The sequence below is a fragment of the Ciconia boyciana genome, chromosome 5 (assembly GCF_034638445.1).
Source record: "Ciconia boyciana chromosome 5, ASM3463844v1, whole genome shotgun sequence".
Lineage (NCBI taxonomy): Eukaryota > Metazoa > Chordata > Aves > Ciconiiformes > Ciconiidae > Ciconia > Ciconia boyciana.
This window is the reverse complement of record NC_132938.1, coordinates 79,354,683-79,643,040: the sequence shown is the minus strand read 5'-3', so window position 1 is coordinate 79,643,040 and position 288,358 is coordinate 79,354,683. Positions and strand designations below refer to the sequence as shown.

The following is a 288,358-nucleotide window of genomic DNA, read 5'->3' as shown; positions in this document are numbered from 1 at the left end:
ACACAATTTTGTTTTCCCTAAATTCTTGTCTGTTTGTTTAAATAATCTGAACCCAAGTAAAGCCTAATCTCTTTTTTCTGCATCATTTTTAGATTCACTGACTTTGCCTGTCGGTGACCTTGCGCTGATGAGGTTCTAGAAGCTTAAATCGACATCAGGTCAAATGGCAACTTGTCAAATTCACTAGAATTTCATTTTCATACTGACTAAGCAGAGAAAGGAAACACAGTGAAGCACAGTCTACCCAGGTAAAGTAATACGGCCAGAGCAGTTTTTGTTTGAACATTTTCATCCCCACCATAAAAGCTGGCAGCTAACATCTACTTACTATAATTACTTGTCTACCTTACATGCATCTAAACCTCTGGTTAGTTCCTGCAGGTTTGTTCATAAGGGCTGCATTGCTGTATTCGCTTGTTGTTTATTCTTAACTGAAACATACTATTTAAAGAAGAAATAAATATTGAGAATAAATTGCAAACCCAGTCTTTACACTATTCAGGCTATTTGGGTGAATAGCTCTTAAGGAAATAAGGACAGCATGTACAATCTATCTGTGAAAAGCCGGATCAAATTTCCAGTATTTACGTGAAATTAATCACAAAGCAGTTTTTGCATTCATAAAGCAAGCAGGATTTTGCCCCCAATACAAGAAAAATGATTGATGCATGTAAAACTTGGGGAACTGATAAAGCTTGACAATAGCATTTTAATAGCTTTGCTCTATGAAGGGTTTACAAGGTTATAAAAGACCCAGTATTATTCCTTTTAATGGTTACATTTTCATTCTTCTTTGGTAAGTTCTTACATACATCGTAAAGAAAGAAAGCGTAAGCCAGATTCACAGTTTAATGTAACTCCCTTGACTTCAGTAATTTGCAACAGATTAAGAATCTCACTACACAGGCGAACAGTCATTGGTTTTGTATGATGTTTTACCCTCCAGAGAATGTACTTTGGGCTTCTTGAAATGCCTTAGATCTTCTGGTGCATTCATCAACATTTAAGAGCGTTTAAAATGACTACACCATGGCAGACTGCTCAGTTACTGAATGTGAGTCTGGTGGAATGAATATTTGGTGTAATGAGTAATTTTAAGTCCAGAAATAAAGGCAGATGTTTCCAGGCCAGTATCCGGTTTTCCTCAGATTGAATGGAAGTGCTTTTACATTGTTCACTGGATATATTATTGGATTTTTAAAAGAAGTCTTGTGTTCCTGCTGAGTCAGAAACAGCACTCAATATGCTGTAAAACGTTTGGTGTTTGTTCACACATTTTCAATCCTAAAAAAGGACTCAAGTATTTCATACTCAAAACAAAATGACCTCAGGAGTGTTTGTGTGCATGCACACCTAAGTTGTTTTTTTTTTTTTCTGGAGAAAGAAAGGTAATGGTTAATTAATAGATGTTAATGGAGAACTAGGAAAACATCTTGTGCTGTGGTACAGTCCAAATACGGCTGGAAGGTTACAATATAAATGACGCACATATAGCAACAGCCAAAACATCAGCGTCTTATCAATATTATTCTCATACTAAAATCCAAAACACAGCACTATACCAGCTACTAGGAAGAGAATTAACTCTATCCCAGCCAAAACCAGGACATATAGAAAAGAAGGCGTTGATAAACCCCTAGCTATTAATAATACCTAGATCTATTTTAAAATAAATCAAAACCTCAGGATAATTTTGTCTAAATAGTGCAGAGGTTCATGACTGCTTTTTTCCCTACAAATAAAGAAACCTAAGGAAAGATATGCTAATTGCTGGAAAAATAATTTTGTATGTTGTAAACAATAATTTTAAGCAGGCTGTAGACAAGCAGAATTTGCCCAAGGCAAAAATGGAAAATAAGAAGCTTTACGGCATTCAGAATCAGAATAACAGATGTATTGGTATCTTTTCCCAGCATGGACAACCTCACGGGACTATGGCAGTTATAAAACAATTGCCACTTTTCAATATTAATAACAATTTCCTAAGGCATCTTAGTTTTAATCAGTCACTTCCTGTTATTAATGGATGCACTTGAGTTTAATCTCAGAAAATCAGTAATTTTTTGAAAACAAGAATCAACATACAGTCAGCATATGCTCAACTCTACAGTATTTCTAATCATTTTTTCTAACAGAAAAGCTTCTAAGCATAAACAGCACATAGCATTTTTGATCAGGCACTCATCAGCTACTCTGATTTTCAGGTTTGTTCAAGACAGTTAATATTTACAGTTAAAGGCAAATCTCTTGCCTATTAAATAGTTTGTATATTGGAACACAGAGCTTAAACTGAAGCTCTCTGGTGATCTACTTGCATGCACAAAAGAATAGTCTCAGATGCCAAGACGAGAAACAAATAGATAACTTCCCTAGTTTCCAAGAAATTCCCCACTATGGATCCACATAATTTCATGTCTTATGTGAAAATTCCAAATTATTTTCTCCACTATTTCTGTGGAGTTCTCCACCATTCTTTACTTCCTCTGGCAGTTTAAAACTCCAAGAGATTTTCCATGTGGTAGTAAAATAAATATGAAATGGATACATTTACCTACTGAATAAGAATGCCCTGAGAAAAAAATGCAGTTCAAAGAAACACCAAGAACAGAACAACAAGGCAACAAAAATCCTTTGACTACATGGAGCAAAATCCTGATCCCAGCTAAGTCAATGGAGCTTTATTAATTTACCACTTATGTCAGCAGGGCAAGGATTTCACCTCACATAGAAATGTGCAAGACCACAAAACACAACTGGTCATGAATTCACAAGCACTGAACTGGTGTCAGCAGTTCTGTAGTATTTTGAAGCCTGTAGTTTTAAAAAATGTGATCGACAAAAAAATAAGAGGCATTAATCAGATTTTCTAATGTCATCTTCTGCTAGGAACTTGCCCTTTTCAATGTGCAGAAGTATGGATAGTTATCTCAGTTGGGACTCGGTTGAGGCTCAAGTCACTGGCTTGGCCCCCTGTGTAATCAATGTGCAGAGGCATTCTTAAAAAGAGATTAATTCCATCCCCAAATAAATGCCTAAAATAGGTGGACTGGATGCTAAGTCTACAGGATATTTGGACAGATTAGGATCAAAGAGTTTTTGACAGTGTGGAGAGTACTGGAAGATGGGTGATTATACATCTCCCTCTCTCTCTATGTATACAGTTATCTCTTCAGTACAAGTATTGCAAAATCTTTGGCATGTAAATTATTTTTTTAAAAGACTGAAGCTATTATGGGAAGTGAAATTTTAATTTTGGTCACATTAGGATAAGTACACCGTTAAGTTACAAGCAACTCTTCATTAAGCTAGATAGTAAAATAAAAAGACAACTTAGCAAACAAAGAAACAGAATACATGCCTCTGTTTCTGGACCTGGGGTGTTTTTTGTGTTATAGTATATCCTGGTACAATGAATTCTGAGAGGACTTAATAGCTCTGAAGCCCAGTCTCAGAAGCTATATAATTATGCTAATGCAGTGCTGCACCTGAATTTGCTCCTCATCTAGCCAGACTTGATCTGGTATGAGAAATGAAGTCCCACAACCCCAGACACATACATCTGCCACTCCAAACTCATCTAGGTTTGCAGAGGTCAGATTGGATAGTTCTGTACTTGTGACACGGATCATCAACAAACCAGATAATCCATCCAAGCACAGTGAAGTGATGATTGTTGTTATTTTGGTAGCCGTAAATATCTTGAACTTTAGGTAGATACTTTTTCAAAATTGACATGAAGATTTCTCAAAGGAACAGATCGTTAGTCATCTCTTCCTGTGTTTTAATAAGTTGCTATTTACCCTGGCAGAATTAGATACAGATCACTGTGTTTTGGATATGTATTACTGGAGTTAGATGTGACTCCTCTGTATTTAACCTCAAATGAATAGCAGTATAAATACAGGTTTGGATGGCAGCTGGTAGATGTTTGGATGGATAACATTCAGACAGTAGCAACAGTAGCTTTATTTTTCCTGGTGACCTTTACAATAGTTTCTACTCCTTTGAACGCTCTGCCATAAACTGTGTACCAGAGGGCAGAGAACATGAAAGTACTTAAGGACTAAGTTCACAACTACAGTGAGGATTAAGAGCATTTCCAAGGCACGTTGTAACTTTTTTCTCAGATAAGAATTTGACTGTTTGTGTCTTACTTTGATATTTATTACTTTGCCCTGCTTTAAATTTTTGCCATTATTCATGATCTCCCTTTCAGACACTATAGTGTATATGAGATGCATTACATTTTTTGACAAAGCATATATAACTCCTGAAAAAGCATAGTTAAGCCAAACAGATAGTGCATTATAATGAACACTCACCTACACGTACACAGAATGCTCACAGACCACAGAAGATGTGAGGTAGGCAGAGAGCAAGAGGGGGAAAAAACCCCAAGAAATCATGTGTTAACAGAGAAGCAGGAAGATACCTTTATATTAGACTGTAGGACATGGTACGTTTCCATGCTTCTGTTTCCCCTCTGCATTTTAGGGCCTGGTGCAATCTCTGGAACACCTGACTCAATGTCTAGCACAGACAGAAAGACAGCTGGGGGAGTACAAGAAAACAGAGCCAAGACAAGTTAGCAGGCAACAGTGCTATTCAGTATTCTAAATGGACTTGCTGTTCCATGATGTCTTTCTGCCACTGGAGACTTCATGCCCTGACCAAGTCATACTGGCATAGCACGCCACTAAAAAAATAAAATCAAAGAGACTGTATTTACTTTGTATCCTCTTTTATGAAAGAGCTAAGCAGACTAGCATGTTATGGACACTCAGCAATGTGAAGACCCTATGCAATCCTGTACTTAGCTGCAATAACTAAACTGGTTAGTGAATTTCACTTATTTTCTGCTAAAAGACAGTCAATTTGTCACTAAACACTTCAAACTTACTTATAGAATATTATCATGTTTCTCCTTTCTCAAGTTTTTCCAAAACTTGTTTGGTTGGGGTAGGCTGTAGCTGTTAGATGCTTCTCTTTCCTTAGCCGATGAAGACACAGGTGAGTCTGACACAAAATTTAGCTGGCTGAATTGCTAAGTCAGTATCCATGAACAGTGATATCTAAAGTTATCTGCAAATCTTCAGTACCAGTGAAACCTAATCTTTGTTAATGGCTGAGGAAGTGGAAGATCCTGAAGTGCACAACTACTGACAAAGCAATTGCCTTTTTCAAAACTCAAATTCCTGAAGAAATGTTTGGTGCATTCTTTCAGTGTCCAACTTGCAAGCCCAAAACAAGATAAGCACTTAGTAACTAAGTCTAGTGCTGTCCAATAGAGGGCAATGGTACACAAACCATATAAGCTAATATATCATATGCTCTCCCTGACAAGGCCTCTATTTCAATAGAGAAGATACAGTACAGTTAAAGGAGATCAGTCTGGACACCAGACACCAAACAATGTAATTATCAGCTAGCCCACATACATGCTGCAGCAGAAGCAGAACTCAAACACTATAAAACTTTACAGTTTGAGCTAAGTAAGATGATATAGGAGGTATATGAATATACAGCACTACTTAATGACTACCACATCGATACTAGCTAATTATTCCTGACCTCAACACCATGGGGTGGATAGATGTCATTATCTCATTTTACAAGTGGAAGAAAATAGGGCAATGAAAGAACACGTGAATTGCCCAAGGCTGTTGAGACAATGGTAACAATGGACTTCAACGCAAGCATTCCTGGCTCTTCCCTTCACCTATAATCCACTAACTATTTATAGTAGTAGTGCATACTTAACAACCAGCACAATTACATTCTTACAGCTCAGAAAAGAAATAGCAAGGAAGCTCCAAATCCTTTGAAGAAACAATCTAGTAATTCAAGAGACTGATCAAGTTATGGCCCAGTCTGCCAGACAAAATTCACCAAATTCTGTGACAGAGAATGTAAGGCTTTGGAGTTGTTTACTGATAGTAACCATAGCAGAATGAATAGGGATTAACCTCAAAGGGCAGTAGAAGGATTAGTTAAAAAAATCAGAAGAAATAAAAGGGGAGTCTGCATTTGTCTTATCCTAATGGGAGCACCTGTCCTCTCTCATGTCACCACTCTAGTCTCACATAACATCTATAATATAGCAAACACAACCCATCCAAATTAACAGAATCTTTGAGTTTCCCCATGAGCCACTGCCAAATCATCACTGTCAATGTCTTCAGTCTTAAATAATTGAGACTCAGATGGTCTTGATGATGTCTGTTACTAAGGAGCACATGTTTTTCTGTATCTATTCTAACAGTAATGTAAAATATACACTCAGCTGCTACCAAGGTGCTCAACTGTAGCACTAAAGGGAAAAGAACAGCACAGCCATATTCAAAGGCACCAAATGAAGGCATGTTTATGTCAGGAGTCTCTTCCATTAACTTGGGGAGAAGGTGACATACATGAAAAATTATGTCACTGTAGATGGTGTAAGAGTTTCTTTTGTGACTCCTTGAAAACTGCTTCAATAAGAAGTTGCATGATTAATTTAAAAATGAGTGAGTAAAACTTGTCAAACTTGCCACTTCTTTCTCAACAAAGAGGAGTTAACAGTTAACCTCTGCTTCTTAACAGGCGGCATAATAATAAATGTAGATAAAATCAGTTTGCTGGCAGAGTATTTTCATAAACAAAAAGCTTAAAGAAAAAATCTGTTCTAATGAAAAAGAGACAGAAAGTACATGAATGGAAAACAACATGTACATGAATGTACTAAAGTACATGAATGGAAAGCAAAGTAGCTAGGAACAGCCTTAGGATAACTAACAAACATATAGTAAGATTATGTGAATACATGTCCACAAAGTCCAGCCACTGCAGACTCAATATAAAATATCAGCCATTTCTGTTCAAGATACTAAGAGTAAGTGGCACAACATAGACTGGAGAAAGAGAAGGAAGTTGGCACAATTAAAATGCGTTATGTGGACTGTCAAAAATCATGCAGACATTAGTGTTTCCAGCTTCCTTGCCATGCATGCCCAACTTATCTTCCACTTCCAAATAGGATTATGACAGTATTATATAGCTGTTTATTTCAATTTCATTTCTAACAGTAAATACAATACAGGGAAAAAAGCAAAAACATTGTATCTGTCCTCCCTAAGATACGGCTCATCTATGCCTCTTCTTTCCTACGGTTACAGATCACGGCTATTTGTTCTGAATCAAATATCATAGCATCAAGATAAATATTTTCTTAGGAAAAAAAACTTTCAGCCTTTGTATTTATGTGTATACTCTCTATATCATACGTATTTTTTTTTCCTACTGAAATGATGTTGAACAATAGCATCTGTCAGAGTTCAGATGAAAGGGAGTCCACATTTCTGGGAAAATAAGCTTTACAATCCTAGTTCCCCATTCAAAAAAGCCCTAAGTAAGTCCTGCACCAATTACTGTTATTCTTGCAGTAAATTTTTTGAGGGGGGCGGAACTATAAAGACAACTTGAAGTTCCAGACCTTTGCATTCAATAGTTTCTTGTTCCTTTTAGTTCTGTTCACTATCCTAAGCAAAAAAGGAATTTGGAAAAGTAAATAATCTGCAAATGCTGGCAGTTTCTATTTGACAGATAAGCTTCATCTGAATTAAGGCGTATGAAAGTGTTGGTACAGCAAGTGTTATTCTACTGGGCACAATGCCCACATTCAGTGTAGCTAAAGTAATGGAGAAATTACTCAGTAAAGTAAAACACACATGTACAATTCCACGATGCGTTCCCATATAGTGTAAGGAGTTTTAATTCCACATCTGTAGGATATCAAGACTGAGAATGGAAAATATCTATGGCATGGTTGGACTCTTGTAAAGTGGAAAATATGAGATGGTAGGAGTTTTGTTTTCTGTTAATCATCTAACAAGCCCATTAGTCGTGGAATGTTTCTAAACTAAGTGAATCTGTGAAGAAATAAATAAAAGCAACAACATTAAGAGGGAATAAAGCATGTTTCAAGAGTGAAGTATTCCCTCTCCTATTTGAAAATATTTCTTCTTGCAGCCATCTATGCAAAGATGGAACTATGGATCAAAATTCGGCCTTTGATTCTCCATTGTTTAAGAGTTATGTACTTGAATTCACAATTATTTGGACGCAGTAAATTACTTTTTATAAAAAAAAATTACAGGGGCAGACTGATCATGGTGTAATCTGGATATAGTAATCCAGCAAGTATTACTTCCAATGCTGTTGCTCATACTTGGTGAAGAATAGTATCCAACCTATTGTACACCTTCCAAAAATACTGTAAAACATATACTTACTATGGCAATCTGCTCCCTGGGGGATCTTTTGTGCATGACTAATAACAGCTAAAGGAAAAAAATGGAAGAAATGCCAAGAGTTAATCACAAACTTATAAATTATCCCCAAAACAACTGCACAGTAGTATAGTAGATGTGCTCTACACAACGAAAACTACTGCAATATTTTTCACTTCATAGGTGTCAAATTGAAAGGTATATTTGGGGGGTATAATATAGTAACACTTCCCTGGTTGTGATGTGTTACAGTTTTAAAGTTTATACTTGCTTAAGCTAATGATACAGCGTTCAATTTCAGGTGATGAGGTTAGGTATTGACATGCAGAGCCTTCTAAAGTTCTTTGGGAATAATGTTAAAACTTTTGAAAGACAAGGCCATGACACATCTTGATGATCCAGCAACAAAGAAATGGTACTTCTAATTCAGTACTTTTATGCTAACTTTACAAAAGGAACATCTGCTCAACTACAGGCTTTCTACATTTCATCCATGAAGTATTCCAATTAACTTAGCAGTTAATGGGATCACCAGGAAATACCCAAACACTGGAAATGTCACAAAGTAGAACAGCAACATCATCAGTACCATTTAGTGAAAATTCACTAAAGATGGTTGCTAATGATTTGCACCACTAACTGAGTGCAGAAATTGATTCCCTTCATGTGAGATAGGAAAAATAAAAGCCCAAATATTAAATTTGATTGATTTTTTTTTTTGATGGTGACAATAATAGGGTTGATTCTTTTTCAAGTTGGGCTTTAGTTTCTGAAAGAAGAATCTCCATTTTCACATGGAGACTGCTTTGGTGCTGGGCAAAGGCATATCTTTTTCCTCAGCAAAATTAACTGTGACAAGACAGAAACTCTTAAGCTTCTTTGATAATGAAAACAGCAAATGGAAAACAAGTTCAGCCAGACTATAACTTCAAAAATGGGGTCTACATCTCATTTCTGATTCTGGAAAAAACACAAAACCAACAGACCCTACTTCTTCCCTGCTAATACTGAGTCTGTCTATGCAAAAACACCTTGGGAAGAACCTTCACAAATGCCAGAGATAGATTTAGAGCTTTAGAAGTGTCATCTTACTAGTAAATAGTCATATTGCTACTTTATTAAACAAATAGTCTCTGAAAGCTTTTAAGACACATCCAAGTGTCCCTGCTTCACAAGCCTGGATGTTAACTGACACTTAATAACTATAACGTCAGCAAATATTGCATGGGTGCAAAAGGAACATCACTTGCTTTGGTCATATGCTTGTCAGCTGAAGATGACCAGAAAGTTTATTTAGACGACTTCTTAATTTCTGCTACCTCCACTACGTAAGGATTTAATTTCTCACCACAAAATTGAAGAGGTCAGCAGAAAAGCTTGATTCTTAAGTACTTCATTATCTGAATGAAATCAACCTATTTTGCCTTAAAAATTCTGGTCTTTTTTGTATTGTATATTTATTTTCCAAAATATAACATGTGCTCTTCCACAAGACCAATGTAAATTCATCTCTCTTCAGAGGCCAAATAAGAAACTCATTTTCCATGTACAACTAATCCTGAATTCATTTCTTACATTTACTTTAAAAGAAAATTCAATCTGTCCTGAGGGTGAATCTTCCTCAGATCTCTTCACTGGAGAAAGCTGACCTCTAGATATAGGATCTATTCCCTGAGGATCATCTACAACCAGCCTTTAACTTGCTATCTCAGTCTTCCTAATTAATGTCCTGAATAAAAAGAAAGAGCCAGTTACTGAAAAATGTTGGTCAAAGTTTGTGGTTTTACAACCAGTAATCTCTGTTGCAAAAGTCCTTTTGCCCAGTATCACATTGTGAAGTCTAAAAATAACCCAGCCTCTATATTTACAGTGTTGGATAAGTTAAGTCACTAAATCCATGTTCAAAGCATGTAAATAAAAATTACTTACTTTTCAGAAGCACTAAGACCCGAAAACAGTAAAATGCATAAACACCCATCATGTCTTAAAATCAGCCCACTGTTTTGTAGCCTGAATATGGTGCTGCATATGTAATTTTAGACATCTAGATTTTAAATGCTTTCTAAAAACAGTCTCAATAAAGTCGGTGACAATCTTATACAGGAATTTAGAGGCCTGCTGGTTTTTCCTAGTTGTATAGGTGCTTTCTAGAACGTACTGCTTTTCCAGCCAAAGTGTTTTTAGATGTAGATATGACACAATAGGCTGTAGGATTCAATATTACATTTAAGACTCAACTGCAGGTCTCCCTGCAATGAATGCACGCACTTTCCATTGACATTCAGAGAAGCTATGCATGTGCTAAAGGAGAAATCTTATTTGGCAAGTGACACTACCACACAGCATTGCAATCCACTGAGTACAGAGACAAATCCTGGTTTCATACTTTTGCAGTAGCAAAGGCCCCATTAGCTGACACTCCCTTCCCTGGACCAATCATGTATATATACTTGTTTTGATTGAAATATGTTCCTGTGCAGGAAGGGCAGCAGAGGGTAATTTATTTTCACAGAAAAAGATGAGCAGCTATAATGATTAATGGGAACATAACTTTCATAACACTGGGATACTAAAAAGAGAAAGAAATGTGGGACAAGTTATGTAATGTGTACTTACTGAAATATGCTGCATGTCTCTGAAAGGGGACATGATCCTGCTCTCTCTGAAGTGAAGAGGAGCTTTGCCACTGAGGGAGACCTCAGCTGCTTTAAATCACAAATCGATTTCCCCCAGCTTATTCTAATTTACAGTAAAATATTCTTGCGAGTATAGCATCAGGGATATGTTAAGGAAGAAGAATTAAAAACTACTAGAAGAACTAAAAACCCGATACCAGAATATCCACTGCATGACGTATTCCCACCTCATAAAGCATAGTATCATCCCTGTGACACTTAGGCCTAAAACTCAGTGATACCAATGAGTACCAGGGCTGCCTTGCCCCAAACGACCCAGGATAAAGCAAGGCTAACGCAGTTGCCCTGTGTCAGGACTGAAGGTTCCTCCACACTTTGAGACATTAGTCTGAATCACAAATAGCAACTGTACCCAGACAAACCAGCGTCTTGGAAAGAAACCACTGTTACCTAGGATGACACTTCTCTTGGAACTGTGCTGAAGTTTCCAGGATAGACTCACCTCAATTCAAGGGATTATATCACATGTTCACATTTTTCCTCAGGGCAGCAGTTCTCCATTCTTCTGTAAAATAGGATTAGGTGCCTGGTCATAGGCACTCAAACAGGATTTTTACCTCAGGTCTACTAGTCACCGGGGTCACCTTTCAAACCTGTATTACAGCCTACACAGTGACTTAAGAAAGGGATGCCAAATTATCCGAGTCCTTTCTACTGCAGGCTGCAACTCATCAAAGAGAACAGCCTCTAGAGGGGTGATGTTCTTTACCCTTCCTCCGCCATGGCAGCGTGGAAAGAGAGGCTTCAACGCTGTGACTCCAGTGAGGGGCTGTGGGAGCACAGGCAGGCTGGTATGGAGAAAGTTGTCTCTCTCAGTGACAGCAATTGCAGATTGTTTCACTGCTGCGTGAAGGAGGGAACTGGAGACACTGTGCTTGGCGGTAACATGGCTCTTGTTTGTCCCTGAAGCCTGTAGCAAAGTTACAGTCTAAAGCCCATTTAGGGGATGCAGACAGTGTTATGTGCTTGGCGAGAAGTTGTGTATCTCCAATGAAATTGGACCGTGGTATATGCGTTGGATGCCCCATTTCCTCACCACACACAAGTTACCTCCCAGGCCAGAGGAAGCAGAACTTGAACCTACAGCTTAACCTTCCGCATCTCACAAGTTTAACCCCTACATCACTGGCCAGAAGCATCAACAGTACAAAAATGTTTGTTTTACTAGCCAGGAAGGAAATTTAAATTACGTGGCACAGCCTGAAATTCTGCAAGTAAATGTGTTAGTATTTTTTATGTCAGATACTTCCATTACAGAAAACATAACAAGCAACTCCCACAACTCCAAAAGCCCATAAACCCTACAGATCTACTATGCTTACAACACGGGGCATCCCCTTGGTAAGATATCTACCGGACCCTTAACCAGTACAACAGTATAAAACATTTAGAAAATATTCTTAGAAAGCGCATTTGGAAAATATGTCAGCTATGAATTTAATTTAATTTCTTTACTAAATTTATTAAATTAATTTTACCCACTTAGTCCTACTATGCTTGGACATGTTTTAAGGGAAAATAAGTAATATCTGATAATAAAATAACAAGAACTTCCAGTAGCTGCTACATTAGTTATCATCAATTCTTCTGGTAGAATGTTTGCCAGTATAAAACACATTTATATTTAAGCCGTGTATTTGTGATATGGCATACCAGGTGGTTGGGAAGCTGCAAGACTGTACTATGATCTGGTTTCTGTATTTCTAGTGCTGGGAAGAATTCGGTCAAGGATTAATAATAAAACAGATGGAAGAGACATTTTTTATTAGCAAGAAAAGAACTTATTACTTTCCTCAAAGAAAAATAGCAAAATGTTTTTCAGTTAATGGTTATAATAAAGCAGATGCTTATACACTCTAGGGCCCTATGAAAGTAGTAATTCGAAGTTATGTTAGATTATATTCTTCATGTAGACAAAAAAATCTGACTGGAACACGAATAAACCAAAAGAAGAAAATTCTACTTCAGAAGGTGATGACCTCTGGATACAGTTTATAATTATAGAAGAGGGCATGTTCTCCCTTCTGGGAGAATTCAATTGGCTTAAAAAACCTACATGAATAAAAAATATACCTGAATAAGTTTACATCCCGGTAAGTTTATCAGTTGGGGGAAAGAATTACAGCAAGTGATAAATGAAACCTGAGATTCTAAAGGAGTATTGACATTGGTTGTCAAACCAGAAGTCCACTGAAGTACTACGCAGAGGTCCCAGGCAGGATGATAAACTGTACAGAGTACCAAACAACGGAGGAACAAACTGAAATAATACAGAACTCCTGGTTTTAGCAAAGTAGTGAAGAAAAATGGAGACATCTAGATGTAAGACCACTGACAACATTTTTCTTAGAATAAACTACTTTTCCTGCAACAGTTTTACACTATTTGTTTTTCTTTATTGATAGGCTGTAGGAGATGGCTTTGAAAAATGGCTTGCTTCTTTTATTTGTACCATCTCTATTCATCTGTTTATTTTATATTTACAGAAAATGTGCTTGCTTTATGTATTTGTTTCAGGAAAAAGTGTTTAAAATAATCGAAACATGTCAGCAATAAAACAGTTACTGTGTTAACCTTCTGTAGAGTGCTTCTTGCCGGATGGTAATGGTTACCATGAAGTATTAGTATCAGCCACAGAAATGTTTTCACAGCAGGGCTACCTATGGCCGCCAGCCAGGCTGCCTGTTTTTGAAGCAAGTCAAAATGTTGATAACTGTTCTCTTTCTCAAGGGTGGGAAAAAAAGGAAGCACTACAGTAAGCTTTTCCACCTTATTTGTACTGGTTTTTTTATACAAGGGCGTTTTCCTCCAACTTTTTCCTAAGAAAACACTTGGCCACCTGATTCCTTTTTTTTTTTTTTATTGACTATTTCCTGCCAACACAGTTCCTGTGAGTGCATGCCACAGTCTTCCTACTTAGCCACAACTCCATCTCAACTTCTTTGCCTTTACACTCAGGTGATATTCTCAGGTTGGCAGTTTTTATGTTTAGTTTAAAATTATTTCATCATGAAAAGCTATGCAAGCCATACTTAATAAACACAGGCTTGATATTGCTCATGCTTGGATCTAAGAAAAATAGTTCAAATACTCTTCTTCCCGTTCAAATTTGTTTCTAGCTCTGGAAGTTTTTATTTTGTCCTGCAGACCACGTTTCTGCTGAAGCATTCTTGAACTTGTGCTTCAACTAGTCCAGTCTTGCTTTGGAACTGTAACCCCCTAGCAATCAGTAGACCAAGCACGCATAAAATTGAACAGGTGTTTACTGGTAGGATCCAAAGTTTATTTTTCTTTAAACCACAAATTATTTTCCCTACTGATTATTCTCAGCTTTACCAGTGTTTACCATTTTAAGGCAGATTTTTAAGTGGTGGAATTTTGCTCTATTGTTTATTTTTAAGAGTTCACACTGTCCTGATTTAAAAACAAACATATGAACTGTAAACCACATATAAAGACACTTGCCCTGCTCATAACAAAAGTCTTGTTGTCTTCTCCGAGTTAGTTTCAAACGACCAAATTTACGGAAGTTAGAGCAACATTTTAAGCCTGGTGACTGAGTTCAGAGTTGGTTGTTGAGAGAAGCTTTTAAAACACTTTTCAGATAAATTTTATCAGACACAGATTGAGGAACTCTTGGGAGTTGCAGAACAGCTTAATCAGTGGAGTCACTTCAAAGTTAGGCTGTGAAACTGGAGGCAACATTCGGCCTGAACGCCTCTGTGGCTGAGTCTGCACTGGTGTTGCTGATCGTGATGGCATGGCTGCTTTGGTCTGCAGGCTTTGGTCCTGCTTCTCCTCTCACAAACAGGAGCTGTACCCAGCTAACTTTTCTGGAGATTCCTCTGATTCTCAGTAGTTCAAGGCAGAAAGAAGCCACATGCAAAGTTTTTGTCATCTGATGGCATTTCAGCGACTGCCTCTGAACTCCTACTAAAAATGAGTACCACCAGCATCACTGGGCATAATCACCAAGCTTGTAGCTGCCTTAACAGATAGAAAAGAATTAAATGGATATGAACAAGGCAAGTATTTTTTCTCCGAGTCAGGACTGACAAAAAGCAGCAAAGCAGAGCCACGACAGCAATGCTGTTAAGATTTCAGAATTTAATCTCAAGTTTTAAAGTATTTTTTTTTTAATTTCCAGCTCCTGCATTCAGAAGAATCTCAGCTTTCCATTAGTTTCTTTTCAGAGAACTGAAAAGATGCCTGAAGTGCATGTCAGACAAAAATTAGTATGTACTTTCCCCGCAATGCAGTTAAAAACACACATTATTTATAAACCATTGTCCAGACTGTGGATCTTAATTCTGAATAGTTGGATTTGTCAATATAAAGCCAAGAAAATAAGTATGAAATTAATCAGATGATCTAATAGTATCAATGGAGCTCATAAAAATCAGATATACATTGAAGTCTGAGTTGGATCTGCATCTTCAAAAACATACTTTAAAAACATACTACATACTTTACCATTAAGAAACATATTTTGGACTAAAATTTCCCCCTTCACCTTCAAAAACAAAAGCCCCAAGATACTCTGCCAATTTGATGTTTGGCACTCTTCAGCAAACAGAAGTAGTTCAACACCTTGGCAGAATGGTAAGTTAAGAATCTTTTCACTGAACTCATTTTTCTTTTGGAATGCTTCCTGTTAAAAGCACAGTACCAGCACCAAAAGCTAACAAAATAAAACTGTCAGGTATTTGAATCCTTTAGTGAACGCACCTAAATGGATTCACTGGATATGGAGAAAGAAGTTAGAATTAAATGCAGTATCAAAAGGACTCATTTCCAAACAAACATTGACCTGCCAAAGAGATATAAATGCCATGCAACATTTAAGAGGCAAGGCTTCTCTCTCTAAGAGCTCCTTATGCAGGCATAATACATGCTTGTGACACTATGTCAAAATGTAATGTTGTTATAAGTAGTGAGAAGACTTGTATCCTTCTGATGAAAGAAGAAGAACAAGTACTATGTCAGCCTCACAGTGCAGTGGACCACCCACAGAAATGAATGAGTTTTCAACTAGTGATCATCAGAAAATGTACATACTAAATTAAAGCTTCCTGGCCAGCTGCTGGCTCTGATTAAGTCTTTGACAGTACAGGCCTGTGCTTGTGGCCTTAGCTCTTGGGATTAAATTGAGCTCTCAGCTTTGTGTTTTCTTAAAACGACAGTCTTTCAACTCTCAAAGACTGGAAATAAAGCTTGAAAGTGTGAGCCAACCATAAGTGATAAATCTTGAAAAGTCACCCCTAATCTGTTGCTCTTGTAGCCCAAACTACAACCATCCCCGCCGTACTACAGCATCCCTGGGGCTGCTGAGGCAATTGCACCATTCTCAGCGAGGAGCAAAGGGCGATACTGTGCCTCCAGGAAAAAATGAAGCTCTGCTCTGTCACCACCTCTGCACAGAAAATGTATTTCTAATATGCCTGTCCTAAATGCAGAAGAGTCCCACAGCATGGAAAAATGCTGTTGAAGAAAGGTGCCTTGCTTCTTGTACCTGTTATTATGGATTATTTAACTTCAGCCAAATACAGACCACAGTCTCCAATGAGTTACAACTATCAAACCATTCATTTCAACGAGGGGAAGTATTATTTAACACGTGGCAAACTAGGATGATTAAGCCAGCCTGTAGGCCTGTGAACAAGGGCAACGTTTACCTGTCGTCTTCCTTTAGGTCATTTTATGTTACAGACAAGGCAGAGAGCTAAAACAAGAGGGCTCTTTTTTTAGTAGGTTGCTTTTTTGGGTTGTTTTTTTTTGCAAGCTTTCTATGTAAATTGTTACTAGATGAGATGTGGTAAATGTAAATTGTACAAAATAAACCATCCCATTTTCTTTAAAAAAACTTGAGGATAATGAGAATACTAAATCATAGAATGCATTCCTATGGATCCCAGAAAAACAACGATAGTCTTTGGATCCTGAACAGAAAGAGAACACTAATAACATTTTGAAAAGTCTATCAAACACTTTATACATTATTGAATACATTATATCAATACCTCAAATGTATCGATCTCTTACCAGTCTATCCAACGTAGCTACAGAGAAACTACCAATTCAGCACATAACTGAAATGAAAATACTTCATTTTTCAGCTGCAAAAATAACCTTTTTTTTTTTTCCCCTAAGCAAAACTTAAAACTGGACATATTCACAAAAATGGTTTTTTCCACACTTTTCATAGGCAGGGAAGTATATTCCAGATAACTCTACAATTTTTTTTTTTTTCATTCAAATGAATTTGACTTTAGAAGTGAAAATAGGGAACCCTTTACTGCCTCTGTCAGAGTGCAAGAAGCATTTCATGAAAATTTGTAACAATAATAGAACTTGGTTTCATTTGCAATGCATGTGGGAGGTTTAGGTTAGCTTAACTTCAGAATTTAAGTAAAAGCAGGATTATAGGTCTATCTTCTTCAGGATTTAACTTTTACAAAGACAAAACAAACTTCCCTACTATTGTCAAGAGAAACATCCATTCAGTTAGATCATGCTAAATTTGTGAGAAACATGTCTGCAGATTTTCCTGAAAGTGAGAGAACTGACAAAGAAAATTATTCAATGCATTAGAGGCAAAAATACAAGTTGGAAAGACCTGTGACAGAAAATGACAGGTCTCTCTAAGATTTTGTTTTAGCAAATATATTAAAATACAGGCTTTCTTTAGCAACTCATTGCTTGACAAATGGAACAAGCTTTTTCCTAATGCCAGCCTTTACTTACATTCATTTCTTTGTTACATACACATCATCTGACTTCAGCACAAACCAAACATGTCCTATACATACATGGAAATCTATTGTGAGGTACATCCGGCCACAACATTTGCCGCTTGTCTGTGGTTAAAAAGTGTAACAGTTTTATTGTGACAACTGAAATTAAGCACTGCAAAAGGAAAGACTGGAATTTTTCTTCAGAAGGGAAACTCCTGCATCCCTTATTTTTGCAATGCTTTGTTGGCCTCTATTTCTATAAGGACCAGTTTCTTTTAAAAAAGCAACTGTTGGCAGTTTACCTCTAACTAATTTATTCTTTGGCTCCAGTCAGGTATTTCACAGTAACAGTTATACCTGTAAATAGCTGTCTGAAGCTAAGACGTATACAGAATACAGAAACGTCAATAAAGTCATTAATTGAGCAATGACTTTGTTATTGTGTAGTAACTCCAACCCCCTTTTTTACAAACAGACATATCTAATCCCTGAACCTCTTGATTTCACTCATACTGCAAGTGAGACAAAACACATATATTAACTTTAATACCCTGAAAAGTTCATTGATTTAAATTCATGGCATAAAATTAAGCACATATGGCAGTCACAGTCTCAGGATGAATTTAAGCACCTACTAAGAACTGAGGCATTATTCAATTACATTGCCTCCAGTTTAAGTCCTGTTTGAGAGAAAACTACAGTAACTCATTCTCTTCCATGCTGAAGAGAAGAGAAGAGAAGAGAAGAGAAGAGAAGAGAAGAGAAGAGAGAAAAGAGAAAAAGCAAAATAAAGAAAAGGACAGAAAAGGAGAGAAAATGAGGGAGAAATGAGTTACGGAAGTGCATGACTGTATGTAGTTCAGGCTTTTTCCACTTGCTAGCCTGGACCTCCCTTCTGGTCAATTATGCAATTCAGAGGAAGCAGTGTGGTGGGAAAGATCCCACAAGGTGCTGGAAAAGACAATACCAAAAGGAAAAGTCTTTCTTGGTTAAACAAAAATGACCTAAAGGAAGAGGACAGGTAAATGTTGTCCTTGTTCGCAAGCTGACTTAATCATCCTAGTTTGCCACTTGCTAAAGAATACTTCTCGTTGAAATGCAAGGTTTGATTGTGTTTATGATGTCACATGGTACTGTAATTCTTTCACATTCCTTAACCTTTACTCATTCTTATGGACATTCTATTAGTCACGTAGATATATGAATGATGTTTTGGCAACTTGGTATATTTTATGGGGCCCTGAACTTCCTTGAGCATTATAAAAGAAAGTAGCATTCAACAGGATCAGTTCTAGTTTTGCAGCTACGACAGCTAAACATTCTTTAGTCCAACTGCAACGACATATGCTTATTTCTACTTCAGTTAATGGCAAAATCTTGACACACTATTAAGCAGTAAATTAAATTCCGAGATAGCCATTCTACAAAGTTTTTTAAAGTTCAACTGCTAAATGATAAAATGTACAGGTAAAAATATCTGTCAGTAAAGTTTCAGGTTGTGTCATCTGTAAGTTGCTATCACTGCTTTTTCTTTGGAATAAAATATACTTTTGAAGTTCAACAATGCAGTAAGTGACAACACATAAAATAGAAAATTGTTTCAAAATAAACAAAAGTACGAAAAACATTCTTAAAACTCTAATCAGAAGCACCTTGCTGAACCGCAGATATTGCCATAAACATTTGGACCAGACACAAATATCACAAATAAGTAGGTTGCATTCACAAAACTTCCAAGCATGTCAGTGTTTGTTTTCACATTTTTCCTCAGGGCCACCAAATGCGACATCTGATATTCTTACGGTATTTCCATTATTCAGATATTAAAATATTGCAAACCAAATCAGAAGCGGGTCCTGGATGCATGAGTGAAAGCTTGTGAAAATCTTAAACACAAAGAAAACATATGTGCGTAACTGCAATCTGTGAGTACTGCCCCTTTGTGAAGGCCAAACAGGAGCTCCTGGATTTGCTAAGTGCTGGAAATAAAACTTCAAAAATATAAGCTAATTCCAGTATCAATTCCAACAAAAAGCGAAGCACTAATCTAATAGGTTAACTGGTGGGATTGTTAAATAGTGATTACTCCTATATAGGGGGTATCTGTTTTCATGTGCATTATACAAAAATTAAGGCTGAAAGTGAAATCTAAAGTCATCAAGTTCATACCCATGCTCTGAGGCAGAACCAGTATGTCTAAACTACCTGCTTTTAAAAACTGCCAAGGATGTTCTTTCCAAAACATCACTACGTGTTCTGGTCCAATGCCAGTATCCTCCAAGGAAGAAAGTTCTTCTTAATATGTTGTCTATACTTCTGATATAAAATAAGCTGATTACTTCTTATTCCAAAGTTTGTGGACAAGATTGGAGTCTAGATTACAGACTCATTTTATGTGCGAAGAGATAGCTATCACGACTCACCTCCTTCCTGTCTTTGCTAAGCCAACCAAACTAAATTCTTTCACTCTTTCCTCACAGGTAATATTCCTTAGCACATGTTGCCTGGATTTTATTCAGTTCTTGATATCTTTATATCTTTCTTAAAGATGATCAAAATATTCCAGCTCCTCAGTGTCAGTAAAATGAGATTATCTTCCTTTTGATATTCTGTTCACAAAGCTCAAAATATTTGCCTTTTTTTGTACCGCACTAGTGACTAATATTTATTTTGCGATTCAATAGAATTCTTCTGCCATATTGTTTTTGGCAGTTATTGCTTAGTTTCTTTCCCTGCAATTGATTTTTCTTTCTTATGCGCAAGAACTTTGCATTTTATTTCTGAATTTTACTGATTTTGAATTATTTCGACAATTTTTCAGTGTAATTTTGAATGGTAATCTCACCATTCTCAAGAGCTTGCAGTCATCCAGAACTAACAGTTGGCTGAATTGTACGTGCTGTTCCAATAGTGTAAAAGCACAATTTATCTTACTAGTGTATTTTTTATTCTATCAAATAATTAGTTAATGGAAATTGGAACAGACTTAACACGGGACTATCCCATTTGGGATGCCTCTTGATAGTTCCTCCTGGATCAAAAATTCAAGTATAAAGACAAGTTCAGTGTCAATTAGTTGAATGCCCACTTTATAATTTTATTTGGATGTGGTTTTACTGAATTGCATTTGATTTTTTATTTTTTTCAGTTCATCAAGGTAATTTAACATTTAAATTCTTCCCTATAGATCGCTTGTAATTTTCCTAGGTTGGCATTTAATTGACATTCTCTACTTCATTACTGAAGTTATTAATGAAAATACTGAATAGCATGAACCCTTGACAGACTCTCCTGCAATCTCACCTGACAGCTTGGTGGTGAACCACTGAGGACAATCTTAGCCTTTAGCTGAATAGGTAAGATTCAACCAAGACTTTGACCATGTTTGCTGGTACTGTCGAAAGTGGCTGATCCAAGCACAAAAACTAGAAAGGAATTACCAATGAGTAACAGCAGCAGGTAAATTCCGATAGTGAGGATTAAAATGAACACCTCTTTGGGGCAGAGATGTCTAGGAACCCAGCAAAATGTTTTGGAAAGCTAAGCCTTGGAATAGAAAACTTGAGGAAAAAACAATGCAATATTTTGGTTGGACAGGCAGACTTTTAGGACATTGTATCAGGCACATACATTCTATCTGTCTCAGAGTGCTACTTGCTTGAAAAGTTATGCACATTGTGTTGGTGTATTTTATTACTCTCCAGATTCCATTTACAGTCAGAATTCCTTTCTCCTGTCACATCAGGATCCAAGCAATTTTCTGATCAATCCTCCACAGCAAAGACCATAATTTTCCATAAGAAAAAGAAAATTCCTAGAACAAACCCAAAAGCAAATCAGAAACACAAAAACTTTATCTTGCTTTTACTGCCCCATAATTCAGCTAGCTGCATTCAGACAGGAGCGTAAGGGGGGAATGTTTCCTTCTGCCACTCTTTTTTTCTGTCCGAAGTTGGTTGCCTTCATGAAATATCTGTGCTCTACATATCACACATTTCTTTGATAAACTGATACAACAGTATCCTGGAATGCTGAATATTACTAAGTTTCAAATTACTGCAGGTTTCTGTTCCTAATACACAACGAAAATTAAGAGATTTTTAATAACAGTTTGCAAGGCGTGTGCTTGTTGAGCAATTACTCCCTACCACATATAATACTGAAAAATTTCTCATTCTTTTTCAGAACAGACTTTGTATATCAGCCATCTGCCACTGACTTTAGCCATCCTACTATTGAAGCACGGTTTCATCTTTCACTGAAGGATTAGCCCATGCCATTCTCATCTGATATAGTCTTGCCCATCCATATATTTAACACCTTATTTTTAAATGTCTCTTTCCTGGTTATAACACGGAGATTATTATTCTCAGAGGTGATGAGGAGATGATCTGTACGAGTATGAGGGGAGCATTCCATTAAATCTTCCAATAAGCTCTGAAAGGGATATAAACTCTCTTTGTTGTGGGTGCAGTTGAATCTTTTCTGTTCTCTTCTTTCGCCAGGAAGATATGAGTGGCTGGAGTGTTTGATTCTATATATAACTAGTTGATGTCAGCTGGATGCCAATCCCTTTGAAGAGGATCAGCCCCCAGTTTGTCTCGGTACTAGGTACCATGCAGATCCAAGCACAAGGGTAGAAACCATCCTGGACCAGGCAGGTCATCCCCATACATAAGTAACTCCTGAAGCTTCAACTAAAGGGTTGAGATCGCTTTTTTCTGCACAACAAAACAGTAGGGTAAGTGTATTGTTTCCTAAAATATTTTGACATTGTCTGTCCTACAAACTGTCATATAAAAGACATTTATGTAACCTCTTGACTCTGCAATTAAAAAGTTGTTTATATCTTTAGTCAGAAATGCACTTTCTTTAAAGATGCCAGAGCATCTCATTTAGTTCCTCAAATTCTTTATTAGATTAAGAAATGTCAAAATGTAACATTTCTGAAATCATAAACCAAGATGTAATTAAAATATTAGTTATGAATTTACATCTTTTAATATAATGTGTAGATGTGAGAAGGCCTAGACCACTGACACTGATTTTGCTACAGAATTTATGTAGCCAACTCAAAGTCCATTCCTTTGAAACTTCTATCCATCAGAACATGTCCTAGCATCTGTCTGCAAGCAAGAACTGCCAGTGCATTTGCACAATTAAAAGTGCAGTATTTCTAAATCAGAAATAACGAACTTCACTATTCAGCCACTCTAAACAGGCTATTAGAAATTAAAGTTGGCTGAATTGTGCAAGCTGGCTCAACAATGTAAAAATGTGTTGTTTTTTTTCAGCAAGGAAAAATCATACCAGAAAATCACAATGTTATCACATTCTGCCATGGTCAAAGAGAGGAAACAACAAGCATCAGCCATTATGGATGAAATACACAGAAATGGTATAGCGCTGAACCCAGCTTACTGTATATGCAATGTCCTCTAGCCCTCCCTAATATATTTTTTTAATCATAGAGTTTAACTCTCTTACAGCTTTGTCTCTGGGTGTTTTGCCATAAATAATCTTGTGGGAGTATCATGCTGCCTATGGTAACTAATCCTTTTGTAGTTGCCTCTTTTCATTTGAAAGCTATTTTCAGATGAACAACTGCTGTGGAGGAATGAAGTAATCTAACAGCTGATGTACATTCTGCTAGGATAGCCTTTCAGAGTATTATTTGGGGTTAATAACATGACTTCATTCCATTTTAAAAGGCTATCATCTAAGAAACATGCTGATCTGTACCCTCTTTTTTTGCTGTTTCACTCTGCTTTTCTATATGAATGATAAAAAATTTTGAAACAAATGTTTACATCTCTGTTCCTTCCTCTCAAACTTTATCTTTGTAACTAACAAAATTTACTAGCATTTGGCAATTCTCTCTAATGCACAGCCACCAATTAATCTTATATGAAGAAATTTTACTTTTCTGTTGTTGCACTGATGAAAATGCAGACGCTTATGAGAAGGTAGTTTGACTTTCCAAAACAGGTTCTTAAAATTATGCTTCTAGTGTGACACCTTAGGAAGCAATTAACTCAGCTGGGAATACAAATCTGCTTGGCTTTCATTAGGTATGCACTGGAGGCTTTTGGAGATCCTTCCAATCCTCCCCATGAAGCCTTTTTTACTATCTACGTAAAAGATCAATGTTTTAAAAGTGATAAGCACCCCACAAGCCTCACTGAAAAACTGGGAGCTCCATTAATATTTAGAATTTATGAAAATTATACCACTCACAGAGGATAAAACACTGAACATTAAATTCCAGTATTTAAAATCTTTCTTGTGGGCTTTTGCTCCAAAGAATTTGGGGATGGTTTCTGTACTCACTGACCACTGTGATTGCAGGAAGAGCAGGACAAGAGACATGAGGGGTTTAGAAAAAGAAGCTAAGAGTTTCAGTGCCTGGTCCTAGTCCTTCTGATATTTCCATAGTTTTTTTCTGTAATTTCTATTCCTAAGCAAATACCTCTTTCTTATTTCCATTCTCCACTGAACACACACTTAAGTTTGAAAGCCAGTCTGCCCTTACAGATTTCATTACCACTCCTTTTTTTTTTTTTTGGTATTGTAAACCCAAGTATTTGTATTGTAAACCAAGTACCCATATGTACCTGAAATAGCCTATAAACTCTTCAGGGCCAAAAAAAAAAGTCTTTCTTATGTTTGTTTGGAACTAGGCATTTCACATGGTAAATGTTGCTACTATTCATAGCAATACTAATAAATCTTCCATACAGTCCTTGAAATCATTGGAGTTACTGGATAATCTGTGCTGATGCTTGGCATTTGCCTCACATAATCTGTCCTTTTTATTATTTACGTATTATCAGATTTGCTGTCAAGTTTAGATTCATATGCACAGATATGACAGCTTATCCTACAAGATATGCTGTGATATGTGGCCACTGAAGGCAATACTAACTCTTTAAGTGTACATTCTACTTTTGCATCTTCTTTGGATGCCTGGGATATTTAATTGTGGGGAAAAAAAAAAGAAAGAAATTTCACGAAATGGGTGTGATAAGAGTCTGAAATTTATAACTGTACAAGCTCAGTGAAACCAGTTAAGAAACAGAAGGATAATCAAAGCTGTAATTACATAAAGTATACGCTAGTTCTTTGGGACCAAATCTGAACAATTCTTGGAAAAATCAAGGAGAAATCTGGTTTTTAAATGACTAAATTCAGCTCTATTAATTTCTGACACTTTATTTTTCCCCTAATTGTTAATTCAACAAGCTTTACCTGAGATCTGGAGGGTGAACTGCTGTCTTTCTGGGTTTTGCATCACTATTAGTAATGAAGGTCCTGCACCTGGTAATTACGTAAAAATTATATGTACTGTTTCAGCCAGTCTCACAGACCTACAAAACTCCCCACTGTTAATAGAGGTAAACAGTAACAGAAGATTCTGTAACGCAAGCCCCGGTAGCTTGAATGACACACAGTAAGCATACCTACTGCAGTTTTATTTCAGCCCCTTTTTATTATAATGCTTTTGGGTAAACAATGAATCTCAAATTCCTTGTTAAAAGCTATTCATAGCAGAAACAGTTGTTGATAAGATACAAAATCAGCCAAGTTTTTATCAGTGCCTCAAAGATTACCAGTCTCTGGGCAGGACTGGTAATGACTGAAAGTCCACATCTCCTGTTGGCTTGTGGGACATGACTTTGTGTTTTAGAGAAGTTTGACACGTCATAAAATGCTGCAGGGATAGACCCTAACTATAAACCCTCTTACGGTCTCAGAAAAGAGACTGTAGTAGCAAAACTCAGCATGTGGATGTAGTGATCTCCCCAACCCCTTGGTTTTTCACTGGCAGACTTGGCCTAATCATAACATTTCTAAAGCTACTCGGTAGAGGTAAACATGTATGTAAACACATATGTTTAAGGAAGCTCTTGGAATTCCTCAGGTTAGCCTTCAATTACATCTAAATCTCATGGCCAGTTCTGTACTATTTCTTAAATGCATTCTTCAGTAGCTACATCATTAACTATCTTTCATGATATAGTTAAAAAATCTTATTTCTGATACTACAACAAACATACTATCTGATACTCATTATTAAAATTTATAATCCAGATTAAGGTATTTAGAAGATTGTAAACTGGAGGATTAAAGGGGGATTAGGCGGTGAATGCAGGAAGAACTATATAAATCATATTTAAATACCGTCTGTTATAATTTTAAGCACAGGACAGGAAGGACCTGGCAGGAACAAATTAAGAAATGAAGCTAAAAGGTTAAGATTAGGATTAAACTATGAATTAAACTTCCAGTATTAATTTACAATGTCCATTTATGACATTGATGTTCTCTTTCTATCATCCTCTAAATGTCCTCCTATTCTCATTCTTCATCACCTTTTCTGCACTGACACTGAAACAATCCCTAGACACATCACAAAACTAGACAGATGATTAGATTTTAGTTGGCAAGGGATTCAAATGAACTTCACACTTATGTTTTTGGGATCCTGCCTGGATACACAATAGTACACAACTGTGGGTTACAAAGTACCTTGGAGCCTTCCATTACATTAACAAGAACAGCACCTATGTAAGGGAACAGCAAGGCCCAAAATAGTTAACATCCAGCATGTCCCTGAAGAATACTGAGTGGTTTGGACAAAGACCTGCAATCACCTTGGCACCCCAGTCTCTGAGGAGGTACATGCTACCCACTCTGTGTGCAATGAAGAAAAGCTTTTTCTACATGAAAATGTTGCTGATTTGAGGGGTAAATTTCTTACTCCTTACTAATATAAAACCATCCAACAGTCCATACCCCTGGAGTAATCTTGAGAAATGACAAAATCAAAATATGACTTGTGGGTCTAAATTTCAGGCCACAGGCCAATAACTAGTGCACTTAACCACAGAGCCAAAACCCCACCACTATCTGTCACTGATATGGCTACACTGGGCAAGCTGAGTCATTTTCTTCCATGTTAAGAACTCTCTGTTTTGTAGTTACCTCTTAAATAACAGGAGAGTGTTAGGATTCTTTGCGCATACTATTTTTAAAGCAGAAGTGCATGCTCTGGCTCACAATACAGTTAGCCTGCTCTTGCTCCAGTTAAATCTATTGCAAACAATCGATTGAAATCAGTATGAACAGAAGTGGATCAAGTGATGCACTCCAGGGCCCACAAACTTGTTTGATTTACTACATGGAAAACTCTTGTCTATACAGCTTCGGCCAAGTATTTAATATACCTGTCTCAATTAAGTTTTCCTAAACGTCAGCAAATCACACCGTTTTTCCAACATAAAGTTACTAGGAGACATACACCATGTTGAACATGCTATTTACTCAAAATGAAACTCCGCATATGCAATATTAACTTTGACATTAGGTACCTTCTGCAGTTAACTAATTTGTAATGTTAGTTTTAAACTGGGCTTCCTGTGTGCTTACTCTGGAAGCAAGCCACAGTGTCTTACATATAATTTGCTTTCATTTCATTTTAATGCATTAAAATATACGTCAAAGTTCAGAATTTTAAATCCTGTAGACCATGAGACTATGTGAAGAATAGAATTTCTTATTATTAAAGAAATAACAGAATGTGACTTTGAATAAGTGGATCAAAGAAACATGCTAGATCATTGATATAATCCTCAAAGCACACTGCATCTTCCTATTTTTCCTCCTGAAGTTTATGAACAACTGAGGAGAACAATTTCAATCAATAAATGATAAATATTAAAGTAAGTGGCAATAGGAATTATTTTCTTCAAAATTCTGGTTTTACTATGCGATCCAATTATTGTTACATTTGTTAAATTCTACAACCTTCTAAGCAGAAGTACATTAGTAGAAAATATACTTTGTTCAGTGTTGAAGTTACTGTATTCTAAGGTTTAAGCTTTATCTATAGGTTGAGGACATCTAATGAGAGAGTTCAGTCACTAAGCAACAGCTTGCTCATTGCCACCAGCATCCCAGTTTCCAGAACATTACCACAAAGATGACCAGTAGAGTTTGTGATATTCAGAGTTCTCCATTTACAGTCCCAATTGATCTCCCCTTCCCCTGCTTATGCATTTTAATTTTCAAATCACCCAGGAGGTCACTAAAGACAAAGAAGGAATTTTTCCCAAGCAGTGAATAAAGTAATATTGCATCTAGTAATTCAGTTTCCTCTTAGAGAGAATTAAAAAGAAAATGTTCTAAATATATCAATTCCTAGAAGCATGTTGCAATTCTTTGTTAGGGCTCTCATTTTCAACACCTTGAGCTTTATTTTGAAAGCTTCTTTTAAAAAAGTTTAAAAATACTATTTTATAGAGACTTTCTAATGCAAACTTTTCTTAAAGTACAAAACATGCCCTGGATTCCGAAAGCACGCAGAATATTAAAGAATAATTGAAAATAAAATGTTTTCAAGCAATAAGAAACTGGTAGGCATGTTTAAAAGGGGTTACTTGCTCATCTATCCAATGCAGGACACACAGAGCTAACTGAAGGTTTGATGTGGGAACACTGGGGTCAGATGGAATTTTGTTCCTGGTTTCAGCAGAAGCCAGTTTTTACTAGTCTGCTATTAAGATGGTATGTAGGACATTATAGACCTGATTTTGATAACAGCTGAATGCCATTCAACTGAAGTAAATTTGGAGCTTGAGGTGCTTAGCATCTTTGAAAAAACAAGTTTGTGATGTTCAATACTCTGCTCCAAAATTTTGGAAGAATGGTTGATTTCCCTAACACCGTATGAAGCTATGTATGTTATGTATTAGATAAGTACACATTAACATGTTGTTGAATTTCAGTGTAGGGTATGCAATATCAGGCATTTAAGAAAAACGGAGGTATGTATTTATCCATTGTATTGCAGTCTCACCCAGCTTAAACCTTGGAAAAAAGGTCAGCACCCCCAGAGATATCATGGTAGAAGAACTATCGACACTCAGCAACAGAGGTGCAAGACTCTTCAAGAGACGTCAGCGGAGATCTGACAAATATACGTATGAAAATTATCATTATGTAGCAAACAAGCCAAGAAATGTGAGTATTTGGTAATAACTTACTAATGAAACACAGTGAGACTAGCTTGGGGTTCCCTTGGTGCTCACGATACACATTGTGCATGATTTATTTGTAGTTTCAGGAAGAATAAAAGCAAAATCCTGTACTAGAATGAGGCTAATATGAAGTGAGCCATTTGTATTTTATTGAGCTCCTATAAACAAATAAAAAACCTGAAAGCCTTATACTTAAGGACATCAGATTCAAATCATTCTCATTCAAATCTGGTTCAGGTTACTAGTGATCAGAGTTCTTATCCTCTAACAACTGGCTTGTTGACTACTGAAAATTCACTAGTTAATGATATTCAAAAGGCTGGAAGAAGTAAGAGTCTGTTTCATGCAACCAGTAAGTATTTTTATTAAAATAGGTTGGTGGTCTCAACGTGGTTCGCAGGCAGCAAAATGACTGTCACAATTGGCATTAATACACTTCTGGCCTGCCTGTCTCAACAGGGAGAAAAAGGATGGAGCTTGTCACTGCAAGACAATTACTCTTTGAACCAGTCCTTCAGGGACTGGGTTAAAGCATTAGTGATACCCTGGGAATCCTCATCGCAGGAACTAAATGCACCTGGCGTTTGTCTAATCTGTGGCCTTTGCAAAATACTTAAACCTTTTGCTAAACCTCTGAAAACAGGGACAACAACATTCATAAATTCTACCTAACTCTCCTATGTGATGCAAGGTTTAATTATTTGAACATGAATACTCTATGCCCAGTCTAATACAGCACGCAAGCAGCCCCTCTAATTCCAGTATTGTATTAAATTCTGCTTATCAGTTACATGTACACATCCCCACTGATTTCAGATACAAAGGTACATGACTAAAGAAGCAGAATTTGTCCCAGTACTTTTAAGCTGCTTTGAGAATGAAAAGAAATACGTGCTACAAAAGTTAATTATTATTAACTAACCTAGGAAATATTTCTTGTAGAACAGCAATTCTCTTTCCCTGAAGCTTTCACAACTAATCATTGCATAGGTGGTGCTATGATTGTGTTAGCATCCAACCCCTACAGAATCCATATAAAGACTTTGACTCAATTCTTCTTTAATCTTCACTTGGGATAAGAAAAATAGTAACTATACGTAATATATTGTGATATAATCTAAAGTTTGTGTCGGTACAAATAGGAAACAATTAGTTTATTAATCAGAACAGCAAAGCACCAAAGGGCTTACTCATATTATGTTTGATTTTACTAAAGAAAATACACAGACGCTTGCAAATTAATCAGAAACAATAAAATGAATGCAACTTGTCGACTCTAAAGAAAATTTTGTCTAGTTGCATCTCATAACTCTGAGGCTTTGGGAGCAGACAATAAAAGATGCATTTGCAATTTACTGTTGTCCATGCTAACGAAAAAGTTGAGGGATCTCACAACAGTTAGAGAGGTGATTATTGGAGCTGAGTTCAGTAATTCCAATATCACAGCTGAAATCTCTAAAATATTTTTGCTCCCTTCTTGAAGAAGGAATTATCTATGCTTTGTTGACTGTAAAGGTAAATACATTCATAATTCTGTGACCTTTACATTTCCCATACAAAAAATGAACTTTACTTGGGAATAAAAGTATGTCTTAATATCCTCTGTCAAAGAAGAAAAATTTTTACGTTTCTTTTTTTATGGTGCAAATATTTCAAACTTCTTTGGTCGCTCACTCAACAGAAATTAAATTACACAGGGATCAAATGGGATCATGTTTGAGTTTTGATAAATCTGCTTTTTAAAAATAAATCTGCACAAAAGAAATTCTGTATAAAAAAATCTGAATAACTCTATTGAACACCCAAAACTACTTTTAGAACCCTATTATTTAGAAGCCCATCTATGAATACCGTCCCTCCAATTTCTGCCTCTATTGAGTATTAGAAGCTACACAGATAAATTCTGAGCACATCATCAATCTCGTCAGAATTTCTGTATCCAGCTCCATGCTTTTGCTATGAAGTCTGACAGATCAGTTCCTCTCTAGTCTACTTCTTCCCACAAAAACACAGAGTACACACGCTGTACAGTCACTATGACGTTCTGACATGTGAAAAAATGATGCCTCTTTGGTTTCTGTTCCCTTCCCTTAAATGCCTATTTAGCCACCACTGGTGTTGTCTTCATCATCTTTATGATTCTGCCTGCAAAAATTATCTTTCTAACATACTTCAGGATGGCTGGAACACATTCTACTTTGATTTTTTTTGTTTCAAGTTTAAACAAGTATTATTTGTTTGCCTTCCTACTTCAAGAAACTCTTACTCTAAAAGAGTCTATATTTAAATTGCTTTTAGCCTATGTGTCATAGCTAAAATAAGATACTGACTTCTTATGAGACTCTAATTCTATATTTACGCAACAATGATTAAGCCTTTGGATGCTTTCTTAGAACTGATGACCCGATAGGAGGGTGGAAAATAACAGCATATCATGAATCTCCAAAAACTGACCTGCACTGAAGTTGTTATTTCTATTACAAATAAAGAAAAAAAAAATCCCAAACAAAAGCAATTCCGTAAATGCAGTGAATTTTCAACTGATATGGGAAGAGACGCTTTGAAGAATCAGTGCTTTGAAACTCATATGGCTCAAACTTGCCAGATTTCTTGAATCTTTGGGTAGCAAGGGTGCTCTGTCTGGTACATAACAGCTTCTAGTGATCCAAGGGACACATTTTATGGCCACCCCACCAAAGTGACCAAACGTACTCTTTGCTGTGAACCACACAGCCCACGTGCACAGGTAGATTTTGTGGTGATTGGTGCAAGCAGCAGATGGGATCAACTCTCTTTGTAGACTGCATACCAATATTTAAATATCCCAAACTTAGGAAAAGGTCAGACAACTCAGCTGGACAGTTATAAGGCTTTAGGAGTCTTGCTGACCTAGCTCACACCACCTCCAATCCTTTCAATAAAGCATTCCCACACTTGTAATACAGACATTTAAAATTGTGCTGGGATATCATTCTTAACACTGAAAAATTATTCATTTTTGCTTACATAGCCAATGTAAGAGAGTTGTCAAACTGTTCCATCTTCTGGCTAACAGCCAGAAAATCCTGGGGAGTGCTATGCTATCTAGCAAACAGGGTACCAAACAGCAGGACAATATGCCTTCAGATAGTATGCCCTGGGTCTCAGATCTGGGCTGTAAATTGGAGTACCACTCCAACCCTCAACAGAGAACCACAGAGGCTTCTTTTGCCCATGCTGTCAATGATATTTATTTCTATTTGAATGCAGCGTGGAGAGCCCATACAGAGTGTTAAAATGGATGGCCTCAGTGTGGAAGGAATTCCCCAGCATGCCCCAATGACACCTCCTAATACACCTGATCCCCGGAGTCCACCACATCCTGACAACATTGCCCCAGGTAATATGTGAGTTTACGGACATTAAATATATTTAGTTCTCATTTCACAGCAGAGGAAGGACCTCTTTATAAAACAGTATCTTCAACAAGAATTTGTTCATGGATTTAATATTAGAAATCGATAAATTTGAGTCAGATAACTAATCAGAATCTCCCACAAAAATGTAAAGTGGTGCTCTTCAGTTGCTTCTGTTCATTTTTAAATATTTCACATGCCTTTTGTACTACTTCTCCCTAAACTGAAAACATACATTAATATCAAGAGAGACTGCTCCTATATTTACTGGTCTTACAAACATTGAGAAACAGATCCTCAGACTTAAAACCAGATTAATATACCGATTTTTCTTTGCCAAACCTTTGTTTCTAATATGCAACACACTGCTCAACAGTCTGAAAGTTAGCCATTGTAGTTTAATTACCCATAAAAGTAAATCTGGAGTCACTGTAAGTTTTGCTAGAAACCTTTACAGAGGAGCAACTTATAGAGGAATTTGCCTCCAGCTGCATAAACTATCCTTTTTTAAGTCCTTAACTGTGAGGGTACTGTTGTCTTTAAATAAAGCAGTGAGCTACAAGGTGGCCTTATTTTGTATTCTTTAAAGACTAGAGAAGGCTAATTTGTTTTAATTAATTTATTCAGTGATATAGCCCTTCTTCCTGTTTATGAATTATCCATGAGCAGGCTGTGGTTTTTATAAATTCATTCTTTGTTCAGAATTACTCAATGCATGTTTTATGCAGACCTTTTCCAGCCTATGTAAACTAGGTCAATGCTACTCTGTTAGTGACTGCTAAGACTGTGCCTCCATTGGTCAAATACAATGTGAACAGAGGTAATTTCCATTGCTAAGACATGACAGAAATCTTCAAGCCCTTCTTGAGGCAAAAAATATCTGGCAAAAGGAGTAGATATTAAACCACAGGGTTTTTTTAAGCTTATAGAAGGAAAGAGCATTAATTTAAAGAGCTAGATGTAGTGGAAAGGTAAAAGGGTAGAATAAATTTCCCTTGTTTTTCAAGTAAATAATGTAACTCATATAATTGGATAATCCCTTGCTGGTTTTAATTCTTCAAATTGTACATTAAGGTCTGGCTTCCCCCCACCATTTATTCCCGCCGTATTGTACTTGGCTTTAGAAGAAATCACACTGAATATGGAATTTATTTATTTAGTAAAATTCTGATCAGAGCCCGATCCTCAGATGATTATGCAGAGAGAAAACAACTGATTCTTCACTTTTTCAGATGATGAAAAGGACCAGAGAACCAAGTAGGTAGGACATTTTAAAGCATCTAAGGCAGAGGCAAAGACAAAAATTCCACTGTAATGGCTGTGATCCTAACTCCTTTTAATACTTTTGGAAAATTTCACCCAAAGACTATAGAATTATCTTAGTTTTAACCAAAAGACTGTTTTTAAAATCTTTTTGTGAATTCACCCCAAGGGCTGTGTAGCTATAGTCTAGTTTCAAACAAATGCTTATAATGATAGAAACAAATTTATCTAAAACTAAAATAAACAGTAGCCTCAAAAGAGGGTGGAATACTTTGGAGCAGTTATCTAAAAGGCTACAAATTCCCCGGGCCAGCTTTCTGCTTCTGTGTAGCTTTGGCCAGGTGACTTGATCCAATTGTCCATTTTACCTAACTGTGAAATGATGGTATGTTACCTCCTAGTTACATAGGATAGTGGTAAGGAAGCAGAAAACGCAAAGTATTATTATAATGGTTTTGCCCTGATCACCTTGCAGGATATTCTGGACCACTGAAAGAAATTCCTCCTGAAAAGTTCAACACTACTTCTGTGCCAAAGTATTATCAGTCTCCCTGGATAGAAGCCATTAGGGATGATCCAGAGCTGCTGGAAGCTTTATATCCTAAACTTTTTAAACCTGAAGCAAAGCCGGAACTGCCTGACTACAGGAGCTTTAACAGGTAATTCTGAATGGACACTGAATTTTACAGTGCAGAGAAAAATTACTATGAAATGAAACGTTTCCACCAGCTGTAAAAAAACCCCTACCACCTGTGTTTGCAAGTATATGAATAAACATGAACACACACACAGATTGCAAGTGGCAAACAGGAGCGTTGAGGAGGAAACTAGTCTCTCTCTAAAGCATGGACCCAAAATTAAATTGCAGAACCAGGAATGTAAGATGAATTGTTGAAAATATTGAAAGAAAGAAGGGAAGTATCAGAATCCAGTGTACTCAATAAATGGGAAACATGAGCTATAGCAATGCTTCAAACTCCTTTCAGTATTTCTGTTGTTGACTTCAGTAGGTACGGGATTGTACGATCTATCAGGGAAACTCTCAGTCAAAACTTTGTTTGTAAGCTGTATAATGCAAACTACTGGTTTTTTTTTTTTAATACAACTCACATGGCTTGTTTTTAGGCAATAATAGTACAATGAACTTTATCCCTCAACCAATCTCTCACACCAAATAGTTAGCAGACTGCATATTTTATTGCATTTAACATTTTTTATATCTTTGACAACCTTCAGTAACAAATTAACAGATAAAACATTACAAGCAGACTTAAAAAGCATTTAAAGTAGAACGGGATCTGAGCATGAAGTTATTTACATAGTAACTAGTATACTAAGGCTTTCAGATGAACTTCTAGATATATGGCCAATATTGGGTTTTGAACTATTTTGAAAGTTTTAAAACACATTCTTATGGTTTTTGCTTTCATTCATACCATTCACACTACCTTTTCTTTATTGAAGTTAAGGACAATTTTTCTCTAAGTAACCCCTGCTGAATTCCAGACAGCTGAGCCAAACCAAAACCCTTCCTCAAAACACCAGATGGCAATCTATTGAAAAAGAAAACGGCTCATGGCAATATAAACTTAGAGAAAAATACCACAAACGTCACTTGTGTTCCTTTCATTGAGGTGGGCCTCGACTATGAGTGCAAGGACTAAAAAAATTGCACAATTCAACATTACAACTGGCACTGCAGACACTACACTAATTCTGATTTCCTAACAGCAATATACATCGCCATGTTAATAATTAAGTCTGTGTGGCACACTCTTCTCAGCAGACAAAATAGCAAATACAAGTCAGAGAGATATGCTACAGCTGCTAACATTGGAACAGTAACAGCACAGTTTATGTACTATGGTTACTGTGACTGAAAAAAAACCCCAAAACAAACAAAAAAACCCCCATCAAAGATACATAGATATATATACATGGAATAGAGACAGCATCAGTTCTCCCTCTCACAAGAGAGATTCTTGAGAGAGTCCAGCACACGAGTCTACTGTGAAAGATAGGATGAGACAGGGCACAGAGGCCCCATTAATAGGGATATGTGTCTTGAGATGGTATCTGATGGCTTCTTTGTGGATTTTTAAGCTGCTCTGTGGTCCCATATTCTATTAGTTGTCCTCTTTACAACGCTAACCGGATTTCTTTGTATGAGGATTTTCTCTATGTATTAATGACATGGCAGAACTGTGGCTCACCACAGTCCAAATTTCTTGAACATTCATGCATTCATATAAGGGAAAGGTCAATATTCTCCCTTGTAACTGCCATAAAAACGTAAAACCTGGCATATAAATCCAGACTGTGAAATTGGTAAATCCAAAACATAAGGCATACAAATATAATCCACCACGACTCTCCTTCTCATGGAAAAATCCACATCCAGGAGAAAATAAAAGGATGCCTGATGGACCTAGAAAAGTTGTTACATACAGTACACTCAGATTTACGTTTTCTAGCAAGAAGGAGTAGATCCAAAAAGAAATTGAGAATTTGCAAAATTGAAATTCAAGATACTAGCCTCTTGGAGAGGATTTTACGGCCATGACTTAGGTGTCTACACTCCTAAAAATGCACAGGAGAGTGGGATGTCTGATTATGGGACTCAGACAGCACACTGCAGGCCAAGCTAACCAACATAGAACATTACAGAGAAGGCTAAATGTGACCCAAATTTCTCTTTGCTAAGGCCATCAGCACCTAATTCTGTCTGCCTGTCTTCAGGTCAGGGCTTGATTAAGGTCTTCCTTTCCAAAAATGGAACAGGGATCACATGTATTCTTTCGAAATTTGTATAGACAATAAGGTTCATTTCTTTGGAAAGAGCATTTTCCTAGAATGTGGCCAGCCTGGATTTATTTCTACAGGAATGTCAAACCCTGAGGAGAGGTGTAACAACCTGGTTTCTGGCTCTTCCATGGAAGAGGTGGGAACACTCATCACTTCCCTTATTAAGACCTGTGCCATAGTACAGAAAATAATAAACCTCTTTGGGCTAGAGGGAGTAAATATCTTTCTCTAGCTGAACAATTAAGAAACTCACTTGGGGAAAGAGACACCTGGGCCTACATCTCCGTTCCCAGATCTTTCAATGCACGCTCTTTCATTACTGCTTACAGTAAATTAAGTTTAAGCAGAAAACAGGACCTACACTTCTCTGCTGTCAGTTGTGTGGCCTGATGTCTAGGCTAAGAGTCCTACTCTGCCTAATCCAAGTAATTTTTTATTTCTGGGTAGCATTTTTGCTGGAATACTATATGTGAGCAGTTAGGTCCACTCTTACAAAGAGATGCCCTCAGACTGAAGAGAATCCAAATCTCTTGCAGAATAGCTCTGGTCACAGACATACTGTTATTTGACACAGAGGTTCAACACTAACAGCCATGGATTTTGAGTGAAAGTGCCATGATGTGCTATTTTGCTCAGAGCTTGCTGCAGTAGCATATTATGTGTGTTTTCAAGCAAGGAAGCTTAGGCAAAAGATTATTAATTAGAGAATCACAGATGAGCTTTGGTGCAAGATAGGTGCAGCTGCCAGTATAGCTAAGATAAAGGCAGATCTGAGCATTTGTATAAGGAAAACACTAGGCATCTCAGGAATTTAGGAGCCTATGGGCTTTGCGCATAAGGGGAGATATCTCTTTGGACTTCTGTGTCTAGATCCTACTAAGTCATTCTGTGCATCTAGGTCACAGCATCCTTGACTTCTTTAATTGCAGTCTTGGAGAGAAAGCAAATGATACTGTAAACAATTAAAGTGCAATATAATGACACCATTTTGTTATCAGTGAAGGTATCAATCAAGGCTTTCTATCATGCTTCATCGTTCAATAAAGTGCCATTATGTTTGTTCTCCTGCAAAACACTGGTACAGTCATCATTAGTCAGGAGGGGGTGTGGTTAACATCAAGTGTGATGCATAGGACTCCCAAAGGAAATGGGCCTGAGATTCTTCCCAGTTCATTCAGTGGTATCTGTTAAAACGGCACTCAGACTTTACAGGCCATATTCAGGTTCCTTTCAGCTTTCCTTGTTACACAACAAACTGCAAAAGCAACACAACTTTAGCAGCTAGGGATGTCTGATGTGTTGGAACAGATGGACATATGCATGGTTTAAAAGTACATTCAGCACTAAACAGCATTCAGATTTTTTTTTCGGCTGCCAGCGATGAAGAGGCAGCTCTGGACCCTGTAACAGTGCAATTGTTATAATAGTAGCAGAATCAGAACTAAGGAATTCATAGAGGTACTAGTTGGGGTCTAGTACACATTTTATGCTGCAGGGATCTTGCAGTGCTGACAGGTCAATGAAGGAAGAAGCAGTGGCAGCAAATGTCACGCACATTTGCCTTCTGAGGCAGGCCTTTCTGTGAGACAGCCAGTAATGGTTTAGCAGCACACAGCACTAGTCAGAGTGCATGATCAGAGGAATTGGGTTCTGAGGATCTCTGAACAGACTGTTCAGACCGGGCTACCCTTCCTCCTCCTCCTGGATGAAAATGAATCTGTGCTAGCAGAGAAATGCTGCAGAACAGAGCCAGGCCATCTGATTTCTCTTGGAGATTAATTCCTATTAGGATTGAAGAACTATTTACTGGTGAAGAATTTTCTTGCCTCTTTTACCAGTGTGGAAGCACCTAGTAATCATCTGTGGGAAAGACAGCATGAATCTACATTTGTTCAGGAGTTTGTAATATTAGTTAAATTAGTACCTCTATTCCATCTGCTTTCTTGGAGTTGGATAAAATATCAAAGGTAGGGTTATGAGTAATATACAAAGCACTACATCTTACTCACATAAGACAAGCAAGTCTGACTAGTTCTGCCACTCCTACCAGATAAATTCTTGCTCAGCTTTCTCAATTCCCAAAGACTACTGTTTCAAAAACACTACAGGAATCCAGTCCATCTGGACTGGGCTCTGTTTTTATTGATTAATGGATTCTGAACTCTATTGTAAAAATGCTGAGATCCAGAGCCTCAAAGGAATTTTGGGTACTAACTTGAAGTGATCTGAGATTAGTGGAAGCTGGGTGCTTAGCCAGTTCCTTGGCACCTAAATACCTCTGTGAAACTGGCATTAGCTCTTGCACTAAGCTACCATGAAGCTCTGAGCATTTTGCAGGGTCAGGTTCTTTGCTCCTATGTCTCCTTTTTGCACAGAATCAACAATAAGCAGAATGTTCTAAGAATGACAGTCCCATTTTAAAATGTGAAACTCACATTTTTTGTAATTATGTAATTGGAGGTGCTAATCCGATACAGTTAAAACATTTCTTCAGACTTTCCCCCATGATCAACTACAAGTAGTCTCCTATGTTGAGACAATATAAGAATAAGAAACAGTGCAGGAAAAAAAAAAAGAAGCCCTGCTAAAACAACAGTTAAAAATAAACGTGGTTGTGCCTGCTATTGTTAAATCATGCACCTACTTTTTAGGAATATGCAAAGTGAATATTAAACAATCTCTTACACTTCCTGGTGCCACTTCCTGTGGCTCTGAACCAGCAATTCCGCCCTTACTACGAGCAATGACTAGTGGAATTTTTTACACATGAGTTTTAGGCTTCTGTACAGTGAATCAGAGCTCAAGTGATACAGTTGATGTGCACACAACACAGGTCATTACGACACCATGTTGTCAGGCAAGTTATTGCTCACAAAAATATACTGCTGCTGTAAAGGAAAATTAACATCTATTAGCCAACTACTGTACTCTCCTTTACGCCGACCATCATGTGCTTCTGCCTAGCATGCAGGAATGCATAATTCTCTGAGGCCAGACTTTGTATCAGAACTACATGGGGGTTTTTCCCACCTAAGACATTTGAATTTCCATAGAACGCCCTCCTGTTTCTGTTACCGACAGAAACATGATGTATTTAAAACCCAAGAATGCTACAAAGAGGAAGTTTTACACTGTGGAATTGTTTTGCATTTTATACAGCTATTATTGTTCTGTTCATGTTGATTATCCCTTTAATTTACATATTGATGAGAGTTAAATATTACAACAATGTGAGAATGTGTATCTTAATTAGAGCAGCAATTAAAACAATCTTTATTATCCTGTAAGATGTAGATCACTACATTCACTCTGTGCCAATTACCAAGCAATTATTTTTAATCAGTATCATACGGTATCCAATTTGACATTGTGACCTAGAAGACAGTTTCACAAGAAAAGCTTGATACCACAGTCACTTTGTATAAAGAATTTCCTTTGACCTCAAGAGAGTTTAATGCCTGGACTGGCTGCTGCTGCAAAATCTTGTCTTACCTTCATTTGAGAAACAGTTTTAGAGCTTAAACCAAAGCAGTGCTCTTCTCTCAGTAAGTGTGCATGCTCAGAACTTTCATGATTTTTTATATTTTACAGGATTCACCCTTTGGAATTAACACCATCCCCTTCAACAAATGCTGCTCGTACTGAAATTCTGTGAATTATCTGTGTAATGACACAGCAGTACCATTTCTTTTAGGTCACAGATTCATTTTTCTGAATTAATCTCTTTTTTGTGTGCATACTTAATTCTCCCTAGGTCTTATCTATAGTTACCTTGCTGAAAATCCTAGTCAGATCTTCAAATTATCTCTTTTCGCTTATGTTGGCATTAATTTCTCTGGGCTTCTGCTATAATACCTGGAGCCACTGGAAATATACACCAGCAGATCTGTTGTTTTGTATCAAACACACAAAACCCACCAAGGCTGGTGAAATTCCATTTCAATAAAAATTCATTTTCACATGCCACTATGTACCTAGCTTTGCAGAAATCAGGTGCTCCTGTCTAGCTTAAAAATCTGACACTCTTAACTGACCAGAATATATCCCAGCAAAGTTACGCAGCTGATCAAAATGCAGAGCACATACAACAGTCTGTTTGGTCATGTTTGCTTATACAAAGGAGTCTGGAATAAGTGACAGAAAAACTCAGTTGTTTTTTTTTTCAGCCTAGAAACCTGCAAATATAGAAAAATCATGGGAAGTATTTGGAAATACTGTTGTTTTAAAATATTTGCAAATGTATGTAACAGTCAGTTCCTGCTTAGTATTTCTTATCTTTTAGTTTCTCAGTCTTATTGCTCGAGGGAACATTTAAATTTAACCAACATGAAAGATACTGACCAAAGACTAGGGGCCAATTTCAGCCAGTGTTTCAAGGTTTAGTTACATAAACATTTTCTTCAGCAACAAAGCTGGTGTAAGAAGTCCTCACCCATTCCCCTCCTTTCCAGAGCCTGTTGTCTTTGGCTGTTCCTTTCTGCTTCACATTACACTTTACTGTCTCCTCACTTGTATTGCTACAATTGTTTGAGCGTAATGATATAAACCAGATTGCTGAAATAATTTGGATTTTAAAATGCTCCTTTGTTTTGAAGGGTCTTTGTTTAACCCAGAAGTGACCCAAGTTTATAGCACAACCCACGTACATTCTAACTGGTACAACAATATGGTGCTGAAATATAGTGTAGTGGGAGGAACATGCAACCGGGGATAGGAAAAATGGGGTGAGAACTTCCTAAACTAACTACCTGCTAGAGAGAATGTGTTGAACTATGTTTTCAGATTTATCCTTATCACCAACAAAATAAGTTTAGTAACTGTGACTCACCAATGACAAGGTTTTCTTGCAACATCTTTTTCCCTCAGCTTTTCCATCCATTTGAATTTTGAAGAAGTCTGAAGGCTTTATCTAAGGGAAAATAAATCGGATCTTAAAGAGAATTTGCCAGAAAAACAATCAGAATACTTTTCCCAAAAGCTTGAAAATGTAAACAAGACATGGTACCAAATCTGTATCATTAAGATAGCTTCTGTTCTTTTCAGCTCCTGGGAGGAAAAGAAAACAGGTATTTTTAAAATCACATTTTACTTTTATTTCTCTAATATCTACAGAGTTGCGACTCCCTTTGGTGGTTTTGAGAGAGCATCAAAGTTGGTTAAATTCAAGGTACCAGATTTTAATCTACTGATGCTAAATGATCCCAGATTCATGATCCTTGCAAACCCTCTTGCTACCAGAAGATGCTTCAATAGGACTCCTAAAGGATGGACGTCCGAGAATATTCCTGTAGTGTTCATTCAGCCTTCGGATTCCAACAAAGTTCCAGAAACAGAGGACCTGTGAGAGAAGCTGCAGTCTACATCATACAAAATGCTGAAAGCTCACATCCATGTATTTTTGGTCCAAATATTACTATAGGCTACTGGCAAAATTTTTCCTTGGCAGCTGGAGTGTAAGTAATAACGTCTGATGCAGTGTCTCTTTTCTGGCACCTAGTTTCATCTGTAGACACAGTATAAATAAAGTAATTTGGCAAATGTGACTGAGATATTTTCTATCTGTGTTTACATGTTCTTCTTTTACTTCAGTGAAAACTACAATTTCTCTAAAATCTTTGCTTGTCATTTAACAACAAGTGTACTAAGAAAAAAAAGTGACACGACTATCAAGGGATTTGATTTGATAGGTATGCTGATTACAGTAAAACAACCGAGCAATACCACAACAGTGCAGTCAGTGCACTCTGAGTACCGCCTGCACTGATAAGCTCTGACAAATCAACCTTTTTTCCCAACCCTGCTTTCAGCCAAAGTTAAGAATTTTATCATTACTTCAGTGACAGCAAGTTTAGGCCATTTTCCTCCTTTCTGAATCTTAGCTTTAATTATGGACATCAATATCCACGTCACCTGGATTTGTTTACAGAAAATGCAGTAAATTTGGCAATGACAAAGATTACCTAGTGGTATGAAAAAGTACAGAGGTATTTCCTGGATAAGTCTAGAATGTTTGCGTTAATCACAACTAAAAAACCCACCAATGACTGGTTATGTCAAACATACCAAATTAGTATCACTGAGCTATGTTACCACAAATGCTTTTGTTACTAGAAAGAAATTTCATAGACCTTTTTCCCTACAGCCATAGTATATACAAGGACTTAAAAGCATGAGAGTTTTCTTGCTCTTGATATGCTGGCAAGCTCTGACATTTTAGAAATACAAGTATCAGACTCTTATTAAGCATTTGTAACTACATGGGGCAGGCAAAAATCAGTAAGAGGGTGCTGTTTTTCAGTGTCATTTTTCAGGTTACAACTACATTCTAGTGAGAGGCAAGCATCAGTTTAATAATTGTTTGTTTTTAAATGTTTTCATGTTTGAGAAGTATCCAACATCTAATACACTTTAGTGTGTATGTGTTTTGAAACAGGAAACTTTGCTTCATCCAATAGGTCACCTTCATATATCCTAGATGCCTCTCCAGGGCATTATGGTCTCTAAGCATGCATGCGACATCCAAGAGGTTTCTGGGTGTCTCAGATACTCATTTTTTCTTTAAATCAGAGCATTCATAAATTTTGCAAGCTCTATGGTAACATGTTAATCAAATTTTATCTCAAAATGAAACCCACAGAAGCTGATGACGGTAAGCAAATAAAATAATGTTTTTCCAGATATTTTCCTTATTAATGGTTTTGGTGGCGTTGAACTGCAGAAGTGACTATTTCAGAAAGAATCACAGCAACTGAAGAAAAGAATGGTAGAATGAGATTTAAAGTGAAAAGATCAACAAAAAGTTTTGCCTATATTTTTGCGGCTGAAATTTGTGTCTGTAAAAATGGTTTCCACGTTTCAAATCTGGTTTCAAGGCAGGTAGTTGGCAAAGGAAATTCTGTCATCTATTTTCTTTAATTTACTTTGTCACACAAACTGCACAAACAAATGTACAGGCCTTGAACAAATTTATGAAAGAAAAAAAAAATCAACCTCGTTGACCAAGAACACTTTCCTAGCAGGGCATTAGTTTGGGGACCTTAACTGTGCACATTGTACAACAATTATATGGACAATTACAAAACCATGAATTCTTCAAGGCTAAAAATGCAAAGGCTAAAGAAAAAGACTATAGTGAGGAGCAATGCAAACAAGTTCAGGAGGAATTTGTTTTTTATGAGCCAGCATAGCATTCATAAGCCTATTTGAACAGAAATACGAGAAAATTGGTGCACAGCAGATACACAGTGTGGACTGTGCAGAAGGGATACATCATTTTTATTGTATACTCTGTAAAAATAACCTATACATGCAGAGCATGCCACCTCGCTTCTTACACAACACACAAAATGGTAACTTTAGTTTCCTATACATCTATGGATCCACTGGCACAGAATGGGCTCAGGAGGCTTAAGGTGTTTGAGAAGTACTTAGCCTGCTATGCATGCGTTCAGTTGATGGTCCAAATAACAGCATTAGTTGTGGCTGGAAATTCCCGACAGTCCTTAAATCCTCAAATTCTGTCTGAGACTTCTGAAATGAGCTGTGTCACAACAAAACTGGTAGCTCTAATTCAACACTCAGCTACAGTTATCAACTGCAGCAGACGAGTAAGAGCTCTGTGCCTCCTTGCTTTCCTAGCTCTACTGCCACAGAGCTACATGTACACTAGTAAATCAGATGTGCCCAGATCGCTCTTTTTAAAACTGAGGCCAACTGTCAGAGAAGAGTCTGCAGCCATACTATTTAATCTTCCCATACTGGTGGCTTTTGGCAAACTGCCTATTTGGAACAGGCCCTTGACCATGCCAAACTCTTGAACCATGCTTGAAAACTGTCTGGGAGAGCATTAATTGGCAGAAGCTAGGACTGCGCAATGTGCTAAGTATTCAACAGCACAGAGGATCAGTGCCAGTGTCCAGGAATGTTCCCTGGCTGCATCAGCCTAGATGTAGCTTTATTGTGTAAGTCCCACTGCAATAAACAAATCTCTCTGCCAAAAAACAATTCCTTTGCCACAAAGGAAGATCTCTTGTTAAGGTTGGGAATTCAGAGATTCTCTATTAACTTCATTGGGTTTTAGCACCTGCATTTATTTTGTGAGATATTTCTATGGCACTTGAAATGTATCCTACAACTAGAGGAAAGACTAGCTTTAGGTAACTAATGACAAAGAACTTCAGAGATCAAGATTTCTATTAATTTTTGTAGACAAAGAGATGGCTCTGAAGTGAGAGAATAAAGGTTTCTTTAGTAATAGGTCTGGTTATAGTTATAGTCTGGTTATAGTTATAGATCAACAAATACATATTTTTAAATTTTCAGTGGTGCTTCCAAAAGCTTCTTTTAGGTGTTACAAATACAGCTGAAAGGATAGATTAAAAAGAAGAACCCGAGCAACAGCTTTACACAAACATAAACAATCAGAGGCATATAAATATTATAGAAAATGTGCTTATAACATCAAGTACACTTTATCACAAGACACTCATATTTGCTTCCAAAAAAGAAAGGGACTGAAGGGTATGATGAGAAAGCAGAAATGTGGTGGAAGTAAATATATAGTTTAAAAAGTCTAGAGGTCTTTGTTCCCAAAGTTTTTTTGGCCTCATTTTTATTTACATTAAGGTACCCATTGCAGCAGTATAAAGGGAACTTCAAAATTCATTTAAATGTTTTCACTAAAAATGTGGTGAATTGAGGAAATAGATCTGCTATTTCGCAACCTCTACAAAATACTCTGATTACAGTACGTAAAAAAGAAATGAGATGTACACTTCTGAGTAGCTCCATGAATATAAGGGTTTTTTAAAAACATATGCACCTTAAACCTCTTTTGACATGAAAAGCCAGGGTTCATGGCCTGTACTGTCTGCACTGTTGAGGATAAATTGGTATCAGCAAAAACAGTCATCAGGAGTTCGTATTTTAACCCTATACAGTTATGGCCTGAAACTATGCTTATCGGTCTCACTTATGACATTCCTATTTCATATACTTTGGTCAGATTCATAAAAATTACATATTCATATTTCACTTTACTTAGCTAAGCTAATAGGCCAAATTACCCTAGTATGTCAGTCCTTCACTGGCAGCACTGGAATAATTTCAGAAGTACTATATACAGTAGATTATCTGAAATTCGTTCTTGAATCCAGCAGGCCACAGTCTCTCTGACGCTGATTTCTGATGATGTACTATTTGCTTATGTCCGGTATAAGGTATGTTTGCATGAATGGGGTAATAAAAAACCCATATGGTGTCTCTCTCAATTTCAGCAAATAAACTGCAGCTGATTTGTTTTCTGGTTGTTGTGTAACAGAGATTACATATCAGTACCAGGAAATGAACAATTCATGTTGCTACTTTATTACAGTCCAGAAACCTTTTGTTTATACCTAATCTTGTACTTTGGATGTATATCTTTTTTTAACTGCGTACTCACTTCTTAGACGTCTTAAATATGTCAGCATGTCTTGGCTGCTTTCCCTCCTGCATAATCCATACAACTGACAATTGTCGAAATAAATTATTATTCTATTGTCTCAAAGTATGTCTGTGTTTTAATTAATTTAATACACATTGTCTCAATCAGAAGCAGGAAAAACACATTGGAGATGGAATTCTGATCCTAGTGAAATTAAACATGGGTTTTGGCACTGACCCTTGTGCAGATAGAATTTCACCATTCATGGCATTTATTGCATCTCAAATGTGTACTTGTAACTGAAATTTACGCCACTACCAAAGCTACTATGTGTTCAGCATCAGAATGGATGTTTTGCATTATAGAGCTGGGCCTAACTACGTATGATGTAGTTCATTTTGCATTGCACATATGAAGTGCAAACAACCCTAACAATGCCTCAGAAATACTCTGGGAAACTGCATGGAACCGTGGGGGAAAAAAGAACACATATCTACTAAGCTCTTTTTAAAATTATTTTCAGACCAGCCATGAATAACCTGCACTCTGCTTCAGTTCTTAGATGGTCTTACTAACCAGTACAAAATATTCTGGGCCATATCTAAGACAACAGGATAAAATATACTTCCTGAAATACAGTAAGACTGTGGAGCATAAAATCCCACATATATTAGATTTGAATTTCTCAGTGTGGGGTCCATAAATTATTAGCAGTCTACACAGAAATACCAGAAGATCCCCATAGGGCTGACAAGTCACACAGTGATGGCTCCTTCATTATTCCCAGAGGCTACATACTGTTCGAAAACAAATAAAGTGCTCCAAATTATTTATAAATAATGTTTGCCACAGAGCTGTTATGTAATTGGGTGTGAGAATATAGATGATAAAAAATAGTTATAAAATGCAGTCAGCTTAGTGATACAGTTTAAGAAACAAAAGTTGCATATAAAACACTCTTATTAAAAGGAAATTAAAAAGCAACTGAAAGGGTAAAATCCATTCAAAGAAATAATACATTATTTTAAACAGCCTGAAGGCTAAGCGTTCAGAGTAAGTAAAAACTACTACAGAGCTCTAGCCCTTCCCTCCAAAAAAGTTAGCATGGTTTAAGAGTAGAATAGAGGAGACTCAGAAAACAAAAAGACAAAGAAAAGTTCTCTGCAAGGAAACAGTAATTAGACCATCTAAACACAAATAAAGGAAATGATGACAGAGGTCTCCACAAATGGTATGGAGAAGATGAGGAGGGAACAATAACACAGGAACAAACTGACTCTTAATAAAATGATAAGGAACCAACTTTGAAATTAACAGAATAAATACTTTTTCAAGAAATGCCTAGTTGTAGAACCTGGTCCTATACAATGTTGTGCGTCAAAAACTATTAATAACTTCCAAACAGGACTAAATAAATTCATAGTGGTAACTATGCCTATTATGGATAATGGCTACTATGTGATCTGAATCGGGGGCTTATCACTGGAAAATAGAAAGTTGTGTGAGAAAGATCACCCCACATTTAGCTGATTTCTTTCTATAAATATCTTCTACTGGGCACTGTCAAAGATCGATAATGGATTAGACAGATCTGGTCATCCTCTGAAATACTTGCTGGCTGTCTTCTGAAAATCATGTGTTAAAGTACCATGACAATCCTAGCAAGTGTTGTTAGTACAGATGTTTATTAATTTACATCAAAATACCCATTATGGGAGCAGTTAGAGGGAAGCCAATTTCCACATGTGAATGAGAACACTTAAAATGTAAGTTAGAACCAGAGAGAGCCAGGGTTAACTTAAGACCTCCCACACAGAGTATGAGTGCTGCAGGGAACACAAAAGCCTGACCTCAGCTATGCCTCTGGCAAGACTCCTGATCCTGTGCAGTGAGACCTCACCCTCCGGTGTCCACACTCACCATGTTCCACATGTTAAGTACACATCAGCTCACAGTATATCAAAGGAATTTTTCAGTAAGTTATGATTATTATACAAAGTTTAAGGAAAATAGATACAAGAGAAAGGAAAGTTTCACTTTACTGATTAGAACACAAGAAGAGTCTTGAGGGAAAAAGGTCTGAAAAATCCAAGCTTTGTACCTGGGTCCATCACAGACTAGGTTTGGACACAACATATAAAATTTGTTCCTCAGTTTTCCTATTAATAAAATAGAAATACTAATTCAGGCTGTGTAAGTTTTTTGGGTTTTGGTTTTTTGTTTTTCATTTAAAACAAGAAATTTCATGGCAAAAAAAAAGAAGAAAGTAAAAAATAGGTTTACTTGAGTACATACATAATATTCCAGGCTATGGTGCATAATGAATACAAGAACCATTACTAGCAGAGTAACATTCTGCTTTCATTTTACTTGAAATAACAGATTTCATTCTACAGTGGGCAGATTTTAACTGATAAAAGTATCAACAAATTAGTATCTGATGTTTTTAAATAGAAAGATGTAACTTCAGTTTTTAAAAAGTCCAAATAACTTCTTTCTTAAGAGTTATTTTTGGCCAAAACTCTAAACTAAATTCAAGATGAATTCACAAATATTTTGTTTTCAGATGGAAACCGCATTTCCTGTGAACAAACCATTCATCCAAAACACCTGGCCCAGCATTTGCAATACTTCCCTACATCACAGAGACATTGTGAGACAAAGTTAAATAACACTTGCAAAAGGCAGAGGATTTATAAACGACTGTATGAGTAAAAATAACCCAAAATATTGTGAGCCAACTGTTATTTCAAAAGCAAATGGAGATTAAAATATTCGATGGAGTTTGTACAAAGAACAGCCTGAACTTTGCCAGTTCAGAGCTGGCTGTACTCATTAACGCAGGAATGCCCTCAGGCTGCTTTGTGCAGAAGGTACAACTTAAAACTGGATTTCTCTGGAGTTCTGAAGGACATCTGGACAGTCATCTCCCACCAAAAAAAAAAAAAAAAAAGAGCTTCAAATCTTCTTCTCATAACATGACAGGACCCTTCTGCAAGAAAATACATCCAGTTCCTCTGATGCAGGAGCGGGAAAAGAATGGAGAAGGATTTAAAAGGCCAGCGTAGGGAATGAGATCGTAGGTGGCCTATAAGCAGGCTAAGAATTCCCACGGTGGGAAGGCTAGCAGCCATGCAGCAGTCTAGAGAGTATCACTCTACTTCCTTTTCCTTTGTAAAGTTTCTCTGTAGAGCCAAGTTAATCAAACTAGGCAAAATATTAACTTTAAACAGTAGTTACTGTAGTCATTACACTCAAGATTACTGAAAGATGACCATGCAAGATAACTACAAATGGTTATAAACAAACATTTAAGGCATGACAGGCTCTTCCTAGGCTGGCCTACTGTACGTCAAGAAGCCAAGTAAGGCTTAATTCTGGCAGCTGAATTCCAGCAATATGTCATTCCTCAAGTTCTTAATGAGAACATTTTGACTATTTGCTGGCAAGGAAAAAAATAAGAACATGCTGTTCAAATACGAAGGAGAAGAGCAAGCTGACCAGTTACAGCAAGCATTATTGAACTAAAATGGAATACGCTTATTTTCTAGAAGGGTTTTCCAGTGATACAAATACATTTCATTAATGTATCATTGCTGAAAAGAAAGTGATACTACACACAGTTCAAAATAAAAATAAGAAAGTCTCCCTATATTTAATGACGCTACTTTATCATTCTTTCAGATTTGGCTTATAAAATAGGCACAGAGAATGGAAAATGTGGAAATCAGAAACATCAGTGGGAAGGAAGGGGCAGAGCAGACCTGCAACTCTACAGTTCCATGAGATGAAGAGAGGAGGCATCTGCCCCAGCCCTGCTGTCTTTCTCTTCTAAGAGGCAAGAGAAACCACTAACAGCACGCTCAGTTTGGCACAGCGCTCATATCTGTCACTTGCAGCACAGTGGAGAAATCCAACAATTCTCTCTACCACCTGTATCAGTCTGGTTTAACCCATGGTTGCTTTGAGCTAGTATACATGAGATAGAGCACACTCAGGTCTGAACTAACTACAGCTTAATGAAGCACAGGACAAAACAAGTTCCATTCTATAATGTGTCCCTTGCACATTATAGATAATTGTATCATACAATGATCACATTTTCTCTTAGCAATGTTTAGAGGCTTGGACAGTTAAAAAACTTCCTCTAATTTCCAATCTAAATTTATTCCTACCCAGCTTAGAGTAATTTCTTAACAAAACTTTTATTTTTTAATTAAAACAAGCTTCCTTTCCTGTCACATTTGCTTCAACCAGTGTATTCAAAGACTGTAAGGTCTTTTATGCTTCACTTGTCTAAACTAAACAATCCAAGTCCTTTGAGTCTCCTGTCCACTCCTCTCTTTTAGTAGGGGTTTTGAAATTTGTTTTTACAACTCTTCTAAGTCCAATTTCTTGCATGTAGATTTCCAGATCTGTTCTCAGTTTTAGAGATTAAGTTTCACCAGCCACACGTACCACACATGGCATTAGTACTTCCTTATCTGTACAAGAAATATAGGGCAGAATTTACTTAGGACTGAATTTACATCTTCCACAGTAACATCAAATCAGTGGCTCACAGCCACCCTTTCTTTGGCTTATACATCCAGTTCTTTCAAATTCTCTCATCTTCCATCCGACAAGCTTATATCAGAGAGTGTTTCCTATTAGTCCCAAAGTACATGAGCTTGTACTTTATATTATTCTATTTTATCCCATTTTATTTCTCCACTCCTCAAGCTCATCCAATTATTCCGGTACAATACCACCCTACAGGGACTGTTTCCCAACTTTGTGATGTCAACAAATCTCATTAGCAAGTTCTAGTTTTTGTGCCAAGATCGCTAATGAAAATATTAAACAATACCAGTTTCAATATCAATTTTTGGACAGAGCTCTAACAACTTCCCCCTACCATTCAGCATAACATATTGCCACCTTTTCCTCTGAGGTATTTCTTTGCCCATCTGACAATTAATTTACTAATTCCCCTCTTCTTGAGTTTAACAATTTCGTTTCTCTAGAAAAGCAGTTACTGTATCACAGAAAGAATGCAGGCAAGTCTGGCATGATCTGTCTATGGAAAAAAGATGTTTTATTCTATTTACTTCCAGGTCCTTATTTTTTTTCCTCCTCCAGAATTTGTTGAGTTTTTTGTTTTGGTTTTTTTTTAAATCTGTACAAGGAGAAGCTAAAAAGTGCCTGTCCTCTACAAAAAGCCAATCTGCCTTAGTGTCCAAGTCCTGTCCATGTTACAGAAAACTAGTCAGTTAAGATGTTCATTTCACCTTTGAGCCTCGCCAAGCAAATCTTTACTCTTGACTCCAGGAGCAAGTGGTTCCTACTCCTCCTTTGCCTGTCCTGAAAAATAGGAGTGACATGCTTTTACAACAGAATCAATAACTGGGGACTAAAAGTTTTCACTAAAGGTTAGAATTGATGTAGCTTTAAATTTATCTGACAACTTAAAAAAACCCACTCCCATATAAGTAGATCGTAGTACAGAGGCATTTGAACTAGCTAGCTCTGGAAACAGAAAAAAGTATGGATGTCTCAGCATGGTAACATCTACGAAGTCATCATGTTCTCTGATTACTGGGATTTAAATTTTGTACAGACTAAAGTAATATATATTAAATTTACACCTGCAAAGTAACTTACTAGTTTGCAACTGAAAACCAGCTGCTTCTGTGCATAGAAGTGGGGCTAAACATTTTTATATTACACTATAGACTATATTCTGGGAGCTCTGAAAACTTCAGAAAGGATTAAAAAAAAAAAAAAAGAAAAAGGATGAGCTAAATCCTGAAATGCAATGAGCACTGAGAACACTTAAGAAATCAACTGCTTTTTTTTTTTTTTCTTTAAATCAGCCTATTTTATAACACAATCCTGTCAAATTTTGCTTAGGTATAGACTGAGGTGTGGACTCAACTCATATTTTACATCAAATAATGTTCAGTTTCTCACACAGGACAAAATCAGTTTTTTAAATACTTGCTAACATTTTTGCATTCTAGTACCTGAGGTATTTCATGTATTTTCAAATTTTAACGAGACAGAGTATATATTATGTAACGTTAACCACTGTATTACTCCTAATGTTACATTCATTGAATACTGCCCTCTTGTTTTTGTTTTACTTCATGTTGGGTTTCACCCAAAAAGCTCAATTTAGCCACAGAAATTGTCTATGTGAATCCAAGGAAGGAGACCTTTAAGGGAACCTCACTCTCATTCTTTTCTTTTCCTGTTGCAGACATCCATTCTTATTGGCTTATATCCTAAGAGAAAGCAATAAACTAGACCTGCAAATTTGAAAGGATTGTGCAAGACTGATGCAACACAAAGATAGATCATCATTAAAACTGCATTTTCAAGAGCACCCAGATGAGGACACAGCTTCAGAAAAGTGCCTGATACATACAGCATGCACAGAATTTTCTCATATTTCCACTGTTCCAGGAACTAACTTTAAAAACAGAGCAGCCTAAAACAGGAGAGGATTTCAGTTGCATTGTTGTTCCACAGAAGTAGATTATTGGACTGGAAACTGGATTATCCAAGAGGAAAAATAGTCATTTGCAAGACTTATGCAACCCCCACCCTTTCCCTTGTTCCTAAAGAATGAACACAATCATGCACACGCAGATCTTGTTCCAGGCCCATTATCATCAAAAAGTCTGGAGAAGAATGAAAACCAATGTTTCTTTTTCTCAGGGTGAAATTCTAGATTACTTCAATGAAATTGCTTTTGCTACCCCATTGAACGTTTTAGCACTTGAAAAACTACTGGGAAAAAATTTATAGTCAGGATACTGTACAGTGAATAAGTAAGAGCAAAATATATTGCGTTTATTCCTGCACCTAAAGGAAGAAGACTTAAAAAACAGTGGTTATGCTCTATGAAAGTTTGTCTACAGCTAACTGAGAGGAGGAGGAAGAAGAAGAAACTTGAACAGAAATGATAGGAAGTTTAGAATCTCAGCCCATAAGACAGCATGCAGCAGGCTCCTCCCTGTAAGTCTGTAATGCCTCTTTATTTAAACTCTCTTGTGGTCTCTCCTCTGTTCTGTATTACTTTTTTTTAACCTAGCTAAAATAAAACAACACTTCTTAACACTCTCATTGCTTCTGAAGCTTAACTTAGAGCTTTTAAGACAAAAAAACCCAGTGATGCTTTTTCAGACAGGATCAATTTTCTCCTTCTTTCATTCATGTCTTCTTATATCCTCAGTTTCTTTTTCCTTCCTTCTCCTCTTCTTACTGCTGATACTAACCCTTGTTTACTTCATTCTTATTTTTCGCCTTTAATTCTGTCATCGCTATTCCATATCCTCCTCCTAAATTGTATTTCTCCTCCTTCTGTTCTCAACTCTGTTTTGCTCTTGCTTAGCCCTTTCTCATAGACCCAGTAGGCATGGAGCAGGCCTGCAGCATGTCCATAAGCAGAAGCACAGACAGAAAGGCTACGAAGAGCAAAATACCTTTTAAACATAGTGCTCCAGATAGGATGAAAAAAAAAAGGAGTGGGAAACTAGCTGACTGAACACAGCTGCCTGAATGAGTCTTTAAAGAAATGCTCCACTAGCCTATTTTGAAGAAGAAAATGGATGTGGATGTGTGTATAAATTTTAGACTCTGTACAGGATGTGGGAATGAGAGCAATCAGATGACTAAGCTCCAGATGACTGCTCGCTACAGGCTACATAAGGAAAACTTTGCTAGAGTATGTTTAAAAGACAAGGTTGTGGGTATAGGTACTCATGGTAGGGGAGACTTGAGGACTGGAATATAGTTAGATAAAGTTACCCATGAAATAATGTGTCCTCAGTTAGCTTACTGCAAGCTGAAGAGATATTTTTTACTTTTTCTGCTCTTGTTTTGGATCTTTTTGTGATAATACAGCTGAGCATACAACCTAGAGAACTTGGACTAAAATGTTGTTAGGGCTTCCCTTCAGCCTCCCTAGCAAATGCATACAATTATTATTTTACGTTGCAAATAATAAAAATACTATTTACTTTTTCTCTGGTTCTTTTACTCCTGTACGGCTCTCCTTCCTACCAATCTGTTTTTACAGGTAACTCTTGCAGTATTATGAAGAGCACTGAGCTTACCGCTCAGTGAAAAACCACTGCTCCTGAAGACAAATAACTACAAGAATGTCTCGGAATTTGAAAGATTTCTTTTCCTCTCCAGGCAGAAAAGTTTAAATATATGATCTGACGATACCCCAAAGGCTTAGAGAACATGGAAAATCACGTGTTCCTAAGTAATTTAGCAATACTGCATCTTAAGTAACCTCCGTCTTAATCAAACTTTATCCTACTACTGTCTATGCAGATAGGGCCCAGTTTCCCTGATATCTTTCAAATTGCAGGTTCTTCTAGAATAATTATTTTCTTCGTTCTTTTTCTTCTGAGCAGAGTAGCACAGCCTTAGACACTCTCTTAAGAGCTCAATAATTACTTCACAAAAACGTGATGGCAGTTCCCAGCCACTGGAATTAAACATACTCTTCAATTATAATGGGAATGTCCCACAAGCATCTTGAAGTCAATGATAAATGGTACTTGATCACGTAACATTCTTTATGATAGGCAAGTAAAACAGACTGGACCATAACAGGCAGTATAATGTCTAGTGCTGAATTACATTCAGTGAAAATACATTATAAAAAGATTTAACTAATAAACCACACCTTAAATTCTGCATTAGCTTGTGGAATTTTCTGCCTCAGACCCCACACATAATTTGCTAATTTATTTTTTGCAAAATCCCCCAGTGAGTACAGACACAGTTCCTGTTAAGTTGATTTCACACCATTACCAGCTCAAAAGGAGGAAGAAAGATCGGTGCAGAAGAACAAGAGTAACAATGACAAAATCAATTAGCTAGTCAATAAAACATTACTTACTTAATTTTTAAAAAACTGCAAAATTTAGTCTTCTACCCCCTCAATCTGAGAAGATTTGAAGCAGACATAATTTCTTTATGAATCATTTGAATATGAAGAGGATCGCAACTGTTTGAAAAGGTTGTTGTAAACATGTTCCAAGCATTAAGAAGAAATGTGAAAGAAACTAGAGAACAGGTGTTCCAGTACAGCTACAGGTATGAAAATGTTCATAGAAACACTGCATATACAAAACACATGATACAATAAAATTATTTCAGAGGAAGGAATCAGAATTTATTTACAGATCAGCCAGAGGCAACAACAGTATAAATGACACTGGAACAGAAAAGTTCCAACACAAAAATAAACCCTTTTGTGTGCAGCTGTGAAACACAGATTTGCAGCTCATTAATCAATGAAAATTATGTACGATGCCTGCAGCTTTGAGAAAAAATATTTAATGCAATTACTTTTAAACCTTTTGATGTCTCCTAACCATGTTAAAATGTCTCTTTTGGTACATAACTTTCCATAAATGTGTTTTAACCTGGATTGGACACGTGCAAAAACCCAAGCCCCTGGATATGCTGAAGGATCTGGATCTGGTCTGCCTCCATTCTCTTCCAGCTCTGAGTTCCGTGTCACATCCCGGACCTCCCCCCCAACCATTTGGCCACATTGTTCTTTCTTCCTTTTGAAAATCTTAATATTGGCCCGTTAGCTGGGAGCCAAGCTGAATGCTTGGACTACTGAGCAGAACTGTAAAAGCCTATTTTACCTTACTCTGGATCCCTTTCCTCCAAGTTTAACACCTTTTCAACTATCTAGTCAACTCTCCAGTTGAACAATCTGTGTTACTAATACTACCAAACTTTACATAAACATCAGTACTAAAACCACGTAAACATTCTTCTGCATCCCTGCATCATGCACAGCACATATCCTGTACTGACAATAACTGCAACAGGAAATCATTTGCCCTTGTAGCATTGTTTTGTACTTGCACCATTTATTCTAATTTTAAAATTCTTCTTTTAGCTCATTTAGGGCTTCCTGTGCCACACCTGTGTCATTCTCTGTCTGAACTGTGTGGAAGACTCTGTTAAGATTCACTGGTAGAGAATCTTAAAATATACCATAATTAAAGCTCACAGACTACACTTACTCTGAGAAAAAAGGAATAGAAGAAACTGATATAAATCCTAAGGGACTTCTAAAAGATTAGCAGCGAAAACCAAATCTCTGCTGAAGAAAGGGCAGAGGCAAACAAGAAAGCAGAGTCCACGGAGAAGCAAAAATATCAAAACGAGGTCATAATCAGAATGAGGTCATAATCCTACTCTGGGATTCACAGATGCCTTTGCTTGACTGGCTTTGCAAAGAAGTCATGCAGGGATCAAGGACTAAACTGGTACTAACCAAAATGATAAGCACAATGTTTTTATAAATATACAGTAACAAGATGCACTAGCACAAAGCTGGATTTTTAATGGTAATGTTAACATACCGACTTTTAACATGTTTTTAGCATAAAATTTCTAGTGAGAACTAGAAATTCAAATACCTATCAATAAACAGCTAAGAACGAACTACACAAAAAGCCTAAGAATGCTCATTGTGCCAATACACTGTATGAATCTTAGGACGAGAGAATCAGATATTCAATTCCCTTCAAAAATCACAAAATCTAGGAAACTTTTCAGAAAATGAGAGGCAAACAAATACGGTATCTGTTAAAAAATTAAGAAGTATATACATGTCAATTACTGGCCATAACATCTGAAAGTCTCAAGAAAAAACACTTCATACAAATCCTGTATTAGGTAACTCCAACTTGTGAATAGAAGATGACTATCCAAATCACTGAAAATGTGGCCATATATATATATATAAAACAAAATTGGAAAATATAATTACGATCTCCCCAAAGAATTTTTTGGGTTTTTTGAAGTAAGAAGTTGGCCACTTGATGAAAAATGTTGGAGAGTGAAACTGAGAAAATTGCCTTTGCCAGCAGGCTTCTTACACTAGCAATATAAGGGAAGAAACACTACCAAGAATAATCTCATCAAAAGGCATTAAAATTGATTTTTTAATGGAAATGGATACAAGAACAACAAAAGTGTAGTATTTAAGTAAGGCAGCGAACTTATTTTATGCAGTGCCTTGTGTTCCACACAGTAAGTTCTGGAGTGAAATGTTACTGCTATCTGGATGACCTAAAGAAGATGCAGGAAGGGAACTTTACAGGGAAATTATTTAATTTACTATTGCAGAAGATGCTATTGGAAAAGTGAACATGCTTTTTTATATACATAAGCACTTTTCCAATCCTGAAAGACCATGAAAAAGTGGAAGAGAGAGAATACAAAAAGTTGTATTCAGCAGCATGTGCTAGGGACTGATGTTGGGTGTGGTAATACTTGAAATATCATTACTAATCTCAAAATGAAATGTGTTAATGAAATCTACATGTTTACCCAGGAATATGATAATAATAGTGAAATATAGAAAGTACTTGAGCAACTAGAAATATCAGTATTCATCAACTTATAATTCCTTTTGCAAATAACTAAAGGAAAACACCCCTCCCACCCTTCCCAAAATAATAGGCCAGATAAAAATCACAGGGAACACAACTTTGGGGCAAGGACCCTCAGGCAGGTGATATATAATACAGGCTTTTTCTGGGCAACATGGAGCTCAAATGCAATGCAACTTTGAGATATATGTACACTCGTTCAGGATTTGGCTTAAAAGCTGCCCTCGCTCCATCAGCCTGTGTTATTTCATGGGCATCTTCAGTAAAGCCAGTGTGCATAGACAGATATCCTGAAGTGAGCACTAGAAAACAATTGCTGGAAAAACAACCGCTGCCTCGTTCATTTTAACGGGTTATTAACTCGAAAACCCAGTGGTTTGGAACAGCCCCAACAGAGGCTTCCTGGCCTGCGACCGGACGACTTCGAGAGCTGCTCCCAGTTACCTGAGGTGCAGCCACCGCCGCTTTTACACTTGGGACAACCGCGTCCTCAACCAGTGATAAAACGGGAAGGAGGAGGGTGGTTGCGGCAGCCCCTTACCTTGCCACGGCCCCCCCAGCCCTCTGCCTTCGGCAGGCCGCGGGGAGCTCCAACCCTACCCGTCCCGCCGGCCGAGGCGCGGTAACGCCCTCAGGCCCTCGAGCGCGGGCCGTTGGGGGGGAGAGCCCTCCGCGCCCCAGTTGCGCATGCGCGGCCCTAGCCGCACGCCGGCTGGGGCGGCCACGCCCACCTACCGGGCTTTCTCCGGCCGGAGCGGGAGGCGGCAGCACTGGGATTGGCCTAGCCTCTCCAATCGCCTCCGAGTGCTTCTCCCCGCTCCGGCTGTCCTCCCTCCGCGCCCCCTCCCTCTTCCCGGCGCCGGGCACGCTCGGGAAGATCCGGGCTACGGCCGGGGAGACGCGCGCCCGCCCCCCCCGCCCCCCATTGCGCAGGCGCACCGCTGGGCGGGAGAGGGCGGGGGGAGAGAGAGGGAGGAGGGCGCGCGCGAGGCCGCCCCCGCCTCCCGACGCGGAGTGGCCGGCGCGCGCCCGCGCTCGCGCCGCCCCGGAGCGCGAGACTGGGGGGGGGGGGGGAAGAGCAAAAGTTGCTGTGAGGGCGGGGCCGCGCCCGGAGTCGCCGCCGGGAGGGGGCGGGAGAGGAGCTGCGTGCGGGAGCCGCTGGGGACGGGAGGTGAGCCGGGGGTGCCGGCGGGGGCGGGCAGGGTCCTGTCCCCGGCGGGGCCGGAGGTGAGGCAACGGCCTCGGCGGGGGAGGCAGCCGTGGTCCTGAGCTGGGGAAGGGGGAGCGGGGTCCGCCTCTCCTCCCCCACGGGACGGGGCGAGGTGTGCGGGGCGGCAGCGGCCGGGGGACGGGATCTGCCGCCGGCGTCGGTACCGCCGCGGGCCGTTCACCTGCTGCCGCCGCGTCTGCCGGCGGCCAGGGGGTTCCCGTCCGGCGAGGGGCGGCCGCCGCGCGCTCGGCCGTTGGGACGGGAACCGTCGTCTCCTCACGGCGCCGCGCTGAGCCCGGCGAACGGCCGGCCCGGGGCGCCACCGGCCCCTGCCCGGGAAGCGGCGCCCACCCGCGGAGGGGGCCCGCGTGGATGTGGTGCCGGGGTTAAACCCCTCCTGAGGACGGCGTGGGTGAGGAGCAGATCGCGGGGCGAGCTGCTGGCGCGGTCCTTGCGGCCGTGTAAGCGGAGGGGTGGGCTGCCTGTGGAGTGGGCACGGCTGGCGTGTGCAGACGGCGCGGGCTCGTGTGTCGGCTCGGTGAGAGGCAGAATGTAAAGTTAATGTTTAACGTGGTAGTCACATGCCCATCAGCGAGTTGTTCTGGAGTGTTTTCAAACACTGTTTAGAACAGGAAATGCCAGTACAGGTAGTATGGAGCTGTTTAAAATTTAATCAGTTTACAGTATTTGGCGGCTGTGCTGTTTTGCTGTATTCATGCAGATGGAGTGTCAGAGGCATGTAGGTAGATGTATGCAAATTGTCTGCTTAGCATCTGGTCTCAGTTTAAGTTTATCCCTTACTTTGATTTTCAATGCAAATATTTTAAAATTAGCTTTTCAGAGGAAATATGTTTTTGTTCTCTCGGCATGTATTTTTCCCTTCCCAAAATAAGTGTGGGTTTTACATATTTCTACTTAATGCTTTAGTTTGCACATGCAGAAGAAAAGTCCCCTCTTGCTTAACTTTGAAGACACCAGGATTATTTTAAGAGCAAGAACTTAATCGCGTGAATAGTATTGCACCTGATTGATGATGCAATATCCCCTTCCCCCTCAAGGCAATGGAAATTGCCTTGACTGACTTTATTATTTGTTCTTGTAGAATGAAAGGGTGATTTTAGGTATCAAAATAGTGAGAGCTCATGTTATAATCTGAACATAATTGAGCCTCATCAAATGATACTAATCCTTTCTTCCCCTAACAAGTTGTTGCAAAGTAAGATGTATTTTACTGGTGGTTTTTTTTAAGTATCAAATTACTTGTGTGAAAAGTTGTTATCCTCAACCAGTGAGATGCTGACAGTAAAAACACCTAAAATACGCACTTGATTTTCGTATCACAACTTGATAGTGCAGAATCTTTTTCAGCTATACAGTGTGCATGATGTACTACTGACAGAATTGTTTGGGTATGAGACCCATAGGACTTCAGGGTCAGGGTATTAGCACTATCGTGTGTTTCAGTTACATTGCTTTCCAAGATCTTGGTAGCAACACTTCGTCATTTTTCCTTGGTTAATGCCTCTTGATAGAGTAAAACGGTTTAGTCACTTGAGGGACATAGTGATGGGAATAAAACCTATTCAAAGAGTTCTTCAAAAACATCCTTGTAGTTTAAGCGGAAACAAGTTGGAGTTTGTCGGGACCAGGTTAAATGATGATGGGTTGAGGCTGTAACAGGGAGATGGACTGGATCAGAATTTTAGATGTGTGGACTGAGTGAAATGTTTGTAGATAGGTTTGTACAGATTTGTTTGTGAAGAAATATATGAAGTGTAAAGATTCAGAACATTCTTTTTTTGTCAAGCCTATAAAAATATGGGTAGGCTTAAAAGATGGTGCTCGTATTTACCATTCCTTCTAACTCAGCTATATAGTTTTTCCTGGTAACTTAAGAAATCAGAAAGCTTTTTGGGAAGGAACAGAACTTGGTATTTTGCAGTTCTGTTAATGATCAAACATCTACACAGAAAACTGAAAGGCAAGGTTACAGTTTGGACAGGCAGTTAATCTGGGATAAAAAGGCGAGTGTGAGAATTATTGTTGTAAAGATACCTTCTATCTTTCTGAGGTTCAAAAAAGAGCACATGGTAGTCTTTGAACAAAGCACTTTGTAAAGGAGTAGGAAGATGGAGAAACAAAAATTTTCTTCTCTGTAGTTTCTGTGTGATGATTCACTGTAAATGCTGGCCCATGTCATGGGTTCGGAATTTGTATTCTTTAATGTCTTTACTCAGAGTTCCCATTGTAGCTATTTCTAAAGTTGGTTTCTAGTTGTAACAGCCCAGAGATGCTGAGCTGCGAACCTGTTGTTTTGGTTTTGATGCAAACAGGAAAGTTTTTATTGGAACAGCTTAAAGAAAAAATTGTGTGCTTACACAAAAGCCATCTGGGATAGCATCTACACTTCTGGTTCTCCCATTTTGAAAGGATACAGAGAAGTATGACGTGCAGGAGCAGTGGTTTGGCATATGAGGGACAGCTAAATGGATGAGGGCTGGAGAAGAGACCATAGAGGTCTTTAAAATAGAAAAAGACTGAGTTTAAAATCTTCAGAGATTGGTTGGAAAAATTTTTGGAAGAGATAACCATCAAACACCCATTTTGTCTCTTGGGGACTTCTTGAGTCAGTGACTGAAGGCAGAAAGAATGTGTCCAACCAATGCCACTGGCTGGTGTGCTTGCAGATGGCCTGTAAAATCAAGGCTAATGGTCACTGCTGGGAATGTGATTTTTTTGTTGTTGTTTTTTGTTTTGGTCTTGTCTTATAGTGTTGTTTATGTTATGTGTGTTGCAAGTAAGTGCTATTAATGAAGATTTTTTTTTTCTCTACCTGATGCTTCAAATAGTGACAATTTGCATTCCTGTAAACATATTTATTTCTTTGACAGCTTTTGAAGTGAATAGTATCATTTGCAAAGGCAAAGACTGGTGACTACTAAAAGCATTAGGTGTATCTTATGGCAAATGAAATCTGTTGACATATACAGTTTCACGCAACGGTAAAGGTGGAAGGGGACAGGATTTGTGCAGAGACCAAAAAAATTATGAGTCAGCCCCACTGAGGTGGATGTAAAAGTTTATTCACTGCAAATTTCAGTCTTTTTCTACATTTTTAAAGCAACTTCACTGTTTTGGGTTTGGGTTTTGTGGGGTTTTTTTTTTCCAAATGTGGGAAAAAATCATTGCAACCTCCAATATTGTCACAGTACAAATCAGATTTTTGTTCTGTTGACAAAAATTGGCAATTTTAAATGACAAGCTTTTGAGCTGTGGAAGACACTCAAATTCTTGCAATTGCAAGTTTTTTAATTTTTGATGGATTTCATTCCGTTGAGGAGGAGAAAGTAACCACAGCCCTAATAACGTTGGCTCGCTGCAGAAAGCTCTAGTGGTTTCCCATCATAAGTTTATTCCCTTGCAATACATTTAATTGCTCTTCCTTCCAAATTTTTGTTGTCTTGTATCTAAATTCCTAATTTATAATATATAACAGTTTAGAAATTGATTTACCAGAGTTGTCAGACCATTGGATGGGTTGCCAGGCTCAGCACAGAGGCGTGAACTGCCAGCAGAAGCAAAAAGCTGTGTTGCTTAAAAGTAACCTTAGCGTTGGGCATGAGAAAGGTTTGCCATTAGTCATTTATGCAACACACTGAGAATAGTTGCAAAATGAAGCTGAGAAGATGTAAATAACAATTCTTCAGCCAAATTTGAGACATACAGAGTCAACAACTTTTGAACCCATTGGCAGGTTTCCACCCAATTTGACAGAAGTGATAGAAGTCTTAAGGATGATTATGTACTTACAAAGCACATGCAAACAGGCAGCTGGCTGGAAGAGAGAGACCTTGTAAGAAGATGTAAGGAGCAGAGTTGGCATATGCCCCAACTAGGGAGAAAACTGTGTGAGAACTCAGCCGTGAGGCGTAAAACTTATCAGGAGCCAGGCGTTGATAGTTCCAGTATTCACAGAACCAGCTGTTTGTCTCATCAGTTTTATCTAAATGGATATCAAAGACGCCTAAACCCAAATGTTCCTGTAGAAGGTGATTTGTTTAGGTAAAATAGTAACTGCACTGATTCCTAAGCCAATTTAGTGACATTACTTCTTACATTGAAAAGACTGTGCCAGCTGCAGTTCCTTATGTGTTAGCGTATACCAACAAAACAGGTGATAACATGCGTTTTTGCTGATTAGTCTATTTGTTGTTCTGGAAGCTATAAAGGCAAGTGCCAGAAATTTGTGACAGGCATATATTTTTTCCTGTAAGGCTGCACAACTAAGGGTAGCCAGGTGTTTCATGCGATCATTGATGACTGAAGAACAGTGACTGAAATTAGGCAAGGTAGAAGAACTTAGGCTGATAAATACATGTTGGTTTGAGAGTTCATAGCCCTTGTTTAGTGTCTTTGGTTGAGAACAGTCATCCAAAATTGATCCCTTTAGTCTGGAGGGCAAGAATATTTCTTTAACTCTCAGCTGCTAAAAAAATCTTATGTAGCATGTCAATAACACTATGTGAAATAACTGCTTTGCTGAAAGATTGCACCTGTTGAAGACTCTGTATGGTTCAATGACTTACGATCTATCCTCAGTCACCCACAGCTTTGTCAAGCCAAGAACTTACAAAGAACTGGTAAACCCCAGTGGCTAATAAATGCTACAGTGCTCTTGGCAACACTGACTTACCACAGACATGTAAGAACAATCTTCAGTTCCTAATTATAGTCCCATAGAGTATGGAATTTAGGTTAAGGGAGTCAGTGGTCTGAGTCCCAGTCACCTAAAAGCTTAACCAAATGTTACGGGAGGTGGAAGAAACCAAGGCTGATCAGCATCAGTTCTCTGGTTTATGGAACAATCTACAATGAGGGTAGGCTTGTCAAGAGGAATAATACTCCAGGGGCATGGTCAAAATCCAGAAAAATCTGCTGTGGCTGAAGAGCATACATCCTTGCCAGCGTCTTCCACAATAGCTTTCTTTGATCTTGCCTTTTTTCTTTCTTCTTCTTTTTAAAAAACCCACAAAAACCAAAAACAAACAAACTTTGAGATATTAGTACAATGTAAATTTCAAAACAAGATGCTACTATAAACTTTCTCTCCTTAGGCAGAGGCTGTGATGACAAATGGATGACAGAAGTTAATCCCGTTGCATACGGCACCATTGGAAGGCTCGTCTACAGTGCCCCTCTTACTAGTGAATAAGAAGCTATGCACCATAGAATTTGATACAGGGTATTAGTGGGGAAAAAAAAAAAAGGGTAGTGGAACTTCCTACTCCAGGCTAGGACTTACTGGTCATGTTGACAGAGAACTGTGTGTCAAAATAGTATTATTTCACAGCTACTGTCTGTTCCTTGGGTTGACTGTGACCGTTTTGGGGGAGAAAGAGTAGTAGATAAAGCAAAGGGACTAGAGTGCCCATTCTGTGCAAAGTTCTAGTTGAGTCTAAGAAGTACAGAGAGATCTTTTAAATGGAATACCTTTCTGATATGCCCTTCTTGTTTTTTTTCTACGTGTTTGAATTGCTGTGGGGGGGTATGTTTAGTTTGACATAGGCAGTTTAAAGTATGCATTTATAGAAAGAGTAATTTGAGAAGTTTGCATGAAAATAACTTTTAAGTAGTCACTTCTGATCTTCCTAGTGTTGTATTTAAATTTTCAGGAAGAAGTGTACTAATGTTGTGGGTAGTTAATAGAGGCCATATGAATATAATATCACAGGGCTTTGGAAAATGAGTATCTGGCCCACATACGAAAACTAAACAATGAATGTATTCTGCAATTTGTTAGAATAAGATTGTGTGCACTTACCTGGTGTGATAGTTGGAATTGTTTGTATTCACAACTTTGTGGATGTGAAATTAAACAGCAAGCATCTTAATGTTATGTGATGGTAACATAGAGCTAATCCAGAACCATTTTTTATTAAATTCTTGCAGTGAATCATTATAACTTTTCTGAAACCCAGCCCAACAGCTAAATGCTTTGTGCATGGGATGTTTGTTCTAGGGCATCCCTGAAATGCAAGGCAAAATGGCTTTCTAGAAGTTCTTCGTGAATGAATGCTCTTTGTCTTACATTGTTCTGGAAGAACTCTTGTTTCCAAAACCGCATGTGTATTTCTTAGCAGTTAAAATACAGACTAGGTAAATTCAGAGGTTCTTCCCCCCTGTATCCATGCATAAATCTCTTGTTCAGAAACATGGGGAAATTGTGCTTCAAAGTATGATAAGAAAGAAACATAAAAGTTGATGGAATCTCTTCTATCCTTGTGACTTAATATAAGTAGGGCCTGTGCGTGGTGGTAAGTTTTTTTTACCTCACACAGAGGTAAAATTTTTCTGAACATTTTATAATTTTTGTCTGTTGGTCTTAGGGGTCAGTTTCACAGATGTGTTTGTAGTAGCTATCTCCCTTCTGCATTTAAAGGAAAAAGGAACACTAATCTTTCCCAAATTTAACATGGCTTTGGGCCTATCATTACACTTTTGTTCAGATGAGAAAATAACTTACTTACGAAGCAAGGATTCAACTTTTCTCTTTTTTTGGCTGGAAATAAATCCCACCATTCTTGTCTATCCTTGGATTTCTTTAAATAACCAACTGTAGTCCAGCCTCACAGTTGAATATATGAGATCTGTTTCCAAATGAAATTTACATACCAGAAACATGTCTTTTCCCATAACTTCTGTATTTTATCATTGGCATACAGTCTACCTTACTTTCCATCTATTTCCTTCCCTTATTTTGGCTGCTATATGCTGAGCAATCTTTACATTCAGATAGAGACAGCAGGGGACAGGCTAGCTGCATCGCCACTGTTGGGGCGGTACCACTGTGTGAGCAGTTTTGGAGATGAGAAGTGTAGTGTAGGGAATTTATTTTAGGTTGGGAGACCCTGATAGCAAGCCTGGTGTTTCTGGGTCAGAACTGTATTGATCCTGTTGCTCCTCTGCATGCAAAGGTCCTCACACAGTGAGGGACATCTCAAGCATGCGTTGGAGTGCAAATACACTTTACACCTTTATGGCTACCACAGGCCATCTGTACTGTTCCCAATCTAGTCTCTTTCCTGTTTTTTCCCCTTCCGTATACCCACTTTGATACTGCTGATTACCAAAAATTGTTCATCTTAACTTCAGTTTTGTCTTCTGACACAGCAGCAGGAGGGTGGAGAAAACCGTACATAATTCTCCATATGGGAAATTATATAAAGTGGAATTAAGAACTCTGTATTGCCAGGAAAATACGTGCTCAAGAAGCTTCTCTGGTATGGCAAGGAGCAAGCTCTTTTCGTGACAAAAATGCATGAGGTCAGTTTTTCAGTATGGATATGAAAGCATTAAATCAGAAATCAGTAGGAAGTATTTGATGGTTGAAAGAGTTGAATGTAAGATTCTTCTGGGATTTTTTAATTTCTTTTTTAAGTCATAGTTATAACATTATTTTTAGGAATTAAAAGTTATGGTTCCCTGTGATAGCAGGAGAATTTGGGCCAAATGATGCCTCATATTACTAAGCGCGTTTGATGCGTGATAACTGGCCTCTTGAATATATATGTATATGTATTTTTTGTATATGTGTGCATATATATGTATCTGATTATAAACAGCAATACACAATAGATTTTTTTCCTTGACTCCTCTTTATTCATCTTTTACTCTAATGATTCATTATTTTCTATTTATGTAGTGTACTGAAACTTTCTAATGAAAACACTTGTTAAAAGTATTTTCTTTCCTTTAATTGCTCTGTACAGATCGTGTTATCAGTTCTGCATACCTGACCTCAGAGAATGTTCAATCTTTTTCTGTGTTAATCTTTGTTTTACTCTTACCTTCACCTCTGTCCCTGTTTTCTTAGAATTTGGTCCTTTGTAGAAGAAGAGCTGTTATCCTGTGGAGCACTTTGACTTTTGTGGAGGAAAAAAAAAAATTGAAGTTGATACTCCTTTTAATTAATTTCAGGTTCTAATAAGATCTTAAACTGATATGCATTTCCAGTTACTTGCTACATCTTTTTCTTTTTTTTCCGCTTTCTGGATTTATTGAAGTGAACATAAAGAAAACAAAATTATCCCGTGATACTCTGTCAAGGTCAGTTTCCAGTTAGATTTCAGACTCCTTGCTCAGTGCTGTCACAAATCACACTTACTATTTCCAGTATTGTTAAATCAAATTACTTATGGGTGAGATACAGTAACATCAGTAAACAAACAAAACCCATCTGATTATGCATGGGGCAAAAGGGACTTTTGGTTAGGTTCCAGTTATTGATTTTTTTGATAATACAAGCAAGTACCAATGTTTCTTTAAATAAAGGGGAATGGTTTTAGGGGTGCAAGACTTCCTGCAGGTATTTTTGAAAATCACGTGATTTGTTTCTGTAGTATCCCAGCTGTGGAATATTTGAGACCTGTAGAACTGTTTGACATGAATGTGTGGTTGGTTGTTCTGAGCTGGGGAAAGTTATCTTCCAATTTATACAGCATTCCAACTACAAAATGTATTTTTGGTTTTTAATGCCGCTCACCAATCTTGAAAGGCTTGCACAGTGGAAAAAATTGTCATGAGAAAGCTGCAAATTTTGAAGTATACTGATACGTCTTTAGTATCTCACATGCTTGTAAAATCTAGGGTGAATATCTTGGTTGTAATGTGAGGCCCACATCTCCCCTCCCCGCCCACCTCCCCCCCCCCCTTTTTTTTTTGGTCTTTCCCAAATATGCAGCCTTAATCGCTTTGGTTTATTCTCTTATTTATTCTCTTCTGTTCTGTCACTTCAAATGTTTATGTGGATGATGTAGTAATGCCAAACTGATTGAATAATCCATTGTTGTGAGATGATCACAGCATGGGCTTTACGTGTGCCTGTGGTGATGTTCTGGATGATGAGTCATTTAACCTTAAATATGTACCTTCAACAATGAGAGAAACAACTCTTATTGTTGGAATTTAAAAATCTTGGAATCAGTTATTGGGGCAGCTACCAGAATGTTCTTGCTCTGCTATTAGCTATGCTTTTCTGGATGCTTTAAGAATGCAACTACATTAATGACGTATTTGTGTAGTGTTTACTAGGTAGTACAAAATTTTGAAAGCTGAGTACTAGCTGAGGCTCCATCTATAACATCTTAGTAATCTTAAGACATAGAAATACGTATCAGTTCTTGTGATTTGCTGGGCTATTGAAATCAAAACCATCTTAGGCTTTCAAGCGTTGAATAAAAATATTTATTTCTTGGTAATCTATTAGACTTGGAGATTCGAAGTTAGAATAACTCATGTTTTATATGGTCTTTTTATAAGCTGTTGCATATTGTTAGCAGAACCTTTACATTAATTTTATCATGGTTTTTAGAGCTGTATAGTAAGTTAGAAGATAATTGATTAGGACAGATAACTTAATTTTTCTGCCTTAAAAACAACTTCTAGGTGGCAATTGATTATCCTCCTCTTCCCTGGTTATTGCATGTGCTTTTAGATTATGAGGTTGTTTTGGCCATGATCTCTTTTCTGATTTAGGTCTTTAACATTTTGGAAAATTCTATTTTTATATTTTCTGTTTTTTCCTATTTCAGATTCACTGGAAAGAGAATGAAATAAACATGGAGCCTTCTAAAATGGAATATATTTCATGGGTCACAGTTAAAAGTAAAAAGAAGATGGAACGAAATGAGAGAACAGGAATATAACGCCTGTCGAGAACTTTCAATTTTTTGTGATATATATAAACTTGCAATATAATACAACTAATGATTTATAGTAATACTTTATTGATATCCCTGGAAGGACAAGTCAGTTACTGTGCAACTTGCTTAATAAGAACTTTTATTCTAATAACTTTTAACATGTTTTAACCTTAACTGGACACCCTTTTTTTCTTTTTTCTTTTTTTTTTTTTTTTTAAAGTCTGAGAGTTAGAAACTTTGTATAGCTGTATTTTAAGTGAGACACTGGTCCTGATAGATGGCTGACAGCTGCTCCTGGAAAATGGACTTAAACCCATGAACGGGCACAGAGTTGAATGGAATGCCATAACTTTAGAGCAGTTCTCTTAGTACCTTCTTCTTTGCCTTGCACCCATCATATCCTTAAATATTTAAGCATAAATATTGCGATTATAAAGTCTAAAAAATAATGGCATGGGTGAAATTCTTAAGAAAACCTGGGGGTAACCTTGGAAAAGTTTATCAGCCTGGAAGTATACTGTCCCTGGCCCCTACAAAAGGCTTATTAAATGAACCGGGACAAAACAGCTGCTTTCTTAATAGTGCTGTTCAGGTAAGAAAAAACTTGATTTATTAAACAGTTCTGGTTTTGTAGCAGCTTAGATGGTCATAGTAGGGAAAGTGTTCTCTTGGCAATGCTGGTTGTACCATTTGTATTGCAGTATGTGTATTCTATAGAAAAATACAGCACATTTTTCAGTGGTGTTAAATTCAGTTCTCAGTTAAACTTCTTAATGATTCCAAGTAAGACAGAATAGCATGTCTTTTTGGAGTGGACTTTCCTCTTTAGATGTTGGCTCTTTGGATCTCTCAAGTATAGTTTAATAGTACAGTGACATTAGCGTGATAAAAAATTGAGCTTTTACAAGCCTACTTATGACGGGGAATATGGAGATCTACTTAATTCTGTGACAGAGCAGTGCTAGCCTTTCCACATTGTCTGCAAGTCAGAATACTAGGCACAGTTTAGTTTATACTACAGTCTTTTTACATCTAGACGTTAACCAACAAATTTCTAGGCTGTGCAAATAAAGAGCAGAACAATATATTTTTTTGTAATGCTTAGATTTTGGACCTGATCGTTTTCAAATCGTACAGAATTATTTGCCAAACTGGCAGAGGGCTTAATAGGTGTGTAGACTTCCTAAAAAAACTCTTAAGTCTTAAAAATGGTATGGATTTAAACATAGGGGATATGAGAGATACATCTATGTGGCATGTATGTGTATGGTATCTAAATATGTTAAAAAAAAAAATACAATAGATTTAGTAGAATGAGTTTGCTCTTTTACATTCAATGGGAACAGCATGACCTATATTCTCTTGCAGTTTTGCCATTTTCCCTTAGGGTGCCCTAAAATTAAACCCTAAGTCATTTTTAGTTGTAGTTTCAGACAATCCTACTACTTCACAACCTACTGCTGTTTATCAAGCGGTGGCTGATGATGGGTGACTGCCCTTTTACAAGGAGGAATGTGTTCCTTTCTTTTCTCTTCTTTTAACCTCTGTTCAACCTTCAGAACCGAGGTTCAGACATTCAGTTTCAAATGCATCCAAATTCATTTTAGCTTTTATATTTATAGATAGGGGTTTTTTTTTCTGGATTTGCAGCTGTTGTTTTACTGTGGCTCTTGAGAACTCATTTTTGGGGTTTTTATTTATTTATTTTTCTAATGGGCAACTTTCTGAACTACTGCACTGATTGTGTACCTAAGACATTAGATACTAAAAGCAGGGTAGCCAAGCTGACGTTACCTTTATATGGAGTAGTTACACAAAAAAAATGTAGAAACATACCTGATTAAGCACCAGGATTATTTTGATCTGTGGAAAACCAAATGTATTTCAGCAATCATTTTAGTAAGAGACCATGAGAGTGTAGTATAGACTTAACCCGAAATGATGCTTGCATTTTACTTAGCAATTCAGTTTCCATGTTTCCATCTTTTTTTTTTAATTTTATTTGAAAGAAAGCACGGAGGCGGGGAGAGGGAAAGAAAAAGAGAAATTAAGTCACCCATAGCCGCCTTCCTCTTATGTAAAGCCATGAGAAGACTATTACAATCTCTGTACACATTTTAGATTGCAGCTCGTTTCCTTAAGAGTACTTCAGCTCTTTTTCCACATAAAATACATTGTTTGCCATTGTTTCAAAAAGTTTAAAAAGGAGATCTAAATTTTGAGTGGTGAATGCGAACCTTCTGCTTCCACCTCCACAATTTACCAAACTAATGCAAAAGGACCATAATTCTTGTAGCAATGTTGGTGCTCAAGTTGTACATGTTATGTGAAATTAAAAAAAAATGAAAATCTACTATATGTTGCTGTGTTAAATGTAGAACCTTCAGAATTAATTACTTATTTTCTGTGAAACTTTATTTTTATAGGTATTATGGCAACTTGACATATTTCGACGAAGTTTAAGAGGTTTAACTGGACATGTGTGTCAGGGAGATGCGTGCATATTTTGTGCTTTAAAGGTAAATAATAATTTTCGGAAGAATCATCTTTCAAAATGAGGGAAAAATAATTTAACTAATTTTTATTAATTTATGTCCCCATCATACATATGTCTGGGTGACACTAAGTCATTCTTGTGTAAAGAAACAATTAGATTAAGGACATTTGTAACAGATGTTTGTAATGGAAGTATTTTCTTGTGTTTAAAGAAATTTTACCGTACACAAATTTTACAGTCTGCTTAAACATAAAACTTCTGTCTATTAAAAGACAGTATAACTTATTTGAAAATTTCTAGCTAGACTCTGAGATTTTTTTCTTCTATTTGTCTACATATGCTCATATGCTTTTGTTCTTCCCTGTAGTGTTTGAATACAGTCCTTTTACAATAACTATATTACTGTGTGATAAGGTTTCAACATTCTTTTTTTACTCAGTAGTTAATGGTAACGGTGCAGAACTTAATGTTCAGTTTGTAAGTAACAAAAAGCAGCTAGTGGTACTGGAAAACTAATGAAAGCTGGTAACTTTTTAGTGTTTGAAAGGAAGTCAGATCTGCATATCTTAACTAGTGCATAAAACTTGTGCTTCAAACAGTTTTGTAACTCATCTGAAGTCTGTAAACAAATGTCAAATTCTGTTAGGTTCTTATTGCTTTTACTGCTCGAGTATTTGGCTGCCTGCAGTTACTAGGGAAATACCTGTAAGCATGATCTCTCTGTTTCATTGCGATAAAAATCCGAATGAAAAAAATATATAGGGGGGGGTGTGTGTGTGTATATATATATATTTTTTTTTTTTTTTACTAGCATTCACTTTCTACTCTTACTGCAAGTTGACAATAAAGACACTTTTGGGATTCTAATACAGGACTGTAGAATGTATAGTCAAATACGGTAGTAGATACAGTGATATACAGAACTTGGAATCACTCATCTGGAGGGAGCTGAAAGGGACAACACTTTGAAAATGTAGTTCATTGAGGAAGTGTTTTTTGACAATGTTAAATTGTAGGCAAGGATAAGTCAAGTATTTTAGAGTTTATTCTCAGGGAGTTTCACAGTTTTATTGTCACTGAATAAGCGTTTTAGGCAAGAACTGTTGGCAGTGACATTTATTTAATCTTTCAGGAGGTGTATAATCTATGTACTGTGTAGTTTTTTTCAGCTGTTTTTAGTGTTCATCATGATTGCAGTATGGTACAGCTTGTTTTGAATGTGTCTCTGTCTTTTTCCAAACATAGTTTTTTCTAGAAGGTGCCATTTTATTTCTTTGGTCAAAATGGTTAATTTAAAAAAGCCAGCAAGCTGAAGTGGGTTGAGACTACACATATTCAGACTAACTTCCTGAGGCTTTTATTCCAGCCTTTTTACAAGCTCTTGACTCTGCAGAACTTGTTGGGACTTCTTGTTTCACCAGTGTTTTGATGCACATCATGTTCTTTGTGCTGGACACTTGATTGTGTTAGTACATGAAGTCCAGACCATAACTCAGGCATACCTATGTTTTCAGAAAAAATCTTGTGTCTGTCTTGGGATGATAGCTTTAGTTTCTTGGAGTTTTGTGTGTATAGGCATTCATGTTCATATCTGATGTCATAATATAGAGTAAACTTTAGGGCCCTTTCAATTTGACCCATATTACATGTGAAGTTCTGGTCATATACAGTCTTGTTCAAAGCTGCACTGGAACTGCCTTTAAGAAATAAAGAGGGATTGAAGGGTGACAATTGCTGGAATGTATGTGTTACACTACGTACTCTTAATGACTAATCATATTGCTGAAATCATAGTAAAAAATAATGTAGCAGCTTCAGTGTGCTCAGAAACATGAAGAAGGTGGTGCTCATGGTGTGTTGCAATTGAACCTGGAAGTAATGAATTGTTCCATTCTAATGGTGCACTTGTGAAAACCAGGTGCTTGTTTTTTTCAAGCTAAACATATCACTTGCTGTACCTTAATACCCTCTCTCTTCCTGTAGTTTTTGGGGCTCCAGTACAAAGTAAGATAGGGTTTTTTTAACACTTGAAGTCACCTTCCAAAGCAATACACTAGCTTCAGCTGCTTCATAAGGCTGCTGTAATTTAGGACTTGAAATTTTCTTTATTCTTTCACGTATCTGTTCTTGAGGGATTGATTACTCCCATGATGATGCATCTTCCTGTGCAATTTATCTAGATTGCTTACTGTACCTGAATGTTTTGCGTTGCCTGGACTATCATGTCTTCCTACTTTGATATGTTCCCAAGAATACTGATAAGAAGTGGTATTGCTGCCTGTTCTGAAATTGGTTAGAATGGAATTAGCTATTGTTTTAACAGTATAGTTGTGATCTTTGTAACTCTGTGGCCAGTAGCCTAGGTACTGAACTCAAAACATTGTGGTTAACTCATTTGGAAGTACCTGTCCTCGGTCATTATGTACACTACTGTTTTTGCTTTCTTGGCTTTATTTAGAGATACTGGTTGAATGATTCTGTTTGTTCTGTGTTCAGAACCTGGGGCATTTTGATTTTTATGCAGTGTAGATGCTGGATGAGGGTGCATTTCAGTAACTTGTTTGTGACTTGGGTTGTTTTTTTTGGGGGGGGGAGGGGGTTGGTGGTCTTGGGCTATTTTGACCCTCTTCTTCACTAATAAAGAAGGATATTTTATCTGTATCAGCCTCTCCTATAAACTAAAAGCATAGCCAATAAATTCTGGTTTACTTCAGTTAAATCCATTATCTTTTTCTTTTGGTGGTGTTCCGAGAGTTAAATATGCTCTTTTCTTCTCTGCGTAACACTGGGGTGGGACTTTGACTATGCAGGCCACTAAAATGAGCATACATATCTGCATAACTGCTTATCTGGACTTTTTTTTTAGCTGGACATGTAAGGCTGTGTTGCATACCAAAAATGACCTAGCAGCCAAAATGAGAAGTGATAAGTGTTTTCAAAGCAGAGTTAACTTGTGTTACCAGATCTGATAAAAACTTAATTTCGAATGTTTACATTGAGATATTGACTGTAATTTTTATCAGTAGTCCATGCTTTTTGTTATGAGAGGGAAGTTTAAATATGTGACACTTACCCTGGAATGCATCATGGTTAAAACACTACTTTCTGTTAGCACTGAAACTTTGCTTATGTGTTATCTTTGCCTTCTGTCCTTCTGTCTTTGCCTTTAACTGCAGGAGGCCTGTGTGAAGAATGTATATCCTTCTTTATATTTTACATGGCTTCTCCTGATTTGCTTTGTCTTTATTCTCTTCATTTTTCTCTAAAGTTTGACTTCGAATTCTTGACAGTGGAATACACCCTTTAATATCTGCAAATGTTTTCTCATTTGTTTCATAGCTTTTAACTTTCAGTTCTTTCAAAATCAACCTCCCTTGCTTGCTAAATGATGAGGTCACTTGCATATGTATCTCTGCCAAAAAGAATAGTAGCCAACTATCTCTTCTGGGAAATGAAGAAGAAATTAAGTGCAATTTATTCTCATGTTCTGGAGCTGCAGATATTGACCTGTTCTTTTGTATTGTGTTCACTGGTTCAGCAGAGAGCTGATTTAATAGCAAGGATTATCAGCATTCTATCTAATTTATGAGCGTTTTTTGCATATCCATAATTTTAATAAAGATACACTCCTGTCTGAAGTAGTAATGTAAATGTTACATTATTTAATGAATGAATGATGGGTGTTAAACTAACCCAAGTGGTATTACATTATGCCCTAAAAAATACACACCATCTCTAAGGATGAGATATGTATCCAGTGGCCAGATTTAAAAGCTGCATGATTACAGACCAGGGCTTGTGTTGCTTCTGGGGGCTAAAGTCAATCACTGGCATTTTTGTATACTTCTATGTTGTTTTTCTACTGGATCAAAGTTCAGTTTGGTAATATAACTTCTTATAATGGAATGAGGAACAGAACATGAAACCTAAGTAACTTTAAGAGCAAACAGTAATTTCTAAAGTTGCATAGATTTATAAACATTTTATATATTTGCTGTTTAGGCGTGCTGCATAAGAACTGATGTATTTGTGTAGAACCAGTGTCTGGTCAAGTGGCTAATGAAGCTAAGTAATCGTATTTCTTCCTAGGCAATATTTTCACAATTTCAACACAGTAGAGAAAAAGCGCTCCCATCAGATAATATGAGACATGCCCTGGCAGAAAGTTTTAAGGATGAGCAGCGTTTCCAGCTTGGATTCATGGATGATGCAGCAGAATGCTTTGTAGGTATTCTTTGTAATAGTGGAGTAGAATTACGTTAGTTTTGTGGATGCCAAGGTGGCCTGTTGTTTTGGTAGCTCCAGGCTCACAGGTGGGATACAAGTGATGTAATACTGCTGACCTTCTTTATGCCAGGTTAGGGGGACAGACACATGGAGTAAGTGTCTGGTAATGTGGGATGGAGTAATCTTGTATTTGCTCCATACTTTCTTCCCTAACTCTGTAGCTTGGGCAGAAGGATATGTAAAACATCGTTACTACAGGAGGTTGATGAGGATGACAAACTCTCAATCACTCCTAAAAGTTTTTGGGATGGAGAGAAGAGTTCTCGGGAGAAGAGGCACCTATGGATTTCAATATATAGTCTGTTCCTCCAAGTATTCTCTCATCAGCTATTGAAATATGTTCTGTTACAACTAGCCAGCTCATTAGTGAAGTCTTCTGCAGAAGAGATTTCCATTTTCTTATCCAAGAGTGAACAAATACTTGAAGATCTTGACTCTTGCTGCAGTTACTTCCTGCTTTTTATGAAGTGTCTCTTTGAAAAACATGAGCCATCACTGTAGCCATAAAAGATGACTCAAGATCGCATAGAACACTGGTAAAGAAGCCTTTCTAAGAAGTCCTGTATTAGACAATGAAAATTGTTCACCATTAAAAAAAAAAAAAATCAGCATTAACCTTCAGACACAGATTTGAGGGACAGAAAATATGATTGCTGCTTTGATTACTTTCAGCTTTGGATATACTTTGGAAGTATCCACTAATGAATACCTACCTGCCAGATGCATTTTTACATACATAGGAAGATCCATTGGAGAACTCCTGAAAGTGGCTGTTTGAGATCTTGCAGTCAGGTTAATGGATTGCAGTCGTGAAAGAGAATCTCTCATTAGTGCTCCATCTAATTAGAATGCTGAAGAATGCAGAATGAACCGCTGAAGTAATCAGCTGTCTGAATGATCTCCTGAATAGATTCACTTCTTCCCGTTACCTCTGGTATTTTTGAAAAAAGAAGAAAAAATGGGTATTCTGATTCAGGGGCCAAACTGATAACAATCCTAGTACTTTTCTTTTTCTTTTTCTTTTTCTTTTCCTTTCTTGTAAGGTTGAAAAATGAGACTTGGGATGGGATCAGGCATGTGCTATTTATGAGCTTTTTCCATGCATCTGTCAGTGGTACTTGTGTTGGTGCATGTGCTAAATGTGATCAGTTTGATATGCAGAGAAAAATGTAAAAGTGTGAAGAACAACTGAGACAGAGGCCTGATTCAAAAAATATTTCAGTCATTGCATGCAATGACATTAATATCATGTCTTACTGTAAGAACAGCTTTTTACATTTTTCTTGAAGATTCACTTCCTTCAAAGGCGAATGCGCTCTGGAAGAACAGTTGGGTAACTGTTGTCTAATGCTGTTTTGTTAATGTTTAGAAACCTTGAGATGAAAGGAATTCCCATCCACTGGGTTGTGAACAGGGACAGAATTAAATACACATTAAACTTGTAGGTGGACTATTTGGAGCCAAGGGGAGTAGTTGGGAGTATTAAACTGTAATGTTGCTCATATATTCTGACTTCATCAGTTTATATTTGCATTATTATTTCTATTTAGGAAAATATCCTTGAGAGGATTCATTTTCACTTAGTGCCAAACAGTGAAACAGATATGTGCACTTCAAAATCCTGTATTTCTCATCAGAAGTTTGCTATGACACTGTATGAACAGGTCAGATCTTTATTTGGTTGCTTTAACAAATGATTTGTTTCCACTGTCCTGAGTAAATAAAACCAAAAGTGTTTTTATTTTTGTAGTGTGTATGTCGCAGTTGTGGAGCATCATCAGACCCATTGCCTTTTACGGAATTTGTGCGTTATATTTCTACCACAGCCCTGTGGTAAGAGCTTCTAGTCTTGTTTTTTTCTATATACACCCTTCCAATAATAAGCAAAGCATGCCAGAGAAATGCTGTAAGTGTTAAAAATGAATGTGTATTCCTTTTGTTAAAATGTGTTTTTGAGATACTGTCCAATAGTAACATTCGGATTTCAAAAGCAAGATGCAGAGAGAGCTTGACAAAAAGTGTGTATTGATACTGTTTTACCTCTGTATCTTTTCTTTTTAGTCATAAGATACAGTTAATTGAGAGTTGACTGAAATCTGTTAACTCTTAAGAAGGGAGATCCACAGTTATTTCCATTTATTTTTTACAGTAATGAAGTAGAAAGAATGATGGAGAGGCATGAACGTCTCAAGCCAGAAATGTTTGCAGAATTGCTGCAGGCAGCAAATACTACTGATGACTACAGAAAGTGTCCTGTAAGTAAACAAAGATGTTGCATTACTTTAAGATACAAGGGAGAACTCTTTAGGATATTAAATCAGGCTAAAGTATCAATAAATCCCCTAAAAGCAGGATTACCTGTGGCCACTTCAGCTCAGTCCAGCTTAGGGTAAAAAAGCCCTTAAATTTATATTTTATTGCTCCAGTTATAGATAAACATGGTATTGTAGGTGCAAGTGGCCTGTTTAGAAAGTCGAGTTATTAGGTCCATGTTTTATTCTTCACCTCATGTTCAACATAGAGCTAGGTGGTTTTGATTAGTTGGAACAGCTGTATTTTCTGAGTGAAGCTGCTTTAGTTCATATACACGGACAGCTTGACAACATTGTCTTGTATTGGAATAATTTTGTGCTTCTGTTGACAGAAATAGTCTCTTTTAGCTTGTTCTACTTAATTCCTGTCTTCCTTAAATGGCTCTGTGTAAATACTGTTAATTTAGGAACCATAGAAAAGTACACAAGAACATACAGGCCTAAGCTTACATGATGAAATGGAGGAGGGAACAAAAGCGAAGTTGTGATGGTGACTTGGATGTTTTCGGAGATTTCTGTTTTAAGGTGGTGATTGGATGTAGAAGTTCATCTGTAGTCTTCATCAGAGTGTTTTTATGATGAAGAATTTCATCCTTAAATTGTTAGAAACAAACACCATAAATTAGAGAATTAGAAGAAGTTGTAGAGTTGGTTTTTTGCACGATTTCTTGTCTAGTAACTCAACTTTGAACTTACATTTTTTAAACATCTTTTTTTTTCTCCCATCACATTTTTTTTTCCCTTTTTCTAGAGTAACTGTGGTCAAAAAATAAAAATTCGTCGTGTTCTTATGAATTGTCCCGAGATTGTCACAATTGGTTTAGTCTGGGATTCAGAACACTCTGACCTGACAGAAGAGGTTATGCGGAATCTGGCAACACAACTTTATCTTCCTGGGGTATCTGACCTAAAACTTACTATTTGCTTATTCTAGAATTTCATTTTACATGTATTTTATGTATATGTATATATACACATATGTATTTTTTTAAAAGCACAATTTAACTTCAAAGTTTATCTACTTCTACCATTCTTTATAATGTGCTGCTTGATGTAGTTTCTGTGAGAGGAAAAAGGTCCCATCAGAAATGTTGGTCTTGTGCCGAAGTACAAAGATGAATGTAAGTGAATTCCTAGTTGAAAATCTAGGAATATCATGTTCAGTTTGAAATTTGTGGAATAATTCCAGAGCATTATTGTTTTACCCTTTCAACTATGCAAAAATAAATCTGAAAATAGACCTAGTAAGTGCAAAAATCTTTATTTATGTTCATGAAAAAATCATATAATGCAACAGGATAGTTAATACCAATTGCCTTGGTGAAATGCCAGTAGTAGGTCTGAAAATGGAGGCTAAATGTTTTACACATTTTAAAATATATAACCATTTCACAGCTGTTTTATAGGGTTACAGATGAAAATGCCAAAAATAGTGAACTTTTTCTTGTGGGAATGATTTGCTACACAAGCCGACATTACTGTGCCTTTGCCTTTCACACGAAGAGTTGCAAATGGGTGCTGTTTGATGATGCTAATGTAAAAGAGGTAAATATTGTTTTTACTGCTACCAAATTTAGTGATCTTTACTTTTCTAGAATGCGTTCTTCTGACACTAAACTTGAAACAAGTCAAACAAATGTCTTTATTTTAATAAACCTTTAGTTTTGTAAATCAGTTTTCACAAAAGAGTTTTAGAATTGACTTCACTACTTTACAGTTCTGCCTTCCAAATGCCGAATGTTTCAGAATGTTAATGCACTTGTCTACTGTTGAATGTGTACTTCTTTTAATGAAAGATGACCTAATTACTGGCAGCTGTGTTCATAGTGTTGATGTTCTGATTGTTCGCCCATGTAATACTGGTTCTAGCTTTTTGCTGCAATTTACATAAACTTATGTACCAAAATGTTAAATCTTAGTGTAGTTTTGGAATTAGGCATTTGGTACCTGTTGCTTAATAAATTCTTCTTTCCATAATTGGGTTCAGTGCTGTTGATAAAGTTTTGGGGTTTTATTTTGGTTTTTTGGGTTTTTTTCTTAGATTGGAACAAAATGGAAAGATGTGGTCTCCAGGTGCATTCGATGTCACTTCCAGCCATTGTTGTTATTTTATGCTAACCCAGATGGCACAGCTGTATCTCCAGAAGATGCTCCAAAGCAGATTATTCACTGGTCTCAATGCAAAGCAGCAGGAGGAAATGGGGAAGACTTGGGTAATTAAGATAGACTTTTTTTTATAACAGTATCAACTATATTTCTGAAATGGGGATTATGATAGAGAAGGTAATGGATTAGCTGCTTTGTTCTTAAATACTTTTATCAATAATTATCTAAAGGGTCTCAAAAGAAGAGAGATTAGTGTATATATTCAATATTAGAATTGTTTGGTTTGTGTCTGATAAGGGAATTCTCATGGATAATGGGGAAAAGATTTTCTGTTGTAGGTTGTTCGTAACTACACAACTTTGGTAATTTCAGAAGAAAATCGTATATTTGTATATGTGGATATTCTTATGTGTGTATTGGTACATTTAAAATACCTTTAAAATGCTATAATAAGATACTTTAAAGCTTCATACAAATACAGAGATATATTTGGAGCATGTGTGTTTGTGTATATGCACACACACACAGAGAGCACAATTCAGAACTTTGAAAAAAAATCAGAAGGAGCTGCAGGAAACTTCTTTTCTCCGAGATTCGTATGGCGTAGGCCGCAATATGTAAGAATCCAGTCTTTTGGTTCTGTAGTTTGTACTGCTGTCTTGTGGTTTGTTTTGGTTGGGGGTTTTTTTGGTGGTTTTTTTTGGTTGGTTGGGGTTTTTTTTTTTTAGTTAAACATAACATACAAGTAAATTAAATAAAAGGCCAATTGAATTTGACATGTTCCTCTTCACGTAATGAGTAGCCATAGGACATAAACTGCTTCAGGGAAGAAAGAATTGAGGACCCTATTCCACTACAGTCTACCACTATAAAATATTACAGAACCTTATTGACTAGCATATTGAAATGTGGTGCAGGGTTTTTGTGAGGTTTTTCTTTTGTTTGGGTTTTTTTTTTTTAATCTGCAATTTAAAAGTTTTCTTATTTTTTAATTTAGATATCGGAAACTTTAAATTAGGAAGCCTTTCATTTCTAAAGATAGATATGTTATTTGATAGGATTTGAAAAGCATTCTGCACCCAAATCAGACCACATGAAAGAGAATGGAATTGGAGACCCGACTAATCAAAGGAGTAATAAAAAACTTCAGCCAGATAATTCAGCATTCAGTAGAAGCCATATTCAAGCTAGTGGTGGTAAAGGTCCAGGTATGTATTTCCCATCTCCAAAAAAAACCCCAAACCTGTCTTATTATGAAATATTTCAGTTGATAGCGTTTCAGGTATGTGCTAACCTCTGGACTAGAACTATTTCTAAATGCAGAATTCCATCATTGACTTGAATCTTTGAATAACAACTAAAGTTTAAGTAATATCTGCCATGGAATGTTAACTTTTCTGGAGAACTGTAAATGCAAAATTTTTAGTGCAGGAATAATGAGGGATAATAACAAAGTGGCTCTTGAGGCCTTGATCCATTTCTCAAACATCATCATGCCTTCCAATCATACTGTTGGTTAAAAGGCACATTAGAAACTTGAAGGTGATTGATCTTTTGGAGCACATGGTGTGGCTCTGTGGATCACTGGCTATTTGAGGAACACTGCCCAACAGTATTGTGATATGCAGCATTATTTGTAGTCCTGTATATTAATGGACTTTATCTTATGTTTGGAAAGAATAGTAAAAAAGTTGTCTTACCTGTTTAAAAATCCCTTCTATCTGTACCTTAGGTTTCCAAGTAAATCAAGCTATAAGAAGTCATATGAGGCAGTGACTTCTGCATTACTTGTCAGTGCCTTTGCTTTGAACTCCCCATACTTGTCAGGTGGAGAGATGCTGCCTTCTCTTGAGATGTTTCTCCTCTCTTTATTGCTATATTCCTAGGCTTCTTAAAACTGAGAGTGCTCAGCTTGGTAACTTTTTTTGATGGAGTGATGACTCAAAAATGGTCAGTATTTACCTTTTCAGAAATAGAAGGGTTTGTTTTCATGAACAGGGACTCTGCTGTTTAAAAGTAAACCTTCACATTTAGACTTTAAGACTTTAGTTTAAGACATTAAGATTAAACTTAGATTCTCTTTTTCAGTATAATTCATTAAATTTGATGTAAATAGTATATGCTTTGAAAAAGGCTTGAGGATTCCTTTTTAATAAGTAAGGGGTATTTGTAAGACATGCTTGACATAATGCTGCTTTGGTTACTTTCATTAGCTCCATTTAGTGGACTCCTTCGAGATACCTGTACATTTATGTCTGTACTATACATCTCATTTGCTTAATCTGTGTTAGGTAATTCATTAGTCTTTTTAAGTAGCACTGATATTAAAAACTAAATATGACAGTACATAAATATATTTGTGTGTTTTGATGGTGAATGATTTTTTAGTAATGATCTTTGACAAAAAGTATTTTTTCAGCTAAGTTAGGTTACAGCGATCAAAAGGACAGGCTAAAGGATATATCCAGAGAGTGTGCTCAGAAAGCTGCTGATATGAAAAACTTCTCATCTTTACGAAAAGATGCAGACAGAGGACCAAGAAAAGAGTCTGGGAGGCAAAGAGGTACATTTTTAAACATATGACCAGAGAATCAATGGGTTAAATAGCTTTTAGCATCAATACTAGCTGTGCAGATTTTTTTTTTCTCCTTTTAAGAGAACACACTGTAAGATTAGTGTTTCCCAGTTTTTGGTATTCTGAAATATGTACTGAACTTGTTGAGATAGTGCAAGAAACATAAGTACTGTAACAAAATGAGTTAAATATTCATGAGGATTTTAATGGAGCTTTTTTCTTTTTCTTTTTATAAGATTTGATTGGGGAAGATCGTTCCAATGTTAAGTTGGGGTCTCCTCCAGTTGGAAATGGACTTAGACACTGTGCTGATCAGCGTATATACAGCAGCCAGGGAAGAGGCTCCTATAAGCATGACAATGCACCTCACCAAGCAAAGCTTTCAGTACAGGTGCTTGGATCAAATAAAACAGAAGCTTTTCCTGCTGGGGAGAAACCAGTGATCAGGAGCCGGACTGATGGTGTCACTGGCTACGATACAGAAACCAGTCAAGACTCTAGAGACAAAGGAAGTATCATCAGCAGCAGAAGCAGAAGTAAAGGTTGGAAGCCTATGCGAGAGACGCTAAATGTAGACAGCATTTTCAGTGAGACTGAGAAAAAACAGCATAGCCCAAAGCACAAGGCAAATCCAAAAAGTAAATCTAAGCATGAAAAGGAGCGAAGCTTTAACCACTGGCCAAAAGAGAACCAAATCCAGAAAGGTTTAATGACTATATATGAAGATGAAACAAAACAGGATACAGGAAGTCGAAGTTCACTGGATTCAGAGGGAAAAGGGAATGCTGAAAAAAGCAAAGGATTTACAGAGAGAAAAATCCATGGTGATAACTGGCAAATTCAGAGGACAGAATCTGGATATGAAAGCAGTGATCATATCAGCAATGGATCTGCAAATCCAGAGTCGCCTGTTATTGAAGGAATCAATCCGGCAGATGTCAAGAATGTTAAAGAAAGTGCTTCCTGCAGGTAATGCTAATGCTCTTAGAACTTGCATAGATTGTATTTACAGAAAAATAAGTTGTTCTAATGTTCATGTGTTGTTTCAAAAAAAAAAAATCAAGAAAACGTGCTTTGGGACTTTATACGCTTCAGGTCAGGTATGTAAAAAGCTAGCAACATATCTAGAAATAAGGGTGCAGACAATTAGTGTGAAGTTTACCTTCACGCTGAGGCTGCAACACTAGTTCTGTTTGGAAGGCACAGAGCCACATTATTATGATGCTGACCCAGAACTGCTAAGCCCTGCTGAGAGGCAGGGTGTGTTAATTTGAAATAATTGCTGCACTTCTTTAGCATAAGTTTTTTAGACTGTGGGTAACTTGCCATCTAGTGTCTATATAAATCTTATCTGTAACAGTTGTACAGACAGGCGTCTGACAAGGAGAGGGTAATGGCAGTAGGTGAATCTTGTATACTGCTACTAGTCATTGTTCTGAAATTCAGCTTTCTAGAACACCTCAGATGTATATTGATCACTTGATAATTGATTGACCTGTTTCAAATAAATCTTTGCTGAAAAGTGTGAAATGACTAAAACTGGCCAACAATGTGGTTAGTAGCCAAATTTTATTAAACTTACTAAGAATTGATGTATGCTAGTAACAAGTATATTGCCCAGAGATGCTGTGGAGTCTCTGTCTGTGGAGATACTCATAACGCAACTGGATGTAGTCCTGGGCAGCCTGCTGTAGTTGACCCTGCTTGAGCAAGGGAGGTTGGACTAGATGATCTGAAGAGGCCCCTTTCAACTTAAGTGGTTATGTGGTGCTGTGAAATACAAAGTTACCAATCTTCCACATGTGTTTTTCTGTATTGTGTGTCTTAAACTGGATGTGGAACATAGTTCCTACTAGAACCCATACATTCTTCTTTCGAATCTTGTTTATATCCATAAAATGGAAGAGCACAGTTGTGAGACCAAGCCTAGTCACAACTGATTGCTAGATTTGAGCAAATTTTTGGACATTTATTTTCATGAAAAGTTATTTTACGGGGGAAGAGAATAGCAAATACCAGGAAATGAAAAGGCTCTGACTTCTCTAAGCGGGGATGCAAAATTTTAAAACTTCTTTCATAAAGTATCATAGCAAGTTATCAAAACAATTTTTTTATTTAAAACATACAAAATACAGCTCCTGTATGAATTGAAATGTCTTTGATTATTTTGGAACTGCAAGAAAGCAAATCAGTTGTTTGCTTAGTTCTTAGTCTCCTAGGGAATTATTTCATTTCGCATATAGAAGCATAAATAAGGACATAAAAATGGCCATGCCAGGACAGGGCGAAAGGTTCATCTGACATGCGTTCAGTCTATACCAGTAGCAGATGCTTATGAAAGATGATAGCAGATAGAGTGGTATTTTGTAAGTGTATTCGTTTGGCTCATTGTATTTGGCTGCTATATGGACTTTCTGAACTGGAGATTATGACTGTGGTGTCCACTTCCCATTAAAAAACACTTTTTACCCCATGCCTTTATCTATTCCCCTCTTTTCCTCCCCCCCCCCCCACCTTTCCCTTCCCAACAAACTGTCCAAAACCCCACTATACAAAAACCTTATGGGCTTTTTATTGGATAATGATATAAATATGCATAAAGCTACTTCAAGCCATGTTTATATTTTCAGTGTTTACAGTTGCCTCGAACAGTGATTTCTACAGTTACAGCCATGCCTCATTTTTAAACATGCCCAAGAGCTAATGGGATGCCCAAATGCTGCATGTGTCTTTTTGAGAGAGAACATGATAAATTTAAAACAACCGAGTTCATTAAGAATCTGCTTACACTGTTGTTTAAATATTTGTCAAATAAAGAACAAAACCCATACTTTATCAAAATACAAATGACTTCTTGGGACTTTCAAAAGGCTTTTATATGACTGGTAATTAGAATTGACTGGCAGTACCCACTAGTTCCATTCTATACTGTTCAGACTTTGTCTCATAAAAACAAACAAAAAAAAAATTAATTACTTGAAAGTTCTTTTAGAGGGTGGAAAAAAATTACTTAGTGTTTTGTTTTCTGTTAGGTTCTTTCTCCATTCTTCCTATTTCTTTCAGTATTTTTCTTGTTTTCCTGTCGTTTCAATGACAAGGTGTTTTGTTTTTTTTGTTTTTTTTATTATTTTTTTTTAATTACAACATTGCTACTGTGCATCTTCTTCCCTGCCTTACTCTTGGAGAAGGAAGGAATTGGCAGGGTGTTTGTCACCTCCCTATCTGGACTGGTAAGGCATAGTTTTTGCTTAACTAAACCAGCAAGATTTACTAAATCTGCTGATTATTTATTTATTTATTCCTCTTGGGTTTGCTGCTGTAATCTTCCAGTTTCTTCCAGTTTGAGAAAAAGTTTTTAAATGAAAAACCCTATGAATGAAAGACCAAGTGGCAATCATAACTTAGAAGAATGATGTTTGTTGTCACAACAAAGTATTAATGAATAACAAAAAGTCAAACTAGGAAAATGGACAAGATAGAATGTTAGCTAACAGGTTACATGTACTTAAGATACTGATATTGATGAGGTTTTTGCATTTTTAGAAAACTTAAGCTTGTCATAGATGCTGCTGTATGTTTAACTTCGAAATATTCAGGGTGTAAACTGTTAACATTGAAAAATGTATTTGTTTCAGACATGGGTGATACTGATGATAAATTGGAAACCATGTAGTACCACATGGGTAGTATTGTTTTGCTGCACTAAAGTGGGAATTTTAGGTAAAACCTACAAATAAATTCAATATGGTGACCAGTGGTATCTGTTCCATTTGAAAATCATTACAGAAAACAGGTATTCAAAACTGTCATACTTTCTTGGTGATCTCTTGTTAATAAGCACTTTTTGAAATATTTATGAAATTCTTTAGTTTACAATGAGAAAAAGTGCAGTTGGTAGTTCTTTCTCACAGGCGACCCGTCATTTTTCTATTGTTGATAACTTTGGGAACCAGCTGTCTTTATTAAGCATGCTGATTGTGATATTAAGATCAAGAAAATTTGCTTTTTATGTGCTGCATATTAGGCATCCTGCTGTTGTACTCTAGAGTAAGGCTGAGATGAGTGGGTGTCCAATCTCCAGAACAAAGTGGGAATACCAGCCTCACAAACTGTACATTTTTTATCTGTCCATATTAAAGGATTCAGGTCAGGTTGTCCTAAATTTCTCTGCATCAGCGCAGCCTGTCACATGTGGAAGCGGTGTTAAAGTATTAAAAGGCCACCCCTACTATCTTATGTATCTTCTGTAAAGTGTGTGTGTTAGTAAAAAATGGGACAGTGATGATAACAAGAGTCAATTTCACATAGGCAAAGTTTTTACACTTATATGTGCTCAAAGCAATAAAGTTTGTAAACATACATCAATAGTTTAAGCCTTCAAATTACATGTATGCTTCTTTTACAGCGAACAGAACTTGTCAACCAAAAAAGCTGACAATGTGTTACATTCAGTATCCCAGCAGAACAGAAACTTTTATGGTAAGAACTTTAACTTGTATAAAGAAGAAGTTTTCTAAAAATGATTCAGGTGTACCAAAATTTTAACACTGACTTACTAATATCACACGAGAGAGATTTCTGATTAGCCTTTTGCATTTTATAATTTTGCTGCATGTTAGTCATGATATTTCATAAAATTGAAAAAGGTATATACAATATATCATAGCTTTTTTTTCTTTACAAGCCATAACCAAATATTTCAAAGCTAGACAATTTGTGTATCATGCTGGCTGTATTTAGGTGGATTAGAAGAAAATTGGCATGGAATTTGTGGCTGTGTTGGCCATGATGTTAGGTTTTTTAATGTACTTTTTTCAGTAGAGAGCTCTCTTGCTGGTTTATCGTAGCCTGTGTACTCTGTCTTTTTAAAATGGCAAAATAATCTGTTTTGTGGCATTTTTTTCCTCCACAGTGAATTCCAGATTTTGTTGTTCACACTTTGAACCTTTTCAGTGAGTTAGACTGATGGATAAAGATGGAAACTGTTTGTATCCCTTCTAGGTACATTTTGATGGAAATGTGATGGAGCAGCAGTTCAATAACTGTATCACTTTTTTCAGGGGCATTTAAAGCATTCTGTTCCACAAAGCACCTTCATTTATTCAGTTTGTTGGCTTTCTTGTAGAGCAAATGTACAGTGTAAATGGATTCCTAGCTATCTGCCATGATATATGGGTTCCCAAAGAGAGGGGCTGCGGTTTTTTTCGGTGCTCCACCATCATGTGAAGAAAATTGTTTGTGTAATGACAGTAGCAGTAGTAGTAGTTCCCTACCTCTGTGCTAGGTCATTAATATATGCATGGTGGGAGCTTACCTGTTCTTAGCATCTCCTTTCAGACAGCAGTGGCAGTGCTCAGCTGTGTGCTGAGTCATGTAAAAGCATGATGTCTCCCAAATAGTTGTTTGACATGACCTGTAGCACCGAAGTAAACCAGTGATTTTTTTGTAGCACATGGATCTATTTTAAATATGGTATTTTGGTGTGGAAAATGTAAGTATCGTTTTGGGAGGCCACAGCTGCTTTATAAATTGTTAGATAATCATGATACAATGATTGTTCTTGCCACAGTCGTCCTCTCCTGGTGTGTTTTGTTACAAACCATTTTCTTTATAGTTTGATAGAACAGTTGTCGTTCCTTGTGCACGTCATATACCATTGCCTCCTCAGGAAATGGCCAATGCGTAACTGCTTCTGGCTGGTGTAGGTTCTCTGTACAAGAACTGAAAACACTATTTTCACCAGTATTAGTGGTTTTACCAAGGCCTGTAGTGACATGACAAGGGGCAACGGTTTTAAACTCAAAGAGGATAGATTTAAATTGGACATAGGGAAGGGATTCTTTACGAGGAAGGTGGTGAGACACTGGAACAGGTTGCCCAGAGAAGCTGTGGATGCCCCATCACTGGAAATGTCAAGGTCAGGAAGTGCACAGGGCTTTGGGCAACCTGATCTAGTGAAAGATGTCCCTTCCTATGGTAGGGGGGGTGGACTTGGATGGTCTTTAAAGGTCGCTTCTAACCCAAACCATTCTATCATTTGATGATTCTGTGGTTTTTGGATGACTCTATGCTGGCATAAAACATCCAGTATAATTCATTTTCACTGGCCTTAATCAGTACTTTATTTTTAATCCAATGGAAATTATTAAATGCAAGTCTCCATTTCTGTTTCTTATATTCTGCTTTGAGAAGATATTTCTCAGCTTAATGATTTTTTTTTTTAGCAAGTGTGCATGTTCCTTCCCTGCCCCCCACCAAAAAAAAAAAAAAAGGCAAGAAAAGCAGTGGTAATTTTGTTCACTCCCTGTGTTTTCCCCAAAAGCATTTCCATGAGCTTTCTTGGTACATACTAAGGAAGATTTTTTAAAAATGTCTGGGTGGACTGTGGTACCATTTGTTTTCCTTCAAGATATGAAGCAATATCAGGAAGAAACACTTGTAATAAGGAAATCTACTTCCTTTTACATACTAATATGTCTGTCGTGTTTTTATAAAGTTGATAAATGCCTTGGCATATAAATATTATAGGTCAACGTGAGGCCAGCCAAAATCATTATCTACTGTTGCTGGAACAATGGAAAGGTGCTTGTACAAAGAGGTGCAATAAATATTAGGCCACTTCCCCAGGAAATGTTTGATTTTTATAGATATCATAACATCTTTTCAAATAATGTATAGTATAGTTTCTTCTAAGACTTAAATGGGGGGGAGGGGTTTGCCATACCACTTTTATCTTTTCTGTCATTATTCCAATTCATTTTTTGGTTGTAGAAAGAGAACTAATTTGGTGTTTGTTTATTTTGACAACAAAACCCCAAACCCAAAATTGATGTTGCATGGAATGCAAAGATCTGTTTTTGCATGACATTTATTCTGCTTTAGTTCTGTACTATACTTACCATACCAGTGGAAAAAACCCCACACTTGGATAGCAAAAAGAAAAAAACAAAACAGTGAAAAAACCATAAAGGACTCTGTGGGAATGAAAAATAGGTGGGTTAAAACAATGTTCGAGCTTAGTAATGAGTATTCTCCAGAGAGAACGATGTACTGTACTTAAGTATACTTAAAGCTTTCAACATGCATTGTACATTTTCTTTAAAAAAGTGTAGTGATTCCAGGTGATCCTTAGAGTTATCATAAAACATTGATGATAAGATCCCATCTATTCAGTTATTTTAGTTCCGTAACTAACTTTTGAATAGTTTCATAACAAAAATGTATGTATTCTAAATCAAATGTGAAGTTCTCACATGTGTGCATGTTTTGGAAAATAATACTTTTAGTGGAAGTGATTAACGGACTGAAAAGATACGTGAAGAATCTTATCATTTCACGTGTATGTGGGGTTAAAGATTTATTTAGACTCAGGTTTTTGGCTGTCTAAAAAGTGTGTCAGGGCACCTTTAGCAAGGGCAATAGTTGTCATTTACAGGTATCAGTTGTATTACCTTATGTTGTCTCTGAATATTATGAACAAGACATGAGTTGGTAGGTAAATACCAAACGGACTTCTAGAAGATAGTACTTCAAGAAAGAAATGCCCAGTCCTTTCTGAGAAGAATGGAATGTAAGAAATCTTTGTTAGCCTCTCATGGCAACTTGAAAAAATATGTCTGGGTGGGTTTTTTGTGTGGAAAACTTCTTATGGAAATAATGTTGTACTTCTTATGCCCACCATTTGTATAACTGTGCTTTACCAGCTCCTCATTTTTAACTGGAGCTGAATAACGCTACTGTTCAGCAGTTGAGGAATTCTGTCCCGGACTTACAAAAATAAACTTATTGTTAGAGCATTATAAAGATAGTAACATTGGATCACACAGTGGTTATGCAGATCAAATGGCTGCTCTTTTCACTGGTAGTAAGCAGTAGATAATTGTAGTGCTGAAGCAAATGTCCCACAAGGCCAATCCCTAATTTGTGTGATCACATTTTGGCAGGAAAACATGGATATTGTGTAAGCAGATATAGTATCCTTAATTTATATTAATGAGTTAGTGTTTCTGAAGTTTGAACTTGATGAACTGTGGTGGCTAATTTTTTTTTTTATAAAGAACATGTGACATGAACAGTGTGAGGGCAAAGTTTCCAACCTCACATTCTTCAAGTTGAAGAAAGATTACTATAATTTTTGGAAGTTGCAAAGGGCTATAGAATTTTTTTAACGGATTTTCAGAGCAGTCCATGTGCTAGCTATGGATAATAATTTTCAATCATAAAGGGGTTTTAGTGGCTTTCATGACAACCCTCCCCAATTCCTAAGGCACAGATGTCTTCATGAAATTGCCACTCCTGACAATTTCAATAAAAGGCATTACTGTTGGGAGGGTTAAGGGGAAAAAAAAATTAAATCATAGAAGCCCTGTTTCCTAGATTCCTCCCCTCCTGCCCCGCCAAAGCTCAGAGCGCTTCTTTCTTGGACTAACCTGTCAGTAGAATAAGCACTGTGATGAAAATTGGCCAAGTGCTTGATGGCCTCCTATTTAAGATGCAGTATTAAAAGCTGCCTGTTCAGTGATCTCAAAAAAGGATGTACATGGAATCAATGCCTTAAATTAATAATTGCTTCCCTTTGGAAAATAAATGCAAAGCAGTGTTTGTAATATTACAAATCCAGAGGGTTTCCTATTAATAATTATTCAGTTCAATAGCATGAGACAACTCCAACTGAAATCTAGAATCGTTCTGAAGCTCTGGTGAGTATGTAAAGAAGAATTCGAATTGCCTTTGTTTATTTGTCACTTCAGAAAACCCCACAAACAAATGATAATTCTGAAAAAGAGAACTCATTGTCTTAGGAAAACCATACATTTATAGTAATAATTTAAAATATGCAACTATACTTAAGAAAATCCAGTTGTTACCCTTATGGTGCAGTCAATGTATATGACTGTCGTGTTTGAAGAACTGAGTAGTGAATTAAAGCACGCAGCTACTTAATTTACTTAACATGAAACAGAAACAAATAAATGCTTTTCTGGACTGTCTTTTAAATGATAGATTAAAGAGTTTTGGTTTAAGAAAAAAAAATCAAACCAAACCCTAAACTTTCAATATTTCCAAATGTAGTCAAGCAGTCAATGAAGATTGAAATGTAAAGCACTCTCACATTTGCAATTCACTTATTAATGCGAGCAGTTTGCAATTTAAAATAGGTGATGCAGAGGTTCAGGATTGGGTTTTAAAACAAAGACCTGATAAACTTCTTGAGAGGGGCAGATCAGAACGAAGGGAGGGTAATAGTTGGTGTTCTTTGTTGGCTGTTGCTTCACTTCAGAACTTATTTAAACTCTCAAACACATACAAGTATGCACCACCACCACCACCCCCAAAAAAAAAAACAAAAAAACCCCAAAAAAACCCCCCCAAAAAAAAACCCCAACAGTGGAACTTTATTTTCATTTTTTTCCAGATGTTTAAAGCCATGGAAAAAAATCCACTAATGAATATATAAGAAATGTTTTGCAACTGAATGTTGCTCCAAAAGGACTGTTTCTTGAATATCAGGATTTTTTTTCTGAAGATGGTCACTGATTTTTAAAAATAATATTCTATTTTGGGCAAGTTATAACATGTTTACCTTCTTGACTGGGACTATGTTGTTGTTCCACATTTCCAAAGCTTCCAGTAAGTTAATCTGTCATTTCAACTGAATACAGAAAAATGTCTGGGTTCAGAGAGAGGAATTTACCACAGTACTTGTTACAAAAAGTATTACACCTTGTTTTTTTATTGGCAACTTAAAAATAAAATTAAATCAGGTAAGCAAAAGTACAGGAAATGTGCAGCTAAAACACATTAGAAGGAAATTGAACTTAATGTGGGGGGGGTTTTGTTTGTTTGGTTTTTTCCCAGAAATTTGGCTTTGCAGATTTTTGCAAATGTTCTGTACGTGTAAGTGGAGATACTAGAGGAGAACTTGTCTGTCCTACCTGTTGGCTATAGAAGGGCTGTTAATCTTCTGAAAAATCTAGATTGGCTACTCAGATGTGAAGAAAGATGTTCATAGATCTTAAAGCAGGCTGGGTTGTACATCAGAACACAGTTACATTTCATTTATTGGTATGCTTCTTATGACCCATTGATAAGGATGTCAGTCTCCAGCTGAGCACAGTGCTTGCGTCCCATATTTAGGTTTGCAAAGAACGTACAGCCAAAATTCCCAATTGAGTCTGTGTCTGGTTTTAACCGTGCATGGATATCCTGTCAGCAGAAGAGAAAATAACACATCTATTTTTAAGTTAGCTGGAATTCTGAAGGCACAAACCACCTGGTATCGCTGAGCAGCTTTGGCTGAATGTGTGCTGTGGTCGCACCCAGGAAAGGGCTTATTAACCTTTGCTGCCGCCTCCTGACCGATTTGTGATCCTGCCTCTCGGAAGGGCTGGACGTGCTAAATTCCTTGGGAGTTTCGCTTGGAGTTCAAATAAAAAAATCTGTAATCTTCACATCAGGCGGTTTGGGGAATTAAAGAGCAGTTGTATGGGCGATTTGGTCGTGATTTTTAAGTAGACATGCTCTTGTATAAAAGTTGATATATTCAAAGTCTGAAAGTTAAAAACACTAGCTTCAGACACTGTTAATCTAGCAAATTATTTAACTAATTCAGTCCTAGGACTGTATCCTGATGTAGGGACTGAGATTAAATACTGAATTGAAAATATTCACAGGAAATAATGTGTCAGAGCCTATGCTTTTTTTTCAGTAGAGCGATTTACAGTTCACTAAAATCTGTAGCAGAATGAAATGTTTTCTGTTTGAAATAGTACCTCAGTGTTAGTTGGTGCTGATGCCATGGCCCACTGGAGGAGTTTTGAACTTTCTTCCAAGTTAATTACTTGTCCCTTGCCAGTGTTACACGGGCTCATTCAGTACCAATATTTTCCCGTAAGTATTCTTCCTAAGGTTGTGGTACGGTGTATCATGCTGGAATAGCAAGAGGTTGGTTTGTTTGTTTTTTTAATTATTTTCCTTTCAAGCCTCAAAGGAAAGCCATATGGGGGCTTTGTCTCTTGTGCTATATGCTGTTTTAGCCTCTACAGCCTGTGTTCTTTGTCAAAGATTTAGTGTCTTCAGTCTTTCGTCAATTAAAGATAGGGCAGGTATTGACCCTCAAAACAAGTTTCGCCCAACAGCATCACTCGAAGTTTTTAGTTTAGTTCTTTTCTGTTGTGGTTTTGACTCATATGTGGATAAGGTAAAAGTTCAAAGACTTTATTTAAACTTGGGGAAATAACAAATTAATAAAAAAATATTTTATCTTGGGAAGATTACATCACTTAAGAATAGCTACAAAATTTTTTGTAGCCTTTGTTGATTAAAGTATGGAACAGCCTATGTTATCCCATTGGAAATTGTCCAAGTTAGTACTGTCTACTGAACATGAGATTATTCTACTAGAAAGCAGGCAGTGTATGCTGCCTTTTTTGTATTTAATTCCTGTTTTTCTGAAATAGGCGTAGTAGTTATATGAATCTAGTCTATACATACACAAAATAAGACTTCCTTTGAATGGGTTCAGAGCAGGTGACTGATGATAATGGGCCAATCATTGCATTAGGAAGACTTCTAATATCTAGCTCTAACCAAACAGACCGCTGCTTGTCACTTGCCAAGAGAGTGTCTTACTCTATGTGGTGTCGACATGGATACTTCAATGCTTCCTTTATTTACTGTTAACTAGGAGCTGCATTGTTCAGAAATTGTGTCTTTTTAGAGAATGATTCTTTGCCTTTGCCTGTGAATAAAAGGAGCTTCTAGAGCGTGAGTGTAGTAGTGCTGGCCCAGGCACTCTCATGTTATGTGTTCAGGGCACATGACAGAGTGCTCTCTGTCTGCTCAGCATCTCTACAAACTGTACAGTTTGCTGTAAGTTTTTAAATCTGTTCCAAAGAATGCGTAATGCATTTCTTAAAAAAAAAAAAAACACCAAACCAAAAACCAAACCAACCAAACAAAAAAGACCCCAAAACCAGAAACAACCCCACAAACCCAAAACACCCCCTAATCCTTACAGTATTAATTCCATTTAATTATTATTACATTATGTGAAATTTCAGAAATCATAAATAGTTTTTATTTTGTCATTTAAGTGACTTTGAATAAAAATGTTTTTATAAAAAGCTGCTTTTGAAAACGTGCTTTTAATTAGATGAAATGTTAAGATGATCTTGAAAACATGTCTATAGGACTTCAAAATTGTGGTAATTACCTATTTTCTGGTAACATCAAAAAAAAGAACATTTCCTCCAGATTATTTTGGATGAATATAAGGTCTGATCTTCTGTGACAGACTGTCTTCAAAATGGTTATTTTGATCAATGTCAGATCTTGAAAAGAATTAATTGTCCTGTTGTGTTGTGTTTTGTTTGGTTTTGTAACCTCTGAGGAATTACAAAGAAGGAATTGGACTGTATTTCTGCTTATTTTGAAATAATTTTTTTCTACCCCCAGACTTGAGGAAAGACCAGATCAATTCAGAAGTTAACTACAGACCTCATGTTAATTTCCCCACAGAATCACATTTGCAGGTGCCCAGTCCTCCAGTAAAAAGGTAACTAATACTGGCATTAATTTGCTATGTAATAGTTTAAGAAATACTGAATTCTGTTATGTGACAGTAATCAATATTAAGCATGCAAAAGTTAAGGTATTGTGTATTTTTGACAGACAATGCCTTTTGTATTTTACGTAATTGATAGGGCTGAATGCTCTCTGTCTTTATTTTAATTTTGATGCTGTCAGTGGAATCAAACAGCTTACATTGTTTTAAACCATTTTACCAGAGCAAAGGGATTTAATAGTTTTCTGTTTTGAATTTATATGCTACAACAGGCAGCGATTAACCAATTTGTTGGTAGCGCAATAACCCCATGAAGTTTTGAAAAGCTTGGCTGGAAGGGGAGGAAAAGGTAACTGTTGATTAGAAGCTGCTGCTATATACCTCCTGTTCCTAATTTGAACTGTAAGTGCTCAGTACCTCCTAAAAATCAAGAATCTAAATACAAATTTAGCACCCAGAAGTAACATCTAATATTTGAAAAGTGGATGTATCAGACTGAGTGTCAGGGATGCTTAGAAGAGAGCAGAGGTCATGTTTGACATAGTCCTGAATGTTGAAGGAATTTTATCTTACCTTACAGATACTCAGTCTCTTGCAGAGATTTTTTTGGGGCACTTTACATTTCAAATGAAAGAAACCTCCGAGTGATTTAATACAACTTTTAATCAAATGGCTGTATGTTAAGCAGATCCCAATTCTTTAGTCAGTTTGAATATTTAAGCAGTGTTACCAAGGCTGTCTTTGAAAAAAATCCTTCGGCTGTTTGAGCTTTTTCTTATGTTATTATGGCTACTTACATCCTGTGTGTTTTTGTATTTTAGAGTTGAAATGCCTGAGACCAATAGGAAACTTCTCCCATCATCAGCTCTACAGCCAGTTCTTAAAGACATTGTTAAGTCAGAAAGCAGGAACAAGGCAAACGAACAGAATTCTTCAGAGTGGCTTAATCCAGAGAAGCTTGAGAAGATGAATGTGTCAGTATATTGTGCTGAGGGCGTACCCCACCCCTATACAGAGAGTGTCTGTGGAAGGAAGCTGATCAGCAATGACTTTCACTCCTCTTCCCAGCCACAGTCTCATCACGCAAGAACGTTTGGTCCCAAGGTGGGGTTGTTGCCTTGCGTGCCACAGAACCTGTCAGAAAGGCCCATGGTGCTTCCCCCTCCCGGTGAGCATGTGGGGCACCCATTCCGAAGGGCGGATGCTCTTTGGGTGCCTGAAGCAGTGTACCAGAATCTTCCTCCCCCTTTACCACCGAAGAAATATGCTCTGAATACTTTGCCAGGATCAGAAAACAACTCGGCAGCTGATGTAAAATCAACAGAAGTGTTGCAAAATAATCCATTAAGGCAAACAGGTACATCTTTAAAATCTGCATCAGAAGCAAGCATATTTACAAACGAACAAAGGCTTAAAGAGCCGTTTCAAGGGAATGAAGTGTTTGTTCATAAACCGGATTCTCCACCTCGCTTATCAGTTAATGACTTTTGGACTGTGTCTGAAAACTTCTTAAAGAAAGGATCTCGTCATATGGGACCAAGTGCTGGCTGTGTGGATGGAAATGATAGTGTATCCCTAACGACTTATTTTTCAGTAGATAGTTGTATGACTGACACATACAGGATGAAATATCATCAGAGACCCAAGCTGTATTTTACAGATAGTGGAAGCTTTCACAAAGAAAAGCATCCTCCATCAGCTGGAGTAGCACTGAGTGCTACGTACCATGCTAGTCTTGAGCCCAGGCATCCCATATCCGAGCAAAGGTACGAGGCAAATGTAGAAGGCATACACTGCAGTAGATAGATTCTTTAAAAAAAAAAAAAAAAAAAAAATCCGGATCTGACTTTTGCATTTCATGTAGTCTGTAAATGGGCACAAACCTTGAATCTCTGTCTGTGATAACTAGGTACCCAGTTAACTGTACTTTGCTTAGGAGTTATGACTGTTTAAATGAATATGCAAATAGAGGTGAACAGAGGAGAAGAGGTGCTAAACTTCTGGTTCTTGGATTTGTTACTCTAGTTGCCTTAATGCTTACCTCTGTTACTCAGCTTGTCTTCTACAGTTTATCTTAAAAATGGTCCCTGTTGGGTGTATGCATCTTACAGCAGTGGGATCAACTAGATGTTACTAATTTTGTAAGAAGATTTAATTAGTTGCAGTTTAAAAAGTGTTCCTTCAGACGGTGGTCACTACATACTTAGACTAACAAAAGGGATAAACATATGACCATATATAATGCAGTAAATGTAGTTATAATAGAGCAGTATTTGTCCTGATAGGTAGCAGGAGGTGACATGGGGTTTTTTCAGCTGACTTCTCTGAGAGTCTGTGCTTTCACAAACCTTCAAGTGTCTTTAATACAAGTTTACCCAGAGAATTTCTAACTTTTTATTTGAAAAGCCTTAATAATAATAATTCTTTAAAAACGGTTCTGGTTTGCAAGTGTTAAGTAAGATTTTTGAAAGGGAATTCAAGTAAACTGCAGTCATAGACTGTCCTATTAATATACCTGCTCTTATGTTAGTGTGTATTTTAAAACACATTTATCAGATTTGTTCACCCTATAAGCTATATACTTATTAAAATTAAATTGAACCACATAAGCTATAAAATGATATAGCAGAATAGGATGCTGATTTTAAAATACAGTTATCATGCAACTATGAAAGATTAATTTTGTAAGGTTTTAGATATATTTACTACTTATGTTCAGTTCTGATTTATTCTACAGTTGCATGCAACGTCAATGCTGCTATTTATTGAACTTCCTATCTTTTTTCAGCTTGACATTTTGAGCAATGTTTAGTGGGGATCAGACATTTGATTTTACTGACAACGTTTTTTCCTATTCGGAGCACTCCTACACATGGATATGTTCTGCATTAGCAGATCAGGCTGACTGAACCTGTAGCCATTCAGACTGCGGTGGCTGAGGGAGCATGAAAAGAAGAGGTTCCTCTCTTTCTCTGCTCTAGCACTCTGCTCTGCAGTTTTGGCAGCTCTGGCGTTTACCACGTCCTTTGTTAACCTGACTTCTTTCAGTAACAAAGAGGAGGATTTATTTGGCTTTTATTATTTGGTTAGTTAAATCAGTGCACAGAACTATCTAGCGAGTGCTGAGGCCCAGCATGTGGCCCAGTGAGGGCTGGGGAGGAAAGAAGGGCGAAGAGGATTTCACTCTCGTGGCAGCCCTGAGTGTTTGAAATAATGCGCTGTGTCTTGTGGTGTCAGAGGCAGGGGCTTAGAGTTCTGTTTCAGTCTGTAACATTGAACAATGTATAATTTAGAATTAATGTCAGCAAAGCCTGGCACAATCCGAAAAAGTTAAATTTTGCCATTACTCATATTAAGAGTGTTAACTTAGGGTGCTGCTGCTTACATCTAAACATCAATGCCTTTTAGTTATGAAAATAATGCAAGAAGGTTAAATATGCATAATAAACACTCTTGCTTTTATTTGCACTGTTAGTCAGAAAGGCTTTTTTTTATGTCCTTAAACCTTATGTGAGTTATAGTGCTTCAGCCAAATGTTGGCAATTGTTTAGCATGATTATCCAAGGTATACATTTAAACAGTAGTTTGGGTTATTCTGTGTCAAGGTCAGTTTGTTGTTTTTGTTTTTTTTTAAACTACATATAACTTAGAGTAGAACTGGAACATGATATATGCAACAAACCAGGTATCTCAGATTAATCTTATTTCTACCTTCTTGATCAAAATTTGTTGTAGCACTTGGGAAAAAAAGAATTCTAGAATTTGTAGTGCAAATAATTATGCATGTTTAGGTATGGCTGCTGGTAAACAGCAACTTAAAAAAATTACCCTTTTGTAAGAAAATCAATTGAATACAGAAAAAGAACCCTGAAAATGTAAGAACTTGGAAGATTCCTAATTGTAGTATTTTTGAGAGAGGTTTCAGAGCCTGTAAATTGAACTTTTCTAGTTCATCTAGCAATGTTACATAATATATATAGCCAGTTAAGTAAAACTGTCTTCTAATACTTGTGTAAAAACAAAGATTATTGGAATTTGTAAATAATGTATCATTTGTAAAATGTTTTGCAAAAATCTTGTATTTGAAATGATAGTATTTTTATGTATGAATAGCACAGCAGCAACTGTGAATGATGTTAGAACACTTATTTTTAAACATGCATAGCAGTGTTTATACTTCTGTACAATGAGCAATATGAATGCCTATTACTGATACCAATGAATTTGGCTTCCAGTAAGCACAACTGGTAAACTTATTTTTCAAGTAGCTGCAGTAATTTAGATGTACTTCAGTCTCCTTGCTTTGCTTGAAACAATCTTACCAGACAACTTTGTGACCCGTGTTTACCAGATATTTAATGATAGTAAATAGACAGCTAATCGAGGCACCTTTGTTTTTATATTTGACTCTGCACTCCATGTATGTATGTACGTACGTAATATTTGCTAACTAATATGTGATAACTTGTTTTAACTTACCTAGGGTGCCTATTTATTTTTTTATAAATGTCCCCTTCTGGCTATAGATTTGTATAAGAGCCTAGACAATTTTTGTAACAGTAAAGACATTAACAAGTCTTGTAATTAATATATTTTTCAGTCTTTAGAATTATTTTCTTGCAAAGTTCTGCTTGTTCAAACTATCAGATAAAAATTTAAAACAACTTTGTCTTCTGTTCTTTTTGTACTCCATGTTTTGCAGATGGTGGTTCAGTTACCTTTTTTGAACAGTAAAATTCATCTTCTGAAGTATTTGTTTATAAAGCTGTTAAACCTATTTAGCTTTCTAAATACCTGTAAACTGCATAAAGCAGTTTTAATACCATAATCCCACAGACTTGGTGACAACTGATTGCTTAGTTACACAAGCTGTCTTTCTACCTTACTACCCTTGCTTTTTTAGGGGAGAGTGAAATTTGCCTCGAGATATATATATATTCACATGCTCCAGCAGTGTATGAAATAGCTTGAGCCCAATGTATCACAAGCCTGCACTTTGTGAGCTTTAAGTTTTCTGAGATAAGTAAAACCTTGTGTGTCAGATCTGGCTGAAGGAGAAAACTAAATCATTAGAAGATACCTTAAAATTTCTTTTAACTCTCTAAAGGCTATTAAGGCTTATTCTCACCTGTCTTCCTTACCAAAAGAGAAATGGAGCAACATTACAGTGCTTCCCTAATAGGTTGTTCCCTTGAGATTTCCCTGGAGGAGTCGGGGGGGGGGGGAGTAGTGAACTTGGCTCTTTAATAGCTTCATTTGAAAAACTGGAAAACCCATTTTTCTATTTGTGAGAATGCAATCACAGTTCAGTGCTCTTCTGCATGAGGAGTCAAGAACTCTGAAATGGCTGACTTGTTTCTTAGGTACCAGCAGCCAAGATCATAAATGCCAGCAGGTAAAGGCATCTCTGTTCTTAAAGCATAGGTCTGATACATAAAGAAAGCCACTGGCAATGGACAAATTGTCTTTAACAATGAAAGAAAAATAAAGGGAAATAGAGCATATGCCCACTTTTGCATCCCAGATCCTATTTAACCTGATAATAGCCTGTTTTCATTTAGTATTAGAAGACACTGACACATTCTCCGCTTCAAAGTCTCTGAAATCTAGTTATTTTATTACATTTATTCCTGAAAAAAAAACCAAACCCAACAACGGTGAATTGTACTTCTCGGTATTCACAAGGGAAAAATACTCAAGAAAATTGAACCCCTGTTCATCCACAGTTGAAGACTGTATTCTGCAAAACCTGATCAGGTAAAAAGCCTACTCCATGTACTTAGCTTCTTTTTCTTTCTCCTGAGAATGCAAGAGACTCCTTGATAGAACACTGGAAAGTCTCCCTATAGTGAGACAGAGGAAATTTTGATGGGGCACATGGAACTTGAAACCTGTTACTTACCTATTACTGTCTACTTAGTCATCCATGGAAGGTGTATGGAAGAGGGTACTGTACATGTAACCTGCCAGCTACTCAAGAAGGCTGTTCTTGTAAGATCGCTCCTTCACTGTTCATAGCAAGGAAAGTGGAACCTGTTTCATCTAAATCAGTAAGCGAGGACAGTAGGCTGCTACTGCTGGTAAACACCAGCATGTTTCAGAAGGCATAGGAACTGCTGAAGCTAGAGTCTCATGCATGCTGTGGTATAAAGAGAGAGAAAGGTAGAATAGAAAACCAACCAGCATCAGACCCTCATGATTAACTTTTTGAAAGTAAAACAGTTGGGTAAGCTTCACTGGTTGAGGGAAAAGGTCTGAGTTACAACTACGTAAGAGCTGGATTTTATTCTCAGCCACTCTACAGTCTGACCTTTCAGTTGATTTTATTCAAACAGTACATCTTTTCATTTCTGCTTAACAAACCTTTAGGCACTAATTACAAAAGCACAAAGTGTCTTGCGTGACCTTTAAGGCACAGTTTAGAACACAGAAACAGGATACAGGTAAAAACCTGAACAGTAATACTTGTGATACAGCCAGAGATATATTATGATATAGTGTATATATGCGCCTTTTGCATTCAGATGCAAGTGGAGTGGTGTTCCCCGTTGTTTGTACTGCACAAACGGTCCTCCTCTTCCGCTGCTTGTTTTCATAAGGTGCATCCTGCAATTAGATAGTGGCTCTACAGAGAACAGAAAAAGTCTGGTTACTCTTGCAGTGCTCTACCGTCCTTTGGAAGATACAGTAAACACGAAAGAAGCATCAAGCATCCTTTCTGATCCAAGAACTGATACTGTATTTTTTTGTAAAAAAAACCAACCCAACAAACAACCCACCCACCCAAGCTGCTGGTTGTCTGGAATTAGCTTCACGATTCTTGGGAGGTATTTGTGCTTTCCAGGCCTTCTGAGGCTAGGCCAAGGAAAGCCAAAGTTGCTCCCAGGTGCCCCCTCCCCTGCCAGGAGCGGTACCTTCCCCCAGGCTCGTCCGCGCCGGCCACCCGTGGGCACCCAGCGAGGCACAGACCGTCCAGCGGCTGACAGCTGGAGCTCCCCTCCTTCCGGTCCTCCCTCCGGTCCTCCCCAGGCCGCCCACAGCCCCTCCTCCCTCCCGGAGCCGGTGCCTCGGCGCAACGCCTCCTCGGCACCGCTCGCCCAACGGGTGGGTGGAAGTCCGCGCCGGCCGGGAGCGCCCCGCCCCGCGGAGAGCCGGCACTCCCCGGGTGCCGGGCGGGACCCGGGCCCGAACGCACCCTCTCCCCGGCGGCGGCGGGGGCTAACCTGGGCCCGGCGCCCTCAGGGCAGCAGGTAGATGACCACGAAAAGCGCCAGGTCGAAGAGGACGAAGAGCCACAGGTCCAGCCAGTAGGACTGCCCCGACAGCGCCCGGCCGCCATCCGCCGCCGCACCCGACGGCTGCTGCTGCTGCTGCTGCTGCTGCTGCTGCTGCTCCCGCCGCCGCGCCGCCGCCTCCATGTCCGCGGGGGTCGCAGCGCGGCACGGCGACACCCACCGCGCAGGCACCCGCTGCGCTTCCGGGTGGGGAGCCAATGAGAGCGGGGCGCACGTACTGCCGCCACGCCCCGCGCCGGGCAGCACTGCCCTCGCCTCCTCGCGAAGCGCCCCGCCCTGCTGGGGGCGGCGGTTGGTGACCGTTGGGGCGCGCGCGGCGCTGCTCCCCTGGCAGGCTGCCGCCGCTGTGGCCCCTTCCCCGCTCGCTGCTGAGGGGCTAATGGCGATGCCAGGGCGGGCTCATGTGGTAAAGATACTGGACGTGGAGGGAGCTCCTGCTTCTCCTGCTGGTGTTGGGAGAAGTGATGCGTGTGGAGGCTCTCTCTGACTGACATTTCTGTGGTAGTGCCTGGGCACTACTGGTTCCTGCTCCCTGACAGTCCTCAGGGCGCTTGGCCAGGTGAGACAAGGGTGTGGGGAAAAGCAGGTGGTCAGTCCTGTCAAAGCGTGTTGGCCTTGTTCTGTTAAGCTGTACTGGTACTTGTGTGGAAATAAACACTCGCAAGTTCTTCCTGATACAGTTTCTTGGGGAGCAGATGATGCCCTGGAAGAAACTAAAAGACCTTTTGGGAAGTCCTGTGGTGAAGAAGTTTAGGAAAATTGAAATTGTTTTAAGATATACTCCTATCCTTGAAGGTTAGTTGGAGGTTGTACACCCTAAACAAACATGGAAAAGTTCACGTAGATAGTGTATACTGTGTGCTTTATTTCCACAACACGCAGTGGCGTAAGAAACTAGATTAAGCTGCACAACCTCATAGTTGGGATGTAGTACCCTCAGTCCAGCCAGTTCACTCAGTACTGAAAGGAGCAATTATTTTCATTGTGCCTAGAAGGACGACCAGAAACTTAGGAGTATCTGAAACAAAGCCTTCCTCGTTGTAGCTATTGACCCTTTTTAGCCTCATATTAAGAGAAAAGGCAGTACTTGCTGCAGAATGCAGAGCAGGTGCATCTATCTGATCAGAGTTTAACTTCTCATAAGCATGCTCTTAAGGGTAGCTATTTTCCTTAATAAGTTCTATCATTAGAAATAAGGATGAACTTGAATTTGTCTTTATATGGCAAGTATTGGTTAAGCATATGTGTGTTAGGTGAAGTATATTAGAGATTTCTGGGGGAAACAATACTTCCCCTTGAAGACTTGTACCCATCTGTATTACCTCATTTGAGCAAAAGGAGCTGTGGATTGTAGGTTTTCCCAAAGCAAACGATTTCCTATTAGCTTGCAAAGTAATCTAATTCTGAAATTCCTGCCTAGGAAACAAAAGTCTCCTAGTCAAATTTACTAGGCTATCTCATGCACATTCTAATATAATGATCTTATTTGTTAGTTTACCAAAGCTGTACCACTCTCCTCCATCCCTATAACTGATGATCTTATCTCAAGTGTTGGAGACTGAGTCTTTAAAGATTTTTCTTTATTTTTTAAGTACAGCTGCTGACCACATCTGTCTGCAGTGTTTGGAGTTGTTAAATACTTTTGAGCTCTCTCTTTTTTTTTTTTAAGAAATAATATAAGATTACTTTTCAGTTTGTGGCCTTGTATATAATTCAGCATTAACTAAAATAATTTCTCAAATACTTGATGGAAAAAATACCCTACTGATTATTGTAGCCAATCAATCAAACAAATCTGGTAACATAGATCAAAATAACCACGAATCAGGGTGTTCCTGGGATGGGTGTGGCAGGGGTAAGTGCATTGATACCAAGCGTGGGCTAGAGTTCAACTTTCTGAACCAGAGGGGTGCAAGGCGTAAAGGGTCAGCATACTCAGGGATGAAAGAGAGAACACACTCAGAAACTTAATACAGCTTTCAATCCAGCCAGTAAAGTCTCTAAAAGAAATAAAATGGCATTCTCCAATTTCCTGAAACCTTTGACGTGTAATTGTTAATGTACTTCTATGCAATTTAGAAGCAATAATGACATGCAGCTGATAACGAAGGTCAAACTCTACAACAGCACTTCGATGGTTAGGGCTTCTGTCTTATAGTTTAGTCTGCTTTTTCACTGTGCATAGCTTAACTGAAAGAATCTGTCACATAGCTGATTGCAAGCCATTATTCTTTATCCCTCTTCCTTTTAAAGGCTTTAGTATCTAAACAAAATAGCCTAGAGATAGACAGAATTTTGTAATAGTGTTGCTTCCTGATTTTAGGGTGTTGTTTTTGTTTGGTGGGGTATTTTTAGTTTTTCATACCTTTGCTTTTCAGTTTTACGTTTCTTTGTAATTGAAAATTGAAGGACTGTTTAAAATAGCATTCTCTTCATTGTGATATATGTGGTATATCTACCCACTAAAAGATGATTATGTAAAAAATATCTACACTGGAAGTTGCATACAATCAGTATCTGGGGGAGGGAATCCGAATTCATAAAGAAGCGTGATCTGACCTACTCCTAACTCAACACTGTTTGCGTCATGAGAGCATGTTGGCAGTAGAGGGAGCTAGGAGACGCTGAAGACCGCAAAAATACAGGCTAAGAGAGAATTCAGTTATGAAAATAACTGAAGGAAAAAATGTTTTTCTTTTTTATTCGTTTATGGCTAGCAAAAAGGCAGTGAAGGATAGCCAAGAAAACTGGGGACTAAATTTTGCAAGGTATTTTTAAAATGCGTTAAAATCATAATGTGAATGTACGCATTCAGAAATGATATTTGAAATTGGACCTGTAACAGCATGTGAATAAGCACACGGCAGAAGATTATCTAGCTGTTTACCATCATCAGGGAATTCTGTGATGAAGTGCTGTGAGACTTTACAGATACAGCTGCATTCATATTTTGGGTTAGACCTCAGGGCAGTCCTCAGGCCCACATGGTATCATGACCTTTTAGCAAAGCCTTACATGAATCTGGCTTTTTCTAACTATGGTGGTAGAAGCGTGGGTGCCAAAAGCTCAGAAGCCAAAAGAGCTCGGGGCATATGTGCTGAAGGACAAGAGCGCTAGCAGCACACAGGTTTGTTCTGCTGATGTGTCAGACAGGGTCCAGGGCTGGGAAGCAGGCTGCCCTGTAGACATGGGGACCAGATTAGATGGCCACCAAGAGGCATAGTTAGAGGGACACAGCAGATCTTAACTAGCGCTGACTCTTGAGAGGCGAGGCAGTTTTACTGCAACCCTTAGGAAATAGCACAACTCAAGGGAGGTGAGGCTGGGTTGAAAATAGCACTTACAGACTGGACAACATGAGCACAACACGGTGCATATTTGTCACCCATCAGAAACATCAGTGTTTGAAGTCAATGTAGTCTGAAATCATTCTTTATCGTGTTAAGATACCTTCAATATTGTTATTAATGTCCTGAAAGAAACTCAGAGCCTGCTAATACTCTTCCTGACGCAGGCTGATTTGAACCCCTAATGAATTGGAACAGCTCAAAATCTGCATGTTCAAAAGCATGGTCTTACTTTTAGAAACAAATACAATGAAATTACTTTACGTGAGATAACTGTATATCAATAATATAAAGCACGTACTGTTGATATGAGCCAGGTATCAACGGGATATCATTTAAGTCCTCCAAGTGAGCAGTATTATCACACCATCTTTTATGTTTATTCCATATTTATATTTACATAGGATAGTCTTAGAGACTTGGGTGTTGCCAGGTTTCTTTTAGGTTTTGCCATCCTTATTATACAATATTCAATACACAAAGAAACTGTTTATCAATAAAAATATTATGGTAAGGAAACTAAGTTGCCATTTGAGAACCAGTGCAAAAAATATTTAAGTTCTGCTTATAGAAAATAGTTTATGCAGCCTTTTACAGTATGGCACTCAGGTAGGACTTGGTACAAATAACATTTTAGCATTTGTATCAAATTGTAATTGGATTTTGTTTATTCAAGGCAAAACAGTAAACATAAGGAACTAGCCTGTGTTTTTAACAGGGCTAAGTAATTGCAGCTTAGGAGGTGCTGTGAGGGGATAAAAGGAAAAAAAAACAGAGGATATGTAGAAAAATGGTATTTTTTCATTGGTTTTTGATTCTGGTGCTGTTCTGGGTTCTGTTTGGGTTCTGTTCTGGGGCTTGCTTAGCCCCTTTTGAAGAATCTCTTGGCTTCAACTCCTTCATATATGTAGGTCTGTAAAGAAATTAAAAAGAAAAATCAGTGGCTGCTATTACGAAGTTTCGTTTCACGGATGCTATTGAGAGATGGTCAATAGTGATTTAATTAATTGTGACTGGTGGCCACATGGGGCCTACGAGCCCTTGTGCGGGCGCTGAGGAAAGGAACGTAAGGAAAGCAAGCAGCCTGTTGTCAATAGACATAAATTCTCTATGCAGACACTTGAAGCACCACGGGACAGCTTTTGGGGGCTTCAGAAAAAAACCAAAGTATTGAAGTGCCATAGTCCCAATACGGCTGCTTAACAAGTTTCACCTATTTGACTGGTTTTATTGGAAGTGTGAAGGAGCACTGAAGGGTTGGACTGTATGCTTTTGATATCTCAAATCTCACACCTGTTCATAAGTTTGGGGGTTTTTTATTTATTCTTTTAAGAAGCTTGTGACCTGCTAGCGGAGGGGATCTTAAAGCATTACAGTTCAGCTCAGTTTCTGGCTTTACTACAGAGCTGTGAAACATTTCCCTTTTGTCTCAAACCTACCCCTCTGTGCCATCATCCCCTGCCCCAACCCCAAACGTTGTTTTCAAAAGGCATTTATCAGCCATTGACAGCATTACCCTGTAGCAAGCTTGCGTGGTAAGGCTTTTACAACGCAGATGCTTGGAAAAGGGCCTTCAGTCAGAACGCATCTATATAGTGTGTATGTATCTATCTCTCTCTATATATATCTTCTGTATACAGCTTGTATTCACAGGCTTCAGAATGCATTGATAAAATACAGTTCACATGGGTAGAAAAACGTAAAAATCACAGATTGCGAGTTTTATTTTAAAGTTTTAAATTTTGATAGACTACTTGAGAATTTTAACTAAAGATAAATGAGGTTATTTGGCTTGAAGAAAATACTTACTACTTTCAGAACAGCTTTTAAAATTTTTTCAGTTCATTATATTGTAAAGTTGTATGTAAGTGACTGTTTAACTCACCTGAACAAGTTCATCACCTACGATTTCTCTGTATGCTGTGAGTGTTTTTCCATTATCTTTTCTAGTAAATGTTCCTACAAGTTTATTTCCTTCCATGTTCCAAGAACCCTATAATGGTGAAAAAAACCCAAATATTTTGCAATAGATATGACACTGATTTGATATAAAGACTGCAGGAATGCTTAAAAGTGAGAAGAGATTAAAACAGTGTAATAATGCTTTTTTGGACATCGATGGAAAGGCTGTAAAAATGAAATTTTAATAAAAGCACTAGTTTATTTAATTGCATAATAGTCAAGCTATATTTTTTTAGTGCTCAGCACACCTTGTTTTAATTAATTGTATCAAAAGAGAAAAAGTAATTTCTTATAAATACCCACTCTGTACTCTAGGTGGTGTACTTGAGTATTATAAGAAGTAAAATTGCAATCACCTGGATTTCATCGTGTGAAAATTGCTACATACTCTGCTTTTTGGGCACTCTATGGAACCCTAAGTTTTATGGTACAGTGTTGAACCATTAACAATTAAGACTACCTTGTGTTTTTGTATGTAAGTTGCAAGCATTCCTGAACAGTCACACTTTAAAAGTAAAATTTAAATTAATAACTAGGAAGACAAATCATTAATCTTGAAACTGTATGTCATAAAGTTTTTATCATATAATAAATATATAATTATATAGAAAGTCTCTTACGGTAAGTTCAGTCCCATCAGCCAGGCTGTACTCAAAATTGACTCCCAGAGTGAATTCAATTTCTATGGTACGGAAGTTGCTTGATTCTTTGACAGTAAATTTGTTTCCATCTTGTTGAATAGTAATCTTCAGATTATCATGGGCTCCTAACTTTCTTTTCATCACGTTAACACCTAGAAAAATCAATTAACATCAATCAGAAAAAAAACCCCTAGAGCATCATATTTGTCTCTTTTTTGTGACTTTTATGTGGTCAAGGGAGTTTATTCCAGCATTCTGACCCAAATTTTTATTCTTCTTCACTTTTTATTGAGCCATATTCACCAGTACAGATATAATACAAACCACTATCCAGCTGGAATGGTTTTGTTTATATCCATGTAACACACAGTTTGTACAAACTTTAAGTATCAGGATGTTAAAATGACTTGAATCATGTGTTTCTATAAAATTGAAGAATTATTATTTCCTCCCTGTGTAATTTTTAAACTCGTTTCATGTTATCAAAATAATATTCCTGCTATAGAATTCTACTCAAAGTTTATCATTCAAATTCTCTGAGCCTTTTCCTCAAATGCAGACTTAGAGATTCTTTTCTCTGCTGAAATAAATCTACTGGAATTGGTTAAGTTGCTTAAGATTAACATAATGGAATTAAAATCAGAACATTTCTCAGTATCTTCCCCACCACCCCCATGCAATCTTTTGAAAATAAATGCAGTGCACTATGCAAGGGCAGAGCAGCAAACAGCAAAAGGACAGGCTAGCCAGAAGGTAGTTCACGGACAGCTCGAGTTTGTGTTCAGCCATAGTGGTACTATTCTTGTAGAAGGCATTGGAAAAGTAAGACTTACCCATCACCTCCATGAACTTTTCATAGTTTTCACTTCTGTCTATTTTCCAGGTACCGTTGAATGCCATGTTTCTGTCTGTAGGAGGACTGTTCTGAAGTAACAGATCTTTGCAAAGAGAATTTATGTACTGGCTTATCTTGAAAGCAATTTACAGGATGATGTGGCTGACTAAAGCTCAACTGATGCACTGATCTTTTCAAGGAGAATTTTACTGTAGTTTAATCAAATTTCCAGTCATGACCACGTTGCTTGCTGTCTCTCCCTTATTGCCCCCAAATCATGACAGTATCTTTATTGCTCATCTTAGTAAAGAATTGCTAATCCATTCATTTTATTCACCATATTTGAGTTGTCGTAAAAATCAGCTATCTAGTGAAAGAAATAATTAGACTAAGAAAATTTCTTGACATTTTCTATCTATGTTGTATCTTCATGCTTGTGGGAGAGTCTTTATGCAACTGGAGGAAATATATTTACCCGACAAGCTAAACACAAATCTCTACTTTGTCTATTATAATTTGGTAGAGGTCTGTTCTGCTCAACATAATAAGCATGGGGCAGAGGATTTCCTGAATGTCTGCAGGTTGTTTCAGAAAACTATCCACTTGCTTCTTGTCTAGTGCTGAGCTATGAAAATTGGGATGATATTCTGTATTCATGCACTCACTCTTTAATACATAGTTTAAATTCTGAGCAGTTTCTACAAATTTTCTTCATTATAACACATTCAGTGAATGCTGTGTGCACCTAACCCATTCCTACAACAGAAAAGATGTGCAGCTAAGTGAATTTACCTGATGTGGTTGATCTCCGTAGGTCCCAGATTTTGTCTGTTCAAAGATAATACAGAACATGAGTCTTCCCTGACTTAGCTGCTTCTTCCCCCACTCCCCTTCCCCTCTAATTGGTGCTACTTGAAACTGACCAAAACTATTGACCCAGCTTTTTTCTTTACCAAATTTAGTGTTATAATTATTCTGTTTACAGGGCTGGCATCAGCTTTGCTATCTGTTAGCTTCAAAATGTAAATGTAAATCCTAAACACTGAATTGGATTTTTCTTAGCACACAGGTGATGGGTTGTTCTCTACTTACCAAATTTTAAGTGTGTCTCATGTTATCATAATCTTGTACATCTGTGGATTGCAGCCTGGAACAAGAGGTTTTGCTGAAGTGTAACTATAAATTTAGAACTTTGCTAGCGATACCAGAATAGTGTGGCTTTTCACTCCAGTCAGCTTCATTTTGAAATCAATAGTAATCTGGCTAACAGACTGGAGAGGAAAAATAGCTCAAGTATTTCTCACTTGATGAAAAGAAAAGAAAAAAGAATGTAGGTTAATATTGTTGCAAGTGGTGTAGGGAAAGGTGCCATACTTGCAGCTAGAACAAGGTGCTAGAAGCTGACCATGCATTAGAGTTAAGATTAGCTTTTCCAGACCCTTTGGTCTTTTGAAAGATGGGATTTGGTGCAAGCTAGTCTTGTAGTTGTGAACACCTCGTGTTCCAAGTACAGCTATTCCAGTTCAAGAAGACTCTCCCAGCAGTAATTTGCAGAGGTTATCTCAGATCTGCCAACAGAGCTCCTTTTATGAGTGTTTCCTAATTCATTTCATTTTAAGTGAATCACCTCCTCTTCACAGCAGATGTTTCAAACCTGGGGGTTTGCCAAAACTATGTGGAGAAGAGAGGGGAATATGAAGAATCTTACTTGCCAAACGAATGGTTGCTGGGAGGGCGTGGTGTCCCCAGCGTGGGGTCACGCTGAACATGTTGGAGCACTAACCTGGTGAGCCAGCACAGCCGCAGCTGGGAGAGCAGGAACCCACAGCCATGTCCCTGTTCTGTGTAGGAAGGTTTACCTGCAAGTGACAAGGATTGAGGTTGTGGACACGTGTCCTCTTCAGGCTGCAGCTTGTCCTCTTGTCTTCCACTGTTCCAGCTGCTTGTTTGCCTTTCTCAAAGCCATGGTCTTCCACCTTAGAAATGCCCTTTTTTCTCTAAGGCTAGGAAGAAGCAGAGCCTGCCACTCTTCCTGAACTAGCTACCTGTTCCTTCCTCTTCCTACCTCTTATATTCCTGTCTTGCAGGGTAAAGAAGCCTGCCAGATGGAAGGTGTTCAGGCTATTTACTCTTAATGGCGGTGAGAGAAGTACCTCACAATATCTATTTAACACCATTTAGGTGTTGTTATTAAATAGTTTTTACATGCAGTTTCTTCCCACGTTTTCATGCAGGTTTTTATCACCTTGACTTACATAAAAGTTCTAAAATAAAATTTGCAAAGAAGTAGGCATAATTTTGGTAGAAAAAAATCCTGCTTTTATATAAATATTAGAATTCCAGAATTAACATCTTTTGTGAAGGTCAAAATTGAAATACTACATCTCACTGTGAACTGGAGCATTGTCAGGTACAGGCAAGAAATTTGACTTGAGGAAATATATACATGATAGCCCCTGTAATTGGAACTGGGTAAAAATCAGCCAACTATAAAATGAAAGACGAGTAATTGTGTTAGCATGATGCTGAATCCAAACTCAGTGTCTCAAAAAATGTCATAGCCCATGCCCAGTGCTGTGCTAACATGGATGCCCATCTTACCCTTCAGCCAGCTCAGAAAATGGGCAAAATTAGTTTCTATTAGAGTCAGATTATCTCATTTTATTGCATTGGAGTGTATCTTGACCTTTGCAGTTATCATTGTCAGTCTATATTACTTATTTAGTGTATGTACATAAACAAAAATACCTGGTGTCTGGTTATAGTTCATCCAATTTTTTGTTGCTTAACAAAATTATTAACTCTCTTTACAGTCTTTGCAGAAGGGTTCTTTCTGACAGTGGTGTAGTGCAACTTTTGAACCAGTTCTGTTGTATCTAGTAGAAAATTGAGGCCTGAAATAATGTGAATAATTCATATATGAAATCTAACAAATAGGAAATGACCTTTTATTTTGAGCATTTCAAGAAAGCTTTTCTACTTTTTAGGTGGGTTCTGCATTCTCTCCAAGAACCTGCTGATTCATTTCATTTAAGAAATGCTAAGGTATCTGAAGTAGTGTTTATATATTTAAACAAAACTAATGCTACTGATTACTTTCCTCATTTGAATCCAGTCTATCTTCTTAACCTCTGAAAAAATAACTCCCGAGTAGTGACATTCTGCAGGTTAAGTATGAATTTCTACATCAAACTTACTTCAGTAGTTTCTCTGAACCTTAAAAAAGGGGGAGGGTCTTCTGGAGCGAGGCCTCAACTAACAGGAAGATCTCTCAGATGTGCTTTTCTGGTCAGTTATCTCACAGCTTGCCTTTCCTCCCTTGTGATTCTTTGGTCTCCCTCAGAAGTCAGGCCAACCAGCTGACTCCAAACCTTTTCACCATGGGAGCAGCGAGTAGCTGGGTCCTGAATTTCACATCAAAGCTTGTTGCTCCATTTCTGTCCCATTTTTCCCTTCCTTAACACTTCTTTTCACTGAGCATGAATCCTTAGGATCCTGTTCAGATCAGCCCCACAGATCTGTCAGTTAAGTAGGAATCTCCACAGGTCGTCAATATTTATGAGTTTCATGGTGTCTCTACATTGGTGTAGCGCTGACAGCATAAAGAACTGTTCTTCGCTGAGGTCTCATGGAATGTCAGTGCTAGAACAAGCAGCCGTCTTTTTAATCTCTCACAATTTACATGACTGACTTAGGACTATTAACACACTAAAATCTGACTTCAGTTTTCTTACATGTACTGGAATCATAGATATACACTTTATTCAGAGTTCTTCTGAGTTCCTATAAAAGCTGGGTTTCCTTCTAAAATTATAATTAAAATTGGTTTTTATAGATTTTTTTTTTTGGTTGGAATATTCCACAACCTTTTCCCTTCTTCTGTCTACCTCTTCCTTGTGTGGTTTTCAAAGCTACAATTTTTGCTTAGATGGTGCATTGAAAAACTTGTTTTTTAGTATTGCTGGTTGCATGAAAGTCGTGAAAGCTAAGGGTGTGTATTCTTGGCTTCGTGGCTTTCTTCAACATGCCAGCTTCAGAACACTGAAAATGCACTAACTGTTTAACTTTGAAGTTTGATCTTTAAATGAGGTGGATGGAAATAAATTATTAACTTATATGGTCATGACAATCTCATCATGCTAGCCTGTGATAATCATACCAGGCTGTATTATGATGGTAATTGACAATGAGGTTCCAAAGATCTGGGTGACAAAAATGCTTTTGCTGTGGGTTATATTTGTCTGTCCTATTTATTTTGTGGCTTGTCTTCAAGTTGTTCTGCCTAAAATTAGCTAGGACGGTAGAACTCAGCTTTTCCATGGAGTGATAATGGCTTGGTGCCAGCATAAACATAATATACTTATGTAAATATTATTATATATAATATTATATATTAAGAGAGAGATGAAACCCTGTTAAAACCATGCAGATTAACTGATTTCCTTCAGGTAGTGTGAACTGATTTGGCAGTGTTTATGCATGTTTTCTACTGTGTGATTCTTCTATATGTCTTGGGATGGATTGCAAAGATGGTTGGGCACTTCAATCATTTAAGTGCCCCTGGATCCCTTATTGTGAAGTTTTACTAAGCATTTAAACCACAATACTCAAGTTTATATCGGTATGGTAAATAGATAAATCTATGCCAGTAAAGCCAACTTTAGCATAACTATGGGTGGCGTAGCAACACGGAGCTTGATGGAGCCTAACTAATGCCATCTTTTGGATAAATAATTTCAAAGTATATATTGCAATTGGATGTTGTATTGCAGCAGGATTAAATCATATTTGAAGATTACTTAGGAATTTCCAGTGAGTATAGATCCATTTGTCTGATTAGTTAGTAGTGGGCTGTGGATCTTAAAACTTACTCTTAAGTGTCTGTATACACTCCTTTTTAATTTCTGTGTAATGGCCCTGATCCATAAAGTGCTGCCTGTTTTTGAGAGTTGATTATTGGGGAGAACTGAAGTGCATGAGCTAATAAGCTCCAGGTTAAAAAAATCTAGAAGCAAAATGCAGGATTTTCTTAAAGCAATAACAACTCTGGTATTTACTTCATCCGCTACTGCATGCTAAAATGAATCCTAGGATTACCTAGAATAGCAGAATCTAGCCTAGTTTCAATGAAAAGAGGGTGAGAGTGAACAATTGCCAATAAAAATGTGTGCTTTTCCAGTAAAGATTATATGAATCTCTGAGTATTAGTGCCATTTGTCACTTGTTACATGGAGACTGATATGTCAGCTGAGCCACAGGGCTTTGTGTCAGGCTTATTTAAGGTATTTAAATGTGTATCTAAATACTCTTTTCCTGTATTTTCCAGGCAAATTTAGGGAAGTTTTTGTTCTTTTTGTTCAGAATATGAAATGTGATAAAGGGTGGGGTTGAGTTATAGTCCAATGAGCTATCAATGTACAGTATTGAAAGTTTGCATCAGTCTTTTCAGTTTCTCCAAAATTTGAACTGGACTTTTAGTTAATTTCAACATAGCTATTTGCTTATTGTACACTTTTGCTCTTGATTATGATATAGCTCCAAACTCCACCAAAGATTATTGTGATTATCTGGATTCATGACTTGAATCTAATCTCATCTGTAAAATATTGAGCTTCAGAGTTCTGAGCTCAGCATAATAGCAAGAGAGCACCTGATATGTCTCAGATATTGAAATATTTGTATATCCAAAAGGAAAAGATGGCTTCAAGACAAAACATTCTTTTCTTCATGTCTCAAAGCAGAACGGACAACCATATCCTGGTTCTATTTCCAGCTCAGAAATGGACTTTCTATGTGACCTTGATCAAATTAACCCCTTTACTTATCTGTAATATGAACTTCCCTTCCGTTAAAAAGCCATATATATTATAAAATAATGTGCCAGTGACTTGATTAACTACTACAAAAAACGATTCTGAAGAAATGCCGATATGTTCATGTATCATGTGTAAACTAGTGGTATGACTTAACCATGGATTTTACCCCTATTTTTTGTTAAAGATCTTTGATGATGTTAAACAAAGAAATCTGTGTAAAGTGTAAAGTATAGATCTATTTATCAGCCATTATGAACCACTGGGTGGGCAGTAGCAGGTTATGGTGGAATTGATTATCCTCAAATTTCAGCAGGAAAGAGGATTTTATCTTTACTTGATAGTACAGACTCAGAACAGAAAATAATGCAGCTGTTTGGAGAACAGTTCAATCTCTCAGGAAGTGTAAAAATAAATTTCCGTGTTAAATAAGAGCTTTGGAATAATGGGGGGAAAGCATGCAGCCACGTATTTCAAGAAATACTGAATTGTAAATACTGAAGCAAAAATTTACTGTGTTTATAACTTCTGATATTTTTCAACTGAAATTGGAGTTCTAAAGTTCTGTGCATGCTAAGAAATGCTACTCTCCTCTGAAGGGCTGAAAAACTCAATGGCTGTCAGATTCCATCAATTTAGATCCTAAAGCTTACTACTGTAGCAAACTCACACATTTGAATTATTTCCAAAAAATCTTAAAGGGTGAGATTTCACAGGAATGTGAAAAGTGTGTCAGCAATAGCTGTCACCACTGTTAGTAAAAATATGGCTGGAGGAAAGAGCTATTGTCTTTTCCATTTGTTAAAAAGGCATCATAGTTGTGCAAGATGTGAAAGACTGAGTGTAATATTCTTTTTCACCTCTTCAATAAAAATGCCCTCGTTCAAGGTTATATTCTTTTCTGGGCTGGGTAAGAAATGTATTCCAGTACTCCTGTTGAAAACTGCGCCACTTCTCAGAAATGAATTCAAACATTCAGTAGGCCAGTGAAGACTAAGCAGGAGCATGACTAGGTTGGTGAGTGGGCTGGAAAGATTGTAGTCCCAACAGCAAATGGTTACCTGATATATGTAGCTGTACATAGGCAGTTGTTCAGTTGCACTCATAAATTGCAGTTGGTTCAAGCAAACAGTGCTTGTGTTTTGTGCTGAACTAAATCTGGCCCTTCATAACTTTTTGAATGAGACTGTTGTTTGTCAGGAACGTACATACTTGTTGGTTTTGCCTAGAGCTAAAAAAAGTCAAGCCAGAAGTGTTGCTGTGGAGAACCTAATAGGCAAAGAACAGAAATTGCCAAGAAGCCCGTTGGTCTAGAATTACTTCTAGGATCATCAGTTCACATATGATGAGGCTTTTGTTGTCAAAAATAACTTTTTCACAGTTTTGTTTGAAGTCACTGGGTTGACTACTTCCATCTTTCTTACATGCTACCCAGGTATTGATATCTGGGGGCAAGGGATGAGGATGGATCTGTGTTAACAGTTGTATTTGCCAGTTCTATCCAATAAACTGGTTTCTGACAGCTCCTAGTAAGTGTAGAAGTGTAGCTGCAGTGCTCTCTAGTGGTTAGTAGCAGTGAATTATTTTTTGCTGGCTTTAAACGAGAAGTACTTTACCACTGGCTCATCTCAGTAGTACTTATGTTATAAGTATCTTGATGTTAGTAATGAAGTTGTTCTCTCCAAGATTTCTAGGACCTAGAGAAGTTATTATGAAATGTAAATTTACAGAAGCAATTATCTGAATCAGGGAGCAATGAGGTGTCGAAAAGTAAACCTCAATAATATTAATTAACAAACAGTAAAATTTGACATCATCCTTTTTATTTTAAAAAGCATGAAAACAGTACAAAGAGAAGAATGAGGAAATAAGTAATAAGCAGCAGTTTGACCATAGAAAATAACCTGACTATATTCTCTATCAGCTGTACAGTAAGTAGGACTAATAATTATCCTAAGTAGTGCAACTAGTTTTACTAAGTAGTCATAGGACAGAAGCAAGCAAGAATACATAACATTCAGAAGACTTTAATACTGCTTCAAGGCAAAACATAATATACAGAGTAACCCCCTTAACCTAGTACAAAAATACTGTGCCCAGAAACTATATATTTGTTCAAATATTTTTAAAAGATAAAAGAATACAAATGGACAAACTCAGTGGCTAGTGACTGTGATTAAGATTTTTATTAAACTATAATAGAAATGTATATTAAAACTATTTACAGTGCATTTCACACTACATTCTTTAAGAGACACATGCAGGTGTCTGCCACGTGAATACATAGAGGGCTCAAATTCTAACTTCAGTTACATCTGTAAGGTACCTTGGGCATCAGCAGGAATAGCTGAATACAGCAAAGAGCAGGTGAGGCAGGTGTTACCAAGGGTAAGAGTTTGGTCCCTCTTTATAGGTAAAAAAGGTGGATTTGACCCATTCTTCCACTTTCTATACAGCTCAATCCAACTCCCACTGAGGTAAATGGGAATCACGTAATTGACTTCAAATGGGCATGTGAGCATGCCTTAGGCCCTGGCATGACAAGCTCATGCTGTGAAAGTTAGTGGAAACTAGCTATTATATAGCATTGTCACATAAATATACATTTACAAACAGTGGTACTTAGATACGAGTTTCTCTATGGAAACAAACTTCTTTATGTGGAAAACAAACTTTCCTATGCAATTTCCATTCATCTAGCAGTGACAAAGATAAAATACCTTGCTGTCACAATTTGCTGTATTTAGCAAGTGTCACTCATTACCAGGCCAGATTCTGTGATGTTTCTTGTTCCTGTGAAAGTCCAAACCAAAAAATCCAGTCCTCATTATTTACCATACTCTGGCCAAACTAATTTTTTTATTCAAGCTCCAATGTTCAAGCTTATCTTTCAAATTAGTGCAAGTCCCTGAAGAAGTACAGCAGGGAACTGTGAAATAAAGCCAAAACCTTGTGGAATGTAAACTGCATGTGATTTGACATGAAGAAGAAACTACAGCATCACAGAGACAAGGCTCCTAACTAAAGCTAATGTATAAATTCGCCTGAAATACTAGGTCTCTATAAAACCTTTAAAAATGTATGAATTTAGTATGAGTGAGGCATTTTGTCCATCAAAACTCTCTGCTATTTTCTTATGCATAACTGCAAGGGGCACCAACCAGATCACTCAGGCAACATCCCCTAATTTTAAGGAGCTAGATCTGACTCTTCATAATCTTTCTGTATAATGGGTTGGAAAATCAGTTACCTTGTAATTTTGGAAGATCTTATATATGAATTAGACAGTATTCTGATTTTGTCAGTTTGTGCCACTGCCAGATAAAATGCATTGGATTGGAGTTCTAAAGCTTATCTTTAGATGCACGCAATTGTCAGAGGTTGATGCATAAAATCAGACTTCAGTCCTCTCTTCTAAGAGAGATCAGCTGCTCATCAATGGAATAGATTATTCACTTTTATCACTAGCCCACCTCTATTCTGTGAAGATATCAGAGTAATCTGCTCTTAACTTTAAACAGCTACTAATTAAAAATCAATACCATCTCCAAAATCAACACTACATTATTTTCCCCTCCTTTCTTTTATTGTGTGAGATAATAGAAAACCTAGACATTCTACAGCTAATATTGAACATGTGACTAACTTGTTGGAAAAGAAGTACTACCTACAGCTTAAGAGACTCATGGTTATTTTTAATTAGAAGAGGTAGGGTTAATCAGTGATTTTGTGTATGTTAATATGTATGACAAGTAATTTTTTCAGAAGGGGAACAAAAACAGAAAGAAAAGTGTACTCTAAGCGTTAAACTGTGGAGTGACTTTAAAAGAAAATATGTCCATGTCTAAGAGCAAGTAGGATACTAACTTAGATGTCTTCATTGAGACAAGTATTAAAAATTAGTGGGACAAATTCTGTACCCGAAGACTTAAATATCAAATTTCACAATGGCTTTAATGGACTTAAGACTGAACTGACAAAGTGATAAACTCCATTTCAGCTTGTTTCTTGTATAATCCACACTGATTACTTTAGCTAGACAATATAAATTGGAGAGAATATGTTTGAGACCTGACTAAAATAATTAGATATGCAACTCATTATGAAATTAATGGCAGCTGCATGGCTGTAATCCACTAGCTGGGTTTGAAAATGTTGAATTCTGAAGGCAGTGAATTTCAGGCAGAAAACAGCCTGGCTTTTTTTCATATTGTCACCTATCTACATTATGAAAAGAATGAGCAATTTCTGCAAACAGTTCACACAAAACTATGACACAAAACCAGCACACTCTGACTTTGCCTTCAGGCAGAGTAAAACACTATATAAACAATTTGATTACTCTCTGAAATGTCATGAAGTACAGCAATCTATGCTTTTAAGGTTCTTAAACCAGTAGCGTAAAGGGTTTGGTTTTGTAGAAATATATAGAGATACAGGTGTATTATGACATTTAAATGGTTTATTTGCTAGGAACTGTGTTTCTATTTATGTTCCAATCTTTGTAGTGGAAGAAATTCTGTGGGATAAATGTCTACAGATATGCAATTAAATATATGCACATAGCGTATAACTGTGTTCATTTTAAGTGAACCTTTGAAAAAATGCAACGTCATGTCCATTTTTCTCAAGTCAAAGGTATGAATCCAGCACTCCTTTGTAGTAGTTATAAGTTTACGTCATAATAAAGCTTTGCTGAACACACAATATAACAATGAAATACTGGGATCTTAATGTAAATGATACGTCACTACACTGTAATATCACCATAGTTGATTTGCTGTGTTGTCACCATGAATTACTAGTCTCAACCATACTAGCAAGAATACACCTTTATATACATATACTTTATTCATATTTATATTAAATACGTATCTCATCAGTTAGCGTAATAATTATATTTCAGTATCTCAAGCATTCAAGGAGAAGAATATACAAGGACTATGCAAATCCTGAAGCAAAGTTTCCTATTTATCAAAAAGTACCTAAAAACTTTTTTTGGGGGGGATGATACTGGGGAGGCAGGCTGCTGTCATTTTTCTGCATAGCTATGACATACTACATACATATATTGTATGTAGTAAAAAATACACATATGGAGCACTGCATAACAGTAGCCCTAGAATTCTTAATTATTGTTGACCTCCATACTTTTTTTGAAAATCTGGAAAAAAAGAAATCAGGAGAAATACTTTTGTAGAAAAATGTTTTCAAATGCAGCTGCAGTAAAATATTATTGGTAGTCATTAGAGAAGTTTGAGATAGGATTTAATCAGTGACAAATAATTTAGGTTGGCAGAAATGCTGCAGACTATCAGAATACCTTATTCTACATTTAAAGAAAAATTGACTATGAAACTCAGTATCGTCAAACATTTTGAAACATTTGCTTCATCTTTTGTTAGCTTCTGGTATAGTTTATCCAAATGCAGAGACTGATAAAAAGAGGTCGTTTTCACTGTCTTTCTGACCAGCTCTTACAAGGGGGGATTGATCATCTCCTCGGAAGAAGAATTTCTTGCAGTTTCCAACTAGAAATTTCTGGATTACTGTGATACAAATAAACTCCCACACTTCAAAGTACAATCCCAAATATATTACTTTTGCCTAACACTATTGCTGATTTTAATTGAAAAATCATTACTACAGATTAAAAAACAGTAACATTTTCTGTGTCTCTGTGCAGCCAAAGTTATACCTACTGCTAACCAATCTTAGACTGCTGACATTAATCTCCTAATCCTGTCTACCCAAAGAATAGTACTCTCTTCGTATTACTCTTTTGGGGCTTGTCTAATGTGTATATTTTCTTGTATTGGTTCCCAATTCAAAACAATTTTTATTAGTCATCTTCATTTAAATATCAACATTGCTTTTTTTACTAGTGCAAGTTAATTGATTTCTACGTTTCTGAACGTTAATGCCTCATATACAAATGGCAAACCCCTATAGCATTCTCAGCTATTTTTGCTTTCAGTATTCTTTTTTCCTGTTCCTTTAAGACACTGTGATGAATCATTGTTAACATTGACTAATGCTAAAAATGAGTTTTAAAAGACGTTAACATAAAACTTTCTTCAAAGTGGTCGTAGCCATTTCATAGTAGCACTGGCCTAAAGAATCAGTCAGTGATAGTCACTAGCAGTGTGCCATTCCTGCATCATTCTGATTCAGATTTTCATCTCTCGCTCTTGCAGTCACATTCTCTTCTACTCTTTCTGGCCGTGATGCAGTCTGTTGGTTATGATGATGTTAAATTCAACTTCCAAATGAAGTTAAAACCAGCATATAAAAATGATCCTGTTTAGTTTCCATTTCTCTGTGTGCTTCTTGCAGCTTTCTATGGGAGCCATTCTTCCATGGCAGCCTGTCAGTTATGCTGTGACACTTCATCAATCTTCAAGCAGTTTCCATTATTCATGGATAATTATGACACTTCTACCACAAAACTCCTGAGACCCCCATTGCCTAGTAATTCACAGGGTTTTTAAAAATTTCTCCAAATGTAAGACATTTGCTAAGACATTCCTCTAATATGGAAAAAACTACTGGGTGCACAGATTCTGGGGCTTTTTCACTTTGAAGCCCAGTTCTATCTCCTGAAAGGGGTTAGCCTAGTGTATGCTGGATTAGGCTCTCCAGAGTCAGCCCCAATCTTTCCTCTGAACCTCTGGGAAGAGAACAGGCAAGACTGCTCATTACTTTTATAACATAACACAGCAAGACTGGAAGAGAAAAAAAGGTGCGAAATGCAGTAGTCTTTAAGATACTGGCCACAACATCTGATCACTAAACAACTATATACATCTATAAAGTAATAGGCTCTCAGGGACAGTCGAGTAACTGCACTCGTACCTTCTTGTGGAACAAGGTAGCAAAAACTACCCTTGCAGGTCTTTTTCCATCTCAATCAGATGTAATAAAAGAAACATACTATCTTTATATAACCTTGGCATATACATTGTCATGCTATATCTTGAAATGTGGCAAACCGTAAGCCAAATTCATATAGTGTTTAGCATAATGCAGTACTCCCCTATTACTATGTCTTCTATGTGAATTTAAGCTTGTGGTTGTGAAATCAGCATCTCAGTTCCGTTTGGCTTGATTGCTTTCTCCATTAATCAGATTCTTCTCTTGTTGTTCAGCTAAGGATTGCCATTTCTGCCTATTTTTTCTACAGCCATCCAGTAAAGGGTAGCAGGCCTCTGACACATGCGTTAGGGCCTGAAATAAATTAAGAACATGTAAAACAGATTACATTTAACAACAAAGTAAGTGCTTTTAAAGATGACCATGAGAGTGACCAGAATGATTGAAATACGAGGTCTATCTACAATTGAAATTGAACTTGTATTTTGAACTTCAAGGAAGGTTTCCTGCTGCACATCTAACATGAACACCATTACCGGGCGCTAGTGCAGATTAGACTGAGCGGCAGTGTCCATACCGCACTTGATACATAGGTGCAGAAGGAACCACGATAAGTTTGTTGTATTATGCCCGAGTGACCTGTCCAGTATTCCTAGGCAAGTACTATGCATGGACTTTGTTTGCAAACCAGTCCTTTGAATGTATAGCAAGGTTGGTCATAAGGGTGACCTTGGAATGGTAATCAGACACAGAGCAGGTATAGTCAATGGGACCGTATTCACTGACAGTGTATCAACTGATTCAGAGGAGTTCTCCCAGAAATATTTGAATTCAAGACAGTTAGCACATGATAGATAAATTACATTTGACACTTAGTGCCTTTTAGGAGTGTGACTGTGACAAGTCACGCTGTGACAAGTCAATCAAGTATTTTTCATGATGTGGCTGTGTTACTATATCAGAGTGAAGGAAAACTGGATTCTGGTATTTAAATATAGAATTGAAAAAATAAAAGAACAATTCATAAGCATTTTGGTATGGTTTTCTTTCCTGATGGAAGTGATGAAAATGTATCCTCACACTATGACAGTCAGTCCTTACTTGCATAAAGGGTTCTGTTGGCTTTTGGAATGAAGTCACACTATTCAGAAATGTAAAGCGGGAGTTTAATAGTTCAGACAGTGTGGGACAGTAAGGTATGGGAAAGAGTGTTTGAGCCCACTGATTCTATAACTACTATGACTGACTGCAAAGTACACAGAGAAGAATCCTGGCCCCTCTGCTGGTCACTATACAAAATGTAAAATCAGTCAGAATTTCACACAGAATTCAGGTCTCATTCAAATAAAGTGAGGTAGCAATGTCTAGTTCTCTTGTAACTTTACATAGGGACCCTACTGAATTATCAGCTTGTATAAATCTTCATAGTTCCTTTTGGCTTTATAGACTGCTTCATTAGTTCCAGTAAACTTAATCAAATTATTCTTGATTTACACCACTATAAGAAGAACGGGAGTTCTTCTTATATAAAACTCCAAATATCTCTGGAGTTTTCCTGTTTTATTTATGAGAATATATCTAAACAGCATTTAGAACTACTAAATGGTACTCTTTTCAATTAAAAAATGAAGAGAATGAAACACATTTCTCTTATTTTTTCAGATTTCTGAACGTAAAGGGAAGACTTGTAGATTATTCAGTTTAACTGCACTGGTTACCTAGCTAACACAAGCCACAAAACTTCAGTTCATTGGGATCTGACCTACTCTGAATAACATGGTAAGTCACATACTTGCAGTGCTGTATTGGGAACTCATCTCTGTTTGCATTTTGTGTCAAATTCCTACTGACTGGATGAAAGCTAAGAAAACAGTGAAAAGGCTGTCACTACAACCCTGTTTATTGTTTGCTTTTATAGCATTAGAACATTGGAGAGTGAACTGTGCGCTTGTTCATTTTCAAAGTAACACTGAAGTTGTTTATAAGTTTTACCATTTATTACTCATTGAAGAAAGCAAAAACCTGTGTAAGCAGGTAATATCCCCTACCTGTACTCCAGTCAAAATAAACAAACACTGGATCAGCTCAAACCCTAGCCCCTTCCTTGGATTTACCAGTACTGTTACGCATTTTGTCACTTCCTCATAGGCTCCCCATCCTCTTCAGTGCTCTCTGCCCCTGCAGGTAAGTCACTCTCACTTATCTGTCAGGTTAGGACACATGCTGGCTTACTCTGAGTCTATAAAAGTCCCAGACACTGTCAGCCTGCCATGTGCTGTTCCAGTTCAGGTCAGACTTTGAGACAAGATGACAAGACTGATACACTGAAAGCTCTAAGAGGCAACATGTTCTGAACAAAAAGATGCTGCTTAGACTCCCCTCCTGTGGACACAGCATCTCCTCTTTCCTCCAAATTAAGGAGAAGGGAGAAGACTGGAGAAAAGGAGGCTAAGGGGAGACCTTATCACTCTCTGCAACTACCTGAAAGGAGGTTGTAGAGAGGTGGGGGTCGGTCTCTTCTCCCAGGTAACAAGTGACAGGATGAGAGGAAATGGCCTCAAGTTGCTCCAGGGGAGGTTTAGATTGGATATTAGGAAATTTTACTTCACTGAAAGGGTTATCAAGCATTGGAACAGGCTGCCCAGGGAAGTGGTTGAGTCGCCATCCCTGGAAGTATTTAAAAGACGTTTGGATGAAGTGCTTAGGGACATGGTGTAGTGGTGGTCTTGGTTGTGTTAGGTTTACGGTTGGACTCGATGATCTTAAAGGTCTTTTCCAACCTGTCCGATTCTGTGATTCTGTGACTCCAGACATTTATAGGTGCTTTTGGCTGCTAACCAGGAATGGCTTTGCATTCACTGTGGCATAACAAAGCTGCAGTTACAAAGCAGGGGCACAGTAGCTAGAAATTACTCATGCACCTCATTTCCTTGCAGGAACTGTACAGGAGCTGGGTACAGTTTGGACTAGTGTCACTTGGTAACTGTTGATGTAGGCTGCAGTGCATATTTCAGAGTAAATAATTGAAAATGTTCTGGTCTTTTCATAAATGGAAAAGTAAAGCCCTCCCCTAAGAAAAAGTATAGAAGTTCAGGCTCTGGAGCTGTGGGCATTCGAACCTGCTCAGGTGTTCTGTTCAAAGAATTTTCTGTTTGTATAGCCTGTACCTTTCCACAGATACTCAGTCTTCTTTCAGTGGCCTACCTCCTACTGGAGACAGTTTTCTGAGGCTTTCTCAGCAAAGGCTGCCTTATTTTGCTGACAAACACTTTCTACAGCACAGAAACATGTGAGTTTCAGGGGCAGCAGCTAGTAGCTCCCTCTCCTTCCTCTATCCTTGTTTCCTTCTAACTGGTGGATGTGGATTCTTTTTAGAAAAGTTTACTGTGTAAGAGGGAAAAATTCGAGTAATCACCTTGTTCCTCCCACTGGAAGATTCTTAAGAGTTAGGCTATCTGTTCCTCACCTTTCTTTTTCTCACCTCAGTTCCTGTAAAATACTTGCTACAGTCACAATGAACAGGCTTTCACTCTAGTGCTTTACTGGTTTAAAAAAATAAGAAATCTTTATGTTTTGTTTCACACTATATCTGACCAAGTATCTGCTTATACAGTTTGTGACCAGGATGAAAAACATTTCAATGAATTCTCTCATGCACTGCTTTTGTGTGTGATGAAAGAGAAAGAAAAACATGGGATGGGAAATGTTAAACTGGGGTAAATTTCCTATATTACCTTTTGCATGAAGAATTCTGAATTCTTTAAAACTCTTAAACAACACTTTTTATCAATGCACTACATGGATACCATTCTTTTCCTAGATAGCAAAGCATTAGTTTTGTGACTTTACCTGATGATCATAGCAGCTCACTGGAGCTGCTGGAATCCAGAATATAACCCAGGGATCTAATACCAAGTGCACAGAGCACAGCAATTACCACTAGGTATTAAAAAATTATAACAAAATACATTAATCAAACATACCATTAATGATAAATACTAATTTCTTCAACTGAATAATGAACCATATGTAATATATAATAAAAAAATCTTTTTTAACTAAAAGACTAGTTTTTTATTTGATTTTTATTCTAATTTTAAATCCGCATCTATTAGAGGCTACAGTGAGCAGTTCTGGTTTTAGATATTTGCAATTCTTTCTCAGGCACCATACCTCATACAGCTGCAAACAAACAGCGTCTATGAATCCAACCTGCATGCTGGGAATTTTATTTTTCTTCTCTCTGTTCATTAGATCCTGCAGATAAGAAGTAAGCAAGCTCTCTTTAAATGCATTAAATAAAAAACCCAGCCAAAACCAAAGAGACAGGCTGGAATTAAAAAGCAGCACCTTAAAAAGCACAGCAAGCTCAACACAGCAGGGTATCAGTACACGTGTTACAATGCAGGTAATTTGACTGCATGACTTGCCTTAGGAGATTGTCTTTGGACTGACAGAGCCCAAATAACTAGATGAATAGACAAGCTAGGTTGACAATAGGTACCAATTTAGGAATGTATTTCCTAGACAATTTAGTAATACCAATTTAGAAGAAATAATGCTGTCTGTTCTTTTGGCTCAGAGATAACGACACACTGCTGGTGTTAGGGAAGCGCAGAAGAAAACTGACTGCTAGGAAGACAGGGAAGGAGTTGGTCCTATATTCTGGTCAGTGGGAGAAATTGTGACTTTTGAAAGGAATGTGAAGTGCTGTTTGTAGAAGCCATTTTGAAAGAGGTGATTCTGCATGATTCTGCCACTTACTGTTGGTTCTATGTTGAGTTCCTCCCGCTCTTTATCTCCTTGATCAAAGAACTCAGTAGCTACAAGCTCAGCAGTCTGTAAGAGATTTCACACATTGAGAACTCTAAAAGTTTGCTTGCTACCTACAGTCAAAACTCTTTCCTGTGTTTCCTGTCTCTCCTTAGGATATAATGAACTGGGACCCCCCATAAGGAGACTCTCCAGCTTAACAGCTAGCTTTTAGAATTCTTCATGCACACATCTGTGCACAAACAAAATGCCTGCGTGTGCTGATATTTACTCTGACAAAGCAAAGTGAATAAAACGGCACATAGGCATCTTACCTCTGATAACAGTTGGAACGATTAACACATAGAAAAAGGTCAGCTGACACTAGTGTGTTGTATCAACTGACTGCCTTGTAGAAACACAGAAATGTTGGAAAGAACAAAGATTCCTGATTTACCTTCAGATTTCTGCTAACATGGTGACATAGCTAAATGCACAGATCTTTCTACAAAGACCTGAGGAAGTCTTCAATCCACATACAGCACTTTGAAGGACTGCTTCCTAAGGCTCTGCATTCCACCTCTGCCTTTGCAATAAGGACTGGATGGAGGAAGCAGAAGCCGTTATGCGGAGTTTGTATTTAGCAAATCTTAAAATTAAGCATATACCCGTTGCTGAACTGGCCATGGTTTGGTTATGGCTGATAAATCACAAGCAGTCATCAGCATTGCTCTGTAGAAAAACCAGAAAGAAGTCTATAAATTACTGTATTGTGAAATGTATGTAGCCACCAAGTCAAGTGATTAGTAAAATAGAATCTAAAATTTCAAGGAACATCAAACTCAGAAAACCAGTGATATTAAAGCAAAGTTATAAAGGTATCCAAGGCTCGATGATGTCGTAGACTTTCACCTGTGTGAAATGAGCACACAGAAATGAGCAAATCTGGACTGGCTCATCTGGTGGATTCATGTCAAATGAAATGTTTGTAAGGAATCAGCTTCAAAACAAACTGCCTGTCCTGAATCTTTAGTTACTGTTTCAGCAGTTCAATATTTAAGTGTAAAGTATCAACAGCAAAAGAACATGGTACCTAGGCAGGAACCCTACACTCTTTAGGAAGAACAGAAATGCTCATTAACTCCACATGCTACTTAACAAAGTTTATTATACAGGTTGCAGACTTAGAAATTCAGACCCAGGGAGTCACTCAGTGCCTATGTGCCAGTGCCAGTTTGTACAGGCCCAGAGCACACAGATCTGCTGGTTTTAATGACATTCACAGCAACGTGGCATGGAAAATTGGGTACCTAATGATATTAACTGACTTCTTAATCATTCTGCTTTTACTTACAAAAATAGCTCCTTCTGTGTAGGATCTTCCCAATTAAATTGCTTCTTCCTTAGAAGTTCAAAAAATTCTCCTCTCCTCCTTTAAAAGAAGGTAAAAGATTTTGCAGCATGCTGACACAATCCAAACATCCAGCAATGACTATCCAGCCAAGCTTGCCTCTGACTTACTTTATGTATAGTGCTAGGTCTGTGGCAAGAATGGCTTGTTTTATCATTTTCAGTGTGGCCTTGTATTCTTCAATGGAAAGGCTGCTGAGAATCTGATTTCCCTTTACAAAAAAACAAAACCAGTGTTATCAGCAAAATGGGCAACAGCACACCAGTTTGCTAAAATGTCTCTTAGATACTAAATCATTATGAGTTGCTTGCTGATATCTGATGTCATTCTTTTACCCTGCTTCCTTTTGCAGATTCCCCAATTGAAAAATAAAAATTCCAGTCTTCTTGAGTAATGGCAGAAAGCCGCACAGCAACAGCATAATAATTGACTATTACAAAATGAAACTGCAAGCAGATCAACATCAAAGCCTTTAAGTCCATTTCATTCATCAAAATTAAATTTGCCACTAGCTGTATCGTAGCATTTCTCTTTCCTCTCCCTCCCTCCTCCCTGAAGAAGAGGAACTATAATAGATTCCAGTACCTGCCCATACACTTCACATAAATGAAAATATTTTCCTTTTATGAAGCAACATAAACAAGCTATTACATAGAAACATAAGCTCAGCAGCCCACTGTTAATCCAAAGCACTATGGAGCTGGTGAAATGGCAACTTGCCTCCACTTTTTTTCCATATTTTGCTGTCTGAATAGAAAAGAATCATTACAATACAAAGGACGCTGGAAGTACAGCAGTGGTACGGAAGTACGTGTGATACGAAATGAGCAGTGAAAATATACTGCTTTGAAATGATTGTGCATGCTGAGTAACTGGTCTTAGAATTAGTTAATAATATAAAACTAGAAGAATGTAGTTTTATTTGCATATTTACTTAACTTAGGTTTGACTTAACTTTGGAATGTCAACATTAGCAGTGTTTGGTTTAGTCTCATCAGGACTGCTTTGTGTATGTGTAGGCCAGAATGTTTTTTGAAATGAGAGCAAGGACTTGGGTTTGTTTGGTGGTTCATAAGAGGTCATGAAAATGGCAACAAAGCCTTTTGTTTCCTTTGGTCCAAGGAAGCAGGTACTCAAAAGGATATTAGCAAGGCTTCCCTTATCAGGCAACGCTTGGAAGGGTTTGGTGGCACTCAGCAATGGAACTGTGATTTCAAAACTGCTGCATTTGCTTTCTTTACCCAAAAAGGAATAAAGATCACTTAGGAATGTATAAGGGTGGGAATCTATCCAAAAGCTAAAAATAAAACGTAAAATAGGGAATAGTTTCCTTCAGCATACACGAAAATGTGGCACTCACTGGACTATTCAGGATCATAAGGCATTGATCAAAATGATGATGCTCCATGATGGAGTGGCAATACAGTTGAGCCAGTGGATGTTCGCTTCTGAGGAGTAGAAAGACCCATCAGATGGAGGAATCAAATTAAACATACTACTAATCCAGAAATAACTTCCCATTTAGTGTCCTCTTCTCATGATCAGTTTACCCCCACCCACCCATGCTTGTTCTTAACCAGTTCCTTTCCCCCTTCTGTGTAACTGGCCAAACAAAATGCATACATTTGGAAGGATGCAGGGGGAGTACAGCTAAAAAGTCAATGCTGTTACTTTGTCAGAGCACAGACAGCTCTAGTTTTCTGCCTTCTGTTACCTGTAGAGACCAGCTGCACACAAGGAGTGAGAATGTAATACAAGGTTTTGTAAAGAGTGAAAGTTCTTGTACGGAAAGGAAAGGCAACAAGAAGATTCATTCACAAGCAAAATTTAAGTGACAGTTTTGGTTTTTGTAACATTTTAAACACCTGCCTGGCGTATTTAGTCAGTTCAACTACTGAGCTTGTAAGTAGTAATGCAGACCTAATCAGAAGCCCTCTGATACCAATGGAAAAATTCTTGCTGACCTCAGTGGACTCTGGTCCAGGGCCCAAAATGTTGATCAAGTAATTTCCCAGTGTTAGTAACTGTATTGGTACTTCATTCATCACCACTATCTTCGTGACCAAACTACTGCAATATTGTTACCCACCTTTTGCCCAGGATAAAATCCAAAAGGGAAACAAGATGTTGGTTGTACTACAGGCAGTGAAAAACAGGATGAAACCAACTGTGCGGATGCAGAATTTAAAGCTATGTTAGTCTAGAAAATAGAATTTACTGTTTGAGTAGCTTTAGACAAAATACAGAAACTCCTCCTCTCTCAGGATTTCTAATTTCCCCCTGTTCCTCATTGCATAATATGGTTCTTAGCTTTTGCTACTATATCTTCATTTTCAGCCCCTGGTCCCACATTGCTGTCATCTTTTCAACTAAATCGGGATTCTTCTGGAAGTTGGTTTTGCTGCTGATCCTGAATCTATTACTCTAATTATAATCTGACCTACAAATGTTTAATCATGTAAGAAATTCTTTTTTAGCATATAGTTCCATGGGACTTTTTGTATGGTTAAGGATCATTCACATGAATTAGTGGTTGCAGGATTGGGTCCCTATGTAAGTGAGTGCACACAGAGACTCAAATAAAAGTCACAAGAGGAGACTCCGGGGATTTAAGAAGCACAAAAATGTGGAGAGAAAGATGGAAAGACAAACAAAAACATGGAAAGGGAGATTAAAGGATGCAAGCCCCTGAGGATTATGGGCTGGCTGCCCAGCACCTCCTCAGAGACCACTGCAAAAAGAGTATAGAGCAAATATGCTTGTGTGTTTCTGTAAGGAAACAAATTGTAGGATGGTGCCAATGCATGCTGGGTGAAATTCCCATTGAGTTAAGTGGGATGCATACTGCGTCCCCTAAAGTTCATCCTGACTGAAGAGAGAAATATGTGAGAAATATCTTAGGTTATCTTCCCAAGTACTGCACCAAACTAGAGCTTGCTCAGTACTTACAGACCCTGGCTGTCTGGGAAGACACAAGTGCTGGAAAATAAACTCAGGTCCTACTTCTGTAGTACATAGCATTTCTGTTAAACCACCACGCCAGGCCAAAGGACACCATTGCTTTCTGAACACAGTGGTTTGGTTATGCAGTCTTCATACTCTGTGCTTGCTTACTTTACATGTGGGTTTAGAAGAAAGAGAAAATAAAACCCCTGCATATCTACCAAAAGACCTTTAAGCAGTTAATTTCCTGTAATTTCTACTACCAGGACCATTTTAATTTTTGAAACCCTGTTGCTTAAGAAAATAATCATATGCTAAGTATCCACTCTCCCTACTTCCAAGGAAGAAACAAAAGGGATCCGTTCCTGGAAAAAATAACTTTTCATTTAGATTTAAATTAGGGTTTTTAAAATAAAATTCATGGAACTTTCTATTGAAAAAACATTATTAAGCTGTAATCATCTCCACTTTACAGCATGTGCGAATGTTAGGTTTTGCTGTCTATGAGACTTTCCCAGGACATTTATGAGAGGAGATGACGCATCTCCAGATGTCTTCCAGGAAATTTATTTTTAAATAAATAAAGCAAAAAATAGCTAACTGGTTCCAATCACTGCAAGGCTACAGTTACTGCTGGAATCCCCTATTAGGGAACTAGAAGAAGGCTACTCAATTTTGTGGGGTTTTGGGGTTGGTTTTTGGGTTTTTTTTGCTTTACACATCAGTCTTAGTGTTATTCTGAACATATATCTGAAAGGCAGAAATTCTGCTTCAGCTTACTGATTTTCTGCCTTTCAGTATTCTCTGCCTCAGACAAACTTTTCCTCCCCTAGTATCTTACTTTACACACAGTGAGAACAGCAGACCACTTCTTCCAAAGGTAGCTTCAAAACCACTCTCCAACTCTGCCAGAAAAAGATACAAGTATACGTTTCTGGGTATCTTTTCCCCATCTCTGGTCAGATCAGGACACATTGCCATATCACAGTAATCACATTATACCATGTTTTAAGTCAAGCTATTTATTTAATCGAAGAATCATACACTGTTATTTGAAGTGAATACTAAATTCACTGAACAACACATTTTGGGCAGATCTGAAACTATTAATAAAATTCTAAAAAGCAAGTATTTTTAGTTAAAAATGAAAATATGGAGAAAATTTTAGAAGAGTTCAGATGCTTCATTTTGATAACGTCAAAGCAAAATATTTTGTTGAGTTAAAATATTTTGTTTCAAGGTTTTAAAACATATTTTGACTTTTTGCATTGTGAAGGTTTTTCTGTAATTCCAGAATTGATCGAAGTTAAAGAGTACAGATAACCGCAAATCAATGCAAATACATTTTTAATGTGATTTTAAATATATATCTTATCCAAATCAACCTAGAATTCTGGAAGAACATGGCTAAATCATGAGTAAAACAATCAGAGTTCAAAATGGTAGGGAAACACCTTTGTATCAGCTGGCTGCAATCTCGGCTCTGTGCAGGCCCAGACTAGGCAGGGAACAGCTGGTTGGGCAGGCAGCAATGTGAACAGCTGCATGTTTCCTACCCACTGTTCCTTAGAAGCTGGGACCTTTTGCTGTCACGGTATGGGAAATGGGGGATGGGACATCTGGAACAGGAGCAGGAAGACACTGCCCCTGCACAGCCTGCAAAGAGTTCACCTCATCTGCCATCGTAGTTAGTCAACGGCTGAGGTTGTGCATCTTTGCTTTGGACTCTTGAATGTTTCTGGCTGTTCTTGCACTTACTCCTTTGTAAAACCTGCTCCTTTGCACAGCCTCACATCATCAAATCAATTAGGTTCTACTTAATTTAGCTCTGTGATTTTGGTATTCATTTGTTTTTATTTAACTTCTCTCAGACTTACCTTTGTATGTAAGAGTTGTTCACTCCCCTATGATCCAAATCATGGCTTAGAGTTGCTATCAGCAAAGCCAGCGTTTCTAAGTCAGTCAGTTTGCTCTATATGTAAAGAGTAATACAAGAAGTGAGTTAGCTTTGTGACAGGGATTTACTTTGCACAATGTATTTTATATCTGCTGTCTTGTCTTTACCCACATAGCAGATACAGTTCTGGCCCAAGAAGGACAAGGACATCAAATGGTATGCTGAGAATAAGGGTTATCTCTGAAGTTGTGGTGCACAGTAATTATCATTTTCCATAGGCCTCAATGCAGTTTTCAGAGGGAACATCATCTAGCCCTATATATACTGATGAGAAAACTGATACAGAAGAGGCAGTGATTTGCATAATGTCACCTGGCAGCGAAGAGAGCATAAGGAATTTTTTAAAATTCTGGCCCCATGACTTTTAGCTCAGCTCCTCTATTACCTCAAGGGAGTTAGGCTACATTCCCTAGGTAGGTATAAAAATTCATTATACAAATGTCCTTGGAATAATCAGAAGGGAAGAATGTCATGCTTTTCATTGATCACTGGGCAACTAAATTAACAGAAGTTTAAAACCCATGGAAAACAAAATTAACCAGTATCTGACTGATTATTAAAGACTTGATTCTGGAGCTCCAACAAAGATTAGTGGAGAGCTTACAGTTTCTCTTTTGTGACTATTTTGTATCTTTAATATTGTTCAATAGAATTGGATAGAAAATTTATTTAAATCTGTCCAGTGAGAAACAGAGGCTGGACAAAGCTACAGTATTCATGCAGCATTTCGTAACGGGACAAGAATAGCAGGCACAACAGTCAGGACAGGAATTTGAACAGCTAGTGACAGCACTGCCACTGGGGGGCTGTACCCTCTGTACAGTCAAATCCAAATTTTCTTTAAGCAGTTACAACTTCTGTAGATTTGCATCTGCTTTCTAGATGATGAAACCTGTCCTTAGTCTAGTCAAAAGACAAATCAGTTTGGAAATGACTTATTTTATGTTTCTCCTAGGAAGATGTGTCCCCCCAATGCTTGCTTTTCCCCTCAAACTAGAGAAAACGGAGAGACTTATGTTCAGTGCTGTTCTGACTCTAGAATCTAGGACGTGAACATCAGTGTGGAGTGAATCCAATGTAATTAGGAATGAAACAATTTATGGAAATTGCAGTGGAGACTGACAGGATTCCAAAAATAGCAAGCCAGCTATTAGGATCATCAGAGATTGCTAGACCACACACAAAGCGAAACTACCATGTCCATTTTGGTACAGAAGGAGTATGAAAGCCCTTGCCTTTGTCTCTTCCAGCACCTTTTGTCTTTTTTTTTAGTGAGACAAAGTTTGTAGAGGAAGGGAATGCCTCTTCATTATTGGTATTGGATTTATTTATTCTCTCAGAAGTGCTTACTGTAAATTAGTATAAACCAACTACAGTTTTTCTGAAATCAAACTGATTACAGACAAATTACTGTAATTACAAACTGTAATTACAGTTTGTCTGTAATCAAACTGAAGAAACACGTGAATTCAGAAAGAACAGAAACATTTTGTTTTCTTCAAGAATATAAACCCAAAACCTAAAAATGTATTTTGGAAAAATCTTGAATCAATATCTTGGGGATCATCTAGCCCTTCAGTATTTGTAATAAAGAATGATTAGGTTGGTTTTCAAATTATTAAGTGTCTTTTAAGTGGAAGGTTGAAACATTGTTCAAAAGCATTGAAATGAGCATTCAAATCTTTATTTTCAAAAAATGTTCTATTGTTTGTCTAAAGCTGTACTCAGCTCTGTGTTTGAACTTTAAAAATTTCCTGTTGAATATTATAAGGAAATATCCTGAAATAGGGTCAGTCCTTTTCTTCTCCACCTTTTTGACTTGCTTGTAGCATAAGCATTAACTTTTAAAAAGGATATAATCATGTACGTGCCTTATTTGAGGTATTCCCATTGGGAACATCCACCTGATCATTTCCGGAGGATTTAAATGAAACTGGGTACATAACAGCATGACAACAATTTCACAAGCCAAGCCCTTGAAGCCAGAAGTCTTCAGCAGAAATATTTTGATTTCACTAGCAATACCATGGAATGATGAACATCTTACTGACATGACAATCAGAACTATGCATCATTACAGAATTTGTTTAGCCAGAAGATTCTTAATGTAGAAACAGCAAAATGTACCTGAATTTTACCAGATTTTAAAGCAGCAAACATGCACTGCGCTGTATTAAAGGCATGTCTCCAATTGTGATAAGCAACATTTTTCCGATAATTTTTCTTTACACTTAAAATCCATCTGCAGAGAACCTTTAAGAAACAGCATCACATAGTTAACTGTAAATGTATTAGAAATCTATTCTTTCTATGAAAACAAATCTTTCTCTAATCCCGCTTGAAAACTGTCTCTCTTACAGAAAAAAAATTTCTTTTAACTCAATTAAATTCAAATATAACACACTTGTAACTGTAAACACAGATAAGAATATGCTTACAGCCACTAGTTCAGCCTCTCATTGAGTATGTAATACTTGGGGGTTTGTGGTTTTATTACTAATGGCTAAATGTTAGTGTCAGATGCACTGCTGTTAATTCAGAAACTGAGTTATGTTGAGCTAACTGGGAGAAAAAAAATCCTTGTTTGTAATGACATATTTGATAGAGAAAATTTATTTTTTTAATTACAGAGTTCTCATAAGAGCTGTTTTGATAATGAACATGAGGCTTTTCCCTCCTATCAGCTTGTCAAAAGACAAGCAGAACTGGACTTTGGAAAGCAAATAAGTATGATAGAAAGACAGTGATTACTATATTGCTGGGCAGTATTTTTTTATGCAGGAAGAAAGTATGTCCTGGATGTTTTACACAGCAGTATTACAAGTTGTGGGTTATACTTTACTTCTAAGGAAGTGAAAGATATGAAGGTCAGATAGTAATTTGATGTGTTCTAGAACAGGTCCCTTGGTTTAAATGGATACAGCATACTGCTCTATGTTAAATGCTGGCTGAGAATCTAGGCCTTGGTTTGTTCAAGAAAATTTTTAGTGTTCCTAGTGAAAGATGTTGTACTGACAGAAATTAAAATCCAGTATTCATTCACCCATATAAAAGATTCCACACAGACAAAAGCAGCAGTATTCTCTGCCTTTCCACTGTTAAAAAAAAATGAGTGCTAGGCTACTGCCAGTTTCCTTTAGCTCTAGTATGGAAAGTTGAAATTGTAGCTTCAAAGCTGTCAGTGTTCTCTTGCTTCTATTGAGATGTGAATTATGCGTCCATTGTCATGGTGTTATTTGGTTTTGCAAATCCATTACAATTGCTCCACTAGGAACTAGAAGCCCAGCCATTACTGGGCTACCTGACTCCCTCTCTTCTGTTGGGGCTTACCCTTAAGGAAGTACAAGTTCTTGGCCTTACTACAAAGGTGAAACTAAGTACTGGGATATTCCAGAGATCAGACTAGGAGATACAGTACTCCTTTTGGCCCTTAAACACTACTAATGTAAATTGGTCTATAAACTGGTGATCTAGAAAATAAATACCTGTTTTCTTTTACTAATTTGTTTGCCTATGAAGTCCTCCAAATTAATCTTTCATTTTGATACTGAACTTTGGAAGTTTTGTTGAAAAGTATATAAAGCATATAAAAATAAAGAATTTAAAAATGAAGGTTTTTACAAATAGAAATTGTGTGTATTGACTGGAAGAGAGGCCTAAGAGATTATCTAGTCTACCTCCAGGGCCAGGAGCAAAATAAGAATACCTGTCTAGATCAATTCTGACAGATGCATATCTACAACTAGATCTATTGGTAAAAACCTTCAGGGAAATTTCCACAGCCCACGTAAGTGATCTGTTTCAGTCTTTACTATCTCCGTAACTGTAAAGTTCCCCCTAATCTCTGATCTAATCTTTTGTGGGGGAGGGACTAAGATAATTACTTTTACTACCTTATATGGACGTAGAGAACAATATTACTGCCCTCTTTATAACAGTCTTTCACTTACTGAAAAGTTGCTATCATCTTCCTCCTCAATATTCTGTTTTCTGGAGAAAACCAGCTTAATTCATTCAAACTTTGCTCAATCTCCTAAATTGTTATTTTTTAAAATTAATTTGTATCTCTGTGTGTCTCTTCAAATATAAGCTACAATATAATTACTCCACAGGCCTTAAATAGCACTCTGTCAGTAAAGGATGAAATTTGCCCCTTTTTGCTGCTATGGCACATTATTGACTTTTACACGGTTTCTGATACTAGTAGCTGTGAAATGTTTTTCTCTGTTACCACTAGCTATTCTTTTGTTTACCATTTTTAATTTATGCTTTTGACTGTCTTCGACAGTCTTTATATATTTAATCTTGCTGGTTTTGAAATATTGCTATACATTTTCAAACTCCTTTGAATTTTAACCAAGTCCTCTACCTCCACTCCCCAAGTTTTCTAAAAGCATTTAACAGCCCATTAAGCAAATTATTAATCATTCAGTAGAACCAAACTGAGGACAAACCCCAGTACTGCCCACTTTATATACCTTCCTAGTTTGCTAACTACTCTTTAATACAGATATCCAATTATATTTACTGTAGGATCCTTTCACTATTCTCCTGATTTTCTAATAATTAAGTTGTCTCTTTATGTGAAGCAGCATTTGACAGCATTCATACCTCATGCTTCATTTGGAAATTTTGCACCAGGTTGAGGTCTGTGAACATTCTAATTGTACACAGTGTTGTTTCAAAATCTGATAGCTCAAAATCACTGAAGTTGAAGTCAGTTAGGTTGAGAGATTGTGCGGATGGTACTACAGCAGCCTAGAGAAGAATAAGAGAACACAACTTAGCAGTAGGAAAGAGAAAGCATAACATAAATATCTGCTTTTTCAACAGAGAAGTAGTGAGATACTAAATTTTACCTTCACATTATACTGAAACCTGATGATTACTTCTCATTTATCTTTCCTTAGCCTTTCTTGTTTAACATTACCTTATTTGCTTAGATTTAACACACACTTTTCCATAGATCAAGAGAATAAGGAAAGGATTACATGGTCAGTCTGTTATCTAAATCACCTAAGGCAGATTGTAACTAAGACTATGTATGAAATTGGGACATTGAGAAAATAAGGCAGGGGAGTTATATGTTTGTTTTTATGGACATGCAGACATCAAAATCTGTAACTTTTGACATTTTTCTAAAAATGGTAAGGAAAGAGATGTCAGTAGAACAGAATTCCTAACAGAATCCACATTCAGTGCTATGGTAGTCAGAACATGTCCACAGGCAGAGCTTTCTCAGGGCTAGAAACCTGAAAAATTAGGGTTCACCTGTGATCAATAATCTTTAAAGCCTTTGGACAATGTTTTTTATGTAATTTGAGTCCAATCCTAAACCTTCAATGTGAAATTTGAAATTATAAAGTAGACAAAAAACCTCAACTCTATACTTTTTAAAATCTGTAACTTTTATCAGTAATATCTCCATGTATTACAACTCTACATATTACAACTCTACTTTTTCTAGTTATAAAATTCAGAGTATAGGTATTGGTTGCCCTTCAAAATACAGATGTTAAGGTTGCTAACAAAATAAATGGTAAGTGTTACACTATAGAACAAAAATTGGTATCAGTTTTTTCACTAAAATAAAAGGTAGAGTTCTCAGTGCTACTTCTTTACAGTTATTTCGCCTCAATATGAGTGCGGTTGAAAAGAAAATCAGGTAAAACTTAAATGGTGAAAGAAATAAACCTATGTGTTTATCTTCCTCTTTGTAATTCTAAGGGAAAACATTTCTCCAGCATGGGGAACTGTGTTCTAGAAGGCTGAGACACAGAAAAGGAAGCATATATCATAATCTACAGTATTATCACATGTAGCGTGCAAATCAGCTCTCCCCATAACTACGACTACCAATCTCTCTTTCCTATAAGTTTGCTGTTAGCTTTCCTGTGTGTCAGAATCAGAAAGTCATGAAAGGTTATGAAAAATAGTATTTACACAGGAAAAAAATTCCAACATCCTTACACATTTCTTGTACCAGTGATTTTGTGTCCCTCAGTTTGGATTCATGTGGTATTTCACCTATGAGCATGTGAAAGAACCACCAGGCCTGTATGTTCAGTGGAAAATAATGCAATCACTCAGGAACTCTAATGACAATTTTGAAAAACTGCAACTGCAGCCTGGTATTTCATGAGGAGAGGGGCTGGAAGGACACAGTAGGAGCTCAATAGAACACCCCTTGCCTGTGTTCTGACTTCATTCATAATTTATCTTTCCCTTCCTTGATCTCCTGCCCTTGACAGCCACAACAGTAAGTTTCATTTCAGCTGAGACATTAAAAACTGCACTCTATAGCTATTTAAGTGTTATTTAACTGGATTAGATATTTCCTCTTTCACTTACTGAAACCAGTAGAGCTATCTGCCCCCCATTTTATAGCACGAAAGTTCATCAGCTATTTTAATTTCAAGTTATTGAGCTATGGTCAGCTTCTGTAAGCACTGACCAAACTACAACCTCTTGCTCAATTTCTCCACCTCAGGAATATTATAAAGAGCATGAAATAGTCAAGAAAATAAAATGTGCCAATTAATTCCCCTCTTTGCATAACTGTGACTTTTAAATTACTATTGCTTACTATAGGCATTGTATTAATAGTAATTAGTAGTGAATAATTAGTGACTCAATTTCATTACCTGGTTAAGTATAGAAAATAATTTTAAAAACCTGTCTTCTATTGTGACTGAAAAACCTACAGATAAAGCTTATAACTTCCTTTCATACACCAAGGTGTTACCTCCAAAGAAAGCTTCAAGCACAAGAATAGTCCATTCTGACATGAAGTCAGTCAAGCGAGCATGATAAAAGGCCAGCATGGACGAACAGGGAATTCCTGAGTGAGCTCAAATGAAAAAATTAAGTACATAGAAGGAGCAAGTGGGGATGGGCTACCTGGGAAGAATACAGAGACATTACCAAAGTGTGCAGGGATGAAGATGGGAAAACCAATGCTCAGCTTGAGTTGGAACTAGTGAGGGATGGGAAGGGCAACAAAAATGATTTCTGTAAATACATTGGCAGCAAAAGGAAGGCTAAGGAAAATGTGGGACCACTGTGGTAACTGAGTGGCAGCTATAAACACGTTTGCTTTGTTTCATTTGCTTTGTATGATAAAACACAGGTTGCAGACAGTATCCAGGCTCAAAGGAGGTGACTGATGCAATATGAAGTTCTGTACTATGGGGAAATGATGATGAAAGTGAAAAATCTGACTGCAGCCTATTACACAAGGCAGATAATAAATAGAATAAAATACAATAGAATAGTTCCAGTTGGAAGGGACCTACAACGATCATCTAGTCCAACTGCCTGATGAAGCATGTATTTTCTGTGCTATCAGATTATTTAGAAGCAAAACAAAGCAAATAGCAAAAAGGCATATCCAGAAACATCATTTTAATTTATTTTGGCTGGCTTAATACAATGATATGAGTGCAAAATAAAAATTAATAAAATTCTGAAGCCAAGTAAGTCGCCATTCATCGTCTGACCCTCAGCAGTGGAACAAAATTGTAATACACAATGTGTTAGCTTTAGCTACCAGGCAGGGTCCAGTTTATAGACAGTGACTTACTACATCCCTGTAATTTAGGCACCTGGATCGCATCTCCACACATTACATCGAAGTTGTACAATCTGAAGCCTGGAATAAACTATGAGTAACATCCATCTATCACTTCAGGCAAGGTGGTTATATTAGTTAGCTGCTCCACATGCTGACTTCAAAACTGAAGTCTTTCTGTGATGTGTTAATGGGAAGATAGTCAACACAAAGGTATCCCAGTAATGCGGAAGAGGTTATTCTTAATTACGGGAAAATACTAGCACAAGTACTTCACAGAACTTTTTGGAAAGTCTTTGTCAGCACACCAGAAAAGAAAAAAAAAGTTCTCTACACCTTGCTGACAGTTTAAGTTAGACTGCAAGGAACGAATCATTTGCATAAGAAAGGAACTGCCATGCTTACATATTGTCCTGAATCAGAACTTAAAATAACCACTTGCTCTGAACTGCTTTCTGGAATCACCTGTCTCTCTCCCATGAGTAAGAGGAGAAGCTAAGGAAGTAAGTTAGCTTTCTCAGCTTGGGTAGCAGCTACTCCCTTTGTCACTACTTATCCAGGACTTAGGTTAAGACTAGGAACAGGAGTACTGATGTCTTTAACATGAATGACTTGATCTTGAAACTTGGCCCTATCTCTTTTCAAGTACTGCTACCTTTATCAATGCACAGAAACAGCAAATAGTTTCAGAAAAAAAAATGACAGAGGGTGATAGTTGCAACATTTAATTCTATTCTACTTCGTGAGTACAGAGACAAAGTAATAAAGGCAGCAAAGATCCTGTATTTCAAAGGGTACATGCTAACAACAGATATTTGAAGAGCAAGATTTGTCTCTTTTCCTTGTTTTACAAATAAGGTTTTAATTGACTCAACTAAAAGACTGCAGTGCAGGAGTATTAACCATGTGACTGTACCATGTGGATTTTTAGGGTAAGGGTCTGCAATCACGTCTTACCCTTAAATAGGGTAATTAAGAAGAAAACCAAGGCTATTGTCAGTAGCTTGAAATTCTGTCCATAAGGTTTTGCTCCTCCAATCTAAACCTTTCAGGAGTCCACAAATTAAATGTATTTGAAAGCTACAGTTTTAAATTAGAGAAACCACTTGCTGATAATTCTGTTGTCACAAATTTCACTTGCAACACACTGTAGTAATTTCCGTTGCCAATGCCATGTCTCACTAATAAAGTATGTATTAACTGTAATGATTCAAAGATAGTAAGTACAAGTATCAATTCCAGTATTATGCTATAAAGCTCAAGTCCTGTATCTATTTTGATATACCATTGATTCAGCTGAGTAACTTTGTGACAGCATGTGTCCTAGCTAGGGGAAAGCTCTTATACTAAATTTGACATTGTGTTTAGTTACAAAATAACAGAAAGAACTACATTTTTTTTGTACTACAAAGCTGTACATCTGAAAAGACAAGAGTTTCTTAAAATTTTTAGAGAAGAAGAATGTAAACTTTTAAGGGCTAAGGAGTGCTCTATCCTCAAGGGTCAAGAAGAGCTTCCAAAACTAAATTGAGTTCTGCAATGCCCACTGAAATACTTGAGGATAACTTTTGCCTCATTCCTTTGTGAATTTATGGTCTTCATTGCTCCTAAAATGAATGGGAACTGCCATTAACACAGGTTCTGTCTCTCAGTTAGGGAAGATGTATGTTTTGTGGCCATCATTCATCAAGCTGGCTACTGGACTCTGGCTGAAATTTAAGCGTTCAATTTTGGCCTCAGAGATTTGCAATTTGCAATTAACTGGGAAAAAATAAAACATTTTTTATACTCCTATTTTTCAACTTACTATAAACACAGTCAGTATGTTTTGAATTTTGATATACTCCTAAATTTTGGAGAAAAAAGTATTTTAATGGTTTCTTCTTTTTAAATTAATTTTTATTTTTCAAGCACAAAGCTGTTTGAGATCAACTTATAGAGGGACCTAAAATCACCTTCCCGTATGAGGCTACCATTCTTCCAGTCAACTGCTGAACAAATTCAAAATTAACATCCTGTACTCCATACCTTGGTTTGGAAAATAGGTAGCTTTTTGCAAGGTCTTTTCTATCAGGGTGCTTGTACTCTAGACTAAATTCCTATTCTTGTTCAGATAGCACAAACTGGCCAATCCTATCCCTCTTGCTGCTTCCTGAGAAGAGAAGGTGAATGGAATGGGGTCTGTCACTGATACTCCTCATTTGTGGACTTGGGAAGATTTCAAGATTAATTTTTATTTGAATCACTTTGATCTTCTGCAAAGATGTATACATACCATCATGCACTAGTATGCTCAGGAGAGCTTATCCTATCTAGAACTATAATGAGAAGAGGGTTTCTTGACTTCGTTGCTAAGCAGGAAGAATCCCAACAATCATTAAAGAAAGTAGACAGTCTTTAAAATGTTGAAGGCAATTTTTAGAAGTGTTTCTCTTGATTGTTACTCAAATTGAGAAAGGTTACAGAACATATTTTTTCCATGGCAAAGAATACGTCAGCTTGTGTGTTACTATTTTACATTCTGTATGAGCACATGCATGTGACTGAATGCCAGGCTCAACCTATGTACAGGACAAGCCTCTCCTGAAGTCAGTAAGAACTGTGTGCAAGACTTAAGACCAAATATTGGCTGTGGTTTTATTCTTAAACACATTATAAAACAAGTAATTTCTCAATTTAATAAATTTTCCTTTAGATTTGTAATGTTTTGACTCAGCTTTGACCATCTGGCTATCATGGACATCCATGAGGTGAGCTAGCAATGAAGTAAAGACATACAGAAGCATGGGTTATTTGGAAGTCAGGGATTGAGTGGTAGTCCAAGACATAACTAAGGCACTTGCAGAACCAGACGCAAAAATATAGGTCATATACTAAATCAAGTGAATAGCAGACTGGAGACCACATACGTGGTAGCAGGCAGTAAAATCTTTTAACACGAAGAGACTCCACAAAGCAAGAATTATTTTGAGCAACTCTTACTGTAATAGTAATAGCACTTCCATAATGCTTGGCATGTGAAGATCTCAAATTACTTCACAGTCAGTAATTGAGAAAAAAAATCAAGGATCAATGTTTTCTTTTGTGCGACACACACCACAAACTTCACGTTGAAATCTAAGCTGCTCTCTTGAGGAGTGACAACTATGAAGAAATTAAATCTTTGCAATTTACAAAGAAAAACAAACTGGAAAAAAGCAGAAGAGAACTACTTTCATAAAAGGCAACGCAATTAGAAAGTCTATATGCCATAAGGGAAGTTTTGAGTAATGAAAGTGGTGGAATGTGGCACCAAAGAAAGAAATCAAGCTTTCTACAGAAAAGAATAATGCCTAAAGGAGCAATTTTAGGAATGGTCACTGAATTAGGTATTTTGTACACAAAAGCACAAAGAAGAAACCAAATTATCAATGAGGTGGTTAGATCTATACTGCTATTTATATAACAGGACAGGGATCGTTCTCTAGCAGTGAGGCGAAATGCCACAAACTGATTTGTCCATACTACATAGCACTTCGTCCATGGTTTGCTTTGCACTCCATGTGGTGCCCTGAAGTTCTAAGATACCCTTATTTTTAGTGTCTGTTTCCTTTTTTTCAGCTCAAATCATCTGAACTAATCTGATTGCTCTGTTAAAATTCAGAGTGATGGCTTCATAGCATGAAAATAAGGGTATTTGTTTCATGCCCTGGGATGTGACATGAGGCTATGTGGTATATCTGAGGGTGCAAAACCTGCTCGAATAGCGCTGCAAGACTATAGGATAGAGGAAGCCAAATCTGGTGCCCTCATCCACGCTGCCTGTTGGAGATGGCCTGTGCTATGTGCTCTGGTACTGTGTGCTCTGGTATCACCTCAGAAAGTGGTGGCTGACATGGGCCAAGATTGTGCTAGGAAGCACGTGGCCAGTGAAGCAGTAGAGGTGGACACTGGTTCAGTGCTAGGTTTATTGTGGTTCTGTTTTATTTAGCAGTAAAGATGTAACCACAGAGATTACAACGCAGGCCCTGAAGAGAAACCATAGGAGATGTGTTGCATGCTGGTCTTGTCAGTATCTCTTTATCGATGAGCAACAGCGTCGTGGGACTGAGGTTCAAAATCTGTGTGATGCTAACCATTCTAGAACTATCCTTGTGCCTTGTTTGTCTTGTGCCTTGTTTGTCCAGTCCAGTCCCATATTACCCAGCTTGTGGTCCCCTATGTCTACCTTCCTCTCCATCCCTCCCATTTTTTTTCATACAGCAGAAATTTTCCCAGATGCTATTTCCCCAGAACGTCTGCTCCAACAGAGAGAACTGGAGAGACTAAGCACAGGCTGTGCTTTGAACTACACTTGAAATCATAGCTGTAGTTATTCCTTAGGCAGTGGTTTCTAAACACAGAATTAAACATGAGCAGAAGAGGACACTGCACAGAAAAGTAACCATAAAAATGAAAAAAAATTGTTGCATTAACAATTAAATACAGAATGTCTGTGTAAGGCCATAAGGCTGCACCCATACTTGGGATGCTTGAAAGGTACCGAAGATATAAAATACACAACATTCAGACTTAGCTGCAGAAAGAAGAGTTCTCAACATTTTGCTTCTGAAATACTTAATCATTGTGAGTTGATACTAGCACTGCATCAGCTGTTACTGTCACTTAAACTCATGAGAAAGGCAGTCGGTACACTTCTGGTTTTCCTGTAATTGCAGCTCTCTGGCCAACCTGTATCTCTCATTGTAGGCATTGTAACATTTCCCTTTTATGTGATGTATTGAATCAACGCAGGAACTGATCAGTTTAAGCTTCACTGTAAATTTTATTTCTGGAAGATGTGTTTCTGCATGTTTAGGGATCACATCTGTGTAAAGGACTGCCCTTTGTTGTTCTATTAATGGAGTATTGCTAAAGTAATAGTAAAAAATTCAATTACCGCTGTTACCTGCAGCTCCCTCGTTTCCTCCTCAGCAGCAGAAGCATGGTATGAGAGAACCTACAGAAAGAGAAAAGCAGCCCTGAGTACAAACGAAAGAGCAATGTGATAAAAAGGTATTTTTCCTAAAGCAGAATTTTCAGCTTGCAGCAGCACTGCCTTGCATTGCATTTGCTCATGAAATCTAGTGTCCATGCAGGGCCCACACTGGTTTTAAGGGAGCTCTCTGAAAGCATATGGGGAAATATCTGCAGCTTTCACAAATCTCCCACAGCACAGAACCTTCTTGAGATAATTAGGCCAAGAAAACATAAATAGTTTCTATAAAAGAGCAAAGAACTCCGATTTTCTCTTTGGAAAGTTTTCATGCCCCACTTTCAAAGACAAATAATACATGAAACAGCTATAATAATGAGCCTGACATTGTTGCCATAATAATCCTTTCAGGACTTTATTCAGACATAAAAGACAGTTTTGCCCTAACTGAAACTTGGCAAAAAAGTCTGAAAGACAGTATATTTGTTTTAAATTAACAAAATAAGCTTGTATTTTTTAGCTGTTGAGAACACAGTACATGAAAACCTTATGGCATTTTTTTAGCAACTAGAGACTGACTTTTTTTGTAAAGAAGCCATCTTATATACTAACCTATAACGTGTCTGGACTTCCTTTATTATCTATAAAGTGTTACAGTAGGAGAGAGAATTGCTAATTTGCCATATAAACAAACAGCTCTTTTTTTTAAAGGACTGAAATTATTTTGACAATAATTTTACCACCTTTTTATTTAACGTGACTTGATACTGGTTTATTTGAGAGTTGTAACGTTTCTTTTAGAGGCTACAGGGTACATAATCCCCATTTTAGGAATTCTGCAAACACTCTGTTTACATAATGAATGTTAGGAGATCCAAAGTCTACAAATTTTTCACTTTCGGCTTCAAGTTATCACCTCTGAGTAATTCAGCTTCTCAGACTAAAGCCCTCTTTAGCTATTAACAGTAACCAATTCAAAGGCTGAGACCGGATGACGTTCATCTTGATATGGTTTGATGGAGTCTGAGGGAATTGCTGAAAACCTACAATAATGCTGCTGTTACTCCACAAACCGGTTTGTCTAAAGGACTGAGCCAAAATCATCACAGAAAACCTCAGACAAGAAAAGGAAGCCCCTAATCCCCCAAACCATTTCCTCTTCCTACGCAACAGAACAGACCCGCTATGTTGCCAATGTGTAGCCTCATGTAGAGGAAAAGATGTATTCAGCTCACCACTAAATCTCATGAGTAAAGTTAAAATACAATACCAAATAAAATAGTCTGCTGGCAGATACGGAGACAAGCAGAAAAATTCCTGTGCAACTCAACAGGCCAAATGCTGTTCTCCCAGGGAGAACAATTTCTGTTCAGTATCCATGTGAGTAGCTGCACTTATGTGTAGAACAGACAGGGTCTGGAGAAAATTAGGATCTGTTTGGGGCTAATTAAGGACCACCTAGATTTTGAGCTCACCTCTAATGTCACCATCTGTTTGGCCATGGCTCTTTCTACAGCTTCGTACATCTGTGTATTCTGGATCCCCAAGCCACAAAAGATGACAAATGCCTCCAGGAACTGTTCATCGTTTCTGTTGAAAGCCTTGATTTTGCCCGAATTTTCTTCCATCTTATTCACAAGCTGGCAAACCCCTATGCCAGGATACAGAAATTAAAAGAAGTAATACAGAGAACTGCCAACATAGCACCTATTGTATGGAACATCATGAGAAAAATTAAGTCTAGGACAGTTTAGCCTACAGTAAACCACCAATATACATAAAAGTGACACACAGCAGTGCTGTAGGATTTTCCACAAAGTTTTCTAGAGTCATTTCACTGTATTATAGAATAAATGCTGAAATGTTATATATTACTTAGTAGGTTCAAAAGTATTTCTTAGGATTTATAAAACAAAAATGTAGGGCTTTACAGACTTGATTATCTTGTGAATTCTAGGGTCGTTTTTCTCCTAACTTTTATTATTAATAGAATTCTAGATTGATTTAATCCCTGAAGACAATTTGTCCTTTGGAGGCTAATTAAATTTTTGTAACCATGCCAAAAGAACAGTTATGAAAGTCAGAACAGTGGTACACAGAGTTTTCACTTCCTTATTTGAGTCAGTACTGGAATTTTTTTTAAATAAATGAACTAAACAGAGAATACCCAAGTTGAGGCTCAAAGCTTAAGTACACTTGCTTATTCTACGAGGATGTGATTGAATTACAGCCTGCTCCAAAGACTACTGAACTCATTGAAAAGCATCTTACTAAGTTCAGCTTGTTAGGTTCAAACTTGTTGATAGTTGCATCTGTTTATTTTCTGTTAAAAATTTCTAGACTTTTCTGTGCACATGCCATTGAAAGGTCTGACAGGTAACTTCTACCAAACCTTGCTGCAGCTTAAATCCCTGATACCATTTTAAGCAGAGGGAAATTCACACATATACCTCACTTTAGTTTTACGTAGCAGATGGCAGTTTCTGCTAAGGAATCAGAATATTAATTAAAGCAGCTGCATTGTAAGTATACGTTGTCTTTGGCCAAAACTGCTTTGGGGGTGATTATTGTCTTCAGTGAGTCCAAATCTTTTCTCACTCTCTTGAGTGTGAGTACTAACAGTTTCGAGAATAAAAGCTAGCATTTTGCTGGCCAACTGCAAATAATTATCCCAGTGAAAATAATAGTTGCAAATTAAAAATTCTTTAAAAAATTACTAAATGAAAAAGTCTTCATTTTTTGTAAATTGCTATTGCGTACCAGTTTGTATATTTTATGTATTTTATGGAGAACATTTTGCAGCAGAAAGAGTAAAACATTAAATAAGTATTTAACCAGCAAAAGAGAAGATAACTATTTAGCATGGTGTTTCCAGAACACTCTTAACAGTTTTTAGGTTTTCTTGCATCAGTAGAGCTACTCCTAATTTACACAGGATATATGAACAGAATGTGAATGCCTTACACGTCACCACTGTAAGGTCAGGGAGGCCAGATGTGCTCTCTGCTTATGGGTAGGGAAGAAATTGTAATGAATAAAATTTTACAGCATTACCAACAGTGAACATAATCAGCAGCTACTGTAAGGTCTTGTCAGTGCTAATAAATTTTTATATGAAAGTATTTCCAGCATCTTAGTACTCCATATTTACAGACTAAAAAAGTTCATTGAGGTTTTTAATTAAAAGGAAAAAAAGTCTTTGAGGGAGCAACTGTGCATCTTCCCTGTTACAGTAGGTAGAAAAACTGAGGAAAAGAATGTAGCACACACATGCAAACTGTGTTTTTAGAACATTGGCCTTGCATGTAGAGCTTTTAATGTCTGGTGACAATGTAACACTGTCCTGTTTCCAAATTACTTTCTGTTTGGGGAACTTATTTTAGTATCAGAGTCTCCTCTGAAGAGATCAGTAAGAATATTATAAGTGTAGCTGTAAACTGTTGTGGCAGGGGTTGTAGTATCTGAATATTGCAAACAGGATTCTGAACCTTAATGGAATGAGATGACTAGATACTTGAATGATAGTAAAAATATATAATCCCAGCAAAGAAGGATTCACTAAGAACAAGATTAACTTTCCCTGGGAAAAAGAAGCTGACTTATAAAACTCTATAGGAAAATCTCATGAAACTCACTTTCAGATCTCTGTTTAGTACTGTTTATGACATTATAATTATTTCCATAGCAACTGTGATGTAATGAACACAAGATTAAGACTCAACAGTGAATAAGCCACAAAAGCAAACAAATTCTTAACAGACACAGCATTTGGATGCACGTAAATGTCTCTTAAAAAAAAAAGAGAGAACTGCAGTAACTATACTATGTAGTGCTTAAGACTCTTTAACTGTAACCTTTTTCAAAAGCTTCCCCAAAGTATTGAGGGGTCCATACATTACAATTAAAGGAACTCAAAAGTCTTTTATAGGGACATAGTTGTAAAACCACAGAAAGATTCTGTAAAGCTTTCACCACATACCTGAAAAATGCACAAGTCAGGAGAATAAAAAAATTATTTTAATCTTTCTTGCCAGTAAGATTTGCTTGGTTTTGCTGTGGACAGTTTTTCCTGCCCCACGCCCATCTGCACACCCCACTTCCCAAATTCTGGTTTTGGGTATACTAATCTTAAAAATAAAAAAGTAGACTTATAATAATAGTCTTACATAGTATAGAGTATGCTAAAGGAACTTCTGAGTATTGTCCCAAAGACAACTTCTCAACCTTGCGCTATTAAAGATCTGAACATTAGGCAGGCTGTGAAACCTTAAAAGACTTCAAAGAACATTTCCCAATAAGAATTACTCAGATTTGAAAAACCCACCTAAATGGGTGGCCTCACTGAAACTTTCGGGTTGAACTTCCACAGAAAATAGCAATAGAAAAAAACGATATGAGATCAGATGCAACTGTTTTATCAGTAGCTAATAGCATAGTGAAATATCTCTAATTAAAGCTCAACAGTTCAATCTTCATCTTGGTCTTCTAGGGTCTGGTAGAATATTTAAAACAAAGTAATAAAAGAACTCATTAAAGAAGCTGATATCAAAAGAAATTTCAGAGAACTCCATTAGGTAAAGACGATGCTTCTCTTTCTGCTTCAGGAGTTAAAAAATAGATCTGTCTTCATGGAAAAGGGACCTCATCTTTACTATATACATTTGGTTATGCAGTTTTGCCATAATTCTCAAAGAAAATTATTTGAAGATTATTAAAAAAATGCATTCTTGGAACTCTTATCATTTACTTCCCAAATTTTGTAACGCTGAGGAAGTTGGATTCATGCTGCTATCTAGGAATCAGTATATTGTATGTTCTGTTTGCTTGTGGAACTTACTGATGCCGGGAAAGCAGACTGACACTCATTCTACTCTTCATGGGACAGGGAGTCCTGGTAATTTCCAAAAGCATCATCATGCCTTTGTTTAAGGTGAATCTGAAACTCACTGAAAAACTTAAAGCTCATTAAGCTTATTCCTTGATCAGATCCTCAAAACTATTTAGGTGTATACTCATTGTTGAGGACCTAGACCACAGCCACCTAAATATTTTTAGGGAACTAGAGATAACGAGGCTTCTAACTTTCCATAAGCATCTAGGCCTATGTGGACTTAAGTGATGTCAAATTACTTCTGAAAAGGTTACCCCAGGAAACCAGTGGTATTATGGCCGCTCTTTAAAATAGAAGAAAAGTAGTTCTAGAAAAAGCAAAGAAGATGCTGCAGAGATATTTACACTGGGTAGCTTTAGACACTTAAACTAGTGTCTTACGATAGGACTGTAGACTCCCTATGTAATCCACAGTTTGAAGCAGGCACCTCCAAAGGGCATTTCATAGCACCAAAATTGCACAGCAGCTAGCCTTCTAATGTATTAATCTTTCTGTAGCTGAGCCTCATTTGAGGAAACTGTCTATGTCTGTGCAGTTCAGCTTGCCTTTGCACATGCCACCACTGTTCCCTAAAAGCCCAGCACTACAGACAGCTCAGGCCGGAAGAGCTTATTTACTGATTTACGTCTTCTCCTCCTTTCACTGCCTTGTAAAAGATCTACACAAGCAGGAGTGGTAACTGACTTTCTGAACAGGAAGCAAGGAAAATAATTTTACTTACAGAAAATTTTCAAATGCAAAGAAGCTATAAAAATGGTGAAGTATCACAAGAGTGTTGTAGCTACTTGGTAACTTATTAGGTAAGGAATTTACAGTCAAGGTTGCAGTAGACTTATTAGTTGAAAACATGATAATTAAGGATCTTTTCTCCTGGTTTGAGATTCCATGTTGCTGAGATTTTACTGTGAGGCACAGAAATATTTCTATGAAATGTATAAAAATATTTTTTGTAAAGATACCTACCTATCACTTTATTCTTTTTCCCATTTTTTATTGGTGTACACAGCAAACTCTTTATGTGTTGACTTACATTTTCTGCATTGTCATTCTGTTAAACAAACAAAAAAATACAGTTACAATTTTAAAGGCTAATGTTCAAGTGGCTGAAGTGAAACAGCTCTGGAGCTGGGGTCTACAACTATTCTTGGCTTACATACTCCTTCAAAAAGCAACCACGTCTTCAAAGAGTTTGCACATCTTTTGTTGGACAGTATAATAAACACTGTATCTGATACAAGCTTTGGTGAATAATAATACCAATAATGATTATAATTTTCATTCAGTAGGATTTTACAGTGACTTGTGTAACTGTGCTAAAAATGTGCTAATTTTATAATAGGTTCTTTCATTAGAAGGTACCACTTCCATGAAAATGACAACTTTGCACCAAGACAAAGTGTTCCGCTCAGTGCAGCTGAAAAGAGATCAGATGGGCTTTAGGACACCTTTTTACTCTCATCAGGTGATGAGCTGTAAAAGGAACTGACCTCTCCCCTTTCCAGCATATCCCCTCGCTTGCAATATGGCAATGTAAGGAACAGATGTTATAAAACAAGTAACTACCTGACATTATGCTAACTGTGCATACTGTGGCACTAAAATTTTCATAAACTCTTTTGGCTCATTTGAGATGCCTTGATTAATCCACCAACGCAATGAAAGGGGGCTTAGTGGAGACCAAATTATGATCCAAGGAACAACAGGTAGGAAAACTACCACCAACTAGGTCAACATTCTGCAGTCTTCCAAAGACCTTTTGTCATCTCTCATGCTCCAAGAGAAGAAAACTGAATTTATTTGGGGGGTGAAAGAGTGGAAGGGTAGAACAAAAAGACAATGCATCTTTTTCAAATACCTGGTGAGAAAAGGACGTAGTTCTGTTCTGACTGCTCCTGGAATAATGTGGCAGTTGCTGAGAAGTACATTTGGTCCAATCTCTAATTGTATGCGACACAAAAGAATGGGTACACACTAATATTTCAGATCAAAAGGTTATTTGGGGTTTTTTTTTTTACTGTTGTTGCTCTGCTCTCTGGTGCTGTGCAAGGATTGTAGACAGTTTCTTTGCAGGCAAATGCACAAACACTATAATGCTTACAAGTGGCAACAGGAAATGTGATTCTTTAAAGAAAACATTAAATGATTACATCATGCCAGATACTTTACATAACTCCAGGCACTTAAGTACTACTACTTAATAGTAGCCCATTATCAAGAGGGTATATGGAATAACTCAAGAGTTGGATTTGCTGTTTTCTGAACTGTGACATACCTGTGAAATCAGCTGTAAAAAAGGATATAAGAATCAGCATCTCTGCCTAGACCTCTGCAGCAAGGGCAGCTGAGAAACACAAAGTCAAACTTGCATGAAAATTGGTTTATGGCTACCCTGAGAAGAACCTGCTGTTTCATGGTAAAGTTCAGACGCATTGAAAGTCAAACTGGACTGGATTGGAGATAAGACCACAGTGCACAGTGCTTAATAAAAATGCCTGACCCAGTATTACTGCACAGGAAGGCGATTAAGCAAAAACAGGCCTGAATGCCTTTAAGGAGTCTTGTAGATATTTGAACTTTGTCTCCACTGCACTAACTTTGTTGGTTAAGGGAAGAACACGTACACATGACTGCTGAAGCTTAGCATTTGGCTTCCGTACTTCCCTTGTAAGTGGCCTGAACCTGAGGCAGACAACATCACGGCTCTCCCACAAATAAACCCAAGCAGTTGTTCTGCCTCCTGTCACTACCTAGGTAGTTGAGGCCACCAAAGCATTTAGAAAGCACAAAGTTATTTTCATAAGGTGTGTAAGCATGCTGCTGAATGTCCTCCAAAGAAAGAGGCAAGACAGGGTTTCTAGGGCACTAGGTACACCTGGGATTTCCCTCATGTCAGGGTTCATCAGATTTCAAAACACTGAGCCTACAGCCCTGCCTTGAGACTGCTCCCACATAGTGGTGGAGATGCAGCCATCATGTGTTGAAAAACATTACTCAAAATTCCTTCTAGCAGTACTATTATTTTCTTTTTATGAGTTTCTTTTACATGCATGAGGTGTAAGTCACCTAGATTCCAGGGAAAAATGCAAAAGAACTCTAACCCTATTGATAAAGTGAAAGGCCTGTTTCAGACAAACAGTTGTTTGGATGACTCTCAAGGTATTAATTTTATTTTAAAATGTCTTCAAAATAATCATCTCTTTCTTTATTGATCTAATACAGTATATCCATCCGATTCTGTTTTTACTTCCGCTCCTGCAGTTAAGATAGCTTTGGGCCCTGTACTGCAAAGTGGTGAGCACTCAAGTCCTGTGTTGCCCAATCCTTCACAGAAACCCACTCCAGAACATCCATGAAACCTTGCACAGAGAAAAAGGGAAGCAACCCAGCTCCCCACCATGAGCCTGCTCCTTCTTTCTACTTACTAGAACAATCACATTGAACACTAGTTTCTGACCTTTTCATTGTGCATCTCGGAACAAAGAGTTTGGCAAAAAGCTATCTGCTGATCATAGTAACTCCTCTCCCTCTTATTACCCTCTCCCTGAGCCCCTCTAGCCCACAGGCTTAAATATAACAAGAAGAGCAGACATCTTTCTAATTTCTGCATTGACAGGAAAACACAGAATTACAAGTTTGCTTTTTGTTGATGACGACTTTGAAGGCAACCTGACTGTAATGTGAGTCTTGCCAAGTGACTTTCCCTCCTAGCTCTCCAGTATCTGTGTGTTCAGTAGTACACCATGCCACAAGCTCACACTTGATGAAGTGTGAAACAAAAGCTCCCAAAGAAAAGTGAAGTTGTTCCTTCTCCAAAACAGCGAAGTACTTGCATCTATAACATTAATCTTTGCCAGAACAAGAGGGAAAGGAGAGGATAAAAGGGAAGGAACTTCTGAGAGCCTCCCAACACTCACAGTCAAGTACCGAGGATTACTGTGAAAACCTCCAGCTGTTCTTCACTTAAATGTTTTCCATGGAACATATTGCAGGCTCTCCACATTGCACTATTTATTGACAAATTAATGTTAGGCTTTTTTAATAATGGCTGTAGGGATAAATCCCTCCCCTGGCCACCCACCTCACTGTGTGAATATTGTACCATTTCTTCACTGATAATGAATTTTATCAAGCAAATGTACCTTTCTTTGTGTTTGCATAATTCTAACTGTGGCCATTAAATTAACAGAAATAATAAGGGGAAAACAAAAAAGGTTTGAAAGGTAAACAGAAAAACATTTTCCATTTCTGAATTTCAAATCTAAGCTTATTTTACTTACTGTCCAGGGAAATCTTCTGTCTTTGCAGACATCTGGGATGTTGAGAGGCTCCATCGTATTCTTGACATACTGAGCATACATATAATTGATTTTGTTTGTATCATAGTCCCTGGAGGATACAACATTATTGTTATGTGCTTAGTATGAAAATGGGTCATTTCATTATGCAAAGCAGGAAATTGCAGTATCTTTCCTGTATGAGGAAAGGGTATAACCAATAGATATATAATGGAGTTGAGTTCAAATCCTGTATCCTAATCCAGCTATCATCACAAAACTGCAGAGTGGATTGATTTATACATTCCACCATTTCTTTAATATTCAACAACATTAACACTGAACACCAAATGTAACAAGTAAACAAATCAGTACAGTTTATGCAGATGAAGGATAATGAACTGGGTTTACACTGAAATAAACAGAACTTTTTGGAAACAAACTCCATTTACAAATCTGATGCACTTGAAAAATCAATACTGGATGAAGTTCACATATTCTTTAGAAGGAGTGCAGCAGGTAACATTTGTGAATTTTCTGCTTCTAAGTTCATTTCAAATTTGTTCTCTAAGTAAAGGCATAATCAGTTGCATGGGGATTCTGTTACTGAAATAGAACTGTTTATTCTAAATCAGGACATAAAATATCTTCACAGAATCAATCATCTCCTACTTTTTTAGCCACTATGTATTTAATTAAGGCATTTCAATTCTCTTGGACACTTTGCCTGCTTTGGAGGAGAATATATGTCCTAATAATAAACCTATTCCCATCAAGCTCCTGTAGTTTCCCTCCAACATTTGACTTGACTTTAGTTATCCTTCTGGTGTAAGGATGTTCACAGTGCTGGAGGAAGGGAATTAGTCTTTTGTTATTTCACAAACTTGGTTATACAAGGCAGTGCCCCACAATTCTGAAAACTGGTCTGATCAGGGGTTTGATTCAGGGTCCTTGATTACATAATAAGCCTGAAATTTTATTATGTAAAGTAATACTTCCCATCTAATCCATGTCATTATATTTCTGCTATTGCCCAAAATCGTGCCTTTCAAGCATAGCAGAAATTCTAACTCCAATGATTGACTCATAGTACAGTCCTTGGCATATAATTGTGCTGTCTCATGAACAAGATTCAGATACACAATTAAGCCTCCAAGATTGCTTCCCTATCAGTTATGAGAAAAAATTTACTGATGGCCCATGCAAGCAGTAAATTGCATTTGGAGTCCATTAACTAGTAACCATGAAAGGGATAATGAATAGGAAGGGTAAATTCTCTTTACCATTCCCATAGTGTAGAAGAGGAAGTAAACGGGAACTTTCTTTTTCACCCTGTGATCTTACTAGCCTGTTGTACCTCTGTACTTTCTGGTTGGACATGGTCTAAAATCATAATACAGCTCAACAGTTCTTAGTTGCTCAAGCCACACACTTGGACGTAATTTTCTAATATATGGAATTAAATTTAATATAATAAATGTGCACTGCAAAAAAGATCAAACACGTACAGAAATCTCCATTTGCTCTCTGCACGCTGTATCTGTAGTAGTGCATTTTATATACAATTGTGTCTCACTCTTTTGACATAAGTTGAAACAGCTGTTTTTGATGACAGAGAAAGGTAACGGAGACAGTAATTTTCAAACTTCAATACAGAAGTTCAGACTAAATTTGGAAACTATTTAATCTGGGTATTTTAATTCAACTATTTCTACATCTTTCCCTTCCTCCCAGTTGAACTTCCTAATGGTTTCTCAAAGCTGACTGAAAGTTAGAACTTTAGGCCTTTATTCTTCATTTAGTCAGTCATGTTCTTTGAGTCAGGTTCGCTATCTATGAAATAAGAATAATTAATAAAATAATTGATTAAAATCATAAATAGGATTAGTAGCTACTAATGTGGATAGGTCTACTCCACAACATAGTCATCTACGCAGATTTCTTACAGATCAGTTTTAGAGCAGTCCACCAACTTAGATTTTTACTTCTCACATTTTGTACATTTCCATAGCTTAGCCTTGCGATACAACTATGTACTCAGACCTGGCAAAGTGAAGACATCAGGCCCCACTCTCCTATTCTCCTCAGCCTGACCTTTTAAGGCAATAGAGTTTGTCTATGTACATTTCAGGGCAAAACCTGCTCTATAAAAATAGCAGTAGTACATTTTACCCAGTGGAAATAGTTTGTTCAACGTTCTCCTGGGATGAATAAAAGTTTGAACTCATTGTTTTACCTCTTCAGATTTTCAGCTGAATCTTCTAATTCCTCAGATTCCATGTGAAACACACTAGAAAATGAATCCTGGAATACGGAGAGGATATTAATATATAGGTGTATAAGGTTGTCGTAAGTTAGAATAGTAGTATTCATGAAAAGCTTGTTGCAGTTATCAAAACCTATTCTGTAATAAAGACAAGTGTAAAATTATTTAACTTAATTTCACATCTAGCAGCAAGCGTACAGGATCCTACCACAAAAATATATTTTGATACAACTTTAAATATCACTGAAGTGTCCTGAATCTCTGCTGATCACTCTGAGAAGAAATGCCAGTATTTGCAAGGTGTGCCAAATTTATCTGTCAGCACAGAACTTCTTTATTTTAACATTCACCCAATTCTAGACCTGCTTTGCTTGGACAGGTGAGGACATCAAAACCTTTTAAACATATTGACTGATCTCTGTGTTGCTTTTCACGCAGCTTTCTTTAACAGTTGAGAAGCCTAAATGTAGAGAGAAATCAGATTCTCTCTGTACCAAAGATTCAAACTACAGACTGCAAACTAGGTGCTGGAGTTTATCTAACTTGCAAGGACATTGTGAATATGTGAATACAAAAATTATGTAAATTCCTCTTCTGTATTCTTGTGTGCAGGAGTGACTCTTCTAAATACAGTGAGAGATGGGATTGTGGCAGATGATCACAAGTGCTGTGTGTTATTTCTGCGCTACAGAACCTGAAAATGCTTCCTTACTTCCAGATCTTAGTACACCCGTATCTATAACGATTAGTACAGGTAAAACTAGCAACGCCAGTACAAGACTGAGGCATGCAACATAATATCCTGCACCTTCTTCTGCAGCCTGTTTTCAATAGGAAGGAAATACAGGTGGGCAGATTGGAAAGGAGTTGTGCTTTGCTTCAGTGAGCCAGGATCTTGGCATAGGCCATGATTCTGTTTAGATACCTTGTTTAGATACTCCCTGCTTAGGTATATTCAAGAAATAAAAAGTGCTGTCAAAACTGATTCTGCACAGGAAGCAAAGGCCACGTTGTTTTTCTCCCAGCCTTTTCCTTTTTTCCATCCTACATCAGTATCCAAGAAAAAGAGTTATGAAAGAGTTCAATGTTCAAGATCTATGCCATGGTGGGAGCTTAGAGCCATAGTTTACCAACAAGTAATGCAAAATGGCTGCATAAAATGGCAGTCTGGCTTACACAAAGACCGAAGCCTTCCAAGTCAACACCTAACCTGAGTAGATGCCATAGAAGAAAAGGCAGAGGACAAAAAGGTGACCGAACATACTATAGGTTTGAAATACTACTGAGTCAGAATGGAGGGAAGCCCACACTGCTCCCAGGGAGTAAGCACTTCTGCCTTTAGACAAAAAACATACTCACAGTACAGTCTTCATCCACTATGAAGATGGTACACCTCTGCACTTGCATGAAGGATATTATAGTGGCAGCTATCTTCTTCAGAATGACTTCCAAAGACTGCTGCTCTTCAAAAATCAGACTGGCAAGATCAAGAAGCACCTGGGGAAAAGGTATTTTGTGAAGTTTTGACTAATAGTGATTTAAGCAATAATTATCATAGCGCTGTCTTTGATTCTTCTCCTCTTCCCTGAATCAAGGAAGTCAACATGTATGTCTGTGACCAAAATTAAGTTTTTGCTCTCACACAGACTGCAAGGTAACAGTAAATAATAGCCAGTTTGACACTTTTGATGGAAGAAATAAATAGCAGTTAGTTGTCTGATGTTTTTGGTCAGAGAGACAGAACAGATTTAGGCATTAACAGTTCCTCAAATGAAACCTGAGAAATCCAGACAACACACAGTTATTTGTCCTTAGGAAACCTAATAGTTTCCTATGGCTCATGCGTGCATTTCTAAAAACAGTGATATTTACATTTCTTAAGACTTTTGAACACAATTATTATCTGTTGTAATTCTAACAGCTCCTAAGGAACTCATTTGGTGAAAACATCATTTAGATCCAGTCTGCTGTATTTCAAAGCTGCTGCTGAAGGACTTAGCTGCTCAGATGTGCTCATATTGTATTCCTTTTTTCCTCACAAGAAGCATGGAGCCAACTGGAAAATATTATCCAAATTTGTACCAATTTACAAACACTGATAGTAACACGGAAACTCAGACCTACCAGAAAATTTTTAAAACAGCTGCTGCCTAGTTGTTTTCTCCAAAACCTTTTCATACCATATATGGCAGACATAGTCACCCGTAAAGGCCATGGCATTAATAACCCATCAGTTATAAAGATGGCTGCAAAATACAGTTACATTAATCAGAAGGAAATTCAGTTTTCCATCGATCATTACTGAAAATATGGTTAGTGACTATTTATAATTGAGGTAGACTAAAAAAGCAATCTGTAGAACCTCTACTGTTCTGTAGGGATAATTCTATCTGAAATTTCTGGAGTGTGTACACCTCTGGTTGTATAATACATACAGTAAGCCACAGGATAACTTTAGACAATATCGAGTATATTGACATGGAATGAATTTTCTGACACGTAGCTTTACCTTCTTCCCCTAGACGGTCCACTTCTCACAGCCCCAGCTGGAATGTGCCCAGCTACTTCTCAGAGCAGTTAGTTAGAGCTTTATCAGAGATACACAGCATGCAATTAGAGTAATTAAAAATAGCCAAGAAATAACTACCATATGAGAAATATCAGGAGCAGGCACTGATTACTAGCTAACCATTGTAATTTCTGTATTCTTGGGACAAACCTGTTGACCATACCTGATTACGCCTGTTTTCAAGCAAAGATGTCTCATACAATTGAGCGTTGTGAAGAACAATTCCACAGAATGCCAAATACGCAGCAAAATCCTGAAGACAAATGAACATCAACACCTCATGAAGATAAGGTCTCACAGCGTCTTAACTCTATTCAAAGATAAGCTACTGCAATTTTTTGTTTTCACTTTGAAGTATTAATTGATATTTTTAAGTTATTTTTGGCAACCACACATTCAGGGTTTTTTTTTCCAGTTACTCATAATTTGTTATTTCCTCAAGAATCTCTTCTTTTTTAAACTAATGATCTTCCCAGTGTATCCTGGTAAAAGTAGGATTGATATAAGAAGCAGCTCAGAGGAATCAACTTATTTTGCAGCAATGCATATTTTATCTAGAAAAACTGTGTGCAGACAATCAGCTCTCTTGTTTGGGGGAATTCAGTCTCTTGGGAAGTGGAAATAAAATTCTGCTAACATAGCAAAACCACAATTTTTTCCCTTTCGGAATGGGATTAATTCTGATATCCTGCAGATCCTCAGTATGCATTTTGTTTTAAAGGGGAAGTTTTCAAAGGGAAAGGGTGAATTCTGATTTTTTATTGCTGAGGGTTAAGTCAACTTCTTCAGCCTGAGTGCAGCCTGTTTTTTGCTATACCAATCTGAATGTGAAGTCTGGAAATATTTGGACAGCAACTGCAGTGTGAGAATTAGGAATCAAGGTGCTGTCTGCTCTACTGATTATCTCATATATTGGTCATAATTTATCCAAAGCTTTTTCTCGTCCTGCAATTGCTATATTGAGAAGTGATGCAGTATTTAAAAAAGAATCACTACACAAATTTTAATATTCAAAATATGTTTGTTGGGGATGCCAGGAGAGTTAGAACCAATTAATAAAAAATGATGTCTATTAAAAGGTATGAAACTGTTTTACAGTGCACTTCAGTAGAGTAAGCCTGTGTTTCAGAGATGTATGAGAGATACCGTGCTGATCCAGAAATTAAACTATTTCAAATCCACTTTTCTCATGGCTTCATAAAGAAAGAAATTTGCAGTATTACCAGGAATTTTTACTTTTTCAGAGGTGTTTAATTTTTACTAACTTTAAATTTTTGATCGGCATGAAAAGTAGTAACATATCCATTCCCCATTCCCCTGTGAAAATAGAAGAGACATAAACATCCAGCTTTTATACCTTTTCATCTTGTTCGGTGAAAGTGCCACCAATTCCAGATTTCTTATTGATTGCTTGAGCCACACCAACAACCTAGTGTATTCAAAATGGAGTAATTAGATAATTTTTAGGAGTCTGTCATTGGATTCTATTTCTAGACATATTTATAGAAGATAATAAATGATCATTACACACATTCGTTTGGTTGACCTTTGAATAACACAAGATATTTAAGCCTGTTTTTTTCCTAATTTATTCATATTACAAATAGCTAGGCATGAACCTGAAATATCTAAAAAAATAAGTGGCATGAGTCCTGGATGCTCTTATGAAGAGGGGTTGATTTGATCCAAAATTGATTCTATAAATTGGAACAATCATCTCCCAGAAAGACAACAACAGTTTACGCTTCTGCAGTCATAAACCAGACCACACAACAGCACTCTCTAAAGTTCATCTGCTTGTGTGTAGAAAATACCCTTCCTGCTAGCTCTGACAAAATTTTCAAAACATAGCCTCCTTACCGGATCTAGAGTTTGGCTACAGTGATCTTTTTGCATTTTGTATCTCTCTGAATCTGACCAGATTAATTTTCATCTGCTGAAAAATAGTATACAGAGGTTGTGTTCCTGCCAGACTCAAGTTTGTTACTCAAACATAGCACATTTTTAAAGGTAGGCTTTTACTAAGACCACATTAAACCAACACAGAGAAGAGATATTTTGCTATGCTTCAGACTGTCCTTCTTGCCAAAATATGCTGATATCTTGCCATTTTTAATTATTTTCCCTATGGAGCAACTCAGAAGGTAGGGAAGAATCCTGGTTTACAGGTAAAGAAGCTAAGCAAAGGGTAAAAAGTCATTCACAGGTCCTGCAGGACATCTGCGATGGACCTAAGAAGCAAACCCCTATGCCCTGATCAACATTAAAGGCTTTCCGTTAAGTAGTTCTTTCTGCCCTTGGCACATGGCTTAAGTCCTAGCTTTCAAATGGATTACGTATTAAGATTACCAGCCAAGAGGCTTCATAAATTAAGGCTGCCCACATAAGTAAATCAGTACACAGATAGTAACCAGGAGGGTTTACCTGAGCTAGAAAAAAAATACTATGATTTATGAAATAGACATCAACAGAGCAGCTCCATTTACTTCCTTTATTGGCTTGTCTCCTTTTGGATTTAAGTGGAAGAAAATGGAATCCATGCAACAATAAACCAAGCCAGATTACACATCTAGTTTTATTCTTACAAAGTTCTGTCTAAATTATGTTAAGTTTCAGATGATGCTTTTTTAGTATAGAAATAATCTGTGGTGAAATTTGATTTCAAGTTTCTGGACATAATTCCATGAATTGCGAGATTAAAACATGATTTCTTACAAAATGGAAAACTGTCCCTTAGTCAATTAAAGTCCAAGCTACTGGTGCTTTTGTAACCTTCTACATAGAGGACAGTTAGCCAATAAACATGATTTCTCAATACAGGATGTTGGTTTAGATTTAAAATAAATGTAAAATGAATGTGAGAGAACAACCCAGCTGTTCAAGCATGATACTTTTGTTACTGCCAGTCTTTGTGGAGTTCAATTCTGCATGCTGGTGAGAGCCTCTCAGGAAACCAATCTGCCCTGCAAACAGCAGAACTCCTTATAAAAATGAAAGTGGAATTCAGATCTTCGCTTAGTACTGATTCCAGTTTCTAATGCAGGCTCTAACTCTGACATCTGGGGAGAAATGAAATTGGGTGGTTGCTTTGGACTTACTCTTACATACTCAACATAGATGTCTTCTCTGGTAACTTGGATCTGTTTTTCAGAGCCCAAGGAAAACAAGAGAATTTAAAGAGGCCTTCATACAAGTCAGTATGAAGAGAAAGTGAGCATTTCTTTAAAAAATTAATTCACTGGGATAGTATTTCTGTAGATACCCCACTGCAGTTATTCAAGCTGTGTACTGGCAGTGACCATTCTGTTCCTGTAAACTAGTTTAAACTTCTTCTCGATTCTGCGCTTATCCTTGTGCTTCCATGCTTCTACTCTTCCGAGTCATAAATTAACCATGTAATTTCACAGCACGCTAAAATTGGAAGGCTTTCAGAAGGAGAAACAGGTTAATTTCAGTTGAGATACTTCTGACTTTCACTGTCGATAAGGTGAAAATGAGAGGTTTTCTAACTCAAATATTTTGTCATTCCATTAAAAAGAGGTTGTTTATTTTGATTATTATACTACACATTACTAATGCACACTCTTGTTCTCTATTAAATCAGATTGTTACTATAATAAATATTTCTCTCTAATGCATAAACATTTCCAAGATTATAGGATTTCACGGCCTTAGCCTTTCCCTAATATAATTCAGTATGCTTCCACTCCTTTTGAGACTTTGCAAATTATTACTATCTGACTTTAGGCTTAAAGGAATTGGAGAAAGTATAGTTTCCTTGATTTCTGAAGAACAAAAAAAATGTTCTGACTGTTAGTAAGTAACGACAGGTTTCTGTAATTGATATCAAAAGTGGGAGCTAGAAGGTGGTGAACCCAATGCTGTTTATCAGGATGGGTGAGAAAGGTACCAAAGTAGATGACCTTCTAAGGAAGGTGCCAAGTGGAGGGTGGGGACAATTATGTCTGAGCCATTACTTATAGTGGTACCCAGAAATGAAGCCCACAGTTTATGGTATCAAGCTGAAAAGCCACTAGCAGTGCCTGGAATGGATTTAGGTTAAGGCAGAGCTGAAAGAGAGGAGTAGCACCAGAGCAAGAGGTAGGAGAGGGAGGCTGGAAGCTGGGAGGAGCTGGAAGTCTCCAGCTCACTAAAACCCCGCACTTCCTTACAGTTAGACCGTTCATCTGTTTAAGTGGCTGGATCTCATCTTCTGCTAAACTCAATAAATCTGCTGTGCAGTAAACTCAGAGGCTAGAATGTGCTAGCATGGATGAAGGCCACCTAGCCACGTACAATAACATGAAAGACTACGTGGTAAGAAGCCATATAGTATATGCAAAGCTTTTGACTCTTTTCACATTTTTTGGCACACTTACAACAAATTATTGACAAAGCTGCAAAGAACTTCCTTTGTTTGAGATCCAAGTAGTGTAAGACCAGTGCAAGGTGTTAATGACGGTATTTTTTTCATCTTGCTTTTTTGGGATAAGCAATATCAGAAGAAAACTGTGCGGTGTGCCTGTAAAAGTTGTACTTAACTGTTAATCATTAAATTTATAATTGCTAAACTGATGGAAGGCATACAGTTTTATTTTTGTAATGGAAAAGAAGACAATTTACTATCTCTCAGCCTAGCCTTCCCAAAATACTGATGTTACAAATAAGGTCATTGTTCTGCAGCATGAATCGCTGCCAACTGCGGGCTCAAAAACGTCTGTCTGAAATAAAAGCTTAACTGTCAGCTCCATTCCGTACAACCCTGTTTTTCCCACTGTCAACCTCTCATTTACTTCAGTGAGGAGTATTTCTTATCCACTGAACTTTCTTATTGTAATAACAATGATGTACAACTAGCCTTATATACTTCTATAGCAGACTGAATAGTAAGCAAATCATTAACCAGTCAATATGTTTTGATGTTAACCTACATGTGCAGAGATTAATGGTTAGGCCTTTTCTCATACCACTGTCTTCTGTGGGTATTTATTTAATTTATTTTATTTTTTTCAGTTTTGATCCAGCATGAGCTAAGACAACTTTAATGAGGTCAGAGACTTTTTAAGGCATCCAAAAGGTGAGTACTTTCATCTTGTGTAAACACATCCCCTCCATGAAAGGAAAGTCTGTGGTGCTTAAAAAAGCTGTAAGAAAACAGTAAAAGGACCATATTAATATAGCAAAAAGACTATTTAGGCACCCTCTATTAGCACTGCAGATTTCTGATACATTAACAAAGGCATGTCTTCCAAGAGAAATGGTCATTTTTAGATCTTTGTTAAGGTCTTTCAGTAAAAGGTTTTAACTGAAGAGGGAGGGAGTAATGAGGAGAGTAAACCTGCTAAAAATTCATGTTTGTCTTGATGATGATAAACATTTTGTGCAGATGCAAACCTTGTTGTTGTTGTTTCAGTGGCATTCTAAGCTTTTAAAGACAACTTTGTAGTATGTGCCATTTTTTTAATATGAAATTAACAGTTTTAAAATTAAACTGGTCCAAATTCTGGCCTCATTTATATCAGTACAAATACCAGTGAACTTCACTAAATTCTGTAGAATGTGGTGTAGAGACAGTAATGAGAAAAACCTCAGATGGATATTATTTAGCCATTGGAGTCTTGCCTGCAACCAGGTAATTAGGAGAAGATGTAGGAAACTCAAGAGGATCTGTTCCTGTTACTAAAGTAATTATGGAATTAGGACAAAAGTAGATCATGTGGTAGCATTTTAGGCCATGGAGAACATATGCCTGCATTTTAGAGAATACTAAGCACCGTATGAAACCCAAATCCTCATTTTTTAAACAAATCTGAAATAACAATAGGCCTGATCTGTGATCTCCAGCTGGGAGTTATGTTCACACCAGCAGAAAAATTGAATCAAAAGTGACTAACCGCTCTGAGCTCAGCTATACAGAAAACTTATTCAGAAAACAGGTACATTAAAAGTGTGAAATCTTTGTGGCAATAAACAAGAAAGACATATCTGAGATAAAGTATACGTATATCGGAGATACGTATATCTGAGATACGTATCTCTGTAAAGCTTGGAGAATATTGTAAAAAAATGACAGTCCATTCAAACACTTTCTCATGAAAGCACTGTTCCAGTCTAACAAAAAGGTGTTTTTTAAGTTAGTTAGGCACAATATTTTATGCCTCTAACAGGCAGGGACCAAGTGAACTTTTTTGAAAGTTGAGTCCTGTAGCAATAAAGCAAAGATATGTATGTTTGATTTCTTGTCATTCTCCTACTATGCCTACAGAATTATCCTGTATATTTCTTGGTCACCCAAGACAAAACTAGTAGGAAAGAAAGGGGTGAAAAACAGTTACAAAAGGGGATGACCACTAGAAAAGCTTAAGGTAGTACTGTGGACTGAAGAAAACCAAGACTAAGGGAGAAGAAAGACTGAAATAATTACTGTCTGCTTATACTTTGATACCTGTGAGCTTACGGCCTAATCCCTAAAGTAACCAGTGAGCTGTTGAGTGCTACACTCTTTTTCATGAGCTTTACCCCCAGTCTGACAAGGTAGGTGGGATTATAGAACAAGGTATATCTATAGTAGTCACGTAGTTCCTAACAAGAGCCTTCATCCAGGTTTGCTGTATTGAAAGCACACAAGGGGTGGGCAGAAAGGAACAAGCTGTATGTAAAGGACCTTAGTGGCCCAGCTTTCTTTAAAGTCAGTTGGAAAAATTCTCCTTGGATCAGAAACCAAGTACTTTGTCATTTTCCATTCTGATCACATAAGATAGACATATACCATGAAGACAAAAAGCAATTTTGGTGATGGAATTGTTCCCTTACTTTCAGTCCCCAAAACGGGGAAAAAAACATCCAACAATTACTGAATCAATATCCACACGTTACATCTGAACACAGCTTTCCTAATTGTATTCTTGCTGGCAACTCAGGTAATCTTCCAGTGCTGCTACTTGTTCTGTAACCTTTCTTCTTGATCTGTACCAGTTATCCCATTTAATAAAGCCTGATCCACATTACAAGGAGAGATTTCTTCCAATTATCAGAGAGCTTTATTTTCACTATTTTCTTGCAATAGCTGACTCCTGCCTCTAGAAGTACCAGGCTACCTAGATTTCCCAGTAGATGATGACTGAAGACTCCAGTGCTGATGACTGTGCTCTGGATTTTATCTGGATTGTTTCATGCTGCAATTTTTTGCACATTATGATTACAGGCCTAACTCTGTGAAAGCTGTTCCAGCTCTACAGGCAGCTAGTGCCCTTTTTAGTTGGTTCTTACTTCAGCTGACTTAAAAATATAATTAATATAATTTTGCTTCCTAAGAAGATATATATTTTTTTTATTTTGCTGGCACCTGAAGAAAAATTACATTAAGCCAAAGAATGGTAACAAGAAGAGGGAAACTCAACTTTTATCTCATTTCAAAGATGGGAACATATCCACTTGAGAAGATAGACTAAGTGGTTGTAACCTTACTTTGCTCTTCTGGTCTTCTAAAGGTTTGATTCAGGCTTATAAAATTATCCTGCAGGGACAGAACTGTATTTACAGACTCATTTTTAATCAACAAAACTTTCACATCCTCTTCTATCATTCACGCCAGCAGTAGCCTGCATGATTTCCAGCAGTCTAGCTACTATAACACATGCCTCAGCATAAGCTGAAAATCCACCCAAGAAGCAAATTACTGATCTCCATAATCCTGCAGCTGGAACTTGAGTTAGTTTGTTTAAAGTTAGCTTGGCTAGATCTACACTATACTGCAGTGACTGTGATGTATTATTATACCTGAAGTGTTCACTGTGGGAGAAGATAGCTTAGCTGGCTAACGGTAACATGCCTGGTCACATTTTATATAATAAAATTCAACAGGATATTTTCAAAAGCACCCCTGATTTGTTGGGAAGAGCTTCCCAGTGACAGAAGACAGGGCAAAGTAAAACACAAACTGAACAATTGGAGTGAGCATTGCCAAAATAAAACATTTCCCTAGCCAATTAATAGGAAGTTCAATCTTACATACTCAGAGCCTGGGAGACAGTTCTCAGTTAATTCAGCTAAAAGTTCCCATATGAGAAAATCCTACAGATTTTAGTAGAAATTAAACTGAAATAGAACTTTATGGAAATTATTTTGCACAGCTGAAAGGAAAAAATACAGAAATAACAGAAAATTATGTAATTCCTGTGGAGATTCTACAGCAGCTGCGATGGCTCTGTGCATCAGAGACCATCCATTCTACAGATATTCCAAACCAGTTAGAGAGCTGTACTGAGTCTCGTATCAGTTCTGGATAATTCCACAAGTTAGTTTAAACTAAGGACTTCCATTCCCTATTCAGTTCTGTCAAATTTTGTCAAAATGACTGTTTGCTTACAAATGTCTACAAAACCAGATGGAGAAATCCAAGGTGATAATTATTTGCAACAACTTCTGTAGTTCTTTTTCTGGGTCTCTGAATCCAAGACCAAACAAAATCAGAAGAAAGTGCCACTGCATTTACCGCTTTATTACAGGAGCTCTAGAAGACAAATAAGTACCATTTGAAGCTTCTGAAAAATTAAAGGTTTAAGGACACACCAGGAATGAAAAGCTGCTTTTTGAGATACACAATGCTGAACTGCCACAACCTTAGGTCTTCTGCCAGCAGTGGTAAAACCCTGATTTCTGTATAAGCACTGTAGCACTGAAATGGTTAGCATTAATAGCTACAGCTAAAGCCTGTGGCCAGCAATATCAGTTTCCTCTTGCAAAAGAAATAACCATGGGAACTCTGTGGTACAAGTTGGCTAATACTAACTTTTCATGGGTGGCTTTTGTACTACTGAGGATAAAAATTCAGTCTGTTTTGAAGGTTCTGATGTGTTCTCTGATACACGTCGATAATCCAAGTAGCACGTCTTACATACTGATGTCTAGACAACTGTATACAGTTATCTGCTCTTACAGAAGAATCACCAGAAGAGAAAATCTTTCAGGATCAAAATGGAATCTTTGCTATGGCTTCACATTCACCTTATGACAAATTTAAATACAGAAATAGATTATTAAATGATTTAACTTAGAACCATTTTGTTTTTCTTTTTAAGTAGAATAGAGTTCAGGTTACCCAAGGCCTTTCTTCCTCCTTGTTTTCTTCAGTGGTGATAACCAGCAAATGATACAGGCTTGCATGCGAGAAAGCATCATGTGGCAATACTTTTGTCATTTGATGGGATGGAAAGAATTTCTCTTTAGTTATTAGAGATTGTGCAGCAGGGGTTTACAGATATCAGAACTTTGTTCAAAGCCCTTGAAGTCAGATGCAAAGCTCCATCAATTTGCATGTGTAATTTTTCACGGGAAAATGAGAACTCTTCATAAAACTAGCACTATACAAGCCTCTATGATCTGATCTTAAAGGACATAATCAGAAGAATTTTCTGCATCTGAAATGCAATCTTTCTGTGGCATTTCCATCAGCAAGAATAGGTTGAGTAGGGGATTGAGAAAAGTTCTTTTACTATTAAGTGCACGGAATTCCATTCTTCCTGCACATCTGTGCAGAGGTAAAGTCCTCTTATTGCACTGCTTTTTTCTCATTGTTACTAGTTCCTGGGTCCTTTTTATGAGCTCTTCTGTGAATCAAACTGTCTTATTCTTTTCATCTATGGAATTTCTTACTAGCTGTTATTTTTAAGTGAGACTTTGGTTTCTCACATGCCTCATGGAAATATAGGCAAATGTGAAAAACATCTACTGGAAAAATCTCCATACTTTAGCAGGCCCAGAGGATTTAATAATCAGCATGAGATTTTCTCCCTCTCAATTACTGACCCTTTTGTTTTAAAAAAATAGTACTAATACTAAACAAACAAACAGAAAACCCCAGTTGCTTCTCTTTCTCAGTGTTTATTTTTGGATGTCTTCCAGAATTGTCTTTTGACTGTGACTGCTGACATCCTGGCTAAGGCAGCATTCACTAGCTGCAATATTACTAGAGGGGCTTCGGGGATTTTTTTTTTTTTAATGGGGAGGAGCCAGTATTCTGGTTTTGTTGTTCTGGGGGTTTTTTTAAACAGGAAAAGCAGCAGAATGCAAATGGCAAATTAATGACTGATTCACTGACTCCAACATCTGTCCAGAAACATGTCAGCCATGTGTTATGGTGAGAGGGAGAAAAACCTTCTGGTAGAGACTTTAAAATCAGAAAAAATTAAAAAGTACCATCCTTTCCTATAAGAAATCTTACAGTTTAGCCCCTTCAAATTATTGCATATGAGTAGAGTGTAAACACTCAAACTTCAGGTTGGCTGAACTTTTCAAAATAAACAAATTCCTGCTTCATTTCCACTTGCTGATGCACTTAGGAGTAGAAAGCTAGCTGAAGATACGGCCAATTGCAGGTTTATTCAGCCTGTAAGTCATGGTGTATTGGACCAACAGACTACAGCTCTTATTCCTTCCCCCATCTACCATCAGGACCTGGTGAGAAGTAAGCACTTTCACGTTCCCTGGCCAGCAAGATTTTGTAATTCATTTCTGACCCCAATTACATAGAGCATAGCATTTTTTCCATTCAACAAAAAGAAAATGGGATTGCTTGGGTGCAGTTGAAAGCCTTGCATCAGCCTCACATGGACCACTGGTCCCTGACAGCTCTTCACACAACATCTGCTTTGCTCATCAGCTGGCTCAGGGCCACCAGTGGCTGCTGCTGGTCAGAAAGGGGAAGGCTTTTAAGCGGGAGTGGGAGTAGGAGAGGATCGAGTGCTGTCCTTGGAAAAATTGAAAAAAATGTTTTAAACCAAAATTAGCAGTAGGTGAAGAAAGGAAATCCTGGCTGATCATCTGGGTCAGCTAGAGTAAGATTCAACAAACTAGTTAAATCAAGAGTTTAATCAATTTATTTAATGAAAAAAAGGTTCAGGGCAGTAAGAGTCAAGGTGACACGTTCCATAAGAGGAGTAAAACATGGAAGAGCAAGAAAAAGAAGGTATGATGTCTTCAAACCAATCTTGGCAGCATTTCTTTTTGGAGTTTCAGCTTTCTGAAAGCAAACTATAAATACTCTGAAAAATAAATGAATTACAGGAGAGAAAATCTCCATCTTAAAGCTCTAACACACTCTATAGAGAGCCTTACACTTTGTGAGTATTCCAAGAACTGGTGATGTGGCTAAAGGCTACTACATTCAGGATCAAAAAACCCCCAAACTTAACTTTACTTACTCCCTAAGTAAAACAGTGGGCCTCATTTTTTTCCATTCTTTGACTTTCACTGACTTTAGTGAATTCATTCTTCAACTACTCAGTGCAAGAAAACATTGTTAGTCCATAAGAAGAATTCTCCCTACTGCAATAGTATCAGACAGGAAGAGAGAACTTCTGTGAGAAGTAGCATGGATGGGAAATATGTACAGGAGTGCAATGAGCAGATGCACTTTGTTTTAAATTAGGAGTGATTTCAGCTATATGACTTGTGGATGACTTTTCTGAATCACATCAACACCATGCGTTTTTCAATGCCTGATGTTAAGCACTTAACATGTTTCTTAATTTATTACTTATGACCCGAGTTAATGGAATGTAAAAAACACCCTTTTAGACAATGATAAAACCCAGTTTGTGTCCTCTGAAGAAAATAATGTAGATACAAGCTATGCTGAAGTACAGTAACTCTTAATTGCAATCTGCACTGAGATAGACCAATAAGTGTGCAGAGAACTTTAATGCTGACAGATGCTTGGTACAGGAACCGGGAACAGCGCTTCTAGAGTTAAATACATATATTCTACTTCGGCATCTGGGATTAAACTCTTCTTGACAATTCCCTTTGGCTTACATTACTGAACTAGATAAGATAAAATTAAAGTGCAAGCAAACATAAGCAGTCTTTTTAAAAAAGAGATGGTTTTATACTGTCAGATAATGAGTGCCAGCTAATAAAAGTTTAAAGCATTAGCATAGCTGGAAACAGTATTACATGAAGTGATCCCAATACTGCAACTTACCTCTTCCCTATGATTCTTTATTGGCATACAGAGAATACTCTGAGTCTTATACCCTGTGATCTGGTCAACTTCTGCATTGAATCTTGGATCCTGATACAAGAAAAAAATACAATTATTTTACTACTTGCCTAAAGACCAGTCTTTTCTTCCCTGGTTTAAAGGTTAAGAAAAGTACAATATTTGACTCAACGGTTACCCAGGATAACAAAGGTTCCATTACTAGCTAGTAAGTATATAAAGTTGTTACTATCAGTGTGTTAAAACAACAACAAAAAGGCATTTATGTGGAACATGAGTGCCTGTGGATAAATACAACTGCCAGAAAGAACAAAAAACCCCAAGCCCTAGGAGAAGCCTTTCTTGAGCCTAGACCATCATTATAATAATAAATGTATACATGGACTAACCATCCCTAGTATAGCTTTTATCATCAAGAAGAAATTACTTATGAAAGACATATGACCACAGAGGAACAAAGTTTCACGAATGTGGTTAGTGCTTTTGCTTTTACAAGAGATTGCTTGTTTCCTTTTTTCAGCTGAATATTGTTATAAAACTCCAATTTTTTAAAAATCTTACTTAAATAAATCAGACCATTTTTAAAGGCTGCTGTTCTTTCTCTAGTAATTGATTTCAAGTTCAACATGATGGACCCAATTCAAGAATGAACTTTTAAACTATAAGGACAGGTTATGTCTCGCTGGAAACATGTACTTAGCAAATGTTTAGACAGTTTCTGAGGCAGCAAACAAGTGTCTGTTGAAAATGAAACCATATGAAATCATACTGCTCTTTTTTGCTTCTGAAAAAATCTACTCGGTAATGTTACCTAATTCTGTAAACATGCTCAGATTAACTGAGAGATGATCAATCAGAAGTGTTTTTGCTCTGTATGGCTTTATTAATTGGTTAATTAATCACTTAAGTAATTCATTAAAATGTCCATCATCCCTAAATTCAAAGTACAAAATCAGCATATCCAAAGAGCCTGCAATGAAGAGATGTTAAGCTGAGATGTAAGAGAAGTCCTCTCCCAGTGGTGGATTCTCTTCCTTTTTTCATCTGGCCTTGTACTAATAAGTACAAGTATAAGTATACTTGTACTAATAAGTACAAGTATAAGTACCTATAACTCATAGCAGAATATTTCATTTGGGAGATTTCTACACAGTTCAAACCCTTATCCTGTTCTTGTTCATTCAGCTCCTACTTTTTGTGCCTCAGGTACGATAAAATTCTCCAAAGTATTTTTAGTCATAGGACTCCAGTTTTGCAGACAATTACACTCACAATTTCATTCATTTTGGTGCAGAAGTATCTTACGTCCTTATGAAGGCAGAAATGTAAACATTTAAGTGTCCAAAGCTAGAAATGCAAATACTGGTATGCACATAACTGGTTAAGATGGTTCTGATACCTGACTGCTAATGTCAAACTTACATAATTTATTTTGATGTTAGCATTCCTCTAGCATTAGTCATAGCTACATGTTTCTGTATATGCATGTATCTATAATACATGTTTTATAACCAAAACCATGGTGTCAGGTTGCATCTTGACTGGTTTAAGTCAATATAGCTCCAAATAGATATACTAAAATGGCAGTATTACAACAGCTGATAATATGGCTTTTTCTCTTTTTTCAATAATTGTTCACAATAAATTTTCTTGGTTTACCTCATACGCATTCTTGATGTTCAGAGGCTGGCCTATAGCTGCTACGTGACCCACAATGCCCTTGTTCCACTCCAGGCGAATGCAGTTGTTGGAAGCTTCTTCCAGGGTGGAGCCTTCTGCTACGTCAAACAGCCTGCTTACAAGAAACTTCTCATTAGAGCTATCCTCACAGACCAAGAACAGGGAATAGCGATCAGCTGCTATAAGCTCATGGATATGTAGGAAAATTTTATGGCAAAGCGCAGTGACATCTAAGTGACTAGAAATATCTTTCACAAGTTCTAATAGTCTTGAGCACTGATCCCCTGCACTGGTCTCAATCCTTGGAGATTGCAGAGGCATCTGTTCCTTCTTTTCAGAGCCGGAGAGGAAGCTCACTGCTCCCACTGAGTCCTTGACAAAAATAGGCCTTAAGGGTCTGTCAAATTCAGAAGCAGAGATTTTCCTCGCTGGCGTCCCAGAGTTGGTGGTCTCAGCACAGGCAGGTTGGTGACAAGCACAGGATTCACTCTGGGATTTGGTTCCCTCCTTGCAGACTGGGATGGTATGAACTCTCTCAGCAAACCATGCATTAACCATTTCTCTGTAAAACAAAAATAAAAATACAGTGAATTATGTAAGTTAAAAATCCTCAGGAACTAATACATATTTGAAGAGGACACTGCAAAGGGGCTAACTTTAAACCTTCTCATACAGTGGACGTGAATGAACCTTTAGTGCTCCTCTGTATCAATATTCTTCCATTTTATGCAGCACTTAGCCTAGATTAAGCAGTAATGTCTTATGCCAGATAAAAAGGAAGGTATTTCTGCCTAAAGGAAATACCTGAATGGGCAGAGGAAGACTGCTTACGCTGTGGCTTTCAGAATACAGAAGATCAGAAGTGTACACCGTAATTTTGTGCTTGAAAAGTTCTGGTCCTTCCCATGCCTAAAATTTGGATTTCTCTACAAGGTGTATATATATTCTTATGAAGACAAAACTTTGTTTTAATTCTGTTTTTCTAGACCATTTCTAACTTTTAAAATGATAATTTTGAGCTTAATTCTCTCTGTCAAATCACCTGCAGCCTCTCCTACTTTTATGTCGCCTATACACCATTTTGAAGTTAACTTCCCCTGCTCTCTCAGAGTTGATGAAAAATGCTGTTTTGACTCAAAGCACAAAAGTTTTGCTTAAAAACTGTCAGAAAGAAACATGAATATTTCTAATTCAACCGCCTTCAAAATAATGAAAAGACAAACTGTTTTCATGCATCTCTCCTATTTCCTTTCCTTGCAGATGAAACTCATGCAGATGAAACCCAAAATACTGAATACCACCAAAATTATATTTCTGAAGAGTTTACCATTAATTAAAAAATGTCACTCATCTCTAGTATTTAACTGTGTTTCCCAAATTAACTTAGCACTAGAATGCCACCCTAATAATGTCCTCACTAAATACAGCATATCTTGAATTATCCATAAGCACACATATCATCAATAATATGAGTATACTTTTTCTTATCACTATAATATTTTCTTATCCAAAATCTGTTGGTGTTTCTGTTGGTGGTTTGTTGTTTTTTTTTTTTAAATACAGGGCTTTTTATTTCATTTACTCAGTGTCAAGGATTCCTCACAGCACATGATCTACTCTCAGAATAAATGTTTTTTCTGAATTACATAATGCATGGGCCTATGAACAGCAAAAATCCTATTAAAAGTCTGATCTTTTGGAAAACTTTCCTGGTGGTCATGTTTTAAATTTGGGATATTTTTTATTTGCTCAGCAGACCACAGGAATTTCGAGAGTGAAGCTGAATGAAACCATGGAAATTAGTCAGGTTAGTCAGCCGCTGATCAGTTACATGCATCAGTATATATTAAATATGAACAGCACTGTACATAGCCTTTTTTTTCCTTACAGAACAGCTTCATCTATGTTGTAGAATGCAATATTGCAAGTGTAATTAACCATTAATTCAAAGTAAAGTAATCAATTCAAATCTAAAGTCCACCAATATTATTTTTATTAGCAAGCAATCCACAACAGGACACTTATTTGTCTTCTATTAGGAAGGTTTGAAAGAGTTTTTCAGATTTTGCAATCACATATTATTTGGAGACCTCAACTTAGGCAAACATGCTATGAAAAATGGAGCTTATTTAGGAAATAGTGTGAGTGTGAAGGGAGCAGCTGGGCAAAAGAAAGTCATTATGTTACTGTAGCCATGCTACTTCAGTGCGAGCTACCGGGTTATTTTTTTCCCCTCAAAAAACTATGTCTGACTGAGGTAAATATCACTCAATGTAGCACCATAAAGCCAAATTTTCTCTTATTCACACCAGTGCAACTCCAAATAAACGGATGATAGACTATTCTTTATTTTGGCTTCTGTCTGTGCACTGTGGTCCTGATCATGCAAAACCTTACATACATGGTTAATATCATTTATAGCCCCAGTGATCTTCAAGGCTGAATGGTCAGCGTGGTCACATAGGACATTTGTGAATCTTCTGACGATGAGAGTCCAAAAGCACTGAAGGAAAAGTTGGACACAATTAAGGCAGTGGGAGTTTTGTCTCTGAGTGCCACAGAGCTAGGATTTCATTCCATGTTTTTACATTTTCCATGAAGCTTCTGGAACACTGCTTGCTGTAGCAATAATATACCTCAATCAACATCTATTATAAATTTCCCAGCATTCTAAAGCTAGTCCAATTACTAGAAACATGGTGCCAGAGAACACAATGAAATTCCATTGTTATTTTGAAAGAGTTTTGGTTCATTGCTTAGCTACTTATTTTTTAAAGAAATTAAGCTCTGCTTTGTAAGTATATTAATAAAAACTACCAATAATCCTTCTTTATTACAGCAGTGATATGTATTTTTTGTGGAGTTACCTCATCCAAATGTTTCTTGCAGTGAAGAAGCATAAAGAACAATTAATATATTATTATATATAATATATTAACAAGATTACTTTATAGTACTTAAACAGGATAAATATTAAATGTGGGAGCCACGACCATGTATTACTGAAATACATAATATAATTTGCATAGGGCAATATCACATTTGCACAAGCTGTTTCAATGACAATCAAAATAAGAAGCTAGCATTTGATAACATTTGGAATTTTCATTTATTAAACTGAATGAGAAAACAGAATAAAAATTTGTGATGAAAATGACCAAAAGTATCCTTAAGAAAAATAAAAAGCTTAAAATGCAAAAATTTGTAAGTAAACACAGTACAACCTCTAAAATCAGTGCTGATAACTCTTGTCATCATATGTGTTATATGTGGGTTCTTTTTGTTTTACTCTAATCTCCTCAAGAAAAGAAATTACCTGGAAATTTTAGCTTTTTCTACATAAAATTTAGTTAGAAAAGAACCTGAAAATGTGAGCTGGGTGCATTTGAAGCCTAAGACACAAGAAGGTAGATACAGAATAATCAATAGTTTTAAAAGAAGGCTTGTGACTTCACCCAGTTTCATGATTGTGTGTGCTAACTTGATTTTTGAACATCAAGGGCTGACATGAATGTAAAATAAGATTTAAAAGTAACTGTCATAACATAGTATCAGATGGAGAGCATTATTAAACTAGCAAGTGATTAGGCATAGGAAGGTGTGTACTTTGTCTAGGCATGTTTGAAAATGCATGGGCATGAACCTGTACTATTGCTGAGTGACAGCAATTTGTAGAGCAATCTGATTCACCGCTTATTTACACATGAGGAAAGGAGAATATCAAATGCTATCATTTCACTTGGCTCTGTTTTACACTTAGTTTACATACATGGATGTGTTGATATAAGATACAAGGCAGAGAAAGAATCAGGTACCTTTTGTGGACAAAGCAAAAGCTAAAGCAGAAATCTGGTTTATCAGTTGGAACCTGCCATTTTATTTATTCTGGAGTGTTGTGTAATGATGTCCCCTGGCCTTAATGGTGTAGTAATAGTAATCAGTAAGAATAATGTATTCTGAATTCTAATACCAGTTCTCAAACTGTTGCCATGAGATAATTTAGTTTTTACCTCCTTACCTTTTTACTATGTAAAATAAGCATTCATTTCTCTATCTTATGGAGGTTATTGAGGGATGTGGAACATAACTGTAAAATCTTTCGCATGAAAGTAACTAACTTCTTTAATAAGAACTAACTACTTGTTAGGGATCTGCACTACTTATGAAGCACTTTGACATTGAACAGAACTGTATGTGAAGCTGCATAATTATGAGTAACATATTCCTGTCCCCTTTAATGTCTCTTAGATGATGGTCCAATAACTTGCCAACATAGTGTGCGAGTCTCAAAAAGCTCTGTAGGTTAACAACAACAAATCCTTAACTATACTGTTTAAAGCATGGTTTTCAACTTCAAACCATTTAAGCATTTTTATCTGGGCAACAGAAAAGCTGTTCAAATTCAGCTGGAATAAGAACAGTGTTCACTGACCTTTAATGAATGCCTCTTCTAACAAGGAAACTATTTAGCTCCTTTTACGCACACAGTTATACACAAGGGTGGAAGAACTAGCATTTCACATTAACCGACGTATTCTAACTCTATTTAAAATCTATCAAAGTCTTGACGTGCATTTGCTTGTTGACTCTCAATCCTATTTAACAATGCATGACAAGAAGAGTATTATACTAACACAACTACTTTCTCAGCACAGAATTAAATCAACAGATATCCGATAGCAGACACATACTGAACCACAAGTGAGGTTACTGGAAATTAGTAACAACTGCTATGTATGATTACGATGTCATTTTGAAAGGACTACAGGAAGAAACAAACACTTGTGACTACTCTATTCATATGAATAGTCTTCAGTAAGCATTGGCATTCTCAAGAGCTGATTGTAAGGACAAGACCTTTGCTGTAAAATTACGTTTAGAAGTTGCAGGAGTGTGTTAAACAGGAGCAGATACTGATCTGTAGTGATCTACACAGATAGTTAAAACCAATCTGACGTCTCCATCTCAGCACAGCAATCACTGCATGTTGAGGAGTTACAGGCATCAGCATCCATTCCTCATGAGCTGCGTGCATCATTTCCTGCACTATGATCCGTCACTGCAGTATGAGCCTCCACTTGAGAAAGCTATAATTTATCCCAGAGTTCATGAACAGGAATAGTTGAATATGAAGTAACCATTTTTTAGTCACATCTATCAGACAAATGCAGTCTTTCCTCTATAAAACACAGTTTCAAAGGAGCATGACAATAGTGACTGCTGACCTCATCAGCAGATGACAAAATTGGAGAGGAATTTTGAAGAGATAGGGATGAGAAGGGGATGAAAATACAATGGCAGGTAAAACATCTGAAGTAAAAAAATGATTGTGTGATCCTCCCCTCTATAATCACTTGTATAGAAGTACATGTTATCTGCATTACATGAGAACTCAGGAACTTCAAAGGCATTAAGACTCTTTGGCCCTCATTTGTTAAACACTGTACAGAAAGTAGACCTCTCCCTAAAGCAAGAAGTTTTCAATATGAATAGGCAACAAAAATAGAAGATCACTGGGTGAGAAAACACAGGCACGAGGAAGTGACACAGCTTGAGCCAGGTCATGCAGAAGGGCACAAGTAGACCTGAAGACAACCTCAGGTCTAAGACCTGAAGAGAACCTTGCTTTATTTCCTGTGCCATACATATCAAACCGTGCTGACCTGACACTAATTACTATTCTGCTCATACACTGGGAATATTAAATAATTTATTGTACCCATCTTTGCTTCATTGTGATTATGTTCAAAATACACAGCATACTTCTCAAAAAAATAACCCAAACCAGTGAAGACGTTTAAAGAGTAACAGCCAGATTATAATTGTCTTGCTCACACATATAAGCCTGCTACCTATGTAAGACCATACCAATGTGACCATTCAGCAAGTATTTAGTATCTTTGGACAAAATGTGCAAAAACAGAGCACAAAAGTAATACCGAGATGCAACAATGACAGAATACTGCATCTTACTTATCTTGCGCAAAGAATGCATAATAATTACTGTACCATAAAAGCACTGAGTGATGAGTAGCTTTCAGTCAAACAAGAAATAATTCCCTATTTTCTCTGTTGCTCATAAATCTTTCGTATATACAATGTGTAATGTTTTGGTAGTTGTGTGGACTGTTTTGCTAACTTTTCATTCAAACCAGCAGTTACTGATAACACACTTCAGGAGAGGGATTCAATCCAAACTTGCCTACCAGAGAGTGCCAGCTTTCAAGTAGCTGAATTGCTGTGGCCTAATCCGGCTAGCATTGAAATCAACAGTATTTCAAGCCAAGCTTTGTAACTATTTTCTCAATTGCCTTCTTTACAATAACCACTAGATGTCTTCCAATTTCTTTCCCACATCTTGACATAATTTAGACATTTAAAGCATTAGCAACAACTCGAAAACTATTCAGTTTTAACAAATGAGTTTGAACGTCAAAGTCACTTGGATATTATACTTGCCTCCCCATTTTCTTTCCAGTACTTTCTATTTCACAATCATGTTCTAAGTGTTTTTGTCTCCTTTCTGGCCATGGAAAGATTTAAGTAAACTGTATAAGGCCTCATTAGATGGAAACAGTAAACTGACTGCAAAAGAAGGGTTTTCAGATGAACTAAAAAAGTAGATTGACAAAGACAATAGTTGTTTTTCCTTAAACCCTCTCCAATTATAGTTACTAGAGATGCTATTTCTAACAGTGGTAGGCAAACAGCTTCTGAAGACGAAGTATGACTTAAAGTCGGTGCCATTTTTTGGCACAACTCAGTCAAATATATAAGTATACATTTAACTTTAAACATGTTAAGTGGCCTGACTGACTTCTGTCTGAATACAGATCTAAATTAAGAACTCTAATCCTTGATTCAAACCATGCTCATGAAAGAGTGAAATAACAACTTTTTAGAACTATGAAATACTGTAAATCTTGTCTGAATGCTCATATTATTTTTTGAAATAGGAGGCAGAGGTTGCTTTATTATTTGAAGCAAAAGTATTCGAAATGGAGGACTAACACTAACAGGCTATTCTTGGCTATTTTCAAGTTTTCTTTAACAACAAAACTGCAAGCTTAACTTTGCACAAGAAAGCTTTCCTCCATAGAAGGGACTTTCTATTCACACTATAAGGAAAGACAGAATAAATGCTATGGGACTGAAGGTCAAATTCTAAAACATGACCTTTATTTCTCCTCCAAATGTTTACTTCTTGTTTCAAGCTCAAAAAAATTAAAAATAACTATGTACCTCATGATTTTGTTGTGGAAAGCAACAGGACAACGCCAGTGACTTTGGTGAAAGACAGATTAAAAGTTAAGTTCACACCTGCCTGGAGACCTCATGTAAGCCTTAGGCACCACTTCAGTTCTACTTAAATTCCTAAAATAGGGGTTAAGTAGGACTTAAGTGGTGCAGAGGCTTTGGGATGGCTCTCTGCTGGGATGAGTTCACCATAATGCACAAATAAATGGGAAAATATATTTCTTTTACTAAGCAAATATATTTTGTGGCTATATTTTCAGTGCCAGACCTAATGTGAAATTACAACCATGGAGTTATTCACAAGGGCCATTTGAGTAGGGCTTCTTTTCTGGCACTTCATAAATAGCTCCTTTTGTATTTAATGCCTTTTTTTTTCTTTTCTTCAAGTAAATCATATAGATGAGAAAGCATTCCATGTAAGTTTATGTATGTTTCTCTCCCAGTAAGGAAGAGAAAGAGTTGTATTCTGTGGTTTTATTAATGATATTTACTCATGACAAAAGCAAAATACTTCCTCTTTAATGGTGAAAATGAAAATAGGTGGTAGCATATTAGTTCAAGTCAAGAATGTATTGTCTAAAACTATGTTGTTTATAATTCTTGATCTGAGTCATGTATTGCCACACAATTCAGCTTTAGTCTAGCATTCAAATAAGCATGAACCTAGGCTATGATGTACTTTGTTTGATCTGAAGACATCATAGGTGATGCATCATGAATTTTATCCTTCTGCAGAGAGCTAGCACAATGTCTACAGACTATGGAAGTCTCACCTCAGCTTCAAAATTAGACTGATTGGTATTTTTATTTTATATATGTAGTCTTTGTCCTAATGCTGTACAAAGACATGAATTTCCTCCTCACGTGACGATTCTTCAACAGATGCCCAACACAAAACTTCCATGAACTTCTACAATTTAGAAATAAAAGAAAGGTGTCTAACTTTCTTGTTTCCCGCAGAGGTAATGTATGCCTCAGCTCCACTTTTCTTCCCAGTTGCCAGAAATTTGATGCTGTTCTCTAAAGTCTTCCCAGTAAGAGCAAAAAAATGGAAACGAGATTTCAAATGCCTCTTGGCATTATCAAAAGTACTGTAATATGATAATAAAGTTACTCTGAAACAAAAGAAGGCAAAAAGAGACATTAACTGTTAAAGCAGTTCACCCCATCTTATTTTCTACCTGTCCTCTAAGGTTTACCAGTGGTATTTTAATTAATGTATTGTGCACACCCATTTGTTTCTTTATTACCTAGGGCAAACGGTACATAGTAAAAGCACATTCTCCTTGTAGCTGCTCAGTACTATCTGCTGACTAGTTTATCTTCACACCAAAGATTCTGTGTAGGAGTTCAGGTTATAGCTTTTTGGGAATTAAAGATTTAAATTGCTAGTAAGTGATTTCTTATAGGTTCTCAAATGACAGTTTCTTCAGTCTACAGTAATTGCTGTTTTAGACATTGTTTCCAAAATACTCCAGCACACACCTAGCTTTATTTCCAAGAATAAATGCCAAAAATACATAATCACATTTACAACTTCATGAATGTGGGAAACATTCCTTACCTTCCTGAGTGCTTTTTGAATCAGGATTTTAAAATATTTTGGGATGATCTTAATACTTTGCAGTTTTCAAGAAAGGCATAAGGGTATGGATACATTACTTATAAGTAGGACAACTATGGAGACCATTAGACCAACAAGAAACTTTCCACGATTTCATAGGAATTGATTTTTTTTTTTCTGTATTTCATTCTCAGAAAAGCTCTGTAAACATCTAATAAAACCAAGTAAGTGGGAGAAAATATTCTGATCCCTGCATTAACACCACTACTTCCTGTGGTTTTCAAGCCATGGGCCAAAGAATCAGTGGGTCTGCAGTCCTCTTTGTAAATGCTTCGCATAGGATAACTTAGAAAAGCAAGTCCCCTTTCAGCATATTTGAACAATTTGCATAGGATTCTGTGCCTCCACTGGAAAACTCTTAGGGGTCCTTCAATTATAGAAGTTTAAAACCCACTGCCTACTTACCAAGGTCATGTTAGGGGTGAATATGGCTCATACCTGTGTATTTTTAGATTAATTTTTGTATGTCAGTAATATCTTTTTAAGAAAAAACACAGGCCAAAGCACATTTCAGTGCAGAAAGTCTTCAATACCTCTATCTTTGAGAATCTGAATTTTCATACACTTGCTCCAAAAATTAATTTCCTTTCAATTAGAAAAAATTAAGCACACATACATTGCCAAACAAAACAATGACACAATGCACATGACATATAATATTTATGAGATTAAACATCAAATAGTCGGCTCAAAATGAATGTCATTTTTTAAAAGCTCTCCAGACACACAGATTAGAAGGCAAATGTCCTAAGTAATTTAGTACTGCAGGCAGCACATTACACACTGATTGTCCACCAGCCATCAAGAACAAAAAAAACCCCTAACAACTGGACTTGAGTTTTTTCAAAGTAATAAATGTAATTGATATATTCAAGTTGTGCAATCTCTGAATTCCAGCAAAGTACAGTTTCCCAGTAAACGCCACTTCTGGAATCCTCAGTGAAGCGCTATGAAGTACCATGCTGTTAAGGACATTTATTTTTCCAAATACAACCCCACCTTAATTCATTTGTAAATATTTCCCAACCCTGCTAATAAGCCAAGATGTATTTATAACAAAATAATGTTATTTCCAGTGAAAGGCATACAAGACTTGGGTTAATAATTTGTATCTATCATGCCATACATTTAGGAAATCAGACAAAAACTGCCTGGAACAACACAGTTGCCTCTAACCGAGAGGAGAATTTTTACTTTGGCTGTTTTGGCAGTCTGCTGCTTCTGATCGCAAAGAGCACTGAGAGAGAATCACTCCCGTATTTTTAAGAGTAGGGACAAACAGGAAGTCAGAAATACAGAAGTATTCCATAGGGGGTTAAAATAAGTATGATGTTTGAACCTGACAATGCATGGATTTGTTTTTTAAAGGAACATAAAAAGATAACACTTCAGGAAGACATAAAGGGTTACAAATTCAGCCGTAAATGCAGTACAGTTTTGTGACAAAAAAGGCTGCAGGTTATGCCTTTATAACGTCTAGTTAGAACAATTATATTTGTAGCAGCAGCTGCAAAGAGCCTTTGACAACAGTATGGGTAAACAAACAACACAATCTAAAAGAAGAATAATTTTACTTCAAAATGTTTCTGCTTTCTGGGAAGCCAGAATATTCTAAAACTTTGAAAGGGGAAAAATAACAAGAGGAGCTGACAAAAAAGGAGTAAAATAAATAGCTTAAATTTAGTAGGAGCTAGGCATTTAGAAACTCTTGAACCCGAAAGTGTGCAGTAACAAACTCTCCAGCCAGAAGGTCTGTCAACCAGCACACCGTATCACTAAGTGAATCAAACTCATCTCATCACCGAGTGTGCTGGTGACGCTTCCCCTTGGTTGTTCTGCACTTTGACCATACTGTAACAACACTTCACGGATACCAGCTATTTTTATTATCTCTGTATACCACTTGTCTCCCTGGTACAAAATAAAGTAATAAATAACTGATTTGGTAGCTTCCTACTCATGGGATCGCAGTTTATTCACATACTCGCAGGAGGGAGCAATTTAAAGCTATTCATCTGGATTACAGGCTTGTAGGATTGCAACCTTGTGCCGTACCGCAGAATCTGTCAGTCCACCTAGCCATCAAAGACTTGAGGAAGGCAGTAACATGGCCTGCCTGTAGGCACTACCAGCCTCGAGGCATTGCAGGATCAAACCACAAGGTGTAAGCCATTTGTGTATTCTTATCTTCTACAACACATTTTAGGGGAGAGGAGGAAAGCAGGTGCAAAGTTGTTAAGTAGACGACCTGCAGCCCTTCTCCCCGAGAATCCAGAATATGGACTGGGGAGCCTAGCAACTCTTAACAGTTGTCACGTTATGAACAATAGTTAATAGAAACTAACTGTGAATAAAAAGAAACATTTTCTTGTAACGTGCCACCTTGCCAGAAAACATAATTTTATTTCAACCATGAAAACAGAAACTAATATCAAACTGACCTATGCAAAACGCAACAAGAGTTAACTATTCAATGACTGTATGAGATTATGTGACTCCCATACGTTAAAAAAAACAACAAATCTGCAGGCATAAGACCACCCAAAGCATTTATTTTATAAGTATTATTTAGACACCTAATTAAAACATTTTTTGTGGGAATTACCAAAAGAACTACTGTATAAAAACACTATGGGAATTAATTAATTGCAGAGGAAAAAAAAAATTTAATACCTATCATGAAATTGCTAAATTAGGTTCTGATTCAAAGCTCATTACTATCAGTGGAAAGGGCTGCTATTACTCTGTAACAAATGGCTGAGCTGGTGATCTTTTCCTGTTCCTGTGTATAAATATTTGAGAAAGAGATAACAGAAACCATCTTTATCCATTAGCAATTGTGCCTCGCAATGCGAGGTAGAATATGCCTCTGTACTCCACAAGATACCAAATTAACTGCCTTCTTGGTCTATTGCTTTTAGGACCTGTGAGGACTTTGGCATATTATGAAGCAAAACAAAAAAATGAGAGGCAGTAAATTAAGATTACAAAACAGCCGAAACTAGTTCAAGGAACGCTGCTTTACTTGACAGAGTAAATATAATGCTAAGTAACAAAACACGAACAGCATAGTCTTTGTTCAATGTATTGCTGTTGTACAAAGATTCAACTAAAACAAAGCATGGCATTAAATTGTAGGGTTTTTCTCTTTTCAAGCTCTAAATAACACTGCAATGTAGAACATGAAACCTTTTTACAAAGTACATCTGTTCTTTCAAACTGCTCAGCTTTACGGGATATCATTTTGGTGAGTAAAATTTGAACCAACATACAGTCAAGTAATTTGTCATTTGTCTTTTCAAGTACAAACTTACATATAAAAGAGGTATTCCTTATCATATAGTTATAGTTCTCTGTTTATACAGTAAAGACTAACACCCCCCCCCCCCCCCCATTTCATGCAAGACAGCAGAGAAGAGAGTTTTGAGACAAATGCAGTGTTTCCATCACTTCAAAAACATCACGGAATTGTTGCCAAGCAAGAACTGAAAGTCAACAGTTTTTCTGCAAAACTCTCTCTAAATGCAGAGGCATCACCATCACAGAGACATAACCGAATTGCATTTTGTGAACTACTGCCTATTCCAGACCCACACAAACACAAAACTCTGTCTCAGCATAAAAAAAAAAAAAAAAAGGCTAACCAAACCTCTCCATGGGGAAAACAAATCTGACAGAGCGGTTAGTATTAATTAGCATTCCTATTTGTTCAATACTACTTCCAGTTTCCAAAGGAAGTGTGACAGGCTGAACTAATAAAATGCTACTTCTCAAAGCTGCTAACACCCTATTTCCTGGGCAAACAAGCTACCCTTCAGTTACATACCATGCACTAGTGTTCGGGAGAATAGCAAGGTTAACTACTTCCATCTATGCATCCTACACCTACACACAGCCTTTTTAAAAAAATCAACATTTAAAAGACATTTTTAAAGGCATTTTTATTATTTTTCTGTTAAATGAACCCAAGGAAGAAGCAGCAGAAGAAAGGGGACTGCGTGACAGATGGTCACAAGAAAGCAGGTGACCCCCGAAGCTTTCTAGCTTGCTGCGAGTCAATTATTAATGGGGATTTCTCTTCTTACCGCCCCATCCCATGCAGAGAGGAGCAGCAGCAAAACCTCATTCAGAATGCATCCATCCCTGATAAGTGACTTGGGAAAGAAGTAAACCAGCAGCGGTGAGCAGATGGTGCAAGCGGCTCAGGAACAGGAGAGGAGCGGAGAGGAGAGCAGCGAGCCCGCGGAGATGGCATGTCCGAGGAACAAACCACAGGACTGACTAACCCGAGCTCTCCACTAAGATATACCGTGGGAGCTGCAGATCGCCTGTGCTCTGCATCCCCACTGCTTTGTTTATCGGAAAATATTCAAAATGGAAACCTGACTCCACTTCTAAAAATAGCCGAATTTACTCGATTTCAACTCGAAGTCCCATTGCTGAAGCGTGACAACGGTGAGCAAATACCTCGTCTTATCTCCAAAAGGCAGCATGTCAAGCCAGGGGGGGAAAAAAAAAAGCCCAGACGAGCTCTCCGGGTCCTTACATCGGGCTCTTCGCACGAACCACCAGCACGGGAAGGCGAGCGCCGAGCAGCCGCCCCCGCCGAGCGGCGCTCGCCAGCCGGGCCGGCCCCGGGCTGCCCCCTGCCGGGGAGGCTGCCCCGGACGGGGAGGCTGCCCCCTCCGGGGCCCGCCGCCGCTGGCGGGGGTGCCCAGCGCCCCGCGGAACCCCTGCGCTGTGCGGCCGTCCCCGCCTGCGCCCCGCCGGCGCCTCCAGGGGCAGCGATCCCCTGCTTGCTGCCCTTCCCCCGGGGCCGCGGCCCCGCTCCCCTCCCGCAGCCCCGGGGTGCAGCACGGCGTCCCCAGCCGCAGGAGCCCGCTCCCCTCGGCGTCTGCGCTCCGGTTATGGCACCCTGAGGTGCTCGCCCCCTCTGGACAGACCTCCGCGTCCCCCTCCTCGGGCGGAGCTCTGGTCCCACACGCCCCGCGTACGGCTTCAGCGGCCGCTCACGGCTCGCAGCTCCCCCGGCACTTAACCCATCGCCCTCTCCGTCCGGTGGCCGCCGAGATGTCAAAAAGGTGACAAGCCCACAGGGCGACTGAGCTCTCCGAGAGCAGCGCTTTGTTTTGAGATTACTAAGTAATGACATAGCCCGCCCTCCCGCAGAGATTAGATGTTATCTGAGGCTTCGACGTATCTCTATCTAGCTCGCAGGGCAGGGAAAAATACATTGCTTGCTACTCCCGAGAAGCTGACTGTGTCTGTTTTAAACCGAGGAGAACGCAAAATAAATACGCAGAAGCCCAGGGCAGGGAGCTCCGCGGCTGGGACAGCTTCACGGACCTGCGGGGCTCGGCTCGCGTTGCTGGGCTGAGGCTTCCCCGCAGCCCAGCGGCCGCGGGCCGGGGGAGGAACGCGAAAGCCCGCGGCGCTGCGCGGAGAAGCGCCCGCATCTGCGCTTCGGTGGCAGCCGAAGGGAGCTGCCGCTTGGTGCTTTCAGTTTTTGCTCTTTCGAGGGTGGGGGCGGCGGGGAGGCTCGCTTTTTTCTTTTATTTTCTGTGGAGACAGCAACGGGGAACGGAGGAGCCCCCGTTTGCTGGGAAGAAAGGATCTGCCTCTACCCGCCGCCGCTCCGGTCTTACCTTGTAGCTTTCCTAACAAAGTAAGAGCGGGTAAAGTCGCCGTGATCGTCCAGCCACGCTTCCACCGCTTCCTGCTCCGGCGGGGGGGGGCAGCTGCGCTCCATGCTCCGCGCCGCCGCTCCCGCCGCCGCTCTGCCTCCTCCTGCCGCTGCCCGACCGTCGATCGTCGCCGATTTCCCCCCTCCCGGCCCTCCTCCTGCTGCCGGTGCCCTCGGCCCGCCGGGGGGCCAGCTCCCACCCCCCGCCTTCGCCCCCCTCCCAGGTGTGCGGGCGGCAGGAAGCCCGGTCTTCGGCCCCAGCGCCGCGCCGGCGGCACCTCAGCGCATCTCCGGCCCGGCCGCCCGGCCCGCAGCGGCCAGCCGGCTCCACCTCCGCCGCGGCCCCGCAGCGCCCCGGGGGGCTGCCGCGCCCCGGCCCCGCCCCGCCCCGCCCCGCCGCGGGGCACCGGCGGGAGCCCCCGGCCCCGGCGCTGGCGGTGCCCGGCGCGGCGGCGGGGGAGGGAGGGCGGCAGAAGGCGGCGTGTGCCTGCGCGGCCCGGGGCTGGCGGCTCCGCTGGGCCGAGGCTGAGCTGGAGCGGCCGGCCCAGGCGGAACCCGCGGGGTGGGGAGCCGAGGAAAGCGGTGAAAAAGTAAATTGGCCTCCCGCAGTCAGGCAAAGGGATTTTGCTCCCCCGCCCCGCTTCCCAGTTCCTGTCTTTTCAAGGGATGGCCTGTTTCAGCCCGTTCGCAAAAGTGGTAAAGCGGACGTCGCTTTGGAGTATTGCACTGTTGGGTGTCAAAACGTGATCTTTGATAGACCTCAGCACGGGTATGAGTACCAAAGTCCCGGCTTTTCAGCCCTTCGTGCCTACAGTGAGGCTTTTAGATCCATTTTAGACATTTAATAAGCACAGCCTAGCTTTGAAGATGCTCCAGGCTCACGGCTCCTACTTTCCCTAACATTAGACAGCTCGGACTGAAATTTTGCTTAATGCTGAGCATCACTTTCATGTATTGTAGTTCCATTCTAAGATATGTGTGTGCACACCGTCACTGATAATCCGCATTCACAAAAGACCTTGCACAAAGTATGATGCACACGTATGGTTTCCTGTGTCGTCACATGCAGTATCTTTGAAGGTAAGATAGAGATAACAAATAGCAGCATGTTTCTGGGGAAAGGGATATACAGGGTCCTTACAATTATTCTCCTGTGTAATCAGTTGAGAAATATCATATAAAATGTTTCTGTGACTCTTAAACCCCTCTGAGTGTATGCAAGGCAGCACGCTTCAGATAGAGCAGACATCCCTGCACACCTTAGCCATTTTTTTGCAGTGCTTATAGAGACTCGACTTACAGAGAGGTGGGATTCTGCAGCTGGCAAAGGGGCAGCAGCAGGAACTTCACAGCAAAGGGATTCAGAGCCTGTCCATGGGCTGGGGGGAAAGTTTTCTCTTCTGTGTCTTTGTGTCACATCTGTGCACAACGCTCACTTGGACATGTGTGTCTTTTTGGCTATAAGAGTTTGTGTCTAATATGAGGCATGCAGAAAGGGAAGTTTTACCTGAACGTTACTCTGTTAGAAAAAGAATCTCTGCAAAGATGTGCATGGTGACCAAAGAGCAAATGTGAAGATAAGGTATAAACCGGTTAAGACGTGCTGCAAGAGTCAAGCCACTATTCAAGGCAAAGAGAAATCTTTCAGCAGGGAAATACAGAATTACCAAGCAAACTGCATAAACAGGCAACATGGCAATAAATGAAGCCGATGTTTAGTGTCAAAACCTGGAAAGTGTGGTATGTTAGAAAAAAGAAAATAAACCTGTCATAGATTTTCTAAATTAACCATTTCATTCCAGGAAAAGGGTTTTGAGGCTACAGTAGACATGGCAATAAAAGCTTCTAAGCTAGGCAAAGCTTTTGGAAAATAACACTATGTTAGAATGCTTAAGAGGTATAACAGAAATGTAAAACATACAATTATAAAATGCAGATTTTATAAATATCTGAAATGCCATTCCCTGAATGGTCTCATATGGAATATTGATCATAGTACTGCTCATCCCATCTCAAAAAGCAATTGCAGAATTATCAGAGGTGATCTAGACAGGAAAAACAAGAATGACCGAACACGTGGAAATATCTTTTCTGTCATGAGGCAGTAAGAGTTTGTTTACAAAAGGATGAATACAAATCTATAATTTAATTACTGGTATTTAAAAAGTAAGATAGGATTTTCTCTCTGTCTCATAGGAGAATAACAAGATAATAGTCAATGAAATTATGTCAGCTGCAATACATAGTGTCTCATTTCATGTAATTAGGAGTAGCACTAATAGAAATAAGCATTTATACTCTAGTAACATCCAGTAAGCCCCAGTCAAGAACAGATACTGTACTGAGCACTGTAAACATGTAATATTAAATACTAGGCTAGCTGAGAAGCATGCAGCATCCCTGTGCTTCGTGGCACAGGTACTGGGAGCCTGGGGTGAAGCTGCCTCTGGTGTGGACAGCTGTCCAGGCTGGGCCAGTATACGTGTGACAGTGTGCCAAAGGAGAGGGAAGTTGGGCAGTGCCATGGCACTGTGCGCTTCGCTCGGGTTGACAGCCACGCCATTATTTAGCCTACAGATAAGAATCAGTAAAGCCAATGCAAATTATTATCTTCCTGTGAATTCAGTGGCAAAGCAGCAGTTCAAAAGATTGCTACCCAAGCAAAGAATAGCATAGTCTTTCCCAAAAGAAATAAAAATGGAACAGTTGGGGGAAAAAAGGGATACTTTCTCCGTATCCGATGAATTTCCATGAATAATAATGAACATGCTGTTTTCATTTTTAAGGTGACAGGAGGGGGTGAAGGCCAAGCATAACAAAGAAGTGAATGGTGAAAGTGGAAAAAGTCTTCCATAATTTTGGCTTCCAAAGTGCTCTGAAAAAGCTCCGTGTATCTTAGCTCACGCCCAGCTTTGCACTTTGTTTCCAGAACTCAGATGACAGAATTGATGTGTAGTAGCTATAAACCTGAAAAGGATTTGTAGTAATGACATACAAATAAATATGTCCGGTTCAAGTTTAAAAGCTGGTTGGGGCAAAGCAATATGCTTGAGAGCTCAGTATAGAAGCCAGATGCTTTGCCAGCAGTAAGCCATTCTATAGCAGGCCTGGTTGACGGAAAAGCTTTTTAGTTGAAGTCTTTCATTTGTATGTTTGCAAATATTGTCACGTAAGGAGATAAGAAAGGTGGAGGGTTTTTGTATGTCCAAGGCGCATAAATTAGAAATGCTGCTAACTCATGATAATTAGTAAGAACAAATATGGAAATATGTAATCAGAGAAGAAGTATTTATGTAATATTTTATGCTCATATTTTATGCTCTACGTTTATTTACACTTACTTGAAAGTAATTGATTTCTGTATCGTCTCCCTTTAGAAGAGAAGAAAATAAGGTTTCAAATGTCACCATAGTTGACTTATTTGTCTGACTTACACATTAGATGAATTGGAGCAGCCTTTAGCTTTGCTAAGAAGTGGGAATTGGCTGTCTTTCTACCATCCCCTAAATCTGGAAAACAGTTGGTCCATTTTGGCTCCTAAAACAAGTTTATGGCTGTACTGTATTGCCAGTGAGGCTAGAATATGATAAGGTAGAGGAAACTATTCTGTTTCTTTATTAGCCAGCATTTTTACACGCACATGCAAACACACACGCAGTGGAAGAATCCTAATATTAGTAAAGCAAGTTTCCATTTCCCTTCCATTATTTAAGTTGCGTAAAGAGAGTGAAATAGCAACCAAAATGCAATTCATTTAAAATCTAATTGTTACTTTAGTGATGAAAATACTAAATCATGGGAATGTCTTATCAGTTTATTCTCTCAGTCCTTTCCAAATAATTACTGGAAGTGCTTCCCAAATAAACATAGCCATGCAGAGCTGCTCACTCATTGCATAACTTGCCTTCTCCTCTGGGATACCATTGCATATGTCCTACAGGAAGCCATGTAAAATAGTAGCTTCCTCCTATTCTGATTTGCATGTGATTGAGCATTTGCGTCAATCAAAGTACCATGCAAAATTATTGTTAACCTCAGGAAAGCAGCAGCTTCTCAAAGTTGTTTGTAATACATGGACATTTGTCTGGAAAATACTGTCTAACTTTATCCCCTGAAAAATGTAATTTAGAATTTGAATTTAACATATTAGCATTTAATATGTCAGCCGACCAGTATGCTCAAATTTTAACCTTTTCTACTTTCTATTGGAAGTCTCAGGGTCAATTTGAAGACTGTTACCAAGTCTCTCTCTCTCTTTCTCAGCCTTCTCTCCTTTAAGCTAAATAGGGCCACGTCTTTCAATTCTTCCTTGAATGCCATGTTTTCCAGCCCTCTGATCATTCTTTTTCACTTTGGACGTTTCCCAGATTGTCTCTACCATTCCTGTGGTGTCTCACCAAGCTAGGACCAAGTAATGCAGTTGAGCGCATATTAGTACTAAATGAAGTGGAAGGGATATTTTGGGTACCTTGCAGGCTATATTCCTGCTAATACAGACACCCTTGGATATGCCTTCTTGGCAACAGCCTGATATTGTTGACTTGTGGTGACCGACTGTCCTCTCTGTTCCCTTTTTCTAAATACTTGCCATGTAGTCAGGTGTTGCCTGTGCACCTGCTTACTTCTGCCTAACTGTATTTTCTTGTTCTTGAACCTTTTTAATTTCATCCTGTGCTTGCGATTCATTTCTCCAATTTATCAAGGTTATTTTGAATTCCATGCCTGTCCTCTAATGTGTACTTGGCCTCACCAAGCTTAGTGCAAATTTCCTGAAGGGCACAGGTCTGGGCAATGATTGGGTATGATGCAGGTAGGTGAAATTGTAGGTGGACTTCTCAGCCTCATTACTGGTTTAGCTAGCTAGAGCTTCTGGTGCCTACATGCTAGAAGCACATCTTCAGTGAACATGCAGACATAGCCCTCATCTAAGTAAGGAGAAGATACACCATGGTTGTATCGTGGGGGATAACAACAAATGCAATGCACTGACTGGTTCAAATGGGCTACAATCCCCAGTAACTGTGCACCCACGTAGTCCATTTTCAGTTGCATTCAGTAGACCCTTCAGGGCTTCTGACATGTTGAAAATTGAAGCTGTGATCAACCTGTTCTTTCTTTGAATGTATGCATAGAGTTTGGCAGAGTTTAAATAGGAAGTAGTAGGTAAGTAGGAAACTTGCGTAGGCTAGACTTAATTCCAGGCCCTTCTCAAGTGCGTAACAAACCCTTTTTCTATTTACATGATACATAGCTTATTTTTAAAGAGCTTTTTAGCAACTACTGGCTAGTTAGTTATTTTCAATTAGCAGTTGCTCTTATTAGTACTTTTACTAGTAATTGTGATTTTGAATTGAAGTATTGGTTTTGTACTTAGACTTACAGATAATTACGTAAGTAAGTAAGGTAAGTCAAATTATAAGGGGCTTTTTTCCCTAATTGTGGTTGTTGGGAGAAGGAGACTCAGTGATGAGCTATATAAATCAAAGATTGGTCAGATGTTTTTCAAGTACATATCCTTGCAATTTGGACCATGCTGTTTAGGATTGTCTGGGCTGCTTAAGCATGTGTGGGGAGGAGAACCCTGACTCCACTGGAGTAGTGCAATAGCTTTCACCCACGTCAATGGATCCAGAATTTAATTCAATTCAAAGTTTCAATCTCTCTCTGCATTCTAAATTGACATTTATAAAGAGTTGCCCCAGTGCCAAGTAGCTAAAGGCATCTTTCCCACCACCACGCAGCTCTATGCTATTCTTCTCTTTCTTTCGTGTTTCTTAAACATAATGCTAATTCATTCAAGGCTTTGCAGCAGATGAATTCTGTATCAGCAGAAGAGAGCAGGATATGTATCAAAATCTGTTGAGGATCTGACCAGCACTGGCACGGTGGGCAGGAGGATGTGCAGCTCAATGTTTTCTGCTGTGAGTATTTGTGTAACAGCATACCAGAAATGGAACATGGGGGGAATACTCTCGTGGGGGAAAACAAGAAGTAAATCCACAGCAGTTTGAAATACATTACTCTTATGATGATCTCCTCATGTTTTCCTAATAAAAGGCCATGGACCCTCACCTAGCAATTCAGCATTAATGCAAAGTTTTAGAAAGACTGTTGTTTTTATATAGGGATTCGAATCCAACACGTCCCCGAGTATGTCGTTCACACAGTTAGTCTTCCTCACTGCTGAACGTTTCTACTGGTTTTCCTTTGCATTTATCTGTCTTCAGTAGCATGTATGGAGCCTATTATGTTTTTTTCCAATAGATTAGAAAGCCATTTACTCTCTCATTTCTGTATTCAGAGACCATAATTCTCTGTTAAACTTCTCACATATTAACCTAACAATTGGAGTTTCTAAAGGCTCCCTATCATCACAAATTATTAGTATCGTTTCTCTCAGTAAAGCCCTTGGTTTTCTGGAGATTTTTTTTTCAGCACATTTTCCCAGTAATGATCTCTCTGAAACCACAGAGAGGTGTAATAGCACCAACTCCTACCAGCTATCCCCCATCTTGTACAATAAGAATAACTTTTGCCTACACTTTGCTCTGAGAACATGTGTCTGCTTGGGTCTGCTATTACTGTTTCTTTCTTTTCAGAGTCACTGCTTTTCACAAAATCATTTTCCATCTTGAACATGAGACCAATTTTCTTTGTCCTTTCAGTGAACAACTTTGTCTTCTCTGTGTTAAAATATAGTCCAGACCTTACTAAGTGATCTTAGTCGGTCTATATTAATGGCTTGCCCTTCCCATTATTGATCACTCTATAACATTTTGTAATTTGCAGCTTTTTCCAGCAATAATTTTATATTTTTGTTCAGATCATTTAATATGGTTCGGTACACTGATATTATACATTGCTGGGGTTTTTACCAAAAACGCTGTAAAGCTGTGAGCCAAAGCCCTACAGAAATCTTACAGAAGTTTCCTTTATCAAACTAATTCATAATCTCATGGGAAAATAGGAAGGTTTTTTTCCTGACAAAACTCGTTTTCTATGTTGACTGGCATTAATTGTACTATCATCCTTTAACTGTACACTGATTGCTTCCTGTACCAGCCTTTCCATCAGTTTTCCTGACATTGCTGTCAGGCAAAATGATCTGCAATTTCCTTATTAAATAATGGAACAATGCTTGCTTCTCCTCTGTTGTCGGGAACTTGCGTGGGATTTCAAGACATATTTTTCTTAGCTTGGTTCTTTTTAATTTTATCTTACTGAGGTTTAGGGTTAATACCTGTTAAACAGGTATTATTTTACTTCCCGATATTTTGGAATCTCTGTAGTGAACGTGAATTTCTGCTTTGATAGATCACACGAGGAATATTTTAGTAGCACAGAGATGGTTAATCTTTCTAGTACTGTTTGTTACTATCACTATGAAATCTTCATAACCCAGGATATAACATTCACAAGAGTGTATATGCAGTTAATTTCATTGTTTTGTATCTTACCATAATGAGTAAAACTGCTGTTTAGTCATTGCCCTGGAACCTCTGTGAAGCATCTGTTGTGCACTGTCTAAGGTGGCCAGAAAATTTGTATCACAATGCAGTCCTGCTACAAATAGATAAAAATAATAAATTTGGCTAGTGCCAAAGTTTTAAAGCATTTTAGGAATCTAAAACTACACTCTTTCACCGACATTATTTACTTAGAATAATAGAAGACTTGATCTTGTCCAGACCCCAAAGTAATTAAACTGTTGAACATTTTCTATTGATCTATATGGAAGACATTTTTGAAAGATGAGGTGACCCAGCTTGCACTGTACTTACCTGAATAAATTAACTCTTTTTGACCCATTAGGAGGAAACATATTTTAGTAAAACTGTGATCTGATTTACTCATGGGAACAAACATCATTGGTATTCTATATGCATCACTGGTTCTGGAATAATAAGTATGAATGAAAATCATCGCTATACTTTCTGAAGACCACAACTGGAGTCAGGACTTCTTTGTACTGGAAGCTGTACCAGAAATACATCTCTTGCTTGGGTGGGTATGTCATCAAATATTCCCTTTTTTTAAAATTTATGGAAGGAGGGGGGGGAATGGAGGTTTGTACCCAGTCCAATACAGAGCCTACAAGTAAACACAGAATATACCACTGAAGTATTATGCAGAGGGCATAAAAATTGTTTTCAGGGCATTTTAGGAATGCACAGGCATATTCTGGTAATTAAGTAAAGCGTTAATCTGTGATTGTGAAAGATCAACAAAAAATTAAACAGTAAACAAGGTGAATAGAGAGATTACTTATGTATAACATTGATATTATAACCTAAAGGTATAACCACAAAATCTTCACTGTTCTGAACAAGCAAGGAAAATGTGTAAGAAATTAGTTTGTAACTAAGGCTAACTGCATCACTGCTAAAAGAATATATTGGGCTTGTATGGCATTTTCATTACACTCAAGAACAAAATGTGTGAGAACAGTCAGATTGAAAAGAGGTTGTTCTACATGAGAGTGTGTCTGTTTCTGGATCCTATTTGATTTTTTTCCGAGGGGTATGGCATACTCAGGATCCTTCCATTTTCTCGAGTTTTCATGCCTGTCCCTCAAGACATCTGTGGTGTGTTCAGCCAAAGGAGTCTGAATGAGTGTGTTCACAACGTACTGTTGCTGATCCCAAATCAGCTGCCATTTGATGGAGAGGTGTTCCCCACACTGGCTGCCTCATCTCTATTTTTTTTAAGCTTTGGCTGACCTGAGGACCTGAGGCCTTCAAAACCTTTTGACACTAAGTAACTAGTTTCTGTTTGGTAAATGAAAGCAGAAAACTATTAGAGCAAATCAGTGAAATGGATCTTTAGACTCTCCCATCAAATAGCTTGGGGTCAGCACCACCCTGCCTTCCTGAAGAAATGAAGCTGTATTTCTCAGGAAAGTAGTGAATGATCCAAGAGCTACCGGGTCCAAATTGTCATGGCTACGTATCTTTTCACACTTGGTGCTTCGTTTCTGAAATTGCTACTTACATTTCATCACTGGCAGGTTGCACACTGTTAGGTTTCTGAGGCAGGGGTTGTCCATGGCCACGTGTTTCTGCAGCATTTAGCATAGTTGGTGCTTCATGTGCTGCTGTAAAACTAATACAAATGACAAAGTAAACAATTTTAGTTGGAACCCAAATACCATTTGCATCTCTTAAAAGCTTTTCTATTAATTGGTGTCCCCCCATTAGATCAGTGAGGACAGCAATAGTTGTCACTGGTCCTATACTACACATGGCTATAACAAAGTGGAAAGATTATGTGATTTGACTTAGGCTATAGAAAAAGTTTCTGTCATAGCTAAAATTACATCAGATGAGTCACTTGTTTTTAGTACTGCATTTAATCTTCTAAACCACTGGAGAGCTGATTTTTAATCTATCTCTGCTTTCTATAGACATGGGGGTTACACAGCTACTTCTGGCAGCTTATACCATGCCCTAGGAGAGACAGAAAGAGTTATGTCAACAGCATGTTGCAGGCTGCAAGCGACACTGCCCGATTCGCAAATGTGGCAGACCTGATTTGGTGTCTTTGCTCCCAAATGGATCATAAGGGCATCTGAAAACAGCACGTACCTCACCGGTGACTGCCTGATCTGCTGGCCTGTGGGCTCGTGGTGAAGGAGAAACTCGGCCGCTCAGCCCTGAAAACAGGTAGCTGGCTCATCCCTGAGCGGGGCCAGGCTCATAGGGGTACTCTGAGAGAGCTTGGCAATAGGCAGTTCTGGAGTATAACAGGGCTTTAGTGCCTGAATGGGACACTGGTATGGATGTAGGTGGCTCTGTTCGTGACTTTAAGCAGTTGGTTAGATACCCTGGGATTTAAAATGCCAGCAGTGCCATACGTAAGTACTCCTGGAAGCCACAGCCAAGCATCAGTGACCAGCTACCTGCGATTTTTCACTTTAAAAATTTAGGCATAAATTTATTTTGGTAGCATATGAAAATGCGAACTGTGGCTTTCATCCTTCAGAAGCAAGAAGTCTCATATCCAATAAAGGAGGCAAGTACCTGCATGATAGCTGTTGTGGCACCCCACTTTTAAGGCTTTCAGTGTAGATTTTAGACCAGGGAAGAATCAAACTGTGTGAGAACAAAGCTGCCAGAAAGAGCTAGGTACACGGGGACAGTGATACGGAAATAAGCACATAACTGTTAAACTGTTCCAGTTCGGAACAACAATATTAAGGAGACTCTTGATGAGCCTAAACTCCTTCCAGCTGCTTGCGAGCTACCGGCTGCGCCTGACATTCCTGCTTTCCGGCTGCAAAGTCTGGTCTCTTTTTAGAAACCCAAAGAAAAAACATTTAATTTTTATTTGAGCTTATTGAATTTATTTTAATTTTATTTATTGCCCAAGTAAAATGGTTATGTGGAAACAGAAGTTTGTGTGGTGTTCTCACGGCTCGAACAATAATATGAGCACCCTTGAGGAAACGAAATGTGACACAGCATGGGCCAGCCAGCGAGGACAGTGGAGTGCTTGCAGGCTATGGCCTGGCTTCTCAGTTCATCCTGCACCGAACACATACATATCCCCTGCTATTTTCCTCCTTTCCATATGAGACTGGATGACAGAGGTACAAAGTGGACTGAAAGGCAGAATTTTTGTGTGTGTGGTACAGGGCCTTTATCTGTCATTTTGTTTTCCTTTGTTAGTGATCTAGAAGAGGGACTTTCTGTGTTTTATAAGAATTTTATGCTACCTAGAATGCATGATAAACACTGCCAGTACAGTGATATTAGCAGATAAAAGCATATGCAGAAAAGTATTGCAGTAGTGGACTTCAATACCTTTATACTGACTTCAGATTCATTTATACTGCGTGATCTGAATTTGCAGTGTATGCATTTTGATTATAACTGCCAAAATCTATTTTATCTTTGACAGCTGACTTTATGGGTTTTGTGAGGAAAAACCACTGCTGATTAAATTTGTATTGACAGGGATGGATTCTGTATTTACAGGAAAACAGCTACTGCAGGCTCCCCTGAATCACATCTCTTCTTCTGTTCTTACTTTAAGGCCCTGAAAACCCAGGATAAATCAGGAAACATTTGCCACTGTATGTTCTTTCAGTGCAAAGGAAACCCAACATGTCATTGATAATTGACCAGAATAGTTCTTTTGATAAATTCACATCTTCTATCAATCTGCTGTTTAAGTGTCTTTGAGACGTGGATTGATTTATCCTTCCAGCGGAGATAAATCACAGCTATTCCCTTTAGCTTCTTAGTGGCTGACTCTTAATTCCTTGATCTCTGTCTGTGTGCAAATAAAAATACAACCTTGCTTTGCTACTTAAAAGTAGTTTGGGGAGATAAGAGAATACAGAGTTGTATGGAAGAAAAACTAGCAAAAGAAAAAAACCACATATCAGTCTTCTTGATGGTTTTGAATTTTTAGTGAGGTTGAAAGATGTGCATTTTATATGGGCTAATATTCAGTTTAACTGATGCATGGAATTTAATATTACTACTAGGAAAAACAAATTTTGCCATTGCTGTAATCTTGTAATTCTATTGCTTGCTATAGTATGAATTATTTAGAATGGAAAATGTGTAACAAAAAGGATATAAATATATATAAGTAAACAAAAGGAACAGGAATTGAAATTCTATAGTGCTTATAGTTACTAATAAGGGAAGAAAATAAAGAAATATAAGTTCTTCTTAAACTACTCAGTAAAGTTGAAAGTTAATGCTGCAAGTTCTCCCAAGTGCTTTCCAGCCATAAAAACTTGTAGAATGTAGTTTTTAACAGAGATACAACCCCGCTGAGCATTGAGCTGAAACATGCATAGTACTATTGTTTTCATTTGCTAACAGTCCTTACTTGCTGCGGTGGTCCCTGAAGGTTCAGGCTGTATTTCATTCAGAGTGGCTCAAAGCACTGGGATGGTTTGGTCACTTTACATCTCAGTAGGAAAGCTTCAGATTGAAACAACCTCCCTCATTCCAAAATAGAGCTTCTCTCTTTTTTCTGCCCCCCCCCCCCCCCCCCGGATTCTTGCTGTTTCTGAAGAGCAATGCTCATGAACAGTAATATAAAATAATTTCTGAAGCTCTTACTACAAGTTAATGTGAAATGTCTTTCAGTTTGTATGTTTATCTGTGTCTTTGAATACCTGTCAGTTCCTTTAACTCCAGGATCCTTCAAATCCACTAGCCAGCATCAGGCAAATCTGGTGGAAAGACAAAGATAACAAAATAGTGTGAACACCTCAAAGAAAATAAGAGCCCCATTGAAAAGAGACGCAGTGCTAATGCCCTCCCTGAGGTCAGGGTGTCACTGAACTTCTCGGGAGAGGACAGTCCCCACGCAGCGGAGAGCTTTACAGCCTGCCGGCTGTGAGCTCCACGTGGAGCTCTGTGCGGCCCCAGCTAGGCGTTAGACAGTGGGGTCTCTCCTGCGCGGGTTCTTCACTGTCTGCAGTGTTGGTATAATTCAATTAAAAATCTGTCAGTCACAAAATATAAATAGAAAAAACGCAGCTGGATTTATCCTGGTGCTCTCAGAACACATGGCTCTCCTGCTTCAGGCTGGAATCTACCTGCTCTCTTGCTTCTTTCCCTCTGCTCAGGTTGAGCTTAAACATTTCCTACCCACTACTTCAAAAAACAGTGTGGAGATAGCCTAACTTTCATTTTCCCTCCTATTTTTAGTTTCTTTTTGGACGGAATCAGAGGAATGTCCCTCTGCATATTGCCCATCACCCTATAAATACCCTTCCAGCTGCCAGGCCAAGAGTAAACTTCTTTTCTGGTATCTCTAGTGTTCTCACCACACTTCACCATATTCCTTTTCATTTGCACTCCTGTCATCACCGGTGCTTGAAAATACCTTACACTCTAGCGCAAAGCACAATATCCTCTCCTACTCAAAGCTCCCTCAGACTCTTCTTTCGTAGCATTTAGAAACACAAGTTAATAGCAAAAGAGAGTCATCACTATCTGCCCATGTACACTGGTGGTTCTGGTTTATTGCCGTCCTTTTGATCTCGCTGTATACTGCTCACAGATCTGTGCTGCTTAGTAAAGGTCCTTGGGACACGGACCAGGCCTTTGTGTTTTGGTACACAGTGTTGTTTCTGTTCTCTGGCTGAATGTCTTGACCTTTAAAAGGCAACTCTGAGCCTATCAAAATGTGTTTTATTTAATCAAGGATCTAATTCAGAGATAGTAAATCTCTGTTACAGGCCTGAAATTCTCTTTGCTTACTATTCATGCCAACCCAACTTTGCCCACACAAATGTTCCTGTAGCTCAAATAGAGAGAGCTGTGAACACAGAAGAAAAGGCATTCAAAAGGATAAGAAAAGCTTTTCTTAATATTTACTTTCTTTCCTGTTGACAAAATGGGTAATTTAGGTTCAGGTTAATCTGTTTTTATTCCAAAAATGAGAAAAATATAACTGATACTTTATTCCTCAGCAGAGCAGATTAGTCAGTGAGCTAAGCACAACACAATGAAATGAAATAATTTAAAGAAAGTCATTAAAGGTAAAAACATTTGTGTAATCAACAACAATGTTCCCTTCAGTACAGGACATTACAAGAAAGCTGGTTGTGCTGCAGGCCTTGTTGATTTTCACTGACTACAAAGTAGAATAGAAACTTTCTACATAAATCCTTGGGTGCTAATGCAGGAAGGTGGCTGTGTAATCTGAGCTGTCTGACCCTGGCAAAGTAGCAGACTGTAAGCTCACTGCCTAAAGAAATTGTTAAAAAAAATCAGTGCTGAGAGGAGAACTTGCTGTTTTATTAATGTTTATCAGATTAAAGAAGTGAAATAACTGAAGCGATATGAGCAGTGCATAAAAGCAGGGGAGTGAAAGGAAAAAATGCTTTTGAAGTGTGCCATGGCCTCTCTCAGAGAGCCTCTCATCCATCTCCCTTCAGATTCATCCTGTCAAACAGCTGGCATGGTGTGTTCTCCGCAGGCAGACGAGCAGCATCAGTCATACAGCTGTGCTATCTGGAGCACAGATGCTTTCACTTGCGCTTGGTAGTTCCTAGCCAGCTTCCAGAGTTTTGGCAGAATCATTCACAGATGTTTGAGACACAGAGATGAGACAGAAATTCATTGAAAAGGGATATGAAGTTAATACATAGACTCATCTTACTGTTGTCTTTATCAGAATCTATAAAGTCCATCTTTGTGGATCTGGTAGGAAATGATATATGCACATTGCAGTAAAATTCCTTCTTCAAAGTTATACATCCCAGAAATTAAGGAAAGAAGCCCTTTCTGCTTTAGCTGTACGTAAGAGTTTTGATGCGCTTGTGGAAGGCACTGATCTGTCACTGTTGGGGCCGAGGTCCTGCCGCACAGAGCATGGTGCATGGCTCGCTCTTCAAAGACCCTCTTAATGTGCCTGAGCAGTGACTTGGATTTCCTTGTCCTAGATGAGTCTCTGCCTGTTCTCATCCCTTGGTCTCCCTCAGGTGACTCCAGGTTGGCCAATAGTGAAAGTAGTAATGACTTTCTTACGTTAACACGGTCTACTGGAAAGTGACTGGAGTAAAAAACCTCCCTTCTCGCACACTGCCAAACAGCCTCCAGATGGGTGGTGGGCTTAGTTCCTACTAACTAGAAGATTTCATTGAAAGAAGAAAGCTTGAGGTAGCACATACATGCTATTTACTTAAGTGCGTGTTCTCCTACTAGTTGTGGTTTAACTCATTCGCTATGCCTGGCTGCTCTGCAACCTCTGATTCTCTAATTCATTGCTGCCTCTGGGCATCTCAGCAGCCTAGCAGAGGTGTGAGGCTGGAGTAGCATCCTTCTCTTCTTCTCAATACCGCACATTTGCTGGGGTTGACTAAACCTCCACATCAAGAGCTTTTGTCCTCAGGGCAGTTCCACAGAATACTGCCATCTCCTCGGTCCTCCTCAGCGTTGTTGTCGGAGTGGTAGGAAAGTTGCTTAGGATTAACACCAGTACATGAGAGCACAGAATTTAGACCAAAGACCTTTCTCATTATTCCTAAGGACTAAACCTGTCCCTGTAGAAGTCAGTGGAAACTGAGGTGGCCCTATGAGTACATTTATAGGAAAAGAGAAAAACAAACTAGTGACAGACAACAAGTATTTTAACAAGAGAATCTAATATTTCCCTTTTCACCACATGTTATGCAATGTACGGTGAGCACTGTATTTGCTGGCAAAGGAGGGAAGTCTGGGGAATCTATTCATTTTCCTCCACATTTAAACAAACGCTTTCTCATAACCGTGACCAAGAAAGGAAGCAAAAGTAGTTAGCAAACTTATATTAAGTGTTTTAACTCAATGTTTATATTTTGTTCCTGAAAAATATAATGGCTGTATTGATAGCATTGTAGTGTTCCGCTCGTTCAGTCTGATGTGGGAGAGGGCTCAGTGGATATTTTTAACCTTGTATGGAAACTTAATTTTGTTTTCAAAATACCTGCAGCTCAGAACAGTCTGAGCCATTCTGAAGCAAAAATTGTGGCCTTCAAAGAAAGTTCATACGGCTCCCGCAGGGTAATCATGTCTGGGAGAAAAAAGCTGGTAGTGTCCAGAGATAGGACTCCCTCTGGGGAAATCGATCACTTCCCCTAACTTTCTAGTGTTTTGGTAATGTGATTTTAAGACAGAGGTCTTACAAACACCAAGGATACTCCTGTAGGAAGATGATTTCTTTCAACGAGGTAGCTGTCTTAGATTAATTCCAAATCGCTACGTAATGTCACTACTAGCTAAGGTTTTATAGATTTGCATTTGATGGGTAAAGCTGTGATTTCACTTACTAATCTGAAAGCTTCTGAAGATAAACACCAATAATTATGAAATTGTACTCTATTCCCATTAGTCTGTATTTTCAGGTACTGTGCCAGAAGTTCTTACTTTGGGAAATGTAAATCTGATTTTAAATATGTGATTGAAAAGATAATTTGGTCTTGAGAAGCAAAAATATTTACATTTTGTTTACTTTTTATTCTCATCTCATTCTTTTTGAACATTTCATGCTACAGTTCCCTTGTGTGTAAGTAAACTTCTACTAATTAGGGATGAGCTGCAGCTTCCAAATGCAATCTCCAAAGAAAAAGGAGAAATAACGAAGAACTATTGCTGTATTTTAAGAATATTTCTGAAAGATTTGGATAAAAGATTTTGATTTCTTTCCAGAGCTTATCACCCTAGTTATCAAAATAATGGCCACAGAAAAGATAAGTCATAAACTGCATTGCATGGCAGATCTTACATTTTTAATGAACAGTGTTGCAATTGTGTGGCTTGGTTTTCCTCAGGAAAGTCCCACATCTTTTGCAGTTGAAACAAAATGTTTTGCTTTTACTTATTAGCTGCCTTGAAATAAATCAAATTGATTGTAATGATGAAAAAAGGAGGAATTGTGAAAGACAGGTATTTTATGGCAAGGAGTGGCTCGTTGTTTCATATTTCTGTGATAACAACAGGATATGATGCATAGATTCGTGCCCATCAGTAACCACGCCAAATGCAGTAATGCAGTAGAAACATCAGAAGCTTAGGATGAGAAACGGCTGCAGTGATACCTGGATTTGTCTTTGCTGTCCACTTCACTGTCATATTCTCAGCACTATTGCAAAACTTAATAAATTCGAGAAGCACAGTCACTCTTTAGGCAGTGGGTCAAATTCTTCTCTACCCTGTACTGTATGTTTTGAGTGACTCATTTCACTAGGGTTTATCTAGTTTTATGCCAATGCAGTGCAAAGTAGAAGCTTATTCAAAATGACATTTTGTCCTCTTTGGGAGATTTGCACCTGAAGTGGTATTTCTACCAGAACTGTAAGGAAGCATCAAATCTGGATGATGGTAATGTGTTTATTTCACCCTGGTAATTTTGCTTTTAAAGTTGTTACTATTTTTCTTTACACTGTCAGATTCAGCTTCTTCTAAAATAACATTTTTACTGCTTGTGTACCACAGTAGTTTACAGAAATGGTCTTGTCTCTGTCTCCAGTGCTGTCATGGGAATACTTAGTACTGTCCCCCAGTCTGAATATCTCTGAGTGACTAATATAGTGGATGAGCCAGGTCAGCCCTATGAACTGTGCTACCACAGGAAGTACAGTGATGCTCAGTAAGAGCTCAGTGTAGGTATAGGTTATCTGTATGATCAAATGAAGGAAATAGGATCCAGGAACCCTCTGGATTCAAGAATATTTGTTCTGATGCTTTAAGGACCTTATTCTCCATAACTCTGTGAGCTTAATTCAGATTTACATTGGTAAGGAGAGGAGATTCAGGTAATTTTTGCTCAGAAATAACAGGTATAAAAAGGAAAACAACAAAGGGTCTTGACAATTATTTCTTGGCAATTCCAACTTCCCGTTAGAAGCAAGCACACATGCTTTTTCCAAAATGACGCAGATGTCTCCGCACGTCCATAGCTTGGGAAGCCGCAGATGGACTCATGTTTTGAGAAAAAACAACAGGCAGTCAGTTTGGAGAGGAAAAACAGTCTTTGATATTTTGTGGCTGTTACTTTTTGATAGAGGCAGGCACACGCAGTCCACCCTGCCGTAACAGAGGGCGAGCTGGGTAGCCCTGCACAAGTGCTTCACCCTGCATCTCCACAGCTGCCAGTGCCGGTCTTAGAGTCCGAGTGGGCTCCGCCGTGCACGTGTGGGACGGAGGGAGTGTGCAGCGGGCACGGGCAGGCTGCTGTCAGACCCGGCCGTCAGCTCTGTCCTGGCGGCTGTGCTGCAGGGTGGTGGGAGGCGATGCTCAGGCACAGCCAGAGGTCTGCGATGTGGAGGCTTAGCACGGGCCGGGAGCACACCGGTCTCGCTCAGCCTGCTCTTCTGTTTGAATTGGCTTCTTCATGGAAAAGAAGAATTTCCATCTCACAAATTAATCTATGGCTGCGGTGCAGAGACCAGCAATAAAACACCTGTGGAAAGATGGGTGGAAAGCTGGAGCTATGAACTGGAGAAAGACACTGAGTACCTTAGCGGCTCAAGTCCTCAGTTTCAAGAGCAGGGCTTCCAGCAGTGCGATTTCTTCCCGTATACAAGTAGGGTTTTAGTTATGCTTCCTCCTGATTTTCTGCCATCTTTATCTAATTGGCTAATTTTTAGTGGCTTGATACAGCAAAGAGTCAGAATTCCTTATCTCCATTTCTACCACTGTCACGATCTAGGATTATTTTTGTTATAACTGATTATTTGTTATAAGTAATTATTAATTTATTTCTGGACATAAATAAATAAAACACAGTCCCTGACCAAAATAGTTCATAATTTGACATAAGCAATAATTTAAATTATTTAATTATCTTTGTCTCAGATTACTTCAGCTGCAAACCAGGTATAAAATATTTGTTTTAATTTACAAAGGCATTGCAAGCTTTCCTTCATTAACACTTACAAAAATGTTTACATGAGAGAAATAAGAGGTGCTATATCACGTCGAAGTATTACTGAGGAGAGGAGAAAGATGTGGTCAATTCACAATAAATATTCAGAATCCCATACGGAGAAGTGCACTGAACATAGGCTTGAAACACCAGCCTGCCGTTGTCATCTAACTGAATTTGGCTGGAATTTGGTACACTATAAATACGTGGGCTCTACCTTGTTGTAGGTTACATTTCACTTGCCTTCTACACTAGAGCATTGATCTCTGATGTTGAATTATTATTTTTCCACGTATCAAGCCATTTTATATATGAAAGTATGTTAGTGACTGGAAGTGGAGAAAGTTGCCAATTTATCTTTTCTAAGAGATCATCTAGAAATCAGCAAACTGTCAAACAAGGGTTTATTCCTGTTGCTGAAGTAAGACGGATTGCGCTGCCTGCTTTGACATTTCCATCCAGGACAATTAGAACTTTACCACCCACCTACAGCTTGTACAGGAAAGAATTTTGTCTCCTTTTGAATTTTCCTGTACTGTAGGTGACACCAGGCAGTGCTCTGAGTTGACCAGTGTAAAAGAGTATAACGGAGATCAGAGAAAGAGAGAAAGGGGTTTGGTCTGTATCAGTTATAAACAGCAGGAGAAGAGAGGCTGGTATTTCATCCCCGGAGTCTCTACCAGTGAGTGGATACTACTGCGTGTGAGCCCTGAAAGACTCCTTAAGTCTTTTATTCAACCAGACTGGAAAAACTCATATATATCGCAAAAGTTTTCGCACATTACCATAAAGTACTCGGTTATTAGGGAAACTTCAAATTCCTCTTACCACTGCAAGAATGAAATTGTCACTTTGGAACTTGTCTTCTATTAAAAGGAAAAAAACCTATAATTCTTTCCAGGAACTTAATCAGAAAAAGTTTTCAGGGAAAATTTTCTTTTTAGGAGAAATCAGCCACTTAAAAGCTCCGTGTGGCACAGATTCAGCATACAATTACCTAGCAGTGGCTGTGCAGCAGTGGAGAGTGCTGGTGGGCACTCACAGGTATGTCATTTGGCAAGGTAGAGCAGACAGTGTTTAGCTTTGGTTATGTCAGCTCTAGCCAATAAAATAATTGCCATTATTTAATAATCTTAATCTGTGATTAAGATTATTAATCTGTGATTATCTGTGATTAAGAGTATGGGGAATTGCTGGGAAATAGCTACAGTGGTCAGGCATTTTGCCAAATTACAGTCTCTTGGGACAAATTGTGGCTGCCTTGTATGTCAACCAGGTTTCTGCCCTTTAAAAGGGGAGATTATAAGCTCCACTAATACCTTACCAGGGAACAAAATGGATCAGAGTACCTTCGTACTCCTTCCTTCAGTGTCCTAAGGGCTTTCTATAGTATGGCAGGTCATATTCCTAGTTGAAAAGAAGACTTGTTATGCCTGTGCTTGTTGCAAGGCTTTCATTGTCCTGAGCAGTGACTTCACATTAAAATGATTTCCCCTGAGAAATGGGTAGATAATTCACAGCAGAAAGTGGTGGGTTGAACTGAAGCATTCAGTACTAATGAAATGGTTAATGACCTGAAATTATTCAAGGGAACAGGCCTTATTACATGCAGTGTTGTAGAGAAGGACACTTTCCTGACTCGTTTCACATCCCAGATGCAGGACTTGTTTCTGTCAGCCAGTTGTTTAGTGAGGCTGCTGAGCTGGGTCCTGTTCAGGCTCCAGCTAACCGGACTGATAAGGTTAATGCCCCCCAGTGCAGATTAGTTAAAGTCTCTCATCAAGAGTTGCCCTTCCTCCAGCAGAGGTTACTGATCCCTAAAATTTGATGCCACAACTATTCATGACATTTGTACTAAATACCATTCATTTAGAGAAAAAGAAAAGCAACTCAAACTACTCTTAGTAATATTTGAACTAACCTGGATTATTTTGAAATATCTGTCTTAGGGACTTAACTACCTGTGAATTATGTCAACAAATGTAAGGAGATGGTAATCTAGAAGTGTGATCATGACAGAAACCTTTTCATCCAGTTGATTTGCAGCCAAAAGAAGAGAAGTGGCTTCTCCCTACGTCTTCTTTTCCAAGGCCTTATGGTACTGTTTGTTTGAGAAGTAAGGCTTCTCTGAAACCAAAGATAGCCAGAAAAAAGAACAATTTAATTTACAGTATAATTTACAATTTAATTTAATGCTGAGAAGGCATTCTGAGAAGCATCATAGTAATATAGCTGAGGGAGAGTGAGATAAATAAGTTTGCACTAATGTCAGCACTAATAAGGATCCTGTTTTCAGCAGCTGAGGTAGCATGGTCAGAACTAGCTCAATTATGTCTGTGCTGTACTACAGCGTGCAGTGCAGATAAAACCAGAAAAACATTGCCGTGTCTGTGTTTGAAGGCTAGCTCTCACGGCAGCAAAATATTTGAGACTATTCCAGATGTGCTCATGGGGAATTTTCACAAATTCTTATTTTCAACTTGCAAGGCGATACAAAGCTTTCTTGTAGTGACTTAGAAGACAGTTTTGAAGAATGACACACAAGTACGTGAGTCTCACTTCAAAGGCTGCTACAGTTTTCGTGATAATTTAAGAGTTGGCATATTCTGTTGTGTAATGCACTGGATTGGAAGTCAATAGAGCTGGTTTCTAACATTTAATCTCTCAGAGCTTATTTCTCCTCCTACCTCTAGTCTGTTAGGAGCTAACAATCTAAATCTACAAGACAGCCTCGTATTACAGATATTGCACAGTTCTAAATACAGTGGGAACACGTCATTCAGGTTCTCAAGTGCTATTGTAAGACATATAATAATTAATATTAAACATTACCTTGAGACGTCACTTTTCAGTTTTATGGTGAGAATAGAGATGCAAGTGTGGAATTCAGCTGTGTGGATGAAGACTTTTGGGGCTTTAGAAATGCTAGGCATTTTAAAGCTGTAACTTAATCTGTGAGTTTGCAGGCATTTCAAATAAAATGCTTTATTCTCTGAAGGTGAATGGATATAATTGGTCAAGTATGTACAAAAACCTACCTACAGAACTTGCCTTTATACATAATTAGGGAAACAGAGAGATTGTTTCTATAAATTATAACAAAATGTACAAATTGTATAGAAAATGACAAACATTGTAAAACATTGACTGAAAAGTTCAACCAAGCGCTAGATACAAATTGACTTTGAACTCCAAGATTCCAAATAAACATATTTTTGCCTCTCTAGATTCATATAAGCTGTTCTATTTCTGCACTAATTTCTTCTTAGTTCTCAGAGCTGTGTTTGTATTTGGTTCATTTGGCCTACTTGAGCATCCTTTTCTACCGCTAGTCTCTAAGTTTGATTTTCAAGTCGAGTACTCTTCTGGGGGTGCTCAGCACATCCATCCCTTGAGGGTTAAATTTGGAAAGCATAGCATCAATTGTTATGATTAACTGCCTTTAGACTACATTGTAGTAGTGAGTTAAAAGATGGATTTCCCAAAGCTTCCTAAAGAACCATTTCCTACTTTAGACCAGGGCACATGCTCTGCTATCTGTTTAATCAAGTGACAGAAGGAACAGCTGTAGTCAAAAGCCAGAAGAGGAACGATTATCTAGTCAGATAATTTGAACATCTTTAAAAATTTACTCCTCAGCACAGTAAAGTATAATTTCACTTTCCTCCAGACATTAAAAATATTAATAAGAAATCACTATGAATTATGAACAGTACAAAGCGTTCAAACCAACTCAACTGTAAATTTCTTTTGGTGAAATTCCAGAGGTCTAGTTTAGTCTTAGAGAAAAGATTTTTGGCCTGATACTGCTCTGCTTTTGCAGTTCCTTTGTTTTAGTACCAGCAAAGAGAAGCATAAGGCTGGACCAGCCATTCTTCTTCAGAGCAGAAGCTGAAAAGATCAAGAAGGACTCTTGATATTATCTTTAAAAAAGAAATAGGCTACTGGCTAAGGTCAGGAGTAATGGGAGGTGAGTTATTTCATAACTAGTTTGGATATCTTCCACGAGTTGGTTAGAGACAAATGATATAATTCTGAAATGATAGCAGAGAAAGCACAAATAGCAAATTATTCTAATGAAAGCTTTTGTAGGCAAAGCCTTTCATTATAGCTGTTCAAAATGTGCAAAAGGGCAAAGTAACAAGTGTAAATACATTTTGTTTTTTCTTTGAAGCAATGCCCAGTGTCACTTGAGCTTCATTTGTTCAAATAAGTAGGAATATAGTGATACAGAACCAGATGGTGCTTGCTGTTATTGGATGACAGATGTTCTCTTATCCTTGAGATTACGCAGTTAAGTGTAATGCCTTTATAGTTGGGTTATGCAAAAGACTGAGCCTCCTCAGCTCCCATTAACTGCCAGGGCAGCTGGAGGGTCTCCGTACCTCCCAGGAGGGGCATAGGAGTCAGGGACCTTACTAGCTGAACTCTTCACCTAAACACTTGCTTTTGAGATGTCCCGATCATCAGTTCCATTTAAATCACTGTTCAGCATCTTTGGGATCACTCTCCAGTGACCCTCTTTAGGCCTGAAATCAAAGGCCTTCCCCTCTCTTCAGGAAAAGGATCAAATGCAGAGGACCTGTGTCTAAAATGGTCACTTGATTGGTGCAATTATGTGAATGTAGTAATCCCACTAAAGGATAACCTGATTGAAACACACATATAGACATTGCACAGAGGTAATAAAGAGTGAGAAGATAATCTTAGTGCTCAGGAGAAAACGCTCAGTAAAAACTAAACCGTTGCAGATGCTGGACAACCTCCCCTTGAATTTAACACTCTTGCAGTATAAAAGTATGGGCGAGCCCCCTAGCCAGCCTGGATCCTAAATGCGTCTTGAACACAGCCATCCTAGAATTATCACAGAGATTTTTTTTCTCCTTCAAGGGAGGTTTCTTTTTAAATGGCAACCAGCATTTTTGAATTTACTAATATGGACCCTGAGATGAGGCTGGCAAAGGTATAAAAGTCAAAATCAGATTTAAAGAGCCACCATACGAGTTTATAAAAGGGACATACAAACATTGAGTGTGCATATAAATATACCATTTATACATAATGCACGAATAAATGCACCTTGCAAAGCAGGGCTCTGGCGATCTGCATTTATGAAACACAGGCACTGAAAATCAGGATCACATTGTGAGAAGCATCTGTTAAAGTTACTGTTCCCAGATTTTGTGATCTCAGTTTGAGGTGAATGGTTTCTTATTTTCAGGAATGGTGGAGATCTACACCTTCTTTTGACAACACTTAGAGTTTTGATGGCTTTGGCAATCTGGGTGTTGATCATTCTAATCCGAGTTGGGGACTCCAAAGGGAGGCACACAATTTTAGTGAATGCTTCTGAAGGTGCTGGTTCTTTTGTATTGTATTAAAGCACAATGGCACATTCCAAATAATTCAGTTGGGGTTTTTTTAAATTAGCAATAAAGACAATCTGATGACCTAAATACTGGTTTGGGCCAATGTGCATAAAATGTTTTGGAGGTAACTTAGGAGCAAGTGAATCTTAAATTTATTTGTGATAAATTGAATGAGACAATAGTTGTAAAAGAAGTAGCAAACCCCCAAAATTGTCATATGGTGGGCTCTAGTAACCTATTTAGGTTAGTCAGGACTAAAGAGAATAAGGAATATCAGAGACAACTAAGAAAACTCAGTAAGCAGACAATGCAACTGAAAATTATATTAATCTGTTGATTAATGCAAATGTATGTTAAAAAGTGACTTCTAGAATCAGGAATATGTCTAGACTGGCTTCTGACTATTTTGATGGCATATATAGCGATTTCAGCACACATATAGGTAGATGTCATCTTAGAGCTGGAAATACTCTGTGTCTTGGTTACCTGTTACCACCCTCCCATTTCCAGGCACCGTTTCTCTGTAGTGCATGGCTTGTGCCACAAGGAACTGACGCCTCTACTGCTGCTCCTTATTGTAGAGCTTCCTCCCATGCCATTCGTATTACAGACACTGGGACCAGAGGGAGGTCGCTGCTCTAAAGTGCCAAGAGAACTGTGACATGTAACACGACACTTAGGTGCCTTCTCCGACCGCTAACGCCCTTGCAATGCCCCTGGCTAGCGCTGAGTACTTCCAATCCCCACTGCCACAGCATCCAAGCACGGAACTCTAAGCTCCATGTAAGAAATTCCCTACTAATGAAAATTTCATTAGCATTCACTAGGAGGAGTTTCTCCATGGTCATCACTTACCAGTTTAAAGTCAGTGAGAAACTAACCTCTTTGTTATTTCAGCGCTGGTTGTATAGTCCAAAGTACAATCACCCATTCCTAACTTCTGGATGTTACCGCATGCTCTAGATGGATATATTTACACAGCAACTCTAACATACTTTAAGAAAACATGCTCCTGGGGTTCATTCATCCTTGCCTTAAAAGTTTCTAGATTCCTGCTGAACCTCAGCTTTGACCTTCTCGGAATCAAAACACGAGGTAGTGACTTCAAAGTTAATACATTTCCTGGGTAACGGAGTACACTACCAAGTTTATATTGGCACATATTAAAACCATTTTTCAACAGTTAATTCCAATATTTCATTTTATATTTTAGTGCTACAAATATGAGGATTCCTTCATATAAAATTGTAAATTTGATTCCACTTGACAGTTCTCTGCATTTTGAAAAGCAGGTTTTTCTTTGTAGCTTATGAAATATCATCATTTGAAAAAAATTAACCTCCAAGGAATTGCTGGAGAATTGCTCTCCAAGAATTAATCTCCAAGGAATTGCTTTTAAAAAAGTGGATATCTTACACCAGCTCCCTCTAAATTTTTCTTTTTTTTAAACAATGTTGTATTTTTATGTAAGAAATACGGATGCCAGACACTTGCATGAAAAATATGATGTGTATAGTGCACTTCATTTATTTCTTGACGTAACAACATAAGTTGACAAAACACAGCGGTTTGTAGGAATTAAGTTATGGTATAAACCAGACTATTTATGTCAAGAGAAGGAGACAATTTGCAGCTAAAACCAGAGAGACGAGGACTGGCTACATAGTTCATACAAATCTTATGTGAATTGTATAAAAGTATGAAAGTGACTCGCTGCGTCCCTGTGACAAAGTGCAGAGCATTGTCATTCCAGGACAGATTACACTAACAGTATGGAGTAGTGTTTCATTACGGTGGAACCTAAATACTAAATCTAGTAAGCGTACAAAACCCATTGCTTATGAAAGTCCTGGATGTGCAAATGCCTGATCACCTCCTGTGACCTGGGAAGGGCCTAGGGCAGTACGCACTGGCAGCACACAGTTTCTTGCCCACTGTCTGCAAAGCGAGGAAATCAGTTACTTCGGGACTTCAGCAGGCACTGGTAGGAACTATATAGCATCCTGTTAAACAAAACATATTGTCTGCCTGAAATTACAACATAATTTCAGGAGGAGCAGGCCGGCATGAAATAAATATTTGAGGTTCAGTCCACTTTAGGCAATTTGCCTAAAATAATAGATGATGGTTAAAAATTATATTTGGTTTCCAAATACCCATCCAAATGCATTCCACTTGGCAGCTTGACAGAATAGTCAGTTTTTACAATTTTATGTCATTAAAATCAGAGGTCGCATAAAGTGTAACTATCCAAACATTAGACTAATTATTACTACCCTGTGTCTGTAAAGGGCTTTGTTCCCTGTCAAGACGCCTTGACACTTTAGCATAAATACCGTAATTCTCCTCCCCTACCATGCCTCTCTTCCTCCACTCCAACCCACACACAAAGTGGCATTTAACTAAGACTCTTCACACTATGTCATAAATATTAATGACATGAAACTCAGGGCTTGGCATTTTTCATTAATGGCCCTCTTCATCACTGTTTCACACCTGGACTGCAGCCAGCCCCCGTGTAACTGGCTGACATTTTTTTAAAACAATGTTAATGTTGAAGTGAAACAAAATACTGAGATAATTTTTCACAAATTAAAGTTGTTGGCAAACCCTCTTTCCACATTGTGTGCTTGGGATGTCATTTGGCATGACTTCTTGAACAATGCCCATGTTGGCTTGGCATGGTTTGACTTGTAATTACAGTTTATGCCTTTCAGCTACTCCCTACAATACCTCCAAATGAGCTGTGGATGGAAATTTGATATAACGCTTGGGCTGTTTTGGAAAAAATTAATACATTTTTCCCTACACTCCAACTTTTCTAGTCATCTCCATAGAAGGATTAATGCCATTGTTGGTGATACAAGAAAATGTCTTTCTTAGTTCCTGTGGTCACTTGCATCATTTCTGTCCTTTTGGTTTGAGCTGTACCAATTGTTTGAAGTTGTAAATTAAACAACAAAAGATGTTTTGGAGATATTTGTGACAGTGTTCAAGATTTAATTTTCTGTTTTCTATCTGTCTGACTGAAAGACAGACAGCTCAGTCTCCTGAACAACATGGACGGCTCAATCCTACAAGATAATGAGCCTTCTGAACAACCTCCCAGATATTGACACACTTCCTTAACCAGCAAGTATGTCTTTGGCTCTTCTTGCCATTCATTGTTTATCTGAATAAGGACCACAATGTTCATGTCTTATAGGCTTGAGCCTTGAAGTTTCTAGATCGTCACTGAGAAGCTGGCATTCCAGTAAAACAATTGGTTTGAATGAGAACAACAATAATTTGTCTTTTGCCTTCAGTAGAAAGTGAAAGTAGAAGGCAGAGAAGCAGAAACATGTACTGGGCTCATTGAAATAAAATGTATTTCTCAGTGAGATGTATGTCATGACCTTTAGTGCTTTGAACTAAGCAGGATAAAGAGCAAACAGAAACTATAGGATCATAGGGCTAGAAGGAACATGAAGTCACCTAATCCAAGGCAAAAGCAACAACCTTTGGGTCCTTCATGACAGGCACTTGTCAGCCCGCCTTGAAATCTTCAGTAGGCATACACAAAACCTCAGTCAAACTCTTCTGCTGTTAATGGCCCTTTCATTATAAAATGTTTCTGAAGACGTAATCTGAATCTTCTTGCTTGAATTTTAGCCTGTTACTTGTGTAGGCACATAAAGTAGTCTTCTATGTGTCTGAAAGACTGTTATCAAGCATCCCCTCATTTTTTTTAGGCTAAAAATCCCACTTTTCCAATATTTTATCAAAATTCATATTTTATAGACCGTTTATCATTTTTATTACTATCTTTGGGACTGTCTCTGACCGGTTCATAAATTTCTTGAAGTGTGGTCCCTGACCTAGGCACAATAATCCAGTTAAAGCCTAATCAGTGCTGAGTAGAGCCAAAGGGTTACTCCGCAAACTTGCATGCTATCTGCATTCCAGAATGACATTTCTGTGTTAGCAGCAGCATGTTGTCGTTAACTCACGTCCGGTCTGTGGTCAAGTATAATTTCTTTACCCTTTTCTATCTGAATTTCTTCCTCCTCAGCTCTTCCCCGTTTTGTCTCTGTGAAGACTATTTTTTTTTCCTGAGTGTGGTGCTTGCACTTGTACAAGTTGAAAAATATCTGAAGTTTTCCACACATATCTCCAGTTTATCACAACCACATTGACTCCTATTCTTGTCCTCCGAAGTACTTACAATGTACCAGACTTCATTTGTCTCTAAATCTAATGAGCCTGTTCTGTGATCTGCCATTTGGGTCAGTAGTGAAAATATTGAATAGCACTGGACCCAGGAAATAGCACTGGATATTGAATAGCACAAATATTGAATAGCACTGGACCCCAGTGGAAAATCCATTTGATACATCCTTCCATTTTGATAAGGAACCTAACTATTCAGCTTTGCACTCACATTTGAGATCCTTTTTCCCTAACTGGTTTATGATGAGCGATGTAGTCACATGAGACAGCATTACAGACATAACACTAATGAATGCTAAATATTTAAGATTCATACTTTTACTTTTCTCTTTTCAGAGATAAAGAAAATCTTCTGCAAAGCATTCAAATCTGTTCTGACTTATTTTTCAGGATTTTTTTAAATTGGACACTGCAACTGTAGCATCATTACAGGCTATGTGACTCCTCAAGAGCTTTATTTCTCAAGAATACAATTCTGAAAAATTTGGCCTGACATGCAGTTAACAGAGTAACCTTTGAAAGCACAGATTAAAAATGACATATTTTGTATTGCTTTGTTTCTTCTTCAACATATAGAATTAAAATATCAAGAAATATTTCTTCGATCTGAATGCTCTTGATGTACTTACTGTAAGCCTGCACATTTTAAAAGTTTGCATAATTTAATGGATGTTTACCAAATACAACATAAATTATCTCTACTGTACAAAGAGAAACTCATGACATATTTCAAATTCAGATAAGTATTTGCATTTTAGAAACTTTGAGCATTCGGTGACTGGATTTCATCCACTCTGAAGTCTCCAGCCATTCAGTAAACTCAAAATCAGTGTGAGAATGCTTGGATCCAGGATGCAAGTTTTCGTTAAGAACTCTAAGTTACGAAAATTTACAGGTGCTTGCATTTGGTGTTTTGGTTTGCCCCATGTTACTTACATCTTTGTTTTAAATATGCCAAGTGTTTTTTAAAAAAAAGAAGTGCTGTTATGCAGGGGTGCTTATCAGATGTATGCCCAACTGTATATAAAATGTTAATGGACCAGTCCAAAACTGATTGTGGAATGGGCTGTGATATCCTGCTGTTGTTCGAGGGCTTGAAGTATTTTATAAACTCTTACTTTTAATTTATACTTGTACTCAGAAATATGGAATGCTTTGATTCTTAATTTAGAACATTCATACTGTGTTTCGACTCAAGAAAACAAAGGCAGATGACCTAGGAGGTTATGACTCGGAAAGGCTGTTTCCTTTCATTGCTGTCACCATTAGTATTTTCTATACAACAGTAGCCGAAGTGTGAAGTGTAAAACTCGGAGTGTTCTGTAGTTTGAAAGCAGAACCATTACTGTGCTCAAATTTTTTCTAAGCAGAGGGAGTGGAAAATTGTCTACCTGAAATAAAAAACGCAAGGAAAAACCTATGGTATCTGTTTTTAGGATTTAAGGAATAACCGTGAAACAGAGTTGGATTTGTAAGGAAATTGCCACTTTGGGATGATAAAAGTAACTGTTCTCTGGAAATGGGAAGTAGATGCGAGTGTAGAGAACAAAATGTTGATAAGGATGCATGACACTTCAGAGATGCTAAGGCACAGGCTAAAAGCCAGTTCTCAACTACTTGACAAATGCAAATATTCCACTGCAAAGGGATCATGGCACCCTTCATTTACATGGCGCTTAAGTTTCCTGAAACCCTAATCCCTTTCTAAGTGTTAATTAGTTCACTTCGTAATGCTCCTTTTAGGGGAAAATAGTACTTTCAAACCTTTTTTTACAGATGTTGAAACTTTGTCTCTGGAGGATTAAGTTGCTTACCCCAGTTCAAAGTAGAAACACAGTTGACCTCCAGGTTGTCTCCTATATGAATATCAGGTTTAATCCTACCAGTTGGCAAGCACTTAGAACAGCCAAGAAGTGAAGGAGTCCCAGACTTTGTACAAGTAATACTTGTAGCCCTTTTACAAGTAGCCCTTTTACAATTAATACTTGTCTTTCTGTCCTACAGAGAGATCTTGAAGTGATATTAGGTGACCTGAACTGTATACCCGTTGAAATCTGTGTAGAACTTGATCTACTGTCTGCACAACATATTCTCCTGGTGCTCACCCAGGAAAACCCTTATGCAAATGTATAGATTAATAGTACTGTTCACATTACACAGGTCTCACAAGCCAAACTGGTGAGCTTTGCACTTCAAGCAGAAGTGAACTGTGTCTGTTACCATCCTTCTTTTGATGCCCTTGCAAGGAAGAACTCTTTTAATCTGGATTTTTTTCAAAGTTGTTTGTCCAAACAACTTCAAAACTATTCTAGTGTGGAAGGGCAGACTGTCAGCGTGGGGTCCTGGTACCTCTGAAAATACACATCTTCCCTATGAGTGTCTTGAGGGCCAGGCTATTCCAGTGAAATTCAACCTAAAGCCAATAAGACTTATTTCTGTCAGCCTTCAGCTAACTGCCATTTGTTTAGAATGAGCTGAAATCTGTGGGCTTCCAGCATGGCTGGAGTGTACTTAGTTCTTCATAAGTAAGTGTGGAGTTTTGGTGTTTGGGGTTGGTTCTAGTGATTGCAGTTACAGCCCAAGAGCCTTACAACATAACTGGAAGCCTAAAAACACTGCTTTGAGGTCCACATAGGTCTGATTTCAGAGAAAGGTGCATGTGTAAGGAGCTGTGGCTTGATATCATGCCAAATTTACTTTCACAAGTAGAAACTAAAGATGAGATCTTCTTGTGTGGCTAGATAAAAAACATATCCTCTCATACAACTGAGGACATATGCAAAGTCTTACTCTCAAATCTTCACCAAGAAACTGTTTCTAAATAAATGGATATGTGTCGGTCAATTGTTTATTACTTTTTTACTGGTAGTGTATTTTACAGAAGACTGTATGATAGGAGCAAAGCAACAAAAACATTACAAGAAAATATTCACTGTTTTTCCAGCAAATGCTTGCACTCATTTTTATCTGCTTGTTGTGACAATATGTTTGCAGAAAGTGAATGTTGGACGTTAAATTCAGATTAATTTAATGATGAGATAGAGTTTGTTTCAAACAAATTTCGTCTGGAAGGCTATCCAGTCAGGAAGAGGAAACAGTATCGAGGAACTAAGTTGAGCAAACAGCTCAGATACTGAATTGTGAATATTGAGCACTCAGAAAAATTTCATATGGGTTGACACTGGTTATCTTGATGAAATGAATAGTGAGTAACTTCTTGAATGAAAAAGTCTGTGTGGTATGTTGACCGACAATTCTTCAATATGAAATTCAGCTGACTCCACTGCCTCTCTGTTCTGTTCTTCTCACTCATGTTTACTAGTGTTGTACTTCACAGAGTATTCACAGAGTATTTTATAAAACAAATTATTACCTAGCTAAGAATAAAGAACATGGTTTTGACATTACTTTCATTGTCTATGTCTAGCTCTATCTAACTGTAGAAGTATCCTATTTTCTCATCTTTATGTAAATGAAACTCAAGTAAGCAATGTTGATGTTGCATATTCCCTTGGTCTATCTTGCAAAAATCATTAGGGCCTGACTTTTCCACAAAAAGGAATGCAGAATGCTGTCTGCTTCTAAGTTTGTGATTCATGCCTCCTGTCAAGGCTACCAAACCAGTAAAACACTGGAATGTAAAAAAAATAAGCATGATTATGTATTTCAGGAAAACAATTTTCTCAAGAATGTTTCTGGAACAAATCTTCAGTGTTTAGCTATTTCTAGTTGATATTTCAGTGATGGAATGCCTACTGGCACCAATTTGTACTACAGAATTGTCCCACAGGACAATGCTTTGCTTTAGTGTGTTTAAGGTGTCTTTTTTCGGATTCTTGTAGCAGCAAATCCTTTAGCAGCTCATTACTTAATGGAAACTAAACAAAGCTTCTTCCAGGAAAAAAAATGTTGATCTCTATCACCCCACAGTGAACTTCTTTTCTTAAATACATAACACATGCTTTTGGAAAATATCTTCGGTTTAATCTGGACACTGTAAACTCCAAAGACAAGACTATGTCCTCATTCATCCATCTTGCGTAGCTCAAAACTCAAAACTTTCTGGGGAAAAGAAAAGGAGATGCAGAAGATACTTTGTGTGTATAGAAGTCTACTCGTATGATATGACCAGACTTTTGTCTGCCATTCCCATTAAAAACAGCAACCTACATAACTAAGAACTCAAGGGTAGGCTCTTATACGTAGGTCTCCTAAAGGCACTGACGGACCTGCTTTGCTCTCTACTAACAGATATTTCTTTATGTGTTTTTCCATTTCTTATGGAAACTCATTCTGCTTTTTATTGTCCAGAAAGCTCAGTGCTAGCTGATCCCTCCGTACATGGTGACCTTATTGCTATGTCTGGTTCTGCTGGAGGAGCTTTTTCACAGCTTTTCCTTTCCACTAGAATTGCCACTGAAACACCAGTATTGATTGTGCAAAAAGTACTATAGTGTGTAATTCAGATGCAAAAGCTGTGACTTTAGCAGCTGATAACTTAATCATAGGTTTTGAAAAATATATAATAATGAGACTGATCTTTGATCATGACTATCATATACTTCATGTACAATCTTAATTCATTTGGAGCAACACTGGATCAGAAGGAAAGATCTGTATCAGGTTTTACTGCTGCTGTCATTTGCAAAGAGGCAGTGCACTGTTTTAGTGGATCTGTGCTGGAGGCGTACTTCCACATTGGCTTTTGCTTATGCTTTTGCAAAAAAAAATTACCATTCTTTCTGCAGGAAAATGTTTCTGCATAGAGTTGAGCAACCATAAAGCATAATGCCCTGAGTCTCATGGAAGCAATGAATAAAAGAACATGACAAGCTATTTCGCAGATGTATTTTGGAAACATGCTTTCAAAATGTTTGTCCTTTCAAAGCATTAATTACAAGATTTTATATCTAGTCATTACTGTTCTGACTTTACACTGTAGGAAGACATCTTGCTCCATTTGTCCTCACTGTATCAGTGAGCTATTCCCACTGGAGAAGTCTCAGTATGTGGAAAAGAAACTATTCCTGAAATCAATGAACTCTATTTTAAACTGCCAAAGCAAGTTGCTCCTGTTTCTCCTCCCACTTAACCCATAATTCCTGAAAGTATACAGTTCCCAGATATAAATGTAGAAAACCTAAAATTAAAAACAGATCACGTGCCTTTTCTTTTGAGGATTGTGAAATCGCATACTTTGTGTTTATAGAATAGCTACGATCCAAATGTAGAATATATAGCAAAATACTGCTTAGTCCTTATGTCAGGTTTATATTTGCGACTTTTTTACTTTAAAGTAATCACTTGTGATTTATAGCAATATTATAATAAAATAGGACACAATATTGTCTACTCTAAATAATCTATACTTTGAAATAAGTGAATAAATCAAGCAGATAATGCACAAGATCTGCTATCCGAAGTCTGCTGCATTCAATTCTGAAGTTCTGTACTGGTTCTTGGATTACATTCAGATAACTGGAGGATGATTCTCTCAGTACCTCTAGCAACTGTTTGGGTTTTTAGAGGAGGCAGTTTTCTTTTTTAAACATTACCACCATATAAGCCTAGGTTTCTCTAGAGGTTATGTAAATAATTGATGCTATTTTTGATTACACTTCTTTCATTGGTTTAACATTGATAGGTTTTGAGTTCATTAAATTTAAATATAATGTTTAAATTCATGCTATGATTATTTGTAACTTGTGAGATGTACAGAAAGTAAATTAGTGCTCATTTTGGTTATATAGAATTATAAGGTTTCATGAACATATGAAAGTCATAGTGACGTGAATAGGATGACAAGCATTCAGCACACACGCACAAAGTCATAAAATATCCCCCCAAACTCAGAGGATCTGATCTCTTTTCCATAATTTGTCTGCAACATCATTCATGAAGGTCTTATTACTACTTATGCCATGTTATCATTGGAAAAATCCTATGGGTAAAGGGCCAGAAATAAACTCTTTTAGCTGAGTAGCTCTACTTTATAATTCATGCATAGTTGTTTTCTTTTTAATTCATATTCGTTCCCTATTTTCTCCCCTGGTTTTCTCATCCCTCACATTGCTTCTTTGGCCCTCTTGCCAGTTTACTACACCAAAACAAATATCTACGTGTAAGGTCTTTGCTAATAGGACTACGTATAGTGTACCATTGCAAGATCACTCTTACTGCCTTCTTTTTTAAAAGGAAAATTTTCCACAGGACACATTTACACTAAATAGCAAAGACAGCCCTTTCAGTCTAGCTGGAAATTCCTAGTAAAAAAGAATATTACATAGAAAACACTAGCTTGTCTAGCAATGTCAAGGTTATAGCCATCTGCTAAGAGTATGAGAACTGAGTGTCCAGTTTGCATATCCAATCTACCAGAACATAACTTAATAGTAACTGATTGCTTTCTACATAACTTTCAGTAATAGAAGGTGTTGAAAACTATACTAAATTGGGTGCATTTCACATAGATTTCCTGCCTGGTCCTGTCCACTGACAAGACCTAGATTCATTATTTCATGCTCACTCTTATGGCCTTGGGCACAGATTTAATGCTATAGTTATGTGCACTAATGAGGCATGAAAACGTGGAAAAATACCATGAAAAATTAACCAAATGGTCCATAAGGTCAATTCTGTTTTATAATTTTTGTAGCTGTTCTGTATTCTATGTACCTGGCTTGCCAGAAATCTTAGGATCATTCCATAATTTATGATATAGGATTATCAGGTTGGGGTTATAGACTTTTTAGTATTATGGTGAACTATTTCAGATTTGTTTCAAAAGGAACTTTGAATGCTGATCAGGCACAAGTCTTGTCACTTAATCTTGCCTTAGTCCTATGAATCTCAGTATGATTCCACAAAGTTAAGGGAGACGTCTTCAGCACAGAGGCCTTACAAAAAGAAACAACCAGAGGTAGCCCCAACAGAATAATAACTGTTCAAAGCATCCAAAATGAAAGACATTTTTCATGGATATTTCAATAGTTTTTCCAGATATCTATATTGCCTTCATACCATTTCTCATATTTTCTTTAAAAAATAATACCAGTAATCAAACTCGGTGATAATAATACATCTTAAGAAAATAAGGGCATAGACTGCTTTTTACTATCACAAATAGCTTTTTGTCATTGTGAAGTTAGGTTACTGAATGCTCCCTGATAGCTGGTGATGAAGGACAAACTGACAGGAATGTGTGCTTAGAAGATCCCTTATCAAATCTAGGTCTGATTCATTAGTTGGTGGCCTAAAATATGAAGAAAAATTACTAAACCAAAAAGAATAGAAACAGCTGATATTTCAAAAAGAGTAACAACTGGGTAATACTACAGAATGAAGTCCTTGCCTGGGCTTCAACATCTTCGATTCAAACCCATTCTTAAAAAAAGGGCATCAAACTACTCATATTTCAGCGCTTTGTCATCCCTATAAAAATTCCAGATGCTGTTGTTTCTTAAAATGCATAAACAATTTATTGTATAGCATCTGCACTGTTCTGCAGCACTCACAATTTTGCTAGTCACACTTAAAGTGCATGATTACCTCATGACTAAGCTTTGGGAAATCTGTTGCTAATTCTACAAGAGTTCCCCATTGGGCAGGCAATAACCCAGTGCATAAAGAGACTAAGATAGATTAATAAATAAATATCTAAATAATTATTACTTTCCTGTTGACAATGAATGCCTTTTGGTTTTCCCAATGCCATCCTTCCACAATGTATTTTTTTTCAGAATACACTTAAGGTGGGTATGCAAACAATGCCGTTCAGACACCATTAGAGAGAAAAGCAAAAGCTGTAACGCTGCTTAGAGCTGTTATCTAAATGCTCCAATAACCCAACAGGCATCGCGTTGAAAAAAAGTCAGAGTAGTCCAAGGAAAATAATATGAGGAGAATACGGTAAGCGTTCTGTGCTATGGGGGTGAGGATGCACTACAGCCTTCATTATATTCTCTGGCTCTCTGAAGGACTTTGCAGCGTGTCCTCCCCCAGTGCCATAACGCATTGCTGTGCCCCACGTCAGGTAAGGACTGCAGAACCTCAGGTGATCCCTCTCTGTCCGTCACACTTCCTGGCAAAGGCCCAAATTGGAGAAATTTAATTAAATCTCTGGAATGTCAGGTGAAAGTTAATAAAAACCACACGGCAGCTTACTATTATGTTACTCTGTTTATCTTTTTCAGGTCTTTGCCAGATCTTAAGACTAGTGATCACTCAGACCCGTCAATAGCAAAGACAGAGAAACTACATTATGGGTAGGGGGAATAAGGTTTGCTGAGGAAAACCAGGACAACAGGTAGCAAACCCTGTTGCTCTCCTACATGCTCTTCAATCACTAAGGGGGCACCAGCCACCTGGCCTCAGGACCAGTCCCACTTTTTGAAAACAGCAATAAATACAGAAGACAAGTCTTATAATTTAAGCCCCAGCTTATCCGTTTTCCCTTCTTATGTCCTGATTAAAAGAAGGAAGGAAGCAGAAGGGGGAAGAAAAAGCAGCAGAAGAGCGGGGAGAATTAGAGGGGAAAAGAGGCTGATGCATAAGCTATTTCCCTTTAAGAACTTGCTTAGCTCAAGCCTTGGTCCCAAAAGTATCTTCAACAACCCTTGATTCATAAACAGCCTAGTGTGGTTAGTGGTGAATATTTCTATTCTCACATTCCCTGATTTTCAGGGTTTATGACTCATGGGCATTGTAACGTATCGAAGTTCATCTCTACGTAAATAGTTCATGTATGTGGCTGGCTGGCTGTGGCTATGTCTAGCTTTTGTAGAGAAGCAGGGAAGAAACCTAAGGTGCTAGGTCACTCATCTCACCATGTTAAACATGTCACTCATCCACTTCAGTAATAAACACATTTAGGGTAAGTGTCATGAAACTGACACTACATTAGCAGCAAAAATGTTCATTCCAATTATTTGCAATTTTCTGTTTGCTAGAAAAATAAACCTTCTTTAGTAGATAACCAAAGTAGTAACTACTCCTTTACCCAAATTTAATTTTTATTGCAGAATTCCGTAGGTTTGTACTAGTTTAAATATTAAATTTCCACCTCAACAGCTTCTTTACACAGGCTGGGCCAGATGTGCATCTGGTATAAATTAACATTGCCCTGTTGATGCTATGAGAGACAGGAAGATTTCTATCAAGCAGCGGTCAGTTCCTGTGTGATTAAGCAGATATTATGTCATGCATTTGCGTATAAAATGCTTTTGAATCAGGATTGCTTTGCAACCACTCTGCACTTCATTTGCCCTGTATGTAGTAATGGTTATAGAAGGGGTAAAGCACTGACCAGTCAGGCCTGTATGTCCTTAGTGATACATACTCCGCTGGAATGAGGAAAAAACAAAGAGGGTGGCTGTGTCACGGCGTGCTCTAAAGGCATCTCAATGGGAAGGGGACATTAGAAAAGCAAATAGGTGGCTAAGAAACTGGGGGACCAGTTATTCACTGTTTATGAAGAGAACTAGCAAGGATTGAATGAAAATGTCAAACAGCTGGTTAAAAATATATAAAAAGGAGCTGGTTTTCACACAGCTGTGGGAGTCATTGCCACTGCGTGTTGTGGAAGTCAACAATAGAAAGGGGCTCATAAAGCATTAACAAATGTCATGAGGGCAGGACTATCAGTGGGTACAAAGTCTGATGAGCTGGATGCAAACCGTGCCTCGAGAGGTCGCTGACTCACTCATTGCTCCCCGTGAAGCTGGAACCCTCCAAGAGAAAGCTCACGTGATACATTCGCAGTTTCTCACGCTTCTCTCCTAAGTACCCGTGACTGGCCATGGTTGGGGACTGGGCCAGCTGTCCCTGCGACTCTTCTCAGGCTAAGCTTTTAACGCCATTCATGATGCGTGCTGTGTTGGTAGAGTTATATATAGATATGGATGCAAATGCATCGGAATATGATCCGGTGGAACAGATCGTTGGCTGATGTTAGTGTGATTGCATTGGTTTCAACAGAGCTGTGCTCGCACATAGCAGCTGGGGAACTGGCTCGTGACAAGCTCGTCTGTTCCAGGACTCAGCCACCAATGTGCTATTTAGTCACATGCTGGTATAGAACTGTTAAAGTTAATAGAAATGTAATATTGGGACAATGCAGTCATGAATTGCAATCTTTATGGACTATACATTGTTCTTTATAGTAAGCTCAAATAAAATATGCCTTACTCAGCTTTAAATAGTCTCTTACTAATGCTGTTGAAGCATCTAAAAGTAAAATGAAACTAAACAGTTTGTTTAAAAGAGGGAAAATTGAGATTCAAGCTGATTCCTACCTGGAACAAGTAATGAATAATGAGAAATAAACAATGTTGTTTCCTCCCCTCTTCTATAACACTTTTAAAACATACATTTATTGCAAATGTCTAGCACACGTCAAACTTAGGAGAATGATAAGTCTGATGCATTGGGCTACATAACTGAAAGCAGAGTTAAACATTAAAGTCACAGCCTTACGTATGATAAATTATTGTACGTTAATTCATATATATTAATGCAAGCATGCTACTCTCAAAAGAGATGATCTATCATAAAGTTTGTCCCTACGGAAGTTTGTTAAAGATATTATATTCTTTCTAAGTGACCGATGCAAAGCAGAAAAAGGTCACATAATTAATATTATTGTCTTAAGACAAGTAGTCTTTCCGGTGTTATTATTTCCAATTTTTATTTCCAATTTAGGCCTTTTAATATGCTACTGTCAACATCTGTAATATTCCAAACTGTCAGAAGAAGAAGCTAAAGTTGTGAATGCAATAATTATCTACTAGATCTGAGGTCTGTGCATAGAAATGTTACTCTGGAATTAGGGCTGATAAATTAATTTGTATTTTTGTATTTTATGGGTTCTATGGACAATCCAACTATAGATGTTGTTTGGCTTAAAGAGTATGTAATAATTTTCACCATGTTGTTAGTGCTTCAGTGTAGGATTCCTTGACAATTAAGCTCATGTGAAGTACACAGTGTAGAGAAACACATTCGAATCATCAAATACTTTTATAGATATTTCACACACTTTCAGACTTTACAGTTAACAGTTTATAGTTTCTGTAAGGGGTTTGGGAATTCTTAAGCAATAGCCTATCTACAAATAATTTTCCTGCTGTAGCAGCTTTCCTTGCATTTTTTTTTTAGAACTACAATAGAAATATGTATTAAATCAATATTTTTTACCTATTCTTGAAGCTTATTTCCCAGAAATACTAATGATTTTGGCAGGCAAATTCCCAAGTCTGTTTAGTAAACATATTTATTAAAAAAGAACTTGTCAGAAAGCAATTCTACCATTAAAAAAATCTGCAGCAAGCTAATAATATCTAATTAGTCCTTCCTTTCCCTTCAGTTGGTGAAAATGACTTCTGTTTTCAGACAAATTCGTTCAAGATAAAGAAAAATTTCCTATGCTACTTAATGGAGCTGACAAATAGTGAAGAAAAAAAAAATTCTTCATGGATTGGCTGTGATGTCTGTGCTAGGTGCCCTTACAGGAGGCACTGCTAAATGTGCAAATAAAATAAGCTTCCTATAACTAGCAGAAGATTATATACATATCTTTTTTCTCCTTCTTCTGTGACCAGTAGAACTGGGTTTTTCTTTGGCTTATCCAAAGTATTGGATTGCAACCAATCACAATATTCAGTTGCAAGGCACCAGGACAAATCTGAGAAGGAACAATGAAGAGGAAACACTGTATTTATGATCTCTACTGTATAGTTTTTCTTTGTAGAAGATGCATGTCTAGGGCTTTAGAGCAATCAGAAGTAGAGGTTTGGAAATATTTTCAAATATATGCCTTGTGCACTAAAAAAACTCAGTGCAGGGCAGTGAAACTATTAAATAACCCCAGGCTGTTTTTTTCAAATAGTTTTCACCCGAGAAAGTAGATTTCTCTGAGACTGGTCAAAGTGTTTTATTTCAAAATTTAGAAAGTGTAATTTTGAATTTGAAACTATGCTTGAGATTAAGTTTAACTATAGTCACTTAATACTTCAGTGTCACTAAGTGACATAAAGTGTGATCAGTTGGCCAAAAATTCAGTTATTTACACAGTTCTACTCGAGCTGTTAAAAAACTTGTTTCCTTGATATTAATTTCTACATCTTTTATAGATTATCTACTCAGTGGATATAAATGGGCATTGCTCAGCTGAGACCCTGACCCCATAACTTTTGGTTCTGACCTAGAGCAGTGATTTCAATCCACAGCAGACAGAGAAAGTCTTTGTTTAGGGTTCAGTTCACAAGGATTTTCATATTACACTGGGAACAGAGAAGGTTACTGTAAAATATGGCACAACTGTGCATATAAGATAGACAGATTTGTTGAGATCTGCTTTATAACAAATTCTGAAGTGAAGAAAGTTTCACCTGATTTCTGGATTTGTAAGAAAATATTGTGGAAGGTCTACAGTCTGCACCTTTCCACTCAGTTCACATCAGACTTCTGAGGTCCCTTCAGAGCATCATTAGTCCTTTTCATTAAGCAATCTCTGGCAATAGTTCAGGTCTAAACTTTTCCTCTGAAATAACTAAATATAAATTTAATAAATAAATATTATAAATAAACATTATTCCACTCTTCTAAAATACTCTTTAAAATGTTGTGTCTCTCCCTCTTTTTTATGCTGAATGGTCTCCTAGACCTTGATTTAATCTTTTCATGTTTTTCATTAAACAATACCTATTTCTGCTTCGTTTTGTGTTTTTCAAAATGTGACTGGTGCCGTAGCACATTAAGGGTTCCCCTAGCAACACAAAAACACACTTTTCCTCCGAGCTGCATCTCTGCAGTCTAAAGCACTTAAATCATGACCTTTTAGCTACAGCTTCTTCTGAGATTAATTAAGAGCATTTAAAAATAATTATGATAAAGTTTAGCACATTCTTTGATCTGCAGAAAACTGAACTAAATGCTTGTATTTACACTCAGGTAAGGGGGCCAGATCTTGAGCTTTCTCCACCCAGATTAGCAATGAAATACTTGCATCCTGGGTTTATAGAATATACATTAAAATGGAATTAGATCCTTGTTTTGGACTTTACATTCAGTTTTGTTAAATCCTGTCTTTACTGAGGTCAGCACTATGTGGATACACAACAGTTTTATCTACGGACTACCAGTTGCAATGAAATCTGTTTATACAGCTTGGTATTTATTCTCTGTCACAACACGTCAGCTCTTCCAGAGTTACTACACTCTCCATAAACAGAAGGATGTGTGTATGCACACACTTCAATTTGCTGAAGTTTACCCAAGCCTAACTGCAATGAAACATAACAAAGAAAATAAGTTGACATTCAAGATCTGTTTAGCTTGCTACTAACCCTTTCCAACAGCAGAGCCGGAATGCCTGCGCTAAATCCTTTTGGGGACATTTATCTCTTTCCCCCTTAATGGAAAAAATGTCTTAAGAAAAATACCTAATCTTAATCATTTTACCTTAAAGTATTAAAACCACACTGAGAGAGTGCAAATAGGGAAATGTAGTTTTTCTGCATTATGATAAATTCCTGAAAAGTACCTTCTCAAAACGTTTCCAGCACAAAATAAAGCTCACCGCTTTGTTTCTTGCAGCTTTGCTTGAGTTCGTAACAGGAGGACTTCACTGTGCTTGTGCCAATCTGTGATGGGACTCTCTAAATCCCGGCAGAAGACTTGTCTGTCATTACTTCCCTTCGTCATTCTTCTTGACATATCATACTCTTTATTTACGATAATCCATGCATATCCTACCCTTTCATTAGTTCTGTACCATTAAAACTTAAGTACCAGATTTGGCAAACTTCTTCAAACCAAATTTCAAACCACCGATTTCAGAATGAGGTCTCAAAACCATAAAGTAATAAGCAACAGTTGCTTGTAAAACTTTCCAGGACGGGGAAAAGGCACTGACTATCAGATAGCTCTGAACTGCTCTCTCCTTTTTTTTTCTCCTCAGTCTTGTCCTGTGTTACTAGGCAGTAAATATTCAAAGCTCTGGACATAAATAGCCTCTGATTTACTCCCATAGTAAGGCAGATAGATTTGTGGTGAACTCATTGTCCGAGGTGGGTAAATGTAGCTGACAGATAAGTTTTCTTACACAAAAAATGTAAAACCTCCCAATATGGTTAACTTTTCTCTTTGGTCCCTTTCTGCAGGTAAGCCCAGTTCATTCAAGGCCACCTGACAAAAAAGGCTCCTAATCTTACAAATTTGGGAGCTCTTTCAAATTTGGGAGAGTAATGTCTGAGTGCCACACATACAGGCCCGCTTGTAGAAAAGCACTCTTATTTGTGAACTTTTGGCGACCAAGTTTTTTATTTGCAAGCTTGTGTGCTAAAAGCAAAAGAACTGGATTCCAGTTTGAACGGGTGTGCAGGGAGGACATGTGCAAAAGCAAACTTTCATCTTTTCTTGAAATGCTGTTTTATTTACACACTAGATGAAGTGAACAGACACAGAGCTGCTGCTGAAGGATTTGTGAACAACCTATGGAAATCCTTTCTCTAAGAAAGCTCAGTCCATTCAGTTAGAAAAGAGATGAGATATGTAACTAAGAAACCTAACAGGAAAAATTGCAAAATTAAGTTCTATGAGTAAATGTTAAATGACTATAAGTAACAAAATAAATAAAGACCACATACAGGCCACTGAAAGTTACAGGTGCTAATTAGATTTTATCTTTCTGGTAGCATTTAGCTTGTAAATAGCCCTCGTGTTTCTGCTGTATATGATTTAATTTTAGAATAACCAATTACAATCACAAACAGAGAACTTTTTCGTTAAAAAAATAGATAACATTTGGTTTTGTTTTACCTTTCTGTAACAGTTTTTTCTACATGAAGTTTTTAATCATAACTGACTACATTTCAAGAAAATTCATTCCTTTTGGAATAAATCTCTTTGAGAACTCTGCCTGGAACATAGATTTAGGATTAGAGGAGTCAGTAGAAATAACTGAATGTATCTATGACAAACATGACAAATATTACCATTAAATCCTACATCTATTTCTGCTTACCATTCTTCAACCTCCCCAGTGAATGTTGTTGTGATGTTCTGTCGCAGTTTTGTTAAAAAAGGATGAATGACTACATTCGGAATAACTTCAGAGAAGAGTAAACTAAACTTTTTATTGCACTTAAAAATAAATAGACAACAAGTTACCATGGTATGGAGACAGAAAAAATACAGTGAAGGTTTCTAATATTAATTTACCAGGTCTGCTCAACAGGCAAACAGCATTTCCAGTTTGGTTCAATTTGTTATGGATGTTTCCCAAAACACTCCTTCATTATGATGCAGGGTGCCTCAACCATTAAAAGAGCAATGACAAATGGTAAAAAGCATGAGGGATCCCATCCGCTCATGGTGAAAGCAGTTCTATCAATTTGTGAGGTGGAGAGTGAATAAATCTTGATGTTTGTAGCTGGTGCTAATACATTGTAAGCTGTAGACTTGATCCAAGGGCCACCTAAGTCAGGGAAAGTGCTCCACTGACCCGTGATTGTGATACAGTTCCTATCATGAATTTTGATGTTGGTTAGCCTCCTTTCAGCTGGTTGGTGCATAGTGCCATTTTTGTGTTGTGAAATGGGCTTTCTTGCATTTTCTTTTGATATTGTTCCTGTTCTCTGTGGGAAAGCACAGTTCTGGCCCTACGTCTGAAAGCGAGCTGCTCATTCCCTTCCCGACCACTGCCAGTGCTGCAGGTGTGCAAAGCAACTCGTGCCTCAGATCACCTGGCCATTCGTAGCGTGGATTTACCTCAGCTCCCATCGTGGCTGACTTCTCACCCCCATTAGTATTGCTTTTGTAGATGCAGAACTGATTATATGATTATGATTCTTTTCTTCAGCCTATACTCATCTATACAGCGATGGATTGTCAGCTCTAAAAATTAGTTCTACTTTTGCTCTTGTACCCTTTAAGTCTTTTATAACGCCTGAATCTGAGGATGCTTTAAAATGTTACGCAAGTACCAAAGCAGGCCGTTTCATCTCTGAAAGAATAAACTGAGGTAGAACACAAGTCAAGAAAGTTTCCAGGAGAGGAAGCAAAAAACTGGCTGTTTATTCGTAGCCAGATGTACTTGTCTCTTTCTCTGGCTGTTTGCATTAGTCCTGGCTCAGCTTTCTCCTTGTTTGTGGTTTGCAAGTATGAATGAATATTATGACATGCTGTCTCCCAACGGTTCCATGTAAAGAATTATGAGAAAAGGAGAGGTAGATGGAGTTACACACCCATTTTGCATTTTAGCAGATATTCTGAAATTTCATACCCAGACAAAACATGGCATACTGCTTAAGATGTGCCACTGCCTTCACTCATCCTGCTAAATTTCTGGTGTGTATAACAGCAAGCAGTTCCCAGCTGGAAAGGAGAGATTATATCCTGGTTGCCAGTATGAATGAATGAATTGTTTAGAAAAAACAGAAGGTGCAATTCCAGTTGCTCATTGTAAAAAGAAGGAATGAAAGGCTATGGTTAAGAAAAGACCAAGTTATGCAGAAGTTCATAATTAGACAATAAATATTTTAATGAATTAGTAGAGAATGTCAAGCTTTCAATTAGGAGCTCTGAAAGGTACTTGAGAGAGCCAAGGAGCCAAGGAGCACTGAACTTTAAACACCAACAGGCTCTTTACCTTCCTATAACATTCTGGAGTAGAAGCAGCTCCAGTCAAAAGTGAAATGCCAACATGCAATTATGGCCACATCGCACGACAGGGACTTTCAGTGGGGGCAAAAGGGACAGTAACCCCTGCACACACCTGGTGGATTTGCGCAGGTAGCCCCTACATAGCCCTTTCTTCAAAATCTTTTACTACCTGGGAGGTATATGAATTCATGCTTCTCGCACCTCTGTGATGTAAAGAAACACCATTTTGCAGATGAAAAATCTGAGTACAGCAAGTTCACAGCCTGGTCTTCAGAGTTAGTGGAAGAGTCCAGCTAATCTGAAGAGAATAAGGCCCATGAATATTCAGGAACTTTGCAAACTGAGAGCCTGGGAGCGAGGAGCAATCCTCCTGGGCTGGCCTGGGAATGGGACGTCGCTCTGGTAATAGGCAGTGCTTTAATCACAAAGCATTTCCACTTAAACACAATGAGACCCAGGGGGTGATCAGGAAAAAAGACTGTCTCCTTTATTCATCAGATTTCAACATTGATTATGTTTATGTTTGACTGAATTATTTATCCACCTCTGGAAACTCAGGGAAGACTGAAGAAGAGCTCAGTAGACAGTGTGCCTGAATGAATTCAGTGAGTTTTTCATTGAACTCAGGAACTTTTGGGTCAGGTTCTCACAATCCAGTTTCCTCCAAAATTGCTCCTTGGGCCTAACGTCCCTGAAACTGAAATTGTTGAATGAGAGCAAGATGAGTTAAAATCTCTTAGCAGATCTAAGAATTTCACCTAACAGTATTGGCAGGGATCGGAGCAGCTGCAAATGAAGGATGAATTGAAGTCAGGGGAAGAAATACATGTTGCCCTTGCAGAGGCCAGTTTCAATGTGAAACTTCAAGACTGCAGATGCCTGTAGTGACACCGAGATGGTGTTTATTGTACCCTGAGGAGGTGAGAACTTTGGTCAAGTGATACTGAGATCTGGCTGTAGTCCTGAATTTAACCAACTGTGTGTCAAACGCCTATACATGCAAAGACCATCTGGCTTTGATTACAGATACTTAACAATTTTGAATATTGGGACAAAACTCTGACAGCAAGCTGAACATCAGATGGGGTGCCCAGAGCTTTGAAAGAGTACAAGTAGAGACTACAGTCCCCTGTCTATGAAGAGCTGTCCCACTGGAATGAGGTGGAAGACCCCTCTAATTATTTAGCGTAGTGGGCAACCAGATCAACCGCTCTTCCTGCCCCTTCTCTCTGGGTGGCCCTGCCTCCCTCAGATGCCATCTCTTCAGCTGATGTAAATGAGTGAAGAGTCTTGGCTGATTTCACAAGGTAAGAATATAGTCCTCAATTGCATAAAGTCTTCTTATTGTTTGGCACAAGAACTGTGTTCTTTACACATTAATACTTCACGTCTGATGAACTATAAGATGTTTTTCCTCAGGAGAATCAGAGCTCATTTTTACACATTTGGAATGATAATAATTAAAAATATCACACACTGATTGCATTGCAGCAGCATAAAAAATGTGTTATATTACAGGGAGCAGCTGTGCCTATTATTATGAGAATTTTTCACTTTCAGTACAGGGTAGCTGGATAATGTTAAATAGAGTGTATTTTGATGCAAACCTGTGCTGATTTTACCTTGTAACTGATTCATCAGGTAAAATTAAGAAAATTATCCATTTTTAAAGCTTGCTTATAGGAACTCAGGTATATTTGAATAACTCTGAGACAAAATATCTCTGTACACAAAGGGAACAAAAATATCCCTAGAACATACCCAGACTTCATTTACTACCGCTCCAAACAAAACTTTTCCTCTGTGCACAGCTATGTAGCTGCACATATTCATGTTAATAGTGTCATTAATCTTCCCTGCAGTAATCTCTACTCTCAGCTTTTACACATTCAGCACCTGGGTCAAATTTGACCTGACAAGTTTGTCCTTGAACACTATCATTTACAAAGTCCATGTTAAAAAAACCCCACGTATTATGAAAACTGCTGCGTTTTATCAAATAACTGCCACCAGCTCTTGCCTGAAATAGTTCATTTGCAAAGCTGTTGCCACCGAACTGTGGAAACCAACCATCAGTCAAAGGCTTGGTTTGCTCTTTTTTTATAGCGATAGTAAATGAACTGCAGATGGAGCACTGTTTATACTTTCCCATCATCTCTGGAACTGTTGCTATGATGTCATTACGTTTGGGCAGGATATAGAGAAAGCAGCAACACTGGAAATATTTATTTACTGGGTTAGGGCCAGTTTGACTTGTCCTATAGGAAGAACATCAAGGTGCGTAAAATGGAAGGCTACAGGAGCTCACTTTTCACGTAGACCTATAGTGGAAACACCACACAGAAAAAAAAGTTTGATATGTCTACTGGTCAAATAGAAAATAGGAAGAACTTGTTCTTAGATTTTATGTAGCTTCATATCAGAAGGAGCTTCTGTTTGTGTGGGCTGTATATCTGAAATCTCTGTCACTGAAATGTTGTCCTTTCTGGCTGTGACAGATGAGTTCTGTCAGATTAAGGCATATGGTTTATTACGTTCCCACTCTCAGGTGTCTACCCCATCTTTCTGCAGAAGTTACACTGCAGGAGTTACAGAAGTGAATGATTGCAGTTCAATTTGCCAAACTGCGAATTACAGAAGCTGCAGGACTGGCATGTGTTCACCACAGGGCGATCACCTCTGGCAAAGAGGTGAGTGGACAGCTGAGAGTAGTAATGCCTTAAAACATTATAGCTAAATCTATCAGAGCCTGCCTGTCCGAGACAGCAATGGAGATAGCAAATGTAGATTCAAGCACGTGATCTTCTATTATTTTTAGAATGTATTACCGGAGTACAAACATCCAACAAACCACTGTGAGTGGCCTGTACAGGAGAGTAGGCAGTGAGGATAAAGCAGAACTAAACAGGCTGGTGCAGCAAACCAAACTGTCCAACCAGCCAGAATTGTGTAGCAACAGTTCTCATCAGCACAGTGTCTCTGTTGGCCTCAAGGCAGGCATAAACTTCAGGCAAAAATTCACAGGAAGGCAGCGCAATGGCTTTGGCTTTGGGTGGATTGTTTCTTAGCATTGTATTGATAAAATGTAATTGTTTTTTATGTCTTATCGTAACGTTTGATCCTAGGTACTGCACATATAGCAAACCAGTTTTGTCTTCTATGTGGTGCTGCAGCACCAGTACTGCCTTGTTTGTTCTCTAGCACAGTACAGGGCATTGCTAACTTACGCTTATTTGAACTGCGTACTTGCACGGATGAAATGGTGATCTTTGCTTGATACAGAATATTGCGATAGGCTCACTTGGTTTGTTTGCAACTTTTACAATTAGTAGTACTAAACACTTGCTAGACAATGAGGAAGTAATATTGTAAAGAAACCCTGTTTTCTGGCCAAGCAGACAAAGTTCCTTTTGTGATACCATAACCTTGATTTGTTTTCTTTATCATTTCTTGTGTGCTTTCCAACTCTCTGTTATCAGGCTTTCACAATGGCTGTCTCAGTCACTGATGTGACTTACAGAATTTCTGCTGCAAGTACAGATTAATGGATAAAGCCTGGTATAGAAAGTGACCAAGTCTATGATTAATTTCCTGAATTAATGCTGCTTTGCTTCATGCACAGCAAATACCAGCTGGCTTAAATGACTACTTCCAAATTCTCCAAAGAGGGAAGAGTCCCCTCACAACATAGATCCAGGATGGCCAGTTCCACACAAGCCCATTTGCAGTCCTGTCTTAAAGTGCTCCGGCTCAGCCCTGGGCAGGGTGTTAACAGATGGATCAGTGCCAGCTGGGAAGATACCTAGCAGGTGTCTGTAATTTAGATTAACTATAAAGCTGATCTCTCTCCAGTCTCAGGGTTACCAAGTCTGTGGGGACACAGCTGGGTGGGCTGGCTGGCCGGCCTGGTGGGGAGTGCTGGTTGCTTTGCCTCGCCTCTGAGCTGCTGCAGCCAGTGCTACGTGGCAGAGATGTGACCTCTGGCAATAGCAAGGGTTGTGGAAAGGCCTAATCCCAGGTGAGAGGTTAAGGCTGGTCTAGTACGAGCTGGTAAAATAGTGAAAGTTTAGGTAGATTTCATTCCCTTCTCTCTAGCAACTTTCAAGAAGCTTTATATCTAATTCTGCTTTCCTAAGTACAGAGTTCCTTTCAGCTCAATTAAGTGAGTCTACAGTAGAAATGTGGGAATGGGTTGTTCATATGGCAACCTATGTATACTGGACAAATGTCCTTTGTTTTTATTTTAATAATTAATTTTCAAGGCATCTATGCTAAATTATTTTGTTCTGACTGTAGCATTTAGTATTCCATTTTATTGCTGTCTGTAGGAAGGTGCATTATTATGTGTTTAATAGTCACTTAAGACTCACTTAAAGGTTTTATTACAGCATGCTTTTTAATAGCACACAGCTTATTTCTGGAGAGGTTCTGTTCCTCTATTTGTGTTTAACTGATGTTTAAAAACAAAAAAAGGTGACATTTTAAAGCTGTTGGTAGTATCTCTGCATATTTATGTTGGAAGGGATTTCAGGAAGTCATTTAGTCCCATTCCTCTGTTCCAAGCAGGGCTAATGTCGACATTAGGGCAGGATGCTCGTGGCCTTTTGCAGTTATCTTCTTGGTGTCCGAGACTCGAGGTTTCACAGCCTGTTCTGCACCGCTCTGTAGGAGCCAGAGTGAAGCGTGCTCAGTGCAGCCGCTCAGTTCGCCTCCCAGGCAGTCTCGGAAAAAGCTTGCTAGAGATCCTAGTGCTGTGACCAGTGATTGTGGATCTGCCAGGCTGTTTCTGAAAAGCTTTTTCAGTTTGCTTGGCTTTCCTGTATTGAACTTGTGCTTTAAGGCAGAGGAAAGGAGATGTTCGGTATGGCTCCACAGGGAGAAAGAACAGTGTGGGATATAATTTACTAAAGATCAGGAGAGGGAGATATGGAAGATATTTTGGCAGCCAAATCCAATCATGAACTTGCTTTCTGTTCACTTGATCTAGTTTCTTCTGCTCCTACTTCATCATCACTCTTTCTGTCACTAGCATAGTGTCTCCTTCCCTGAATAGTTTGATTTACATTAGTCCCTCTGGCCTGGGGCAGGGCACGAAATCCTGGTTTTAAAGAACATCAAAGTATATACAACTTGTATTTTTTCTCTCACTTTTTTTTTACTTCAGAACTACCCATTGACTTTCCAGACTCAGAGAAAATGTAGGTTATCCTGCCCAGTGGGTTTCTCTGGTTCTGCCAGAGGCAATGAGGCAATTGGAAGAAGAATGCAGATAAATGAGATCATATGAGAAGGCTGAGAGAAAAGTTCCCTTCACTGAGCTGAGCAGAGTCCCATGATTAACTATGACCCCGAGAATCTCTCCTACATGGTGGTTAGAAGGAAACAATGAAATACTGCAAGCCATAGGAATAGGTGCTATGAGGAGAAGAGCTGCTGTGGTGCAGCTACAAACCTGCATGGGGGAGGACTAGCCTGGCTAATTTAAAAGGCATTTTGACCCTCGGGCTAGATTCTAATTTTGGTTATGCTGGGGTAAATTAGGCATAACTTTACTGACATCAAAGGCTCTGGTCAAGATGATCTAGCTTCATGCTCTTGAAACTGAGGTCAAAACCACTAACTTTTCTAGGCAAGTTCTGCCCAAAATGAATGGGTGGAGCAAGGTAAAACCTATGATTTTATTCTTTCCAGTGGGCACTTGCAAGACTCTGTATTCACAGCTGGCTTTGTCTTTTAAAGGGCCATTTTTTTGGCATCTGAACTGGCAATTGTCTGGCCACAACTATTCAACTGCCCTGTTCTGATGGGATGGGCTAGGGGTAGGCAAGCTTGCAAAATAAAGATGCAAAGGGGTATGAAGTGATTTTTATGATACTGTAAGAAAGCTATATTGGATTCTAGGGGTTGAGGTTCAGGCTATTATAACAATGGAGCTTGTTTTTTAGCCTGTACCAATTTTCTTCTTGCACTTTAATTTTAAGTTAGTAAGCCATATGCAGAGCAGAGATGAAAGTCTCAAAGTAAATGTCTGTGAACTTATTTTGAATAACCTCTAGCATTTTTTAATGATAAAACATAGGCATCAGGCAACTGCTGAGATACAGGTCCTGCTTCAGGTGGTTGTGCTTAGCTATGTGTCATCCTTAAGTTGGAAGCTTAGACATGCACCAAGGATGCCTTTTCTCAAATTAATATTCACTCTTTTAACTACCAGTATTTCTGTTCATAATTATATTGCATCTTGTAGCCAGAAGAGAAGAACTAAGTGTCTTGCCTCAAGGCAAAACCAGTATTGGTGCAAGTAGCAACCTTCTATGTATGTGCACTTTAATCGTTCTGTACCACGCATCTTTCTTGGGTCTCTCAGTCTGCCTGACTGCTGTGAGGAACTGTGCTAAAACTTTCAGGGCTTTCCTCATAGGAGTAATGCCCTCTGACATGTCGTCTTTATGGGTGATTTCATATCGCTTTAGAATCAGGGAATTGCTTTAGCAACATGCTACATAAGACATTTCTAATAAATAGAAATCTAGCTGCTGGCTTTGCTGGTTTTCTTACAGCTCTTTTGACTTTGGGGGGAAAAAAAATTATTTTCAGTTATGTTCACAAACCAATGAAAGTTAAAGCTGCTGGTGTGGGTGTTTACTGCATTCACATGCAATGTTATGGTAAGCGGCTGATCTGAAAATAGTAAGTAAATTTTAAAAATACGCTCCTGAAACTATTTACACTCCACGGCTAAAGGTTGAACGTATCAAATGCTCTTAGCCACTAGGTGGCAATGAGATGTGGCATTGTAGCTGGAGACCTGTGAGGACCATCCGCAGTAATATTGGGAACTGGATGTGAGAAGTCATATTCCTATTAAATGCCCAGCATCATGCCTTGGGGCTCCTGACAGATCTCAGCTTACTGGCAGTGACTGCGGTTTCATTTAAGACCCAGTCGGTACAAATCAGTTTTCATTCCCTTGGTTGTCTTTTGTCGTTTGCCACTTAGTAGTGTCATCTGCAGTATGTTTTAATGTTCCTTGTGTCCTTTGGCAAGCAACCATGTTCTGTATTTCAGCTGTGAGCCTGATAATCTATTGAAGTGATGGCTTTTTTAAGAAAATGCCAGTTATCTTGTGCAATTATGCTGAGCTTGAAATCCGCTCAAGTTGGTGTATGCTGTTTCCAACAATAAGAAATAAGAGCATGTGGGGTACTCTGCTTACCTAGCAAAAAGCTGGTGATAATTTAAGAATGAGTTCTGAGATAAATGTTTGCTCCTGGCCTATCCTGTGGCTGTAACTTTTACAAAGAAAAGGGGTAAAAATATTCTACTAGGGTTTTTACCTATTGAGGCAAGAAGGTAACCCTCAAGAACGCCAGCAGCACTTAGCAGCAATTGTCCCAAGTTACAGCAAGGTAGGTACTGGGAAATCTTCATTTTAATGGATGGTCTGGGAACCCTTTATCTGTTTGCAGTAAAGCATTGCTCTGTAGGTATCACACTTAGACTGAAGCAGTTTCAGTAGTAGTAGAATACTACTTCAGCAGCAATAAGGGCTTCATAGGCATTTCCATGATATCTAAGAAACTGCTTCTGAAGCAGCCCCAGGTTGTATTCTTCACTTCATTCACTACTTTTAGTTCCTAATGGGGCAATCTGAGTCAACAGAATTGACAAACATGTTCTGCATGAGGTATAGTGTTTGGTAGCACGTGTTGCGAATGCTTGTTACAAAAATAAGACTAAAAGGAAGGTGCTGTAGCAAAGTCAAACACTACAGACATAAAGCAGCAGTGTTGTAGATGTTCATGCAAATTTAATTTCTTCCATGTCCATTATGGTATCAGTCTTTAGTTACATGATCAGTCCTATAGTTTTCTCCCATTTTCTGCTTTTCTTTGTGCAGGAAACAAAAGTGTGTTCAGCTAAAGCTCTGACTAAAACACCTTGAGATAATGACACTTTTACGAGCATAACTTTTTGTATGCTCAGGTTCAGTCCCAATCATCATTTTGTACGTACATACAATAAAAATATACTTTCTTTCGTGATGTGATCTTAACAGGTAAAGATGAGAAAACCCCAAACAAAGTTCAAAACGGGCAGGGAGTTAGAAGCCAGGAAAAGGACATGGTAACAGTGAAAAGATTGGATTTCATATAATAAGAAGCAGTCTCAGCATGCACATTGCCTAGCCAAGGTAAACCACACAATGAGTTACTGTATAAACAGAGAATCATAAAGTATATGATTCTTTAATCTTGAGGTGGCATCAGTGCAGTTCTGTTGTAATTACCCTTATTATAGATAGGGGAACATAATGTGGTCCCAATTCCTGGAGAAATATGGTCATTTCTAATAGTTGGAAAATAAAGACAATTCTACAGTTTCATGTGTGTACTTAAAATTCACCTGTCAGATGTATTTCTATTTAGCCATGGTTTGGAAGGTGTTTAAGGAGAAGAGCAGTTTAATAGAGCATCTGGACCTCATTGAAGACCTGTTTTTTGTTTCTGTGTTTCTTAATTTATTACTACACTTTCCAGCTGGGCTGATAGAGGCACAAAGAGGACAAGACATTGCTCAGTCACAAAGCAAATTTGTATCTCGGCTTAAATTTGAAAGTTTTCTTTTGCCTTTTGCTTTAAACATTAAATGTAAGAGCTTCCAATACTACTTGATAGTATTTTTGCTTGTCACTTGAAGTTTAACTTGTAAAATGTAATAACATTCCTCATTTTGGAAACAATTTTCTAAAGATCTTGTAGAAGGCTTTATTTTTTTCAGCTTTGTTTTGGTCCAGTGATGCTGTTTTGTAGAAATAGTTGTTATCCATGCTCTTATTCAAGAGCATGGGGGGGACGGGCGTGTCTGCATTTTGATAAGACTCCTGGTTATATGCAGCACTGTTTGTGTCTAGCATGTCAGGACACGGTGGTGCCCCACTTCATTACAGATGTCCTTGTGCTGGAAATAAAAAAATAAAAACTCAAGCCTGGAGCTACCCTGTAAAATGAGCTATATGTTAAAGGTAAGCAATACTTGATTCTTAATATATATAGAGAAATAGTGGAGCATGCCAGCTATTGACTGTATTGTGGTGTTTGTCCTAATTATGAGTCTTCCTGCTGGCTGTTCATCCTCTCAGTATCCATTTTCCAATTATTTCTGACAAACTTTTGCTTTCAAAACAAAGCAAAGAGCTGTAGTCACATCCATGTTCTGATTGTTGCCTGCTGTATTCCTCCCTCCCAGGACCATTTACATTTTTAATGAGTTTGTTGTCCTCCTACTCAGCTAAACTATGCCAAAATGCAGAATGTAATTGAGAAATAATGTATTAGTCCTCTTGTAAGGAAATCCAAAAGGAAATTCCACTTAGCCTCTTTGATTCTGTTAAGGCAAACTATATTTTTGATTTTCTACTTGAAGGGGAAAACCCCAACCCTAGCCATTTAGTTGAAGATGTGTGTAATCTTGGCCGTGCTGGCTGTTTACCACTTGGGTACGTCAATGCCATTTCTGATATCTGTAGGTCATATCCTTTGGACTACTGCATAACCCAGCCAAATCATTTCAATGGGCGTGAAGTGGAAAGACAAGAAACTTATCCTAGGGTTTAATCTGAATGCAATACATAACTTTACAGGAGATATGAAGAGAGCTCTTGAGACAGTAAATAGAAATGCATCAAGAAGCAGCCATTTGGGTCTCAGATCTTTAGATTTATATTCATGCTCACAGATCTAATTACTACTAGTGAACTGGAAAGATCCACATTGGCTCAACTCTTTAATATAGCTGTGATCAGCAGCATGTAAGCCAGTAAGTGAAAAAAACAGAGGTTGGCAAACTTCAAACACTGGTTGGTCCAACTTCTTTTTTGTTCATGATCCACACAGAAAAAGGCATGGGCAATCCCACCTTACTTTTTATCACATAAATGAGATCAAACCACCTCTCTGACTTTTGTGGAACAAGACATTCCCTAATGTGAGCTACGGCAGCGGCGTGGATGTTTTATCAGAGGAGCCATTCTTCTAGCTGGGATCACTGGAGTACTTTCTGCTCCCTTTCCTCCTGCCTTACCTTTGAACTGCTCCTGTGCTCAAGTGGTGTGGAGGTAGAACCACAAACCTGCAGGAGCACAAAGGAGCCTTATGAGGGCTGTGGATTTTAACCACTGAGTTGGTGACAAACCCTGAAAGATAGATAGTACCTTATTGTAGAAGTGGTACGTAACCTGTGGTTCTCCTATGTGCAGCTGCAAGTGTGATGGTTCCTCCTCAAATTCCTATGTTTATTCAGAGGTGTATATATTACTGCAGCTCTGAAAGCATCACAATATAATCCCTTTTGCCTCTGTATCTCTGCTCTGTTGACTAAAATTCTCATGCCCTAACCAAAGATTCATGTTTCTCACTCACTTGGCAATACTTAATGCATTGTCAGGATTTGAAACTCTCTAAGCCATTGGACAACCATCAGTAAATGTACAAGTTCTTGCTTTGGAGAACTCCTTGAATGCTGTTGGGATGGATGTCAACAATTCTACCTGTCAGCCAAAAAAGCAAGCAGACAAATACAAAGATAAGAGCGTGCTAACTAGTGTTGGAAAACAGTAGGCCTGGCAAATGAGAGCATGCAGAGCATAGTGCTTTATAGAGTGATGGCATTTGTTGCTTTATTCTAATTTCCTGTGCTTTGAAGGTTTTTGTGAAGCTGTGATGGCACTGGAGACAGTAGTGATAGGAGCTAGAGAAACATATTTTGTGTGTAGTCCCCAGTCTCAGAAAATTTTGAAACCTGAATTGTTTTCTTCTGGGAAAACTTTTAGTGCCAATCATATTCCAACAGAATTTCTGAGGCAGCCTGCCCATCCAATTTCTCTTTTTAAGCTTATAAAATAGCAAACTGATAGCATGCATCCATCCTTTTGACCTTGTAGAGCATAAGGCAATTAAAGTCATTGTGCTGCCCCTGGAAGCTGGGTTATGTGTTCTAGCCAAAAGCGTGGAAGCTGTAACTGGTGTGGAAGATTTTTCTCTTAATCATGCCTTCATATTTGATCTTTTTCCAGTCTTCCCAAAGAACAAGTCATTAGCCACTCCTTTGGAAGAAGAAAGGCTTGAGGCAGCATAGCTTGAGATTTGTTTGACCTTTCAGCTCTGCTTTCCTTTGAAACCAGGATTACTTCTGCTGTATGCCATTTGGATTACATAGGGATTCCAAACATCAGAGAGAGACAAATGATAATTTTAGGGTCAGATTTTCAAAGGAGCCTGGCTCCAGTGACTGAGACAAGGAATGAGACTGTTGGGGAACCCCAGTATATTGGCTGGTATGTTTTTTCAGAAAGTTTGGTAAGTGTTATCAGAGTAGTTGCTGAAGCTACTTGCATGAAAATCTGAGGGGCTTGAATGGGAAGTCAAACTTTGAAAATTCTAGTTGTGAAGGACAGGTCTTACCCTGTGTTGCATGTTGAAGGCATGCTCACATCAGGAAAAGATTTGAGAAAAAATTAAGTATGTAAAAGGAAAGAGTTAAATGATTAAAAAAACCTCAAGAAATGGGTTAGTTATCTGCTTTGATTGTGTCCAAGAGAAAGAGCACACTGCTTTCCCCAGGCCCCAAAAGGGTTTGCAAGACTGAGCTTTGAGAGAAGCTGACCCAGTATGTCTAGAAACAAAAGATTCCTGAAGGAGTTGCCTTTGCTGGAAGAGCAGCTGCAGAGATGTTCCTCTTAAATGAAACAACACCATACCAGAGAAATCCAATGAAATAGAAACCCTACTAACCGTACTATAGAATGGTTAACACTTTGAATAGTCAACCCATTTGTAACTTATAATTAATATAGCTAATCCATATTTTAAATAAGCATGTTGCATCAATTACTATGTTTGTTTAATGGTGGAAATAAACTCAACTGCTGTGCTTCTTGTTGAAGACTTAGGGCCATTTATGGTATGCTCACAACTCCCTCTGTCCTCAGTAACATCTCCTGTAGGAATGAAAATCTGTGATTCAAATCACTATATACTATTATGGAAAATATGCCAAAACTTACACTGTGCAGTTCTGCATGCAGCTGTTTCAAAATATCCCAGAGACCAGATGCACATCAAGAACAAAATGCTGCAACTTAAGGCCAACAATCCTAATTTAATAGGCAATAATGTCATCCAGTGTATGGAAACAAAGGTCAGGACAGCTGATTTAATCAACCGAATATACTGAATTTGGTTAATATCTTTGAGTGAGTGATTGTTTTACTGATGGTGGGATTTGTTTGATAATACCCAAATGTAAATACTGTTTGTATGATGTAACCCTAGGTTACTGTGATTCCCCCCCTCCCCCTCCCCCCCAAATCAGGGGGAGTTTGGGTTTGATCTTTAACTGAGACAGAAGTACTAAAATACAGTAAATCCAACATAATACTTTCTTACCCCAAAATACACATTCCAAAACACTGGAAGAACACAGCATTTTTTTCTGAATTATTTACTCAAGAAAACAGATGAAAAAGAATAGCTTTTCACATGGCAAGGAAAACATAGTTCAGGAAGCTCCTGAGTGATTAAATGAATGTACTGTGTGTACATCTTAATATGCAATATACATACAGTTCCATCCAGCTTCTGTATTAGTGCATGGAGTCAGAGGAGAAGAGATCTCTAAAGGCAAAGCAGGAGTTACTCTAGTAGCCCATGAACCAAGAGGAACATAGCCTGAAAAGTAACTTTACTTGGATTTTCTTTCTACTTTGCATACAAGGTTATACTATGTTGGAATCTCATATGCAAACATGTAATATTTGTCTTTTAAGCACAGTTAATCTTCTGAGGAAGAGGTTTAATATGCAGTTGGAGGCTTAAAGAGCTCCTTGGAACTTAGGGATCCAGGTCTGTGGTGTATACTCTATCCTGGAGCTGGGATAACTTTTTCCTATGTGTAGGTAAGGAGAGTGAGGCTTGAGCAGAGCTGGTTGTTGGGGGATGTAGCAGCTCTCAGTGTAGAGCAGGCAAGCGACAGCTGCCAGACTGCGCCGATGTAATTTGCTCTGAATGTGAGGCTATTCTCTACTTTCTAATCAATTTGAAGGGATCACTAGCAATGCCAGGCATCTGTGTAACTGTTAGGGTGCATAACTTTTATTGAATTATCTGTTTCCAGCTTGCATTATCAGGTTATTTTTCTTTCAGTCAGAGGCACGTATAAGAGAACATGCCTCTACCTAGGGAATTCAAATCTGTTGTATAAAGCCTATGACTAGTGCTAGTTATAAGTGCAAAGAATAGCCTTTTTTGTTTGGGTTTTCCTTTGATGTGTATCTAGAGGAAGCATGCAAACCACATTTCTGGTTTAACCAACCTCTCTGCGGTAAGTTCCACTCAGATTTAGTTTTCAATTAACTATAAAAAGTGCAGGATTTTAAAAGCTGTAATTCCAAATTATTCCCAGCACAAACCCCAAACAGCTGCACTTTGTGCTGGGGAATGTCTTGGAGACTGAAGGAGGGGTCCTTCTCTCCAGGCCACGTAGATGTTTTACAGCTGTGAATACGGCCTTGAGGTTAAAGTAACTTCCTTGGAGAGCCCATCCATAGATGGGCTGGCCAAGCAATTTTGTGGTTACGAAGCATGACCTTGGTTTGTTCTTCCGAATGCCTGCTGTGGGGGGAAGAATGTGATGATTGGAGATCTCCACATCTTCACCTTCCGAGGGCCTGCTTTTAGCACTCTCTCTGTCACCTCTCTTTGCATGTACTTACTGCGTTTTGGAGACTTACTAACATGTATGGACAAGTTTGGCTAACCCCAAAGCGAGCGTGCCTGTGTCTGGGAAGCGGTGTGTGCCTGCCTGGGTGCGAGGTGCTGAGTGGTCTTATTAACTGTGTGGGGAAGCAGAGTCCTGGGCTGGAAACTGCTGACGCAAGTGCCTTGTTTCTGGTAATTCAAGTAGTGTTTGGTTTATGTATCCTAAACTTTCTCAAGCAACTCTGAAAGCCCCAACTCCAATGTCTGCTTCACACTTATCTGACAACTAATTTAACAAAAACTCTGCAATTAACAAGTTGAACTCATGCAGCTCGTGTTCTTCAGGGCCTCATCCGAAGGCACTGCAATTACTAATGGGCAGAACTTTGCAGATGCTGCATTGAGCCACTAAGCTCTGCTCTAACGTTGTTTAAAAAAAATAATTACCCTTACCGTGTTGTTTCTGCTTTGCTATTTCTAAACTATGCAAATTCAGGAAGCTGCCTCTTGCACATGATTATAAATTGCTGGTTGGGGTAAGGTATCTAACAGGCAGCTAAAATATAGTAAAATGTTAAATGCATTTTCATATTGTCTGCATTCTGTTTATGTAGTATTCACCAGAGACTCTGAATTTGGTTCAGAATAATAAACATGAAGGGGACAAGTTCTTTTCTCAGTAACAAGAGCAGATACAGCAGAGGTATTTGGCCTATAGTTCTTCCCTTGAGGAACTTTGCCTGAGAAAGATATGAAGAACATCTCAGTAAAATATCAAGATTTGACCTATTGCTGATTGTGAGAAATGCAGGCAGGCATTTAATAAGAGAAGGAAAGTAGGGTGCAAAGTGTATCTTTAAAATTAGAATTTTCTAATTTGTGAGTAAGAACAGCAGGTTTTATTAGTGGCTTATAAACAACACTGAAACCTGGAAGTGACAATTAACAGCAGCCCGCGGCTTAAGTCCATGATAGAAGGTTATAATTCATATGCCATCTGGATGTGGAAATTTGTTGAAAGCCACTTTTAAAATGAGCTCATCACTTGGTGCTGAATACTCTTTTGCAGGAATATGTCTCAACAGCAATAGAAATGAGGGGCAACAATTTTCGGAGTAAGAAACGATAAATTCTGTGAGGGGAGGGGAGGAGGGTGACTTTATTTTCATCTTTGACTTATCAATATTTTTCTGAATTCAAGAGTTTCCATTAGATCCAGAAGTCTGGGTGCTCTATAGCAGTAAAGGAACCATATTTGGCTAAGAAGAAGGGATATGAAAGGTGGATAGCGAATGAAGAACTACTAGATGTTTTTATGGCAGAAACCCAAACTAATGAAACAGATGCTCTTTAGTGAGTAAGGAGAGACAAATGAAGTTTGGAAACATAACTGCAAAAGTTGTTCTCCTGTAAAAACAAACAAACAAAAAACCAACCCTCATCTTTATCTGTTTGTGGACTTGTATGGTTTTTCAGTGTTCCAAAGAGAATGGAGAACCTTGGAAGCCAAACAGGATGGCGTTTCAGTAAACAAGGCATGCTACAATAAATGTATAAATGAGCTGACCAGCGTAACAAGTATTAACTTAAGTATATGTTATTGCATGGCTTGCCTTAGACTTGTGGCCTAAACCGTAGGGAATGTGTGTTTTGAGTTGGTATGCAGTTCTAGTTTCTTCCTGAGTGAGACTGGTGATCTGGTTAGACTGTGCCATGTACTGCAGAAGGAAGTCCTGCCACAGAGTTTCCTACAAAACTTATTCTGAATACCTGGCAGGGAATTGAAAATGGGAGAAAAATATAAATATAAAATATTAAGGATAGCTTGGTCAAATCTATCAGCTGATCTGACACGTAAGAAAAGATGGGGAAACTTGTTTTATTTAGGCTCGCAAAATAGAAGACAGTTAATATGTCATACATGTTTCACAAAATAAGGTAAATGCTAGTGAGAAGAGCTAAGTGATAACATTGACACACCAACAAATTCATGGTGAATTAAAGCCATTTTAGACTGCAAAATAGAAGGAGCTCTTAATTTTTAAAGCAGGGAAAGCCTGGAGCAGGTGTTTTTCCTTTGACTCAAGGATGGCAAAAAAGCAAGCTACTTCTATGGTGGAGTTTGAGCTCTTTGAGAGAGCAGATGATGCGGTGCCTGTCATAGCAGAGCTCAGGTTTAATAACTCGAACTCGTCTCTCAACTATGTTTTCTGTTCCAAAGAAGGGAAGCAAAAAAGATTTGAGGGGGGGTGTATTCTGCTCCAGTCTGTGCATTGTCAGAAACAGTAATTAAATTCATAGTAATTACCACTGTATAATTGCCTAAATCAGAGGGGGTGTGTAGGGGTCTGCCTTTAAAGTCCCCATGCTCTAGAACCCAGCGCAGTTCCTAGGCAGTGGGATTAGTAATACATTGAATGGAGATCCTAAAACAGCCTTCCAGAAATTTAGCCCCAGGAATTGTGTCTGAAGCTAATCAGTTTTATTTAGTATTTAACATAGAGAAAATGCACATACAAGTGGCAGCAGCAATTAAACTTTCAAGAGTGATTACAAGTGAAACTGAAATCACCTATGATAAGCTCAGTTTGTTAAACACCACACACCACTTGAAGAAATACTATGATATGTGTCATGGACCCAAAGCAATCTGATGTGGATGCTAATTATTTTTAGCAGTTAAGTTCTGTAATTAAAATCAGACTTTTCTGACAGCTGTGGCCATTTCCACTTTCCTTTAAAGTATTTGACCTTGAATAATATTTGCTGAACTAAATGACCACAACTACAATTGGCACACAACATCTTTTGGAATTGTGGAAAGATGAGCTCATGAAGAGTACACACAACCCGCAGCCCGATCCACGGGCAGTGATTACTGTAAGCCCAGACAACCAATTTTATTTTCATGTGCGCTGAAGATAGTCTCTGCTTGCATTTACATTGAGATGCTTTTGGCAGAACAAGTCATCAGTTTTCCTACTCCAGTCATCTTTATAGTGGTGCTTTGCGAAGATATGCTGTCAGCTGAAATTCATACCCATAGTCATATTGTTGATTCAGCTAGTCATTCCAAAGTGTGGGCTACGTCTCCTATCAGTTTTTTCTTTTCTTTGAATTATTGCTGACCTAGTGCTGTATTACAATAATTCTGTGTACATAGAGTATATTTTATAGTAATAGATGTATTTGCTCATTTTGCTAAAGACCTTCCAGAATAATATTTATTTTTTAAAAATGCTGTACTTATTAAAATTGTACTTGCCACTGAAAACACTGGGACTTTCCTAGCAGACCATTCAATTCTGAGATTAGGGTACTACAGGATCATTCCCTTGGCATGGGAAAGATGTAAGAGAAACCCGAATCATTTCAGTTCAAGCCCAGTTCAAAATGAGACTCTCTACTACACCTGATCCATACTGTTGTTGTTTATAGAATCAAAACCTATTGAAATCAGAGCTATGAGGACCTCAAAGTCAATTAAACCATTCTTGAAGATTTAATCATAGCATTTATTGGGGACACTGACATTATTAGACCTATGAGGATCTATTGTGAGAATAGTAACTTCAGTCATGCCTAAAACCAAACCTTACAGAAAAATTCTTTACAAATTTAAAGCCATGAAGCAAATGGATTTCTTTGGAGTTGGGAAGGCGTAATTCTGTTTGGGATTCAATTTTTTTAAAAAGAGTCACCTCAGAAACAAGTTTTCCTCTTAAATTTCACAAGAAAATGACAAAAAATTGTATTAAAAATACTATTCTGTTTAGTATTTTATTCTTCTTTATTTTGTCTTATGTTCTGGTTTATATGGTACATGATAGAGCACAGTCTGCTCAAAGAAATTCAGCTGCAGAAATCATGGAATCCTGGTCTTAAATGGTAAGTTGAGAATTTCTGATAAATGGAAAATAGCTAACTTGGAAAAGTGATATCTGGTATCTTCTCCTGAATGAAAAAGAGCATGTCTCTTGACATACGTTCTTGCTATCTGCTGATCTCGGCATTTAAGAATGTTTCAGAATAGGACAGGACTGAATTAAGAGAACTTGGATGAGTAAATTCTCTTGTGGCTCTTTAGGAAGTTATAAGCTGCAAAAGAACTTCAGTTGCAAGGAATCTCTTAGGAGGCAAAAAGGAAAAACTAAAAGCCCCTATCTCACACAGCTTGCTATCTGATTCCCCCCCATGTATATAGCCAGGTTTCTCTCAGGAAAACAACTTAAATGGTAATTGTTTTTTTCCATAGTGGTGCAAGAATTTTGTGAACAGATGCTGACTGATTCCATTCCGTGCAATTGGACTGGTGGCCCTCTGAGTATTTGTTCAGGGCTGCCAAGTTATGAAATGTTTGATGTACAAGCTGAGTGTGAATAAAGGTTTTATTACTTTGAACAAGACATCTTGGCTCAGAATTCCCTTGCTTACATTTGCATGGATATTAATGACCTGTTAGTTAAATGTGGATATAAAAATGTCAGATGGACTAAAACAGATCAAATAATATTTCTTCTTAGTTTTGCCCTTTAAATGTTTTATGGTTAATAGCACTGGGCTTCCCTCCTCTTCTCTTGATGTGTGTGTACTGGTTGTGACACGGTCACCTTTTTAAATACAAGATAAGCCCACAAATCATCTGGCTGCTTTTATTGTAATTTATACGAACAGAGTTGTTGTCTCTGCTTTCATAGGTGAAGGAATAGTTTCTAAACTGGTTGTGTGCAGAACTCCTTTTTACATTTTTTCTTTATATTTAAAATGATATCCCTGAAAAATAGCAAGCTTTCCAGGGTCTAATATCTTTCAGATATGCTAGGAGAAGCTTGAATTAATCCTCTTTAGGTCTGTCTCAAGTCTTAAAATATAATGTTGGTGTATTTTTATAATTCTAGATTATACCTGTAGTCTTGCCTGTCTTTCATTCTTGTAAAGAAAGTTTTACCATTTAATCTGATAATGATTAAAAAGAGTGATACGATCAGGTTTTTTAGTTTTCTTATATTCTTTTTCTCTTCTCTCAATGTGTTTTTTGTAAGTGAAGACAAATAGGAAAGGCAAATATGAAGAACTGTGCATTTCAGAGAGGAAACTGATCTGTTTAAGTACAGTGAAAGAGAAAATGAAGTTTCAGTGTTTCAATTAAATGATTTCATAACTTTCAACAAGATCTAGTTACTAATATTTAATGATGATATTACTTAGTAATTACATAGCATTTCAGAAATAATAACCAATGCTAGAAATTCGAAAGTCATCTTTGAATTTACTATGTAAAGGAATGCTTCAATCATGCTATTGTGGTGCTGCAGTGCAAGTCTGATCTGGACAAGTGACCTTACATCTGTAGAAGAATTTCAGAAAAAATGCTTCTGGAGGAAAGTGGCACTAGACAATAGTAAAACTATAAATGATGCCCAGATTTATTTAAATTCATGGAGCTAATATCTCATCTAGCTGCCACACAATAGCCAAATGGTATTTAAAGAACTCCAGTAACCTCTATGCATAGAAGTAGTTTTGCAGTTACCCGAAGCCTACATACCCTTTTGTCCTCCTCACGTGAGGAAAAATGAATAATGTGAGAACCAATCTGATTGTTGATCTAAAAGGCTTCAAAGAACTAGTACCCAAGCCTTGCTGGCTCCTAGGCAGTAATGCTGAACAAGTCAAGCATTACAAGCAGCATTGTATTTTGTTCTTCTTGTCAGCTAAGGTTTCCAAACGCTGTAAAATTCTTCTGCGTTTCTGATCCTTCTCATAATACTGTCGTATGATACTATAATTGTACAAGAGTTGTGTCAGCACCCTATGAGCCAACATCTGGAAACTATTAAAATTCTTCATAGAGCATAGGATGGCACAGGAGCAACTGATGCATCTGGAAACATCAAAACCTTTCTGTTGTGCCTGGGTAGGGTAAGTGATTGCCAGGTTAAGGCTGGGAAGTTCTCAGGATCCTTCAGACAGACTTCTGGTATATATACAGGACTGCACGTATAGTATGACCAGGTACCTAAATGCTCTGTGTGAAAAGGATGTGGAACATTGCTCTTTTGGTTTGGTTTTGTTGCAATCAGTTAGTGGCAGTCCAGTCTGTAACAACTGACAGCTACTTCTATGTGGATAAATTTCACATCTGAAACAGATCTGAAACCAAGTATTTTGAATGTAATTGCATGTCTTGCATTTGATTTGTATGTGTGCACAATGGCTCTGTGGCATACGGCATGAATCATAGGTAGGACATCTTGTCACATGTGACATGAATTGTACAGTAGTATTTTTTCCATGCTGATGTGATTCATCTGTTCAAACTTAAGGGGCTCACTTAGCAGGGCCACCTAATCTTCCATCTTTCCTTTCTTCTCTTGTACTGGTAGCTTAAATTCATTATTCAGTTCCAGTTCAAAACCCAATATTTTAAATGCACATCTTGAGCTGATTAATGCAAGGCCATTTGTGTCTGGTTATTATATATTTTCCACAGAAATTAGGAAAGCTCATTTTAAAATTCAAGATGAACTGTGGCTTTTCATTACTACTCTTTCTGGACTCTTACTTTGCCAGTTATGATATTAATAAAACAACCCTCATCAAACTCCCTTGATTCTAATATTCTACTAAGAGGCTGAAAGTACGTGTTCTAAGAATAGGAAGACAGAATTTATTGTTGTTAGAGAAACTGCTTTTAGGCAGATTTTCTGTTTAGTTTGGTACCAGTAAAATGTTTTATAAGCTTCAAAAATGGCTCCTGAAATTTTACTTAGATCATCTCTATGAAAATACAACAGGTGAACTGAAAAAGGACAGAAACAGGAATAGCAGATAATAAATAATATTGTTAGGTGGTTTTCTGAGAGTCTCAGATAATTGTTACTATGTCTAGAGTCTGTGCTGAGGAAGGAGAAAGGCTGTACATAAAGCAGTGGCATAAGAGATTTGAAAAGAAAGATGTTCACGGTTATATGCGTACATATATATATATGTACATCCCTATATGTATCCTAATTGGGTTAATGGATCAAGTCTTGCAGAGACCTGCATGTAGGCAGAACCTTATATTTGTGATGCCGAAGTTGGTACTTGGGCTGGATGAAACCAATTCCAGGGCCCAAATAAGTAGCTTTAAGAACTAGGTTTTACATCTCTCTGATGATGATGCTATGGCCACACAAAAATAAAATCTTCTGGAAATTATGAGAAACCTTTATTAAAAATGCTTCTTATTTTTAGTCTGAAATAATTGCAGGTGTATACATCATTCCTGCCTGTAGAGGGAAGACCCAATTACACCAGAACTTTGCTGAATATATTTGAAGTCTTTTATTCTCTTTTGTCTTGGAAGCCTGTTCTAGTTTATCCAAGCCTCAGCTACAGAAATCAATGTCACACTAGACTTCTGCAGAAATCTTTTGGTTTACTGCTTAAGATAATCTCTTTAACTGTGTAGAATGGATGTAACTCTTATGGTGCCATTTAACTTTTTACTGAAATGCTAGCATGTGTCCTGCTTAAAACCACTTCTGGGCTGTGCTCATACACTTATCTAGGTTCCAACTCTGTCCCCTGGACCAAAAGACTTTGCTCTGGTTCATCCATCTTCATTCCACGGACAGATGAGGTTAACAGCAATTTGTTGTCATTGGCATGCAACAGTGCTTCTCGGGCTTTCTTTCACCTTTCCTTTCAAGGAGAAAATGCTGAGACTTTTGGTTATAGGGCCATAATCTAAACATAAGGATGTAGTTTTAAGTTAAAAGATGAAATAATTCAATGGCTAAGAGACAGGATTGTATTGTAAAGAAAAGAGGTAATGAAACAGTAAAAATTCAGGGGAAAGGTAGGATGCAAGCAAAGCTTGGGGAGATTGAAGTGACCCACTAGCAGCGTAGATGAACATAAAACTAAATGAGAACCGACGGGGCTATAGTAAGTATGAAGGAAGTCTGAAATTGGGCAGGCAAATCCCAAATCACCCCAGACAGACTTGTTGATCCTTAGTAGCATTTCCTAGCAAAGAGAAAATATATTTCTGAGAAATTCAAGAACAGCGTCACTCTTGTAATGGTCACTAACACTCTTCCATAAAAATGGAACAACAAACATAGAATCAGTAAGTTTTTATTTAGGCTCTACTTGATCTCCAAGTAGAGACTTTAAACCACTTATTTACTGTTGGTGCCATACAGCCTTTTTTAAGTTATATGCAATGATGCCAGCTCTCAAACTGGCCTCTGAAACTGCCTAGATGAGCTGCAGGCTAAACGTCTTCAGGTGAGCGATCACTGGCAGTAGTGGCTTAGATAGACTCCACTGGAGCCATTTGCCTCACAGGGGAAGAGCTCAGCAGCCTTCCTCCCAGCTCTGCTGTGGGTGCTGGTAACACCTGGCCTTGGCTTAGGGAGTAGGGCCATGGCAGCATGAGGCACGGATGTGCTGCCTCAGCCTGGCGAGTAAAGCTTGGAGGGCTCAACTTGTGTTTGGTGTGAGTAGGCAGCGTGTGGAAGGAGAGGGACTAGGGCTGCAGGAGCAATTGAAGCAACTACTGCTTGCAGTGTCCGGGACTGCTGTTCCCGGTATTGACAGCAGTACCTACTGCTGCTACCTAACTAATTCTGGTGAAAAGTTTCTAGGATGCGTAAGTGGGCACTACTTCCTTTGATATTCCCCACTCTTTATATTTCTCTATGCAGCTAACACCAGACATAGCAATGGGAGTGTGAGTGACTTTGTGACGCAGCGTGACATCTAGGCAGCAAGTAGCACTAGTCTGTAGATACGCGCTCTGTCCTGTGTGCATCTCGTACCTCTGCATGAAGAAAGGGCAAAGACTTAGTGTTGTTCCTGCTGTGTCTGCTCCCTGTCTCTAATGGTTCACACAAGCACACTAAGTTTGGGACTACGCAACACTGCGTTTATTCCTCTGAAATATGACCATATAAAAATGACTTTTTTCTTACCTGACAGAGCTGCCTATTCGCATATGTATCACCACATCTGTTTAGTGATAAATATGAACACTGGTTTTTGTTCTACTAGCCCTGCAAAGCAAGGAAACAAGGAGATAAATTGTATTTTCACTGAACTCCAACTACATCTACCTGGGGCATTACAAGTCTACATGCCACCGAATTCTTATTACTGGTGACAGCGTATCAACCAGAAGGGATCAAGCTTGATTTTCAGAGTCCAGGCTAGAATCTTGCTGGGCTGAAATCAAGGAATACCTTTCAAGTTGTAATTGAAATATATCTGACAAACACAAAAGGCAGCCCTAAAGAACCAAATGTACATGCTTATTTTGGAGAATAAGATCACACTTTATGACACTGAGACACTAATATTGCCATCCAAATTAAGAGGCCAGTTTTGCTTATGGAAGTGGGATTTTTGTAATCTGAGGACACAGGCATATTCCATACTATAAAGAAAGGCAGGAAATCTTCATGGTCCCTGTCAATCAGGAATAAATTTGTCTCATTTCAAATCTGGGGATAAGTTTGACCTTATGTTTTTGAGAGAGATACCAGTGAAGCATCTGCCCCAGAAGCTGGTGTGTGCTACCTTGAAGTGCAAGCCTATGCAAATAATTCATTTCTAGCTACTGCTTAGAAGAGAGGAGACAAGATCATTACAATATAAATGACTAATTTCTACATGGAAAAGGAATGGAAGATAAAATAATTTTATTCCTGTGTCTTGCAAGCAATTAGCTCAGTTCCTGAGGAAGTAACACAATGCATAGTTCATCGCTTAATGCTGATCTACTATTGCCTTGACATACTGAGGGCTACACAGACCTGTATGTTGTGGATCTAACAATTGAGGTGAAATTAGGCTTTGATCTAATAGAGAAGGAAACCTAGCAGATACCCAGGTTTCCAAGCCACAGGCCAGCTTCACTGGAAAGATAAATTAAATGTAACTGATTTGCGCTAGCTTTTCTGGCCAAGAGCTATAGCATTGCACACTGTTTTAGAAAGTGTTTACAGGCTGGAGAAATGGGCCAACAGGAACCTCTTGAAGTTCAACAAATTGAAATGCAAAGTGCTGCACCTGGGGAGGAATAACCCCAGGCACCAGGACATGCTGGGGACCGACCAGCTAGAAAGCAGAAAGGACCCTGGGGGTCCTGGTGGGCACCAGGTTGAAAGTGAGGCAGCAGTGTGCCCTTGTGGCAAAGAAAGCAAGTGGTATCCTGGGCTGCGTTAGGAGGAGTGTTAATTAGGAGGAATGTTCCAGCAGGTCAAGGAAGGTGATCCTTCTTCTCTGCTCAGCACTGGTGAGACCACACCTGGAGTGCGGGGTCCAGTTCTGGGCTCCCCAGCATGAGTAACATGGAGCTATGAGGAAAGAGTCCAGTGAAGGGCGGCTAAGATGAGTAAGGGACTGGAGCATCTCTCCTCTGAGGAAGGGCTGAGAGAGCTGGCACTGTTCAGCCTGGAGAAGGGAAGGCTGTGAGGGATCTCATCAATGTCTACAAATAGCTGCAGGGAGGGTGCAAAGAGGATGGAGCCAGGCTCTTTTCCTTGGTGCCCAGTGCCAGGACCAGAGGCAGTGGGCACAAACTGAAACACAGGAGGGTCCCTCTGAGCGTCAGGAAACACTTTTTTACTGTGAGGGTGACCGAGCAGTGGCACAGGTTGTCCAGAGAGGTTGTGGAGTCTCCATCCTTGGAGATGTTCAAAAGCCATCTGGATGTGGTCCTGGGCAACTGGCTTTAGGTGGCCCTACTTGAGCCAGGCAGGTTGGACCAGATGACCTCCAGGGGTGCCTTCCAACCTCAGCCGCTCTGTGAAGTTACACTGAAATGAAGCTTCTGCATATGCTCAGCTTTTAAGAAACAAGTGCTTTTAATGCTTTTCTGCTATGAAACTACTATTAAAAATACATCTGATTATCAAAATCTCTTGCAGGCTAAATAAGAGCTTATTGGCACTGAATATTAGATGGAGTTCAGAGATGTCATATTTTCCTATTGTTGTGCCAAAGCTATTAAAGTTGCACCTGAAACTAACAACTCTAAACAGGCAGTCTTTCTTTAGCTTTACTGTAAGAAAGATAAAGTCCTGTTCTTCAAAGTCTGTTTATGGATTGCTGGTTTTAATAAAAAAATAATCTGACTTTTCACAACTGCTCTTCTTTAACACGCACAGTTATAACTGGTTTGGGCTCTGTATTTAAAACAAAGTGCAGAAGACAAAAGTAGAAGTGATACTGGCTTTTTTTGCAGAATGCCTGCAGCTATGATTTTCCATTCGGTAAAGATTTTTGACCTAAAGGAATGAAGAGTAGGCAGATGCTCAGAGAACAAGTGATAAGGATCTAGGAAGATTTTAAGACCCTGCAGCTCATGACAAACTAAAATCCTTTACAAACAGATTTACAACTAGCTTCTTAGCTGTGTTCTAATGAGATTTCTGAGGACTCAAGGAATTCTTGGTGGTTCAGAAAGAGAACTTAACCTTCTAATATGCCTCATGTTCTGTCAGCTATGCAGAGGCAATGGAAAACATTTGTCAAAACAGATGGCAGTGCTAGCCCCCTGCCATTGAATACAAATGGTAAGTTCAAGGTCCAGTTAATGGCGGGTGAGCCAAGAAACATTTGGAGATTTAGTTTAACATTGAATATACCCCAAAGAATACACTATTACAATTCCAGGACTTCTTGGCTATGGCCGAACTCTGAATACTGCAAGAACAGTCATTTCATCGTTTACTCTTCCAGCCAGAACGAAGAACTGCTGAGGTGCACGAAAACTAAGATGTAGCAGTTAACACGGTTTTCAAGATCTTTGAAAAGACATGTTCGACAGCTGGTTCAGTCCAGCAGAACATTTTTTTGCCCAGTGCTTTATGATAGTCTACTATGCCATTCGATTGCTTTTCATATACTAAGATAAATATTATCTTAAAAGCAATTATGTGTATAGAATACACTAAAAGACTAAATGTGAAAATATCTGGTTTTTCTATTAAAAAAATGCTGGCATGTTACACTAAAGTATGTTTCACAGAACAGTTAGGTAAAATGTGGAAACTATGATCTGTGTAGCTGAAGTGTTTGTAATTGCTGGTGGCATGACTACTAAAAGCAAAACAAAGTTGCAGAGATGTTGTCTTACGTGCATCCAATGAAATAGATACTGGGGTAATTTGTGCTGGTTAAGTTAATAATGAAAAAAGTTCTTGCTATGATTTAAACAATTCGCTGTTAAATAAACAGATGTTACTTGCCTGAGTTTGAAATATGAACACAGAAAAAGCTCCTACAAAGTGTTTGCGATAGTGACATCAGTGCTTTATATTGACCCGAATCAAGATCCTAGTTATTTAATCATGTATTACTCTGTAAAGGTAGGTTTTTTCTATAGAATGGATCCAATGGAAGGATACAGTGCTACTTACTGCAATGCAGCAACTGCAATATTCACTGCACCACGTCTGTCTCTACATATGTATCCTTTGCCTGTATGTTAGGCATGCAAGACCAGAAGTGTAGCACTGTTGAAAACATAAATAACTTTAGTCTTACACGCAAGTGCCTGTCATCGGGGTCAGAATGTTTCTTCCCAGTCGTACCTTGCTGCACTCCTGTCTTCCTTCTGCACGCTGCAGGGAATGTACAGCCTCAACTTAAAATCAAGGGCACGGGTTGAAAGATAACTAACGTGTCTGACAGTTGTCAGGCTACCCATATTTGCTTTCTTCAGCTTAATATTAATAAGGATTCATATTAATAAGGACTTCATAAGGATTAGTTAAGGCTATGAGACCTACTCAACTTTTTTCTTCTAGAATTTCTTGAACCTATAGGATAGACTTTAACTGATGAGTGAAAACGAAGTTACTGTTAACTGTATCTTAAGGTTGTAAAGAAGCATTCACATGTTATACCCTGTGTGACTTGCATATGAGTATGGAAAGATGGCAGGTACTTAATTCCTATACCTGTGGTTTCAGATCGGACCTAGAGACCATGCTTAAAATCCAGCTAATCTTATAAAGATGTGAAATCCTTCCTCCTCAAAACCCTCATGATCTTTATGCAACAAATTTGGCCAATATGTCACCATTACTTCCTGCAAAGCAGAATTGGGAGATATGTGAAAAAGCTGTTAAGTTTTCTTTGGATTCTCCTTGGAATCAGGCACTGAAGATCAGTGCAAGAGCAATATGCAGATGTTAACACACCTCAATTGGCAGCAATATTCAACTTTTTAAAACATTGTATGTTCCAAATAACTGTGGCAGATGTACAATAAAGTACACAGAGATGTGGGAGGTAATCATTAATACTAAGGATCTTGAGGATCTTCTTGACAGATAACAGCTTGCTGTTGCGGCTGTCTCGGGAGGATCGCTGTTACTTGGAGGCAGCACATTTCTATGCCTCTCTTCTTCACAGTACCTGTGATTAATTAAGTCTGCTGTTACCTAAATATCTCTATAGACAAGAATCTATCTTGAAGAAAACAGCTGCAGAGATCCAAACTGAATGGCAAAGAATTACGGTTGCCAAATTTGTTTACATAAATTATTTGTTTAGCTGAGACTTTCACTGTGTAGTCTGACCCTAATAAAAGTCATTCCTGGATTGAAGCACTTGGAAACAGTATAAGGGAAAGAAGATAGATGTACAAAACCAGAAAACAACTCCTTTAAGTATATCCATCATTTAAAACAGAAAAAAGTCTGTAAGTGAATTGCATTTTCAGAAGTCTGGCTAATGAACAAGGTATTTCTTGGTTTTTTGTGAATGTGTTCAGTACTGTACAAAAAGAAACATTATTTCCCCTTAATACCTCTATAATCTAGGTTCTTCCACTTTAACCTTGCAGTAACAATAATACAACATTTTATTTTATGATTTGCTGTGGCTATTAATCCTATGAGCTTAGATCATTTTGTTAAAACATAATTGGAATTTAGCAACCTGCCTACTTTATCCTCCTAGTCAAATTTGTCCTGGGCTTTGACAGGGCTCCTTTCTAATCTTGACTTATTAAATTCTGTGAGAAAGAACAAAGGTGGCCTCCTGTTTCTTATTACACAGGATCAACTGATCAGATAATTCAAGGTCTGATAAAACATCTCAGTGAATTCAGCTGTATGCAGGAAGCATGGCTGTTATTAGGCCATGTTAAAGTAAAAGTGCAATTCCCAATTCTTTTGTAAACAGCACAAATATGCTATGCTTAGCAACTACCTCTTTCTCCTGTGGGATATGGTTTTGGTTTTGTTTCGAATTTTAAAATGTCCCATGTCACTTTAAGTGGCTAAATGGTGTGATTTCCTAACTGTTCTTGATAGATTGTGTTGCCATCTCATGAGGACTGCGTTCTAGCTTTCTTCCCTTAAAATACAGTCAGTTCTAAGAAAGCAGCATTATTCTTGTGAAAACAGCATTTATATATTTCTCTTGCATGTTTACCCTCAGCATCATCTTACTGGGAACATGTTTAATCTGCCAAAAGATCTTCTGAACGCTGACTGCAAACCATTCTGCAGTCTAAATTTCTCACGCAAATCCATATGACTTCAGGTAGGTAGAGAACTTCAGGTTCTCTAAGCACGTTATCTGCAACCCACTTTACAGTTTTCTGAGCCTTATGGCTGCTGCATATTCAAAGCACTGTTCATTTATTGTATTTGTCATCTCGTTAAACTGTATAACTTCTATCTAGGCAGTTTGCTTTCAATCTTACCTCAGTATTCACAACCTCATCTTGCTGAGAAGTCTTACCCAGGGTCCTTATCCTGAAAACTTGGGGCTTTTTATTTGATTGATTAAGTTCCATGGCTTGCAAGCAATCCAGTTTTTGTTCAGTCGGTGTTCGGTAGGCTGGTGCATGCCTCTGCACTGCTTGGGTTTTCTTTAATCAACATACGGACTATAATATATTGTTTGTTTTGAATCTGATGTTATGGGAAAAAGTGTTGCTTGAGTCAGTATGGAAACTTGCCCAGATATGTTCAAGTTGTTTCTTCCTTGATTGTAGTATCTGCTTGAAACTTTTCACTTGCTTTCTAACGGTTATTCCTGCTCATCCACGGGCTGTTTCCAGTCCAAATATAGTGCTACTTGATTGAAAAAATCCAAGAAGCAGTTCTCTTTTTGGCATGTGTTTAACAATCCCAACCGAATCCCTTCTGAAATGTCATGGTCCAGTTTGTCACAGAAGGTCACAGGCTTGCTAAGGCTGTCCCTCCAGACATTTCAGCGACTTCTGTGTCTGCACAGCTAGAAAAACTTGGCTGAAATCTGGAATGTTTTTCAAACCCTTTTTTCCCCTCCCTCTGAAGTCGCTGTGAGGAAGCAGTGACCTAGGGTACCCTTGTGAAACTCCTATTGACCCCCAGTTTGCAATGTGCAGCCAGTTCAGGGCTGTGCCCTACCTCGGGGTGCTGGTTTGGGGGGTTTTTGCACTGAAGGAGCTTTTCAGATGATATTTGGAAATTACTTTAAAAGCACAGCCAAAGTGATTTTATTTGCTTGGCTGCTTAACTAAAGAATATTAGTCAGGGCAAACTAATGTAACTCCACTGATATTAATAGAGCTGAGTTACAACAACTGAAGAACAAGCCCTTAAATTCTAGGGAAATTATTATACAGGCTGAGCTTAAAAGGCTCTAATGCTGTCTTACGGTGTATAAAGAGTGTGAAGAGTGTTTACTATCCGACTAATTTCTAATTAGCTTTTTCTTTCTTGATAACTTTTCTATTAATACTTTTTTTCTGTTGATGTCATAGTTTTGCTGTAAGAAACCAAGAGAGCTCTGCTCAAGATAAAGCTGTCCTGAGCTGTACCTTCAGACGTGTAGGACCCGCTCAGGACAAGAGGCTCAGCAGGCTTCAGGGCTTGCATGTTCCTGTTGAAACATTCAGAAAATCAAAATGTAAGTTTCTGTTTTGTAAATACCAACTGGGATTTTTAACTCTTAACCCAGCTGATTAAGACTGGATTTTCCTGGGGTCAAAAAAGATACCTTTCTAACTTGAGGGTTGTCTCGCTGCCAGATTTCAAGCTCCTCTTATAAATCATTACAGCTATTCAGGAATCATGAAAAATATGAATGTTGGCAAAACCATCCTTCACTAAGTTTGTTCCAAAAATGGCTGAACTATTTTCTGTCAAACTTAAAAACAAACAAACAAAAATTTCCAGAGTCCAAGAAGAATTTGCAACCTGTCTGGTTGAAGTTTGACATATTTGAAAACTAAAGTATGTAATGAAATAATTAGTCAGACTGAACTCTCAGTATCACAATGTGCTCACCTTTTAAAAGTCACGTAAAGACTAAAGGGGAAGGGTCAAGATATGTCCACTGTTTCTTTCTAACAAAAGATACCTCGGTAGACAGACAAGATCCTTGAACAGAACTGGATGCTGTAGGACTTCATAAGTGGGTTCAGTGGTGGAATTGAATATAGAGTGTGTAATGTTTATTTATTAGCTACCTGGGTGCTATTGGAAGATAGGAAAAAATGTTTATAGATCATATATTTTTTTAAAGATATAGCAAAGAAATTCTGGAAAGTGTCATCAACACTTTGAAAGTTGTTAATTTTGCTTAACTTTTTCCAGGATGCTTCCCAGCATGTAGCCAATTTGTCTGGCAGTTATTAAACTATTAAAAAATTTTCTTCTTCTGTTTCACTAAACAACCCACCCCCATCCATTACAGAATAGTGGTCATGTTTTGCGAGTGCTGCAAAATATTTTCTGGCATCCTAGGTTGTGTTGCATGCTTTCTTAGTTTCAGGTAAAATGACTTTGTTCGTACTTTCAGAAGTGATGTTGGTAATTATTTTTTAACACATTATGGAGTTAGGTCTACCTCAATGTCATCTGACTAACCACTCCTATTTTTGTTGGCATTAGAAATATGATATAATATGGTTGGCTGAGGAACTACACACATAGGGAGATATTTGGTTGCTTTTAGCTGGCTTTGGAGGAACTGCTGAAGAGTGCAAAACCTAAACGGTGAAAAGGGGCTAAGATATCCTGGCTCTTCTCAGGTAGTACTCTTCAGGGAGGGCAAGTGTGTAATTTCACCAAAGAATTAAAAACATGCTTATATATTATTGAAATAATGCATATTCTACTATCTAAAGCACTTGGGATTTGAACTCAACAGGGAACTAGGTTATAAAACAAACATAGAGACCTTGTTGAAGTCAGTCTCTTCTGGATACCCTTAAGTTGCAATGAAGATGGTGGAAAAACTTAATTCATCTACAAATAACTCGGAATAAACTACTATTTGAATACAATCTTCCTTTTATTCAGAAGCTAGGACAGTGCTTTTTGTTAGCTTGTCTCATCTATTGCATTTCCAGGCCGTCTACCAACACAGTTACAGTTATCCCTTTAGCTGCTCCTACCTATATGATGACGAGAGAAACCAGGAGCCAGGAGAGAATATATAGACTATCACGACACCTTTGTCTGCTGCATTCAATGGTTTTTACTCAGAAAAAAGCATGTGGCCCTTAGGAACACCACTTGGCAATGACAAATGTGCACGTATTCTGACATTCAAACTGAGGGATCACGTCCTGAGATTTCTTCTTAGTTACTAGTCTGTATGACCAATGTTTTTAAAACAGTGGAGGTGATATCCAGGATATTTTTGCTATTTATAATTCCCATTGTTGCAGCTCTCTGGGGATGATTAGATCGGATGACTTCAGTGGTGTGATAGCTATTGATATAAATAACTTTCCAGAAGATTTCCTTATGACTTCAGAACAAATTAGCCAGTAAGAAAAACATTTCTGAAGGAGTTTAGTTCCCTAGCTGTTTTCTGAAAACCACACTAGGCACTGATCTGCGTACAGAAGAGCTAAAAATCTTTAAAAGCTAATCTTTGAGTGCCTAGGCTTTTCATTTAAAAAAAAATCAATTATTAAACACCTAGGTCCCATTTTCAGGAGTCTCAGGCTTCTCGGTTTCTTAAACATTTCTGAATATTGTGCTTTTTGAGAAGTTAGAGAAAATGGAAGAAATGCTCACCTAGATGAAAGCCAAAATAAACTGTATGTATTCATCAGTGATCAGAAACAAATAGTGTAGTTCAATGAATAGCTAGGGAAATCTGGCCAAGGGACAGATACTGATCCAAAACTCTCCACTTACTTGAAGCATACCTAAAGGTCTGCTGTTGGAAAAGTCCTTTCCTGTGAGACTTCCAGTGTTTCTGTGAGACTTCCAGTGTTTCTTGGTTTCAGCCAGGAAAGGAATAGTGGAAGAAGTACCTCTCACTCTATTTTGGTACTTCTGCTTCTGATCCCTGAAGAAGGGAAGCAGAGGCATGATGTGTGTTTGAAAATAAATTAACAAACTTCTAATTGCTCTTTCATGTGGATTTGTTTCATTCCATGTTTTGGCTGCGATTTTAAATCATGTTTTTGTGGACTAATGCTGAGGAATTGTTTCACTCTTCCCTAGGAGGACCAAAGATTTCAGGCAGTCCAGAGGTCTGAATATCCAAAAGGTGAACCTGTTTGTCATTCTTTTCCTTTCTAAATCTGAGTTCGTGTACCCAAACGCTCAAACTTTTTGTGTGTGCCTGTGCGTGTGTGTGTATACAAGTACAATTTGGATAACCTCTTTAGATTACCTGTGAAAACTGGAACTCTTAGACCTGATTGTTAATTGACTGAGAGACCTTGGACGTCTGCTGCTACAATTCAATGATTTCATCAGAAGAGAATTCCTTTAGTTAGCAACAGAAAATGCTGAAAGTCTCTGACATGTTCTCGCACTTGTGTTTTTCAATTATATGACTACTTATGTGGAAAGCTGCTTCTAGCCCTTAACTGGTGTGCAGATAGCATCCTATAAAGATTTTCTTGATTTATTGGAGACAGATACTACTATGGCAGCACAACACTCAAGGTGGTGTTTGAGGTAACTGCAACTCTTTACCTTAGCAGAATGAAGTTAGCTAAACATTATTCCAAAATTAAATGCTTGCCATGCCATGGCATGCAGTTTGCTACATGGAAACACAGATGTTCCTCAGCTCAGTAGTGCTCCATGCACCTCGAGACCTTCCTCTCTGAGTGACAGCCCTGCTTTTCTTGGAGAATATTTTAGAAGTGTTTCAGAGCCATCTAAAATTGGAAACCTCCAGAGAAATGAGCTAATCCCTTGGCCAAGAAAATATGAATATATTTGAAATTTAGTAAAACCCTCCGAGACTTGCTGAAGCCACCTAATGCTAATCAGTCAGCAAGACTCTGCAGAGCGGGAAGGAGGCTGGCATCGTGTACACCCTGGTGCCAAGGGAGTACAGTCCTTGCCTGTCGTGGTAAAATTAGTGTGTTGCTTAAGGTAAACGAACTGCAATGAACCTTTCTGCAAAAAAAGAGACAGTTATTCTTAGTCACCTGCATAGTGGAAACGTAGAGGATTACTTAGTATATTCATAGTGAAATAAGTGTATTGTTGTGCTGAATTAGATCAGTGGTATGTTACCATAGATGGTGGTGACAAGGAGCAAAAGCTTCTGAAAAGTGTAGGAAATGCAACTGAGAACACATACAATAATCTACTCATAAGGGAATGTTTCCCTTAATTAGAGACCATTTATAATTTGGAATGACAGACTTGCATCTTTTCAAGACTCACTTCTTTCTTACTTCCAGTTTAATCTAGGTGATATTGCTAGCCTTGATGTAAACACTACGGGATGCAACCATATCTGGGGGAAAGAGGGAAACTTCATTTTGTGAGACATTATACATACTAAGAGACAATCCTTAGGTGAACTGATTATAATAGAAGCAGCTGATGAAAGTAAAAGGGATCCTATCTTATGTTCTAAAAAGAGTAATTTGATCAAATTTGTTCCTGCATCTACTGCAGACTTGAAAAGCTGCTTGAGTTCCAGCCTGTTTTTCTAACCAAAAGTTCCTCCCTGATGTTTCTTCAGGACCTGGATAAATAGGCACATGCCTTAAGGAAAAAAAAAAAAGTATATCAGTATTCATTTTCAGTTCTACTCATTCTGCCAACTAAATGTATAAGAGCAGTGTTGTTCCTTCCATTCTTCCAGCCTTCAGTTGTCTGCAAATACCAGATGACTTGAGATGAGGGGAGCATGCAGTGTCCATACAAAACACTGACCTAAGGCTACTTCAAAATTTGGTTGGTGTAATGAGCTCAAAAGCTCTCCATTTCTGCCTCTCTAGAACATGTATTAACATGGGTATCCTTACCAAAGGAGGTGCTTCTCACATGAATATATAGTGAACAAGCATGATTCTCCCTTTCTGCTTTACCACTGAATGCTGTCTTTATGAATTACTCTCCCCACAACTGTTTTGTCCATTTAAAAAAAATTTTTTCTTTCCATGTTGAAATCACTGATTAATGCCAATGATTATTATACACTGGGTTTTGTTTAATAAGTTTCTACTTTGATTGTCATGCGATGCCTAATTTCTTAACCAGATCTTCTGCCAGGACTTGTTTAACAAACTCTCTCTTGCCTACCAAACCAGGTACTGGACAAGGGAATTATTCCCCTAAGACCACCAGGAACTGCCATGAGCTAAAGCTCTCCAGCAGATCTGTAGAAGGATGAGGGGAGATTTGGCCAGTGGATTATGTTCCCAGTCAAGTGTCAGGCATGTTTGACTGGGATTTCTCCGCTGGAAATAAAGGAGGTATTATTCGAAAGAGATACTATGTCAAGATACCAGGGAGGAATTTTATTGCTTCCTCTGGTATTTTTTTGAGTATCAGCAAGCTGGTGAACTGAGACACTACCAAGAGAGTTCTTTGCTGCAGAAAACTGGCACTGAGGAAGCTGCCACCTGGCAGTGGTGTGTTACTGCCTCCTTTCCCGTGCTGCTGCTGCTCCCTGGTGCGAGGAAGAGGTCATGGTAGAAATCCATAACTCCTTAGTCATGTTAGGTAATCTTTCTCTCATGTTTGCTCTAGATCGACTGTGATAATGGCAGAGAAAAAGAATATTCACTTGCTCGCATCTCTCTCTGTGTAACTGAGATTTTTTTTAGTCCTTTACATGAAATTTCATAAGACTTATTTTTAGAGACTTGTTCTGTGAAACCATCTAGGTTCCTAAAAACAAAACAAAACAAAAATCCTACTTTTCAAAGATCAAATCTAAAGTTAACCAATCTCTGTGGTCCTCCTTGATCTGGATTTACTGTTTCCAAAAATAAACACTTCTACAATCTGTATGACTCTACATGGGGTAATTCCCTGTAGCAGGAAGGCAATGTATTTGTTCAAATTAAGTTATTTTTTCCACACTAAAAGCTAATCAGAAGCAAAATATAGTAGAAGAAATAATGAAAACCTAGCACTATTTTCCTACTCTAGCTCCAACAAAAAAATTTCACTTTTCTGTCCTGACTTCTGACATGATACCTTCAGATTTGATAGAATAAGTTGATTATATTGAGTCTAAGCTTCAGAAGAAAGTATTTTTGTTCCCTGATTTTGATCAGAGATACCTTTCTAATTAAGAAAAAAAAAATGAAAAGGCAAATAAATCCTTCATGGTCAATCTCTGGGGGGGGGAAGCTTTGAAAAGATGTTTGAATTGCAAATAGACACCTTTGCTAATGCATTCATAGTGCTGCCAGGCTTGAATTGCAGATGGCCACTGTCTGAAAGCTTATCAAGTTACCGTTTCATCCCACTAACAGATGGTGAAGTAGCAAAAGGCAGGTCTCGTTTTTCAGGGATCTGTCCTCCATACTGTCTTGACCACAGGTCAAGAGAATGAAGGTCATCCTGTGGAAACATGGCAGACATTTACGCTTCAGTGTCTGGCTCTGACGTTTGGAGAGAAATCACAAGAGGTGTGTGATAAAGCTCCAGTGTGCTGTTCTTGGAGGGTCTGGGAAGATTGTCCCTCATCTGAGCTTACCACTCTTTCTTCAAAAACTGACCCCTGTAGCAGAACAGTCTTTGGCTTAGAAAGAAAGAAAGAGTTCTGAAGGATAAATTGTTTTTTGCTTTGTCGTGTGTATCTTAAACCACATGCGCCCCTCTAAGTCTTAGTCCCATCACTTCAAATGATAGTGAACAACAGATTTCATCATAGTACTTGTAATGTACCTGTCTGTGATGTTTCCTTTCCTTGCTTCCAGTAGGCAATTTTATTGTAAATCAGTAAGCAAATTAATTGATGTCCAAGTCCCTCGATGTATCTTTTCTATGAGCCCTTTGTGTTGTGGTGCGTGGGTTTGATTTTCAGGCTTTTTCTAGGAGATCTTACTAAAGCATTAATAAGATATCACAAACACTTTAATGGCTTCTAGGCTTTGATATTTATACTGGCTCCTGAGACACCTGAGACAATGAGGTTTCTCTGCATCAGTTTACGTTATAAATTGTCCTGTAATTTAGTCTACAAAAAATGTGTAAGGGAACATATGAAAGCAAAGTGAAAGCTCTTGGGCTTTGCGATGGACTAAAATAGCAGTACGGCCATAGTGGTGGCTTTGTGGAACAGTGCCACGCTGGAGGAGCCATGGGGATGGATGAAGAGATGAGGGTAGGAGGGAGTCCCATTACTAAGATTTCCACAGAGCGTATGAAAACTGCATCACCAGTGTGGAGAAATGTAGACTTCTGGCATTTCTCTTTGTAGCTCTCCACGCTGCTGCGATCAAACAAATGTGGACAGGGTAGGATTAGTGGGCTGCTATCCAGTTGCCTTTGAGACTATATTTACCTTCATGTCCACAGAGACTCACCTGTGCTTGAAGACATAAATTCAGCCTTTATAGTTCCTTGGAATAGCTGGGGAAACACTTCTTCTAAAATAATGTCCATTATAGACCTGAATTTTCTTCTTCCTTCTCTTGCTTGATAACCAGGCGGTCTGAATAGCTATGACATGTATTCTCTTTCATTTATACACAGAGAAAAGAACTATAAAAATGTTGGAATGTTGTTTGAATAATAATTAACTTCAAATTGAAGGTAATAATAAATTATTCTTCGTTTTATTCCCACTGTTATGTCTCTGGTCATGTAGTTGCTATTAATTTTTGTGTTATTCTGTGTCAAGAGACTGGATAGTATCTATCAATCTGTTTAAAAATCTGGGGTGAAGAATGCGTGCGCTTCCAGTTGGTTTAGGTATCACAGAAACCCTACAGTTTGTAAAGGTGACACAGAAAATAATTTAGTTGCCTTTTGAGGTCAATAATGATGATAGCTAGGGGATTTAGTTGGGCACTTGAGCCCAGCTTCTTTAATCTGTCTCTGGCGGCTCTGGCTCTAGCTTCAATATGGAGTGAGACAGAGAACTGGATCTAAGCAGGGACACCGGCACTAGTGGAAGCGGCTTGTAATTCAGCTCAGTCATTGCAAAGGGTATGGATGCAAAAAGCTGAGCCACCTGGCTCTACAGGTTCAAGCTGAAATCTGAGCATTGCTGCCAGAGGTGGTATGCATAGTGAGACTTCTCTGCACAAGACCTGTTGCTCTCTGAACGTGGCGGCCCAACGATTCTTCCCGTTTGTCCAAATGAGCCCCTCGAGGCTCTGTACTCTGACAGGGAACAAATAATTTAAGATAATGAGAGAGAAAATTTGAATCAACTGCCTGTACTCAAATGTCAGAAGGAGGGTCTTCCTAACATCAAGGGTCTTCAGTTCTAAGTGCAAATTTTCAGGCCGTAGCTGAGCAACTTCATCATTTACCCTTCCAGCCATGGCAAATTGTCTTCCTGTGGGAGAACATGCAGATACTAGTGTGATGCTAGTTTGCTGTAGAGAAACTGGGGGGGGCAGGAATTATCGCTTGAGCTGCTAAGCCTGGTTTTAAGGGTGTTTTTGCTGGGAGGGAGACCTAAAAGCAGAGCTAATAAATACAAGAATCTTTCCTTTAGCGCTTGTCTTTTTGTTTGTGTTGCAGATCCGCAGCTGATACGTGATCGCTAGTTCTTTGTGCGTATGACCTTGCATAACAAAACAGCTGAATTCAAATGTATTTTTCATAGCTTCCTCTCCTGTTCACGCTGCAGTCTCCTCTCGCTGGAAGGAGCTGGCATGTCATTGCATTTTTTTTGCAAAAGTAATGAGTTCCTCTTGAAGGGGTAAATCAGAAAGTCATAATAAAACACAACAACCCAGGCAGCTGATGACATGTTTTAGAATAGAAGCAGCTGAAAATGAAATGAAAAACCCTTCAACCTTGTTGTTTTCAGGCTGCTCGTGTTAAATCTGTTCTGTAACTGCTGCCTGCACAAAGGTAGTAGGAATTAACCTTTCCTTGTGTTAACCTAAGACAAACACCACTCTGTGAAAGTGGATAGTTCACAACATGCGTAGTGCTCCACATGTATGTATTTGAAATATTGATCTTTAGACCCCGGTACATACAGTAAACTACTTTTGTACTGTATTCCTTACTACAGTTTAACACCTTTTCAAACTCAGTTGTGAATGAATTTCATCCTTTCTTGGACATTTCTTCTCTCCTTTCCTTTTAAAAGATTATATTACTTTATAATATCTATACATAACTCTTTCAGAAATTATGGAGCTTATAAAAGCTCTTCAAATAATTAGAAAAGGTTTGAAAATTAAATGAATGCAACAAAGTCAGTTATCCAGAATTCAAATGTGTGCAAGTGCTTTAGGCTCTAATGAGGTAATGGATCATCTGCAGCTCTTTATGAAAAATTTTAGTGTACCTTTTAATTTCAAGCTTATGAATAGTAGCCTTGGAATGTCTTTTGATTGTGATACAACTTCAAGTTATCTGCTGCCCTACTTTGATTCCCATGGCAATATCTTTCAGGAGCTCTCTTCATTTAAAAAAAAAAAAAGGCTTTGATACATGACTAAATGCCTTAAGGTACAGAAGGAAGAGCACTTCTGGCCAAGCATAAATGGGGAATGACAGCAGCAGACAGGAGGAGAAAACTTCAGGATGAGTTGTGGGGAAATTCTACATACATTCTTCTTTTCATGATCAGTTAATGAATTGCTGGGAGCAGAATTCAAGGTGGAGTCTTTTTCAAGTTATTTCTAAAAGTGAATAGCTATGGTGCTTACACAAACCACATAAAATGCTTTTGTTTAGGTGCTTTAATGAAAGTTGTTGGATATCAGGCTCGTCTCCAAGTATGACCCTAAGTTACTGTAGTTCTGAAATAAGATTGAATTGATCAGGTGAATACAGACACCATTCATTCTGGTAATAAAATAACACTGTGTATCTGAGCAACCTGAACAGGGGTAATTTCATAAATATGAATTTTATGAAATAAATACAATAAAGAGTTGGTAGTTTTTGTCACAGGATGGAGACATGTGTAGACCCCTGTGACCTCTCTGGAAATTAGAAAGCAGGTAGAGTGGTTCCTGCAAATGCTCTACCTTTTATGCTCAAGCATAACCTCGGCATTCACTTCCTTTATCTCAATGATCCAAATATATAAATATGACAGAAAATAACTAGTTACACGTTTGTTGAATTATCTCTGTGACCTTGATCATACCCTGAAGTATCAGCTTCATGTGGTATCAGCTAAGGTTTGGTGTCATGATTTGTCATTTGTGCAGCTGCCAGATGCTCACAAATTTGTTGACTATGAAATTTGACAATAAAAGTATTGTGGGAATTTATTAAAAAGTCTTGATTTGTATGATAAGATCAAGATCAACAAACATAATCTTATCTATTTTTATACATGGCTATTTAGAAGTTATTGAGCAAAAAGTGAGGACACCCATAAGTAATTATTGCAATGGCTAACCCATTCCTAAATGCCATGTAAAAACCTGAATGACAAAGTTAACCTCCCAAATATAAGCACAGTGTGCAAGGATTAATTATTACATTTTGTGAGGAAACCATAATAAACTGATATGCGCTTTTATAGATGCCTATTTAATAACTTTGATGCACCAGTAACGTAATGCTTGGAAGAAAATTGTATCTCAGCAGTACATCCATAATTAAGATTTTGGCTCCCAGTGCCAGGCTGCCTTCAGGGAGTGTGCTGTCATGAGTCTAGGCACATTTTTGTGATACCTGACACTGTTGTTTCAATGCAATAGGCAACTTCACATTCAGCTGCAGCAATGCAAATGATAATATTATGGCATGACAACGTTATTCTTTTAACGCATGGTTTGTACCTCTAACAAGGAAATTTTTATGAAATTTGTATTTGCTTGATTTACAGAAAGCATACCCATTTAGAGATTCACTTTGACATAACTTTTGTATTTTATATTACTGCTTGGTGCACAGGAGCAGAATTGTTTAAATTTTTTTTTCCTTTCCTTTTTGTTGCTTTTGTCTTTAAAAAGCTCCAAAGAATTTCTGTGTACAATGTGGTCTGAAATAGAAAGAGATCCATTTTGAACAGGCATTTTGTTTTAGTAAGCATCCATTTCAGGACTCTTGTGTATTTATTGGTGTGAATGGCACGGCTTCAAAGGATAAAGATAAATATTTCAGTCTTAGCACTGAAAACAACCTGCTGTCAGCAGAAAAGCTTTTTGAACTGGTTGGAGCCTAGATCTGAGAAATTATTAATTTCTGACATCTCTTAGGCTATCTCTTTTCTTTTTAACTTGCTTTACTGAACATCATTTACTACAGCCAAAATAAACGGCACGGTCTTGTCCTGAGTGGGAGGCTTGGGGCCGGGGAGCATTGACACCGGGTGCTCTGCTGTCTGCGCCAGAGTCCCAGGCTTGTGCAGAGTCACGCTTGGGCACCCCGAGAAGTAACCTGCCTTTCAGTGTTGTCAGTATCTTCTGCTTGTGGTTACTTGCAAATCCTTGAAATCTGGTGTAGGGGCCTAACATCTGATTTATGAGCTTAGGAACTTAGGTCTGGAAGTTTTGACTTAATCTTTTTCAATAGTGGGAGTGCTCATCTGCACACAAATGTGAAACCTAACCTTTCTGAAACAGTCTTTTCCTGAAAGTGAGCTGTAGATAGAAATTTGACCTGTAAAGATGCCCCCTATTTTATTAAAATGCTTTTTATGTTGTTTTTTTTTAACCTTTTCATTTTACCAAGCTTAGCCTAGGATGTGAAAATCAATCTATGCTCTATCTGCCTATTTCACCCTCCCCGAGAAGGAACATTTTGTAGCCTGCGTCAACAGTATTGCATGAGGCGGACGAGAGCCTCAAGCTTGTGGCAGTCACGCAGTCCCAACGGGTGACGTTGTTGGAGGAAAGCGATGGATCCGGGGCAGCGGCTGCTGTGCCCTGGCAGGGAAGGGACTCTTCCTGCTGCTTCTCTGATTCTACAGCAAAGACCGAACTCTGTCCCCCACTTGGGTTATCTCATTGCAAGTCCAACAAGGGCATTGTGTGTCCAGCACAATTTGCAGTGAAACTGCGCTTTCTGCAAAGACTCCAGTAATATTCTTGTGCTCTGAAATTCTCCAGGATTTCAGTAATATGGACCATATCTCAGAGATGCTGGTTTGTCCTGTTTGCTGCTGTGACACTTTCCACCCTTCACTTCCCAGGTGAAGCAATAGGAATGGTGTATGCGTAGAGGTAAGATTAAAAAGTACTTGTATGTTGTAAATTGGCTGTTTAGGGGAGGGGAAAACTAAAGCATGGCATTTTATTTTGCTGCTGGTTTCCCCTGTCCTTTCCATTGGCTCCATGCCTCTTCCTGAGGGCAAGGAGGAACTGCCCAGCACTGAGAACTCGGCTTGGCTGTGAAGCATCAAGAGCTGTATGGATCAGTGTTTGGAAATAGACTAAAATATATATATATATATATATATATATTTACATATTGGGAAAGGTTTTAGAAATTCTTCTTTCTATCCAGCTCAAATTTCAACTCTTTGAGCAGGATCTACAAAATCCACCATTCTTGAAATCAAGCTCTTATACCAGATTTGACATCAAGAAGACACAGTAACAGTTTGTCCAAACTAATGGACTTGAAATCTATTTTTCTCTGGGAAATGTTTAATAATATTCCTTATGCTAGAATGAGTCGACAGATCACAGAAGTGAGTAATGCTTTCTCTAATGTTATGTTCTCTGCTTCTGAGGAAATACTGAAGACAAAATGTTCAGTGTATTTATCCTCAGAATCCCTACTGGACTCCAAAGACTTCCACAGCTGAGGGGATAGGAAAAACAACCGTGGAAATTTAAAGTTCAGAGTCCTCAATAAGAAAAAGCAAGAGTCTTCAGTTCACTATTTAGTAGATTCTTAATCCTTAGCAACAATTTTTTTTTTAATATTTCAAAATAACTTTTGTCATAATGTAATATCACATTTGGGTAGCTTACAAAACTGAAATATTACAATTTTTTTTATTTTACTTGATTTTACTTTAACTAAAACAGTGGTAAAAATAAGCAGGTTTGTATTCCTGGTTTTAACAGTGAGTGCCTAAACAGATCCCTTGAAAAAGTTTTTACAAAGCCGAATTACTCCTATAGGTGAAACTTGAGTGGAAAAAATGTTGAGCATTAAATATATTTTTGTACCTCCACTGACCCTCCATTTTTCATCTTTTTGGTGCTGGTTGGAACCCCAATACCTATTATTTCTTTCCCATGTGGAATGTTTTCAGCAGCTTAGAAGACAACAGGCTCAGGTCTTGCCCCAAGACCTCAGACAAAGGCTGCATTTACTGCAAGTTGGTTCTTTCTCTCCTAGCCCTGCTTTTCTTTGAATCTGAAATAATTTTCTGTTTAATTGCCAAGAATTAAATTAACCCTTGAATTAAATTAACCTAGAGCTTGAAACATGTATTGATTTCAGATTTCCTTTCTTCCTGAGAAATAGGTACATGTGAAGTATCCTTTAATCATGCATCAACCAAATTATTTTTTAATAAACAATTTAATAAATAGCATCTTTCTTTGAATTTGTCATTATTAAGGGAGTCTAAGGTAGTTTATTTGTAGGTATATACTCAGTAGAGACAAAAATAATTTTTTGCGACTTCCTGGGTATTTCATATGTAACATACCTGAGCAGTAACCTTAAGAAAAGGTCAGTTAGAAAATTCATGGTCTTTCACAGAGTTACAATCGGGAAGAAAAGAAGCTGTTAATGGCAAAAGAATAATAAATGTTGAATCTGAAGAATGGTATTGTAGTTTGTGGCCTTGCAGAAGGTAGCCTCCATTAAATGCATGCTCAAGAAATCATCAAATGGCATTGATACACTAACGCCAGTGAGTTCCTGTGTTTTGGAAGACAGATGCGTTATTTAGGTCCCTTTTCTAATAACAGAGGAAGCAGATCTATTTAGGAAAGGTGAGGTGCAGTCCAAACTTGCTCCTGTGTCGGCAGCAATGCTAGATCAATTTATGGCAAGTGACAGAGATGATGAAGAATGATGGGGACAGAGGGACAAGATAGCCAGCACTGGCTGTAGGTAGGCTGAAGGCTTCTGGCCGTGATCCCTTTTATTCCTCTCCTGAAGGCTGCAGCTGCTCTTCCCACTCATCAGTGGACTGAGGGCTTAAACACTTCAACATTCTCCCCCCATCTACTATACTTTTGTCATCGATGCACAAATTAAGCTATTTTGGTGTAGCTGAAATATTTAATGGTGATATTAACAAAATATTTAATTGGAAGGATCCACGACAGAGTCCCTAGTCATATCCAAACTGAGAGAGTAATAAAAAAAATGTCTTCAGCTAGAAAACAGATGTTTCAACACAATTCTGTTTCATAGAGATGTTTGAAAAGGTTTGTTTTAATTCCTCATTGAAACAAAAACAGATTTTGAAACCTTGAATGTAATCATAAGATGGATTTGCTCCCTGGCCAGCTCTGCGCTTCAGCCTGATGCCAGGCGTTTCTGTTGCCCCCAGCCCAGGGTTCCCTGCCCATCGTGTCCTTCGCTTGGCAGCCACGGGGCAGGGCAGTACCAGGGAGCAGTGCTCCCCACACCGTGGGGAGGAGAGGGAAGAGAGCTTTTCTTGTGCTTCTAGTAGAAATCAAGGAGCAACACTCCTTACACTTTAACTGTGAGGTTTTCAGGCTATGAAAGAGGGATGGTAAGGAAAAGGAAAGTGCAGGAGAGGTATCTGCTGAAGAAACGGAAAGGTGACAGTGCTGTGGAAAACAGGGAAACCAATGTCAGAGTAAATTGGGAGTAGCAGTGCAAATTAGCAGTTCTAATATCTGTAAAAGGACAAGACCGTATCATTCACAATGGCAATAACCTGTAAAGCATGCCCTCCCCAGGTACAGATTGCTGTGTCACCCCGCTGAGACCCTGCCCCGACGCCTGACACGTTCTACCTCAGCAGCCTTTTTGTATGGAGACACCGATGCGTGTGGCCAGTAAACCTGATGTAAGGCACGGGTGGGTGAAAATGCCTTGGGCAGGCATTTGATTTGACTAGATTTAGACCTGCTCCTGAGAGCAGCCCTGCTGGGCCCCAGACCTGGGCACTTTCTAGCTTAGAGCTAGGAAAAAACAGCCTGGCCTTTGATCTTTTTCTCCTTTCCTATTCCTTTTTCTTTTCTCCTATTTATACTCTCTTTGTCCAGATGCTCTATTCCCCTTTTTTCCTTACTCTTTTTCTTCCATATTTTACACTCTCTTCTCCTCCTGTGTTTTCCATATGCTTGCTTTCCTGCTCTTTTTTCCTACATACTTCCCTCAAGCCACGACAGCTTTTAGTTACAAAGAGAAATGACATATTGTGAAGGTGCTGTATTTTCTAACCTCTTCCCATACTCACTCTGAGTTGGGAGCAAAATGTTCCTGGTGTGCTGCCAGCTGAACCTCTTGCAGTGCTACAAAGCTGGCTCCCTCCCATGCATGTACTCCAGGGATGCACTCCCACAGCATGGGCTTTTTGTCGGCTATTTCCTACGTGGCTGGCCTTCTCTTCCTTTCTGGCACAGGACCGAGCAATTATAAATCAAACTATTTAGAAAAATTGTCCTTAAAGACTAGAGGTAGCAGATCTATTTATTATAACATGTATCTTTCTGGAGAAAATGGCAAAAACTTCATTATGTTCAAAATGTACATGCAGTTGTCTTATATTTAGCATGGCAGTTAGACCTATTTGAGACAGGAATGCAATTACTGTATTCACTCTTTCGGATGGCTTGGGATGAAGTGTTACTTTATTTGCATTTCCTTTCAACTTCAGGGTTATATGGGGATCTAACTACCATCTACTCATGTTAACCAGGCAAACCCAGACTGTCTTCCTTACAATATGTTGTTAAGAAAAGGCTTAAGACTTTATTCCACTGTAACTTCTGACCTCTTTGTTTAGCAGCTGTTCATATCTTTTCTTTTTAGCTCGTAGGCTTATTACTTGACGTTTATTTGCAAAGAACAACAGATGCCATCTATTACCCCACCTATCTTTAAAAAGTACTTAAGTTTTTTAGTGTATTCCTCCAATTAGTGCACTTTTAAAATATAATTTTTTCTCTCCAGTGCATTCTGTAATTGTGGAAATACTACTGCTTTCAGCATTACTCTGCAAACAGAAAAAAATGCATATTATTTGGGGAAAAAAGGTATGGTAGAAACACCAAACAAAACACAATGAAAAGCAAATGCTTTGCTCATGTGGATGCTAATTTGCAGTTTTAAATCATGAGATAGTGGACCAGTTTCTGACTTTAAAACTAGATTCCCTTTAATACAAGGAGGCAGTAAGATAAAACATTTTGTGTTGCTTGTCAGCGAAGGGGAAGGCACGAAGCTTGAGGAAAAGTGTTATATAACATGTCCTATAAACACTTCTGTATTTATAGTACTTTATTACTATGTCTTCCTCCTTTTGGTGGGATTGCAAGCCTGAAGATCTCTTCCTTATATAGCAGGCAAGCATTGCTTTACCTCTGCTGTACTGGCAGTGCTTAGGCTCTCCCAGTGTGTCCTGTTCTTGGCTATGAGCTCAGAGAAGAGAGTTCGGTATGCAGAAGAGTTGGGTCCCACATCTTTACTGAACTTTGTTACAAAAGCAGCTTCGTCTTTGGTGTTCAGATATTTTGGGAAGACTCTAACCGTTTATCTCGGAGTAAAAGGACGTACTGACAGTAAACACCTTATCTCTGTGTTTTATTGGGTTTATTTCTTCAGGTATGTTGCTTCTAGATGTACAAGATGAAAGAAAGTACAAGCCTGCGAGAAGCAGCTCTCATCTCCTCTTCTAGGCCAGGCTGTGAACAGCTCTGGTGTGTCTGGGCAGGACCTGGAAGAAGTTTCCTCTCCCACGACTCCACTCGTGTGTGCTTGGGGTCTAGCGATACAGCAGGCACTTACTGTCGCACACCAAGCCTGTGGTAAGCCAGCAACGCTGCCCTAACAAGACCATCCTTCCACCTCCCACAGGACCCTAAAAGCTGAGCCGGCAGGGGCTCCTGGCAGGGCTGCCCACAGCAGAGCAGCCCAGCACTCCCTGCTCCACGGCAGCAGCATCAGAGCAGGATATGTGTCTTCATTGTCGACACTCCAGTTAAAAGTCCTTGTTTTAGCACAAAACCCACAGAGTTTTGTTTTAGCTTAAAAAACTGGGCTGCAGACAGTGGTGGCTGAGGCAGAGGAACAGTTCCTGGTCTGTCCCCAGCCACTCACAGCTGGATTTGCTGAAATGTCTTGGCCAGATGCAGCAACATCCTCAAGGACTCATCTGTCTGGATCCTTCATCGAGTAATGCCCATGTCCTACATACAGCTACGCTTTTTCATTTGAGATTTATTCTCTTGGCTTCTAGAGATATCAGCACCTGTGACCTTTTCTGGCCTTGCGCTGCTCTAGAAATCTCTGCATGCTCTGTACTGCCTGTGGCCAGATCCAAATTGTGAACATATGGTACTCCCTGTTAATCCTTTCAATTATTCTTTTACAAGCTTCTGGCTGCCTAGTTGGACAATGCCTTCTCACAGCCGTGTGTCGGCTCTAGCACGGCTACTTACAGTCACTAGGAAATTCTGCGTCACAAATCATCTAGTTTTAATTGTCCATTTTCTCTCAGGAAATTCAAACCAGAGGACGTAAATACATAAAGCAAGAGGGTGTGAGACGAGACGGTTTTAATTTGTTCACGTTTCCAATATGCCTGTAATTAATTTGCTCTTAAACAGAGGCAACAGTCCACATGAGTGTGCTCAGACTTGAAATTTGGCTACCAGGAAGAGATGGAGGAAGGAGCTGGAGCTGGGTCCTACTCTTAGGCCCTTTAACTCCAGGCAGACTGGGCATGTTCTGGCCTCCCCATCTGTATCAAATCTTTCAAATGGGACATCTATCTATCTATTATTTTGTTCTGTTATTTATTAGTTTCAAAGCATGGAATTCAGTCCTTACAATTTGTGATTGTTGCAAGTTAAGAGCAGTGGACTAGAGGAACTGCCCTTCCATAAAATGTGAGGCGCTGTTAGCACAGGAATTAGCTCCACATCTGCAGGGAAGCTATTTAAATGCAGACAAACATATATTTTTATTAGCTCTTAGGTTGCTAAGGAGTCATCGACTCCAAATAACAGTAATTCTAGTTAAATTTAGACACATACCAAGTTAGCATGTTAAATAACAGGAGGAATAGATGTGTTTAGAAACCGCTAAGTTATATTTAAAGCAGCTTGTGCCTGTATTTGCAATGGCAACAGTTCCAGCACTTCTGTTGGAGAAGCACGAGGACTGCCCAGGTTACGCCTCTAAGAAAAGCGCAGAAAGCAAAGCGGGTTTCCCTGCGCCAGCCCTGAGGGACTTTGATTATATCATAGCAGGTGTATGACCAGGGGCATTTTGTCTGTCAGGCACAGTCTTTCCAGCATCCCTGATGGGTGTTGTGAACATCAGCACTGTCCCCCACCAAGAGGCACGGCCTGAAGTTGGAGCATTGCCCTTGAGTCCCTCATTATAAAACAAAAACCTGGATAACTAGAAAGGCATTCCCCCTTTGTTCTGTAAGCTCCATGGGTCAAAGTCCTGTAGAAATCTCAGTTATTGTTATTGTTTATTATTATTCTTGGTAGGAGATGTGGGCAAAATCCTTTCAAACAGGAAGTTCTTTTACGGCTATCTTCTGAGCAACTCTAATCGCATTACATTTTCTCACTCTTCAAGTATCCCAGAAATATCTCTGTTCATGTTTAAAGTCTGGATGTGTTTGTTATGTTGATGGTAACTTACTTGCAAAGCATAATTATGGCAAAGTCCTACAGCTTGTGATAAAGTGCACAGAACTGGTCACCACAGCAGGTTTTTCCTCATTTTCAAGTGACCCCTGACTCATTCAGAGAAGTCGAGACTTTTTCTGGGGAAACAGAGCTCTTTGTCTGTGATTATTTTGTTGGAAAGATTTTTTCACTTACTGCAGTAAGATTTGGAAAGTGAAGACCCATTTCTAGGGCTGCTTCTTCCACACTTTCTTGGTCCCTTGTTGATGTTTAAACTGTTGCATACTACTTACTTTTAACTGGTGGAACAATAGCTCTTAGCTATTTTTCTGAAACCAGCTGTGTAGTAGCTCTACAAACATGAAACAGTTGTATGAAAGCTCGGAAGAGTTAAAGCATGTTACAGTTGACAGCCTGTGCCTGTTTGTTATGGATGTACCTGGTTCCACTGTGGAAGCCAGGGGATCATTTTCATCAGCTGAGATGCTGGCTCTCCATCCTTGCCAGGTTTCTGTGAACATCTATTCCTTCTCTTGTTCTTCCTCCACATGAATTTAGGGTCTCTACCAAATGAAATGTCATTTCAGCTATGTGAGTGTGAAAGTGTTTCAAAACATTAAGTAACAGTCTCGCTGTGCTATTGTGTAGGCAGAGTGGAGACAATAAAAGCAAGATTAAGCCATAATCCAGTTTTAATATGATTGTGGAAAAAGTAATAGAGGAGCAACTACGAGACTCAGTACAATAAATATTTACCTACTGTGTGCAATAAGCTTGCTCATAACAGCCCTGGGATTCCACTGCCTGCCGCTCACGAGGGAAAGGGAGAGGAAATGGGCAGTTTACAGAACAGCACAGTCCGGTAGCTTAGCTGTCAGCAGAGACACCTTTGTGGAAGGTAGGAGTCCCAGCTGAGTGTAAGTGCATTTACTAAGCATTAGAAAGACAAGATACTTAGCTCATGGAACACAAAGAGAGAACTTCTGTCTGTGTTGAAAGCATTGAGCCCCACTGAGCTGACAGGTGCCAGTGCTGTGCTCACGGTTCCTGCCAAGAGCTGGTGATTGTGGGATTTCTGTCCTGCACCCCCATGAGCTGCAAGACACCTGCTGTAGTTCAGAGCATCAAGGACCTAACACAGAAAAAGGGATCCTCCTTTATTATAGGGAAATAGACTTAAATTTCACTCTTGAGGCCCCGTCCAGTCTTCTAGTTTCACATCTGCAGTGCTGCTACATGGCATCTCTGGTCTTTCACAACAAGCTACCTCTTGCAAGGCTGTGTGTGCCAGTGAGAATGCAGAGGGTTCGCCACCAAGAGCGGGACCTTATCTGAGATCATGAACTTTAGCCTTATCTGTGTTGCATCTTTTGCTAGCCCCTTAAAAGCATTTCATAGACTATTCTTTCCTTGCAGGCCAGATGTGCCTTCTTGCTTTTTGGACCAAATCTCTCTTAAAATTCCAGTAAGAATGCTGTACAGCCTTTGGCCTTCGTTTTGAACCTTTCTGGATTTTACACTAGTATTGAATATAGTTACAAATGTAAGTTTATACATGTAGTTATATATTTATCTATATATATTTTCATTTCTTCCCATTATATCTATAAAGGCCTTTGTATTGTAGTTTAGGCTATTTAATTTTCTTGCTTTTGTTAACACTCTTATTTACACTTTTTTTTGTGGAAAACAAAAATAATATATGAAATTTTCAGTTTATTTTTTAATGTTGTAATGTGCCAAAGGTGGCCTTTTAAGCTGTATTTTCAAGCATAGAATTTCTTCCATAAGGAAAGTGCTGACAAAAGATATTCTTGGTGATGGGATCTTTGTATCTAAAAGTCAGGTTGATGATGAGATCACCTGTGTTATTTACACTTAATTTAACACAAACTAGAACATCTATTGCATTGTAAATTCTCTCCCAAGAAGCTGCTTAACTCAGACTTCAGTAAAGTCAAGAGACTAAGTTTCTGAAAAGTAGCATGTATTAAAACAAACAAAATGAAAAAAATCACAAAGAATTTTGACTATCCTGATAAGTAATAGCTTTTTAAGAGTGAATAATTTTCAAGGCAAGTTTAATTGCAGTAATATATCTGTGGAAATATTTTTTGCTTAAAGATTTAAGCTTAAATTTATCTTTTTTTTTTTTTTTGTCAGTCATAATGAAAATACTACTAATAAGTAAATGTAACTTAAAGTTCATTTTTACAGAATTAGCATGGGCCTCCTGTTATGTTGGAAAGAGCACAAGTTCAGCTGAAATTAAGTTTTGGGCTAAAGGGCATGTTTCTATTTTAGCTGTCCTTTAATAGCTCCCTATTAAATTAGTGTTACATAAACTAAGCTTCAGCATAGTTCTATTTTTTTCATCCCTTTTTACAGTCAGTATAATAAAGATACAGCACTTGAGGACAGAAAGTAACGAAATACAAGCTGTCAGAATATGTGGCCAAATCTTCTTTTTCAGCTTAAAGTGCATTTGTGAAAGGAAGGGCAGCTCTAGAGGATTGATGAAATCTCTGATTCAGTGGCCCTGTCCAGAGAATTAAATATGAAATCTCTATGAAGTGCTCAGATACCACCAGTGTAAAAGCAATACAAGAATATGAAAAGCCTAACAACCACCAGACCCCCCTGAATGAGAAATGTTTTGTCATTCTACCAGATCAGACTTGGAGAGAGGGGAAAGCTTGAACCAAGCTTGAACCCAAGGGTCTGAGAGGAAATGCCTCAGAGAGACGAGCCAGGGCCCTGGAGGAAAGACGCCGTGGTAGAGAGAGAGGCCATGACTGTTGTCTTGCTCAGCTGTCGAGACTAAGAAGGAAGAAGCAACCACTTTTAGACACTTGAGGACACATCCAAGGAAGTTTTAAACCAGACCGTGCACAGCCAAATGTTTCAGTCACAAGTCTTGCATAAGCTGTAAAATAGTTGGGAATAATCTTCCTCATCTGGGTCAGAGAACAGTACGCTGACTCTTGCTTTATTAATAGCATCCTATTAAGTAACGCAGTTGTCTGTTTAAACATCCTTATGACTTAACGCATGGATGAGCTTACTCTGCCAATATGGATTCACTGATATTTCTGAGGTACAAAAATGTGCTGGCTTGCAATAGACTGATATTCTTGGGTTTGTCATGTATAAGCCTTCCACTACAGGCAGCATGTTTAATTTCTGCCAGACACCTGCAGAAAAACTGCAGGCATAAAATGGATGGCCACTGAAGCAACACACCCGTTGGTTTCTTACCTATACCCTATCTTCTCCAGCAAGTGAATTGGCATTGGTTTTGCTTTTGGCAAGCCAGTTGGCAAGTGCTTTGCATTTCAGGAACCCAGTAAGTCCAATTTAGTGCCTTTAAACTGTTATATTTGCACCAGTGGTAATTATTACTCTTAATGTATTCTAGGCATGCGTCTTCCAAAGGGTATGCTAAAGCAAGGAAAGAGGTTTATGAGATGAATGAGATAAATTACAGAAAAAAAATAAGCATCTAAGACTTATTAAAATGGGTTAAGCTCAGGGGAAGGGTGACAAGCACTAGATTTTAAAATAATTTGGAAGTGATGGAAGGGAATATTTCACACATTATGAGCAACAGCTGTAGAACCTATCAAGCAAACAAACAACAAAAAAAGATACTTCTATTCAAAATCAAGTTTAAAAAAAGAACAGGAAGAATGTTTCCTGCTGTATGTATTTTTGTGAAAGACTCTTAATGACCACTTAGGAAGTAATGTGAAGAAAAGTTTCTTACAGGCAGGTAGTGCAGTTTCCCAAAGGACTGCATGGTATGACAGTGGTTATGAATGCCACTGCTGTAGTAAGAATATGATATATTCAGAGGAGACTGGTAAAGATGCATGGTTCTTGGTCATGCTGCTTTTGTATAAGACTACTTTTGTCATTAAGAGGGCTGCAAGAAAGGGCTGATGAATTACACTTGATCTGAAGGAGCCGATAAGAAAAGCACAAGTCAAGGAGCCATGTTTTGTATATTTGGATTGAGTTTTGCAAGAATGGCTTGGTGTCTGTATTTGCAAGCAATGCAGCAAGGAAGGGACAATCTACTTAAAACAGTGAAGAGTGACAGCAGTGTTTGTTCCTGTGCGAGTTGGTGGCCCAAGGCTGCTGGCTCCTGCTGCCAGGAGCTGCATCTTCAGCTACGACTCGTGCTGGCTCAACTCGGTGGTCCACATAGCCCAGCGTCTTGTCTCCACTTTGGAGATCCACACTTGTGTGTGCCTGTACGTGCCTGCTCATATGCCAGGCATCTCGCCAAACCTGCACCACAACAGAGACACAGATCTTCCCTTTGCTATTGCCCAGACCAAGGCTGGATATGATCTGTTCTGGAAGTCTTTGCTGAGCTCAGATATACATCCTGTGCTCAGTCAGAAGGGCATTTTGACTTCAAACGGACGCAGTACGTTGAGTGATATTGCATTCCCTATGCCTGCAGGCATCTCTCCAGCACTGTCCCCCAGCTCCCGGCTCATCCCAGCTGCTTCCCTCCTGCTGCTCATGCCAGCAGCCCAGAGGACACATGCTGGCACAGCTAGATCTGGGTCTGATGGCAGCTCATGCCTCTGCTGGATGCTGTTTAGCAGTCAGGTTTTGTACCTTTTCAGAATGAAGTTTAAATTTCTGTTCATTGCAACAGAATGTGAAAGAAAACACCTTTGTAGTGCCAGCCTGCAGGCTTGCAGCACGGTGCAGTGGAAGGGGAGTGTTGCTGACAGTGACACCAGGTTATAAAGGCAAAATGACCTGAGTAGTGGTTAGTAGAGGAGTTGTTGTGACTGTGAGAAGAGACTATGCATAAGGGGAAAATAGATAGCAAATATCTCATAGTTAAAAGTAAAGTGAAACTGAGAAACAAGTTAATAACAACAAGTGAGGCTAAAGCATCACTGTCTTCATTGCACAGTTGTTGTAGCCCATATGGGCTTTTATGGGGAACAGTCAGTGATCACACATACCATATGTGCAGCAGCATCTAAGCTTAGCGAGATGGAAGTCTGAACTACAAATTTCCTTACAGTTAGTGGTGCTAGTATGAGCCAAAGTGATATTAATTTTAATTAGAGCTGAATCAAGGAAAAAAAAAATAATTATATTTGCTCCACTAAAATCCCCAAATTTCCCTTTTGGTTCCATATGGAAAGCCTTACATTAACTTTCCAGTGAATTTCTGTTCACAGAAAGAGAAAGCAGTGGAAATGCCCATGTGTACTGGCAGAAGTATTCGCACTCTGCAGGTAGATGTGATTATTCTGAAAGCAGCTTGTAGATTTGGTGATTTGTAAACTGGAGAGGAGAATCGGCAACAAAAAACATGCACAAGGGACCACTTGCACAATGCAAATTCAGAAAAGCAAACCTTTAAAGTGATGTGAAGAATTCATGAGCTATTCATCATTTGAAGTATTTTTATTTAAACCATCTGGTGGGTGATCCATAATAATAATAAAACACCACTAAATCCAGGTGTCTATTCAGATCGTTACAGGGTTGCATTCCAGTAGTGCGTTCCAGGTTTTGAAGTATCTATGAATAAGTGAGCTCTTCAAATTAAATCCTTAGCTGCATCAAAATGAAATACAGGGGCTACAGCATATACCTGGGCTATACAGGTATATGCTGCAATGTAGTCTGCGGTCCTTCGGCCTCACTAGGATGTGGCAAGAATGTTTTGTGGCTCTTTCCTGACTTTGGGAGACTCCTTTGCACGTGTCTTGTGTGTTTTTCCTGACCTGCATGTGCACTTTTTTTCACACAGAAACCAGGGTACAAAGGGGAGGGTACTGGAACTTGCCCTGGCAGGAGTTGGGCACACACAGCTACGGTATGTCCTCGGAGCTGGGAAGCTCCTCCGGGCAGCCCCAGCCTTGGCACGGGCACCTCTTCGTTGACCCACGTTCCTTCCGACACAAGAAGTAAAATCACGTCAGAGCAGCGCATTTTGATAATCCATTATGCTTCGCCTTGTTATCTCTACGCTGCTGAATCCTGCAGATAACATGTTTTTCATTCAAGCTTATCTTCCAAAAAGGTAGCCAGTCTGGATTTGAAAAGAATGAGAGATGGAGAAGCCACCATTCTCTGTTCTTTCTTCACATTAGTTTTTGAAGGGTTTCTGAATATAGACATTTTAAGATTTTGGAAAGGGGTGAGTTTGAAGGTATTTATTTCCATTTTCTGTTGCCTGTCTAAAAGGCCGTGAGAAATTATTTTGCTTTGAGAGGGAGATATTGAAACCTAAGTTGAAGCACTTAAATTAAGCAGCATGAAAATACATAAAGCCTTTCCATATTGGCTATATATGGAATTTGGCCATTGCCTTTAGGAAGACTGTGAAAACACCTAAAATGAAAGCACCGGTATATACATAAAGTAGGTCAGATTCTTCCCTCTCTCTCAAATTTAAGAGTCTTCTCTTCCTTGATAAAAATCTACCTGGCTTTTTAGCTTTGCCTCTTCACATAGCACTAACTCTTACATTAGGCCGTGACTTGACAAAACTGGTTTTAAAAAAGTGTGTGTGTGTCTGTGTGTGCATTTTTCTGATGTAACTACAGTGTGTCAGATGCCGAGGAGGAAGATACTCTTTTGAGAACAAACATTCGTTTGAAGTACACCTGCACCCGAAAGATTTCTTTCACTACTGAGGTTCTGTACTGACAGGAAGGAGCTTAATCTGACTATTAAAAAATAGGACAAAATCATGATGAATCTTTTCCTTTGTCTATGTAACATATCAAAAAAATAATTTGCAGTATCGTTAGTGTGTGTGTGGAGAAAATTGAAACTAGCAAGACATGCTTGTTATCCTGCTGACTGGTTTAGAAACGGGACCCAGTTTTTCTTTATTGGCTCTTCCTTAGCATAGCCTCTTGAGTCAGAAACTCTCTCTTAGATGTGAGAACACAGCGTCTGATATAGAAAGGCCTTGATCCTGCCAGGGGTTGTGGAAAACTATCAGGGAAGAAGTAAGTTTTGCCGAGCACAGCATAGAGAAGCAGCACAGTTGCTTTGAATTTTTGTGGTTTATTCCTGTTGAGGCATGCCCCTCATCTCATATCCCCATAATGCTAGGCTGAGCAACGTGAAAGCTGTTTTCTTTCAAGATGAGGGAGTACCCTTGCAATCTCATTCTGTCAGTTGATTGATCAGTGTTACAACTGGAAGGATGATGCTCCAACCAAGCAATTGGGCATCGCTTGCTGCAGGTGCTCTCCACAGCTGTGGTCCAGACAGCGGTACCGGGAGCTAACTAGATCCCCTTCTCGCTAATTCCATCTGTTCTCAGGTCTTTGGCAAATTTTCTCATCTTTTTAGCTTTCAGACACCAGCGATAATAGATCATTGCAAGAACGGATTCATTTATCCAAGGCTGTTTAAAGATCTGAAAAGGATGCACTTCAAAGGCAGGAAAATGGGACACAGTGCAGGTGAACGGGGAAGAAGGACATGCAGGTCAGATTAAATTAGCCCTTCTCCTATATGCAAGCAAAGAAACAGACGTCTGTCTGCCTTTTCAATTGTTTTGCTATAATAGCAAGGGGGAATATAAAATGGGATAGATCTCAGTTAAAATGGAAAGTTTACAGCTGAGCTAGTAGAAGGGGGCAGGGATGCATGCCTGGAACGTGTAACTCCTCTGCTTGGCAAAACCGGCTTATAGAGGCAGGGGGTTATCAACGCTGAGACTGCATGCTTCTGCGGCAGATATCTAACCTACCATATGCTTTGAATCCAATAAAAAACGTTTCAGCTGCAAATGCAAGCGTTGTTGCAAAAAATGTGGAGGTCAGCACAGAATCCCAGTCTGCTGCAAGGACAAAATAAAAACGCTGTACATTAGGAAGCAGGAGCAGTCATTGGGACTTTCTCTGCCATAGGAAGAGATAGTAGGCAGAAAGCCTGGAACAGAACTGCCTCAATTTTATTTAGAGGTGTTATCAATCTTGCTATGAGATTAGACAGACAGGATGGCACAGCTTATACAATGGGATTATCAGCAGGGCTTGAGGCCTGATATAAAACACAACCAAACCTGATGTGTATGTACAAATACTGATGTCCTTTTAATATCCTAAATCAATATGTCGGGGAAAAGTCAGGTAGCAGTACAATTAAAGGATTATTTGACATTTTTTTGAAATAACACCTGGACCTACAACTGTATTTCTTTTCTCATCTCCACCCAAATATAAATATTTAAAATACTGGAGGAGAATGCAGGATCATTTGGCGCCTCTGTGACAACACTGATTTTGTTCAGTTTGGTTTTCCTTTTTTGTTATAGACTTGTACGTTGTTGGAGAATAGGATTTTGGGCATAGCATTGGTATTTTTCTCATTTCTGGTTCATCCCCAGGGCTTTAATTTGTTCATTTTCAGCAACCTTCTTAATTGGCTTATCTGTATTAGGATCAGCGTGTGAAAGGTTTAGGAAAAAAACAGACTGAGTGTTGTGAAAGAAACATCTGCCCCCTTTGTAGGAAAAAATGGAATGCATGACTATTATGAGAAACAGGAGAATGGTTGGGAGTCTCACTGCCTCTAGAGATAGAAAGAATAGCGCAAAAGTTAACCTTTTCAGGAACTGAACTGGATAAATTTCATGATATAGCCTAAATGTATAAAGAACAGGAAGGTATAAAGACAGTCAAAAGTGCTATGGAACTTAGGTTATGAATGCTGTAGGTTGTGCAAGATGCTTAAATGTTGCATGTTAGGTGGTATTTTCAAATTATGTTTTGCATTCATCTGATAGGTGCCCACTTGAAAGGTATTTTGCCAGGATGACCAAAGGAGGAACTATCAGTATTTGAGAAACCAACTATTTAATGATGTATCTGCAGGCCCAGCTTGGTATTGTACATAGATCTCCAGTCTTTTGCAGGAAAAGTATCTTCACAGAAAATGGCATG

General features: G+C 38.2%; 4 protein-coding genes and 2 long non-coding RNA genes across 15 annotated transcripts; 3 read left to right on the top strand and 3 right to left on the bottom strand.

Moving 5' to 3' along the window:
* Positions 1-23,019: 23,019 nt before the first annotated feature.
* On the top strand, positions 23,020-41,543 carry MYOZ2 (myozenin 2). Its single transcript, XM_072861228.1, has 5 exons — positions 23,020-23,095; positions 28,550-28,719; positions 31,986-32,115; positions 33,870-34,053; positions 41,312-41,543. The coding sequence occupies exons 1-5, from the start codon at positions 23,020-23,022 to the stop codon at positions 41,541-41,543; spliced, it is 792 nt and encodes a 263-aa protein (XP_072717329.1).
* A 16,621-nt stretch (positions 41,544-58,164) lies between these two features.
* Positions 58,165-98,960, top strand: USP53 (ubiquitin specific peptidase 53). 2 transcript variants are annotated; one of them, XM_072861226.1, is made up of 16 exons: positions 58,165-58,220; positions 67,850-68,552; positions 70,387-70,479; positions 74,547-74,681; positions 76,295-76,408; positions 76,495-76,577; positions 76,894-76,999; positions 77,808-77,954; positions 78,452-78,601; positions 79,098-79,269; positions 80,221-80,370; positions 81,582-81,725; positions 81,974-82,706; positions 86,143-86,216; positions 94,194-94,293; positions 95,124-98,960. In XM_072861226.1, exons 2-16 carry the CDS (start codon positions 68,409-68,411, stop codon positions 96,106-96,108), a joined length of 3,330 nt encoding a protein of 1,109 aa, XP_072717327.1. In that variant the 5' UTR covers positions 58,165-58,220; positions 67,850-68,408; the 3' UTR covers positions 96,109-98,960. The 2 variants fall into 2 exon arrangements, with proteins under 2 accessions (XP_072717327.1, XP_072717328.1); XM_072861227.1 differs by lacking the exon at positions 58,165-58,220 and adding an exon at positions 65,441-65,582.
* A 942-nt stretch (positions 98,961-99,902) lies between these two features.
* Positions 99,903-101,758, bottom strand: LOC140651734 (uncharacterized). Its single transcript, XR_012042486.1, has 2 exons — positions 101,526-101,758; positions 99,903-100,927 (listed from the first exon to the last, which is right to left on the bottom strand). It is a non-coding gene; the product is annotated as an uncharacterized lncRNA (long non-coding RNA).
* Positions 101,759-101,795: 37 nt separating this feature from the next.
* LOC140651738 (uncharacterized) lies at positions 101,796-186,193 on the top strand. The gene is made up of 4 exons (XR_012042497.1): positions 101,796-102,156; positions 122,731-122,847; positions 163,669-163,732; positions 185,320-186,193. It is a non-coding gene; the product is annotated as an uncharacterized lncRNA (long non-coding RNA).
* Positions 105,621-110,199, bottom strand: FABP2 (fatty acid binding protein 2). The gene is made up of 7 exons (XM_072862375.1): positions 110,166-110,199; positions 109,475-109,529; positions 109,175-109,210; positions 108,381-108,455; positions 107,527-107,699; positions 106,830-106,937; positions 105,621-105,857 (listed from the first exon to the last, which is right to left on the bottom strand). The coding sequence occupies exons 4-7, from the start codon at positions 108,445-108,447 to the stop codon at positions 105,807-105,809; spliced, it is 399 nt and encodes a 132-aa protein (XP_072718476.1). The 5' UTR covers positions 108,448-108,455; positions 109,175-109,210; positions 109,475-109,529; positions 110,166-110,199; the 3' UTR covers positions 105,621-105,806.
* Positions 116,356-187,237, bottom strand: PDE5A (phosphodiesterase 5A). Of its 9 annotated transcripts, none has more exons than XM_072861558.1 (21): positions 186,863-187,237; positions 172,316-172,898; positions 170,639-170,728; positions 160,013-160,084; positions 158,819-158,908; positions 157,446-157,583; positions 156,057-156,124; positions 153,824-153,932; positions 150,510-150,594; positions 146,131-146,306; positions 144,629-144,679; positions 136,743-136,889; positions 134,259-134,384; positions 132,052-132,146; positions 128,592-128,679; positions 127,342-127,442; positions 127,175-127,252; positions 126,489-126,552; positions 125,833-125,907; positions 125,242-125,325; positions 116,356-121,422 (listed from the first exon to the last, which is right to left on the bottom strand). In XM_072861558.1, exons 1-21 carry the CDS (start codon positions 186,964-186,966, stop codon positions 121,285-121,287), a joined length of 2,562 nt encoding a protein of 853 aa, XP_072717659.1. In that variant the 5' UTR covers positions 186,967-187,237; the 3' UTR covers positions 116,356-121,284. The 9 variants fall into 9 exon arrangements, with proteins under 9 accessions (XP_072717659.1, XP_072717657.1, XP_072717658.1 ...); XM_072861556.1 differs by having other exon boundaries at positions 144,620-144,679; positions 186,863-187,236; XM_072861557.1 differs by lacking the exon at positions 186,863-187,237 and adding an exon at positions 186,564-186,672.
* Between the last annotated feature and the right edge of the window lie 101,121 nt (positions 187,238-288,358).

Coding starts and splice junctions, on each gene's coding strand:
- PDE5A (XM_072861556.1), bottom strand. CDS start 186,966: ATGGAGCGCAGCTGCCCCCCCCCGCCGGAGCAGGAAGCGGTGGAAGCG. Junction 160,085..170,638: donor TAAAGAATCATAGGGAAGAG/GTAAGTTGCAGT, acceptor TGAATACACTAG/GTTGTTGGTGTGGCTCAAGC. Junction 158,909..160,012: donor TCACCGAACAAGATGAAAAG/GTATAAAAGCTG, acceptor ATTTGTCTTCAG/GATTTTGCTGCGTATTTGGC.
- USP53 (XM_072861226.1), top strand. CDS start 68,409: ATGGCATGGGTGAAATTCTTAAGAAAACCTGGGGGTAACCTTGGAAAA. Junction 76,578..76,893: donor ATTTCTACCACAGCCCTGTG/GTAAGAGCTTCT, acceptor TATTTTTTACAG/TAATGAAGTAGAAAGAATGA. Junction 79,270..80,220: donor AGGAAATGGGGAAGACTTGG/GTAATTAAGATA, acceptor GTTATTTGATAG/GATTTGAAAAGCATTCTGCA.
- MYOZ2 (XM_072861228.1), top strand. CDS start 23,020: ATGTTATCACATTCTGCCATGGTCAAAGAGAGGAAACAACAAGCATCA. Junction 23,096..28,549: donor GGATGAAATACACAGAAATG/GTATAGCGCTGA, acceptor ATTGTATTGCAG/TCTCACCCAGCTTAAACCTT. Junction 32,116..33,869: donor TCCTGACAACATTGCCCCAG/GTAATATGTGAG, acceptor ATCACCTTGCAG/GATATTCTGGACCACTGAAA.
- FABP2 (XM_072862375.1), bottom strand. CDS start 108,447: ATGGCATTCAACGGTACCTGGAAAATAGACAGAAGTGAAAACTATGAA. Junction 107,700..108,380: donor AAAGTTCATGGAGGTGATGG/GTAAGTCTTACT, acceptor TGATTTTTCTAG/GTGTTAACGTGATGAAAAGA. Junction 106,938..107,526: donor CTGATGGGACTGAACTTACC/GTAAGAGACTTT, acceptor TCACCATTATAG/GGTTCTTGGAACATGGAAGG.